This window comes from Leucoraja erinacea, chromosome 2, assembly GCF_028641065.1.
Source record: "Leucoraja erinacea ecotype New England chromosome 2, Leri_hhj_1, whole genome shotgun sequence".
NCBI lineage: Eukaryota > Metazoa > Chordata > Chondrichthyes > Rajiformes > Rajidae > Leucoraja > Leucoraja erinaceus.
The window spans coordinates 24,983,089-25,244,859 of NC_073378.1; the positions used below are offsets into that span (position 1 = coordinate 24,983,089).

General features: G+C 46.2%; 1 protein-coding gene across 2 annotated transcripts; it reads left to right on the forward strand.

The window, feature by feature from the left end:
• Positions 1-32,443: 32,443 nt before the first annotated feature.
• On the forward strand, positions 32,444-224,758 carry hivep1 (HIVEP zinc finger 1). 2 transcript variants are annotated; one of them, XM_055653314.1, is made up of 10 exons: positions 32,444-32,534; positions 37,966-38,208; positions 39,213-39,336; positions 135,360-135,443; positions 163,429-169,499; positions 170,620-170,747; positions 179,872-180,047; positions 183,420-183,521; positions 217,497-217,930; positions 223,002-224,758. In XM_055653314.1, exons 3-10 carry the CDS (start codon positions 39,285-39,287, stop codon positions 224,118-224,120), a joined length of 8,166 nt encoding a protein of 2,721 aa, XP_055509289.1. In that variant the 5' UTR covers positions 32,444-32,534; positions 37,966-38,208; positions 39,213-39,284; the 3' UTR covers positions 224,121-224,758. The 2 variants fall into 2 exon arrangements, with proteins under 2 accessions (XP_055509289.1, XP_055509300.1); XM_055653325.1 differs by lacking the exons at positions 32,444-32,534; positions 37,966-38,208; positions 39,213-39,336 and adding an exon at positions 46,821-52,540.
• The last annotated feature ends 37,013 nt before the right edge of the window (positions 224,759-261,771 follow it).

The following is a 261,771-nucleotide window of genomic DNA, read 5'->3' on the forward strand; positions in this document are numbered from 1 at the left end:
CTAGAGGCAGGAAACATGTTCCCGATGTTGGGGGAGTCCAGAACCAGGGGCCACAGTTTAAGAATAAGGGGTAAGCCATTTAGAACGGAGACGAAGAAACACTTTTTCTCACAGAGAGTGGTGAGTCTGTGGAATTCTCTGCCTCAGAGGGCGGTGGAGGCCGGTTCTCTGGATGCTTTCATGATCAGATGTGCATTCACAAACTTTAACAGGCAACTTACCAACTTGATTGGTAAGGGTGTCAAGGATCATGGGGAGAAGGTGGGTGAATGGGGTTGAGAGGGAAAGACGGATCAGCAATGATTGAATGGAGGTAAACCTGATGGGCCGAATTACCTTCTGCTCCTCCTATGACATGAAACCTCACGTGAACTGCTCGAGGAGGTAGTTGAGGCAGGTACTATCATAAGAGTTAAGAGACATTTGGACAGGTACATGGATAGGATAAGTTTAGAGGGTTATGAGCCAAGTCCAGGCAGGTGGGACTAGTGTACTGTAGATGGAGCATAAAGGTCGGTAAGGGGAAGTTGAGCCCAAGGGCAGGTTTTCAAGCTGTATGACTGACTCATTAGTTACCATGGCATTTAATGCATGTTGACAAGGTCACATGCATAATCAAGGACGAGTCTCATTCCCTCTCCCACCAAGCAAGATGTATAGAAGTGTGAACACACATACCTCCAGACTTACATTTTTAAGAAGCTTTTAAAATTCTCAGCAATCTCGCTTTCTTTTAATGTCCAAGCTGCAGTCAGGATCTAGTGTTTGCTCAAATGCTATCCACTGCAACCTCCTGTAAGCACAAGCAACTAATTTCAGCAGCAAACCATCCCATAATGGATTATTATGAGATACTAGACAAAGTTGGGTCCCTGTCACATAAGTCATTCATTCATTTATTGTGGATGGCTCAATTGTATTCACGTATTGTCTTTCAGCTGACTGGTTAGCTTTTCACTGTGCCTCAATAAACTAAACTCAACTCAAAAGCATACCTCCAGATTCAGGAGCAGTTTCTTCCCAGCTACTATCAGGCAATTGAACCATCATCTAGAGAGCGGTCCTGAACTACTATCTACCTCATTGGAGATCTTTGAACTATCTTTAATTGGACTTTATCTTGCACTAAATGCTATGTTGTTCTTTATCCTGTATCTGTACACTGTGGATGGCTTGATTGTAATCATGTCTAGTCTTTTTGCTGACTGGGTAGCACGCAACAAAAAGCTTTTCACTGTACCTCAGTACAGGTGACAATAATAAACTAAACCAAACAACTTGGAAGAGGATTGTGAACTGCACACTAATGGCAGGATGTCTCAAAAATATTTGGGATCTGCACTCAACAGAACACCACAGGAACAGTCCTTCAGCTAATGTCTGTGACTAATAAGATATCAAACCCAACTCTTACTTGCCTGTACGATAATCCATATCCCTCCATATCCTTGCGTAAAAGCTCTTAAATGTCATTAATGTATCTGGCTGCACCACTACCCCAGGAAGCATGTTCCAGGCATTCATCACCCTCTACATAGCACACACCACAGCAACTGGTGGAGGGAATGAACGTTTAAGGTGTCGAATGGGGCATAAATCAAATGGACAGCTTTATTCTGATTAGGGTTGAGTTTTCTTGAGAACTGGTCGGGCTATGCACAACCTGAGGTGAGAGGTGTGTCTGGTAGTTGGTGGAAAAACTTCGGGAAGAAGGTGCATGAGTCTGAAAAGTGTGACCTCCAAGTTGAGGAATAACTTCTTCTCAACAACCATCAGGTTCTTGAATACCACAAACACGAATTCAACTATGCACAGCAAACTGTCTTTGTTGCACTCGGGATTTGGGGGGTTTGTTTTGCACTAATATTGTTTGTTTAATTTCATTGAACTTTTTTTTTGGTTACAGCCTTGGAATAAAGGGGAAGCCACTTAAGACTGAGGTGAGAAAAAACTTTTTCACCCAGAGTTGTGAATTTGTGGAATTCCCTGCCACAGAGGGCAGTGGAGGCCAAATCACTGGATGGATTTAAGAGAGGGTTAGATAGAACTCTAGGGGCTAGTGGAATCAAGGGATATGGGGAGAAGACAGTCATGGGTTATTGATTGGGGACGATCAGCCATGTTCACAATGAATGGCAGTGTTGGCTCGAAGGGCCTAATGGCCTCCTCCTGCAACTATTTTCTATGTTTCTATGTTATTGGGTTATCTACAGGTACTATGTTTGCAGACCTGTAATGCTGTTGCCTATAAGAATTTAATTGTTCTGTTTTTGGTACATATGACAATGAAACACTTTTGACTCTTGGCATTTCAGGAAGTGAGTCACACTTGCTGCAAGACTCCCAGCCGCTGGCCTCTTTACATAGGATGGTATTTATGTGGCTTGTTGGGTTTGTATTTCTGGTCAATGTTGACCATGGAGGATTCAGTGACGGTAATGCTACTGAATTACAAGAATAAATGGTTACAATCTCTCCAGAGGTGGCCATTGATCGGCAGTTCAGACACATGAATGTTACTTGTCACGTGGGCCATGATTATGGTTTAGGTGCTGTAGGATGAAGCGCAGGCCCAGGCTGACTGCATCATCCTCATAGCAAAAGGATTTGAGTATAGGAGCAGGGAGGTTCTACTGCAGTTGTACAGGGTCTTTAAAAAAAAATCAAAAAAACTTTAGATTCTGGAGTAGTTCCTGAGGACTGGAAGGTAGTTAATGTAACTCCACATTATAAAAAGGGAGGGAAGAGAGAAAACGGGTAATTACAGACCAGTTAGTCTTAGGTGGTGGGGAAAATTCTGGAGTCAGTTATTAAAGATGGGATAGCAGCACATTTGGAAAGTGTTGAATTCATTGGACAAAGTCAGCATGGATTTATGAAAGGTAAATCATGTCTGACGAATCTTATAGAATTTTTTGAGGATCTAACGAGTGGATAAGGGAGAACCAGTGGATGTGTTATATCTGGACTTTCAGAAGGCTTTCGACAAGGTCCCACATAAGAGATTAGTATACAAACTTAAAGCACACGGTATTGGGGGTTCAGTATTGATGTGGATAGAGAACTAGCTGGCAGACAGGAAGCAAAGAGTAGGAGTAAACGGGTCCTTTTCACAATGGAAGGCAGTGACTAGTGGGGTACCGCAAAGCTCAGTGCTGGGACCCCAGCTATTTACAATATATATTAATGATCTGGATGAGGGCATTGAATGCAACATCTCCAAGTTTGCGGATGACACGAAGCTGGGGGGTAGTGTTAGCTGTGAGGAGGATGCTAGGAGGCTGCAAGGAGACTTGGATAGGTTGGGTGAGTGGGCAAATACATGGCAGATGCAGTATAATGTGGATAAATTTGAGGTTATCCACTTTGGTGGCAAAAACAGGAAAGTAGACTATTATCAGAATGGTGGCCGATTAGGAAAAGGGGAGATGCAACGAGACCTGGGTGTCAAGGTACACCAGTCATTGAAAGTAGGAATGCAGGTGCAGCAGGCAGTGAAGAAAGCAAATGGTATGTTAGCATTCATAGCAAAAGGTTTGAGTATAAGAGCAGGGAGGTTCTACTGCAGTTGTACCACAGTTGTATCCTTGGTGAGACCACACCTGGAGTATTGCGTACAGTTTTGGTCTCCTAATCTGAGGAAAGACATTCTTGCCGTAGAGGCAGTACAAAGGAGGTTCACCAGACTGATTCCTGGGATGGCAGGACTTTTATATGAAGAAAGACTGGATAGACTCGGCTTGTACACGCTAGAAATTAAAAGATTGAGGGGGGATCTTTTAGAGACTTACAAAATTCTTAAGGGGTTGGACAGGCTAGATACAGGAAGATTATTCCCGATGTTGGGGAAGTCCAGAACTAGGGGTCACAGTTTAAGGATAAGAGGGAAGTCTTTTAGGACCGAGATGAGAAAATCAATTTTTACACAGAGAGTGGTGAATCTGTGGAACTCTCTGCCACAGAAGGTAGTTGAGGTCAGTTCATTGGCTATAGTTAAGAGGGAATTAGATGTGGCCCTTGTGGCCAAAGGGATCAGGGGGTATGGAGAGATGGCAGGGATGGGATACTGAGTTTGATGATCAGCTATGATCATATCGAATGGCGGTGCGGGGTCGAAGGGCCGAATGGCCTACTCCTGCACGTATTTTCTATGTTTCTATATCTATTGGCCCGATATGCAAACTGCAGAGGGTCCAGCAGGGAGTTTGTGATATTTTTCAGCTTGGCCAGCACAAGCCTTTCGAGTGTCTTCATGACTGCAGAGGTCAGTGCGACAGGCCTGTAGTCATTAAGACAAGTAATCCTTGCCCTTTTGGGTACAAGGACAATAGTGGAGACTTTGAAGCAGGCAAGGACAGTACATATTTGCAGGGACTGGTTAAAAATGTCTGTATAGACCAGTGTCAGCTGTTTAGCACAGAGCTTAAGAGTAGAGGGGGAATCATTGTCAGGTCCTGTAGATTTCCGGCTCTTTTGTCCTCTGAAAAGCCTCTCCACCTCCTCTATTTATATTGTTGATATTGGATAAGTTATGTTGTGCCGCACAGAGGGTGTGGGTGATTGGGTGTGAAGTGGTGAATGGGAAGGAGAGGGTGCAGGGTCCATTCATTGTAGACTGGGGTCTGGCTGTGTTGGTTGGGGAGGGGGGAGGGCGTACCAGGGTTACGTTTCTGATTTTTAAACCTGCAGTAAAACTCATTCAGGTCGTTGTTCAGAGGACGATTGTCCAAAGAGCGGGGGGGGGGGTTTCCTCTTGTAGCTGGTAATTTCTTGCAAGCCCTTCCAAAGAAGAGTCACTAGTTGAGAACTTGCTCCTCAACATCTCAGAGTACTTTTCTTGGCAGCTCATATTCCTCTTCTCAGCTTGTACTTGGCCTACCTGTAGAGGCTGCATCCCCGCTCCTGTAGGTCACCTCTTTAGACAGTCGGAGCTGTCTGAGTTCTGCAGTGAACCAGGGCTTGTTGTTGTTGAACCATGTCTGGGTCTTAGTTGGAATGCAACTGTCCTCGCAAAAGCTGACATATGATGATACAGTGTCCGTTTATTCACCGTGGCTTGTGGTTGCTTCCCTGAACACATTCCAATCTGCGCCGTCAGAGCAGGATTGTAGGTTCTCAATGCCCTCACTTGTCCACCTTTTTGTTGTTCTGACCACAGGTTTAGCAGCTTTTAGTTTCTGCCTGTAGGTCGGAATAAGGTGAACTAGACAATGATCAGAGAGACACAGATCAGCCCGGGAAACAGAGCGATATGTGTTCTTGATTGCCGTACAAAGGGAGGACAAAGTGCTTAATTAGGAAAGAAAAATAGGTTATGAAAGAAAACTAGCAGGGAACATAAAAACTGACTGCAAAAATGTTTATAGATATGTGAAGAGAAAACGATTAGTTAAAACAAATGTAGGTCCCTTACAGTCAGAAACAGGTGAATTGATCATGGGGAACAAGGACATGGCAGACCAATTGAATAACTACTTTGGTTCTGTCTTCACTAAGGAAGACATAAATAATCTGCCGGAAATAGCATGGGACCGGGGGTCAAAAGAGATGGAGGAACTGAGTGAATCCAGGTTAGTCGGGAAGTGGTGTCAGGTTAATTGAATGGATTAAACGCCGATAAATCCCCAGGGCCAGATGGGCTGCATCCCAGAGTACTTAAGGAAGTAGCCCCAGAAATAATGGATGCCTTAGTGATAAATTTTCAAAACTCTTTAGATTCTGGAGTAGTTCCTGAGGATTGGAGGGTAGCAAATGTAACCCCACTTTTTAAAAAAGGGGAGAGAGAAAACAGGGAATTACAGACCAGTTAGTGTAACATTGGTAGTGGGAAAAATGCTAGAGTCAATTATTAAAGATGGGATAGCAGCATATTTGGAAAGTGGTGAAATCATTGGGCAAAGTCAGCATGGATTTATGAAAGGTAAATCGTGTCTTACGAATCTTATAGAATTTTTCGAGGATGTAACTAGTAGAGTGGATAAGGGAGAACCAGTGGATGTGTTATATCTGGACTTCCAGAAGGCTTTCGACAAGGTCCCATATAAGACATTAGTATGCAAACTTAAAGCACATGGGATTGGGGGTTCGGTATTGATGTGGATAGAGAACTGGCTGACAGACAGGAAGCAAAGAGTAGGAGTAAACGGGTCCTTTTCACAATGGCAGGCAGTGACAAATGGGGTACCGCAAGGCTCAGTGCTGGGACCCCAGCTATTTATAATATATATTAATGATTTGGACGAGGGAATTGAATGCAACATCGCCAAGTTTGCGGATGACACGAAGCTGGGGGGCAGTGTTAGCTGTGAGGAGGATGCTAGGAGGCTGGAAGGTGACTTGGATAGTTTGGGTGAGTGGGCAAATGCATGACAGATGCAGTATAATGTGGATAAATGTGAGGTTGTCCACTTTGGTGGCAAGAACAGAAAAGTAGACTATTATCTGAATGGTGGCCGATTAGGAAATGGGGAGATGCATCGAGACCTGGGTGTCATGGTACACCAGTCATTGAAAGTAGGCATGCAGGTGAAGCAGGCAGTGAAGAAAGCGAATGGTATGTTAGCATTCATAGCAAAAGGATTTGAGTATAGGAACAGGGAGGTTCTACTGCAGTTGTACAGGGCCTTGGTGAGACCACACCTGGAGTATTGTGTACAGTTTTGGTCTCCTAATCTGAGGAAAGACATTCTTGCCATAGAGGGAGTACAGAGAAGGTTCACCAGACTGTTTCCTGGGATGTCAGGACTTTCATATGAAGAAAGACTGGATAGACTCGGTTTGTACTCGCTAGAATTTAGAAGATTGAGGGGGGATCTTATAGAAACGTACAAAATTCTCAAGGGGCTTGACAGGCTAGATGCAGGAAGATTGTTCCCGATGTTGGGGAAGTCCAGAACAAGGGGTCACAGTTTAAGGATAAGGGGGAAGTCTTTTAGGACTGAGATGAGAAAAACATTTTTCACACAGAGAGTGGTGAATCTCTGGAATTCTCTGCCACAGAGGGTAGTTGAAGCCAGTTCATTGTCTATATTTAAGAGGGAGTTAGATGTGGCTCTTGTGGCTAAAGGGATTGGGGGTATGGAGAGAAGGCAGATACAGGATACCGAGTTGGATGATCAGCCATGATCATATTGAATAGCGTTGCAGGCTCGTAGGGCCGAATGGCCTACTCCTGCACCTATTTTCTACGTTTCTATAACAGTGATCGAGTGTTCTCTCCCCTCTGGTGGGGCAGGTAACATGAAGTCTGTATTTTGGAAGGTCACGGCTGAGGTTATCTTTGTTAAAGTCCCCCAAAACAATGACCATGGAGTCCGGGAAGTCACTCTCTACCCTCATTACCTGGTCAGCGAGTTGCATTTGCGCGTCACGTACGCAGGCTTGGGGGGGGAATGTAAACTCCAGCGAGAATATAAGAGTTAAATTCCCTCGGAGGGTAAAAAGACTTGCAGTTTATAAAGAGGGATTCTAGGTTGGGAGAGCAGAAATGTGACAGTACCGTGATGTCGCTGCACCAGTCCTGGTTGGTATAGAAGCATATTCCACCGCCTCTTGATTTCCTTGCTGCCTCCACTTTACCATCCGCTCTGTGAAGTTGAAAACCAGCCAGTTACAGCGCACTGTCCGGGGTCAACTCGCACAGCCAGGTCTCGGTGAAGCACAGGGCAGCGGCTCAAGAGAAGTCTAAAGGCATGAGTCTTTTCCCACAAGTAGCCTCAAGCCAGTGTGAGGTCCATGCTCATTACTCTGCAGAGATTGCAACATGTATCTCCGCTGTGTCTGGCTACCACAAGCATTGAGACCGATTAATGATGTGTGAGATACACAGAGCATTGGAATTCAAGCAAGTTGATGCAGACAACTGCACCTTGATGTTCCAGCGAGGATCCATTAATTAACATTTCCTTGCTGACTTGCTTTCATGTTCACCTTGTTGAATCGGAAATTAAAAACAAAAGTTGCATGATTTGTTCTGTTATGCACTTTGATGTGATAATCACCTGTCCAAATGACGGTGGAAAAATGTCATCTTCGCCATGATGAATGAAGCTCTGAAGGACTTTTGAACCGATTTTACAATGAGCAGGGTTACAATAAGAAATAGTTGCTTTCACAATTTGCACATAAAACACAGGTGTCAATGAGTCCAATTTCTAGGCTTACAGAATTTAAACGCACATACTTTTGCTTACTGGGTGCGTTTGAGAGCTGAAGTCAACGATCAAGCAGGTGTTGGTTCCTCAGCTGGTGCTATGTCCACACATTTACGTAATGGACAAAGAATTTCTAGGCCTGGAAGCATGCGGGAACAATATTAAACGAAAAGAAAAGCATACACAGCAGGAAATGCAGAAATTCTTTGACCTAAGAGAGAAACAACATGTTTCAAACTTTTATGAGCTAAAGCATAGATACAGCTAGAATCTTTCTCCTAGAATGGAAATGTCAAACACTGGTTGGCATAGCTATAAGGTGAGAACAGTAAAGTTTAATGAAGATGCATGGGGCAAGATTTTTTACACCGAGGGTTGTGAGTACTGGGGAAGGACAGCCAGGGCACTGCACGCTGCCCTCGGGATGGCTGCTATGGAGAGGAGACGGTTGCCCACCTCTTTGCAGAGTGTGGATTTGCAAAGAGAGTCTGGAGAGGTTTGCAAGGGTCACTGTCACGGTTTATTCTAAACAGCTCTGTCACAGAGGACTCTATGATTTACGGACTGTTCCCAGGGACGCATTCAGAGACTGACCTCGAGTGCTTCTGTAAGGTCATCAACTCAGTGAAAGATGCTCTTTGGTCTGCCCGAGCATTGTTGACCACCCAGAGGAGCGAGATCTCCGTTGGGGAGTGTTGCCGACTGGCCCGCTGCAGACTGCAGGAGTACGTGCTGAGGGACGCACTGAAGCTCGGTGCAGCCAACGCCAAGGCTCTGTGGGGGAGGACCACAGTCTAGGGTCCTTCCGCCTCTGGACATGGGGGGGGGGGGGGGGGCAGGGTGTGGTGGAGAGGATAAGGGTAGGGATTCCACGCCAGTGGGCCACATGAGTGGCAAGGGTGGGGGATAATTTTGTGTAAACAGTATTGAATGTTTGTATAGCCTCCGAGAATGTTGGATGGATTTTTTGTATTGTATATATTTATTACTTGAATAAAATCTATTTTGAAAGAAAAAGGGCTGATGGTGAAGGTGGATATGGTTTAAGAGGCTTTGAGAAAGGCTCATGGATGTACAAGGCATGTAGTTGAAGCATCTTGCTTGTTTGCATATCCAAGTCATGTACAGTATATCCATCAGTTTCCTTTTAACAGCCAGGCGTGTTACATGATTTGCAAAAACCATGTTGACTTTGCTTGATTCTATGTGGTCTGCCTCCCTAGATATACACAAAATGCTGATGTAACTCAGCGGGTCAGGCAACATCTCTGGAGAACATGGATAGGTGACGTGTCAGTCTGAAGAAGGGTTCCAATCCAAAATGCAGCTATTCTTTTTCTAGAGAGTTGCTGCCCGATCTGCGAGTTACACCGGCATTTGTGTCTATTTTCGGTATAAACTAGCATCTGCAGTTCCTTCCTACACATTTTGGCTGCCTCCCTCCTTTTCTAAATAACGGGAGCACAGTGGCGCAGCAGTAAAGTTGCTGTCTTACAGCGCCAGAGACCCGGGTTCGATCCTGACTACGGATGCTGTCTGTGTGGAGTTTGTACATTCCCCCTGTGACCTCGTGGGATTTTTCCGGATGCTCCGGTTTCCTCCCACAGTCCAAATACGTACAGGTTTATAGATAAATTTATAAATTATACAATTATAAAGTGTGTAGGATAGTGTTAGTGTGCGGGGATCGCTGGTCTGCGTGGACTCGGAGTGCCGAAGGGCCTGTTTCCGCGCTGTATCTCTAAACTAATCTAAATTTGCCATCTAAATTTCCCTGAAGCAAGGGCAATTTGCAAAATACCAATCATCTATAAAATTCCTCACCAGCCACTTCTTTCACGATTCCAGAGTCATGTCATCTTGAAGCTCGAATCATTTGCTCAGTACCACTCTTCTGGTGATAGGAATTTTCCTGAGTTATTCTCTCCCATCCTATTCCAACTGACAGGTATTCCCAACCTTTACTGTGAGGACTTATGCACAGTACCTGCTTAATTTAAAAAAAGACACAAAGTGCTGGAGTAACTCAGCGGGTCAGGCAGCATGTCTGAAGAACATGGATTGAAGACGTTTCTGGTCCCAACCTTCTTCAGGCAGACTCTCTCCCCTCTCTCTCCCCCACTGAATCAGTCTGAAGAAGAGTCCAGACCTGAGACGTCATCTGCTAGTGTCATATACTGTGGCAACAGGAAGAAAGGTCCTTATCCGAAATGTTACCTCCCATGTTCTCCAGAGATGTTGCCTGACCCTCTGAGTTATTAAAGCACTTTGTATCCTTATTTGTAAACCAGCATCTGCAGTTCCTCATTTCTACTCATTCTAGTATCCACTGCCATTATTTCCACAATGAACCAGTGGGAAAGTATGTATGGACGTAAATTTTAGTATAAAGTGGGAACTTTTAAACGTTTATGTCCCTTTTGGAAGTTTAAGAAACACGCCAGAACTTTTGACTGGTTACATTCCTATTGGAAATTGATGTGTTACCGGGAAAAAGTCAAAACAATTTGCAGCCATAAACAATCTGAAGGAAATTACCCGCCGCCACGAAAATAAACAAGCTTGGCTGCCTGTGCAGAAAAATACACCCTTGCCCTGCTCATTGCAAATAATTCTGCACAATCTGAGTATGGGCTGGTTCCCATTCAAAAATTGTGGAAACAGGTCCATCGGCCCAATTTACCCATGCTGACCAAGATGTCCCATCTGAGCCTGTCCCATTTGCCCATGTTTGCCCTATAATCCCTCTAAACCTTTCCTATCCGTGCACGTGTCCCAAGTGCTATGGATTGGTAAGGGCATCGAAGAGCAGATGACTGGGGTTGAGAGGGAAAAACAGGTCAATTTCAATCAAATGTGTATGGTGGGGGGGAGGGGGAAGGGTAGGGGGGGAGGGGAGGGGAAGGGGAAGGGAAGGGGGGGGGGGGGGAAGGGGGGGGAAGGGGGGGGGGGGGGGGAGAAATCAGACACATCAGACACAATGTGAGGGAAGGAACTGCAGATGCTGGTTTATACCGAAGATAGATGCAAAATGCTGGAGTAACTCAGCAGGTTTCTGTAACTCAGAAGGGGTCCAACTTGAAAAGTCACATATTATTTTTCTCCAGAGATGCTGCTGCTGAGAGGAATAGATCGGCTAGATGCACCGTGTCCCTTGCTCAGAGTAGGGGACTCGAGAACTGCTGAGTTACTCCAGCACTTCGTGTCTACTGGGGGAGCAGACTTGATGGGCCAAATGGCTTAATTATCGACATAAAATCTTACAGCGTGGAAACAGGACCTTCGGCCCAGCTTGCCCATACTGACCAACTTGTCCCATCTACTCTAGTCCCACCTGCCTGTGTTTGACCCACATCCCTCTAAACCTGTTGAGAGTGAGAAATTGCAAGGGTGCGCAATGACTGGGGGGGGGGGGGGGGGGGGGGGAGCATAGGGGGTGTCCCCCCCCCCCCTATAATCCCTCTAAACCTTTCCTATCCATGCATGTGTCCCAAGTGCTATGGATTGGTAAGGGCATCCAAGAGCAGATGACTGGGGTTGAGAGGGAAAAACAGGTCAATTTCAATCAAATGTGTATGGTGGGGGGGAAGCATAGAGAGTGCCCCCCCCCCCTCCTACGGTAGGGAGCTTTTGCATTTTTAAGCTTGAAATTGTGCAATCTGGTACATACTGTAACAAGTCTTTTAACTTACATTTGAATGCAACATTTATGCTTTATGGATTAGGTAAGAATAAGGTTAGGCTAAATTACATTCTTAATTACATTACACAGTAGAGCCAGGCTGTGATCAACAGGTGCAGCAAATGAATGAGCTTAGTATATTCATGTATGGATATCAGATTATAATTCATGCTGTTATGCATATATATAGAGAGATAAAAACAGAGAAACAAGGCAAGAGTCAGACTTCCATCACTGTTCTGCACAAATAAATGAATCAGCCTTACCCTTTGACTATAGAAACAAGACAAAAAATAATGCCATATATTTAACCAAGTATAGGTTCAATGAAATTAAGATATATATGTAAAACATAGAAACATAGAAACATAGAAATTAGGTGCAGGAGTAGGCCATTCGGCCCTTCGAGCCTGCACCGCCATTCAATATGATCATGGTTGATCATCCAACTCAGTATCCTGTACCTGCCTTCTCTCCATACCCCCTGATCCCCTTAGCCACAAGGGCCACATCTAACTCCCTCTTAAATATAGCCAATGAACTGGCCTCAACTACCCTCTGTGGCAGAGAGTTCCAGAGATTCACCACTCTCTGTGTGAAAAAAAAGTTCTTCTCATCTCGGTTTTAAAGGATTTCCCCTTTATCCTTAAGCTGTGACCCCTTGTCCTGGACTTCCCTAACATCGGGAACAATCTTCCTGCATCTAGCCTCCTGTCCAACCCCTTAAGAATTTTGTAAGTTTCTATAAGATCCCCCTCTCAATCTTCTAAATTCTAGAGAGAAAACATATATATAGAAACAGGCCCTTCGGCCCACCAAGTCCACACTGACCAACAATCTACAATACACCATCTCCAGTTCTATCCTATACGCCAGGGACAATTTACACAAGCCAATTAACCTACAAATCTGCACTTCTTTCGGATGTGGGTGAAACCGGAATATCCGGCGAAAATCCATGTGGTCATAGGGAGAATGTACAAATACTGTACAGACAGCACCCGTAGTCAGGATCAAATCTGGGTCTGTGGTGCTGTTAGGCAGCAACTCTACCACTGCACCACCCTGCCACCCCATTAAATTATTTTTTCTGTAATATATTTATTATGGTGTCACATCAATAAAGATGAACACATGATTCTGATTTCTGCCCTTAGTTGGATAACACACATCTCCAGTTATTGTGTTTTACATCTATATGGCAGGTTATCAACCTCTTCAGTCTGAAGGGTCTCGACCCGAAACATCACCATTCTTTCTCTCCAGAGATGCTGCTTGTACCACTGAGTTATTCTAGCTTTTTGTGTCTATCTTCAGTTTAAACCAGCACCTGCAGTTCCTTCCTACACTCTTTGTTAAGCGAAAAAGGTCCTATTGTCATAATATTATTCACCTCAACTAAATATTTTCTTCACCTCCGTTGCTGCAGACAATACAATCCCAGTTATCAAATCTTTCTTCTAAGTAAAAAAAAAAAATTCCAGTCCTGCCAACATCTTCATAAATCGCCCCTGGATCCTCTCCAGTGCAATTGCACCTTTTCTATAACGTGTCATAGTCTTACAGTATAGAAACAGACCCTTCATCTCAACTTTTCCTGCAGGTCGAGATGCCCCATCTAAACTAGTCCCATTCATCCACATTTGGCCAATATCCTTTTAAACCTTTCCTGTCCACGTACCTGTCCAAATGTCTTTTAAACACTGTCATTTTACCTGTCTACTTCACCTGGCAGCTCGTTCCACATACCCACCATCCTATGCGTGAAAATGTTGTCCCTCAGGTTCCTATTAAATCGTTCCTCTCTCACTTTAAACCAGGGGTGTCAAACACATGAGGGAGAGTGTGTATCAGTATGTGTGAGGGTGTGTGTGTGAGTGTGTGTGTACGAGTGTGTGTGAAAGTGTGTGCGAGTGTGTCAGTATGTGTGAGAGTGTGTATCAGTATGTGTGAGTGTGTGTGTGAGAGATTGTGTGTGAGTGTGTGTCAGTGTGGATGAGTGTGTGTGAGAGTATGTGTGAAGGTGTGTGTGGGAGTTTGTGTGTGAGTGTGTGCGAGAGTATGTCAGTATATGTGAGAGTGTGTATGAGAGCGTGTGTGAGAGTGTGTGTCAGTGTGGATGAGTGTGTGTGTGTGAGGGTGTGTCAGTGTGTGTGTGTGTGAGTGATTGTGAGAGCGTGTGTGTGAGAGCGTGTGTCAGTGAAGAGGTGACAACACCCAGAGTGAGCGGAAATTCAGAGACTTGGCAAAGATCTATGAAACTAAAGATCTATGATCTTTGCTCTGAACTAAACTACTTTTTGACACCCCTGCTTAAACCAATGCCCTCTAGTTCTTGAATCACATATTCCGGGAAAAAGACTATGCATTCACCTTATTATAAATAAAGCAAAAATTGTTTTAGAGGTGAGTAAAAGCCATGAGGGGAATATATATAACTCTCTCTAACTTCTACAGGTGCACAGTAGAGAGCACGCTGACCAATTGCATCATGGCTTGGTTCGGCAACTTGAGCGCCCTGGAGAGGAAAAGATTACAAAAAAGTAGTAAACACTGCCCAGTCCATTATCAGTTCTGACCTTTTTTCCATCGAGGGGATTAATCCCAGTTGCTGCCTCAAAAAGGCTGGCAGTATCTGTTCTGTCAAAAGACTGGTCTGTCAACTCTGACTCCCTCTACAAAAATGGCCAGAGCAGACTCTTTTTCCTCAGAAGGCTCAAATCCTTCAATGTGTGTGTGTCAATGCTGCACATGTTTTACAACACTGTGGTTGCAAGTGTTATTTTCTACGCTGTTGTCTCCTGGGGCAACAGAATTAGTGAAAAAAACAACAAGAAGCTGGTCAAACTGGTTAAACGAGCTAGCTCAGTGCTGGAGGGGAGAGTAGACTCTGGGATGAATGTGCTTGAGAGGCGTATGAGACACAAGGTGCAGGTCATCCTGAAAAACCCCGGGCATCCCCTCCATGTAATTCTGGAGAGTCAAAAGAGCACTCGGAACAACAACCGGCTCCACCTCCTGCCCTGTAGAACGGAGTGGTTCAGGAGATCCTTCACCCCTGCAGCCATTAGATTTTATAATTCAGACCGCTAGGCTGTAGGGGGATGCATTTTTGCAATTTTTAATTTTTAATTGTTAATTATTGGTCTTTTTAAATATTTATTGCTCTCAGGTAGCGTCCACATTGTATTCTATGTATTTTCTGTCTGCGTTCGTTTTGAATCTGTGGGTTTGTTGGTTGGGGGCTTCTGGACATCTAAATTTCCCTGAGGGGATCAATAAAGTATTTATTATTAGTATCATCAAAGACCCACACCATCCTGGCCACACACTCAATTCCCTGCTACCTTCAGACTGCAACAACCAGGTTCAGGAATAGCTACTTCCCCAAATTAAACCTGGCTCGGACAAAACTCTGATTATTAATAACCACTTTCTGTTATTTGCACTTTACCAGTTTATTTATTCATGTGTGTATATATTTATATCATGGTATATGGACACATTTATCTGTTTTGTAGTAAATGCCTACTATGTTCTGTGTGCTGAAGCAAAGCAAGAATTTCATTGTCCTATACAAGGACACATGACAACTTGACTTGACTTGACACTTGACTTGACATAAGGCTTATATTATCCCCTCATGGCTTTTACTCACCTCTAAAACAATTTTTGCTTTATTTTGAATTTCCAGCACCTGCCGATTTTGGTTCCATGAATGTCAAATGGAATAATTAGTACTGCAGTTAGATTGCCATTTTAAATAGTGTGCGATGAGATTAAGACAATCAAATTGCTTGTTATTTACGGGAAATCCGCCGACTGAAAACTATTCTCATTGGTGAGCTTGGAGGAGATCTGGAAACCTTGGGCGAATTGAATTGTTCGTGACTTTATTTATTTATTTACAAAAAAATATATATATTTTTGAGTGTGAGAAATTCTGTGATCAGCGTGAGAATTTCACGAAATGCGTGAGTCTCACGCTCAATGCGTGAGAGTTGGCAGCCCTGTGTTTCCACCCTGTATGACTCTATAACTCTAAAGTGAGCAAGGACGATCAAGGAAAGGTGGAGCCCACAATGGTCCTTTGATGGCTGTGGAGAAGGTGTTAATGAGTGGATACGAACAGTGAAACTAAGCAGGGCGACAGTGAAACTAGTCGGACGACTAGGCTGGGTGGAGGGACAGAGAGAGAGGGGATGCAAAGGTTGGTTCAGCCCATTGATTCTGCTCTACCATACAATCATGGGTTTAATGGATATGCAGGATATGGATCACATGCAGGGAGAGGAGATTAGTTTAATGGCATCATGATCAGCACGGAAGTTGTGGGCCGAAGGGCCTGTTCTGTGTTCTAAATTCTACCACAGTTTAATGATTCACACACCAGGTCGTCCTGGCCACTCCCTCTCCTCCCCTCTCCCATCAGGGCAAGAGGTACAGAAGTGTGAAAACGCACACGTCCAGATTCAGGGACAGTTTCTTCCCAGCATTTATCAGGCAACTGAACCATCCTACCACAACCAGAGAGCAGTGCTGAACTACTATCTACCACATTGGTGACCTTCGGACTATCTTTGATCGGACTTTGCTGGCTTCACCTTGCACCAAACGTTATTCCCTTAACACGTATCAATACACTGTAAATGGCTAGATTGCAATCGTGTATTGTCTTTCCACTGGCTGGTTAGCACGCAACAAAAGGTTTTCACTCTACCTCAGTACACATGACAATACTGAACTTACACTTTATGGGGGTTTTTTTCAGCTGACGGATTGACTACATCTTCGGCGTAAGGTACGTTCGGCCAGTTTTATTCGGCACAACTTGTCCTGATATATGGGAGCAAGGGAATTCCCAAATGTGGTCAGTTAGGATTTATTGGTCATATGAACTAACTTCAGGCAGCCCCGCCATTCCCTCTCTTTCTATCCCTCGGTTTAAACCAGCATCTGCAGTTACTTCCTATATATATCTATAACTAGACTAAGAGGGACCCGTTGGGTCCCAGCATCACACAGGAGGGCTGGTCATCCAACGCAATATTCCACCTCTCCATCAATTCTAATATTATTGGCCAGTTGGGGGGGCTTTCTGGAGCGCTAGTATGGGTGTTGTGGGCTGAAGGGACTGGTTTCCAGAGGGCTAGTATACAAATTGTGCGCCAAATGGATTCTTGGGCTGGCGTCTCAGTCAATCAAGCCTGTTGTGCTGGCAACTCACTCACGGCTGCTGGGCTGGTAGTTGACTCACGGCTAATCCTTGAAATTCTATTTCAAGCAGGGTATAAGGCAACCAAATTCAAGTGCAGTTTCTTACCACTTCTAGCAGGGTGCAAGGCCACCAATTTCAAGTGCAGTTTCATACCATTTGAAGTAGGGTGCAAAGCCACTAAAGACAGCGAGTCATGACCTCTCCCTCCTCCATCTTGCAGAGACTGAGCCACACCCACATTTCCGGGTTTTATAACCCCACGCCCCCCCCCCACACCGGAAAAGGTGTGGCTTTCATTGAGTGATTGACAGGAGAGAGATTCTCAACATTTAAAAAAAAACTAATAACACTTTTATTTTTCATTGATGGGAAGAATTCTCTGTACCTGCTCAGCGGAGGGGAACCGAGTAAGATGGCCAAAAATCACAGCCGTAAGTTTTATCAAAATCAATATACAGTGCAAATAGGAAGTAAGTGCATTTACAGTAGTGCCTACAGTAATGCATTTTAACTTCAAGCCAAAGCTCCCAAGCCACCACTTACAGTAAGTAGTGCCTTTCAACTTCATGCCACCATTTGCAGTAAGTGGTGTTTTTCAACTTCAAGCCACACCCGAGTCATCATTTGGAGTAAGTGGTGCCTTTTAACTTCAAGCCACACCCAAGTCATCATTTGCAGTAAGTGGTGCCTTTCAACATAAAGCCACACCCAAGCCACCATTTGTAGTAAGTATTGGCTTTCAACTTCAAGCCAAAGCAACCAAGCCACCATTTGCAATAAGTAGTGCCTTTCAACTTCAAACCAAAGCTCCCAAGCCACCATTTGCAGTAAGTAGTGCTTTCAACTTCAAGCCAACATTCAACTTCAACTTTCAACTTTCAACTTCAAGCCAAAGCACCCAAGTTTCACCATAAGTAAGTTGCACCATTTCAACTTCGAGCCACACCCAAGCCACCATTTGCAGTAATAGTGCCTTTCAACTTCAAGCCAAAACTCCCAAGCCACCATTTGTAGTAAGTAGTGCCTTTCAACTTCATGTCACCATTTGCAGTAAGTAGTGCCTTTCAACTTCAAGTCACCATTTGCAGTAAGTAGTGCCTTTCAACTTCAAGCCATTGCACCCAAGCCACCATCTGCAGTAAGTAGTGTCTTTCAACTTCAAGCAACACCCAAGCTTTAGAACCAATAGTCATTTTTTTTGCAAGCTTTAGAACCAATAGAGACACTTTTTGCAAGCTTTAGAACCAATAGACATTTTTTTTTGCAAGCTTTAGAACCCATAGACATTTTTTTTGCAAGCTTTAGAACCAATGGACATTATTTTGCAAGCTTTAGAACCAATAGTAAGTTCCGGTGGACGGCGCGACTCTGGTCAGCAGCGGCCTCTGCAGTCTGTCCGCGTTTTATTATTTTTTTGTCTATGTTTTTATGTAGTTTTTGTTATTTTTTTGTTGGGGGGTGTGTGTGTGGGTGGGGTGGGGGGGGGGGGAAACATTTCACTCAGTTCCTCCATCTCATTTGACTCCCGGTCCCCTGCTATTTCCGGCAGATTATTTATGTCTTGCTTAGTGAAGACAGAACCAAAGTAGTTATTCAATTGGTCTGCCATGTCCTTGTTCCCCATGATCAATTCACCTGTTTCTGACTGCAAGGGACCTACATTTGTTTTAACTAATCTTTTTCTCTTCACATATCTATAAAAGCTTTTGCAGTCAGTTTTTATGTTCCTTGCCAGTTTTCTTTCATAATCTATTTTCCCTTTCCTAAGTAAGCCCTTTGTCCTCCTCTGCTGGACTCTGAATTTTCTCCCAGTCCTCTGGTAGGCTGCCTTTTCTGGCTAATTTGTACGCTTCATCTTTTGTTTTGATACTATCCTTGATTTCCCTTGTTATCCACGGATGCACTACCTTCCCTGATTTATTTTTTTGCCAAACTGGGATGAACAATTGTTGTAGTTCATCCATGCAGTCTTAAATGCCTTCCATTGCATATCCACCGTCAACCCATTAAGAATCAATTGCCAGTCTTGACCATATCTTGGCCATTTCACGTCTCATACCCTCAAAGTTACCTTTCTTTAAGTTCAGGACCCTTGTTTCTGAATTAACAATGTCACTCTCCATCCTAATGAAGAACTCAACCATATTATGGTCACTCTTGCCCAAGGGGCCACGCACAACAAGACTGCTAACTAACCCTTCCTCATTACTCAATACACAATCTAGAATAGCCTGCTCTCTCATTGGTTCCTCTACATGTTGGTTTAGAAAACTATCCCGCATACATTCCAAGAAATCCTCTTCCTCAGCACCCTTGCCAATTTGATTCACCCAATCTATACGTAGATTGAAGTCACCCATTATAACTGTTTTACCTTTGTTGCACGCATTTCTAATTTCCTGTTTGATGCCATCCCCAACTCCACTACTACTGTTAGGTGGCCTGTACACAACTCCCACTAGCGTTTTCTGCCCCTTAGTGTTTTGCAGCTCTACCCATATCAATTCCACATCCTCCAAGGTAATGTCCTTCCTTTCTATTGCGTTAATCTGCTCTCTAACCAGCAACGCTACCCCACCTCCTTTCCCTTTCTGTCTATCCCTCCTGAATATTGAATATCCCTGGATGTTCAGCTCCCAGCCTTGGTCACCCTGGAGCTATGTCTCCATGATCCCAACTATATCATAGTCATTAATAGCTATCTGCACATTCAACTCATCCACCTTATTGCGAATGCTCCTCACATTGAGACACAAAGCCTTCAGGGTTGTTTTTACAACACTCTTACCCCTTATACAATTATGTTGAAAAGTGTCCCTTTTTGATTTTTGCCCTGGATTTGTCTGCCTGCCATTTTTACTTTTCACCTTGCTACCTATTGCTTCTACCCTCATTTTACACCCCTCGGTCTCTACGCTCACACATTTAAGAAACACTTTCCCTTTAACTCCATCCTCAACTATCCCATTCGACACCCCACCCTCCCTTATTCAGTTTAAAACCACCGTGTAGCAGTGGCAAACCTGCCTGCCAGAATGCTGGTCCCCCACCTGTTAAGATGCAATCCGTCCTTTTTGTACAGTTCCCCCTTACTCCAAAACAGATCCCAGTGATCTAAGAATCTAAATCCCTGCCCCATGCACCAGTTCCTCAGCCACACATTCAGGTCCCGTATCTCCCTGTTCCTGCTCTCGCCAGCACGAGGAACTGGAAGCAAACCAGAGATAACAACCCTGGAGGTCCTGCTTTTCAGCATTTTTCCGAGCTCTCTAAAGTCACGCTGCAGAATATTCATCCCCTTCTTTCCGACATCGTTTGTGCCGACATGCACTACCACATCCGGCTGTTCACCTTCGCCCTTGAGGATTTTCTGCACTCTATCCGTGACATCCTGGATACTGGCACCAGGAAGGCAGCACACCATCCTCGCATCCCATCTGTTGCCGCAGAAACCCCTGTCCGTACCTCTCACAATGGAGTCTCCCACTACAATGGCGTTGCCGGATTTTGCCCTTTTTGGTTTTGGCTCAACAGCCCTATTCGCATCACAAGCCAGTCCGCCACTCAGTGTAAAAATGTCTTCTGTCCCGACAGCTTCTAAGTGGGTGAAACAGTTCACAAGAGGTACAAAACCCGGGGACGTTTGCATTCCATGCTTCCCTCCCTTTCTCACTGGCTCCCACCTTCTCTCTTCCAGTACCTTAGGTGTAACAATCTTACTGTAGGACTTGTCGAGGAACTACTCCGTTTTGTCGAGGAAAGACTCCGTAGAAATTGTGCGAGACATCTTTAATATGGAGAAATTGACAAATTCCTTGATAGTCAAGAATTCATTTGAGAAGATCTGGGAAAAATGGACCATTTGTTTGAGCCATGACACCCATTAGATAAATGCCGAGCTAGATATGGGATGATTGTGTTATATACAACTAGATGGTATGTTTGTATGAATATTGAATTATCTCCAGATAACTAATCAATGTAATGTTTTTGATGGATTCTTTGCACAGCTTGTATTGGAGCTTACCAGGGAGAAGGCAATTCTGGATTTAGTGTTATGTAATGAACCGGATTTGATAAAGGACCTCGAGGTTAATGATCCATGAGGAGGCAGTGACCATAATATTGTCAGGTTTAATCTACAATTGGAGAGGGAGAAGAGTAGATCAGAGGTGTCAGTGTTGCAGTTGAATAAAGTGAACTATGCGGCCATGAGGGAGGAGCTGGCCAAAGTTGACTGGAAAGATACACTAGCAGGGATGACAGTGGAACAATAATGGCAGGTGTTTCTAGGAATAATACAGAAGGGGCAGGATCAGTTCATTCCTAGGAGGAAGAAAGATTCCAAGGGGAGAAAGGGACGACCATGGCTTACAAGGGACGTCAGGGACAGTATAAAAATTAAAGCAAAGAAGTACAACGTAGCAAAGATGAGCGGGAAGCAAGAGGATTGGGTAATGTTTAAAGGACAACAGAAGATAACCAAAAAGACAATACGGGGAGAAAAGATGAGGTACGAAGGTAAGCTAGCCAAGAATATAAAGCAGGATAGTAAAAGCTTCTTTAGGTATGTGAAGAGGAAAAAATTAGTTAAGACCAAAGTTGGACCCTTGAAGACTAAAAGTTGAATTTATTATGGAGAACAAGGAAATGGCAGATGAGTTGAACAGGTACTTTGGATCTGTCTTCACTAAGGAGGACACAAACAATCTTCCTGACATAGTAGTGGCCAGAGGATCTGCGGTGACGGAGGAACTGAAGGAAATCCACATTAGGTAGGAAATGGTGTTGGATAGACCGATGGGACTGAAGGCTGATAAATCCCCAGGGCCTGATGGTCTGCATCCCAGGGTACTTAAGGAAGTGGCTCCAGAAATCGTGGATGCACTGGTGATAATTTTCCAATGTTCTATAGATTTAGGATCAGTTCCTGTGGATTGGAGGGCAGCTAATGTTATCCCACTTTTTAAGAAAGGCAGGAGAGAGAAAATGGGGAATTATAGACCAGTTAGCCTGACATCGGTGGTGGGGAAGATGCTGGAATCAATTATAAAAGATGAGATAACCGCACATTTGGATAGCAGTAACAGGATCGGTCTGAGTCAACATGGATTTACGAAGGGGAAATCATGCTTGACTAATCTTCTGGAATTTTTTGAAGATGTAACTAGGAAAATGGACAAGGGAGAGTCAGTGGATGTAATGTACCTGGACTTTCAGAAAGCATTTGATAAGGTCCCGCATAGGAGATTAGTGGGCAAAATTAGGGCACATGGTATTGGGAGTAGAGTGCTGACATGGATAGAGAAGTGGTTGGCAGACAGGAAACAAAGAATAGGGATTAACGGGTCCCTTTCAGAATGGCAGGCAGTGACTAGTGGAGCTACCGCAAGGCTCGGTGCTGGGACCGCAGCTATTTACAATATACATCAATGATTTGGATGAAGGGATTCAAAGTAACATTAGCAAATTTGCAGATGACAAAGCTGGGTGGTTCTACTGTAGTTGTACATGGTCTTGGTGAGACCACACCTGGAGTATTGCGTACAGTTTTAGTCTCCAAATCTGAGGAATGACATTATTGCCATAGAGGGAGTACAGAGAAGGTTCACCAGACTGATTGAATGGCGGTGCTGGCTCGAAGGGCCAAATGGCCTACTCCTGCACCTATTGTCTATTGAATCTCCTAATCAGAGATTATTATTATTCAGAACAATAAAATAATATTATCTAATTTATAGTGATCATATTTTAAATGGTGAATTAGGGAAGGGCACCTGTAAATGAGATTTAGAGGGCACCTGCAAGTGGTGAATTAGAGGAGGGCACCTATAAATGAGATTTAGAGGAGGGCATCTGTAAATGTGGGGGTTTAGGGGAGGGCACCTATAAATGGTGGAAATAAGGGGAGGGAACCTGTAAATGGGGATCCAACCACAGGCCCCCTTATGCGCGCGCATCAGTTGAACGCTATATTTTTTGCCCTTTGTAACCCCATCCCCCCCCCCCCCCCTCCGGTCCAGTCCCCCTCCCGCCCCTCTGTCCCGTCCCTCTCAATGTCCCCTCCCCAACCATCTCCTCCCTCTCAGTCTCCTCCCCCTCAATGTCCCATCACCTCCCTTCCCCCCAATATCCCCTCCCCTCCTCAATCAATGCTCCCTCCCCTCCCCCTCAACGTTCCCGTCCCCTTGCCTCCCTTCCCCCCAATATCCCCTCCCCTCCTCAATGATCCATCCTCCTCAGTCCCCTCCCCTCCCCCTCAATGTCCTCTCCCCTCCCTCAGGGCTGCCAACATTGGGTGAGAGCTGGGAGTGAGAAATTGTGATAGACCAAGCCGAGGGAGCGTAGCGACCGAGAAAAGGACGTGGGGAGAGGGTGTAGGACAGGGTATACCCCTCTCACATTGGTACGGAGCTTTTGTATTTTTCAGCTTGAAATTGTGCAATCTGGTGCATACTGTAGCGAGTCTTTTAACTTACACTTGAATGCAATATTTATGGTTTAAATTGGATAAGAGGTAAATTAAATTCCTAATTACATTCCACAGTAGAGCCATGCTCTGATCAACAGGTGCAGCACATGAAATATCTTAGTGTATTCATCTATGGAAATCAGATTATAATCAAACACTTGGCCTATGTTGACCAACCTGGGTCTCACTGCACATCTGATACTACTCCTGATCCTGACTCCAGTTGTATACCTCTCATTCTTGACCCCCAATATTTTCAGTATTTTGCTGTCTTCCTCTCAGCTGGGACTTTTCCAAAATGCAAAGTCCAATAACTATATATTTAAGCAATAATATTCTATTTAATGTTATCTTGAGAGTACATCATATTTTCTGTGGTATTCATAACACAACAATGATAAAAACCATATAACCATATAACAATTACAGCACGGAAACAGGCCATCTCGACCCTTCTAGTCCGTGCCAAACACATAATCTCCCCTAGTCCCATATACCTGCGCTCAGACCATAACCCTCCATTCCCTTCCCATCCATATAACTATCCAATTTATTTTTAAATGATAAAAACGAACCTGCCTCCACCACCTTCACTGCTCATTCCACACAGCTACCACTCTCTGAGTAAAGAGGTCCCCCTCATGTTACCCCTAAACTTCAGTCCCTTAATTCTCAAGTCATGTCCCCTTGTTTGAATCTTCCCTACTCTCAGTGGGAAAAGCTTTTCCACGTCAACTCTGTCTATCCCTCTCATCATTTTAAAAACCTCTATCAAGTCCCCCCTTAACCTTCTGCGCTCCAAAGGATAAAGCCCTAACTTGTTCAACCTTTCTCTGTAACTTAGTTGCTGAAACCCAGGCAACATTCTAGTAAATCTCCTCTGTACTCTCTCTATTTTGTTGACATCCTTCCTATAATTAGGCGACCAAAATTGTACACCATACTCCAGAATTGGCCTCACCAATGCCTTGTACAATTTTAACATTACATCCCAACTTCTATACTCAATGCTCTGATTTATAAAGGCCAGCACACCAAAAGCTTTCTTTACCAACCTATCTACATGAGATTCCACTTTCAGGGAACTGTGCACAGTTATTCCCAGATCCCTCTGTTCACCTACATTCTTCAATTCCCTACCATTTACCATGTATGTCCTATTTTGATTTGTCCTGCCAAGATGTAGCACCTCACATTTATCAGCATTAAACTCCATCTGCCATCTTTCAGCCCACTCTTCCAACTGGCATAAATCTCTCTGTAGACTTTGAAACTCTACTTCATTACCCGCAACCCCACCTATCTTAGTATCATCTGCATACTTACTAATTCAATTAACCACACCATCATCCAGATCATTGATGTACATGACAAACAACAGTGGACCCAACACAGATCCCTGTGGCACCCCACTCGTCACTGGCCTCCAACCTGACAAACAACCATCCACCATTACTCTCTGGCATCTCCCATTCAGCCACCGTTGAATCCATCTTGCTACTGCACCATTAATACCCAACTATTGAACCTTCTTAACCAACCTTCCATGAGGAACCTTGTCAAAGGCCTTACTGAAGTCCATATACACAACATCCACTGCTTTACCCTCATCAATTTCCCGAGTAACATCTTCAAAAAATTCAAGAAGATTAGTTAAACATGACCTTCCAGGCACAAATCCATGTTGACTGTTCCTAATCAGACCCTGTTTATCCAGATGCTTATATATATTATCTCTAAGTATTCTTTCCATTAATTTGCCCACCACTGACGTCAAACTAACAGGTCTATAATTGCTAGGTTTACTCTTAGACCCCTTTTTAAACAATGGAACAACATGCGCAGTACGCCAATCCTCCGGCACTATTCCCATTTCTAATGACATTTGAAATATTTCTGCCATAGCCCCTGCTATTTCTACACTAACTTCCCTCAATGTCCTAGGGAATATCCTGTCTGGACCTGGAGACTTATCCACTTTTATATTTCTCAAAAGTGTCAGTACTTCCTCTTCTTTGATCCTCATAGTTTCCATAGCTACTCTACTTGTTTCCCTTACCTCACATAATTCAATATCCTTCTCCTTGTTGGTGAATACCGAAGAAAAGAAACTGTTCAATATCTCCCCCATCTCTTTTGGCTCTGCAGATAGTTGGCCACTCTGACTCTCTAATGGACCAATTTTATCCCTCGTTATCCTTTTGCTATTAATATAGCGGTAGAAACCCTTCGGATTTACTTTTACCTTACTTGCCAAAGCAACCTCATATCTTCTTTTAGCTTTTCTAATTTCTTTCTTAAGATTCTTTTTACATTCTTTATACTCCTCAAGCACCTCATTTACTCCATGCTGCCTATAACTATTGTAGATCTCCCTCTTTTTCCGAACCAAGTGTCCAATTTCCCTTGAAAACCATGGCTCTTTACAATTTTTACGATTTCCTTTCAACCGAACAGGGACATAAAGATTCTGTACTCTTAAAATTTCACCTTTAAATGTACTCCATTTCTCTTCCACATCTTTCCCATAAAACAAACTGTCCCAATTTACTCCTTTTAAATCCTTTCGCATCTCCTCAAAGTTAGCCTTTCTCCAATCAAAAATCTCAACCCTAGGTCCAGTTTTGTCCCTCTCCATAATTATATTGAAACTAATGGTATTGTGATCACTGGACCCGAACTGTTCCCCAACGCATACCTCTGCCACCTGACCCATCTCATTTCCTAACAGGAGGTCCAGTACCGCCCCTTCTCTAGTAGGTACTTCTATGTATTGCTGCAAAAAACTATCCTGCACACATTTTACAAACTCCAACCCATCCAGCCCATTTACAGAATGTGTTTCCCAGTCTATGTGTGGAAAATTGAAATCTCCCACAATCACTACCTTGTGCTTACTACTAATATCTGCAATCTCCTTACATATTTGCTCTTCCAATTCTCGCTCCCCATTTGGCGGTCTATAATACACCCCTATAAGTGTTGCTACCCCTTTCCCATTTCTCAGTTCCACCCAAATAGCCTCCCTAGACGAGCCCTCTAATCTATCCTGCCAAAGCACTGCTGTAATATCTTCCCTGATAAGCAATGCAACACCTCCACCTCTTGCCCCTCCAATTCTATCACACCTGAAGCAACGAAATCCTGGAATATTTAGTTTCCAATCACAGCCCTCCTGCAACCATGTTTCACTGATCGCCACAACATCATACTTCCAGGTGTCAATCCAGGCTCTAAGTTCATCCACTTTTCTTACAATGCTCCTAGCATTAAAATATACACATTTAAGAAACCCACCCTCTCTTATTCTCTGATTCTTTTCTTTTTCTTCTCTCTCCCCTACATTTTGGGTCAGAGTGCTTCCATTCTCTGCCCCCTGCTTCACACACTGACTGCTAGCTTTCCCAATTTGAGTCCCTCCCCCCAACCATACTAGTTTATAGTCTCCCCAGTAGCCTTTGCAAATCTCCCCGCCAGGATATTGGTCCCCCTTGAGTTCAAGTGCAACCCGTCCTTTCTGTACAGGTCGCACCTTCCCCAAAAGAGGTCCCAATGATCCAGAAACGTGAATCCATACCCACTGCACCAGTCCCTCATCCACGCATTTATCCTCCACCTCGCTCCATTCCTACTCTCACTGTCGCGTGGCACAGGCAGTAATCCTGAGATTGTTACCTTTCCAGTCCTTCTCCTTAACTCTCTACCTAACTCCCTAAATTCTTCTTTCAGGACCTCTTCTCTTTTTTTACCTATGTCGTTGGTACCTATATGCACCACAACCTCAGGCTCCTCTCCCTCCCATTTCAGGATTTCTTGGACACGTTCAGACACATCCCTGACCCTGGCACCAGGGAGGCAAACTACCATCCGGGACTCCTGTCTGCATCCACAGAATCGCCTATCCGACCCCCTGACTATAGAGTCCCCTATTACAATTGCCCTCCCCTTCTTTTCCTTACCCTTCTGAGCAACCGGACCGGTCTTTGTGCCAGAGGCCCGGCCGCTGTCGCTGCCCCCAGGTAGGCTGTCTCCCCCACCCTTACTCAAGCATGAGTACTTATTTTCAAGGTGTACAGCCACCGGGGGTACTCACCAGTCCCTGCCTCTGCCCGTTGCCCTTCCTAACTGTGACCCAGTTTTCTGTCTCCCGTGGTCTTGGAGTGACCACCTCCCTGTAACTCCTTTCTATGACCTCCTCGCTCTCCCTGAGCAGACAGAGGTCATCGAGTTGCTGTTCCAGGTTCCTGACACGGTCCCTTAGGAGCCCCATCTCGACGCACCTTGCGCAGATGTGGACGTCTGGAGGGCACTCCGACTCCATGACCTCCCACATCTGACATCCAGAACAGTAAACTGCCCTGGCCTTCATTCTCCCCCTTATCCAAATACAATAAAGCCTTACAATTACAATACAAATACAATACAAGCCAATCAGCTGCTTCCGCTGGTCCTCTTCCACCAATCAGAGGCTTCCACCAGAATCAGAATCCTTCTCTGGAAGTGAGATGGAACGTTGCAGATTTGGGTAACTCACAGCTCCAGGTAACTCCTCCTCTCACCAACGGCTCCCCGGGCCTCTGTAGAAGCAAACCCCGTGCTGTTTTTATACTCACAGCTCCAGGTAACTCCTCCTTACACCAACGGCTCCCCGGGCCTCTGTAGAAGCAAACCCCGCGCCGTTTTTATACTCACAGCTCCAGGTAACTCCTCCTTACACCAACGGCTCCCCGGGCCTCTGTAGAAGCAAACCCCGCGCTGTTTTTATACACACAGCTCCAGGTAACACCTCCTTACACCAACGGCTCCCCGGGCCTCTGTAGAAGTAAACCCCGCGCTGTTTTTATACTCACAGCTCCAGGTAAGTCCTCCTCGCACCAACGGCTCCCCGGGCTTTGTTTTGATTGCAAAGATCTTTGTTTTGATTGCATACATGCATACATTATTGTATTGCAGTTAATATGTACTGAGGGCAATTTTTTGTTCCAGTGCTCCTCATTCCCAATTACTTTTACATTGAAGTGATTGAAATCCAAGTGAAGTTTAAATGGCATCAGAAAAATAAAACCTCCGGAATGCATGATATTCATTACGTGGTTGTTTGGAGTCAGCATCAGCACAATTACTATATTAATCTTTGAATCTTCAGATGTCCAGGTTCAAGGTAAAACTAAAGACAAATAATAACCTCCTCACACATTCCCCTGCAATTATCTCTGTCACTCCTTTAAAATATGCTGCTTCTTTGCCCAAGCTCTTAAACATCACATCTGAATCAGTTTCCATCTAATTACACTCCTTGATGATGTTCATCTACATGTTCAATTTATAAAACAATGATATTAGGGCCATTTCTATTCAACCTGTCAAAGGAATTTGAGGTGGAGGGTTTAAAAATAGTCAGTGAGGTAAACAAACATAATAGATAGAAACATAGAAAATAGGTGCGTGGCAAATGAGATGAGTGGCAAATGACAATAGTGCTACATTCCCAATATTTAACTGAAGGAAATAATGGGTTATCGGGGCTGTATGTTGTGACAGACAGCCTGACACCTTGCATGTCATTTTAATATTACACTTATCCCATCCCCCTGGATATTCCAGATTATTAAATTAAGGTTTTGTCAACCAATTACAAATCAGGCTAATTACAAATCAATAACATTAGCCAACTCCGAAACACGAAGCGCTGAGCATTGGGATCCAGACATCACGGACAACTGGCCTTAGATCCCCACTCACATCTGGCAGTGCTCTCCGTCTGAACCAGGGGCCGCGGAGCTTTTTTGAAAGTGGGGGGGGGGCTGAACAATCACTGATCATTGGCCTTGGGGTTACCCCGCGAGGGTGGAGCGACTGAGTGGGGGGAGGGGGGACTATTTGAAATTTGATGTATTAAAATCATGTTTTAGTGCATGTAGAAGTATAATTTTTAATGTTTTTTGTTAGAAGTATTTTTAAGAGGTAACTTTTTCCACACAAAGGGTGGTGGGTGTATGGAACAAGCTGCCAGAATAGGTAGATGAGGCAGGGACTATCCCAACATTTAAGAAACAGGTAGACTGATACTAGTATAGGACAAGTTTGGAGGGATATGGACCAAAAGCAGGAAGTGTAGCTGGGACACGTTGGCGATTGTGGGCAAGTTGGGACGAAGGGCCTGTTTTCACACTGTATCACTCTATGACCACATTATACTTCCACCATGCATGAATGCTTCAAAATCAAGTGGTGGAGTTTTATTGCCATATACTCAAGCATAGAAACATAGAAAATAGGTGCAGGAATAGGCCATTCGGGCCTTCGAGCCAGCACTGCCATTCCATATGATCATGGCTGTTCATCTAAAATCAGTTACCCCTTTCCAGTTTTTTCCCCATATCCTTTGATTTCGTTAGCCCCAAAAGTAAAATGTAACTCTCTTGAAAACATCCAGTGAATTGGCCTCCACTTCCTTCTGTGACAGAGAATTCCACAGATTCACAACTCTAGGTGAAGAAAGTTTGTTCTCATCTCAGTCCTAACTGCCCCCCAGAGCGTGAGAAATTTGTAATCAGGGTGAGAGCGCGAGAATTGGGGCAAATGCGTGATTCATACGCTCAATGCTGCAGCTCTGATATAACTGTCCAAATGTTTCTTAAACGTTGCGATAGTCCCTGCCTCAACTACCTCCTCTAGCAGTTATACACAAAATGCTGGAGTAACTCAGCAGGTGAGGCTGCATCTATGAAGAGAAGGAATGGGTGACGTTTTGACCCGAAACATCACCCATTCCTTCTCTCCATAGATTCTGCCTCAGAGTTACTCCAGCTTTTTGTGTCTACCTTTGATTTTACCAGCATCTGCAGTTCTTTCTTACACATTACCTCCTCCGGCTGTTCCATACACCTAGTGCCCTTTGAATGACAAAGTCACCCCTCAGGTTCGTATTAAATCTTTCCTCCCCTTACCTTAAACCTGTCCTCTGGATTTTTATTCCCCTATTCTGTGCATCTACCTGATCTTTTCCTCTCATGATTTTACACACCTCTCTGTAAAATCACTGCTCATCCTCCTGCCCTCTAAGGAATAGATTCTGCTACTATGTCTTATTATCGGTCTGTTAAATGTTGTTGTTATAGTACCTGGTTCAACTATCTTCTCTGGTGGTAGACGATAAATTCAACCATCCTCTCGACATCCATTGACTGCATCCAGGCCTTTCACTATTCGGTGTGTTTCAACGAGATTCCCCCTCATCTTTCTAGACTCCAGCGAGTGCAGGGCCCAGTGCCGTCAAATGCTCAGCATATGTTAACCCACTCATTCCTGGAATCATTTCTCGTAAACCTCCTCTGGATGAGACGGAGTTTCTTCCCATAGGCCATTAGGACTGTAAATTCTAATCTCACCAGGGACTAATTTACTGTTGTGTTGTGTCTTTTTTTATATTTTGCTAAAATGTAAATACTGGTTCTGTTCTGTTTAAGAAGGAACTGCAGATGCTGGAAAATCGAAGGTGGACAATAATGCTGGAGAAACTCGGGTGAGGCAGCATGTATGTATGGAGCGAAGGAAATAGGTGACGTTTCGGGTCGAGACCCTTCTTCAGACTGGTTCTGTTCTATTCCGTTCTGTTGTTTTTTTGCACAATCCGCAGGCAGTGCCACTTTCATTTCACTGCACATCTTGTATGTGTATGTGACAAATAAACTTGACTTGACTCCAGTGCCAGCACATCCTTGCTCGGACATGGGGCCAAAAACTGCTCACAACACCGGTTCTGGTTGACTGCAGATTTATGCTCGCCATCCCAGAGGGAAAAGCCCAGTGTGTGTGTGTGTGTGTATGGAATGTGTGTGTGTACGTGTGTGTGTGTATGGAGTGTGTGTGTGTGTATGGTGTGTGTGTATGGGGTGTGTGTGTGTGTGTATATGTGTGTGTGTATATGGATATGGTGTGTGTGTGGATATATATGGTGTGTGTGTGTATATATGGTGTGTGTGTGTATATATGGTGTGTGTGTATATGGAGTGTGTGTGTGTGTGTGTATATCGTGTGTGTGCATATGGAGTGTGTATGTGTGTGTATATATGGAGTGTGTGTGTATATGGTGTGTGTGTGTATATGGTGTGTGTGTGTGTGTGTGTATATGGTGTGTGTGTGTATATATGTGTGTGTGTGTGTGTATATACGGTGTGTGTGTGTATATATGTGTGTGTGTATATGGTGTGTGTGTGTGTGTATATGGTGTGTGTGTGTATATGGTGTGTGTGTGTATATGGTGTGTGTGTGTATATGTGTGTGTGTGTGTGTATATGGTGTGTGTGTGTATATGGTGTGTGTATATATATATATGTACGTGTGTGTGTGTGTGTATATGTACGTGTGTACATGTGTGTATATATGGATGTGTGTGTGTATATATATATATATGTATATATATATGTATATATATATATGTATATGGAGTGTGTACGTGTGTGTTTGTACGTTTGTACGCGAAGGACAACGACGTGACCTGACAGCGAGGAACCTCCGGGATATCCGTCAGTCCGAACTACGTGCGTGCGTGAGAGTGAGAGAGTGAGTGATTGAGGGGAGGCGGGGACGGGGTTTTGGCGCCGTCGCCATTGACGGCTTTTCCCTCCTCCCCCACTGTAGGGGGAGCGGTGCGTCAACCGCCCTCCGCCCGCCCGGGCGACGGGAGACGTCACACGCCGGGCGCGAGCGTCACCCGCCGCCCCCAGTCAGTCAGCCCGGGCGGGCGGGCGGGCGATCGAGTACGTCACACGCCGGGCGTCCGGGTGGGTGGGGGGAGGAGGAGGAGGAGGTGGTGGATAGTGCGCGTCACCCGCCGGGCGTGAGTGTGAGCGTCAGAGTCAGAGTCAGAGTCCGCCCCGGGGCGTGGGGGGAGGGGAGGAGGCGGGCGGGCGGGCGGGAGCCCCGCTGACGTCATGGGGCAGCCGGGCGGCAGCAGCAGCAGCTGCGGCGGCGGCAGCGGCGGCGGGTGCGGGGCGAGAGGACGAGGTGAGCGGGAACACCGAGCCCGAGCCCGGCAACGGGAGGCCGAGCGACCGAGCGACTGGTGGGCGGAGAGAGAGAGACACACACACACACAGGGTCTGGGATCACCTCACGTCTGGGGATTACCTCACACCTTCACTCCTCCTCCTCCTCCTCCATTCACCCGGGCCCGGGTTTACCTCGCGTTTCATCCCCTCCCCTCCCCTCTCCTCATAGAAATAAATCCCGCCGCCTTCACACGGGGGGCCTGGGAATGGGATCACCTCACGACCGGGAATTACCTCACGTTCCCTCCATTACCCCCTCTCCTCATTCACCCGGGTTTACCCCACGGCCGGGGATTACCTCCCATCTCATCCCCCTCCTCACATTACCCGCACCAGGCAGGCGACTTCACCCGGGCCCAGGGATCACCTCAAACCCAGGGGTTACCTCAGGTTCACACCCGCCTTCGCACACACACACACACACACACACACACACACACAGGCCTGGGTGGGATCACTCACCTCACTCACCACAGGGAATCACCTCAGCTTCGTTCCCTCCCCCTGGCTTCGCCCGTGTCTGGGATCGTCTCACGGCCGGGGTGGGGATTATCTCAGGTTTTCCCTCCATTCACACCTCCCCACCCCTTCACACGGGCCTGGGATTACCTCAAATTCACACGCTACTCCCCTCTCCCCTCTTTACCCGGCCCAGAGATCACCTCAGACCTGGGGATTACCTCGGGTTCACACCCCTTCTCTCTCCCCCCCCACCCCCTCTTCACACGGGCCTGGGATCACCTCAAACCTGGGGATTACCTCGGGTTCACACCCCCTCCCCCCCCCCCCCCCCCCCCCTCCCACCCCACACCTCTTATTACCGTCTTCCACCCGGGATCAGCTCGTGTTCTGTCAATTCCCGTACCAGCCCCATTCACCCTGGGCTGGGATCACCTCACACCTGGGAATTACCTCAGGCTCTCTTCACCTCCCCCATATTACCTGCCCCCACTCCCCATTTCCCCGGGGTCTGGGTTTACCTCACACTCGGGGGGGGGCTGGGGATTACCTCGGGTTCCCGCCACACCCCATTCCTCCCCTCCCCCCAACCGGGTCAAGGGATCACCTCGCCATCGGGTATTATCTCAGGTTCCCACTACCCCCTCCTCCCCCCGTACCAGCCCAATTCACCAGGGCCTCCTCCACCCCCCCCTTCCCGGTCCACACACAGTGTAGCCCTCCTCTCTCCCCCTCACCGTGATTGTCCTCCCTCAGTCACCTCCCCTCCCTCTCAGTGATCCTGCACCCTTCTCTCATGATTCCCTCACCTCTTGGCAATCCCCCTTTCCCGTCAGTGATCTTTCACTGATTGTCCCTCCTGCCCTCTCCTCTCCCTATCAGTGATCGCCGTCCCCTCTTAGTGACCCCCTCCCCCAGTGCCCGCCGCTTCTGCTGTCAGTCATGCCCCTCTCCTCAACTAAGTGATACCCCGTCTTCTCAGAGATCCGCCCCTCCCGCAGTGATTGCTCCCTTCATTCCCCCGCCTCTCATCTCTCAGTGAACTCCCTCTTCCTCCCACTCCCTTATTCTCCCCCCTTTGGTGACCCCCACCCATCTCCTCCCCTGCTACACTCTTCATCCCTCTCCTGCGATGTCCCTGAGACCTGCAACTCCCCGTACTCCCCCACCCAATGGTCCCCCTCCTCCCCACGGTGTTGCTCTATCCCTCTCCAAGCGGCGCTCCTCCCCGCCCCAAGGTCCCCCTTCTCTCCCTCCCCCCTCAGTGACCCTCCTTCCTCCTTATTGATTCCACTCCACATCTCCCTGTGATTCTTCTCTCCGTGATCTCCCTGCCCCGTTTTCCCACTCCCGCGAATCGCCTCCTGTGGTCCCCCTCCTCCCACCTCTCCTCTCAGTGATCCTCACATTCCCCTGCCCTGCCATTTTTTTCCATCCACCACGTCCTACGATCCCCCCTCCAACCGTGGCCAGGTGATCATATGCCTACACAGTGGTCTCCATTTGCTCCTCCCTGACCTTACCCGTTGCTCCTACTTGAACTCTTCTGTGCTATCTTTCTCTTTCTCCTTTTCCCTCTCCATTCTTGTCTCTCTGCTCCCGGATGATTCCCTTTCTGAAGAAGAGTCTCGATCCGAAACGTCGCCATTTTCTGTCCAGAGATGCTGCCTCACCCGCTGAGTTACTCCAGCATATTGTGTCTACCCTTTGTATGTGATCTGCCTCTCGTCACCTGTGACTTGCGCCTCTCATCACCGCTCTTTGAAATAAGTTAATTCACAGGGCACGGGTGTTGGTAGCATTTATCGTTCATCCTGAATTGGACAACCACATTCCTTGTTCACACCTATCCTCTCTGTACCATTAGTTTGTGTGGTTGTCTTCCTTTCCCTTTTGTTTGAACTGTAACTCCAATATGTCCCCTCAGCATTTTTTCTGTCCATGTTTTGTAGTTTATTCCCTCTGCGTTATCTTCAATGTAATTTGTACCCTCCTTCACTGTCTTAATCGCATCACTAGATTTCGGCAAGCACATTTGCTTTCCCCTGAAACATTTGACGGGTACATGGATAGGAAAAGTTTAGAGGAATATGGGCCAAACGCTGGCAATAGATGGGACATCTTGGTCAGCCTGGACGAGTTGCACTGAAGGGTCTGTTTCCGTGCTGTATGAATCTATGGCTGTATATGCTGAATGCTTCACTGATCCTTGTCAGGAAACTACACATTCTTGTTCCAAGAGGTCCTTATTTATTCTGTGAAAAGGGAAATAGCTGCTTTATCAGTTCATACGTCAATACCCCAGTTAAAGAGGCAACCATATTTACAGTAATGTTGGCACTATCCCTTTCTGACCCCTTTATTTTGATCTCCATTTCATATTCTTGGGATCTTTGACACTGTTGTGAAGAATCAAGTTAGTTGGGTTAGCAAGCTAGATTCGTCTCAAAAGTCACTATCAGAAGGTTGTGGATTCACATATAATTCCTAAGGCTTCAGCATGAAAAATCTAGCAAGATGCTTTAGTCTATTTCTGAGGAAACATAGAAACATAGAAATTAGGTGCAGGAGTAGGCCATTTGGGCCTTCGAGCCTGCACCGCCATTCAATATGATCATGGCTGATCATCCAACTCAGTATCCCGTACCTGCCTTCTCTCCATATCCTCTGATCCCCTTAGCCACAAGGGCCACATCTAACTCCCTCTTAAATATAGCCAATGAACTGGCCTCAACTACCCTCTGCGGCAGAGAGTTCCAGAGACTGACCACTCTCTGTGTGAAAAAAGTTCTTCTCATCTCGGTTTTAAAGGATTTCCCCCTTATCCTTAAGCTGTGACCCCTTGTCCTGGACTTCCCCAACATCGGGAGCAATCTACCTGCATCTAGCCTGTCCAACCCCTTAAGAATATTGTAAGTTTCTATAAGATCCCCTTAAGAATATTGTAAGTTTCTCTCCTAAATTCTAGAGAGTATAAACCAAGTCTATCCAGTCTTTCTTCATAAGACAGTCCTGACGTCCCAGGAATCAGTCTGGTGAACCGTCTCTGCACTCCCTCTATGGCAATAATGTCCTTCCTCAGATTTGGAGACCAAAACTGTACGCAATACTACAGGTGTGGTCTCACCAAGACCCTGTACAACTGCAGTAGAACCTCCCTGCTCCTATACTCAAATCCTTTTGCTATGAAAACTAACATACCATTTGCTTTCTTCCCTGCCTGCTGCACCTGCATGCCTACTTTCAATGACTGGTGTACCATGACACCCATGTCTCGCTGCATCTCCCCTTTTCCTAGTCGGCCACCATTTAGATAATAGTCTGCTTTCCTGTTTTTGCCACCAAAAGTGCAACATAGCTGAAGTTTGCTGACCTTCCAATGAAATATCCCATTTGTTTTGATGAGGTGGTATTGGCTACAAGGAGAGGTTGGATAAAAGTGGATTGATTTCTGTGGGATGCCGGAGTTGGAGGAGAGAACTGATATAAGTATACAAAATTATGAGAGGCATAAATAGGGTAGACAGTAAAAACCTTTTCCACAGGGTGGAAATGTCAAACACTAGAGGTCATAGATTTAGGTGAGAGGGGCATAGTTTCAATGAGATTGGCAGGGCACACAAAGTTGGTGGTTGCCTGGAACGTGCTGCCAGGGGCACTGATGGAGGCAAATATGATAGTGGCATTTAAGAGGCTTTTAAATAGGCACATGGGTATGGAGGGATATAGATCATGTGCTGGCAGATGAGATTAGTTTATCTTGGCATCGTATGCAGCACGGGCATGATGGACAAAGGGCCTGTTTCTGTGCTATACTGTTCCATAAGCCATGTCTTTCCTGTGGATGTGAAAGATTCTATGCTCTTCGTGGGAGCTTGCAATGCAAGATAAAGCTGCTGTTTTTGCTTACAGTATTTCATAGGCTGTCAAGTGCTTTGGGAGTTTCTGTGTTTATGAAATGTGCAATGTGAATGTTGGTCTTTTTCTTCCTGTCTCATTTGAGGGCAACAAATAGCAATGGCTAATCTTTGCATCAGGCTGGACTTGGAGGGGAGGGAGGGGGAGGGGGGGAGGGAGAGGGGGGGGGGGGGGGGGGGGGGGGGGGAAGGGAGAGGACTGAGTGAGTCTGGAGATAGAAGAATGATCAGGGTTGAGGAAAAATGTGGTGAGGGAACAGTTGTTGGGCATGTGATAAGGTCACAAGCCATTTTGAGTGCCATGGTGTCGAAATTCATCAGTGATCCTCAGTTTATTTTTGTGCCTCTGAGAAGAAAATATTGCAATATAGTTTTTTTTTTGGTTTTCTTTGGAAGAGAAGATTTGAATGGGGACAGAAAACGATTTAAATGCCAAGACGGGAATGACCTATTCCTTTGGCAAGGTATAAGTACTTTGGTTAATTAGTAAAAGAATTCGAGGGGAGTCGATGGAATATATTTTTCCACAGGAAATGCTTTTAGTGCCTGAAAAGTGGAGTAGGCAGAAATTCTGATCTAAGATCTACCTGGATAAGCACTTGCTGAACAATAACTTACAAGGATAAGGACTGAAAGCTGGGCATTAGGTAATCTTAATAGCTTGATCTTTGGTTGGCATGACCCTAAATGGCTCTTGTCTCATAGTCCTATTGTTATACAGCAGAGAAGCAGGCCCTATGGCCCACCATGTTTTTAATCCCCAATTCACTTCATTTCCAACCTATTACTTTTGAACTGTTGTTGATTCTAACATACAGAAAAATCTATCTGAACTTCATTGATTGCTTTTCAGTTACATAATATAGTGCATAAGAAAGAATTGTAGTATTGAATGGTCATGAATATATTTGCTGTGGGATAAGAAAGATTTTTTTCACATATATACTGTGCACTGAGATTTGAATGTTTGTTGTTATCTACATCACAAGCCCTTTCTCCTGTCTCTTATAGAGCCATAGAGTCATACATCGTGGAAACAGTCCCTTCGGCCCAACTTGCTCACACCGACCAACATGTCCCATGAGGCAGGCGGCACGGTGGCGCAGTGGTAGAGCTACTGCCTCGCAGCACCAGAGACCCAGGTTCGATCCTGACTACGGGTGTAGTCTGTATGGAGTTTGTACGTTCTCCCCGTGACCTGCATGGGTTTTCTCCGAGATCTTCGATTTCCTACCACACTCCAAAGACGTACAGGTTTGTAGGTTAATTGGCTTAGTTTAATTGTTTAAAAAAATTCCCTGTGTGTAGGATAGTGTTAATATGCGGGGATTGATGGTGGGTGCAGATTCGGTGGGCCGAAGGGCCTGTTTCCACATGATATTTCTGAACTAAACTAAACTCTACACTACTCCCATATCCCTCCTACACCTATCTAATTGTTTCTTAAATGTTCCTGTTAAAGTCTTCATTTGGATTACGGCAGCATTGCATTCACATTCTAATTGTAGGGAAAGTTCTCCACCTTTTTAATAAAACCTCCATAGTTCCATTCTGTAGTTGGAAGTAGGATGAGAAGTAGGAAGTGCTCAATGTTTGTATTAAGAGAATGGTGGAGATGCTCCACAGTTCAAGCAGTATCTTTGTGGAAGAAAATAGAGTTAATGCTTCAGGTTTGATCGTTTGTTTGAATGAAAGAAACAGCATGGAAACGGGTCCATTATCCCAAGTTCATGCCGACCATCGATCACCCGTTCATGCTAGTTCTGTGTTATCCCACTTCCGCATCCACTCCTTACACACGAGGGGCAATTTACAGAGACCAAGACCTGCACATCTTTGGGATGCGGGAGGAACCCAGCGGTAACCCACATAGTCACAGGGAGAACATGCAAAGTTCACAAAGACAGGACCCAAAGTCAGGATGGAAGCAGGGTCTCTGGCGCTGTGAGGCAGCAGCATTACCAGCAGTGCCACTATGCTGCCACCAATGTTGATGATCTTTTTTCAGAATGGTGTTTCTGACTCCACAAATGCTGAGTGTTTCCGATATGTTCTTTGAAGAAGGGTCTCAACCCAAGACATCACTTATTCATTTTCTCCAGATGTTCTTCTGTCTTACCCATTGAGTTACTCCAGCATTTTGTGTATATCTTTGATATAAATCAGCATCTGCAGTTCATTCTTACACATGTTCTGCGCAGTATTTAGCTTTTGGGTCATTTTACATAACTTTTTTTGTAATTTTCTTTATCTTCCAGTTGTTTTGATGGTGTTTGGTCAGTACCTGGCGGACACTCCGCCATCTCTGTCTCTCTCTGAACTTCTCCTGGATGAGGCTGAACATGCCACGCCGGAAACAGGTTAATCCCAAACCTCTGAGAGGTAAGAACTGCTGAAATCTTGTATTTTTAAATACACGGGCTCCCTGGGTTATGAATGACCTGATTTATGGAAATCTAACTTTACCCAAATTTCCACATACATTTTAAAGCATTTTTCAAGTGAGAAGTAATAATAAAATGATTCATGATATTTATCAGTGGCTGGATACAAACGATATTCCACTAGTTTAATGAAAATGATTAAACCATGAAATGAAAGGATTTTACCAAATGTTTATCAAGGAATACAATATGGATATTTGTAGAAAACGTGTCTTTCTGTCTTACAGAGAAATAGGCTTATGGATAGTCCTCAGGAACATAATCCTTATTAACCCCGGGACATCCTGTATATATAACTTCAGTTTGATTTCTGATTTTCAGTTTCGTACAGCATTATTGAGAGATTGCATTCGATTCTACTGTGTTTCTGGACTTTCAGCTAGCAACTTGAAAACATAAATTCTCGGCTGAAAATTGCTGTTGTGTGTGCTGATTAGTTTCCAAAATGTATGCATGCACATACTGAGCAAGAGTTGCCGAGGCTGCCACGTGAGATGGGCATCAGCTTTTGCGATGTTGATGGATGTACTTAGAGTGATAATTTTGTGGCATAAATCAGCATACATGTTTGATTGGACCCTGATGATGTTGCGATAGAGATCAATAATTTAGTTTATTATCACGTGTACCAAGGTACAGCGAAAAACTTTGCAGCAGGCTTTTGTTGTGTGCTCTCCAGTCAGCGGAAAGACTGTACATGAGTACAATCAAGTCGTTCTCAGTGTAATGATACGGGATAAAGGGAATAACATTTAGTGCAAGGTAAAGTCTAATTAAACATAGTCTGTTGGTGTCCAATGAGGTAGACAGATAGACGTAAATGCTGAGGTAACTCAGAGGGACTGGCAGCATCTCTGGACAGAAAGACTGGGTGACATTTGAGGTAGATGAGGTAGATGGTAGGTCAGGACCGCCCTCTAGTTGGTGTTAGGATGGTTCAGTTGTCTGATAACAGCTGGGAAGTAACTGTCTTTGAATCTGGAGATGTTCAATTTTCACATTTCTGTATCTCTTGCCTGATGGGAGAGAGGAGAAGAGTGAAGAGAGTGCATCCAGGGTGAGATTCCTCCCTGATTATGCCGGTGGCCTTCCTGAGGCAGCATGAAGTGTGGATGGAGTCAATTGGAGGGAGGTTGGTTTGCATGATGGTCTGGGCTGCGTCCGCAATTCTCTTAAATTTCTTGCACTTGGATGTGACATAACCCTACATAGATGAACATGTATGTAACACAGGGCTGCCAACATTGGCAGCTCTGGTAACAGCAGAAACGACTCACCATTTGTGGCCTTTAAAAGGATTGATTTTCATCATGCATTGATTTGATTCGGCTTGCTTTTCATGCTTTTAGGTTTCTTTACAATGCTAAAGTCTGTGGAGAGTGTATGCAGCGAATCATATTCAAGACCTTTGCAATAATTACATTGTTCCAGTCATTATTGCTCCTGTGAACATATCCCTAGAATGAGGAAAAAGATGTGGCAATGCCATGATGACTCGGGAAGCAACGTAAATTACTTGTAGATGGAGGAGAGAAGAAGGACTCCAATTTAATCCAAGGTATTTTATGAGAAATTCAGAAGAACTTCAGAGAGGATCAGTGTCCAGAAGTCAATAATGATTCCCTCAGTGAAGAAACCTGTGCTCCAACCATACCTCGAACTGCAGAGCAATTTGAGAATTGTTCCAGAGGTAGGGAAAATTTGGCTGGATGATGACAGAAAGTGATGAGGTCCCGAAGGATCTAAACATGTGCAAGAATTTTAAATTGAACACATTGGTGGACTGAGAGCCAATTTAGGTAGGAGAAAGGGAGTGATAACTCAAAGGGATTTGACAAGAGTGGCAGGAGAATGGAGAGGGAACGATAGATCAGCCATCATTGAATGGTGGAGTAGACTTGATTGGCCGAATAGCCTAATTCTGCTCCTACAACTTATGAACATAAACTTATGACTGAAAAGTTGCATGAGCTGAAGTTTAGGCTTTTAAGGATATGAATAATTGCGTGTAAAAGTTGTCAACGTTGCAGATGGCGATGGAAAGGAGTGGTTTGCCAATTATGATACTTTTATTAATATAAAGGTGGAAATTAATATCTTTGTGGTATACAGTATGATCGAAGGTTGGTTGATACATGATAAGAATGTTTTATTGTCATATGTGTTAAAACAGAACAATGAAATTCTTACTTATAGCAGCAACAGATATGTAAACATGGTACATGGTAAACGCCTTAAAAAACACCAAAAATGTTCAGTACATGGACCTGGAGGCATTGTTTTTGTATTTGTGTCCTAAGGAGGATACAAACAATCTTCCTTTAAGGATAAGGGGGAAATTTAAGGATAAGGGGAAATCTTTTCAGACAGAGATGAGAAAAACATTTTTCACACAGAGAGTGTCGAATCTCTGGAATTCTCTGCCTCAGAAGGTAGTTGAGGCCAGTTTATTGGCTATATTTAAGAGGGTGTTAGATGTGGCCCTTGTGGCTAAAGGGATCAGGGGGTATGGAGAGAAGGCAGGTACAGGATACTGAGTTGGATGATCAGCCATGATCATATTGAAAGGCGGTGCAGGCTCGAAGGGCCGAATGGCCTACTCCTGCACCTATTTTCTATGTTTCTATGTTTCCTGATATAGTAGTGGCCAGAGGATCTGGGGTGATGGAGGAACTGAAGGAAATCCACATTAGGCAGGAAATGGTGTTGGATAGACCGATGGGACTGAAGGCTGATAAATCCCCAGGGCCTGATGGTCTGCATACCAGGGTACTTATGGAAGTGGCTCTAGAAATCGTGGATTGGTGATAATTTTCCAATGTTCTATAGATTCAGGATCAGTTCCTGTGGGTTGGAGGGTAGCTAATGTTATCCCACTTTTTAAGAAAGGCGGGAGAGAGAAAACAGGGAATTATAGACCAGTTAGCCTGACATCGGTGGTGGGGAAGATGTTGGAGTCAATCATAAAAGATGAGACATTTGGATAGCAGTAACAGGATCGGTCCGAGTCAGCAGGGATTTACAATGGGGAAATCATGCTTGACTAATCATCTGGAATTTTTTGAAGATGTAACTAGGAAAATGGACAAGGGAGAGCCAGTGAATGTAGTGTACCTGGACTTTCAGAAAGCATTTGATAAGGTCCCACCCACATAGGAGATTAGTGGGCAAAATTAGGGCACATGGTATTGGGGGCAGATTGCTGACATGGATAGAGAAGTGGTTGGCAGACAGGAAACAAAGAATAGGGATTAACGGGTCCCTTTCAGAATGGCAGTCAGTGACTAGTGGGGTACGGCAAGGCTCGGTGCTGGGACCGCAGCTATATACAATATACATCAATGATTTGGATGAAGGGATTCAAAGTAACATTAGCAAATTTGCAGATGACACAAAGCTGGGTGGCAGTGTGAACTGTGAGGAGGATTCTATGAAAATGCAGGGTGACTTGGACAGGTTGAGGGAGTGGGCAGATGCATGGCAGATGAAGTTTAATGCGGATAAATGTGAGGTTATCCACTTTGGTAGCAAAAACAGGAAGGCAGATTATCTAAATGGCGTCAAATTGGGAAAAGGGGAAGTACAACTGGATCTAGGGGGTCCTTGTACATCAGTCTATGAAAGTAAGCATGCAGGTAACAGCAGGCAGTGATGAAAGTGAATGGCATTTTGGCCTTTATAACAAGAGGAATCGAATATAGGAGCAAAGAGGTCCTTCTACAGTTGTACGGAGCCCTAGTGAGACCACACCTGGAGTATTGTGTGCAGTTTTGGTCCCCTAATTTGAGAACGGACATTCTTGCTATTGAGGGAGTGCAGCGTAGGGGTATTGATTGGGGATGATCAGCCATGATCACATTGAATGGTGGTGCTGGCTCGACGAGCAGAATGGCCTACTCCTGCACCTATTGTCTATTGTCTATTTTCCCTCTTATTGTTTGTTTGTTTTTTATATATATAAAACAAACAAACACAAATAGTGCAAAGACTAAAACAATGCCCCCAGGTCGATGCACTTCAGATTCCAGGTCCATGTACTTCAGAGCTTAGTTTTCTTTCAATAGTTTATTGTGATGTGAGCCGAGGTACAGTGAAAAGATTTTATCGCGTGCTATCCATATTATTTGGTGGTTGTGGTGTTTAATAGCCTCATGGTTGTAGAGAAAAAGCTGCTCCTGAACCTTACAGTATTGAGGCTTTTATACCTTCCTGATGGCAGGAGTGAGATGAATTGAATTGAATACATTTTATGCCAAGTATGTATACATACAAGGAATTTGCCAGTGCTTTGCTCGCAAGGATAACAACATGATATACAGTAGACAATTTAAAAAAAAACATTATAATTTAAACATGCGAAGAATTAAATAAAATACCAGAGCAAAAGGAGGCTACAGACTTTTGGCTGTTGAGTGGAGCTACTGCTCGTGGAATTGAGAGTGTGGCCATAGTAGTGTGGGTCTCTGACAATACTGTAGACCCCTTTGATGGCGGTGGGGTCAGTTTCTGTGACGGATTGGGCAGTGTTCACCACTTGTAAATTTCTTCGTTCTTGGGCATTCGAGTTTCCAAACAAGGGCGTGATGCAATAGGCTCTAATGTACACTTGTAGAAGTTCAAGAGAGTATTTGTTGAAATACTGAATCTCCTCAATCTTTTGAGGAAGTAGAGGCATTGATGGACTTTCTTTATAATTGCATCAATGTGCTGGGTCCAGGGCAGATTTCGGAGCTATGCACGCCCAGGATTTGAAACACTTGACTCTCTCCACCACTGTCCTGTCGATGAAGACAGGTTTGTGGATCATCGACCTACCTCAAGGAGCGTAATGAATTTAATTGAACATCGATAAAGTTTACGGTTGAGCCAACACCAATTTTCCAGTGTCATGAAGGCATTGTGGTGAATGAGACCCGTGGCTGTTTTGTGTGACAACCCAGTCAGTAACATCCTATTCCATGTGAACCCAGAGTATTATTTGCAATATAGAAAAATCAAAAACATAGAAAACAAGTGCAGGAGTAGGCCATTCGGCCCTTCGAACCAGCACTGCCGCGTTTTGCCACTTTGTGCACACAAGGCTTTTCCTTCGCTTGTGCCAGCCATGTACAGTTAGGGAAGATAACGCTTGAAATTGGAGCAGCTGGTCAGTAATAATAGGGAGGAAGACACAAAATGCTGGAGTAACACAGAGGGACAGGCAGCATCTCTGGAGAGAAGCAATGGGTGACGTTTGTGGGTTGAGACTCTTCAGACTCCTTCAGTAATAATAGGGATCTGGGAGCTAGTTGGTTGTACTTAAAAGTGGGTATGATGTTGGTAGAAATGACATTCTGAGTGTAGGAAGGAACAGCAGATGCTGGTTTATGCCGAATATAGACACAAAATGCTGGGGTAACTCAGCGAGGCAGGCAGCATATCTGGAGAGAAAGAATGGGTGACGTTTTAGTTCAGAAACCTTTTCTCCAGATAAGACATTCTGCGTGATTGACCGCAGACTCTGAAGAAGGGTCTTGACCCAAAACGTCACCCATTCCTTCGCTCCAGAGTTGCTGCCTGTCCTGCTGAGTTACTCCAGCTTTTTGTGTCTATCTTTGGCATTTTGATTGTTGTACTAGGGTGAGAAGCGATGGTTAGCCAGTTTGAGGCGTCATCTTAAGGCCAGTCAGAGATAGGATCCGTCAAACGTGGTATGTTAAATATGTGATCAAGAATAAAGAGCCGCAGAGTCTGGGGAGTTAACCAACAGCGCAGTGATCTAAATCTACCAATAAAATCTGCCATCTACCATGGCAGTAATCAACACAGCAATCAAATCTTTTAAATTTGTTAATCAGCAGGACTTGTCCTTTTTGCATTTGTTTCTGGGATATGACTGTCACTATCAAGCCCACTGTCTTTTGCTCATCTCCTGTGGTGGATATGAAAAGTTGATTTCTACAACTGCAGTCAGCGCTGTGCTCTCAGGTTCCTGCTTAGGGAATTTCAAGATGTTTTATCCATTGACACTAAACATACAATTACGTATTTCCAAGTTGGGACAATATGTGACTGGTTTGTGGTAGTCAGATATACCTATTTACCTGTCAATTCCTGAAAGTGGTAACACAAGTAGATAAAGTCATCGTCATTGCTTCATACAGCTTGGAAACAGGCCCTTCGGTCCGACTTGCCCACACTGACCAACATGTCCCATCTACACTAGTCCCATCTGCCTGTGTTTGGCCCGTGTTCCTCCTATCCATGCACCTGTCTAAATGTTTCTTAAATGTTGCGATGGTCCCTACCTCAACTACCTCCTCCGGGAGCAGCTCGTTCCATACAACCGACACCCTCTGTGTGAAGAAGTTACCCCTCAGGTTCCAATTAAATCTTTCCACCCTCGCCTTAAACCTATGAAAAACAGATGTAGTAGTAAAGAAGGTATATGGTATGCCTTCCTTCAGAGAACATAGAACAGCACTGTTCAAGAACATGCTCTTCTGCGAAACATGATGCAAAAACGATCGCTTTAATCTACCTGCACGTAATCCATAGCCATAGCCTACCTATTAACTTTTGTCAATTTAAGATATGTATCCGCCTAGGAAATAACTGCAGATTCTGGTTTAAATCGAAGTTAGACACAAAATGCTGGAGTAACTCAGCAGGACAGGCAGCATCTCTGGAGAGAAGGAATGGGTGACATTTCAGGTCAGACTGAAGAAGGGTCCCGACCCAAAACGTCACCCATTACTTCTCTCCAGAGATGCTGCCTGTTCCGCTGAGTTACTCCAGCATTTTGTGAGATATGCATCTCTTGTGCAAGATGTTGCCAGAGTAAAATCGATAATCGATAATAAATCTTGACAACTCCTCATATCATAGATAAAACATAAATTAATTCAGTAAAATGGCATCATTTAAATTTCTCTAGCAGTAGACTTTTTATAGCAATGCTCATGATGAGTCAGAGAATAAGCTGTCGTGAAACTACAAGGTCATTATCCACAGTGCAATGATATAGAGTTACAGGAAAGATCACGCATACTGGAAGTGGATTCTAGTTATGAGCCACAGAGACCATTTGTGATGGTGAAATCGTGATTCCTACCTTGATGAAGTGTTGATCTCGCTATTTCTTCGAATGAATGAATGAATAGGTTTATTGGTCAAGTATTCACATACAAGGAATTTGCCTTGGTGCTCTCCCCGCAAGTGACAACACGACATACAGTGACAGTTAGGAATGACACATAAAACATTAAACATTAATAATAAAACATTATTGATTATTTCATGGCGGACTGCGGGGGTGATGCGCCGTTGTGTATGGCTGCTCCTCCTGCAGTCCGTCCTTTCACCCTTTTTATTTTTTATTTTTAGTCCTGTCCGTACAAAATGTTTATTGGAGGTCTTCTTTTATGTGGGGGGGGGGGAGGGGGGGGCAACTGTTTTAATCCCAGTCCTACCTGGTCGGAGATGCGGTTTTCTTCCGAACCGCATCTTCGTCCTCTCTGTGCGGCCTACCATCAAGCTGGAGCGGCGTTTCCTGCCGGGACTACAGCTTCGCCGGCGGTGCAAATGCTGGGACACCAACATCGTTGAGCTGCGGCTGCAGAGCGTCCAGCCGCGGGCGGGCGGCACTGGATTTCAACACCGCGGGGCCTGGTATCCGAGTTCGCCAGTGTCAGAGGTCCGGCCAGCGCGGCCTGAGAACTTTGGACATTGCAGTCTTCAGGGAGGAAGCGGCCGCTTCAGTCCAGGCCGCTGAAGAATGTTCACCCGACGCCGATGATCCAGCTTCGCGGCAGAGGGCCTGAAAACATCGAGTTGGCTGAGGAGGCCACATATAGACCCCGACCTCGGGTGGACTATGAGGGGGTGAACTGGATATTTTTAGTGCCTTCCCTCACAGTGAATTCTGCTGTGGGGGGACGTTTCTTGTTGATTTCTATAGTGTACTGTTCTGTGTCTTTTTTTCTTTTTCTCTTTTTTGTTTTGTATAGATTTATTGACATTTAATCTGTTCAATTAGTTTAATCAATCTCTGTAAAGCACTTTGGTTCAAATTGATTTTGTTGAAAAGTGCTATATAAATAAACATTATTATACATGTGAATGAAATAAAATACCAGAGCAAAAGGAGGCTACAGATTTTTGTTTATTGAGCAGAGCTCCTAGTCATGGAAAGATTCAGATTCAGATTAAATTTTAATTGTCATTGTCAGTGTACAGTACAGAGACAACGAAATGCATTTAGCATCTCCCTGGAAGAGCGACATAGCAAACGATTTGAATAAATAATAATAAGTGTCCGGGGGGGGGTGGTGATTGGCAGTCACCGAGGTACGTTGTTGAGTAGAGTGACAGCCGCCGGAAAGAAGCTGTTCCTCGACCTGCTGGTTCGGCAACGGAGAGACCTGTAGCGCCTCCCGGATGGTAGGAGGGTAAACAGTCCATGGTTGGGGTGAGAGTAGTCCTTGGCGATGCTGAGCGCCCTCCACAGACAGCGCTTGCTTTGGACAGACTCAATGGAGGGGAGCGAGGAACCGGTGATGCGTTGGGCAATTTTCACCACCCTCTGCAATGCCTTCCGGTCGGAGACAGAGCAGTTGCCATACCATACTGTGATGCAGTTGGTAAGGATGCTCTCGATGGTGCAGCGGTAGAAGTTCACCAGGATCTGAGGAGACAGATGGACCTTCTTCAGTCTCCTCAGGAAGAAGAGACGCTGATGAGCCTTCTTGATCAGAGTAGAGGTATTGTGGGTCCAAGAGAGGTCATCGGAGATGTTGACTCCCAGGAACCTGAAGCTAGAAACACGTTCCACCTCCGTCCCGTTAATGTGGATGGGGGTGTGCGTGCCGCCTCTGGACTTCCTGAAGTCCAGCTGAAAAAAGCTGCTTTTATGTTTGTCTGTGGCAGCTTTGACAGTCTGGAGTTGCCTTCCAGATGGAAATGATTCAAAGAGTTTGTGTCCAGGGTGAGAGGGGTCAGAGATGATCTTACCCGCTCGCTTCCTGGCCCTTGCAGTGTACAGTTCGTCAATGGAGGGAAGGTCGCAGCCAATAACCTCAGCTGATCGGATGATTAGCTGTAGCCTCTGGATGTCATGCTTGGGCTACGATTGAACAGATGAAATTGAATTGAAAGATAAGGTATGGAAACAGGCCCTTTGGCCCATTGAGTCCACGTTGCCCATTGATCACCCATTCAAACTAGTTTTGGGGGCAAATTACAGAGGCCAAATAACCTACAAACCCGCACTTCCTTGGGATGTGGGAGGAAAGTGGAGCACCGGGAGGAAACCCACGCAGTCACAGAGAGAAAGTGTAAACTCCATACAGACGGCACCTGAGGTCAGCATTGAACCTGGGTTTCTGGCGCTGTGAGGCAGCGGTTCTACCAGCTGTTGAAGAGATACTCGTGTGAACCTAGAGTGCTTGGAATGTTATATACCTTGGGTGTCGTAATGGCTGAGCTTGACTTGACCACGCGGTCTCAACATTGCATTTCTAACGGGTCTTTTACTACATAATGCACAGTAATTCTTTCCTTTCTAGGGTAGATATTGTGAAACTAGCTATTATTCTTATGGAATCCTAGTATAGAAGAGACCAAAGCAAGTTGCTTCCCAGTCAACAAACAATCTGCTGGAGGAGGTTAGTAGGTTTAGCAGTATCTGTGGGCGGGAAATGAAGTTTTGACATTTTGGGTCAAAACATTGCATCAATTTAGATATGGGGTTATGACCTGAAATGTTGACAATTTCTTTCCCCTTACACATTTTAGTTTTTGTTTAGTTTAGAGATACAGCGCAGAAACAGGCCTGTGGTCCCAACGAGTCCGTACTGACCAACAATCCCTGCATGGGGGGGGAATGTACAGACAGTACCTATAGTCAGGATCAAACGCGGGTCTCTGGCACTGTAAGGCAGCAACTCTACCGCTGCACCACTGTGCCGCCAAACCCACTGTTCAACCCGCTGAATTCCTCCAGCAGATTGTTTGTTGCTCCAGATTCCAGACCTGCAATCTTTTATGTCTCTTGCTTTCTATCAAGCGTTCATGAGTTCAAGAGAGTTTATTGTTATGTGTCCCTGACAGGACAATGAAATTCTTGCTTTGCTTTAGCACACCAGAACATAGCACAGAACAGATCAGTGTGTCCATATGCCATTGTATAAATATATACACACATGAATAAATAAACTGATAAAGTGCAAATAATCAGATTATGGGCTATGAATGTTCAGAGTTTTGTCCGAGCCAAGTTTAATAGCCTGATGGCTGTGGGGTAGAAGCTATTCCTGAACCTGGTCGTTGCAGTCTTCAGGCTCCTGTACCTTCTACCTGAAGATAGCGGGGAGATGAGTGTATGGCCCGGATGGTGTGGGTCCTTGATGATGCTGCCAGCCTTTTTGAGGCAGCGACTGGGATAGATCCCCTCGATGGAAGGGAGGTCAGAGCCGATGATGGACTGGGCAGTGTTTACTACACTTTGTAGTCTTTTCCGCTCCAGGGTGCTCAAGTTGCCGAACCAAGCCACAATGCAACCGGTCAGCATGCTCTCTACTGTGCACCTGTAGAAGTTAGAGAGAGTCCTCCTAGACATACCGCCTCTGCGTATTCTTCTCAGGAAGTAGAGGCGCTGATGTGCTTTCTTTATGATTGCATCAATGTTCTCGGACCAGGAAAGATCTTCAGAGATGTGCACGCCCAGGAATTTGAAGCTCTTGACCCTTTCCACCATCGACCCGTTGATATAAACGGGACTGTGGGTCCCCATCCTACCCCTTCCAAAGTTCATAATCAGTTCCTTGGTTTTGCTGGTGTTGAGGGCCAGCTTATTGTGCTGGCACCATTTGGTCAGTCGGTCAATCTCACTTCTGTACTCTGACTCGTCCCCATCAGTGATATGTCCCACAACATAGTATGGAGTGAGTACAGCAGGGGGCTGAGCACGCAGCCTTGAGGTGCTCCCATGCTGATTGTTATCGAGTCTGATACATTTCCACCAATACGAACTGACTGTGGTCTGTGAATGAGGAAGTCGAGGATCCAATTGCAGAGGGATGGGCAGAGGCCGAGTTCTGCGAGTTTGGTAACCAGTTTGGAGGGGATGATTGTATTAAATGCCGAGCTGTAATCAATGAATAACAGCCTGACATATGAGTTTTTGTTGTCCAAGTGGTCCAGAGCAGAGTGGAGAGCCAGCGAGATCGTTTCCACTGTTGATCTGTTGTAGCGGTAAACGAACTGCAGTGGGTCCAGGTTTTTGTCGAGGTAGGAGTTGATTTGCGCCATGATCAACCTCTCAAAGCACTTCATCACCACCGGCGTTAGTGCCACTGGTCGATAGTCATTGAGGCACGTCACCTTGCTCTTCTCGGGCACCGGTATAATTGATGCCCTTTTAAAGCAGGTGGGAACCTCAGACCTCAAAAGTGAGAGGTTGAAAATGTCCGTAAAAACTCCAGCCAATTGGTCCGCACAGGTTTTTAGAACACGACCGGGTATACCATCCGGTCCAGGCGCTTTTCGAGAGTTCACCACTCTGAAGGATTTTTTGACGTCGGCCTCTGTGACTGTGACTGAAATACCATCACAGCGAATGGGGGTTCGAGAAGGCACATCGGTGTTCTCCCGATCAAAGTGCGTAAAACGCATTGAGCTCGTCAGGGAGTGATGTTTTGCCAACATTCGAGCTGCCTCCTGATTTCGCCTTGTAGGAGGTGATTGCATTCAAGCCCCGCCACAGCTGCTGAACATCTGTCTCATCCTCCAGTTTGGAGCAGAAGTCCCTCTTGGCCTTTTTGATGACCTTACCAAGGTCGTATCTGGACTTCTTGTAGACCACTGTATCATCAGACATGAATGCCCGGTGTCTGGTCTTCAGAAGAGTACGTATCTCATTGTTCATTCAAGGCTTCTGATTGGGAAACACTTGGAAGGTTTTTGTTGGGATGCATTCCTCCACACATTTCTTCATGAAGTCTGTAACGACTGTGGCGTATTCATTCAGGTCCGTTGCCGAGTCCCTGAACATTGCCCAGTCTACAGACTCCAAACAGTCCTGGAGTTGTTCCACTTGTTTCTCTATACTGGAATGAGGCGGGCACTTTTTATGTGTAGGAAAGAACTGCAGACGCTGGTTTAAATGGAAGGTAGACACAAAATGTGGGAGTAACTCAGTGGGACAGGCAGCATCTCTGAAGAGAAGGAATGGGTGACGTTTCGGGTCGAGTCCCGTCTGAAGTCTAAAGAAGGGTTTCAACCCAAAACGTCGCCCATTCCTTCTCTCCAGAGATGCTGCCTGTTCCGTTGAGTTACTCCAGCATTTTGTGTCTACCTCCGGGCAATTTTTATTCTCTGCACGGTTTGTTAATTAGTATGAGATCGTGCCTTACAAAGGAAATGTTCAAGGAATTTCAGTTTTACATAGGCGTTTAGAACATGCTGTCGGGGATGGTGGTAGAGGCAGTCACGATAGTTACATTTAAGAGAATGTTAGATAGGCAGGGTATGGAGGGATATGAATCACTTGCAACATGTTCAGCATGAACATTGTGGCCGAAGGGCTTGTTCTTGTGCTGTGCTGTTCAAAGTTCCATGTAACACTTTAAAAAAAATGCATTTCCATGACTGTTTTATGCGGAATACACTAGTTTAAGCCTAGAAACCTCTCGAGGGTAGTATTGTGAAACACATACACAGGGATTTAAATTTACTTCTAATCTATTGCACAGAAAAGTCGCTTGCATACAGGCAGATATGTTCTTGTCTGAGTCGTCAGTGTTTTGGCAGAAGTGCTTATGTGGGCTGGGCTTGTTTTCTCGGGCTGCACCTCTCTGCGCAACATGGTTGGTTAAATCCTCTCGCATAAGCGGGAAGTGGTTTCCCTGGTTTCAAAACTGGTCACTGGATTACGTGTAGGTACTTTCCAGATATTGTGCAATGTTGCTTGTCGCAGCCAATGTGAGATGTGTATCCCCAGTGACAGCTGTTCCTGCTGTGAAACTCTGGGTGTAGTAGGAAGAGTGCAAGTCTGTTGAGTTCTTACGTGCTCACTGACGATTGCTGGCAGAAACACCATTAAATTACTAATGTGAGGATACACTGTCTTAAAATGTGGTCGCATTTAAACCCTGCGTACTATGGTAAGTTCATAAAAACCTTTACTCTGTTATTTACCATGCCGTTCAGGTTAGAGGAACTGCATTTATAAAGGCTTTAGCTACTTGTGCTTTTTTTTTTTACACGTTCATAGTTCTTGTCATGTTGAGAAGAAATGTAACATTAAAATGGTGGGATAGCTTTCCAAAGAAATCCCTGTTGAATTCTGCAGATTTAAATTGTAATGTTTGTCCTGTTATGTTCAATTTTACAAAAGACTCGACATTTATAGTAGACTTACCAAAGTACAAGTGGTTCTGCATTACCTGCTTAGAAAATATGAATATACTGCATGTGATTATTGGATATTCTGCCTCTTTATAAATATGCCCATGTCTCTTTTTTCTGTGTTGGTTGATACCACTGCTTGTATCTGCTTGATTGGTAAAGCAAAACGTTTATTTTGAATTTACCTAATTAAAAAAAAACAGATGCATAACTTTTACTATTAAACGTCTTGCCTTTTATGGGTGTTATCAACAAAATGCTGCAGGGAAAGTGTGCCACAGGAAGTTCATGGTGCACAGAAGACATTTAACTTATTGTAGTTGTTTTTTTATGTTATCACCCTGTGATGCCTTCACTCTGCTGTCTAAGTAGGTTTTTTTTTCCAATCTCTCGTTCTTTCCCAACACTGCCTTTTGACCACATCTCTCTCTCCAGTTTTTTTTTAAGCTTTTTATGTCCCGTTCCTAGAATGTCGGGACTAGAGTCTGAGTTATAGGCAGAGGTTGAGGAGGCTGGGACTCTATTGCTTGGAGCGCAGGAGGATCTTTTTGAAGTTTTGTTTAGAGATACAGCGCGGAAACAGGCCTTTTGGCCCACCGAGTCTGCACCTACTAGCGATCCTTGCCCATTAACCACCATCATAGACACACTAGGGATAATATACACATACACCAAGCCAATTAACCTACATACCTGTACATCTTTGGCGTGTGGGAGGAATACTAAGATCTCTGCGAAAACCCACGCCGTCACAGGGAGAACGTACAAACTCAGTACAGACAGCACCCGTACCCGGGATAGAACCTGGGTCTCCGGCGTTGCAAACGCTGTAAGGTAGCAATTCTACCGCTGCGCCACCGTGGCCGTCCCTAAGGTCATGGGAGGAATAGATCGGGTAATGCGCAGAGTCTGTTGCTCAGAGTAGGTGAATCAAGGACCAAAGGTTTAAGGTGACGGGGAAAATATTTAACAGGGATCTGAGGGGTAACTGTTTTACACAAAGGGTGGTGTGTGTATGGAACAAGCTGTCAGAGGAGGTAGTTGAGGCTGGGATTATCTCAACGTTTAAGAAATAGTTAGACTGGTACATGGATAGGACACGTTTGGAGGGCTATGGACCAAATGCAGATAGGCGGGACTAGTGTAGCTAGGACATGTTGGCCGGTGGGGGCTAGTTGGGCCAAAGGGCCTGTTGCCACATTGTATGACACTATGTGAAACAAAGCCCATAATGGTATACAACCTAGAGGAACAGCACCTCATATTCCGCATGAGTGGCTTACAACTTAACAGTATGAATGTTGAATACGCCAATTTCAGATAACTACCTACAAAGAACCCCCTACTTCTGCCCATGCTTTCCTCCATAGCCTCTCTTCCCTGGAAATGCCATATTTCTTCTTTTCCTCTTCCCCCATCCTCTTCCTGTCATATTCCTTCCCCTGGATTTACAATCCCCTTCTATCCTTACCTCCTTATCTCACACACGTTTTGTGTTTTCATCTCTGGCCTTTATCCAGCCATCTGCCAGTCAACTCTCTCCCCCCTCCCCCATACTCACCTGCATCCTTCGATCACTTGCTAGGCTTTGTCCTGTCCTGTCTTCCAGCTTCCCCCCCCCCCCCCCCCCCCCCCCCCCCCCCCCCCCCCCCCACCACAATCAGTCTGAAGGAAGGTCTGGACCCAAAATGTCGCCTATCCATATTCTCCCGAGATGCTGCCCGACCCGCTGAATTACTCCAGCACTTTGTGTCTATTTTATACGATAATAGTTGATCTATGGACTGGTGGGGTAAGATGGCCAGCTCCCGTTTTGTGCTTGGATTCTTCTGTTGTCTTCTTGTGTCCTACAATCATTAGAGTCATGCAGCGCAGAAACAGGCCCTTTGGTCCAATTTATCCATGCCGACCAAGATGCCCCATCCAAGCTAGTCCCATTTGCCCACATTGGCCAATATTCCTCTAAAGCTTTCCTATCCGTTGCACCTTTTGAAATATCTTGTTACAGTTCAGGACTTGAATTTGAAATGAGTTGTGATATTTGCTAGTTCGCGGATTGGTTCTTTTTCTATTGGCTATTTTGGAATAGGATAGTGCTGGGATCTGGTGCTGAGGTAAAAGATCACATCAGCACTGAAAGTTGACTTACAGGTACAGCCGGCAGTGAAGAAAGCTAATGGAAAGTTGGCCTTCTTAACAAGAGGATTTCAGTATAGGTTCTTCTGCAGTTGTATAGGGCTCTGGTGAAACCACATCTGGAGTATTGTGTACAGTTTTGGTCTAATTTGAGGAAGGACATCCTTGTGATTGAGGCAGTGCTGCGTAGGTTCACGAGATTGATCCCTGGGATGGCGGGACTGTCATATGAGGAAAGATTGAAAAGACTAGGCTTGTATTCACTGGAGTTTAGAAGGATGAAGGGGTTCTTATCGAAACTTATAAAAGGATTGGACAAGCTAGATGCAGGAAAAATGTTCCCGATGTTGGGCAAGTCCAGAACCAGGGGCCACAGTCTTAGAAATTTTCACCCAGAAAGTTGTGAATTTGTGGAATTCCCTGCCACAGAGGGCAGTGGAGGCCAAGTCACAGGATGGATTTAAGAGAGAGTTAGATAGAGCTCTAGGGGCTAGTGGAGTCAAGGGATATGGGGAGAAGGCAGGCACGGGTTATTGATAGGGGACGATCAGCCATGATCACAATGAATGGCGGTGCTGGCTCGAAGGGCTGAATGGCCTCCTCCTGCACCTATTTTCTATGTTTCTATGGTGAGCAGCGGGGCAGGTGCAAGTTGTTGAATATCTAATTCCTGTTAACTCTTGTGCTCATGTGCAAGTACACGTCACACATTTTCCCATACCTCAATGAATAAGCTAATTCTAGCTCAGCACTGACTGACTTCCAAATCGCACGTTTATTCTATTTTACAGAAGTTATCATTTGCTCAAAACTGCTTACTTTTATCGTGTACGCTGGTTGCGGGTAGCTACTGCTAAGAAGTCAAAAGCCCAACTTGGTCCCAAAACGCACGCAATGGAATTGGTGGAAGCACCAGGGAAACTGTGGAGCATTCAGCAGAAACTCTAGCTGGAGGCAGTCGGTGTTCCACAATCAGCAGGAGGGGAAGGGTTAAAGAGCAGAGCGGCAGAGATTGATGCATCCATATCAGATGCCAATCGATACCATCTGATGTGGGCCACTGTGGTCATGTAGCCAAGCTCAACTGTTGCTCTCACAGCTCAGGAAGCTTGCACCTCTCCAAGCTCAATCAGCTTGTGAGCAAACTCTCCAAGCCGTTGTTGCTTTTTTTTAGTCTTAAATTTTATCATGTGTTCGGCAATATCTATTTTGTTCCTTATGTTCAACCATCTGCAGGAGATTTACAAAATTCATCAGCATCTCCAAGCAACAAATTCTGTGAAGCTCTTCTATTTTTTTTTTTGACTATACCATTAAACTTTTTATGTTATTTACATAGTTACCAAGTTTATATTGGTGGAGGACGACTGTGTTCAGGGTTTATTATCTCAGCCTTTGGTTGGGATACTGCTCCTCTGCTCCGCTTCCACTCTTAAAATCTGAACAAGGATCTCAATCCAAAACGTCCCATGTTCTCCAGGGATGCTGCCTGGCTACTGAGTTGCTCCAACACTTTATGTCCTTTTGTGTATTAATCAGCATCTGCAGTTTGTTTCTACATTGATGCTGTTGTGTCTGTATTAGATATATATTCGCAATCTCTCGTAATGAATAGATAGTGTGAATACACTGTGTCTTTTCCCAGGGTAGAGGAAGAAGGAACTAGAAGGCATAGGTTTAAAGTGCAAAGAGGAAGATTTAAGAGGAACATGAGGGGCAATTCTTAACAGAGGGTGGCGAGTAGAATATAGAAAGAGCTGCCAGTGGAATAAGTTGTGTCAGATGCTATAACAATATTTAAAAGACATTTGAACAGCTACATGAATAGGAATGATTTTCGAGGGACATGGGCCAAACTAATTTAGATGGGGCGTCTTGGTTAGCATGGACAAGTTGGGCCGAACTGTCAGTTCCTATGCTGTATGACTCTGCACTTGTTTCATGTTCTATCTTGACAAAGACAAGGAAACAACCTGAGGACTTCTCAAGCATTTAAGCTGAGAGCATATGCTGAAAGATCTTGCTCCAGGGTAAGCTCGCCATGGGATCTGCATGCTCAATCTTCTGGCTGTGAGGTGAGGATAATGTAACATCAATCTAATGACATTTTAGTTTGAGTACTTCTGTGATTTTCATTGCACGAATTATTAACAATTTAAAATTATTTATTGCATTTGCAAAATATTTTAAATGCATCTGAATGTCAGGAACATTTAGCAGCAAGGGAAAAAAAACTTGACGTATGAAAAGGTAGACAAAATTGCGGGAGAAACTCAGCGGGTGAGGCAGCATCAATGGAGCGAAGGAAATGTGCAACCCTTCGGGCCGAAACCCTTCTTCAGACATATGACACCACTGGGTATAAGTTTGCTGTCAGATTTTCTGTGCTGGTTTCGGCCAGGGCTTGTTCTGGCTTCTCTGCTTGTCTTAGATATGACATGCTGGGTCCTGCTGCAATTGATTGCCTCATTGCATGGCTCATGGATGGTTCTGGCTAGCTACAATACCTTGTTGGGTGCTGACAAGCTAAATGCATGATATCGATGTAATTCAGAAACAAGTGCATATGCCGAATGCTATTCAGTAATTAATATCCTGTTCTAGAGCAGAATTGGGTCATTTGGTCCATCATGTATACTCCACCATTCAATCATGGCTGATCTATCTTTCCCTCTCAACCTCATTCTCCTGCCTTCTCCCCATAACCCCTGACACACTTGCTAATCAAGAATGTCAATCCCTACCTTAAAAGTATCCATTGACTTGGCCTCCACAGCCATCTTTGGCAATGAATTCCACAGATTCACCACTCTCTGACTAAAGAAATTCCTCCACATCTTCTTTCTAAATGTACCTCCTTTTATTCGGAGGCTATGGCCTTTGGTCGTAGACTCTCCGACTAGTGGAAACATCCTCTCCATGTTCACTCTATCCAGGCCTTCACCTACTCGGTAAGTTTCAATAAGATTCCCCCCCTTCCCCTCATCCTTCTAAACTCCTGCGAGTACAGGCCTAGTGCTTCAAACGCTCAGCATATGGTAATCAATCATTCCTGGGATCATTCATGTAGAAACTCCTGGCTATAATACACGTCTCTAGGACTGGGAACACCACTAAGCAAAGATTGTAATTTGAAGGAGAACTGATTTGTTTTGTCTTCAAGGCCTGGATTACTAAACTCTAAAACAGTTGGATTTTAGGATTATGTGTGAACAGTGAATCTGAGTATGGGCGCTCTCACAGTGAGAAACTAAACATTGGATGATGAAGCTGGTGAATTGCATACGTACATTTCATTACGGTGAGGATACTATTTTCAAGCATTCCATAAATAGATGGACGTTTACCACTTTGAGATTATTTTCAGTCACTTACAGAGTCGTACAGCACAAAAACAGATCCTTTGGCCTAACTCACCCCCTATGAACCAAGATGCCCCATCTAAGCTAGTCTCACTTGCCCATATCTCTCTGAACCTTTCATATCCATTTACCTGTCCAAGTGTTCTTTTACATTCAGGCATTCGACAAGGTTCTGCATGGCGGGCTGCTCTGGAAGGTTAGATCGCATGGGATCCAAGGAGAGATAGCTGAATAGATAGCAAATTGGCTCCGTGGAAGGAAACAGAGGGCGATGGTGGAAGGTTGCTTCTCAGACTGGAGGCCTGTGACTAGTGGTGTGCCTCAGGGTTCGGTGCTGGGCCCGTTACTGTTTGTCATCTACATCAATGATTTGGATGAGAACATACAGGGCAAGATTAGCAAGTTTGTTGATGATACAAAAGTTAGTGGTTTTGCAGATAGTGAAGATGGTTGTGAACGATTGCAGCAGGATCTGGATCGATTGGCCAGGTGGGCGTAGGAATGGTTGATGGAATTTAATATGGAGAAGTGTGAGGTGTTGCATTTTGGGACGTCGAACAAGAGCAGGATCCACTCAGTAAATGGTCGGCCTCTGGGTAGTGTTGTAGCGCAGAGGGATCTAGGAATGCAGGTGTATGGTTCCTTGAAGGTCGAGTCGCAGGTAGATAAGGTGGAAGCTCATTCCATATATCTATCACCCTTTGTGTGGAAAATATTGCCCCTCTGGCTCCTATTAAATCTTTCCCCTCTCACCTTAAACCTACGTCCTCTGGTTCTCGATTATCCTATCCTGGGTAAAATACTCTGCATTCACTCTGTCTATTCACCTCAAGATTTTTATATATCTCTATAAAGTCACCCCTTAGCATCCTGCACTCTAATGACCCTGTCCCACTTAGGAAACCTGAATGGAAACCTCTGGAGACTTTGCGCCCCACCCAAGGTTTCTGTGCGGTTTCCGAAGGTTGCAGGTAGTGAAAGCAGGTAGGGAGACAAAAACCTCCGGGAACCGCACGGAAACCTTGGGTGGGGCGCAAAGTTTCCAGAGGTTTCCGTTCAGGTTTCCTAAGTAGGACAGGGACGTAAGGAAACAAGTCCCAGCATGCTCGGGCCCCCGAGTCCTGGCAACATCCTCGTACTCTTTTCAGTTTAATGACTTCTTTAACTTTGATTTTATCTCAGAGCTGGTAATAATAATCCAGATGTAAAATTAGCATACGAAGTGGCAAGGTGGCGCAGCGGTAGGGTTGTTGCCTTACCTTGATTCTATTCTGACCAAGGATGCTGTTTTGCTTGTAGTTTGTACGTTCTCTGTTTTCCCCGGGTGCTCTGGTTTCCTCCCACAATCCAAAGATGAGATATAGATATGCCATTTATTGTCACTATACATGTACAGTGAAACTGAAAGCTGCTCGTACTCAGTGCATACATACAATTTTACACAAAAAACAAGAAACAGAAAAACAAAACAGAAGGGAGATGGGGGTGGGGGGGAATAGGTGCACAAATTCTACGGCGCTACATACATATATACATATATACAGATGGAAGTCCGTGTTGGGCGGTGTAGTCAGTGCATGTGTGGATTTGAATTTATAGTAGATATAATTCTCGGGAAGCAGCTATTCCTGAGTCTGTTTGTCCTGGATTTGATGCACCTATAGCGCCTTCCAGAGGGCAGCAGGTCGAACAGTCCAAACGCAGGATGGGAGCTGTCTTTGGTGATCTTCTTTGCCCTGCTAAGGCAGCGGGAGGTGTAGATGTCCATCAGGGAGGGGAGAGGGCAACCAATGATCCTCTGCGCTGTCCTGGTTACCCTCTGAAGCCTCTCCCTGTCTGCCATGGTGCAGCTGCCATACCATGCTGTAATGCAGTATGTCAGCAGGCTCTCGATGGACGAGCGGTAGAAGGTCAGCAGCAGGTTAGAGTCCAGGTTGTGCTTCCTGAGGACCCTCAGGAAGTGCAGCCGCTGCTGAGCCTTCTTGATGACCGCTGTCGTGTTGTCCGTCCAGGAGATGTCAGCCGCGATATGGACGCCGAGAAACCGGAAGGTGTTGACCCTCTCCACACACTCGCCGTTAATGTGTAGGGGGACTAAGTCGGTGCTGTGCCTCCTGAAGTCGACAATGAGCTCTTTTGTTTTCCTGGTGTTCAGAGCCAGATTGTTTTCTGAGCACCAGGTTGTCAACTTCAGGACTTCCTCTCTGTAGGCTGCCTCGTCTCCCTTCAAAATAAGTCCGACCACAGTAGTGTCGTCAGCAAATTTGACGATGCGGTTGTTGTTGTGGGCCGGACTACAGTCGTAGGTGTAGAGACAGTATAAGAGGGGGCTTAGCACACAGCCCTGTGGGGAACCGGTACTCAACCTGCGAGTGGAGGAGAGGTGGGGGCCAAGTCTCACAGTCTGGGGCCGGTTTGTGAGGAAATCCTTAATCCAGGCACATGTGACAGTGGGGAGGCCGAGAGTGACCAGTTTACCAATGAGGATGTCCGGGATGATTGTGTTAAAGGCTGAACTAAAATCCACAAAGAGCATCCGGACGTAGTTCTGCCCCTGCTCCAGATGGCTCAGCACAGAGTGGAGAGCTACGGTGATGGCGTCTTCTGTGGATCTGTTTTGGCGATAAGCGAATTGGTGGGGGTCGAAGTCTGGTGGTAGATAGTCCTTGATGTGCCCAGTTTTGTAGGTTAATTGACTTTGGTAAATTGTAAAATTGCCCCTGGTGTGTTGGATAGTGTTAGTGCATGGGGTGATTGCTGGTCAGTGAGGACTCGGTGGGCCAAAGGGCCTGTTTCTGCACTGTGTCTCTGAAGTCTGAAGTTTTATAGACAATAGGTAGGTGCCGGAGTAGGCCATTCGGCCCTTCGAGCCAGCACCGCCATTCACTGTGATCATGGCTGATCATCCACAATCAGTTCCTGCCTTCTCCCCATATTTCCTGACAGCTATCTTTAAGAGCTCTATCTAACTCCCTCTTGAAAGCATCCAGAGAATTGGCCTCTCCTGCCTTCTGAGGCAGAGAATTCCAGATTCACAACCCTCTGTTGTGAATTTCCTCTTCTCCGTTCTAATTGGCTTACCTCTTATTATTAAACTGTGGCCCCCTGGTTCTGGACCCCCAACATCGGGAACATGTTTCCTGCCTCCAGCCTGTCCAAACCCTAAATAATCTTATATGTTTCAATAAGATCCCTCTCATCCTTCTAAACTCCAGAGTATACAAGACAATTCTGGGTTGATTTTTCTCATTTACTGTTTTTGCTCTATAGAATCCTGCGGATGTTCAGTGCTCTGAACATATGCACACCATTTGCCTTCACAGATAGTGCATGATCTGCTGAGTTCCTACTTCACTGTTTTTACTTAGTTTTCATTATTTGGAGTTTGTTGTGTCTCTATTCCTCCATCTGACTGTCTCACTTCTCTGAAGATGCACCTGTCCCATTTGCCTCAACAACCACTTCTGCTGGTGAATTTCATAATGGAATTTAAGGTCATCTAGAAGTGACGTCTTCATTCTCAGAATGTAACAGTTCAAAGACTTCTCCATCTGTGTATGACGATTCTCTGCATTAGGTATCATTTCAATGTAAAATCAATGTATGCTATCTATCTGATTTCCATGCAGAACAGATGACTGTTTGCAGGAGATCTGGGGATATTGCTTAGATTTGCTTTTCTGAGGGATGACTAAGTGCTCTTTTTATCTCCATTTTAGGGTAGAAGTTGTTATTGATGAGGATCTATCAATATAAATGCATTAAGCAATACTTAAATGTATTTATATTTGTTCATAAGTGTACTGTAACATAATGATTCTGACATTGAAAAAATACAAAGCTGCTCTTGGCTTTTTGTCTTTGTAGTAGGAACTAGAGAGTAGTAGTGGACGGCTGTTTCTCAGAACCAGAGGCCTATGATTAGTTGTGTAGATCGGGGATCAATGCTGAGCCCTTTGCCATTTGTCATGCATATCAACAATTTGGTTGAGAATGTACAAGGCCGGATTAGTAAGTTTGCAGATGACATCAAAATAAATGGTATTGTAGACAGTGAAGTTGGTAAACAAGACATATAACGGGTAGACAAAAATGATGGAGAAACTCAGCGGGTGAGGTGAAGGAAATGGGCGACGTTTCGGGTCGAGACCTTTCTTCAGATTGATGGGGGGGGGGGGGGGGAAGAAGCGTAGAGTTGGAGGGAAGAAGCGTAGGGTGGAGGGAAGGGGTGACCGCGGGGGGGGGGGGGGGGGGGGGGGGGGGAGTGAGCGAGGAGGTTGTTAAACTGTCTTCGGAGAGAGCAGGAGAACTTCTTCAAAGTAGGCACACCTTGAGGAGATTTCGCTGTGGAGTGGACAAAATGTTTAAGAAGGAACTGCAGATGCTGGAAAATTGAAGGTAGCCAAAAATGCTGGAGAAACTCAGCGGGTGCAGCAGCATCTATGGAGCGAAGGAAATAGGCGACATTTCGGGTCGAGACCCTTCTTCAGACTAACAGGATCAGTTGAACAAATGGGCTCATGTAGTTTAATTCAGATATGTGTGAGGTGTTGCATTTCGGCAAGTCAAACAAGGGCAGGACCTTCACAATGAATGGTAAGACCCTGAAGAGCCAAAGGGGCCAGTTTCTGTGATGCATGATTCTGTTTCTTGTCTGGCATTTATACCTGAACCCTGTGTATCTCGCAAATGTTTCTCCACATATCTTTGATCACAAATTTTCTACTCTGTTCACTCGAAGGCTGGAAGATTTGATCAAACAGATAAAATTGTAATAATTTCTGTCTCGCGGTCTTGGGCACAATAATCTGTGATTATAAAATGATAAGTTATCAAGTTGCCAATCTTTGTAAATGTAAACAATTACAATGGTTCAATTGGTTGCCTGGTACAGATTTGTCCAAGGTCCCATCGGAGGGGCGGCCCCGAATGTTTGGCAGCATAAATTGCACAAAGTTTAATTTTTATCCAGTTTAAAATAAATATGTAGAAGAGTGGTGGGCCACATCATCCCTTGAATTTGTTTGTTATGGCTGACCTGTGACTGAAATTCATATTCCTGGCCATATAACCTCTCTCCCTGTCACATAACTCTTGAAATCCTGGTGTTATTCTAATCCATTTGCCTTGCTGTCACCCCAAGGTCCACATTGCCCAGAATTGTTCATGCTCCTCTCTTCATAGGAATAGAATTAGGTCATTCATCCCATCGTGTCTACTCTACTATTCAATCATGGCTGCTCTATTTGTTCCCTCTGAACCATATTCTCCTGCCTTCTCCCCAAAACCTTTGATCCACTTCAAGAACCCATTAATCTCCACTTTAAAAATTCCAATTAACCCCACCAATTGTTGACGGACTGATGATTAGACCAATGAGCTGCCAATCGATAATTGCTAATGCATTTTCAAATACAAGTTAGCAGCATCATTATCAAATTTCTATTGTAAATCATTGCCAAGGACAGCACAATATTTTGTCTAACATATGCTCGGGCCAAATGTAATTGCAAAGTTGTGATACAACAAACGGAATCTGATGTTTATTCTTCCCATTTCTAAACCAGAAAAGTTTCAACTCCAAACCTTTTCAACAGTAGGCAGAGACTTGGCAATTACAGCTAATATCCAAGGTATTCTCCCAGGTATTAATTTTGATTGTTATTAATGTTCACTAGACCAAAGATTCCACCAGAAATGCATGTTAATGGAAATATCATCTTTAAGAAATGAATACTACTGCATGGACTCAAACTCAAGTACAATGGGTAGAGCAAAGGAAAAGATACAGAGTGCAGAATATAGTTCTCAGCAGTATCACGCAATAGTTCCAGAGACAAAGTCCAATGTCCACAATGTGGTAGAGGAGAACCGCACAGTACCCTAGTTTATAGAAGGTCCGTTCAGCAGCCTGATGACAGAGGGGAAGCAGCTGTTCCTGAGTCTGGTGGTGCGCGTTTTCAAGCTTCTGTACTTATGCACCAACAGTGCGGAGAGAGGAAAAGGTCTTTGATTATTATGTCTGTTCCTACCCAAGGCCGCGTGAAGTGTAGACGGTGGCAGTCTGCTCTGTGTGATGGACTGGGCAATACCTATAACCGTGAAATTTCTCGCGGTCTTGGGCAAAAGGGTGATTGCAACCCGATAGTATGCTTTCAACGGTGTATCTGCAGAGCTTTGTAAGAGTCGTTGGAGACATGCCATATTTCCTCAGAGTGCTAAGGAAATAGAGACATTGGAGAGTGCCTTTCTTGGCTGTTACGTCAATGTGGTTGGTTCACGGCAGATCGCTAGTAATATATACGTCAAGGAACTTGAAGCTCTCAACCATTTCTACTTCGGAACCATTGATGCTGATTGGGGCATGTCCCTCACCATGCTTCCTTTGATAACTAACTCCTTGCTAACGGAGAAGTTGTCCTCTCACCATGTAGATCAATAGCTGGGAGTAGGATGGAGAATTACATGGATGGATATCAAAATAAATTGGAACGACTTCTACAAAAAGGCGGCATGATAGTGCATCGGTAGATTTGGTCCTTACAGCGCTTACAGCACCAGAGTCCTGGGTTCGATCCTGGCTTTCGGAGTTTGTACATTCTCCTTTGACCTGCGTGGGCTTTTACAGAGAACTTTGATTTCCTCCCACACTCCAAAGACGTACAGGTTTGTAGGTTAATTAGCTTGGTATAAATATAAAAATTGTCCTTAGTGTAGGATAGTGTAAATAGAGTCATAGAGTGATACAGTGATGAAACAGGCCCTTCGGTCCCAGTCGCCAACACCGGCTAACAAAATCCCAGCTACCCTAGTCCCACTTGCCTGCGCTTGGTCCATAACCTTCCAAACCTGTCCTATCCATGTACGTGTTAATGTGCGGGTATTGTACCCTTTGCACTTGGTGGGCCAAAGGGCTTGTTTCCACACTGTATCTCTAAACTAAACTAAAACCAAAAGGTTTTAGAGAGGAGCCTCTCTAAAGGTGCTTTATTCCTGAGGGGTTTACATTCTCTCTGGTTACCTTTTTTCCTTTTATGTGCTTGTAACATTCCTTGGGATTATCCTTAATAGTATTTGCTATGGTGGTGTTACAGCTACAGAGAAAGTGCAGATAAAAAGAAGTGCAAGGGCTGCAACGAGATAGAATGAAAGATCAGGAATTCATCCTGAGCATACGAGAGGTCAATAGACAACAGGTGCAGGTGTAGGCCATTCGGCCCTTTGAGCCAGCACCGCCATTCAATGTGACCATGGCTGATCATCCACAATCAGTACCCTGTTCCTGCCTTCTCCCCATATCCCCTGACTCTGCTATCTTTATGAGCCCTATCTATCCCTCTCTTAAAAACATCCAGAGAACCTGCCTCCACCGCCCCCCGAGGCAGAGAATTCCACACACTCATAACTCTTTGTGTGAAAAAGTGTTTCCTCATCTCGGTTCTAAATGGCTTAACCCTTATTCTTAAACTGTGGCCCGTGGTTCTGGACTCCCCCAACATCGGGAACATGTTTCCTGCCCCTAGCGTATCAAAACCCTTAATAATCTTACATGTTTCAATAAGATATCCTCTCATCCTAAATTCCAGAGTATACATCCCCAGCCGCTCCATTCTCTCAGCATATGACGGTCCCGCCATCCCAGAATTAACCTTCTGAACCTACGCTGCCCTCCTTCAATAGCAAGAATGTCTTTCCTCGAATTTGGAGACGAAAATTGCACACAATACTCCAGGTGTGGTCTCACCAGGGCCCTGTACAACTGCAGACGGACCTCTTTGTTCCTATACTCAACTCCTCTTGTTATGAAGGCCAACATGCCATTCAAGAAAGGTCCATTCAAGAAAGTGATAACAGCAGTGAAGAGACTGTTCTTGTGGTATGTTCTTGTAGCTTCTGCCTGATGGGAGAGCAGAGAAGAGAGGAAGACATGGGTATGAGGGGTATTTGATTAACTTAGCTTCTTTGCATATCTGCAGTGTAACTGGTGTACATGTGGGAGAGAGGCTGGTTTTTGTTATGGACTGGGTTGCATCCACAATTCTCTGCAACTTATTACAGTCTTGGATATTACAGTCGACATACCAAGCTGTGATTAATCAAGGTAGGATGCTCTCTATCGTGCATCTCTAGAAATTGGTCGAGTCATTGTAGACTCAAAGAATCCTCTTGGCCATCTGAGGAAGTTAAAGTTGGTGTGCTTTTTGGCCGTTGCGTCAATGTGGCTGGATCATGACAAATTGTTAGTGATACTTCAAAGTCTCCACTTCAACACCATTGTTACAGATGGAGCCAGGTACTCTGCTCCTTCCTGATGTCGATGACCAGCTCATTCATTTTCCTGACATTGTGGGAGAGGTCCATTGAAAGTATCTGTTGTTGATGGTATATCTGGCTGTGTTCTTAAAATCTTCGTGGACCAACTGGCTGGATATCTGCAACCTCTCAATGGTTTAGTTTATTAATGTGACATCAAAAAACACCCTCCACACCTGTCTGTGGCAATGAATTCCACAGCTCCACCACCCTCTGACTAAAGAAATTCCTCCATCTCCTTGCTAGAGGAAGGTTCTTTCATCCTGAGGGCACGCCCTCTGGTTCTAGACTCTCCCACTCGTGGAAACATCATCTCCACAGGCCTTTCAGCTGTGATGATTCTCTCCAGCTATCAGATCTTCAGCATGCGAACCGTTAATTAGAGATTTGCTTATAATGTAATAACGAGAAACTGCAGATGCTGGCTGGTTTATACCAAAGATAAACTCAAAATGCAGCAATCTTTTTTATTTCTTCCCAGTTACTATCAGGCAACTGAACTGTGCTCTACCAACCCAGAGAGCGGTCCTGACCTATCATCTGCCAACAATATCATTAATCGCACTTTACTGGACAAAATAATTTTTAATAAAATAGGTGCAGGAGAAGGCCATTCGGCCCTTTGAGCCTGCAGCGCCATTCGATATGATCATGGCTGATCATTCAACTCAGTATCCCATCCTTGCCTTCTCTCCATACCCCCTGATCCCTTTAGCCACAAGGGCCACATCTAACTCCCTCTTAAATATAGCCAATTAACTGGCCTCAACTACCTTCTGTGGCAGAGAGTTCCACAGATTCACCACTCCCTGTGTAAAAAATGATTTTCTCATCTCGGTCCTAAAAGACTTCACTCTTATCCTTAAACTGTGACCCCTAGTTCTGGACTTCCCCAACATCGGGAATAATCTTCCTGCATCTAGCCTGTCCAACCCCTTAAGAATTTTGTAAGTTTCTATAAGATCCCCCCTCAATCTTCTGATTTCTAGCGTGTATAAGCCGAGTCTATCCAGTCTTTCTTCATATGAAAGTCCTGCCATCCCAGGAATCAGTCTGGTGAACCTTCTCTGTACTCCCTCTATGGCAACAATGTCTTTCCTCAGATTGGGAGACCAAAACTGTACGCTTTACTCCAGGTGTGGTGTCACCAAGACCCTGTACAACTGCAGTAGAACCTCCCTGCTCTTATACTCATCGTACACTAAGACTTCATCTTACACTAAACATTATACCCATTATCCTGTATCTGTACACTGTGGATGGCTTGGTTGTAATCATGTATAGTCCTTTTGCTTCCTGGATAGCACGCAACAAAAAGCTTTTCACTGTACCGCAATACATAAATAATAATACCACAATACATGACAATAATAAACTAAACACAAGGCAGTGGACGCCAATTCACTGGATGTTTTCAAGAGAGAGTTAGATGTAGCTCTAGGGGCTAACGGAATCAAGGGATATGGGGATAAAGCAGGAACGGGGTACTGATTTTAGATGATCAGCCATGATCATATTGAATGGCGGTGCTGACTCGAAGGTCCGAATGGCCGACTCCTGCACCTATTTTCTATGTTTCTAAACTATTACTCTGGCATTTTGTGTCTATCCTTGCGTATGTTTTTTGAGAATTTGTTGGGAAAATGGCTCGTTGAATTTGGCAACTGGTGCACGCTGCATGGATTCAATAATGTAATCACTTGTTTTATCCGCTACCGGATTTGATCGGGATGGTTTGCCAGCACTGGATATATAACATTTGCGTGGGTGCATTTTGTTTTCCTTCCGTTAGAATAATTTTAATTCCGAAATGTTTTTCATTATAGTGATGTTAGACAATGAACAGAGATCCATGAATAATGTGTAAAGCTTGCAGATGTACTCATTGTATTGAATATCCGATGTAATGTGTTCAAAACAAATGGGGGAGAAATGAATCAGTTAAGACTGGTAGGAAAGCAGCAAAATGGACCAATTGTAATTGTTTATAAAAAAAACTATCCAATGTGCTGGCTTATTTTGTAGTTTATTTCATGAATGATTAGTGATGCTTTTTATGTAATAAACATTTTATTTCTCCCATGGAGCTCAGCTTTGGGACCTCAATTTGCATCCATTGGCAATTTTAATGAATAGATTATAGAATTGGCCCTGAATAGCCTCTTTCTCAGAAATGTTGGATTGTTTTTCGGAGTAGGAAGCTGATCCATAGATATTGAACCCATGCAAATGGGAATGAGGACAGTGTTCAACGCTGCTGATGATTTGCACTGATGGGGAAAATTAGGAACTTTCTTTTCTCCATTCCACTCACACTTTCTTTCACCCCCCCCCCCCCCCCCCCCCCCCCCTTCCCTCGCTCTTTCTCTAGTGGCCTCTCTAGTCTGGCCACTCTCACCTCTTCTCGCCTGTCCTCTCTCTATAACGAATAGGGCCCAATGTGAACAATGCCAGTCATCTAGTCATTGATTACAGCTCAGCCAACAGCATGATGCCAAATAAGCTCACTCCAAAACGTTTGGACTTTTGGCCCCACGTCTCCATGAACTCTCCCCACTCTCCCGCACCACCTATCCCCACACCACCTATCGAGGAGGAGCAGGCAGGTTATTCATGGGTTTAAGGTGAGAGGGGCAAAATTTAAATGAGATTTGCGGGACAGAGTTGAACTCTTTTAACACAGAGTTGTGGGTGCCTGGAAAGCACTGCCAGGACTGTTGGTAGCGGCTTCTAAGAGGTTTTTAGATAGGCACATGGATATGCAGTGAATGGAAGGATATGTATCATGTGCAGGCAGAGGAGATTAGTTTAACTTGGCCTTGTGCTCAGCATGGACGTTGTGGGCCAAAGGGCTTGTCCCCGTGCCATAGTCACACCATGTGGAAACAGGCCATTCAGCCCAACTAGCTCACATCGACCAACATGCCCCATCCACATTAGCCCCACCTGCCTGTGTTTTGCTCGTATCCCTCTAAACCTATCCTATCTATGTACCTGCCTGAATGTTTCTTAAACGCTGCAACAGTACCTGCCTCAACTACCTCCCCCGGCAGCTCGTTCCATACACTCACCACCCTTTGTGTGAAAAAGTTACCCCTCAGGTTCCTATTAAATCTTTTCCCCTTCACCTTAAATCTATGGTCCTTGATTCCACTACTCTGGATAAGAGACTCTGTGCGTCCACCCGATCTATTCCTCTCATGATTTTATACACCTCTATAAGATCACCCCCTCAGCCTCCTGTGCTCCAACGAATGGAGTCCCAGCCTACTCAACCTCCCCCTATAGCTCAGGCCCTTGATTCCTGGCAACATCCTCGTTAATCTTCTCAGCACCTTTTCCAGCTTGACATCATCTTTCCTATAACATGGTGCCCAGAACTGAACACAATGCTCTAAAAATACTCTGTGCTGTACTGTTTATGTTCTATTCCTGGGATCCTGATCCCTTACTCAATATCACAAGAAAGCACATGATCAGGTCCTTGTACCTTGATGTTGGGGGACCTTGCTGCATCCAAACTTGCCTGATAAAATGTTCACAGCGCCAGAGTGACTAAACCACCGAAGGAATTTATTTACCGAAAAACCCAAAGGGCATCCCAGGTCACAAATGATGTCACATGTACACATTCCTTTCTTTTGCACGTAATTGACTTGAAATTAGCTGGAAAATACCAGAGCGATGGGTTCCTACATCCTTAAAATTGGAAAGCGAGAGAAATGTGTTTGGCTTCAAACATTTGCAGCTTGTGGCTGGAAGGGGTTTTACTCTGCTTACTCGAGCAAGGCAGCTCTACTGTAGGTGCTGTTGCCATGGAAATGTGGGTGGATTCCTGTAAACCTCCACCAGATTGCATCTGAACAAATCACAGATTGAATCTAATGTGATGTGGCAGGGCGATTCAGGTGTGCCGCGGCACACAGGCTAGGGATGACATGTCAAGCTGCTGCTAATGTGGTCAATGGCAAGATTGGTCAGAAAACGTTGCAGCTGAAATACGACACGCTTTGTTATGTTTGCATGGAATTACCGGCTGCTGGCTGAATGCTTTGCATAATTTTTTTAAGTCATTTTACTATTAATGAGAAAAATTTGTATTTGCATTTCTTAGCATCTATGTTGATTGACGCTGAACTTTGAAATCATGGTGTCTGGATCACAGCCATATTTCTCTAATATTGCACTGCCTGTTCGAATGTGTGTGGCATCCAAATATATTGGTATTTCTATTATAGCTGTCTACGTTATTGTTTGATGTGAATGAAATGCATGCTAATATTGAGCACATTTCTGTGCTTCTCTGCTTGCTGTATGCCTCTCCATGCATGTGCCCTCTCCACTTTATTATTCTACTCGAATGTGGATGTTTCCAACTCCTCCTTTAATAATCTTTTTTTGTATCTGCCTGTCACTGTTTCCATCTCTTTGTTTCTATGGCTGTGTGCGTACATGTGTGTCAATCTGCTCTACATGTGTCTGCAAGTAGGTATACGCATAATCATGGAAAACATCAACCATTTGGTTTATGTTCTCTGAAGCACTGTATACACAGGTTATGTTAAAGGTATTTCAGTTGAACCTAGGGGATGCAGGTTGCTAATAGCAGAGGACTTTTTGATTGCCGTATCTCTTCCTTAAACCTTGCTTAAGCTCGAGATCCTAATGTATTCCAAAAGTTCTGTGAGTTCTTTCGCTGCAGAACATTTCTCAAATTATATTTTGATATAATGTGTTATGCATTAGTTTTATAATGGACAGTTGTTAAATAAACATCTTGCACTTTTGTGTATTAAACTCCATTAACCATTCCTCAGTCCACCTCCCCAACTGATTAAGATCCTCTCAGTCCGCCTGGACCTACCTGATCTCCTGGTTTGCCAAACACTTTAATTCCCCTTCCCATTCCCACACTGACCTTTCTGTCCTGGGGCTCCTCCATTGTCAGAGTGAGGCCAAACGCAAATTGGAGGAACAGCACCTCATATTTTGCTTGGGTAAGTTACAACCCAGCGGTATGAACATTGACTTCTCTAACTTCAAGTAACCCTTGCAACCGTCCCTCCCCCAATCTAGTCGTTGTACGAGCTTCAAAGTCGTCTTGTTCAGTCTCATTGTATGTAATTAATTTTCATCTAGGCCACAGCTAACAATGGCCTGTCTCCTTTATCTTTGTTACTTTTTTGCATAGCTTTCATTCATTTGATCTTTATCTCTCTATATCACTATATATATCTCTTGTTTCCCTTTCCCCTGACTCTCAATCTGAAGAAGGGTCTTGACCCCAAATGCCACCTATTCCTTTTTGCCAGAAATGCTGTCTGACCCGCTGAGTTACTCCAGCTTTTTGTGTCTATCTTCGACCAAGATTTTGACAACCACTTTTCCTTGTTGCGATGCCACCCAGTTTCGTGTCTTCTGCAAATGTACTAAACATACCAATGTGTATTCTCATCCAAATCATTAATTTAAGCCACAAATAACAAAGGGCCCAGCACTGATCACTGAGTCACACCACCAGTCACAAGTCTCCAGTCTGAAAAACAACCATCCACCGTCACCCTCCGCTTCCTTCCATGGAGCCAATTCTCACTCCAATGGGCTAGCGCTTCCATGTGATCTAACCTTCCAGTGCAACCTACGGAACCTTATTAAATGCCTTGCTGAAGGATGTATAGACAAGGTAGACATTCTGATCCTTTTTACCAGCGTGGAAATGTCAAAAAAAGCTTCATGGTGAAAGAGGTAAAGTTTAAAGGAGATTTGTGAGGCAAGTTTTTTTTACACAGAGTGTTGGGTACCTGGAACGTGCTGCCAGGGGTGGTGGTGGGGCAAATACGATAGTGAGATTTTAGAGGCTTTTAGATAGACACATTGATATAGGGACAAAGTTTACATGCAGGCAGGCAGATGAGATTTGTTTGCATTGGCATCATGTTTTAGCATGTGCTAATGAGCATTAGCAAAAGTGCGCTGTGCAGTTCAATGTGTGTCAAAGTTCTTCCTCCCCACTCTCGTGACCCAAGTGCCATGTGTGATGACATTTAAACTCTGAAGGGAATTTTAGTACTGAATGTGCGTTCAACAGAAATTTTGATCTTGTGGGGGAGAATACCTGTACAAGCAAATTCATCATTGCGAGCAAAACTTTTTGCTATCAATTTAACGTCAGTATACCCACTGTTTTTGCATTATGACTCGTATGGTTGCTCATGTTTTCATTCTTAACGTGTATTAGATATGATCGGAATTATAAAGTTAGATAAAATACATTTCCAAAATATAGTTGGTCCGTGGCAGAGCATGGCCAGTCATGACTGAGGGGGGCCTACGATACAGGTGACATACATGGCAGAGCATTAAGCTTGTGATTTAACATCAATTGTAGAACTATGTCGGCAGGTTTTTCACAGAAATAATTGCTTGCTTAGTGCAATAGAATATCTTTGCAGGTAATGACTTTAATGATTTATTTAATACTGCTTTACAGTAATATGTAATTTAGAAATGTCAGCATTTTGTTGGTATTGCCACTGAACATGGAAACAGGCCTTTCGACCCAACTTGTCCATGTCGACTAGGTTTTATAGTTGAGCTGTGTTTGGCCCATATCCCTCTTGACCTTTCCTATCCATATATCTGCCTGAAGTCGCAGCCCGAAGCCGCGGTCTGCAGAGCTCCAACTGGTGCGGCGTCTACAGCCCGGGATCCCTCGTGGGGGACCCGGGGGAGGAAGAAGCCATCACTGCCGGCCCGCGGCCAACTTCTACCGTGGGGCCGGCATGGACTTACCATCACCCCTGGAGGGGAGCTTCGACCGCCGGCCCTGCAGTCTACAGTGCTTCTGGCTGCGGCGGGGACTTTAAATCTTGACCGCTGGCCTGCGGCCTACAACAATCTAAAGCCGCGGTCTCCGGTGAGGAAGAGCCGATCCTGGACTGACTCTGGACTCTGGTCCTGTCCATGGGGGGGAAATGGAGGAGGACTGGCCAAATTTTTGTGCCTTCCACCACAGTGATGAATGCTGTGGTGGATGTTTGTGTTACATTTTGTGTGTTCTTTATTATTGTATCGCTGCTGACAACCCAATCCTTGCCGGGTCACTGCTCGTGCGGTCGACCGGTAGGTGCAGAGAGTAGCTTTGAATGTTTGTCTCTTCGTTGATTGTGTCTCCTTTTTGTTTTTTTAAAAGCTACTGTAATGCTCCCTTTTAAATTGCCCCTCGGGGATGAATAAAGTGCTTGATTGATTGATTGATTGATTGATTGATTGATATTTAGTCTTTAGAGCAAAGTCTCTACCTGTTTAAATGCTGAAGATTTTAAAGTTTGTAATTCTACACCCTCTTCCACTTCCACTGGCTTTTCATCCTTCATACCTATCACGTTGTGTAGTAAAGGTTGCCATTCAGTCGTCTTGTATCATTTCACCCTCACTTTAATCCAATGCCCTCTAGTTTTGGACTTCCTGGGGACTGCGGCCATTCACCTTATCCTATGCCTCTTATGATTTTGCATACATCTGTAACATCATTCCTTGGCCTCGTACACTCATTAACTTCATCTGACTTTGGTGGTTGGTAGGTTTTATTATAAAGGATGAGGTTACGGAGTACTTAGAAGTTCATGATCGGCTGAAGTCAGCATAGTTTTACAGAGGAGAGGTCTTGCCTGACAAATCTGTTGGAATTCTTTGAGTATTTTGTGTTTGTGTTTTATGACTGTAGACAGATCAATTTTCCTCCTGGGATAAATAAAGTTCCATCGTATCGAAAGTAAATAGCAGGACAGATATAAGGAGAGTCAGTAGATGCTGTTTACCTGGATTTTCAGAAAGCCTTTGATAACGTTCCAGGCGTGAGGCTGCTAAGGAAGATGAGAGCCCATGGTGTCAAAGGGCAGGTACCAGCATAGATAGCAGGTTGGCTGGATGGCAGAAGGCAAAGAGTGGCAGTAAAGGTGGCTTTGTCTGTTTGGCTGCCAGTGACTAGCGGAGTTCCGCAGGGCTCGGTGCTGGGGCCGCTACTCTTCACATTGTATATTAATGATTTGGACAAGAGGATTGAGTATAAAGTGAGCAGAGCAGGGAACTGAGCACCCAGCCGTGACGTGTTCCTGTGCTGATTGTTTTTGAGGAAGAAGTGTTTCTATCAATTCACTGTGGTTTGTTGCTGAGGAAGTTGAGGATCCAATAGCAGGGGGATGCCCAGTTCCGCGAGCTTAGTAACCAGCTTGGAGGGGGGGATGGTGTTATTGAACGCCGAGCTGTAGTCTATAAACAATAGACTTACGTATGTGTTTTTATTGTCCCAAGTGCTCCAATGCGGAGTGGAGAGCCAGTGAGATTGTATTCTCCATTGGCCTGTTGTGGCGGTAGGCAAACTGTAGTGGGTTGAGGTTCTTGTTGAGGTAGTTGATATCCACCATAACCAACCTCTCAAAGCACTTCAACACTACGGACTTTAGTGGCACCGGTCGATAGTCGTTGAGGCACGTCACCTTGCTCTTCTTGGGCACCGGTATTATTGATGCCCTCTTCAAGCAGGTGGGAACCTCAGACCTCAATAATGAGATGTTGAAAACGTCCACTTAAACTCCAGCCGATTGGTTTGCACAGGTGGGACTAGGGTAGATGGGACATGTTGATCGGTGTGGGCAAGTTGTGCCGAAGGGCCTGTTTCCATGCAGTATCACTATGACCAGTTTAGAAGAATAAGGAGAATTGGAATTAAATTTATAAGATTTTGAGAGGAACATTGAGTACATAGTGGCAGATAGTTTCATCTACCTGGGGGACCTAGAATGGAAGACACAGTCGGCTGTTTAGGTTGGAAATGACAATAAATTTGTCGACGTGGAGGTATAAATCGTAGAATTTTCGATTAAAGGAGGAATGTGAAGGCTGAATTTGAAGTGAAGCAAGGAAGCTTGAGGTGAAAGATTAACCTTGAAGTGTTGAAGGTTGAGCGAAACTGGTTCCTTCTGTGGTTTCAGATGTTCTTGTGTATTCTATTATTTTAATTTTGCTGTAAGAAAGCAATTCAATGCTACTCTTTCTGTTAACCTGCAATCTCATTTTGATAGACCTGTGAAAGGGAATGATACATCTAGTTTGAAAAATCTACTTAACTTAAAGAAAGATAATTTTATTCTCACCATCTCACCCTGGCCACAAACTTTTTGAATCACTTCCCTCTGGAAGGCGACTACGGACTGTCAAAGCTGCCACAGCCAGACATAAAAACAAGTTTTTTCCATGAGCAGTAGGTCTACTCAACAGCCGAAAGTCTGTAGCCTCCTTTTGCTTTGGTATTTTATTTCATTCTTCACATGTTTAAATTATAATGTTTTATTTTTAATTGTCTACTGTATATCTTGTTGTTACTTGTGAGCAAAGCACCGGCAAATTCCTTGTATGTATACATATTTGGCTGATAAAATTTATTCAATTCAATAAAATGTATTCAATTCAATTCAATGCTACATTTTTTAAGTGTGAAATATATTGCTGTATCCATTCTTTATTTTGTATGCCTTCGTACTTGTAGATGGATGCACAGTTCCTAAGAAATAAAGTTGTGGAGTAACCCCAGAACTTGGGTCTTGTCTCTTTCGTTACAAACTAGCATCTGGACTTCCTTTTTTTTGCATTCTGATCTACGCTTCCTCTTTGGGTAAGGTTGATAGAGTGGACACTTGCTGAATTTTGGGATTATAACTGGTCCCTCATTTGAATAAATATAGTAGGAGATTTCTTCGTTCAACATAACCAAGTCATCTCCAGACCAACTTTTCACATCAGTTATTTTCTTTGTGTAAGAACAAGGAACTGCAGATGTTGATTAATACTAAAAAGGAGACAAAGTGCTGGAGGAGTAACTCTGTAGGTTCAGTCTGAAGAAGGGTTCCAACCCTAAACGTTACTTTTTCTCCAGAGAAAAAACATATTCCTTTTCTCGAGAGATGCTGCCTCACCCACTGAGTTACTCCAGCATTTTGTGTCTAGGTCCGGCAGCATCTCCAGAGAACATGGATGGATGACGTTTCGGGTCGAGACCCTTCTTCAGACCGTCTGAAGAACAAAGGAAAAAGGACATTTATTGTCACGTACACCAATTGGTGTAGTGAAATTTGAGTTGCCATTTTCAGCAACCAATAAGAATAAAACACAACATTAAAGAATTTAACATAAAACATAAAAACATCCCCCCACACTGGTTCCCACTGTGAAGGAAGGCAGCAAAGTCCAGTCCTCTTCCTCTTGTTCACCCATGGTCAGGCCTACTGAGGCCTCCGCAGTCGCCACGACGGCAGCCCGATGTTTCAGGCCCTCTCGCTGGATGATGGAGCTCCGGCGTCGGAAGAACGCTCTCAGTGTCTGGTTCGACCGCTTCCTCCCAGGAGACCGCGGCTCCCAAAGTCCACAGACCGCGCTGGCCGGAGCTCCAGCGATCACGGCGAAAGATCCCAGGCTCCGCGGTGTTTAAAGTCAGTGCCGCGGCGGCTGGACGCCCCACAACCACAGCTCCGAGATGTTGGAGTCGGCGGTCTCAGCACTCCGGAACTTACCACGCGGCGGCCCTCGGTAAGGCATCGCCTGCTCCGCGATGGTGCTTCAGTGCTGCGCCGCCGCCGAAGCTGACGTTCTGGACGGTCCTGGCAGGAAACGGCGCTCCAGTCCCGTTGGTAGGCCGCGAGGAAGGGGCGAAGATGCGGCTCGGAGGAAAACTGCATCTCCGACCAGGTAGGGACTGAGAAATACAGTTTCCCCCTCCCCTCACCCCCCACATAAAAAGACTAGACTTCCGAAATAAAAACTTTCAACACACTAAAAATAAAAAAAAGGGGTGAAAGGACGAACAGCTGCAGGCACGGCAGCCATACTCAACGGCGCCCCCACTGTAATGAAGAAGGGTCTCGACCTGAAACGTCACCTATCCATGTTCTCCACAGATGCTGCCTGACCCGCTGAGTTACTCCAGCACTCTGTGAAACGTCACCTCTCCATGTTCTCCAGAGATGCTGCCTGACCCGCTGAGTTACTCCAGCACTCTGTGTGTCCAGCTCTTTTCTTTGCAGCCTGCAATGCATACATGAATCCACTTCCTTTTTATGAAGGCTGTTACGATAGCTTCTGCTTTCATTGTTTCTAATAGTGCATAAAGTGTTTTTTTGAGGAGATATTTAAGGGCAGCACAGAGTTGGTCTTGACATCATGTTTGCTGCACACATTGAAGGATCTATTCCTGTGCTGTACAATTCTATATTAACACTCTGGGGGAAAGTCACCGAAGACAATAGCTCGTCTTAGCACATAATTATCGTTCAGAGTTTGTTTTTGCCAATTTATGAAAATATTAAAACTATTTACTCTTGAACTTAGACTTGGAAAGATCAAGTCTACTATTGGATGTTGGAGCAGGTTTGAGGAGTTGTGACCTAATGTTAGTTTGTATATTTGTAGGGAACTTCAGTTATGTTTTGAGCTGGCCATTTATTTAATATTAACTGCTATTAAGGTTAATGTACTGTCAATAAATACATTTCAGATGTGACAAATCTTTTAAGGGGAGTAAAGAATAAGCGTTACTGTAGACTTTAGAGGTGAAGCACGGAAACAGACCCTTCGGTCCATCGAGTCCGCGTCGACCAGCAATCCCCATACACAAGCACCATTCCAAAGACTAGTGACGATTTACAATTTTACCAAAGCAAGTACGTCTTTCGAGAAAACCGGCGAAAATCCACGTGGTCACAAGAAGAATGTACAACCTCCGTACAGGCAGCTCCTATAGTCAGAATTGAACCCGGGTCGCTGGCTGTAAGGCAGCAACTCTACTGCTGCACCACTGTGCCGCCCCAAGTACTGCTAGTTTGTATATTTGTAGGGAAGTTGCAGTTATGTTTTGAGCCGGCGGTTTAATTAATATTGTGTTGGAAATATTTGCTATATTTAAGAGGGAGTTAGATGTGGCCCTTGTGGCTAAAGGGATCAGGGGGTATGGAGAGAATGCAGGTACAGGATACTGAGTTGGATGATCAGCCATGATCATATTGAATGGTGGTGCAGGCTCGAATGACCGAATGGCCTACTCCTGCACCTATTTTCTATGTTTCTATGAAAGCACTGCAGATAGTGGTTTACACTAAAAATAGGCACAAAAGGCTGGAGTAACTCAGTGGGACAGGGGCATCTCTGGAGAGAAGGAACGGGTGACTTTTCAGGTTGAGACCCTGCTTCAGACTGCCTGAAGGGTCTCGACTTGAAACATCACCCATTTAATTAATATTAACTACGACTGATGTAAAGTTTGTGCACAGATAATAAATACTTTTTAGATAGGGCAAATCTTTTCAAGTGGAGTAAAGAATAAGCTGTCTGACTGCAATCAAACTGAGAACATTTTCAGAATGGAACATAATGAAAGCCGTTAAATGCATGTCACTGATTTTCTCAACAATGCAAATATAATGCCCATAAATCTGTGGGTAAGGCTCTATATTCAAGGTGTACAAAATATAGGAGTTATGATTTATAACAGCAATTATCTGAATTACACAGTGGAAAGTATGTATAGATTAGATACTTGCCTGTTAATTCATTTGCATTTCATCTCATTTGCAAAATGGAGGGATTTTACCACCTCGTGATATTAAGTAGCACAGATAAACCTGCTAGTGAGGGTTAAGAGACATCTGCACAAGTCTTGCTCTTATTTAGCATTTAGTCATTTTGTGTTATGATAATACATCTGATGGTGAGATGGAGGGACCTTCCCTGTCAATATCTGCCACATGTGGGGATGCAGTTTATTTTTTCAACATTTCTCTTCCACTCCAGAGCAAGCAAACATAATTCAACCCAGGAAGAACAGTCTAAGTAATCATTTTTAGATGACATCTACATTTCAGACGTTCATGCATTCCTGGCCAATTAAACCATTCCTGGCAAAGTGAACAGTTTTGAACTGCAGTAGATTTTTAGCACCAGACTTGCTTTGCATACATTGAAAAATGCACAATGGCTTGTGTGAAATAGGGTCACAGGGTAAGAAAGGAACTACCTGATGGGTGCCGCACATTCATTGATATAAATGCTATTTAATAAACATGTCAGAAACAGGAGCTGGAGTGGGTCGTAGAAGCCCACATGTGTTGCAATGAGATTATTTGTGATCTAATCTTTGCTATCAATAATCTCCTCCATGATCTTCACATCACATGACTTCCCTGAAGTCCAAACATCTTCTTACCTCAGCTTTAAATGTGCCTAGTGATTTGACATCAACAGATTTCCGAGGAAGATAATTGCCATGATTCACATCACTGTGAGATAAAATAATCCCTAACCCTTCAGTGTTAAATTATCAGCCCTTTCATCCTGAAAGTATGACTGCTGGTTCTTGACTCCCACCAGATGAAACATCCCTGAAGCCCTGTCAAGACGTTTAAACAGTTCAATGTTGCTTTATTTGTCTCATGTTCAACTGCACAGTGACATTTGTTTTGCATATTTACACATGCGTGCGCCACCGTGTTTAGGCACCATTTCCAAAGTCTAGTCCGCCTGTTTGGACGGTCTACAGGAGCAATTCCTGATCCAGGTGAACCCCAGGCTCCATCGCCCTCGACTGGCTTGCCCCGCGAACCATCGTCCCTCTCCTCTCCTGACCATCTTTGTCTCCTGCAGCCGACCTTGAAGTCGCTGGGGGCATTACCCTGTTTCACCCACCTACCGGCCCTTGCTCCTCGCATCCGATGTCGCCAGTGTCTCCCTCTGTTGAGCCTTCAGTCGGGCACCGCCAACTGGCAAGCCTTCGGCCTCTGTTGCACGGCACCTCAGGAAGGCTTCATTCATTCATTCATGTCAGTTATTCAGTCACTCAAGCTAAACTCTTCTAAAAATGGTATTGATCAATTCTGCTTAATATTCTTGCCACTTTGGCATGTGTTTTATTATATTCTGAGACTTGACAGCCCAGTGCCACCAAAGCCCAGTACCATTTCAGCAAGAATTCCTTACATAGTAACATAGAAAAATAGGTGCAGGAGTAGTCCCTTCCGGCCAGCACCGCCATTTAATTTGATCATGGCTGATCATCTAAAATCAGTATCCCATTCCTGGTTTTCCCCCATATCCATTGATTCCTTTAGCCCTAAAAGCTAAATCTGATTCTCGTAAACATCTAGTGAATTGGCCTTCTGCGGCAGAGAATTCCACAGATTCACAACTCTCTGGATGAAAACATTTTTCCTCATCTCAGTTCTAAATGACCTACCCCTTATTCTTAAACTGTGACCTCTGGTTCTGGACTCCCCCAACATCGGGAATTTTTTTCCTGCACCTTGCCTGTCCAATCCTTTAAGAATTTTATATGTTTCTATAACATCTCCTCTCATCCTTCTAAATTCCAGTCAATACAAGCTCAGTCAACCCATTCTTTCATCATATGTCAGTCCAGCCATCCTGGGAATTAACCCGGTGAACCTACGCTGCACTCCCTCAATAGCAATAATGCCCTTCCTCAAATTAGGAGACCAAAATTGCACGCAATACTCCAGGTGCGGTCTCACCGGGGCCCTGTACAACTGCAGTAGTACCTCCTTGCTCCTAACCTCAAATCCTCTCGCAATGAAGGTCAACATGCCTTTAACGTTTTTCACTGCTACCAAAGTCCACATGCCTAGCTAGGTGGAGATTCAACACTGGCGACCCTCGGCAAAGGATCCCAGGACTCCGCGATGTTAAGGTCAGCACCGCCTGCGGTTGGAAGCTCCACAAACCACAGTTCCACGGTCCAACACTCTGGTGTTAATCAGCAGGCCCTACATTCCCTCGTCTAAATTGTTAATATATTTATACTTTTGCACTCCATCCATTAAAGATTGGGCAAAGATCTTGTGGCGGAATGTGGAACAAAGTCCCATTTTGAGGGTTTTTATTTCAAAACCTGTGAATCCTTGACTCCAATTAAAGCAGTTTACACTCTGTGGCCCATGTTGGACCTGCTGACTGGACCAAACCCTCGCCCTGGGCAATTGTTTCTTTGCACACTTAAAACAAAAATTCAACCTAATTTCCTTTCCCCAGAAATTTGTATGTCCTGTGGTAGATTTTGAATCTTCTTCTTCTTCTTGCGAATAAAACATAAACCGAAGGAATAGATAGATTTCAACTTGGGTGTTGAGCAGCTAGGTTGTTGTCTCTGCTGGCGTCAGTGTCTGCCAGGCCCTGAGCTCCATTTGGTGGGTGGTAGAGCGGGTACCCAGAGATGACATGGTTGGCTGTCTGTTGTTCTGCTCCACATTCACAGGCTGGGCTCTGGCGGAGCCCCCATCACCACACGCTGGCATTGAAACGCCCAACTCCAGTACCAAGTCCGTTGAGCTTCACCCATGCTCCTCTGGGGAGGTCAGACCCTGGACAACTTTTATCTGGTGAAGAGATGTAGCTGTGTAATGGAGATGAGGTTGCCTTCCGCTCCTGTGACCACTTGGTGGCTATCCAGTGTGCTTATGTCTCAGTTGGCTGGATGGATGCTAGGAGTTGTTTTGCATGTGGAGCAAAGGGGTGACGGGACTTCAGTTGGGGTGGCCTCTGCTCTCTGCTGATAGCCTGATGGAGGAGGCTGTGCCAGTGCCAGAGTTGCTGTTTGCCTTCAGATCCCTGCAGGCAGAACTGCTCGACTGGAGTAGGTTGAAGGCACCCAGTGATGGTTCGCAAGGCGCTGTTCAGGCTCGTGTCTACCAGGCTAGTGTGTCTAATTCTACTCCATATGGGTGTGCAGTAATCAGTGCCTGTTGGTAACGAAGACTGCTAGCTCTCGCTTAGCTTCCTTGATGTTTAGATGGAATGCTGTTGACACTGTTTTGCCTTCCCTCAGCTTTAGACGCCACTGTCGTAGGTATACAGCCAAAGTGCCCATGTCTTGACTCAAGGAGCTTCCGATTGTCTTCCACTCTTTGTGTCTCATCAGGATGGCTAGATCGCCTTTCTGGACACCCAAGGACACCTTACAGGACATAAAATCACAATACATTTATCAATATTACAATCAAGTTGATTAAAAACAAAAAACAAAAAAAAACAAAAAAATACACAAAACATTTTAAGTCATTAAAATCAGGGTGAACATGGTGGAAGTTATGTCGGGTATGCTAATCTAAACAGGTGTGTTTTGAGTTGTGATTTGAATTGATCGATAGTGTCCAGGTAACGGAAGGGAGGTGGGAGAGTGTTCCAGAGACGTGGGGCAGAGCAGCTGAAGGCTCTGGCACCCATGGTGCTGAGTCTAAATGTGGGGACAGTTAAAATTGCAGCTGAGGAGGAACAAAGTGACTGGGAAGGAGTGTATGGTAGCAGCAGGTCAGAGAGGTATTGGGGAGCAAGGTGGTGTAGGGCTTTGAAGGTCAGCAGTAAAATCTTGTAGTTAATCCGGTGGTGCACAGGGAGGCAGTGGTGCTGAGTGAGGATGGGTGTGATGTTGTCCGATGATCTGGTGCGGGTGATGATCCGGGCTGCAGAGTTCTGAATGCATTGGAGGCGATGAAGAAGTTTATTGGAGGTGCAAGTGAGGAGGGCGTTGCAGTAATCGATGTGGGATGTGACCAGAGCGTGGATGAGGACTTTTGTATTGTCTTTGGAGAGGGAGGGGCGGAGTCTGGAGACGTTGCGGAGATGAAAGTATGCAGAGCGTGTGATATTGCTGATGTGGGGGCCAAAGGAAAGTGTACTGTCCAGAATGACGCCGAGACCTTTGACATGGGAGGAGGTGGGTATGGGTGAGCCATCAACTGAAATGGTGAACGGGTGGGTTTTGGAGAGTGTGGACTTTGAGCCAATTAGCATGATTTCTGTTTTATTTCCATTGAGTTTTAGAAGGTTGAGTGACATCCAGTTGCTGATAGCTTGAAGACAGGTGGTGAGGGCAGTTGGGGGAAGGGAGGTGTTTGGTTTTGTGGAGAGGTAAAGTTGTGTATCATCGGGGTAGCAGTGAAAATTGATTCCAAAATGACGGATAATACTGCCAAGAGGTTGAATATAGATGATAAAAAGCAGTAGCCCCAGCACCGATCCCTGAGGAACACCATGGGTAATTCCTCTAGATGAATACCACCGGTATGAATGTCGATTTCACGTATTTCAAGTAACCCTTGCACTCCCTCCCTCTCCACCATTCCCCCCATCCTAGTTGTCCTGCTATTTCCACTGTTTGCATCCAGATATCTCTTTGTTTTCATCTCTTCCACAGCCAACAATGGACCATTATGGTCTCCACCTTTCCTTGGTCATTGTTGCTGGCTCTGATTCTTTTCTGAACCTTTTCATACCTCTAGCTTTCCTCTCCCCTGACTCTCAGTCTGAGGAAAGGTTTTGACCCGTAACATCACCTATTCCTTTCTCTCCAAACACGCAGCCTGACCTGAGTTACTCCATCATTTTGTGTTTATCTTCTATGAAATCTTTGTGTTGGAGATGACCAATCAGTTCACAAATTATCCAAAGGGATTTCATTTTAATGTGCCTGTGCGTTCATTGCCCTCCTATCCTCATATAACCTCTCCTGCTTTGTAAACTCTCAAATCTGTATTCACAGTTGTCCCTCTTGAACTTTCTATTCACTGTGGCCTTTCTACTGTCACTCCAAACATGGTAAATGGTAGGGAATTGAGGAATGCAGTTGAACAGAGGGATCTAGGAATAACTGCATAGTTCCCTGAAGGTGGAATCTCATGTAGATAGGGTGGTAAAGAAAGCTTTTGATATGCTGGCCTTTATAAATCAGAGCATTGAGTATAGAAGTTGGGATGTAATGTACAAGGCATTGGTGAGACCAATTCTGGAGTATGGTGTACAATTGTGGTCGCCCAATTATAGGAAGGATGTCAACAAAATAGAGAGAGTACAGAGGAAATTTACTAGAATATTGCCTGGGTTTCAGCAACTAAGTTACAGAGAAAGGTTGAACAAGTTAGGTCTTTATTCTCTGGAGCGCAGAAGGTTAAGGGGGGACTTGATAGAGGTCTTTAAAATGATGAGAGGGATAGACAGAGTTGACGTGGACAAGCTTTTCCCATTGAGAGTAGGGAAGATTCAAACAAGAGGACATGACTTGAGAATTAAGGGACAGAAGTTTAGGGGTAACATGAGGGGGAACTTCTTTACTCAGATAGTGGTAGCTGTGTGGAATGAGCTTCCAGTGGAAGTGGTGGAGGCAGGTTCGATTTTATCATTTAAAAATAATTTGGATAGGTATATGGATGGGAAAGGAATGGAGGGTTATGGTCCGAGTGCAGGTAGATGGGACTAGGGGAAAATAATTGTTCGGCACGGACTTGTAGGGCCGAGATGGCCTGTTTCCGTGCTGTAATTGTTATATGGTTATATTATATGGTTATATCAATTCCATTCTTTTATTTCACCAATTCTGGCCCCTCAAACTGAACCAGATGAGCTGCTGCTGTATTATTGACGCCGCTGGCATTTCCTTTCCAGTCCATTCTCACTCTACCTCTCCTTTGTCTTTGAAGAAACTTCTTAATTGTTTTTTTAACATTTTTGATTATTTGCCTTTAAATCTATCACCTAAGGTGGATCTACATCAGCATTTGTTTCATAAAGCAGCTGCAAATGCCTTGTGATGTTTTTTGCTAAGTTACAAATGAAGTTGTTTAAATGAAGGTCATAGTTGCCATAATACAAGAAATATAGTATCCAATTTACACGAAGCAAAATGTTGCAAGTTGCAGGGAGATGACTGGATCACCTGTTGTAGGCATTGGCGTCAGCATAAATATGATTTTGTGAGTAGTTTATTGTCACGTGTACCGAGGTACAAAGAAAACATCACCTGCCTCTTCCCTCCACTAATTCTGCCTGACCTTCTGAGTTGCCATGGATACTCAAGAAACTGCAGATGCTAGACCTTTGAGCAAAACGCAAAGTGCTGGAGTAACTCAACAGGTCAGGCAGCATTGGTGGAAGAGAATAGACAGGCAATGTTATGGGTCAGGACCCATACGGCTAGAGGTGCTGCCCTATTGTACTTGCAGTGCCAGAGATCCATGTTCAATCCCAACTACAAGTCTTTGCCTGTATGGTGATTGTACGTTCTCCCCATGACCTGCGTAGGTTTTCTCCGAGATCTTCCGTTTCTTCCCACACTACAAAGACGTGGAGGTATGTAGGTTAATTGGCCTGGTGTCGATGTACAATTGTCCCTTGTGTGTATGTGTGTAGGATAATGATATTGTGCAGGAATCGCTGGGCGGCGCGGATTCTATGGGCCGAAGGGCCTGTTTCCGCGCCGTATCTCTAAACTAAATAAACTCCCCGACCTTACTAGTTCCACTGATCGCATCCTTGTATCCCGGTCATTAATACATCTTCCCCAGCCAACAATGGGCCATTATGGACTCCACCCTTCCTGAGGTCATCTACAATACGATACGATAAAACTTTATTCATCTCCGAGGGGAAATTGGTCTGCCGACAGTCACAACACAAGGTACACATAAAAACTAGAAATTAAAAGTGAAAACCAAAAGCAAAAGACAAGCGACTGTTGTCTGGCTGTCGTGTACACAGCCCTTCAGCGGAACAAACACACAAACAAACACAGACTTATACCCTGGCTAGAGGATTCTGAACTAGAGTGCCCCATCTCCCACACCGCGGTGGTCCCCCTTTGTTCTCCCACCGTCCATCATGGAGGCCCCCCCGTGTCCCCTTTGTCTTCTCCTCCCCCCTCAAGCCCCACCGCCACCGAGGTTCCCGCTGCCACCACCAAGGCTCCCGCTGCCACCGCCGAGGCTCCCATCGCCACCAAGGCTCCCGTTACCACCGCCGAGGCTCCTATCGCCACCGAGGCTCCCGCTGCCACCGCCGAGGCTCCCATTGCCACTGAGGCTCTTGTTACCGCCAAGGCTCCTGCTGCCACCGCCGAGGCTCCCATCACCGCCGCCGCCCGGCTTCACCGCAGTTCCCTGGAAGTTGGGCCCGAGGCACCTTCCGGTCTTTGGTCGTCATTCTGGTCGGCAGTGGCACGTTTGCTCGGCGGGTGGGTTGGGCCCGCACGGTTCTCCCGGACACTCCCAGCCCTGTCTTGTTCTGGCTTTCTCTGTCTTTCAGTAAGAGGAAGGGTTCCGATCTGAAATGTCACCCTTTTGTCCAGAGAAGCTGCGTCCGCTGCTCTAGATGTCAGCAGATCTATATCGGTGAGACCAAGCGGAGGTTGGGCGATCGTTTCGCCGAACACCTCCGCTCGGTCCGCAATAACCAAGCTGACCTCCCGGTGGCTCAGCACTTCAACTCCCCCCCCTCCCACTCCGCCTCCGACCTCTCTGTCCTGGGTCTCCTCCATGGCCACAGCGAGCAGCACCGGAAATTGGAGGAACAGCACCTCATATTCCGTTTGGGGAGTCTGCACCCCGGGGGCATGAACATCGAATTCTCCCAATTTTGTTAGTCCTTGCTGTCTCCTCCCCTTCCTCAGCCCCCCTGCTGTCTCCTCCCATCCCCCAGCCTTCTGGCTACTCCTCCTTTTCCCTTTCTTGTCCCCACCCACCCCCGCCCCCGATCAGTCTGAAGAAGGGTTTCGGCCCGAAACGTTGCCTATTTCCTTCGCTCCATAGATGCTGCTGCACCCGCTGAGTTTCTCCAGCTTTTTTGTGTAACCTAAGCTGCCTGATCTGTTGAGTTACTCCTGCATTTTGTGTCAATGATACAGTTTGATTGGCAGATAGGTGGAGTAAATGACATAGACCAGAGGTGAAAAGGAGACAAAAGTGTCAGATAAAGAGAGAAGAGGAGTGAAAAGTAAAGTTGGATGGAGAGATGTGGGCGGAAGGGGACAGAGGGAGGGATAAAAGGGAACTGGGAGACTCAGGGATGGGAGGTGAGTAAATGAAGGAAGGGGAAGGAGCAGGGTGACAGGGGAGTACAACAGGGGGGCAGGGGAAAGAAATAGGGCTGCAGGGTATTTGACAGACTATATTTCACCAGGTCTTGACCCAAAACGTCACCTATTCCTTTTCTCTCGAGATGCTGCCTGACCCGCTGAGTTACTCCAGATTTTTGTGTCTATGTTTGATTAGACCTGAATAAAGTGGTTTAGGTAAGCTCGAGTTTCCATTTGCTTGTCGAACAGAGATGTATGTTAGGAGAGTCACCTGTCAGTACGTTTGAATGGCTTCTTCTTGCGTTTGAGGCAGCAGAAGTTATGTAACGCCCTCCAGGCGCTGTAGCTAGTTAGGCCTTCCGCAGTCTGCTGCAGCAGGGTGATGCCATCCAGCTCGACATCCGTAGGTGCCCGCCTTAAAAAGGGCGTATGCTCCGGCTTGGTGCCAACCTGCGGCGACTGAGGTTGCATTAGGGCTGCAAGCTGCGGCGACTGAGGTTGCATTATTCCTGCTGCTGTCTCTGTTTGTTGTTGTTTGCCTGACTGAGGTCAGTTGACAGGGCGAGGAGGTCGACAACTTCAGCCCCTTTGAAAGGCTGCGTCACTTCGTAAAGATTCTGGATACATAGGCTACATGTTTCATGACTACCTGAACAGAAATGATTGTGTGTTGATTTAACTTTACCCATATTTTCTATCTCGTGTGAATCAATAGACACTTCATCCGTCTGAAGAAGGGTTTCGGCCCGAAACGTTGCCTATTTCCTTCGCTCCATAGATGCTGCTGCACCCGCTGAGTTTCTCCAGCTTTTCTGTGTAACCTTCATCATTGTTTGTGGGAGATGCCTTTTTGCCGGCCTTGCCAGATTGAACGACTGCCCAGGGGGTATATTGGGTACTATGTAATATGTGTTGCCATATTAGCGTCCATATAGGATTAATTAAAGGACAGCAAAGAAAGAATGGAAAATCAACTAGCTTTTTAAATATTGCTGTACTGCCCTCATGAACTGTTATTGGTCCTGCAGTTGTTCATAATTGATATAAATGATAGAAGGTTCACACCCAAGTTTGCTTATGATACAAAGCTCAATGGGAAGTGAGCAGTGAGGATAAAGCAAAGATATGCCTCCCTTTATCGATTGGGGCAGTGAATATAAGAGTCAGGAAGTCACATTACACATTTATGAGACTTTGGCTAGGCAACATTTGGAGTATTGTGTACGGTTCTGATCACCCGTTACAGGAGGGATGTGGAGAGGTTATAAATGGCGCAGAAGAGGTTTACCAGAATGCTGCTTGCTTTAGAGGCCTACAAAGAGAATTTGGACCACCTTGGATTATTTTCTCTTGAGCGCTGGAGGTTGAACTGTTGAAGTATATAACATTATGAGGCACATCGATAGGGTAAATACAGAACCTGGTTCCCAGGGTGGAAATGTTAAAGACTACTTTAGAGATACAGCTCGGAAATGGGCCCTTTGGCGCAAGCGAGTGTTCACTCTGTACACGAGCACTACACACCAGGGACATAATTTGTTTTATCAAAGCCAATTAACCTACAAGTCTGCATGTCTTTGCGATGTGGGAGGAACCCGGAGCACCTGGAGAAAGCCCACGAGGTCACAGGGAGAAGGTACAAACTCCATACAGACAGTACCAGTGGTCTGAATCGAACCTAGAGATACAGCATTAAAATTAGCACCCAGTGAAAACCCACGTGGTCACAGGGAGTACGTGGAAACTCCACACAGACTGTAGCTTTAAGCTGAGATGGTCAAAGTTTAAAGGAGCTTATGTGGGCCAGGTTCTTATGTACAGAGATTGGTGGATGCCTGCAACGCACGGCCAAGGATGGTAGTGGGGGCAGATAAGATTGACGCATTTAAAAAACTTTTTGAGAGGCACATAGATATGCAGGGAATGGAGCACATTGTGGCAAAGTGTGAGATTGTGCACTTGTAGGAAGGAAACACCGTTTTTTTATAATGGCGGGAAATTAGTGAGCATAGAGTCAAGAGTTTTTTCTTTGTCATTTGCATTGTATGTGAATCGGAACAGTGAAATGTTTAGATGAGAGGTGCAGCTTTGCAGGTGCATTAGATACAACAACAATTGAAATAAACATTATTTTTTATTACCTAATGTACAATAAATTATCAGATATTCTACGTAGTTCCAATGAGATTCTTCCAATGAGATCTTCGGCCCCCTTGGTCATGGCTAACCATGGGTGCTATTCCTTATATGGAGGACGCCTGTGCGTGACTTTGTTTAACGTGGGGAGACTGGTGCACAGACAGCCACCCCTCGGTCCTTGTCAGATCTGGGTCAGGATCCAGTGGCATGGAGTCCAAGACGACCGGAGACCCTTTTCTGCTGCAGCCTTCATCCGCCTTCCCAGCCGTTGTGTGGAATTCTCTGCCTCAGAGGGCGGTGGATGCTTTCAAGAAAGAGCTGGATAGGGCTCTTAAAGATAGCGGAGTCAGGGGATATGGGGAAAAGGCAGGAACGGGGAACTGATTGGGGATGATCAGCCATGATCACATTGAATGGCGGTGCTGGCTCGAATGGCCTCCTCCTGCACCTGTTGTCTATTGTCTATTGACGCTCCACTAAGGTCAGCCATCATCCTCCGCCTGTTCCACCGTTGAGGTCCTGGTTGGTTTGCTCTTTGTCAGAGACCTCCCCCTTGACCGTACCACCATGGGTGGCCCTACCAGGAGCATAGCTCCAGACGGCATCGCTCTCAGGATCTCAGGACCACACAAGCTTCACCACGACAAGGTGACAATCTGCGGAGATCCGGTCTTCTGAATTGCATCAGTCGTTCGGGAGATGAAACTGGATAATGTGATAGAGGTCCGGAAATGAAATAGGTTTCCGTTGCCAGTGGACTTGGAAAGCTGATCAGTTACTAATTAGAACAGCAGCAGGAGAGTTGTGTGTGTGCCACTTGCCTGCAGCATCTGAGAGCCGCGATCTGCAATCTTGCTCCACCCACTCCCACCCCCCTGCTACCCACCAGCCTCCTCTGCTGCCTGTACTTTCGTCAAGGCAGCATCATCTGGTTGTCATCTCTTACATCAGTCAAAGAAGGTGGAAATGTTAAGCGCAGCAATTATTCCAAAACAATTTTTGGCTGCAATTTTTGTCGAATTTGGGTGGCTCATTCATTGGCCTATTATGACAGCAGATACTTCTGCCTTACACGTTAGTCTTTACTTCTGTCTTTCTGTCAGAAAGATCGCCAGTCTCGCCTCATTCTGTCTTTATTATATTAGACTTTGGAGATACAACATGGAAACAGACCCATTAGCCCACCGAGTCTAGGCCGACCAGCAATCCCCGTACACTAGCTCTATCCGACACCACTAGGGATTATTTACAATTTTACCAAAGCCAATTAACCTACAAACCTGTACGTCTTTGCAGTGTGGGAGGAAACTGGAGGAAACACACTCGGGTCACGGGGATAACGTACAAACTCCGTACAGACAGCACCCGTAGTCAGGATCGAACCACGATCTCTGGTGTTGTAAGTAGCTCTGCCACTGCACCACCGTGCTGCCCTAAAACATTGACCTGCATCTGTGGTGAATGTAACGCATTCAATTTACCTGTGATTTGATCTTCAGCTTTGTGAGATTCTATCGTAATGTTGTAATGTGCATATGATTACAGTAGTTTTACTTCAGGATGTGAATGGCCATTATTTCTGCAATTCTAAACCCAATACCATTGCAGTTTCTGATTGTGTAGGAAGGAACTGCAGATGCTGGTTTAAACCGAAGATAGACACACAAAGCTGGAGTAACTCGGCGGGTCATAGGGCATCTTTGGAGAAGAGAAAAGAAATCTGTGGAGAAAAGGGGAAAGACCTTTCCACTGACTTTCAGTCTGAAGAAGGGTCTCGACCCGAAATGTCACCTATTCCTTTTCTCCAGAGATGCTGTCTGACCCACTGAGTTACTCCGGCTTTTTGTATCTCTCCGCAGGTTCTGATTTGCGATTGAATACTGATTGCTGGCTTTTGAGGCTGAGACAGCACAAGGTGACGATATTTGTTTTTTTCAGTTCCTGAGCCTAAATTTGTGAAATGAATTTTGTCCCCGAAGAATGTAAATGGAGCCGAGGTCATTGTCTTTGTATCAAGATCTACATGAAGATCTTGAGCTGAAGTTTGATGACAGTGTGGAAAATGATGGTGTGTTGGTCTGTGGGAGCTGATGTTTCCATTATGCTCTCTATTGATAAATATCTTGTACTGCAACAGTTTGACTCAAATGCAGTTTATTTAAAGTATGCCAAGTCAAAAGTGTGCTCAAAATGTTTCATTCATCTCCCAGCTTTGCTTTAACTTGAAGATCTTTCATGACTCCATTCATATTAGCAGATGTATTAAACATCATAGACTAAAGGTTGTGTTCTCTACTTAGTGTGGCACCAAAAGGTTGGCTTTTCTTTTATTTGTTCACTTTATGAGATCTGGAGATTGATGGAAGGACTGGCATTTATTGCCCATCCCCTTTGACTAGTGGTGTGCCTCAGGGTTCAATGCTGGGCCCTTTACTGTTTGTCAACTATATTTGTGATTTGGATGAGAACATACATGGCAAGTTTAGCAAGTTTGCAGATGATACAAAAGTAGCAGATAGTGAAGATGGTTGTGAAAAATTATAGCATGATATTGACCGATTGGCCAGGTGGGCTAAGGAATGGTTGATAGAATTTAATACAAAGAAATATGGGTTGTTGCATTTTGGGAAGTCGAATATGAGCAGGACCTACACAGTGAATAGTAGGGCTCTGGGGAGTGTTGTAGAGCAGAGGGATCTAGGAGTACAGGTGCATGGTTCCATGAAGGTGGAGTCGCAGGCGAATAGGTGGTCAAAAAAGGCTTTTGGCATATTGGCCTTCATCAGTCAGAGTACTGAGTATAGACATTGGGGAGTCATGTGGCAGTTGGGTAAGACGTTGGTGAGGCTGCATTTAGAGTATTGTGTTCAGTTCTGGGCACCATGTTGCAGGAAAGATGTTGTCAAGCTGGAAAGGGTACAGAGAAAATTTACGAGGATGTTGCCAGGATTAGAGGAGGCTGGAACTATTCCTTGGAGCGCAGGAGGATGAGGGGTGATCTCATTGAGGTATATAAAATCATGAGAGGAATAGATCGGGTACATGCACAGAATCTCTTGCTCAGCGTACGTGATTTGAGGATCGGAGGACATAGGTTTAACATGAAGGGGATAATATTTTATAGAAATCTGAGGGATAACTTTTTTACACAAAGGGTGGTGGGTGTATGGAACGAGCTGCCAAGGCAGGCAGTTGAGGCGGGGACTATCCCAACGTTTAAGAAACAGTTAGACAGATACATGGAAAGGTCAGGTTTGGAGGTATGGACCAAAAGCATGCAGTTCTTCTGGTGAAGGTATTCCGTGATCTAGACCCGGTGATGATGAAGGAACTGCACGGTGTGTGCTTTGTGAGGGGTGGGGGATATGGGAGGCTAGACTGCCAGTCACGGTGTTCCCAAGTCCCTGAGGCCATCTTCCTAAATGACAGCAGTCGCAGATTTGGGAGGTAGCAGCCTAGGTATTAACAATGCATTTTGGAGATGGCACAAACTTAGAAACATAGACAATAGGTGCAGGAGTAGGCCATTCGGCCCTTCAAGCCAGCATCGCCATTCAATATGATCATGGCTGATCATTCAGAATCAGTACCCGGTTCCTGCTTTCTCCCCATATCCCTTGATTCCGTTAGCCCTAAGAGCTCAATAGACAATAGGTGCAGGAGTAGGCCATTCGGCCCTTCGAGCCAGCACCACCATTCAACGTGATCATGGCTGATCATCCCCAATCAGTACCCCATTCCTGCCTTCTCCCCATATCCCCTGACTGCTATTTTTAAGAACCCTATCTAGCTCTCTCTTGAAAGTATCCAGAGAACCGGCCTCTACCGCCCCCTGAGGCAGAGAATTCCACACTCTCTGGGAGAAAAAGTGTTTCCTCGGCCCTGTTCTAAATGGCTTACTCCTTAATCTTAAACTGTGGCCCCTGAAATCTAACTCTCATGAGATGGTACACATTTTTTTGGCGGCGCAGTGTTAGAGTTGCTGCCTTACAGTGCCGGAGATCCAGGTTCAATCCTGACTTTGGGTGCTGTCTCAGTGTCTGTATGGAGTTTGTACGTTCTCTCTGTGACCACCTTGGTCTTCTTTGTGTGCTCCGGTTTCCTCCCACACTCCAAAGACGTACAGGTTTGTAGGTCAAATGGCTTTGCTACAATTGTAAATTGTCTCTGTAGTGTTAGTATGCTGGGATCGCTGATCTGCACAGACTCGGTCGGCCGAAGGGTCTGTTTCCGCTCTGTATCTCTAAACTAAAAAAACTAACTAAGCTAAACTAAAGGTGACAGGTCTGTTCTGCGTCCACTCATTTAACATGATTGTGATGCCACAGTACGTAATATGGGAAGATGAGTCTTTTTCACCACCAAGGTTGTGCTGTGGTCCATGTGACTGGACAGATGCATCTGCCACAGGTGGATTGATGAGGATAAGATTGGGTTAGTTCACTCACTAGCTGTGTAGACTCAGCCTTGAAACTCTGTACTTCAGGACTGGGCCAGCTCTGTCACTGGTGCCGCTACCAAGCCAGGATTGATGTGGGACATTAAAATACCCCACCTCCAGTAAATTTTACTTTAAGTGCTTCTTCCAAGTGTTAAGCAAGAGTGGTGGGTGTATAGAGCAAGCTGCCGGAGGAGGTATTTGAGGCAGGTACTATCGCAACGTTTAAGAAACATTGTTATGGTTCATGGATAGGATAGGGATATGGACCAAACGCCGGCAAGTGGGACGTGTAGATGGGACATGTTGTTTGGTGTGGGCAAGTTGGGCCGAAGAGCCTGCTTTACGTTGAAAGTCTATGACAAAAAAAGGAACGATGTTTCCTCAGCCAAGAGACGACAGTGGGTGGAGATTTCTCGGGAGGTGGTTTCCTGGCCCATGTGTGACCTGATGTCTTGAGCTCTGCATCCAGTGTTGAGGACTCGAGAGTTCCTTTCCCTTGCCTGTACATAACTGTGCCACTACCTCCATGGGCCTGTACTGTGTTGACTAGGTCGGCCTTGACTTTGTCATGTCCGACTGGTGCATGGGCTGATTCCAGATAGCCATCCAGTTTTCTTCTTTATCTTATTACCTATTAATTTTAATGCTGCATTTGGTATGCATGCTGCATTTGATAGAATGGAGCGGCTGGGCTTGTACACTCTGGAATTTAGAAGGATGAGAGGGTATCTTATTGAAACATGTATAAGATTTTTAAGGATTTGGACACATGTTCCCTATGTTGGGGGAGTCCAGAACCAGGGGCCACGGTTTAAGAATAAGGGGGTAGGCTATTTAGAACGGAGATGAGGAAAAACTTTTTCACACAGAGAGTTGTGAATCTGTGGAATTCTCTGCCTCTGAAGGCAGTGGAGGCCAATTCTCTGGACACTTTCACTGAGAGAGTTAGATAGGGCTCTTAAAGAGAGCAGTGTCTGGGGATATGGGGAGAAGGCAGGAACGGGGTGCTGATTGTGGATAATCAGCCATGATCATATTGAATGGCATTGCTGGCTCGAAAGGCCGAATGGCCTACTACTGCACCTATTGTCTATTGTATTAACCTGCTGAGAAGATAACTTGGGATAGGCCCTGCTCTTTTAAAGTTCTGTCGGGAGAAGCAAGTCATTACCTGCATAACATTTAAAAGAGAAGCACCTACCCGAGATCCCTTTTCCCAACGTGGAAATATTGAAGACTAAAGGGCATGGCTTTCAGATAGAATGGCAAAGTTTATAGGAGATAGACTTTGAGATGATCTTATAGAGGTGTACGAAATCATCAGCGGAATAGATCAGGTAAATGCAAAGAGTCTCTTGCCCAGAGTAGGAGTTCGAGAACCAGAGGGCATGACATAGGTTTAAGACGAGGGGGGAAAGAATAAATAGGAACCTGAGGGGTAACTTTTTCACACAAAGGGTGGTGGGTGTATTGAACGAGCTGCCGGAGGAGGTAGTTGAGGCAGGTACAATCACAACATTTGAGATGTGAGGGGCAAGTGTTTTTACAAGGTGTCTGGTGAGTGCCTGGAACGCGCTGCCAGGAGGGATGGTGAAGCAGATACGATTGTGGTGTTCAGAGGCTTTTAGATAGGCACAGGGAAATGCAGGGAATGGTGGGATATGGATCATGGGCAGGCAGATGAGATTAGTTTAACTTGGTGTCATGTTTAGCACAGACATTGTTGGCCAAAGGGCCTGTTCCCATGCTGTACTGTTCTGTTCTATATTAACAGTGTCCCCTGAAGAGCAGAACAAATTATTGAACATTGTGCCCAATTATTTGTGAAACGGGTAGCAACCATAAAAAGTTAAAGCCCTCTTTGTGACGAAGCATTTAATCACCACCAAAAAAACAATTAATTTTGTTGTAGGTACACAAAAAAGCTGGAGAAACTCAGCGGGTGCAGCAGCATCTATGGAGCGAAGGAAATAGGCAACGTTTCGGGCCTAAACCCTTCTTCAGACTTCAGAATTAATTTTGTTGTACCAATTTATCAGATTTATGGGGCAGGTATTCTGAATTTAATCAAAAGGGCACCAATTAATTGAATTATTAATGGCACAACATTGTTTTAATCATTCTCTGAACGATGACAATCTTTTTTTTCTTCTCCAGAAGAACTTTGTTTAATTGTGGTATGAATCTTTACTAAAGTTGCATTCTGCTGAAAGAACTTTTGTCAAACTTTTAAAGTTGAAAACCTTCAACATTGTTGAGATGGTTTGGAGAAATTTTGTGACTGATTCAATTGTTTTTTTATAAAATGTTTCTTGTAAAATGGGGATGATCAGCCATGATCACATTAAGTGGCAGTGCTGGCTTGAAAGGCCAAATGGCCTATTCTTGCACCTATTGTCTATAAAATGTACAGAGGTAATATAATTGAACAGTTGACCCGACTATCTTGCAAGGTAGGAAAGAGGTTAAAAGAAATGGCCACGATGACCATTTTGGACTTGGCCTGATATGGAGCAATGATTTGTGAGAAACTGCTCCTTGTTTTGCAAGAATATTTGCATTCACCAGATTACTGAGGATACTGTGACCAAACATATGAACTGCACCTCTCCAAACTCAGAAACAGGGACTGTATTTAACCCGGGGCAACCCTTGGCTTGGCCCAAGTGTTGAAGTGCATCACAATAGGTGGTTCAGGAAGAGGACTGGTTTGTGGGAGGAAAGGAATGAAGGACTGGGAGAGACTATCGTTACTGTGCTGTGTGGGGGAGAGGATTGTAACATGGAATGAGGAGTTGATGAGATAAGCTTGGGTGGATAGTTGGAGAGATGATCTAGGCAGGTAATCTGGTGGGGTGGTCAGGCTAATCTTAAGGGCGGCACGATGGCGCAGTGGTAGAGTTGCTGCCTTACAGTGCCAGAGACCAGGGTTTGATCCTGACTATGGGTGCTGTCTGTACGGAGTTTGTACGTTCTCCCCGTGACCTGCGTGGGTTTTCTCCGGTTTGCTCCCATAATCCAAAGACACACAGGTTTGTAGATTAATTGGGTTGGTAAAACTGTAAATTGTCCCTAGTGAGCGTAAGATAGTGTTAATGTGCGGGCTTCATGTGTTGGTGCAGATTGGTGAGCCAAGGGCTCCGTTTCTACGCTGGATCTCTAAACTAACCATCTTGGAGTTAGGCAGACGCATGACTCTTTCCATGACACTAAGACTTACGATGGATTCTCACCGCTGGGTGGGGCCAGACAGATATTTTGGGCTTTGGAGCAATATGCCATGAAACGGAGGCCTGAAAACACTGGTGGCAAAGGAGGTTATGGTGTTGACTAGTCGTCACTAGAACATTACACACTGCTTGGCTGAAGGAACAGCAGACACAAAATGATGCAGTAACTCAGTGGGACAAGCGGCATCTCTGGAGAGAAGGAATGGTATATGTTTAGGGTCGAGACCCTTCTTCAGGGTCAGGGAGAGTCAGGGGAGATGGAGACAGGGATATGGACGGGTAAGGTATGAAAACGAGAGATCAAAGGGGACAAAGATCAAAGAAAATGTAGAGTAGATCATTGTTAGCGAGGGAAAGGTGACAACGAGGCCTACAATCGGTAAAATTTAATCAGGAGGACAGTCAAACTAGTTTGAGAACTAGGAAGGGGGAATGGCAGGACAGCCAAGCAAAGCAGGGTCTTAATTCTCAGGTTTAAACCTGCATCACTGTTCAGACTCAAATGTCTCCCCAAATACACAGATTTTGCCCTCCGTGTAGAAAATAAAGAAGACCTTGAACCTTTTAGAATTAGCTTCTTTTAATCTTAGACATCACTGCAAATTGTGTCTGATTTAATTTAGCTAAAATGTAGTCTCAGCCAGTGGAGTTTGTTGTACTACTAGGGAAGACCTGCTCTGATGAATCAATTTGATTCATTGATCAATGTTCATTCATTTTGAGGATAAAGTTTCAAAGGTTTCAATGGTCTTTTATTGTCACGTGTACCAATTAAGGTGCAGTGATATTTGTATAACCATACAGCCATACTAACAAAAGCAACAAGGCACACAACTACATAAAAGCTATAAACATCCACCACAGCGGATTCCCCACATTCCTCACTGTGATGGAAGGCAATAAAGTCTAATCTTCTTCCCTCATTTTTCTCCCGCGGTCGGGGCAGTCGAACCATCTACATTCGGGGCGATCGAAGGCCCCGCAGCCGATGATTAAAGCTCCCGCGTTGGGGGGATCGAAGCTCCTGCTGCTTGTAGCTTTCAAAGTCGATCTCTAACCAGGGACCCTCGAGCAGTCCGCAGGCTCCCGCTGTTGGAGCACAGAGGTCGACCCCTAGCATAGGGATGGATGGCCAGCTCCACAATGGCAAGTCCGCAGGCTCCTGCGGTCAGAGCTCCCAAAGTCAGTCTGCAGCAGAGGCCGCCAACTCCTCGATGTTAGGCTGCAGTGCGGACGGAGATACAGTACGGAAAACAATCGCATCTCCCCACCCCCCTTCCCCCTTCCCCATCCCCATAAAACAAGCGAAAGAACACTAATTGAGGAGGACCTGACGTGGAGCGTGAACACCACTGCGCTGCTGAAAAAGGTCCAGCAGAGACTGCACTTCCTGAGGGTGCTCAGGAAGAATAACATCACTCAGAGACTGCTGCTGTCCTTTTATCGGTGCTCCATTGAGAGCATCCTAACATACTGTGTATGCGTGTGGTACACCAGCTGCACAGCGGCTCAGAGGAAAGCGCTCCAGAGGGCCATTGACAACGCCCAGAAGATTGTCGGCTGCCCTCTCCTTACCTTGGAGGACTTACACAGTTCCCGCTGCACCAAAAAATCCCAGAGCATCATAAAGGACATTTCCCACCCCGGACACTCCCTGTTTGAACTGTTGCCGTCAGGCAGACGGTACAGATCTACAAGGACAAGGACGAACAGACTAAAAAACAGTTTTTACCCCACTGCTATAAAAGCATTAAATGTAGCCGCCAAGGAACGCAGGGGCGAGACATACTAAGGGACTGTGGTACACTGTGAAATCGACAGAAGGATGGAGGGTTGGGTGTTTATGCGTGCTATTTTCGTGATATTTATTTAGTTGTTTATCTTTTAATATTTTACCTTGTATGTACCGTTAGCTTTTAGAAATGTTTGAATGGTGCACTGACTGGCTGACATTTTTAAATTTCGTTGTACATGGCTCATGTTACAATGACAATAAAGAAACTATTCTAACAACATGCATTTAACAAATACTAAAGAAATAACAGAGAAGGAAGGGACAGAGAGACTGTTGACGAGGCAGCCACTGCTGGCGCGCACAGTTCTAAGAAATTTGTTGTAATTCCACAAAATTTAGGAAACCCTATCTTAATTCCGATCAACGAAGCAGTTGGAAAATGCTATGACTCCCAATTACAGGAATGCTTTACTGGAATTCTTACTACCAGGAATTCTTACTCAACTGCTAGTTGCAAAGTTACTACTTGTACTTTGAATTCCTTTTTCACTGAAGAGTCATACAGCATGGAAACAGGCCCTTTGGTCCAACTTGCCCACGCAGATCAACATGCCCATCTGCCCTACCATTGGCCCATACCATAACCCTCTAAACCTACCCTGTCCATGTACCTGTCCATATGCCTCTTAAATGTTATGGCAGTCGCTGCCTCAACTACCTCCTCTGGCAGCTCGCTCCATCCATCCACCACCCTTTGTGTTAAAAAGGTACCCCTCATGTCCCTATTAAATCTTTCCCTCTCACCTTAAACCTCTGATTCTTGATTTCCCTACTCTGGGCAAGACAGTCTGTGCATTTACCTCATTTATTCCTCTATATGGCTGATAATATTTTTGGTTGCTGTTATTATTATTATATAAATTGCATCGTGTGTTTTTATATTTTGTTCAGTTTGCTGTGTCCAATCTCACAAACTCCTTTTCTGAGGGCACTCTTTAACTTGTGCTTTAAGTTCGGGAGCATTTAATTGTAAAAAGTGCAAAAAAAATGCTTGCTGCAGAAAATCCTGATCTTGCTTGTGTGTGATAAACAGCAAGCAAGAGCAGTGCTAGTTAGTTGATTATAATGAGGGGCAAGAAACTTGTTCTCCTCACTTTCTCCCAGGCTTCAATCCTCAAACAACATGGAAAACTCAGTAGAGAACCAAGACCAGGTTAATGCGTCTAGTAGCCGTGGCCTCTGAGCACAAAATACTGCACTTAATGCCTAGGTTTCAGTTTAGTTAATTGTCATCAAGGTACAGTGAAAAGCTTTTGTTGTGTGCTAACTATTCACCAGAAAGACAATACATGATTACAATCTAGCCATTTGCAGTGTACAGATACATGATAAGGGAATAACGTCAGGTACTGAAGGAAGAGTTGCGGTTGAATCTGTTTTTAATCAGTAGGATAACCCATACACAATTCTTACAGTTAAATGGAGAGTTGTTGGTTTATGTCAGTCCCTTGCGCACATCGTCATTTAGATGAAATAGCTCTCTCTGCTAACTTCTACGAAGAAGTTTACAAAAATACTTTTCACTCATTAACAGTAGGGTATTGTGTGTTCAAACTATTGCTCGCAGTAGATCAGAGAATTTTGTCTGATGTGACAAATTGTTGGATATTGAGTTGTGAAGTAACTTGTAATTGGCTGCTTGTGACTGTCAGAATAGGTATGATTAGCTGATTTCACTGACAACCAATGGAAGGGTACTGTTACACAAAGTTGGGATTGGTTTATTGCATACAGTTTGTTTTATGTAACTGTGCTTCATTCCCTGGTCCAGAAGTACCATCGCTCGCTCTTCTTGTGAGACTCTGCTGTTGTTTAGATCGAGATGTTTGCTGTAATTCTTGGAATCTGTGTTGATGCTGTTTGCTGAGAAATTGGAATGCTGTAAATCCTTGCAAATCAGTGGTAAGCATATGCATTTCGAAATGCGTCCCTTTATTTGACTTTATAAATGGCAGGCTTCTTGCCTTGAGCTAGAGTAGCTATTAATCTGCTAGAGCTTGAGAATCGAACATCATTTTGGACAGTGATAACATTTTGTGCTGAGTTAATCTGGTCATTTTCTGGTCTGACAGTGGAAAATCTGGCCTTGAAAGTTAATGAATTGTCATGAAAAATCAAGCGGTTCACTTTTACTCGGCAGGTAAGGGAACTTGCATGATTTTAAGTCTACTTGCTCCACTCCCCTTGTCCTGGTCGTGTCTGTAGTTGAGTAATTTTTCTGGGATGTCTTTGAAAAGCACTGTTAATGAAACTCCCTGTAACTTGTCTAGATAACCAGCCCAAAGCAGTAAATGGAAATTCACCGGTGTCATATGTGTGATCCCGTCTACTGCTTGAGAACTCATTTATTTAAAGTGGCTTGAAATATCTTCATGCAGTGTTCAGCTGAAAGGGTGCAATCAACAACTGTAGCTTTGACTACTACTTATAATTCCAAAACCATTTACTACAGAATGTGCCAAGGCTCCTCACAGGAGCATTATTTAATATATTTTTATAACTGAGCCACACAAGACAAAAAAGATTACAAAGTAGATTGTCCTGTGCGCTGTTAGCAGGAAAGATCAGGCTGAGGGAGGAAATTAGGACTTTGACAGAAGGTGGAATAGATTCAAAGCTGTTCGAAAAAAAAACAAATTAGGGGAGCAGAGATACCGAGGAGGGTTGAAAGGTGGAGCTTGCCGTGGGTTAAAGAGTGGCAAGATCACCGAGGAGTATGACTATTTCAAAATTATGGCATCAGTTACTGGTAGACACAAAATGCTGGAGTAATTCAGCGGGACGGGCAGCATCTCTGGAGACCTCTCAGCCATCACTCATTCCTTCTCTCTAGAGATGCTGCCTGTCCCACTGAGTTACTCTAGCATTTTGTGTCTATCTTCGATTTAAACCAGCATCTGCAGTTCCTTCCTACACAATCAGTTACTGCAGCAGGCAAGCAAGCCTGGGTCTGATTATGGGTATTCATGACATGATGCAATTTGTGGCACCAGAAAGGAAATTTGAAGAATGGACCATGGAATATGAGAATAGTCATATTTGGAGATAGCTGTGTGGAGTAATTCTGTGGCTGCTTTTCATGCTTGAAGAAGGTTCTCGACACGAAACATCACCTATTGCTTTTCTCCAGTTGCTGCTGGCCCGCTGAGTTACTCCAGCATTATGTGTCTATCTTTGTAGCTTTACATGATTTGAGGCATTCAGTTGTTACCACTGTTTGAAAGCACAGCAAGGGACTAGATGTTACCGAGGGAAGAGATTGACGATGGAGATGTGGAGAAATGACTTCAATCCAAAGGATGTCAACCTCAACTAGGGAAATTAGGAGGATTAGAGGCAGGGGCTGGCTGGCGTTGGTGGAATTGGGGGATGCAATTTGCACATGAACCAGTGGAATCTAGTGATGGCTGTGGAGGTCAAGTTGCTGAATATATTTACAAAGAGGACAGATACATTTCTAGGGACAAAAAAGCATTAAAAGGATCCGCCCAAAGAAGTGTCCTGACACAAAACCCCTCTCCAGATGCTGCCTGATCCACTGAGTTCCTCCAGCACTTTATGTTTTGCTCAAGATCCCAGCACCTGCAGTTTCTTGTGTCAATAACATAGAAAGTGAATATGGCATGAGATGATCAGCCATAGTAGTGGAACAGGCTTGAAAGGCTGAATGGCCTTCTCCTGTATCTGTGCTTTATTGTGTTTGCCACTGTTTCTCTGAAATCATTAAGGCAAGGGAAATTGCATCTTCCATGTTCATTTCCCCCAACCCTGACACTTTTCCTAGTTAAGGTTGGCATGCTTTGGATTGTCTGGGATTTCCCCTGGATTGAATAAAATCTTCTGGAGAATTCTAAGAGCAACCAAGGAGATATATCTCTCTGTCAATCCTGGAGAGATTGAGCACATTGAAGTTGTACATTGTACTAGCCTGAGGGACTCTTGTCTGGGAATTTAACCAATCAGGTTACTTGAGGGAGGCTTTCAGGAGAGAGTTGGAGTTAGATTTAGCTCTTAGGGCTAACGGAATCAAGGGATATGGGGAAAAAGCAGGAACGGGGTACTGTTTTTAAATGATCTGCCACGATAATATTGAATGGCGGTGCGGACTCGAAGGGCAGAAAGGGCTATTCCTGCACCTATTTTTCTATGTTTCTAAGTCTGGTTCCGTCGGGTTCATTGTCACATGTAACGAGGTACAGTGAATGACATTTTGTTGTGTGGAAAGACTATGCATGATTACAACCCAAACCATTCGCAGTGTGCAGATACAGGGTAAAGGGAATAAAGTTTGGTAATGATAATCTGAGGGTCTGCTGTGCGGTAGATGGTAGCTCTGGACCGTGCTCTGGTTGTGGTAGGATGGTTCAGTTGCCTGATAACAGCTGGGAAGAAACTGTCCCTGAATCTGTAGGTGTGCGTTTTCACACTTCTGTATCTCTTGCCCGATGGGAGAGGGGAGAAGAGGGGGTGGCCAGAGTGCGACTGGTCCTTGATTCTGCTCCCAGGATGAGGTGTTCCACACCAGGGCATCGGAAATGTCCTCATTCTTCAGGGAAAGGGGGTTCCCCTCCCCTACTATAGATGAGGCTCTCACCAGGGTCTCTTCAATACCTCGCAACACTGCTCTCTCTCCCCATCCCCCCACTCGTAACAAGGGCAGAGTCCCCCTAGTCCTCACCTTCCACCCCACTAGCTGTCACATACAAGAAATAGTCCTCCGACATTTTCACCACCTCCAACATGACCCCACTACTCACCACATCTTCCCATCTCCCCCTCTGTCTGCTTTCTGCAAAGACCGCTCCCTCCATAACTCCCTGGTCAATTCTTCCCTTCCCACCCGCACCACCCCCTCCCTGGGCACTTTCCCTTGCTTTACCTCCCCCCTTGACTCCATTCAAGGACCCAAGCAGTCGTTCCAGGTACGACAGAGGTTCACCTGCACCTCCTCCAACCTCGTCTATTGCATCCGCTGCTCTAGATGTCAGTTGATCTACATCGGTGAGACCAAGCATAGGCTTGGCGATCGTTTAGCTGAACTTGCATAGAGGTGGCCTTCCCCTCCTCTGGATCCCAGAGGCAGGAAAGATGCCTTGCCAGTGTCAACAAGCGTGCTGGAAACGGGCAAGGTGTCCAGTACAGTGGCACCTATTTTCTATGTTTCTATGAATGGCGGTGCTGGCTTGAAGGGCCGAATGGCCTACTCCTGCACCTATTTTCTATGTTTCTATGATTCATTTTACTGATTCGACGCCTCGTTGTCACCTTCCCCTCAGCTAACGATGAACCATGCTACATTTCCTTGACCATCGTCTGCTTTGACCCTATCACACCTTACTCTTCCATATCTCTCGTCTCCCTTCCAGCTGACCCTCAGTCTGAAGATGGGTCTCGACCCGAAATGCCACCCATTCCTTCTCACCGGAGATGCCGCCTGTCCCGCTGTGTTACTCCAGCATTTTACGTATTTGTCCAGTACAGTCTGGCGTTAGATGGCCATGACCCTGAGTGAGGTGTGAATTGGGCAACATGGCTTGCTGAGTTCAAGTGGGAGATAAGATCGGAAGCCTCTCTCTCACCTCACCCTGAACTGTTCGTCTGGTAGGTGGAGATCAGTCATTGGTGCGGTTTCACCACATGACATCCTGATGCAATAGGTTGGAGGAGAAACCTCTTGGAACAGATCCAAACAGAGCTGACAGCCAGCCGTCATTCTTGACCACACCATGTGGCTTTCCATGGAATGGATTCTCCAGGTGTAATGTTTTGCAAATTAATTCTACGCTGATAAATGTCGCTATATTTTGAGAGGGAATTGTATCCCTGATGAAAAGCCTTTAATCTTTTATGATATGCATATCCTGAAAATCAACGTGGTTACTTTTGCGTGAGGGCTGTAACAAACCTACACCACCAACTGAAACTACTTCAGTTGGAGATAGAAATGTGTTTGACAGACAAGTTGCAACAAGGGAGAAAGAGTGACCTTATTCTGGTAGCTTTATGTTCAATGGAGCCGGCTGCGTGAAGCTGTTATGTATTACATTGCCACCTACTGGAACCTCCACATCTACAGTCAGTGTGTTTCATTTTTTCATCTTGTGTTGATCTTTCAGCTCAATATTAGGTAGGGGACGATCAGCCATGATCACAATGAATGGTGGTGCTGGCTCGAAGGGCCGAATGGCCTCCACCTGCACCCATTTTCTACGTTTCTATCACCAGAAGTAAATTGCAAACTGAACCATAGTCTTTTAAATACCATATTGCTCTAGTTTTTTGCAGTAAAATATTTTGTACTTCATCTCTAAGCTGACGATTGAGCATTGATGGTCTTCCAAAGTGCGCTTTGTCCCATATACAACAGTACAGCACTGGAACAGCTCCTTCAGCCGCAATGTCTGTGCCAAACATGATGCTAGGTTCATGATTCCCCTCTGCCAGCACGTGACCCATTCCCTGCATATCCACGTGCCTATCTTATTGCTTATTTAATGCCACTATTGTATCAACCTCCACCACCACCCCGAGCAGCCTGGTCGGGTTGCCTGTGGGCCTGGCCATCCGCGAGTCACGGCGCCAGGTGGAAGAGGGCTCTGCCTGAGCCAGCTGCCTTCCCCTTTTCCGGGGTTATGCCCGGGTGGAGGGACTGGGCGCTGTACACGGGCACCCTGGGAGATTTCCGGGGGGTTGAGTATCCTGGACAAGGATTGTAATATTGTTGTTTAGTAATTTACTTAGTATATTTGATTTGTCTTGTACTATGGCGGTGGGTTCTGTTTTGTTTTATTGTCTTGTAAATACAATTTTAATATTTGAATAAATATTTTTGATTTAAAAAAAAAGCAAGTGTGTTCCAGGCACCCACCACTTTCTGTTTAATAAACAAACCCCCCCCCCCCCCCCCACACAAATCGTTATTCACCATAAAACTATGCACTCTAGTCTTTATGTTGAGTAAACTGTGCTCTTACCATTTTGGACTAGATTGATTATTGAATGATAACCATATGATTAAAAACCATTTTTAAGGCGGAGATTGACAGATTCTTGATTACTATAGGTGTTGGGGGGTTATGGGTCAAAGGCACAAGAATGGGGTTGAGAGGGAAAGATAGATCAGCCATGATTGAATGGTGGAGTAGTCTTGACGGGCCGAATGGCCTAATTCTGTTCCTGGAACACATGAACTTTTAAGCTTTGCGGCATTTATTTTTGTAGGAATGAACTACTAGAAACTTTGTGGCTCAGAATGTACTGAATGGCAGCTGTGTGTTTTGTGTAGAACCCCAGCTAACAGCAATGAGCAGGTCAGCGGCATCTTGGCTCAGCACATTGTCAGCACAAGTCTGGCTGGATAGAACTGAACTGAAAATCTTAAAACTGATTTGACCCTTTTACATAATGCCAATAATTTTAATCTATGAGCCTTTAGAATGCAGGAGGATGAGGGGTGGGGTTATCTTATAGAGGTGTGTAAGATCGTGAGTGGAATAGGTCGTGTAGGTGCACAGAGTGTCTTGCCCAGAATAGGGGAATTAAGAACCAGAGGACATAGGTTTAAGGTGAGAGAGAAAAGATTGAATAAGAACCTGATAGACAAAAATGTTGGAGAAACTCAGCGGGTGAGGCAGCATCTATGAAGCGAAGGAAATAGGTAGCGTTTCGGGTCGAGACCCGAAACGTTGCCTATTTCCTTCGCTCCATAGATGCTGCTCACCCGCTGAGTTTCTCCAGCATTTTTGTCTATCTTTGATTTTCCACCATTCCTTCTTAAACATAAGAACCTGATAGGTATGTTTTTCACATGGAGGGTGTGTGGAACGAGATGCCAGAGGAGGTGGCCCAGTCTGAAGAAGGGTTGCAACCTGAAACATCACCTGTTCCTTTTCTCAAGTAATGCTGCCGGACCCACTGAGTTATTCCAGCACTTTGTGTCTATTGCCAGAGGAGGTAGTTGAGGTAGGTACTATAACATGGACAGGAAAGGTTTAGAGTGATATGGGTCAAATGCAGGCAGGTGTAGACGAGTGTAGATGAAGCATCTTATTGGTGCTATGGTCAAGTTAGCATTGTTTCCATGCTGTATGACATTTATCAGCTTATCAGGATGCCACCTCCTCTGGCATCTCGATCCATACACCCTCCATGTGAAAAACTGACCTCTGGTTCCTATTCAATCTTTTCCCCCTCATCTTAAACCTATGTCCTCTGGTTCTTCATTCCCCTATTCTGGACAAAAGACTCTGTGTACCTACCCTATCAGTTTAAAGTATTTTTAAGTAAATTTATTTCAAAGCTAGTTCTTGTTACATATTTTAAAGCTTTGAAAATGTTTACAAATGGCATGAACCTCAGAGCCACACTATGTACGATCTTGCTCAATCAAATTATTATTTTTTACATACTACAGAGAGAACCAAAATGGAAGGTTGCGTGTAAGACTGGGCTGCCAACTCTCACGCTTTGAGCGTGAGAATCACGCCCTCAAGCAAACTCTCACGCCCTCACGCTGATCAGAAATTTCTCACGCTCTGTGGTGAGAAATTCTGTGATCAACAAAAATTTCAAAACTCGGATAAACTGCATGGTCCGCGGGTGTTGGAGAGCTGGGGCTGAGGGCGGGATGAGAGCAGAACCAGCGGCGGGAACAGATGCGGGGAGCCGGGACTGGCGAGTGTTTGCGGGGACAGATGCTGGTGTTTGCGGGGACAGATGCGGGGAGCCGGCGCTGGGGCTGCCGAGTCTCTCTCGCTGCAGTTCCGGCCATCGAGCAGCTCCAGTGCAAGAGTCCCGGGCCGTCGGAGGCGTCGGAAGCGTTGCGCCGCTGCCGCGAGAGTCTCTGTGCCGAAGGGACAGACTCTCAAAGGGAGGTGGAGAGAGAGAGAGAGAGGGGAAGGAGTCAGGGGGACAGTGGGGAGAGAGAGAGGGGAGAGACAGATGGGGAGTGAATGGAGAGAGAGAGAAGAGGGAGGGGCAGGGGAGAGATAGGTAGGGGAGAGAGGGGGGGAGTGAGGGGGGAGAGAGGGGGGGAGAGAGAGGAAGCGGTGAGGGCTGTGAGAAAGAGGGAAGAGAAAGAGGGGGGGGAGAGAGAGTGGTGGTAAAAGAGGGGAGAGGGAGAGAGGGGGAAAGAGAGAAACGGGGGGGAAGAGAGAGAGATGGGGGGCATAGAAAGAGGCGATAGAGACAGAGAGAAAGAGAGGGGAGAGAGAGGTGGGAGGGAGACATGGGGGAGAGAGAGAGGAGAGAGAGGGAGAGAGAGAGAGAGAGAGAGAGAGGGAGAGGGAGAGAGACAGAGAGAGAGAGTAAAGAGAGGGGAGAGAGGGAGGGAGAGAGAGAGAGGGAGAGGAGACAGACAGAGAGAGAGGCAGTCGAACGGCTACAGGGGGAGGAGGAGAGGAGGAGGGAGAGGTGACGTCAGAGGGAGAGAGTAGTTCCTCCAACTGAGCGTGAAGGTGGGGGAGAGTTGAGAGAGGGGGAGAGAGAGAGGGGAAAGAGAGAGGGGGAAGAGAGTGAGAGGAGAGAGAGAGAGGGGGGGGGAGAGAGAGAGGGGAGGGGAGAGAGGGGAGGGAGAGGGGGAGAGAGGGAGGGGGGGGGGGAGGGGAGGAGGGATAGAGAGGCAGGGCTGCCAACTCCCATGCATTGAGCGTGAGCATCACGCATTTCACCAAATTCTCACGCTGATCACAAATTTCTCTCGCTCTGCTCTGTTGTGAGAAATTCTGTAATCAACGAAAATTTCAAAACTCATATCAACTGCATGGGCCGTGGGTGTTGGAAGCAGAAGCAGCAGCGGGGACAGTTGCCGTCGGGGAATGGGGCTGGCGAGTTTTTGCCGGGCTGGCGAGTCGCTCACAGCAGCTCCGGCCATGGAACAGCCTCAGTGCAAGAGTCTTGAGCCGTCGGAGGCGTCGAAGTGTTGCGCCGCTGCCGTGAGAGTCTCTGTGCCAAATTCGCCCAGGTGACCGTCATGGATCAGGCTGCGGCTCGGTGCATCCTGGAGGACAACCAGTGCCTGCTGGAAGTAAGTACCAAGCACTGGGTAGAAGCGGTGGAAGATAGTGGCCTTCAAATGGGGGTGGTTGGTGAAAGCATCCTGCTTGCCTGCTAGATTTTCACTTACTGTAACTGCATGAAAAATGTTCCCGATGTTGGGGGAGTTCAGAACCATGGGTCACAGTTTAAGAATAAAGGGGGGGGCAGTTAGAACTGAGATGAGAACAAACTTTCTTCATGCAGAGAGTTGTGTATCTGTGGAATTCTCTGCCACAGAAGGCAGTGCAGGCCAATTCACTGGATGTTTTCAAGAGAGAGTTACATTTAGTTCTTGGGGCTAACGACATCAAAGGATATGGGGAAAAAACAGGAAAGAGGTACTGATTTTAGATGAATAGCCATGATCACTGAATGGCAGTGCTGGCTCGAAGGGCCGATGGCCTATTCCTGCACCTATTTTCTATGTTTCTATGCTTGAGTATATGGCAATAAAACTCGACCACTTGATTTTGAAGCATTCATGCATGGTGGAGGCATAATGTAGTCATAGAGTGATACAGTGTGAAAACAGGCCCTTCGGCGCAACTTGCCCACACCCGCCAACATGTCCCAGCTGCTTTTGGTCCATAACTCTAAACCTGTCCTATCCATGTATCAATCTAACTTTTTCTTAAATGTTGGGATGGTCCCTGCCTCAACTACCTCCTCTGGCAGCTTGTTCCATACACCCATCACCCTTTGTGTGGATAAAGTTACCCCTTGAAAAGTTACCTCTTAAAAATTTGTGTGGGCATAAAGTTACCCCTTGAAAAATTACCTCTTGGAAAAATACTTCATACAAAAAAACATCCTCTCCCTCACCGGGTACCCCCATATCTTCTACAGTGCACTAAAAAACATGATTTTGCATTCAATACATCAAATTTGAAAAAAAATGTTTCCTACCCTGGGAGGGGGGGCTCACTACCCAATTTCTCACTCCCAACTCTCACCCAATTTAAGATCAACACAAAATGCTGGAGTAACTCAGTGGGACCGACAGCATTTCAGGAGAGAAGGAATGGGTGACGTTTTAGGTTGACCCGTCTACAGTCTGAAGAAGGGTCTCGACCAGAAACGTCACCCCATTCCTTCTCTGCAGTGATGCTGCCTGTCCTGCCGAGTTACTCCAGCATTTTGTGTCAGTGATCACACATCCAGCATCTCCCTCCTTTCAAAAACGGAGATTCCAATCTCAATTTCACAACATATATATTGCATTAGGTTTAAAGGGGAAAGTGTAAGTTAAAAGACTCGCACCATATTGCACAATTTCAAGCTGAAAAATGCAAATGTTCCATACCAATGGGAGGGGGAAAGGACCTGTTTCCACGCTGTATCACTATGACAGCAAATCAAAAAGAAAATGTGCAGATTCTAGAAATAAACAAAAATAGAAAATACTGGAAACACTCACTCAGCAGGTCAGCCAATATCTGTGGAAAGAGAAACAGAGTTAGTGTTTCGTTGAGGAGTAGTGTTGTGGAGAAGGCAGGCACGGGTTACTGATAGGGGACGATCAGCCATGATCACAATGAATGGCGGTGCTGGCTCAAAGGGCCGAATGGCCTCCTCCTGCACCTATTTTCTATGTTTCTGTTTCTATGTTTCAGCTCAAAAAACTTTCAAGAGCATAATAGTCTCCATGTTAAAGAGGTCATTGGTAAAAATTATTTATCTTAATTTCTCTGCAGTTTAATAGCATGCTTAATGATGATCTGGGGATGAGTGGGTTACCATATGATGAGCACTGGGCCTGTACTTGCTGGAGTCCAGAAGGATGAGGGGGTACCTCATTGAAACTTACCGAACAGTGAAAGGCCTGGATAGAGTGGATGCAGGGAGGATGTGTCCACTAGGGGGAGAGTTTAGGATCAGAGGTCATAGGCTCAGAATAAAAGGACACACCTTTAGAAAGGAGATGAGAAGGAATGTCTTTAGTCGGTAGGTGGGGAAACTGTAAAATTCATTGCCACAGAGTTCTGTGAAGGCCAAGTCAATGGACATTTTTAAGGCAGAGATTGATAGATTTGTGATCAGTGTGGGTGTCTGGGGTTGCGGGGAGAAGGCAGGAGAATGGGGTTGAGCGGGAAAGATAGATCAGCCATGATTGAATGGTGGAGTAGACTCAATGGGCCGAATGGCCTATGATTCTCCCATGATTTGTGAACTGTCTAAATGAACTGAATAAAACAAAACAAAACACAATGTGCTGGAGTAATCTGTGTTGAGAATGGATAGCCTGTCCCCCTGCTGTCTGAGCTGCTGAGTTCCTCCAGCACTTTGTTATGCTCAAGCATCAGCATCTGCAGTTTCTTGTGCCTCCAAAACTGTGTTATGATGTTGTCAGTTGCTGCCCTGGCCATTGCATGGGTTGAGCTTCACTTGATCTAAGATGGATTCCTACGAGGTCTCTCCCCAATGTACATCTGAGCTGGTAGATTGTTTATGGAAGAGCTTGCTCCTCCTCGGGTTGCAGGCAGGGTTATAAATTAACAAGTGGTTGATTTACCCATTGAGCATTGTTTTCCATTTGCTCGTCATTAACACCCGAGGGATACGGATTACAGAAGATGCAATAGCCTGGATCCGCAGTCACAACGGTCATGTTTGATGCTCTGCCTCCATGAAGCTGACAGCAACCTCTGGCATCTTGAAAGCACAAATAAATGAGAAATCTAGTTGCTGAGAATGAGTCAATGCTCCTCCTCAACTCTGCTTCTCCTAAGAAGTCAGGACAACATACAATGACGTACTGGATGTCACAGTATTACAGGAATAAAAATGCCTCTATTAGCTAGAAGGATTTAACAGTGCGCTCTTACCAAAGCGACCTATTCTCAACTTGTTTATTGTTTGTTTACTATTGGCCCTTGCTATAAATCAACATCAATTTGTTCTTTAGACTTTAGAGATACAGCATGTAAACAGGTCCTTCAGCTCACCGAGTTTTCAGTGCCAGTGCTAAAACAGGCATTGCCAAAGGCACCATCATCACCTTGAAAAGTCAAGAGCTGGGGATTCCCACAAGTTGGAGAGATTGCACATTTCTTTTCACGATGGGTTTGTAAACATCCGTCCTTGAATCATTTCCTCTGTCTACCTAGTAATCTTCTGCCCTGATGGAGTTGAAGAGTAGAATGACTGTTTTGGGGAGTCGGGTGTATGGTATGTGAATTATGAGACCTGCCCATGAGGGTGTGATTTAAGCTTCAGTTATGCCTTTAGACTTCAGAGATGCAGCCTGGAAACAGGCCCGTCGACCCACCGAGTCCACGCCAACCATCGATCCCTGTACATTAGCATCCTACACACAGGACAATTTACAATTTTTATTTATACCAAAGCCAAATAACCTACAATCCCGCATGTCTTTGGACTGTGGGAGGAAACCGGAGCATCCGGAGAAGACCTACGTGGTCAGAGGGAGAATGTGCAATCTCCCTACAGACAGCACCCCCGTAGTCAGGATTGAACCCGGGGGTCTCTGGCCCTGTGAGGCAGCAACCTGCCGCTGCAGGTCTTTACTGGAGAATTTTATTTTAAGTCTGACGAAGGGTCTCGACCCAAACCTTCGCCTGTGCATCCCCTCCACAGATGCTGCCTGACCCACTGAGTTACTCAAAGCACTTAGTGTTTTTCTAAATTCTACACATGCTGGTTCCCTGCAGATGTGGTTTAGTTTGGTTTAGTTTAGAGATATAGCGTGGAAACGGACCCTTCAGCCCACCGGATCCACACCGCCCAGCGATCGTCACACACTAACACTATCCTACACACACTAGGGACAATTTACAATTTTACCAAGCCAATTAACCTACAATGAATCTTTGGGATGTGGGAGGAAACCGGAGCTCCTGGACAAAACCCACGCGGCCACAGGGAGATCGTACAATCTCGGTACAGACAGCACCCATAGTCAGGATTGAACCTGGGTCTCTGGGCCGCTGTGCTGCCCAAATGTGATATCTCACAAATATATCAACTCGCTCAATATTTCACTGAATTTGACCATGAACAGCACAATATGTTGGTCAAGGTCTGACACGATGGCATGGTGTTGTGGCCATGATCTTTTCATTCGGTAACAGTCTGCCGTGCTGCCTGTCTCTGAGCCAAGATGAAGTTCCAAGGTGACAAGGATGGCAGCATCCTCATCCTGTTTCTCACACCTCGCTTGTGTAGCACACAGCACAATCTCCTCTCATTTCCTGTTGGCAGACTAAGTCTGCACATGTTCTCACAAATGTTATCCTTCTGCTTTTCAACTTCAGACAGGCAAAAAATGTAATTTGACAGCAAGTGTAAGAAGATGATGAAGACAATGATAACAAAAATATATATCGCCACTCAACGTAACACCTGCAGTCATCTAGCTCATAAACATACACTGCTTAACTGAGAAGACTTTGGGATTTGCACTTTACATAGAGCAATACAGCACAAAAACGGGCCCTTTGGCCCACACTGTCTGTGCTCAACATAATGGCAAGATAAATTAATCTCATCTGCCGACGCATGATGCATATCCCACCATTTCCTGCATATCTACGTGCCTATAGAAAAGCCTCTTTAACACCATATATGGAACGAGCTGCCAGAGGAGGTAGTTGAGGCTGGAACTATCCCATCGTTTAAGAAACAGTTGGATAGATACAAGATAGGACAGGTTTGGAAGGATATGGACCAAGTGCAGGCAAGTGGGATGAGGGCAGCTGGGACAGCTGGGTCTGAAGAAGGGTTTCGGCCCGAAACGTTGCCTATTTCCTTCGCTCCATAGATGCTGCTGCACCCACTGAGTTTCTCCAGCTTTTTTGTGCAGCTGGGACATTGTTGGCCGGTGTGGACGAGTTGGGCCGAAGGGCCTGTTTCCACACTGTATCACTCTATGACACTATGACTTCCCTATCATCCACCATGATTCAGATTCACATCCAACTTTATTGTCATTGTGCAGTGTAGAGTACAGAGACAACAAAATGCAGTTACCACCACCACCACCATCCCTGTCAGTGGATTCCAGGCATACGCCACCCTCTAGTAATTAAAAAAAAAAGCCCAACATATCTCCTTTACACTTTGCTGCTCTGTCCTTAATGGCATGCTCTGTAGTCTTTGACATTTCTACCATGAGAACAGGTTATGAATGTCTACTTTAGTTTAGTTTAGAGATACAGCATGAAAACAGGCCCTTCGGCCCACCGAGTCTCCGCTGACCAGCGATCACCTGTACACAAGTTCTATCCTACACACCAGGGACAATATTTTACAGAATCCAATTCACCTACAAACCCGAGTCCAGAACCAGGGGCCACAGTTTAAGAATAAGGAGTAAGCCATTTAGAACGGAGACGAGGAAACACATTTTCTCACAGAAAGTGGTGAGTGTGGAATTCTCTGCCTCAGAGGGCGGTGGAGGCCGGTTCTCTGGATACTTTCAAGAGAGAGCTAGATTGGGCTCTTAAAGATAGCGGAGTCAAGGGATATGGGGAAAAGGCAGGAACGGGGTACTGATTGGGGATGATCAGCCATGATCACGTTGAATGGCGGTGCTGGCTCGAAGGGCCGAATGGCCTAATCCTGCACTTATTGTCTATTGTCTTTGGAATATGGGAGGAAACCGGAGTGCCCGTAGAAAACCTACATGCCCACAGGAAAAATGTACCAACTCTGTACAAACAGCATCCATGGTAAGGAAGGAAACTGGGTCTTTGATGCTGTAAGACAGTAACTCTACTGCTGCGCCACTGTGCTGTCCTGTGTCCACTCTATGTCTCTCCAAATGTTGAACATAGGGCAATGGCCAAGGGCATTGAAGGTGACATCCTCCTGGAGGGCAAGGTTACATCTAAGTCTCTCTTGAGACAGAGAGAGAAGAGTTGGATTGGGGGTTCAACGTGGGAACCTACAGTACATGGGTGATGCTTATGCTCAATGTATCCTTGTGTGCAATGTCAAGGACCATGGAACCATTGGTGTTGGTGGACCATGTGAGGTCCTCTGAAATGTGAGCCCAGAAACCTAAAGCTGGACACTCTCTCCACACTGTCCCCGTTGATAGAGATTGGAGCGTATTCCCCATTATGTGTCCTCCTGAGATTGATAATCAGCACCTTGGTCTTAGAGGTGTTTAGGGACAAGTTGTTACGTGAGCACCAGTCCGCCAGGTTCTGCACCTCCGCTCTGTAGTTTGTTTCATCACCGTTGGTGATCAGCCATATCACCGTTGTGTCGGCTGCAGACTTGACAATGGTGTTGGTGTCGAATGCAGGAACACAGTCGTGTGTGAAGAGGGAGTAGAGCATGGGGCTCAGTACATCTCTGTCAATACTCTTGACTCTTGACTCTCAATACACAGAGAATGCTGGAGTAACTCAGCGGGCCAGGCAGTATCTCTGGAGAAAAGGAGTGGGTGACGTTTTGGGTTGGAACCCTTCTTCAGACTGAAAGTAGAGGGAGTAGAGGAATTCTCTAGCGTTTCCCCAGAGATGCTGCCTGACCTGCTGAGTTACTCAGCACTTTGTGTTTATCTTCTCTGTGTTTGGCCAAAATTCAAAAACAGAAAGATCAAAAAGTAGTCATTCCAATTCACTCAAGTGGGAACTGCAATGGCAGCTGAGATGGCATCCGCCAGTTTCTGCAATGAGACCATAAGTACACTAAAAAAAGTTGTCCAATGGTTCCATGGTCCATTGTAAGTTTGTCGGCACTGGGCCTGTACTCAATGGAGTTTAGAAGAATGAGGGTGGACCTCATTGAAGTGTACAGAATAGTGAAAGGCTCAGATAGAATTAATGTGGAGAGGATGTTTTCACTAGTGGGAAAGTCTAGGACTAGAGGTCATAGCCTCAGAATTAAAGGATGTTCTTTTAGGAAGGAGATGAGGTGGAATTTTGTTAGATAGAGGGTGATGAATCTGTGGAATACTTTACCACAGAAGGCTGTGTAGACCAAGTCAGTGAAGGCAGAGATAGATTGATTCTTGATTAATAGAGGTGTCAGAGGTTATGGGGAGAAGGCAGGAGAATGGGGTTAGGAGGGAGATGTAGATCAGCTATGACTGAATAGACGATGGGCCGAATGGCATAATTCTGCTACCATCACATGATCTTATGTACGACTTCTCCAGCAGTGCAGAGATCAGAGGCATTGTCTGGGACATGCTATTTTTAAACATGGGGGGGGGGGGGAGGGGGGGGGGGCTTACGAGGGGGGGGGGGTTGGGAAGGATTGACAAACTAGGGGGGGGGGGGGGGGGGGGGGGGGGGGGGGGGGGGGGGGGGGATGGGGGGGGGGGGGGGGGGGGGGGGGGGGGGGGGCTAGGGGGAAAGATGTGATCTTATAAAGGTGTACAAAAATCATGAGAGGAATAGATAGGATAAATGTTTGAGTCTTTTGCCCAGACTAGGAGAATCGAGAACCAGAGGACAGGTAGGGGGAAGAGATTTTATAGGGACCTGAGGTGTATCTTTTTTACAGAAAGGGTGGTGGGTGTATGGAGCGGGCAGCTGGAGGAGGTAGTTGAGGCAGGTACTGTCGCAATGTTTAAGAAACATTTGGATAGGTACATAGATAGGATAGGATTAGAGGGATATGGGCCAAACGTAGGCAGGCAGGACTAGTGTAGATGCGACATATTGGTCAATGTGGGCAAGTTGGGCCGAAGGGCTTGTTATCACACTGTATGGACACTGACTCTCTTTTACTCCTAGGTAGACACAACATGCTGGAGTAGCAGCAGGACAGGCAGCATCTCTGGAGAGAAGGAATGGGTGACGTTTCGGGTCGTTGCCCTTCTTTAGACTGAAAACCTTCAGGGGAGAGGGAAACTAGAGATATGGAAGGATAAGGTGTGAAAACGACAGATCAAAGCAGACGACGATCAAAGAAATGTAGAATGGTTCTTTGTTGGCTGAGGGGAAGATGGTAACGAGGCATACAAAGTAAAATTAATAAGGAGGACAGTGAAACTAGTTGAGAACTAGGGCGGGGTAGTGATGAAGGGAGAGGGAAAGAGTAGACACGGTTGGATGTTGTGCATCTGGTTCCTTCGCCTGTTGTTGCAGCCTCTTGACTGTACTCCCATATGCTCTCTTTAAAAGTCTAGAAAAATACGTTCTTAATGTAATTGATGCAGTTTCTTGCAGAATTTGTTAATCCGAAATGACATTTGGTTTTCCTTCATTCTTAATCTCTCCAAAGCAAAAATCCGGTACTTCAAATTTGAAAGTGTGGATCATTTTCAAAATAAGCCTTGAAGGTGGGCGTAGGTACACTACATTGGTATTAAAAATGGAAACAATTCGACAAAGACGTCTTATGTTATTTTTCTGTACCCACTTAAAGGATTTTTTTTTTAAGAATTAAAAAAAGGCTTGATTGATGGTGACATTCAAAAGTAACAACAACACTCTGGAAAAGCTTCACGGTACTCCATGAGCAGCTGCAGGCTTTTGGCAGGTTTTCATTCTTATTCTGGATATGCATTAGCCAGTATCATACTGATCTGCTTGAATGAGCGCAGCATTCATGAATAAAGATTTTCCATGTGATTTTCTGTGACTGTACACAATTCTGACCATGGCTGAATTTCATTGCTTATATAATGAGGGCAGCACAGTGGCGCAACGGTTGAGTTGCTGCCTTAAGCCCCTGTCCCACTTAGGAAACCTGAACGGAAACCTCTGGAGACTTTGCGCCAAGGTTTCCGTGTGGTTCCTGGAGGTTTTGGTCAGTCTCCCCAGCTGCTTCCACTACCTGCAACCTCCGGGAACCGCACGGAAACCTTGGGTGGGGCGCAAAGTCTCCAGAGGTTTCCGTTCAGGTTTCCTAAGTGGGACAGGGGCATTACAGCGCCAGAGACCTGGGTTTGATCCTGACTATGGGTGCTTGTCTGTACAGATTTTGTACATTCTCCCTGTGACTGCGTGGGTTTTCTCCAGGATCTCAGGTTTCCTCCCACAGTCCAAAGAGATACAAGTTTGTAGGTTAATTGGCTTGGTATAATTGTGAATGTTCAGCTGCAGCATGTGATTGGGAAAGCAAATGGCAGATTGTGTGTGTGTGTAAATTAGTGTTAATGGACGAGGATCGCTGGCCGGCACGGACTCTTGGCCAAAGGGCCTGTTTCCACCCTGTATCTCTAAGCTAAACTAAAAGTGACCCATTTGACAGACTATTACAGTAGAGACACAAGAAACTACAGATCTGTGGAGGGAATGGACAGACAACAGGCCCTTATAGTACAAAACAATCTGCCATTTGCTTTCCCAATCACTTGCTGCAGCTGAACATTTAGATTTGGGTGCTAGGTTGCAGGACGCAAAAATCTCTCTGCACATCAACATTTACTAGTTTCTAATTTAAGAAGTACGCTGATTTTCCGTCCTTATGACCATTCCGCCTAACCTCGCATGAACACTCCTCTTGCCAGTTACTTCATCTATTTATAATCTCTTTCTTTGCATCCTCCTTGTGGTTCACTTCCCCTCCTCACGTAGCACCCTGGTTATGTTTCTTTCAATCTCACTCAACATAAATTGTAACTAGATAACATCACCAGCTATCCTCTGGAAGGAACAGAACTCCCCCCCCCCCCCCCCCCCCCCCCCCATCCCATTCCCACTCTGACGTTTCTGTCCTGGGCATCCTCCATTGTCAGAGAGCAAATTGGAGGAACAGCACCTCATATGTCGCTTGGGCAGCTTACACCCCAGCGGTATAAACATTGACTTCTCTAACTTCAAGTAACCCTTGCTTTCCCTCTCTCTTCCACTTCCCTCCCCTGCCCTAGTTCTCCGACTGGTTTCACTGTCCTCCTGATGTATTTGACCGTTTGTATGCCTCGTTGTCACCTTCCCCATCGCCAACAATGAAGCATTGTACACTTCCTTCATCATTGTCTGCTCAGCCATGATAACATCTCGACTCGAAATGTCACCCAATCAACAGCTGCCTATTGTGCTAACGATTAGTGTGCAACAGCAACGGACCATCGAACATTGATGCAGGCACTATGTATGCCCTACTGCACTGTCCAATTGATCAGATTTTAAAGGCCTTGTGCATTCATCAATTGAAATTGGATGCTTTTGTGGCAAGAAAATATCATGTGTTTTATGACCAATTTCCTGCTGGTATTTGGCTTATTGTCTTTCAGTGTCACCAGCCTTTTCTTGAAGCAATAAAACTATTTCAAGAGGCAAGGGAGCTTTATTATCATATGTGCAGGAAGGAACTGCAGATGCTGGTTTAAACCGAAGATAGACACAAATTGTCATATGGAGTGGTATCGGAACAGTGAAGTCCTCACCAGCTGCAACTTTAGAGACTTATTAGTTCAAAAAACACAAATACATAATAATACAATAAATCAGTAATACTGGGTAACCAGCCCATGACAGCAGAAAACCCGATAAGGCCACATGGTTGCAAATGCCGCTGTTTTCAGTCACCTTGTCCTGCATGCCTTTAGTTTAGAGATTTTAGTTTAGAGATACAACTTGGAAACGGGGCATTTGGCCCACTGAGTCCACACCGCCCAACAGTCACCCATACACTAGCTCTGTTCTACACACTAGAGACAATATATAGAAGCCAATTAACCTATAACCTCTAAGTCTTTGGAATGTGGGAGGAACCAGGAGCACCCTGCGAAAACCCACGTGGTCACAGGGAAAATAGATAATAGGTGCAGGGGTAGGCCATTCGGCCCTTCGAGCCAGCACCGCCATTCATAGAAACATAGAAAATAGGTGCAGGAGTAGGCCATTCGGCCCTTCGAGCCTGCACCGCCATTCAATATGATCATGGCTGATCATCCTACTCAGTATCCTGTACCTGCCTTCTCTCCATATCCCCTGATCCCTTTAGCCACAAGGGCCACATCTAACTCCCTCTTAAATATAGCCAATGAACTGGCCTCAACTACCTTCTGTGGCAGAGAAATCCAGAGATTCACCACTCTCTGTGTGAAAAATGTTTTCCTCATCTCGTTCCTAAAAGATTTCCCCCTTATCCTTAAACTGTGACCCCTTGTTCTGGACTCCCCCAACATCGGGAACAAACTTCCTGCATCTAGCCTGTCCAACCCCTTAGGAATTTTGTAAGTTTCTATAAGATCCCCTCTCAATCTCCTAAATTCTAGAGAGTATAAACCAAGTCTATCCAGTCTTTCTTCATAAGACAGTCCTGACATCCCAGGAATCAGTCTGATGAACCTTCTCTGTACTCCCTCTATGGCAAGAATGTCTTTCCCCAGATTAGGAGACCAAAACTGTACGCAATACTCCAGGTGTGGTCTCACCAAGACCCTGTACAACTGCAGTAGAACCTCCCTGCTCTTATACTCAAATCCTTTTGCTATGAATGCTAACTTACCATTCGCATTCAATGTGTGGCCAGGGTGGTGTAGGTCCCTGATGATGCTGGCTGCCTTTTTGACCCAGCGACTGGGTACTGTCTGTACAGAGTTTGTAAGTTCTCCCCATGATTACATGGATTTTCTGTGTACTCTGGTTTCCCCCCACACACCAAAGACATACAGGTTTGTCGGTTAATTGGCTTAGGTAAAAAAAAATTGCAATTTGTCCCTAGTGTGTAGGATTGTGTTTTTGTATGGGGTGATTGCTGGTCGGCATGGACCTGGTGGGCCAAAGGGCCTGTTTCCACACTGGATATCTAAACCGAACTGTTTCACTGTGTGCTCCTTTCCTGGAATACTCTGGCCCCTTTCCTAGAGTACTTCCTAGAATAATAAACCTAATACAAAACCTAATGTTAGAAAATAGTTCCTTTTTCACGGACCCTCAAGGTTGAGTCATCTTTCTGGATTAGATGCACTCATCATGATGGGCCACCACAGAAGTACAGTAATCTTGGCTGCTCTTGGGCGCGGCTCTCGATTACCAGAAGTATACATTTTCTTTTGGCCCATCTCAGCATTTGCAGACGATACCTGCAAAATGAGACGCTTAAGATAGACACAAAGTACTGGAGTAACTCAACGGGCGGCTTTGACGGAATGGCACTGAAACAGGGGGAAGGACACATGCTTAGAATCTACTTGCTTAGAATCCTCTCATTGTAATTCTCTCATTGCCATGTTGTATTTGGTCTCTGCTCATTCTCTCGATCTTGGTGAGCAAGGGTCAGCAGCAGTTTGTAAGTCACAGCAGCAGAATTTGGCCCATCGAGTCTAGTCTGTCATTCAATCATGCCTGATCTATCTTTCCCTCTCAACGCCATTCCCCAGCCTTCTCCCCAAAACCTCTGACACCCATGCTAATCGAGAATCTGTTTATCTCAGCTTTAAAAATACCCAATGACTTGACCTCCAGAGGCGTCTCTGGCAATGAATGACACAAATTCACCATCTTCTGACTAAAGACATCCCTCCTCATCTCCTTTCTAAATGTTCAGTATGTCCTTTCATTATGAGGCTGTGGCCTCTGGTCCTAGACTCTCCCACTAGTGGAAACAAGGTTTGAGATATGGTTTTACCTGGGCGGAGCTGTTGCCACCCAGAGCAAGATGGCGGATGTGCAGGAGTGGGCGCCGTCTGTGTATGGCAGCCTGCCCGCAGTCCGTCTCTTCACCTTTTTTTAATTTTAATTCCTGTCCAAAATGTTAGTGGAGGTCTTTTATGTGGTGGGTGGGGGTGGGGAAGGGGGAAACTTTAATTCTTAGTCACCTACCTGGTCGGAGAGGCAGCATCCCTCCGAGCTGCTTCTTCGCCCCGTCCTCGCGGCCTACCATCGAGAATGGAGCGGCGTTTCCTGTCGGGACCGGCCGGGACTACAGCTTCGGCGGCGGCACAGCGCAAGGACACCATCACGGAGCGGAGCCACGGAGCGGGCGATGCCTTACCGGGTCGCCGTGCGGTAAGCTCCGGAGCGCTATGGCCGCTGACTCCCAACATCGCGGAGCTGTGGCTGCGGGCGTCCGGCCGCGGGCGGCACTGGATTTGGAGCGCCGCGGAGCCTGGGATCGAGTTCGCCGGGGCCGGAGCTCCAACCGGTGCAGCCTGAGGTCTACAAGTGCCCCGGTCTCCGGTCTCCGGGGAGGAGGCAGCCGCTCCAGACTTTCCAAGCCGCTGAGGAATGTTTCACCCAATGCCGGATTTCCATCTTCACGGCAAGAGGGCCCTGAAAATCATCGGACTGGCTGGTGCCTTTCCCCACAGTGGAAATTTTTGGTTCTGCTGTGGGGGGATGTTTGTGTTGAACACTATAATGTGTTGTGTCCATTTTCTTTCTTTATTTATTTTTAACCTTTTTCTATGGTATGGAAACTTATTATTTAATTTATGTAAAGCACTTTGGTGTCAATGCGAGTTGACTTAAAACGTGCTATATAAATAAAACTTACTTACTTACTTACAGAGCCAGAGACCGGGGTTCGATCCCAACCTTGGGTGCCATCTGTGTTGAGTTGACGCTTTTTCCTCTGTAACCCAGTGGGTTTTCTTTGGGTGTTCTGGTTTCCCCCCACATCCCACAGACGTGCAGGTTTGTAGGTTGAGTGAATGAGCAAGTGAGATAATATAGCACTAGTGTGAATCGGTGGTCGGCGTGGACTTGAGGGCCGAAGGGCCTGTTTCCAACAGGAGAATTTCCAGCTACATTGCTAGTCCTTTACGTCTTTGAAAGAAGAGGTTACCTTGCTTGTAATGAAGTATCACAACAGCCACAAGAAATAATCCAGAGCTTCACCTGAGACACAAAATGCTGGAGTAACTCAATAGGCCAGGTAGCATCTCTGGAGAAAAGGAATAGGTAATGTTTTGGGTCAAGACCGTTCTTCAGACTGAGAGTCAGGGGAGAGGGAAACTAGAGGTATTAAAAGGCAGCAGCGATAAACAAAGAGTCCACAATGGTCCATTGTTGGCTGTGGAGGAGGGGATACGAACAATAAAACTAGCAGAATGATTTAGGTGGGAGAAGGATGGAGAGAGAGGGAATGCAAGGGTTACTTGAAATTATAGAAATCAATATTCATATTCACCTTGTACACACTTGGACTTTCCACAAATCTCCCTCGCCACCATAATGGTATTAAAAAAGATCATCAACCTAGAGATGTAGTTGGCTGGGATGTAAACCTGCAAGTGATAGTATTGGCATTAAATAAGACTATATTCAGGTCTTAATATCTGACATCTGATTGCATTGTTTCACTGTGCTTTAACCATGTGCATGCTGACATGCTGATCTATATAGTAAATGCTTCAATATTATTGCAAATGTGCATGCATAATGTGGATGCCATTTTGGAGCCATGTGTGTGTGAGTGGGGTCCTCATTGAAACTTACTGAATAGTGAAAGGCCTGGATAGAGTGGTTGTGGAGAGGGTACACAAAAATGCTGGAGAAACTCAGCGGATGCAGCAGCATCTATGGAGCGAAGGAAATAGGCAAGGTTTCGGGCCGAAACCCTTCTTCAGAGGAGGAGAGGATGTTTGCACTAGTGGCAGAGTCTAGGACCAGAGACCACAGGCTCCGAATTAAAGGATGTTCCTTTAGGAAGGAGATGAGGAGGAATTTCTTTAGTCAGAGGGTGGTGAATCTATGGAGTTCATTACCACAGAAGGCTCTGGAGGCCAAGTCATTGGATATTTTTAAGGCAGAGATAGATTCTTGATTGGCACTGGGGTCAGGGGTTATGCGGCGAAGGCAGGAGAATGTGGTTGAGAGGGAAAGATAGATCAGCCATGATTGAATAGTGGTTAGACGATGGGCCAAATGGCCTAATTCTGCTCCTTATCAATTATAAACATGAACTGAAGCCCAAAGACCAAGCATAAGTCAAACCAGTTTCACACCGAGTGCTCTCTATTTCTATCTTGTGCTGTGGGAACTTTTCCTAATCTTCGCTGAAAAACTTTTCTGGTATAATGGCATTTTGTTTTGTGTAATACCATCGGAATTATTATGCCGCATGTAACACAATAATGAGAGCATGGATCTATTTTTGCATCTTTCTGCCTTGTTTTTCTCCCATCCCAGTGTAACAGTAATGTGACTATAATTCAATGGAAGCTTTCTGCATGCGGGAGCTGTTTCGCACGTCAACACTGCTGCCTGTCACACTCTTCTGCCTTGTTTTTATACATTAAACATAATCTGCTCATTCTGTGCTGGCGGAATTGTATTTATATCTTAAATCCTCTCCGTGAAGGAGAGAGGGAGCCTTTGGTGTTTATCCTTCTCTATTCCCTTAAGTCTCATGATGCCGTTAGGTTATATCATTTACAGCAGCAAGTTCCCTGCAGGCTTAATTGTTCATTTCCATGCGTATTAAGGAATAGTACGAGGCAGCTTGCAATAGTTTTCTCCCACGCAGCGCTTGCCAGTCATCTCGATGCTGGTTGAGGAGCATTCCAAATAGAGACCGATGAATCATATGCTCAGTATGTTTGTCGTACAGTATTCAAACTGCTGCTTGTTTTTTTGTCCTAATCTGAATTGTGATTGAAGGAAGCATTCAATATTGAATTACAACCACTGTGCAAAGTGAACGAGCTGGTCTCATTCTACTTAAGTTTCCAAATGCGAGGCTGCTTTTGCGATGTTATCACTGTTCTTTCGTTAGTTTTGCTGTATTTAAGTTCATTGTTGTATGTTGGTCTTTGGCCCTGGTTATTCTGTACCTCCACCCATCCCAAAATCTGCTCCTGATTATCACATCTATTGTTGTTCTTGAGCCAAAATAGTTGTTGAATTCACATTGTGGGCTGATTCACATTTGAAATCACTCGATTCTCACTTTAATTAAAGGGCCTGTCCCACTTGGGCCGTAATTTACGCGACAGGCCGGTACTGACTGACGCGCGATGGTCGTGCGAGTCATCATGAGTCCGTACAGCCGTCTGGAGCGCGTGACGCCATTTGAAGATGGACACAAAATGGAGGAGTAGCTCAGCGGGACCGGCAGCATCTCTGGAGAGAAGGAGTGGATGATGTTTCGGGTCGAGACTCTTCTTCAGTCTGAAGATGGGTCTTGACCCGAAACGTCACCCATTGCTTCTCTCCAGAGATGCTGCCGGTCCCGCTGAGTTACTCCAGCATTTTGTGTCTATCTCCAATCGTCTTGGCCCCGCGCTGGGAGTAGGAGTGGGGGAGGATCTGAATCCGCAACGGCCGTGAGCCCCAGGTCGAGCTCGGCGATCGTTTGCCTGCTTCTGCTGCTGTTGGAGGTGAGACGTTGCGTCGCGCCAGGGTCTTGGGCCTGTCCCACTTTGGCCGTCAGTTACGCGACAGGTTGGTGGCGCGCAAAGATTTCATTCAGTACGAAGTCCGCACTCCTCCACTCCATGCGCCCGTCCCGCGCTACTCACACGCTACCCACACGCTACCCACATGCTACCCACACGCTACCCACATGCTACCCACACGCTAGCAGGTCGCGTAAATGGCGCGCGAATGACAGCCAAGTGGGACAGCCCCTTTAGGGTCGTAGAGCCATACAGCCTGAGGCATTTTGCCAGACAAGCTGGGCAGTCTGCTCTGGAAACCACACCACAGGATCCATGGTGTCATTTCCCTGCAGTGCCTGCAGGACGGTCCATGCCCCCCACTGCCCCATGGACTTGTGGTCAAAGGTGTTGGTCCGGAAGAACCTTTCCACGATCGACAGATGGTGCGGCAATGTCCAGCTGACTGGCACATTGCGTGGCATCTGCGCCAGGCCCATCCTTCGCAACACCGGGGACAGGTAGAACATCAGCAGGTAGTGACACTTGGTGCCCATTCTTGGTTAGATCACTGGTTATCATTATGGTAACAAAGCAATGGAGAGGGTGCAGAGAAGAATTGTAAGGCTCATACAACAAAAGCAAGAGTATGTACATCAGTAAATGATGAAGAGAAGCGCATTTGTCTGGAGACAGGAAGGCCGAGAGGTGACATTATATGGCTTTTAATCTGAAAGATTTTTATTGAGTAGATACAGAGTGAGTGTTCCTGCTTCTGTGAGGAACAAAGCTGGAGGCCAGCAGTAAACCATAGTGATACAGCATGGAAACAGGCCCTTTGGCCCAACTTGCCCACACCAACCAACACTCGTCTCACCTGCCTGCGTTTGGCCCATATCCCTTTAAACCAATTTCATCCATGTACCTGCCCAAATAGTTCTTAAACATTGCGATAGTATCTGCCTCAACTCCGCCAGCTAGTTCCATATACCCAATATGGGATCCCATAGTCCCTAAGAAATCCAATAATAGACAATAGACAATAGGTGCAGAAATATGGCATTCGGCCCTTCGAGCACATTCATTGTGATCATGGCGGATTCACAATCAGTACCCCGTTCCTGCCTTCTCCCCATATCCTCTTACCGTTATCTTCAAGAGCTCTATCTAGCTATTTCTTGAAAGTATCCAGAGAACCAGCCTCCACCGCCCTCTGAGGCAGAGAATTCCACAGACTCACCACTCTCTGTGAGAAAAATCTTCTTTGCCTAAAGAATGGCTGGATAGTGAACTCTCTGTCACAGAAAGTGACTGAATAAATGAATACAGATGAATTTGGGGGGCAATATAGGAAGCAGGAGGGAATGTAGACAATAGAACAGTATAACACAGGAACAGACCCTTCGGCCCACAATGTCTGTGCCGAATATGATGCCAAGTTAAACTGATCTCATCTGCCTGCATGTGATCCGTATCTCTCTAATCTCTGCACTTCCATGTGCCTATCTAAAAGCCTCCTAAACACCACTATCATATTTGCCTCCACCACCACCCCACGTAAGGCTTTCCAGGCCCTCGCCACTCTCTGTAATAACAAAAACTTGCTCTGCACATCTTCATTAATCTTCCCCCTCTCACCGTGCGGTTAGTGTTGGACATTTCCACCCTTGGAGAAAGGTTCTGACTACCCTATCTATGCCTAATTGTATATCCTTCGATCAAGTTTCATCTCAACCTCGAACGTTCCAGGGAAAAAAGCGTTACAGTGAAAGATTTAGATGAGGCTGTGTAGATGGATGGAAGGAGAGGAGTATAAACAAACTTAAATAGAAGGTGAACGATTTGTTATTGTGCAGTAGAGTCACACAGCCCTTCATCCCAACTCGCCCTCATCGACCAACATGCCCCATCCACACTGGTCTCACCTGCCTGTATTTGGCCCATATCCCTCTAAACCTGTCCTATCCATGTACTTGTCGAAACGTTTCATTCAATGCAATCCTATGAACTCAACCACAAAATTGAAAATGCTTTTCAGCTGAACCACAGTTATCTCTAGAGGGATAAATCCGTGCTCCTCTCATGTGTTCCTGACCAGGAACCCTTCTTGAGGGTTTTTTTCATGGTTTGCAATGGAAGTTATTTTTTCTGTTTGCAAATATCACCAAACACAGGGTATTAACAGTCATTAGAGGGAACTCAAGAGAATTGTGAAATTTAATACATTTCTTAAATTAAGTATGCTGCAATTCACTTTGATGGGCAAAATTGAGGAAAAGCAGTATTAAAAAAAATAATGGACACACAATAATGCATTTGCTGGAGTTTTGAGCAAAACACGGAAGTGCTGAAGGAACTCAGCAGGTCAGGCAGCGTCTGGGGAGAGAATGCACAGGTGACATTCAAAGGTTGGGACCCTTCTTCAGATTCTGTTTTAGTAATGTTTTAAAATGGTTCAGCAATGCAGGGACCGAGAAGGGTTTGGATTCAAATCTTGAATATACAGCAAAAATAAAACTGTTGGAGGAGCTCAGCAGGTTCGTGCAGCATCTGGTGGAGGGGGGGAGGGGGGGGGGGGGGGGATGATTTGAATTGTTGAAATTTCAGTGTCTTTCTCTTAATGATAGCGGAATAAATTGTTAGTTAAAAATAGCTTGCCGGCATCCTTTGTCTATCATACAGTTAAGAAAACATTTGAATATGAAATCAGTCAAAATGTCTCTACAAGAATGGGTAGTTCTGAGTGGAGTATGCAGATGTATCTTATAGAAATTTACAAAATTCTTAAGGGGTTGAGGACAGGCTAGATGCAGGAAGATTGGTCCCGATGTTAGGGAAGTCCAGGACAAGGGGTCACAGCTTAAGGATAAGGGGGAAATCCTTTAAAACCGAGATGAGAAGAACTTTTTTCACACAGAGAGTGGTGAATCTCTGGAACTCTCTGCCACAGAGGGTAGTTGAGGCCAGTTCATTGGCTATATTTAAGAGGGAGTTAGATGTGGTCCTTGTGGCTAAGGGGATCAGGGGGTATGGAGAGAAGGCAGGTACGGGATACTGAGTTGGATGATCAGCCATGATCATATTGAATGGTGGTACAGGCTCGAAGGGCCGAATGGCCTACTCCTGCACCTAATTTCTATGTTTCTATGTTTCTCTGATGTAGTCGCAATGAATTGCAGATGCTAGTTTACCAATAAAAGAGACAAAATCCTGGAGTAACTGAGTATGTCAGGAAGCATCTCTGGAGAATGCAATGTCTAGGAAAGAACTGCGGATGCTGGTTTAAATCGAAGGTAGACACAAAATGCTGGAGTAACTCAGCGGGTCAGGCAGCATCTCTGGAGAGAAGGAATGGGTGACGTTTTGGGACGAGACCCTTCTTCAGACTGATGGATATGCAATGGTTTTGGTCGGGTCTGAAGAAGGGAACTGACCCAAAATATCACCTACCCATGTTCTCCAGAGATGCTGCCTGACCTGCTGAGTTACTCCAGCACTCTGTGAAACGTCACTTATCCATATTCTCCAGAGATGCTGCCTGAGTTACTCCAGCACTTTGCCTTTTTTGGAGTACATAGATGTTAGATGGAGTGGAAAGGCTTCAAGAGGATGTAGCTGTGTTTTACAGGCATGGTCTATGATTGAGAGATTTTGTGTAGACTGAAGAATCTTTCAGCCGTGGTAATTAAGAGATTTGATACAGCAGGTCAAATTCACAGGTGGCTTTGGAAAATTAATAAGAAACTTATCCCAATCTCTGACTGTAACTAGAGAACTTAATTTAAAGTGACTGGCAAAGGGATCAGAAATGACAAAAGGTGTTTTTTAAAAGCTGATTAAAAAAAATGATAATGTATGAGTAATGGTAGTGGAAGCAGATTTGGTGGTAATCATTCAAAAGAGAATTTCATTTAAAATGAAAATACACACGGGATGATGGAGAATAGAGAATAGATATCTTACCAAAGAAGGGCTGAATGAACTCTTGTGATGAACCACTATCGTAAGCACCAGCTGGGCTAGGAATCTCCACTAGTTGTGTGCAATCTTGACCACGCCAAACAATAGACTTGCTAAGCACAGCCAAGCATGCCGTGAACTCTCACCATCACACTTTTAAAAGCATCCCACATTCCGGACATCCCTTTGCCTGCAAATAATCTACTCCATTCAACTTGACGTGAATAAAGTGCATGTGGAGAGGATGTTTCCACTAGTGGGCGAGTCGTGGACCGGGGGCCATAGCCTCAGAATATAAGAATATGTCTTTAGAATGAAGATGAAGAGGAATTTCTTTGGAATGAATCTGTGGAATTCATTGCCACAGTGGGCTGTGGATGCCGTCATTGAGTATTTTTAAAGCTGAGATTGACAGGTTCTTGATTAGTACGAATGTCGGGGGTTATGGGCACTCATACTAATCAAGAGCCTGTCACTCAGTTTGCAGTAACCAACCTGATCTCCCGGTGGCTCAGCACTTCAACTCCCCCTCCCATTCCGAATCTGACCTTTCTGTCCTGGGCCTCCTCCATGGCCAGAGTGAGTCCCACCGCAAATTGGAGGAGCAGCACCTCATATTTCGCTTGGGTAGTTTACACCCCAGCTGTATGAACATTGTCCTCCAATTTCAGGTAGTCCATGCTTTCTCCTCCGCTTCACAGGTCTCCCTCAGCCCACTGTCTCCGCCTTTTCTTTTTTTCTTCCCGCCCCCCCCCCTCCCCTCCCCCCCCCTGCACCCTCACATCAGTCTGAAGGAGGGCCTCACCTGCTGAGTTTCTCCAGCATTTTTGTCTACCTGTTCACACCAGTTCTGTTATCCCACTTTCCTCACCCACTCCCTACACATTAGGGGCAATTTTACAGAGACAAGTTAACCTACAAAGCCAATGCGTCTTTGGGATGTGGGAGGAAACCCACACGCTTGCAGGGACAATGTGCAAATACAAAACAGTGCCTGAGAACAGGATCGAACTCAGATCTCTGGCGCGTGAGGCAGCAAGTCCACCAGCTGTGCCACTATATTTTATTTTCCAACACATAAAAAATTATACGTTGATAACTTTGATTACTACAAAAAAAGAAACTGTCCATTTTCAGTCTTAAATCTCCAAGTGACGCTATGTCCCCCTTTACAGCTACTGTATGTTTTAATTCAGTTTAAGACTATGGGGCAGTACATTGGCCATAAAGTTGCTGCCTAAAATTGCCAGAGACCCGGAATTGATCCTGACTATGGGTGCTGTCTGTATGGAGTTTTGTTTTCTTGTTTATAACATTGTTAACAGAGTACTATGTTTACATATTCTGTTGTGCTGCTGCAAGTAAGGATTTCATTGTTCTAACTGGGACGTGAGAGAATAACACACTCTTGACTCTTGACTTACGTCACTAATGTGTGGGATAGAACTAGTGTACGGGTGATCGGTGGTCGGCGTGGACTCGGTGGGCCGAAGGGCCTGTTTCCATGCTGTATCTTTAAATTAAACTAAAAACATTAAAACCAGAGGAAATCTAAAGAAGGGTCTCTACCCGAAACGTCACCCAATTTCTTCTATCCAGAGATGCTGGCTGCTCCATGGAGATCCCCCGCACAAGTAAAGCATGGAATAGTCTTCACCCTACCATAGGTACCCAACCAGACGCAACTAAATTTAAGGTGGCTTTTTTTTCCCAAGAACCCTTTTTTGCTTAACTCAAAGTCAAGGGTCAAATGAGTTTTATTGTCATGTGTCCCAGATAGGACAATGAAATTCTTGCTTGCTGCAGCACAACAGAATATGTAAACATGATACAGAACAGGAGATAAAAGTTCAGTGTGTCTATAGACCATAGACCATATATATACACACAATAAATAAACATATAAAATGCAATAGGCTGTTATTTTTCAGAGTTTGGAGTTTGGTAGTGGTGGGTCCACCAGTTTAAATTTCATTGGGAATATTTTTGGAGGGGCAGGAAACCAAGAAGCAAGAGTTACTCCAGGGAGTTACTCCAGCTCCAGGGAGTGATTCTGCGTTGGTTTTCAGCGGTCGCGGTGAGGCGGCGACCGGACAGCAATGGCGGCCAGATCTCCCACAATGCAAAGGGAGGGAGAAAGTGGCCGACGCCAACCAGTTGCCGTGGCAGTGCACATGTGCAGGGGGAGGATGTGCAAGCCCTGGCAGTGCGCATGTGTAAGGCGGACTGCCGAGCGGAGAGCCGAGATCCGTGTGCCGGACACAAATGGCGGGCGGAGACGGAGAGTGACAGAGAGGGAGAGAGAGGGGGCCCGCTCAGAATTAAATGATAGGTGTCCCGGGTGCTTGCCAACCCGGGCAAAATGGCATGGCTTTTAGGTTGCCCCGCCGGACTATAGATTGCCACTGGCACCCGGGCAACCGCTAATTTTGAGATCTGACCTGGAGGAACCCAGGGGGTCATCAGGAGAATGCAGCGGCAAGGATCAGGATTGAACCCGTGTATTTGAGTGAGGCCTACATGCTGCACCACTGTGCCATTCCAATGCAGTACAGGAGGCTGAGAGGTGATCTTTTGGAGGTGTATAAAGTCATGAGGAGAACAGATCGGGTGAATGCTCAAGGTAGGAGTATCAAGAACCAGAGGACGTTGGTTTCAGCTGTGAGGGAAAAGACATAATAGGGACCTGAGGGGGCAACTTTTTTGCAGAGAAGGTAATACATGGAATGTGCTGCCAAAGGAGGTAGTTGAGACAAGCGCAAAAACAACATTTAAAAACAACATTTGGATCGGCACATGGTCAGGAAAGGTTTAGAGGGATAGGGGTAAAACCTGGGCAGGTGAGACTAGTATCGATGGGCATCCTGGTCGGCATGGGCAAGAGAACGGAGGAGGCTGTTTCCGTGCCCTACCACTCAGGCAATTGAGAGGCATTTAAAGAAAAGTCTCAGAAATGTGGTTCTTAATCTACCGCTGCGCCACCGCGCTGTTCTATTTTTAAAACTGAAATGCAAACGAACATGCTTGTTTACTAGCCAAGTTAATGAACGATTATCAGCGCTTCCAGAAAGCCCTGCCTACGCAGTGAATGCAATCAGGATGTTTTCTCATTGTAAACGAATATACGTGCTTTTTATTGCCGTGACTGCTTCTGCAGTGAGTGACCTTAGTTAGAGAAGCATGATCCGCCTTTTATTTAAAAATGGATGTGCATTCTCTTGAACTCGCTAGCTAATGAGGAATAGATTTTATTGATGCTGCTGCTCTATGAACATGGCTGTCAACCTGAAGAAGGGGAAAGTTTTAGACTACTTCGGGTTTGGCATAATCACCCAATTTTCTGCATGAAAAATTAATTGGCCACCCAAAGAGGAATTTAGTTAATTAAACGGACACTGTATCCTAAGGGAACCTTTTATGGGTTTTGGTGATTGTTTGAGTCCCCTAAATAACAGGATACACTGGAAGCCTGTGATACTTGTACCTTGTATCCGGAACACATAGAGCGCATATAATTGTTTTTCTAAGAACAAATCTTGCTAATGGCATTTTTCCTGTCTGGCTGCAAAATATTACTCTTCCAAACTCTAGGAGTCTGAGCAATCAGCTCTTATATTGAAATGGTTTCCTATATTTTTTACCACCAGCTCCACCACCAGTTACTATCGATGTTTAGTGGTAATAAGAAATCTTGGATGAAAGACGGGAATTCGTTAAAGATTGGTCACCGTCGTACTTGATTTTTTTTGGCTTTAAGATAAATAAATAAATAAAGTGCCGAAATTGCACCTCAGGCATGTGAATGCACTTATGATATTAGTTATATCAGACCATAAAACATAGGAGCAGAATGAGGCCATTTGGCCCACCATATCTGCTCCACCAGTCCAAAGAAAATTACAGCACGGACTAGAAGTGCCGAGATGGCTTGTTTCAGTGCTGTAATTGTTATATGGTTATATCATGGTTGATCTATTTTTCCCTCTCAACTTCATTCTCCTGTCTTCTCCCCGTAACCTTTCATGCCCTTACTAATCAAGAACTTATCAATGTCCGCTTTAAAAATACCCAGTGACGGCCTCCACAGCCGTCTGTGGCAATGAATTCCACAGATTTACCACCCTTTGGCTAAAGAAATTACTCCTCATCTCTATTCTAAAGGTACGTCCTTTAATTCTGAGCCTGTGCTCTCAGGCCCTAGGCTTCCGCACTACTGGAAACATCCTTTCCACGTCCATTCTATCTAGGGCTTTCATTACTTTCTAAACTGCTCTCATCTTTCTAAACTGCTCCAAGACGAAGCCTTGCAAATGTCATTATTGAGCAGACATTGATGTCCTTGAGAAATACTCTTCATTCTGTTTTGCTGGGTCAAAATCTTGAATTTAATATCTTTACAATGTAGAGAGTGGCTCGTATTTATCATCAACTTTGAGGCAAACTAAAAATGGACAGTAATTGTTGAACTTGTGGATGACACGTATTTTCTGTGAGTACATTTAATACTCTGTATTTCAGTTCATGGATGCAACATGGCCTCATAATAAATACAGCATTTCCTGATTTTACTTTGGGTTTTCAGCATCTGCAGTTTCCGTACTTTTGTTACCAGATCCCTATCCTACATTGTAAATCCTCAAGGACTATTGACAAACACTACAGACTGTTCACTCTAAAATGAGTGCCAAGCATGTGCACAATATACCAATAATATCAAATTGTTATCCCTGTCAGTAACCATTTCACAACATTTGGGAGACATATTGCAGATTGGAGAATGGATGTAGATTAGCATGGATACGTTGGGCCGAAGGACCTGTCTCCTGTTGGCTCATGACAGGTTGGTTTTCTATACTCTGGCTCTGCGACTCTATTTTTCTGCCACTTTTGGCTTGACAAAGGAATCTAAATGCGCAAGCAATGGGTTGTAAACTTGGAATTATGTTCTTAAGGGCATGTCCCACTTACGTGTCCTTGGCATGCAAATTACGGGACCTGGTGGTCGCGTTGAGCCGCGACGGTCCCGCACGAGTTCAGTCGACCGCACAGCCGTCTGGAGCACGTGACGTCATTTGAAGATGGACACAAAGCTGGAGTAACTCAGCGGGACTGGCAGCATCTCCGGAGAGAAGGAATGGGTGATGTTTTGTGTCGAGACTTTTCTTCAGTCTGAAAAGAAGGGTATTGACCCTAAACGTCACCCATTGCTTCTCTCCAGAGATGCTGCGGGTCCCGCTGAGTTACTCCTGCATTTTGTGTCTATCTTCAATTTTCTTGGCTGTCAGTTACGCGACAGGCCGTTGGCACGCGAAGATTTTGTTCGCTACAAAAATTTCAGAGCCCCGCGCGATGTCGTGCACAACTACATATCCCTCCGCGCTTCTCAGAGGGACCGGCCCTACGTGGCCATACGATGCCCGTGCGCCTGTGTGCCAAGGACATGTAAGTGAGACAGGCCCTTTATGCTGTACTGTGCAGTGTTTAGGTCGACATAAAATACTGGAGTAACTCAGCGGGTCAAGATCCGAAACATCGGCAATTCCTTCTCTCCATAGATGATGCCTTACCCACTGAGCTACTCCAGCATTTTGTGTTTACCTTCGATTTTACCAGCATCTGCAGTTCTTTCTTAAACTGTTCAGCACAGAAACAAGGCCCTTCAACCTACCGAGTCCACGCCGACCAGTCATCCCCGCACACTTGCACTTGCACAAATGAGGGACACTTTACAATTTTACCAAAGCCAATTAACTTACAGAGTTGTATGTTTTTGGAGTGTTGGAGGAAAACTGAGAAAACCCACGCAAGTCACGGGGAGACGTACAAACTCCATACAGACAGCACCCGTATTTTAGATGGACCCCGGATCTCTAGCGTTGTAAGGCAGCAACTCTACCGTAAACATTGTTTACGTAGACTTGCCATTGATTGCCTTTGCCGGGTGAAATCTGAATGTTTCTGGAAAAGAACGTTTTCTATTGGACTTTAGCTCTCTCTCACGTTTTGTATTTTTAAAAGCTTTTGTATTTTTATTGGAAATATTTACCAGCTTTCATTTTTGTTTTATTTTCAGACAAAATTCAAGAAGCACAAAAAGAATTGCAGGTTCCAGAGACTGCACAGAAACGTTTGCAAATTGCTGACGGCCCAAAAAAAGGTTGGTTTAACTTCATTATGGACACATTAAAGAAAGTGGTGCAAATTCTTGTAAAAGATCATCTCCCGCATTAGATTATTGGAAGCTTAATTGCTGTCTGATTTATTTTTTGGTTGGTTTAATAAAAATAAAAGCATTGCTGACCATTAAGCAGAATATAAGGATAAAAAGCACACTTGCTTAATTTACAAATCTTCAGATCTTTGCAATAAACTACATCTGAGGCATCTGTTGAGTTCATCAGCATCTGTAGCTTCAATAACCTTTTCAGAAGCTTCAGAAATCTGACGTGATTTATCCATGATGATATAAGGTGGATATGAAGGACATTGAAATGTTAGCATATTGTTGCTGTTAGCTTTGAGTTGTTACCTTCCAGTGGCACCATTGCACCACTGGACCTTGTCGTAAATGGGAGGACCTGTATTCATTTAGGACTTTGCACAAGGTGGTACAGGCGTGGAGTTGCTGCCTTACAACACCAGAGACCCAAGACCATTCCTGACTACGGGTGCAGTCGGCACATTGCTTGTACGTTTTCCCCGTGACCGGGTGGGTTTTCCCCGGGTGCCCTGGTTTTCCCTCACACTCCAAAGACGTATAGGTTTGTGGGTTAATTGGCTTTGGTAAAAAGAGTAAATTTCAGTGAAAAGATGCTGTTCATTGACTTCAGTTCAGCTTTCAACACCATAGTCCCCACCAGACTTGCTGAGAAGCTGCTGGAACTGGGAATGAACACTCCCCCATGAGCCTGGGTCCTGGACTTTCTCACCGCCAGGCCCAGGTGGTCAAGATGGGGAGACATACCTCCAACCTCCACACCATGAACACAGGATCCCTCCCAGGGTTGCGTCCTCAGCCCCCTACTGTACTCCCTGTACACACATGACTGTGTGGCCAGGTTCAGCTCCAACTCCATCAGCAAGTTTGCTGATGACAGTGTGGTGGCAGGTCTGATCTCCGATAACGACGAGAAGGTACCCTACCGGGAAGTGGTGGCTGATCTGCCACTCTGATGTCAGGTCAACAGCCTCCTCTTGAATGTCACTAAAACTAAGGAGCTGATTGTGGACTTTAGAAGGGCACAACATCCGAGGACGTACACGCCACTGGATATAAAAAGGACTACTGTGGATAGGGTGAGCTGCTTCAAATACCTGGGAGTCCACATCACAGAGGATCTGACATGGACATCACACACTGCCACACTGGTGAGTAAGGCAAGGCAGCGCCTTAACCACCTTAGGCAGCTGAGGAAATTCAGTCTCTCTGAGGATTCTTCAATCCTTCTACTCTGGTGCAGTAGAATCCTGACCGGAAACATCTCGATCTAGTTTGGCAACAGCTCAGCCCAGGACAGGAGGACTCTGCAGAGAGTAGTGCGTTCGGCTGAACGCACTGTGGGAACTACACTCACCCCCCCTGCAGGACCTGTACACCAGGAAGTGCAGATCCAGAGCCAGCAAGATCATGAAGGACCCCTACCTCCCCAGCAACGGACTGTTCCAGCTGCTACGGTCAGGCAATCGCTTCCACTGTCACACTGCGAAAACAGAGAGGATGAGACGGAGTTTCTTCCCACAGGCCGTCAGGTCTGTAAACTCTTATCTCACCAGGGTGTAATTATTGTAGCGTCTTTTTAAAAATGTAAATACTGGTTCTGTTCTGTTGTTTTGCACAATCCCGCAGGCATTGCCACTTTCATTTCACTGCATATCTTATATGTGTATGTGACAAATAAAGTTGACGACTTAAATTGTCCCTAATGTGTAGGATAATGTTAGTGTGCGGGAATCGCTGGTCGGCACGGGCTCAGTGAGCCGAAGGACCTATTTCCACATTGTATCTCTAAACAAAACTAGGCTAAACTAAACTGAACCTTATCGTAACTAGGAGGACCTGTATTCATTTAAGACACTGCTTCGTGCACAGATTGCCCCATGTTCCCTAAAGGGCTTCACTTTATACCCAGTTATCCTCTGCTTTTGATATACAGACTGTCCTTAGATGACAAACAGATTCTGTTTTCACAGACAGCCATGGGTTAATTTTATCCCTACGTCAGAAAACACAAGAGAACTCACTCGCATGTAACCGTATCTCCACACTATTGTAACAAATGGCATCAAAAGCCCATAGATGGAAGGATAGACAGACACTTTATTATCACATGTGGCACGTCACAGTGAAATTCCTTGTTTTGCATTCCATACAAAAGGTATGTAAAGGGTATGTATAGGGCGCGACAAAGACATAAGCCTGAGGAGAAGGAACAATTGCTACAATTGAAGAGAGGAAATTATTTCTGCTACTCGTAGGAACGAACATCTGCATGTGCGTCAAACCTCTGAATTTAATAATATTATGAGAGATTGTTTGTATGTAGGGGTGTCCATAAGCTGAAGGGCCTGTTTCTGCGCTGTATCTCTAAACTAAACTAAACTCAGACTTGGAAATGACAAGATGGCACCAGACGTGTCGACTCTCTGCATGCTGAGGACTATCTATGATAGAAACAAAGAACTGCAGATTCAGGTTCAAACCAAAGATAGATACAATGTGGTGAAGTAACTCAGCATGTCAGACAGTATCTCTGGAGGGAAAGGATAAGTGATGTTTTGGATCGGGACCCTTTTTCGGACTGAAAGTAGGGGAGGGTGGGAGGGGGGGGGGAGGGGGTGGGAGGGAGGGGTGAAGAGGTGGAGGCGGGAAAAGACCTGGACCAATCATGGCCGGCAATAAATGACCTCAGGCAAGGCGCTGGTAGACAGACCCATTGTTGGCTAGGGATGGTGTGAGCTCGAGAGATACAATGTGGTGAACTGTGGAACTGGACGTCACGTTTGCACAGTGGTAGAGTTGCTGCCTCACAGTTCTTGCAGCGCCGGAGACCCGGGTTCCATCCCGACTCCGGGTGTTTTCTGTGCGGAGTTTGCACGTTCTTCCCGTGGCATGCGTGGGTTTTCTCCGAGATCTTCGGTTTCCTCCGGCACTCCCAAGACGTGCAGGTTTGCAGGTTAATTGGCTTGGTATACGTGTAAATTGTCCCTAGTGTGTGTCCATATCGACTAGCGATCACCCTGTACACTAGCACTATCCTACACACTCGGGACAACTTACAATTTTACCAAATTTAACCTACAAACCTGTCTGTCTTTGGAGTGTGGGAGGAAACCAGAACATCCGGTGAAACCCCCGGGGTCACGGGAAGAACATACAAACTCCATACAGACAGTACCCGTAGTCTGGATGGAACCAGGGTCTCTGGCGCTGTGAGGCAGCAACTCTACCGCCCAGGCTATTTGATGGGTGGCATGCAGAGCATTTCACCATATCTCTGCACATGAGACAATAAAAAAAAATAAAGAATCATTGAATGCAAAGGTTTTCTTCATGATTATTGATATCTTTGCTCATACTTCTGCTCCACATCGCCATACCCTGCCCTGTCATGCTCTTCATTTTGGGATTTCTAGAAGAGAATAAACATGTGATCATATCTGCATGTTAATTGTCCCACTGAGCTTCCCAGAACCATGGATGCGTGCACTCCACTAGTGTTGACAGTGCTGCCTTCTCAAATACGGTTCATGTCACAGTAGCAAAATGAATTACTGTTGCTACTTCATGTAACACTAGCAATAATAACATTGCAATAGCCTTTATGTTGCATGCAATGACTGAATCAGTTTAGTTCAGTTTTTTGCCATGTGCACCGAGGTACAGTGAAAAGCTTCTGTGTGCTAAGACAAAACATGATCACAATTGCGCCGCCCACAGTGTACAAATACATGATAAAGGGAATAACGTTTAGTGCAAGATAAAGTTCGATTAAAGACAATCTCAGAGTCTCCACTGAGGTAGATAGTAGCACAGGACTGCTGTCTAGTTGGTGATAGGATAGTTCAGTTGCCCGATAACAGCTGGGAAGAAACTGTCCCTGAATCTGGTGGTGTGCGTTTTCACCCTTCTGTACCCCTTGCCTGACGGGAGAGGTGCGACGAGGGAGTGAGACTTATAGAAACATATAAAATTATAAAAAGGACTGGCCTTGCCGAGACAGCGTGAGGTGTAGATGGAGTTGGCATGGGGAAGTGTCACGTATGATGGTGTATGTTTCCTTTTCCCCCTTAAGATGAGTATTGAGTAAGATGGTTGGCTTGGTGTAATTGTGCAAAGTTGCAGGAAAATAAATATGTTGCAGTGATGAATGATACAGATAAAAGGGTTGCTCCCCACACACGATAACTGTAGATGAGGGGGCGTTTAAACAAGGCAGATTAGGTCAGTGCATTTCACTCACTCTGAATTTGGACCCTTCTGACGCTAGTCATCAGCTCATAAGTTCCTAAAGGAACGTCCTTTAATTCTGAGGCTATGGCCTCTGGTCATAGATTCTCCAACTAGTGGAAACATTCTTTTCACATCCATGCTATCCAGACCTCAAAATTGAAGAGAGACACAAAAAGCTGGAGTAACTCAGCAGGACAGGCAGCAACTCTAGAGAGGGGTCTCGTCTGAAGAAGGGTCTCGACCCGAAACGTCCTTCTGCCCAGAAATCCTGCCTGTTCTGCCGAGTTACTCCAGCCTTTTGTGACCGGTTTAAACCAGCATCTGCAGTTCCTCCCTGCACACCTCAAAATGTAAGGTTTAGTGAGGCGCAAGGCTTTTTGTGTGAGCGAGGGAGAAACATGATTTGAAGTGAACAGCACACCTAAGTTGAAATAGAATTCCTCAACAAAGCCTCCAAATCCTGTGTACACATCCACACTCAAATCAAAAACATGTTGGTGAGAAGTGTTTTTCTCTCCTCAACTGAAGCTCATGAAATGTGATGTTTCCAGTAAGTTGCTTTTCATTAATTCCCCAACATCCTATTTGTGCAGCACCTCAGGACGATTCAAAGATACATCACCAATGAACTGCATTTGAATGTAATCACTGTTGTCACCTAAGAAATGTGACAGACAATCTCACGTTGTGAGGCTGCCAGGAAAGCAAATGACTGCACGAGCGGTTAATTTACAGTGTGTGTTAGTTACGTACAAATAAATATGGTGCATCATTTCCCAACATTTTGATGAAGCTTGTTGGAGATTTGCTCAGCTGTGCACAATAAGCTTAACCTCTTTTATAATCTCTTAAAAAATGTCATAAGTGAACTGATTATAGGATGAATCACTAATAACAACATTGCTATGATCAATTGAGTGAGAAATATCTCTAATCGTAAAGACCAATACTTTAATTCCATTACAAATGACAACACATGATCTTTGCTATTAGCTTCCTTTAAACGATGCTACCAGCATTTGATTAAAAAAATATATAATGACTAGCGCCAAGTGAATACAATTAGGTTTAGGTGACACCTGTGCCGAGATACAGTGAAAGGTTTTGCTTTGCATGATATCCAAACAGATCAGATCTACCGTACAGAAATACAATCAAGTCTAACTCAATAGATAGAGCAAAGGAGAAGAAACAGAGCGCTGAGGCAGGATCTCGACCCAAAACGTCGCCTATTCCATTTCTCCAGAGTATTCAAGAGAGAGTTAGATTTAGCTCTTAGGGCTAACGGAATCAAGGGATATGGGGAGAAGGTAGGAACGGGGTACTGATTTTGGATGATCAGCCACGATCATATTGAATGGCAGTGCTGGCTCGAAGGGCTGAATGGCCTACTTCTGCACCTTATTTTCTATGTTTCTATGCTGTTTGACCTGCTGAGTTACTCTAGCTTTTTGTATCTATCTTTGGTTTAAATCAGCATCTGCTGTTCCTTCCTACATATGTAGAATATAGTTCTCGGTATTGTAGTGCATCAGTTCCATAGACAAAGTCCAATGTCCACAATGGGTAGAGGCGAACTGGACAGTAGCCTAGCTTATGGACAGCCTGATAACAACGGAAGAAGCCGGTTCTGAATCTGGTAGTGCATGTTCTGGTCTCCTTTCCACGAAGACACACAGGTCTACTGTCTAAAAAGACTGACTGGTGTCCTGTCCATAAAGATCTTTGCCTCCTGTCCACAAGGAGTCCCAGGTCCCCTGTCCATGAGGAACCCCTGCTCTTGTGTCGACAAAGACTCACTGGTCTCCTGTCCACAAAGACTCACTGATTTACTGTCTATGAAGACGCCCTGTTCACTTGTCCATCAGGTCTCCCTGGTCTCATGACCTCATGGACAACCTAGCCTCATGTAACCATGGACTGACTCCCTGCTTCCACGTCCATGTGAACTCCTGGTGTTATGTCTTCGTGTAGAGTCCTCATTCACGCTCGAGGCAAATCACAAGTTACTCTCAGCTATTTTAAAACTGAGATTATCTGTAGCAACCATAGTGCTTCCAGAATGCAGACTTGGTAATGTTATTGTCTCCATATGCCTGCACCATTATAAAGTGCACATTGTCAGATTTTAATAATGGCCATTTTTATGCATTTTGGTTTCACCATGTAGAAATTACAGCAGTGTTTATACATAGCCCCCCCCCCATCCCATTTCAGGGCACGTGCTTTATCTAACGCTATCTAATGTTTGGGACACAATGTCATTTAATGAAAGTAGTCATGTTTAGTATTTTGTTGGATATCCTTTGCATGCAATGACTGCTTGAAGTCTGCGATTCATGGACATCACCAGTTGCTGGGTGTCTTCTCTGGTGATGCTCTGCCAGCCCAGTATTACAGCCATTTTTAGCTTGTGCTTGTTTTGGGGGCTAGTCCCCTTCAGTTTTCTCTCCAGCATATAAAAGGCATGCTCAATTGGGTTCAGATCAGCTGATTGACTTGGCCACTCAAGAATTGACCATTTTTTTAGCTTTGAAAAACTCCTTTGTTGCTTTAGCAGTATGTTTGGGATCATTGTCTTGCTGTAGAATGAACCGCCGGCCAATGAGTTTTGAGGCATTTGTTTGAACTTGAGCAGACAGGATGTGTCTATACATTTCAGAATTCATTATGCTACTACCATCAGCTGTTGCATCATCAATGAAGATAAGTGAGCCAGTACGTTCAGCAGCCATACATGCCCAGGTCATAACACCCCCACCACCGTATTTCACAGATGAGGTGGTATGCTATGGATCTTTGGGCAGTTCCTTCTCTCTTCCATACTTTGCTCTTGCCATCACTCTGATATAAGTTAATCTTTGTCTCATCTGTCTACAAGACCTTTTTCCAGAACTGTGGTTGCACTTTTAAGTACTTCTTGGCAAACTGTAATCTGGCCATTCTATTTTTGCAGCTAACCAGTGGTTTGCATCGTGCAGTGTAGCCTCTGTATTTCTGTTCATGAAGTTTTCTGCGGACAGTGGTCATTGACAAATCCACACCAGGCTCCCGAAGAGTGTTTCTGATCTGTCGGACAGGTGCTTTGGGAATTTTTCTTTAATTATAGAGAGAATTCTTCTGTCATCAGCTGTGGAGGTCTTCCTTGGCCTGCCAGTCCCTTTGCGATTAGTAAGCTCACCAGTGCTCTCTTTCTTAATGATGTTCCAAACAGTTGATTTTGATAAACCTAAGGTTTGGCTGATGTCTCCAACAGTTTTATTCTTGTTTCTCAGTCTCATAAATGGCTTCTTAGACTTTCATTGGCACAACTTTGGTCCTCATGTTGATAAACAGCAATAAAAGTTTCCAAAGGTGATGGAAAGACTGGAGCAAAGACTAGGTGCTGAGAGCTCTCTTATACCTGCATTAAGGAGGCAATTAAACACACCTGAACAATTACAAACGCCTGTGAAGCCACGTGTCCCAAACATTATGGTGCCCTGAAATGGGGGGGACTATGTATAAACACTGCTGTAATTTCTACATGGTGAAACCAAAATGTATAATAATGGCCTTTATTAAAATCTGACAATGTGCACTTTAACCACATGTGATTTTTTTTCTATTGCAAATCTCAAATTGTAGAGTACAGAGGCAAATAAATAAATGATGGGTCTTTGTCCCAAACATTATGGAGGGTACTGCACGCCTTGAATAGAACGTCAAGGCAGATGTGTTCTGGCTGTTTCTATGCAAAGGATCAAACAGACATTGTCTATAGTGACAAAGGTTTTCCAGTTATATTACACTTGCAGCACACAAAGACAGAATTTAAGAAATGATATGAACACACGGTGCGAGGATGGATGACAAGTGATCATTGCTGTCAGCCAGCATTGCAGACATTTCTCAACAAGTAATTTCAGCTTTCAGCACATCAACGTCACAAGACATGGGGCTATCAAGCTCTGGTCCTCACGGAAATAAGGCACCAAATCACCAGTTGCTCTGGAACTGAAGAGTCTGAAGTAGGGTCTTGAACCGAAACATTACCCGGTTGAACCGAGATGCTGCCTGTCCCGCTGAGTTACTCCAGCTTTTTGAGTCTACGATTTAGACCAGTATCGGCAGTTCCTTATTACACACTCTACAACTGTGAACTTGAGGCCATAGCCAGTGGTTTTGTGTGCTGGCCTTACACAGATTGCCAGTTGTACGAAATAGCAGCTGAGCGCACATTATGCCTGAAGAAGTCTTCCCAAAACGTTGCAGATGACACAAAGCTGGGTGGCAGTGTGAACTGTGAGGAGGATGCTATGAGAATGCAGGGTGACTTGGACAGGTTGGGGGAGTGGGCAGATGCATGGCAGATGAAATTTAATGTGGATAAATGTGAGGTTATCCACTTTGGTAGCAAAAACAGGAAAGCAGATTACTATCTAAATGGCGTCAAGTTGTGAAAAGGGGAAGTACAATGGGATCTGGGGGTCCTTGTACATCAGTCTATGAAAGTAAGCATGCAGGTACAGCAGGCAGTGAAGAAAGCGAATGGCATGTTGGCCTTTATAACAAGAGGAATCGAATATAGGAGCAAAGAGGTCCTTCTGCAGTTGTACAGAGCCCTAGTGAGACCACACCTGGAGTATTGTGTGCAGTTTTGGTCCCCTAATTTGAGGAAGGACATTCTTGCTATTGAGGGAGTGCAGCGTAGATTTACAAGGTTAATTCCCGGGATGGCGGGACTGTCATATGCTGAGAGAATGGAGCAGCTGGGCTTGTACACTCTGGAGTTTAGAAGGATGAGAGGGGATCTCATTGAAACATATAAGATTGTTAAGGGCTTAGACACACTAGAGGCAAGAAACATGTTCCCGATATTGGGGGAGTCCAGAACCAGGGGTCACAGTTTAAGAATAAGGAGTAAGCCATTTAGAACGGAGACGAGGAAACACTTTTTCTCACAGAGAGTGGTGAGTCTGTGGAATTCTCTGCCTCAGAGGGCGGTGGAGGCAGGTTCTCTGGATGCTTTCAAGAGAGAGCTAGATAGGGCTTTTAACAATAGCGGAGTCAGGGGATATGGGGAGAAGGCAGGAACGGGGTACTGATTGGGGATGATCAGCCATGATCACATTGAATGGCGGTGCTGGCTCGAAGGGCCGAATGGCCTACTCCTGCACCTATTGTCTATTGTCTATTGTCGCCAATTCCTTCTCTCCATAGATGCTGCCTCACCCGCTGAGTTACGCCAGCATTTTGTGTTTACCTGCAATTAGCCCCGAATGATGGGGCCCTCATTAAAACTAACATAACCCTGAAAGGCTTGGTTAGAGTGGATACGGAGAGGATGTTTTCACTAGTGGGAGAGTCTAGGACTAGAGGTCAAAGCCTCAGAATTAAAGGCTGTTTTTTTAGGAAGGAGATGAGGAGCGATTTCTTTATTCAGAGTGCGGTGAATCTATGGAATTATTTGCCACAGAGGGCTGTGGAGGCAGTCAGTGGATATTTTTAAGGCATAGATAGATTCTTGATTAGTACAGATGTCAGAGGTTATGGGATAAAGCAGGAGAATGGGTTTAGCAGGGAGTGATAGATCAGCCATGATTCAAAGGTCTTTTATTGTAACATGTACCAATTAAGGCAAGTGATATGCGAATTACCATAGCCATACGAAAAAAAACGACAACAATTAAAAAGCAGACATGTGTTTAAGAGGGAACTGCAATTGGACAATGAAAGTTTACACAAAAAAGCTGGAGAAACTCAGCCTCAGCAGCATCATGGAGCGAAGAAATAGGCAACGTTTCCTTCGGCCCGAAACGTTTATTTCCTTCGCTCCATAGATGCTGCTGTTTTCCCAGTATTTTGTATTTTATGTATGTTTTGTATTAGTGTTCTTTGTTAGTGTTCTGTTACCGTACCGTATGTTTGTTACTATTCTTTTACCGCACTGCGGCCTAACATCGCGGAGTTGGCGGCCTTTGGTGGATATCAACCGGGAGCTCCATCGCGGAGCCTGCGGGACTTCCCATCACGGACCTCGCGGTCCCTATGGGGGGGGGACGCCTTCGGGGCTCCAACCGTGGGAGCCTGCGAGAGTCATTACCATCGCGGAGCCCGCAGTCTCCGGCAGCGATCGACTGTTACTAAACACTCGCTAGAATTTAGAAGATTGAGGGGGGGATTTTATAGAAACTTAGAAAATTCTTAAGGGGTTGGACAGGCTAGATGCAGGAAGATTGTTCCCGATGTTGGGGAAGTCCAGAACAAGGGGTCACAGTTTAAGGATAAGGGGGAAATCTTTTAGGATCGAGATGAGAAAAAAATGTTTCACACAGAGAATGGTGAATCTGTGGAATTCTCTGCCATAGAAGGTAGTTGAGGCCAGTTAATTGGCTATATTTAAGAGGGAGTTAGATGTGGCCCTTGTGGCTAAAGGGATCAGGGGGTATGGAGAGAAGGCAGGTACAGGATACTGAGTTGGATGATCAGCCGTGATCATATTGAATGGCGGTGCAGGCTCGAATGGCCTACTCCTGCACCTATTTTCTATGTTTCTATGTCTATGTTTCTATGTCTATGACTGTTCAATTTGTCTGCCATTTCCTTGTTCCCCATAATAAATTCATCTGTTTCTGTCTTCAAGGGACCCACATTTGCCTTAACTAATTTTTTCCTCTTCACATACCTAAAGAAGCTTTTACTATCCTCCTTTATATTCTTGGCCAGCTTACCTCCGTAAGTTGATGTCACTTCCACTTCTCCCTTTTCCATCAGACAAGAAGTACTGAAGTTTGAAAAAGCATACCTCCAGATTCAGGGACAGTTACTTCCCAGCTGTTATTAGGCAACTGAACATCCTCTCACAAGCTAGAGTGCGGTCCTGATCTCCCAATTGGAGGAACAGCATCTCATATTTGACTTGGGCAGCTTACAGCCCAGTGATATGATATTGATTTCTCTAACTTCAAGTAACCACAGCATTGCCTCTCTCTCTATCCCGCCACCAGCCAACTTGCACCAGCTTCTTGTTTTCACCCAACAAACAGCTAACAGTGGCCTGTTTCCTTTATCATCATTACTTTTTTGCATATCTTCCATTCATTGTTCTTTATCTCTCTACATCATCGTCTATATCTCTCGTTTCAATTTCCCAAGACTAGTCTGAAGAAGTGTCTCGACCCGAAATGTCACCTATTCCTTCACTCCAGAGATGCTGCCTGTCACCCTGAGTTACTCCAGCTTTTTGGGTCTCGCTTCGGTTTAAACCAGCATCTGCTGTTCCTTCCTCCATCTCCCGTCTACCACATTGGAGACCTTTGAACTATCTTTGATCGGACTTTATTTTTCACTAAATGTTTTACCCTTTATCCTACATCTGTAAACTGTGGGCGGCTTGAATGTAATACTGTATAGTCCTTTCTTTGGCAGGAAAGCACGCATTCCACTCTACATGACAATAACACACAAAACCAAATAATTAGAGAGAGGGAAGCAGCAGAGATGAAGATAGATCGAGAACCAGAGAGGGTGAGGAGGCTGGGAGCACAGGCGATGGTGAGGAGGGGGAGATAATCAGGAGAGAGAGAGCACCGACTGCCGAGAGCCAAGAGGAAAATGGGTGAGGAGAAAATAGCTGTGAGAAGCAGTGAGGCCTGAGAAGAATGACGGACGTGTGGGAGAGAGAGCTGTGTTTGAGACAAAGGGGGTTGAAAGTGTTGGAAATCCCCATCATCTGCAATGAGAAAAATAGTCTTTCATTGAAACTGAACATCTTGATATACAGTGAGTAGCCGTCAGAACTCTTCTGGTCTCGGCCGCCAAATTACTGTGCAGCACTCTCCGTAGTGAATTGGATGCTTAACAAAATGTGGTTGCCCTCTGTCTATGTTGATGAAATGTCAGGGAGCTGACCTGGCAATCTAGGATGTTGCTTTCAGCCAGTATTCTGAATGAAGCATGCTTTGTTGGTCATCTCAAGCTGAGAACAAAGGACGTCTTTGGGCTTGGTTGCGCGGCTGTGTACGGCTCCAAAGGGAGCGGCTGGTGAGTGCTGTCCAGTTGTACGTGGTGGACCCAGGGCAAGCTCCGCGACAGATTCCAACGCATCTGTCTCCTCGCTCCTTTGCTGTATCTCCGGCGGCGGATCTCGGATGTGCTGGGACGCCCAGGATTATGTTGGAGATCCGCCTCTCTGGTCCAGTGCCAGCCCACACCTGGCGCACGACCAGAATCTGAGCAAGGGGTTCCTGACCTGGAGGGGAAGAAGGAAAAGGTACGTTTGGGATGTGTAAGAAAGAACTGCAGATGCTGGATAAAAATCGAAGTCCTAGTGAGACCACACCTGGAGTATTGTGTGCCGTTTTGGTCCCCTAATTTGAGGAAGGACATTCTTGCTATTGAGGGAGTGCAGCGTAGATTTACAAGGTTAATTCCCGGGATGGCGGGACTGTCATATGCTGAGAGAATGGAGCAGCTGGGCTTGTACACTCTGGAGTTTAGAATGATGAGAGGGGATCTCATTGAAACTATAAGATTGTTAATGGCTGGATAGAGGCAAGAAACATTTCCCGAGGAGAGAGCCAGATAGGGGGCTCACAAAGATAGAGTAAGCCAGTTAGGGGAGAAGGCAGGAACAGAGAGGGTGAGTCTGTGGAATTCTCTGCCTCAGAGGGCGGTGGAGGCCGGTTCTCTGGATCAGGAGAGAGCTAGATAGGGCTCTTAAAGATAGAGGAGTCAGGGGATATGGGGAGAAGGCAGGAACGGGGTACTGATTGGGGATGATCAGCCATGATCACATTGAATGGCAGTGCTGGCGTGAAGGAACGAATGGCCTACTCCTGCAACTATTGTCTATTGACACATAAAGCTGGAGTAACTCAGCGGGTGACGCAACATCAAGAAACATTCATTACCTCCGCACTGGAACAGAGTGTGAGTTGAGTTGCTTATCACATACACTATGGTACACTGGCTGCTGTATGATCCATATACGTGCGGACAAGGGCTGGTTGCTGTGCAGTACTGTTCTATGTTCTATCTGCAAAATTCACGGCATCCCTACAAACTCATGACTCAAACCAGGAGGATATTCGAGGGCAGCAGGTGTGGAGGGCCATCAATATCTGCAGGTTTTGGAAAGTGGTGAAATCATTGGACAAAGTCAGCATGGATTTATAAAGGGTAAATCATGTCTGACGAATCTTATAGAATTTTTTGAGGATGTAACTAGTAGAGTGGATAAGGAAGAACCAGTGGATGTGGTGTATCTGGACTTTCAGAAGGCTATCGACAAGGTCCCACATAAGAGATTAGTATACAAACTTAAAGCACACGGTATTGGGGGTTCAGTATTGATGTGGATAGAGAACTGGCTGGCAGACAGGAAGCAAAGAATAGGAGTAAACGGGTTCTTTTCAGAAAGGCAGGCAGTGACTAGTGGGGTACCACAAGGCTGGGACTCCAGCTATATACTGTATATTAATGATTTTGACTAGGGAATTGAATGCAACATCTCCAAGTTTGCGGATGACATGAAGCTGGGGGGGAGTGTTAGCTGTGAGGAGGATGCTAGGAGGCTGCAAGGTGATTTGGATAGGCTGGGTGAGTGGGCAAATGCATGGCAGATGCAGTATAATGTGGATAAATGTGAGGTTATCCACTTGTGGCAAAAACAGGAAAGTAGACTATTATCTGAATGGTGGCCGATTAGGAAAAGGGAAGATGCAACGAGACCTGGGTGTCATGGTACCCCAGTCATTGAAAGTAGGCTACTGCAGTTGTACAGGGTCTTGGTGAGACCACACCTGGAGTATTGCATACAGTTTTGGTCTCCTAATCTGAGGAAAGACATTCTTGCCATAGAGGGAGTACAGAGAAGGTTCACCAGCCTGATTCCTGGGATGTCAGGACTTTCATTTGAAGAAAGACTGGATAGACTTGGCTTGTACTCGCTAGAATTTAGAAGGTTGAGGGGGGATCTTATAGAAACTTACAAAATTCTTAAGGGGTTGGAGAGGCTAGATGCAGGAAGATTGTTCCCCGCTGTTGGGGAACTCCAGAACAAGGGGTAAACAGTTTAAGGATAAGGGCAAAATCTTTTGGGACCGAGATGAGAAAAACATATTTCACACAGAGTGGTGAATCTTTGGAATTCTCTGCCACAGAAGATAGTTAGATTGCCAGGTCAGCTCCCTGACATTTCATCAACATAGACAGAGGGCAACCACATTTTGTTAAGCATCCAATTTACTACGGAGAGTGCTGCACAGTAATTTGGCGGCCAAGACCAGAAGAGTTCTGACGGCTACACACTGTATATCAAGATGTTCAGTTTCAATAAAAGCCTATCTCTGCCACAGAAGATAGTTGAAGCCAGTTCATTGGCTATATTTAAGAGGGAGTTAGTTGTGGCCCTTGTGGCTAAAGGTATCAGGGGGGTATGGAGAGAAGGCAGGTACAGGATACTGAGTTGGATGATCAGCCATGATCATATTGAATGGCGGTGCAGGCTCGAAGGGCCGAATGGCCTACTCCTGCACCTATTTTCTATGTTTCTATGTTCACCTCCAAGTCACACTCCATCCTGATTCCCGAGCTGCTGTGGTACCGGGAGCATGCCCAGAGAACCAAAAGGCTCATGTACTAAGGTCTAGGAGCAGAATAAGGCATTTGGACCGTCAAGTCTACTCCCCCATTCAATCATGGCTGATCTATCTCTCCCTCCTAAACTCGTTCTCCTGCCTTCTCCCCATACCCTGACACCCGTACTAATCAAGAATCTATCTATCTCTGCCTTAAATATATCCACTGACTGGCCCTCCACAGCCTTCTGTGGTAATGAATTCCACAGATTCACCACCCTCTGACTATAGAAATTCCTCTTCACCTTGTTAAAGGATCCTCCTTTAATTCTGAGGCTATATGACCTCTGGTCCTCTGGTCCTAGGCTCTCCCACTAGTGGAAACATCCTCTCCACATCCAGTCTATCCAGGCCTTGCACTATTCGGTAAGTTTCAATGAGGTCCCTCCTCATCCTTCAAACTCCAGTGAGTACGGGCCCAGTGACGTCAAACGGCCAGTGAGGACCGCTGTACTGGGAACACGCTCAGTGGGCCCGAAGGCTCGGTGGACTGTGGGTAACGGGACTTCAGGCTTGGCCAACCGTGACCTGTGGAGGGCGGCCTCCCGACCCGGACCCGGACCCTGCATGTCCTTCAAAGACCGAAGAACCGAGGAGGCAATTGCTGGAGTCGTCGGACACGAGGAGCAAGGGACGGTAGTTTAGTTCATAGATACAGCGCAGAAACAGGCCCTGTTGGCCCACCGAGTCTGTGCTGACCAGAAATCCCCGCACATTAACACTATCCTACACACACAAGGGGTAATTTTTACATTTACCAAGCCAGTTTACCTACAAACCTGCAAGTCTTAGGAGTGTGGGAGCAAACCGAAGATATCAGAGAAAACTCACGTAGATCACAGGGAGAACGTACAAACTCCTTAGAGACAGTTCCCTTAGTCGGGATCGAACCTGGATCTCTGGCGCTTACAAAATCTGTATTATAAGGTTTAGTTTTGAGATAAAGCGCGGCCCACCGAATCCGCACCGACCGGCGATCCCCGCACTCTAACACTATCCTACGCACACTAGGGACAATATACATTCATACCGTCAAATAATCTACAAACCTCTATGTCCTTGGTGTGTTTGTGGAAACCGAAGATCTCGGCGAAAACCCATGCAGGTCACGGGGAGAAGGCACAAAGTCCGTACAGGCCACTGATAGTCAGGATGGGAGCCGGGTCTCTGCTGCTGCAAGGCAGTCGTGCTACCACTGCGCCCCTGTATTCATACAGTGCAGAAACATGTACTTTGGTCAAACTCGTCCATGCAAACGTACAGCAGTCCAATTGCTGCCTTACAGCGCCAGAGACCCGGGCTCAATCCTGACTACTAGTGCTGTCTGCACAGAGTCTCGCTCTACCCATGACCGCGTGGGTTTTTTCCGCGCACTCCGGTATTCCTCCCACACTTAGACGTTCAGGTTTGTAGATTAATTGGCTTTGGTAACATTGTAAATTGTCCCTAGCGTGTAGGATAGTGTTAGCGTGTGGGGATCGCTGGTCAGCGGTGACTCGGTGGGCCGAAGGGCCTGTTTTTGCGCTAAAACTAAACTAAATGAGGCAGGCTGCTCATCCAGACAACGTGCTTACATGGGAAAGTTTTACCGTGTTGCATTTCTGCTGTCCTTTAGTGCGGCATCGCAACTTCCCTTCTCAGCAGCTGTGTCTCTAAAATCTAACCTGTGAATATTTATTCCATTTAAGAGCGGTTACAAAGTTGGACGAAGGTGAGGTGCCACCCTGGCCTTGCCTTGCCTTGTTTCAGGTCAGGGTGTTCTGAACAACGGGTGGGGCTTTAGCAGTGCACTTGTCGCTGCCGACTCACCACTCAGGGCTTGTTACACAGCTGCGTTTTTGGCTGGGCTAACCTAATCAGACTCAGACATCTTCACCAAGTAGTACGTTTAGTTCGGTCGGAAGAAGGGTCTCGATCGGAACGTCACCTAGTAGTCTGCAGAAGGGTCTTGACCCAAAACGACACCCACTCCTTCTATCCAGAGATGCTGCCTGTCCCGCTGAGTTACTCCAGCATTTTGTGTCTATCTCCAGTGTAAACCAGCATCTGCAGTTCCTTCCTACACAGTACGTTTAGTTTAGCTTAGAGATACATTGCGGAAACAGGCCCTTCGGCCCACCGAATCTGCGGCGACCAGCGATCCCCGCTCACCAATGCTATTCTACGCACTCTGAGGACAGTTTACAATTATAAAAAAGCCAATGAACCTACAAATCTGCACGAGTGTGGGAGGATGCCGGAGCACCCTGGGGAAAACCCACGCAGGTCAAGGGGAGAACGTACAAACTCCCTACGGACAGCTTCCATGGTCATCAGGATAGAACCCGGGTCTCTGGCGCTGTTAGGCAGCAACTCTACTGCTGCCCACTCTATGTCAGTGGCGAGTCCAGGCAGTTGGCTGAATCGAGCCCGATTCACCCCATTTAGCCCGGGGGGGGGGGGGGGGGGGGGGGGGGGGGGGGGGGGGGGGAAAGGAAGCTGCTCACATCTCGTCAAGAGCTGTTTCTTGTTAAAGCAGAAAATCAAAGTGCAAGCTGCCTTGAATGCTTCAATGTGGCAGGGTCTCTGGGGGTCCCTCCAATCAACTACTGGAAACCCTGAAGAGTAGATGTCCACAACCGTTACACATTTGACTCATTCTGGGCTTTCATTAGCAACAGCATGTTAACTGACTATTTATTATTTTGTTAAGAACACTGTACCCCTAGTAAGATAATATAAACAGCAAAGCTAACATATTGTATCTGAAGAAGGGTCTCGACCCGAAATGTCACCTATTCCTTTTCTCCTGAGATGCTACCTGTCCCACTGATTTACTCCAGCATTTTGTGTCTGTCAGTCTTTGATTTAAACCAGCATCTGCAGTTCCTTCCTACACTAATATATCATACCATCACCAAGCAATGCAATTTGCAAAATATTCCATCTCCCCCAAAAAAAAACCATTGAAAAATCAGTCGTTTTTCTGCTGTGGATTTTCCTCCCAAATCCCACAGTGTTGCATTAGACAGTCGCTGACATCCCAGACTAGCTCATAGGTTTATGAAAGAGAGAGGAGGAAATGCTGTGAAAAAGCGTGGGTTTGAGGACGTTTTGGAGAGGCTGCTGAGAGAATTGTTCCAAACAAAATCAAATGCTCGGTCAAGCCAGTATCTGGGCTCGCGGTGAATCAGGAGGCACTAAAGAGGTACGGACTCTAACAATCTGCTATCGAAGCCAAATGACTAGCTTACAGATCAAAATTCAATGTATTTAATAGTGAGTATAACGTATATCTACCTTCATTATTGCAGTTTGTCATGATGCCACTGGTGATGAGGTTGAGGGTGAACATATGTTCACTTTAATTGTAATACAGCACATTCACTTCTGGGGAATTTGTTTTTTAATGTATATTATTATTGTGGACATATTCCTTTCAATGTAAATCTGATTACAATCTAAGAACGTTAAATTTAAAGGCATCTTCTCCCCCCCCCCCCCCCCCCCCCCCCCCCACCTCTCAATTGATTGAAAGTGTACATTTTTGTTCTTAATGCTATGGATGCTGTGTGGTTGCCCCGAGCTATTTTTATATAATCCCAGCTTTAAATCCTGCTCCCTCTGCATATGCTGCTAGTGTTTATAATATTCAATGCAGAAGAGAGATTCTTTAGATAAATATAAAATAGTCTTCCTCAGTAATGTTGTCAAGCAATATATTGCAGTTCAAATTTTGGCAAAGAGCGGAGGTGGCATTATAAAAAATAATTTTGCTTTGTTTGTCAACAAGCAGATATAATAACTCTTTATAAAGAACACTTTTATTGGAATAAAAATTGTAGCATAAAATGATTAGAATTATAGGACGTTCCTTTAGGAAGGTGAGGAGGAATTTGTTTTGAGGGCGGTGAATCTGTGGAATTCATTGGCACAGGAGGCTGCGGAGGCCAAGTCAATTAATGCAGTATGTATTAAGGCACAGATAGATTAGTACGGGTGTCAGGGGTTATGGGGAGAAGGCAGGAGAATGGGGTTAGGAGGGTGAGATAGATCAGCCATGATTGAATGAGGGAAGCATTGATGGGCCGACTGGCCTAATTTTGTTCCAATCACATCACTTATGAACTAATAATGTCAAATTTCTGAAATAAAAAAGGAAGTTAAAAAAGCTGCAGCCAGCAGCAAACACAGAGAGCAGATTGCTGAGACCAACTTTGTTTCCTGTGGTAATTATTATTAAGATTTAGTTTCTCGTACATGCCTCCGCTGTTGTTTTAAATAAGCAAGGGCACGTAAACAGATGCATAGGAACAATGTTTACAATGCATACTCCTGTTGAAAATCTGCTCTCCCTCCTCCAAAGGCAAGCCCCCAATACTTTGCGTCTGTGGATTTCCTAATGAGCAACCCAGTGGGTGAGGCTCATTGCAAACAACATTTCACGAGACTGGTCCTCAATAACATTTACAAGAAATAAAGCCTATATCTGTACTGGTAGATTTCAACAGCTGTACAAATATTTGCATCTGTCTGGCATTCTCCGGAGGAACTAAAACAACGGTGTAGTTTCAGTTGTGTGCTGATCAACTGTTTCATTATCTGGAGTGAGATGCGGGTGTACAAGAACACGGGGTGAATGCACAGAGTCTTTTACCCCGAGTAGGGGAATCGAGAATCAAGATATACGAGGATGTTGCCAGAACGTGGGGACTGAGATAAAAGGACAGGTTGGGCAGCTTGGACGATATTCCTTGGAGCGCAGGAAGGAGGCTGATAAACGGAGGTGATTTTATCAAGGTGTACAAAATAATCAGGGTAACAGGTAAGAGTGAATGCACCCAGAGCAGGGCAATGGAGAACCAGAAGACATAGGTTTAAGGTGAGGTTGGGGGGGGATGGGGGGGGAGTAGACAATAGGTGCAGAAGTAGGCCATTCGGCCATTCGATCCAGCACCGCCATTCATGTGATCATGGCTGATCATCTCCAATCAGTACCCCGTTCCTGCCTTCTCCCCATATCCCCTGACTCTGCTATTTTTAAGAGCCCTATCTAGCTCTCTCTTGAAAGCATCCAGAGAACCTGCCTCCACCGCCCTCTGAGGCAGAAAAAATTCCATAGACTCACCACTCTGTGAGGAAAAAGTGTTCCCTTGTCTCCGTTCTAAATGGCTTACTCCTTATTCTTAAACTGTGGCCCCTGGTTCTGGACTCCCCCAATATCAGGAACATGTTTCCTGCCTCTAGCGTGTCCAAACCCTTAACAATCTTATATGTTTCAACGAGATACCCTCTCATCCTTCAAAACTCCAGAGTGTACAAGCCCAGCCGCTCCATTCTCTCAGCATATGACAGTCCCGCCATCCTGGGAATTAACCTTGTAAACCTCCGCTGCACTCCCTCAATAGCAAGAATGTCCTTCCTCAAATTAGGGGACCAAAACTGCACACAATACTCCAGGTGTGGTCTCACTAGGGCTCTGTACAACTGCAGAAGGGCCTCTTTGCTCCTATACTCGATTCCTCTTGTTATAAAGGCCAACATGCCATTCGCTTTCTTCACTGCCTGCTGTACCTGCATGCTTACTTTCATAGACTGATGTACAAGGACCCCCAGATCCCGTTATACTTCCCCTTTTCCCAACTTGACACCATTTAGATAGTAATCTGCCTTCTTGTTATTGCTACCAAAGTTTTGCAAACCTCACATTTATCCACATTAAACTTCATCTGCCATGCATCTGCCCACTCCCCCAACCTGTCCAAGTCACCCTGCATTCTCATAGCATCCTCCTCACAGTTCACACTGCCACCCAGCTTTGTGTCTTCTGCAAATTTGCTAATGTTACTTTGAATCCCTTCATCCAAACCATTGATGTATATTGTAAATAGCTGCGGTCCCAGCACCGAGCCTTGCGGTACCCCACTAGTCACTACCTGTCATTCTGAAAGACACCTGTTAATCCCTACTCTTTGTTTCCTGTCTGCCAACCAATTTTCTATCCATGTCAGTACTCAACCTCCAATACCATGTGCCCTAATTTTGCCCACTAATCTCCTATGTGGGACCTTATCAAATGCTTTCTGAAAGTCCAGGTACACTACATCCACTGGCTCTCCCTTGTCTATTTTCCTAGTTACATCCTCAAAAAATTCCAGAAGATTAGTCAAGCATGATTTCCCCATCGTAAATCCATGTTGAATCGGACCGATCCAGTTACTGCTATCCAAATGTGTGGCTATCTCATCTTTTATAATTGACTCCAGCATCTTCCCCACCACCGATGTCAGGCTAACTGGTCTATAATTCCCTGTTTTCTCTCTCCTGCCTTTTTAAAAAGTGGGATAACATTAGCTACCCTCCAATCCCCAGGATTTGATCCTGAGTCTATAGAACATTGGGAAATGATCACCACAGCATCCACGATTTTTAGAGCCACTTCCTTAAGTACCCTGGGATGCAGACCATCAGGCCCTGGGGATTTATCAGCCTTCAGTCCCATCAGTCTATCCAACACCATTTCCTGCCTAATGTGGATTTCCTTCAGTTCCTCCATCACCCCAGATCCTCTGGCCACTACTATATCAGGAAGATTGTTTGTGTCCTCCTTAGTGAAGACAGAGGAAAGATTTAATAGGAACCCGAGGGGCAATATTTTGACACAAAGGGTGGCGGGTGTATGGAACGAGCTGCCGGAGGAGGCAGTCGAGGCAGGTACCATCACATTTAAGAAATATTTAGACAGGTTCATGGATAGGACAGGTTTAGAGGGATAGATCCAAATGCAGGCAGGTCGGACTAGTGTAGTCCCACCTGCCTGCTAGTGTAGTTGGTCAGCATGGGCAAATTGGGTTGAAGGGCCTGTTTCCATGCCCTATGTTGTCTGTAGAAAGGGTTTGTGAAGGCTAGAAAGTTAAAAAGGTTCAAACAGTATGTAGAAAAAACAACTTAGAAACAAGGATACTGCAAATGCTGGTTTACAAAATAGACGCAAAGTGCTAGTGTAACTCAGCGTGTCATTGGGCATGGAGTAACAGCGGACAGCATCTCTGGAGAACATGGATATGTGATATTTTGGGTTGGGACTCTTCTTCAGACTGATTGTAGGGAGGGTAAGAAAGAGAGGCCTGGCATGTTGATATGGGTGAGGGAGGGGGTTTGATAGGCAGTTGGTTGGACAGGCTAGTGATTAAAAGATAGGGCAGGTTTAGAGGGATATGGGACAAATGCAGGCAGATGCAGATACAATGGGTCTGTGAATATAATGGCAGTGTGGATATTTGAAAGGAGATAGAAGCGGGCACTAGTGCAGATGGGACATGTTGGCCAGTGCGGACAAATTTGTCCATAGGGCTTGTTTCCATGCTGTAAGACTCTATCCCACACCATTTCCGATCCCATCACCTCTAAACATCTCCCCTTCACATCCTACAACTTTACCGTTCTCCAGCCCCACATGCCCCGCTTCTCTCTCCTTTCAAATATCCACACTGCCCTGGCAGACCCATTGTTTCAGCCCACTTCTGCCCCACAGAACTCATCCCCGCATACCTCAATTTCATCGTATCCCCCCTTGTCCAGTCCCTTCGAACCTTCATCTGACATCCCATGCGCCATCAACTCTACAATAACTTTCAGGTTCTAGATCCCCATTGCCTCATCTTTACCATGGGCATCTTTATGCCACCATCCTTCACCCACAAAGTTCTCATGACCTTCGGTTCTTCTCCCCATAACCTCTGACACCCGTACTAATCAAGAATCTATCTATCTTTCCCTTAAATATTTCCACTGTGGCAAAGAATTCCACAGATTCACCACCCTCTGACTAAAGAAATTCCTCCTCATCTTTTTCCTAAAAAAATGTCCTTTAATTTTGAGGCTGCGACCTCTGGTCCTAGACTCTCCCACTAGTGGAAACATCCTCTCCACATCCACTCTATCCAGGCCTTTCATTATTCTGTATGTTTCAATGAGGTCCCCCCCTCATTCTTCTAAATTCCAGCGAGTACAGGCCCAGTGCCGTCAGATGATCATCATATGTTAACCCACTCATTCCTGGGATCATTCTTGTAAACCTCCTCTGGATCCTCTCTAGAGCCAGCACATCCTTCCTCAGATATGGGGCCCTAAATTGCTCACAGTATTCCAAATACGGCCTGACCAGCGCCTTATAGAGCCTCAGCATTACATCCCTGTTTTTGCATACAAGCCCTCTTGAACTCTTGAAATATATGCTCGCATTGCATTTGCTTTCTTTACCACTGATTCAAATTGCAGATTAACTTTGGGAATCCTGCACCAGCACTCCCAACTCCCTTTGCACCTCCGATTTCTGGATTCTCTCCCCATTTGGAAAATAATTACGCATTTATTCCTTCTACCACAATGCATGACCCCACACTTTGCTACACTGTATTCCATCTGCCACTTCTCTGCCCACTCTCCCAACCTGTCCAAGTCCTTCTGCAGAGTCCCTGCTTTCTCTACACTACCTGCCCTTCCACCTATTTTCGTATCATCCGCAAACTTGTCCACAAAGCCTTCAATCCCCTCGTCCAAATCATTAATATACAACGTGAAGAGTAGTGGCCCCAGCACCGAGCCCTGCGGAACTCCGCTAGTCACTGGCAGCCAAACAGACAAAGCCCCCTTTATTGCCACTCTTTGCCTTCTGCCATCCAGCCAACCTGCTATCCATGCTGGTATCTGCCCTTTGATACCGTGGGCTCTCATCTTCCTTAGAAGCCTCACGTGTGGCACTTTTTCAAAGGCGTTCTGCAAATCTAGGTATAAAACATCATAGATTCGGCTGTGGAGGCCAAGTCAGTGCGTATTTTTAAGGCAGAGGTTGATGGATTCTTGATCGGTAAGGATGTCAGGGGTGATGGGGAGAATGGGGTTGGGAGGGAGAGATAGATCAGCCATGATTGAATGGTGGAATAGACTTGATGGACCAAATGGCCTAATTCTGCTCCTCGACCTCATGAGCCCCAAGAGACAGAAAGAAACATTTCATCTTGCAGAGAACACAGAGTGTTGGAGTAACTCAGCAGGTCAGGCAGGACATTTTAATGGGAATCTGAGTCATAGAGTGTGGAAACAGGTCCTTCAGCACAACTTGCCCTATGCTGACCAACATGCACTGGTTCCACCTGCCTGTGTTTGGCCCATATCCCTCTAACCGTCTTATCCATGTAAACGTCTAAACATTTTTTGTAACATGGGAGGTTATTTTACAGCAGTACAAGGTGTTGGTGAAGAGACCCTTGAAGGGACTCGACCCAAAACGTCGCCTATTTCCTTCGCTCCATAGATGCTGCCTCACCCACTGAGTTTCTCCAGCATTTTTGTCTACCTTCGATTTTCCAACATCTGCAGTTCCTTCTTAAACACTGAGAGTAAGATGTGCGAGAGTGGATTTCAAGAGAGGAATTTGTATTTCACTTTGTAATTCCTACTCTGAAAAAGCTGTGGGTGAATGATGCACCCAGTTCCAGATTTGTCCATGAAAAGCCAGTAAATGATCAATGATCATTGAATTAAACAGACTAAAACCAGATGACTTAATTGCTGCAGGACTGCTCCATCTGTTGGTGAAAGTAGGTATTCCTTTCTGTACAGGCATTAACATGCTGTTGGACCAGTACCTTTCTAACATGACATCTTTAACTTCAAGTAATTGTTGCTCTCCTTCCATCCCTCCCCCATCCTAGTTCTCCGACCAGTCTGTCTGTCTTCCTGGTTACATTTTATCTTTGTACGCCTCGCTGTCACCTTCCCCTAGCTAACAATTCTACCTTTCATTGATCCCCGTTCCCTTTGATCTCATTTTCGCACCTTACCCTTCTTAATCTCTGCATCTTCCTCTCCCCTGACTCTCAGTTTGTAGAAGGGTCTCGACCCAAAATGTCGGCTATTCCTTTTCTCCGGAGTTGCTGCCTGTCCCGCTGAGTTACTCCAGCATTTTTCTGCCTAACTTCAGTGTAAACATAGAAACATAGAAAATAGGTGCAGGAGTAGGCCATTCGGCCCTTCGAGCCTGCACCGCCATTCAATATGATCATGGCTGATCATTCAACTCAGTATCCTGTACCTACCTTCTCTCCATACCCCCTGATCCCTTTAGCCACAAGGGCCACATCTAACTCCCTCTTAAATATAGCCAATGAACTGGCCTCAACTACCTTCTGTGGCAGAGAGTTCCAGAGATTCACCACTCTCTGTGTGAAAAATGTTTTCGTCATCTTGGTCCTAAAAGATTTCCCCCTTATCCTTAAACTGTGACCCCCTTGTTCTGGACTTCCACAACATCGGGAACAATCTTCCTGCATCTAGCCTGTCCAACCCCTTAAGAAATTTGTAAGTTTCTATAAGATTCCCCCCTCAATCTTCTAAATTCTAGCGAGTATTCTAAGCATCTGCAGTTCCTTCCTACACCTTTCTACTACCCAAGTTCAATGCCTGTATCCCCACTGTTGACATTTATGATTAAATCTCCCAAGCACTTGTTTTATGGTTTGTGTTTGATTGTGGCACAGTTCCATTCCCAAATCCCTTCCTTCCTCCATGCCCTGACCAACAAGCAAGAGATCCTGATGTGCAGTGGAGGCCTCTGGTTCAATCAGTTTAGTCAATCAATCAACCTTTATTGCAAAGCAACAATTGTACAGTGCAAAATGAGAAGACGTTTTTCAGGGAATACCGGAGCATCGCACATAAATCTTAAACATTTCACACATAATAACAATAAAAACAATCCAGTCCCTGATGAAACAGTATAAATAGTTAAAAGCAGGTAAAACATCAACATTAAAGTACTGTAAAAATTGTCATTAAAATGTCCACGGCAGCTGATTTGAGTGGCCAGTGCCAGAGTTATTAAATTGTCAGTGCAAAGCAGCAGAATCAGGTGGAGTAACTGTTTAGCAGCCTCACAGCCTGTGACAGGAAGCTGTTATGGTATCTCTTGCCTGATGGCAGGAGATCCAGGTGTGTGTGGAGGGGGTGCAGTCTGTCCTTAGCTATTCTCAGAGCTTTTTTCAGACAGCGGCTCTGGAACAGTTCTTGTACCGAGGGTAGGGAGACGCCAATGATCCTCTCTGCTTTGTTTATTATTATTAATATTATTATTGTACCTTGAAAAGCTTTTGTTTGCATGCAATCCAGTCAAAGAAAAGACTATACATGATTACAATTGAGCCGTCCACAGTGTACAGATAAAGGGTATAACATTTAGTGCAAGATTATGTCCGATTTTGTATAACTTATAGATGTGTACAAAATCATGAGAGGAATAGATCGGGTCAATGCACAGAGCCTTGTAATAGATCCAAGGGGTAACTTTTTCACACAGAGGGTAGTGGGTGTATGGATCAAGCTGCCAGAGGAGGTAGATGAGGCTGGGACTATCCCACCGTTTAAGAAACAGTTGGACAGGTAGAGGGATAGGACAGGTTTGGAGGGATATGGACCAAGCGCAGGCAGGTGAGAGGAGCGTACCTGGACATTGTTGGCTGGTGTGGGCAAGTTGGGCTGAAGGGCCTGTTTCCACACTATATCACTCTATGACTAATTAAAGTTCAAAGGTGTCCAATGAGGTAGCTGGGAGGGCATGACCGCACTCTAGCTGATGAAAGGATGGTTCAGTTGCTTGATAACAGCTGGGGAGAAACTGTCCCAGAATCTGGAGGTCTCTATGCGTTTTCTATCATCTTTACCTCTTGCCTGATGGGAGAGGAAAGGAGAGTCGAAAGAATGCCCGGGCTGAGACTGGTCCTTGTCATTTGACTTATGTTAAACACTGTTCTTAATAAATTATTGCAACTTGATGCAACAATGATAAATAACAATTGCTTATTGCATCTGACTCACAGCCAGAATGAAACCAGGTGTAGTCAATGATTTCCTTAATAGACAATAGGTGCAGGAGGAGGCCATTTGGCCCTTCGAGCCAGCACCGGCCATTCAATGTGACCATTGGCTGATCATCCCCAATCAGTACCCCGTTCCTGCCTTCTCCCCATATCCCCTGACTATGCTATTTTTAAGAGCCCTATCTAGCTCTCTCTTGAACGCATCCAGAGAACCTGCCTCCATTGCCCTCTGAGGCAGAGAATTCCACAGACTCACCACTCTCTGTGAAAAAAAGTGTTTCTTCGTCTCCGTTCTAAATGGCTTACTCCTTATTCTTAAACTGTGGCCCCTGGTTCTGGACTCCCCCAACATCGGGAACATGTTTCATGCCTCTAGCGTGTCCAAGCCCTTAACATTCTTATATGTTTCAATGAGATATCCTCTCATCCTTCTAAACTGTACAAGCCCAGCTGCTCCATTCTCTCAGCATATGACAGTCCCTCCATCCCGGGAATTAACCTTGTAAACCTACGCTGCACTCCCTCAATAGCAAGAATGTCCTTCCTGAAATTAGGGGACCAAAACTGCACGCAATACTCCGGGTGTGGTATCACTAGGGCTCTGTACAACTGCAGAAGGACCTCTTTGCTCCTATATTCGATTCCTCTTGTTATAAAGGCCAACATGCCATTTGCTTTCTTCACTGCCTACTGTACCTGCATGCTTACTTTCATAGACTGGTGTACAAGGACCCCCAGATCCCGTCGTACTTAACCTTTTCCCAACTAGACGCCATTTAGATAGTAATCTGCCTTCCTGTTTTTGCTACCAAAGTGGATAACCTCACATTTATCCGCATTAAACTTCAACTGCCATGCATCTGCCCACTCCCCCAACCTGTCCAAGTCACCCTGCATTCTCATAGTATCCTCCTCACAGTTCACACTGCCACCCAGCTTTGTGCATCTGCAAATTTGCTAATGTTACTTTGAATCCCTTCATCCAATCATTGATGTATATTGTAAATAGCTGCAGTCCCGAAATGCCACCTATTCCTATGCGCGGGTCGGTGTGGTCTCGGTGGGCTGAAGGGCCCAATTCCGCGCTGTATCTCTGAAACGAAACAAACTAAAAAATGTAAATATGTGTTGCTGTGTGACCTATTACAGTTATTGGTACCGCAGCGAAAACTAAGAACAAATTTGATTTCTTAACTTAACTTTGTTTTTCCGTAGAATCCCAAGAGCCGCGAAGAAAAGGAAAACCAAACGCAGCCAAAGGTGTAAAGCGAAAGAAAGTCGTGGCCGAAAATGTGACGAAGAAAATCCCCAAATCATTTGTGAAAACTCTGTTAAAATTAAGTAAGGATGGGCAAAGTGCGGAGGCAGCCTTTTCTGTCGATGGTGTCCCAACTGCTGCTTCACCATTGAATAAGGAACCTTTGCTTGACCAAAATGGTGGATTGGAGAGAGAAGGAGAACTCGGACAAGAATATTGTGAGGACCTAAACTTTGCCAGTGAGGCGACGGTGGCTCGGGCGGGCAAACCACTGCAGAGAAAGATCTTGGCGTCACAGCATTCAGTCGAGTCGTGCAACAGATCTCCAAATTGGAAAGCTTGCCAACTGGACACCGATGCAACCTTGAAATTGTTGGTGGCGGAGAAGCCCCCCTCGCCAATCTACGAGCACCCACAGCACCAGATTCAATGTCTCTCTCTGCTGCGTAAGCATTGGATCATCAAAACCGAGAGCAAAAGCTGCAGTGCGAACGGGAGCTCCCCTGACGCTAGCTCCGCCTTCGACGTCCTATTGAAGGCGATGGAGCCGGAACTGAAAACGCTGTCAAAGGTGAAGTTTCCTGCAGCCGACTCGGGTTCCAGGAAGTCGGACTTTGGCATCGTATCCCAGGGGGCGTCGGGTGGAGCATCATCAGTCACCGCACAGACCCCCAGCCGGCCCTCTGCATGTAAATCTGAATTAGCAGCGGACCCACAATACTATTCCAATGCCGCTCAAATTGTGGCCAAATCAGGGAACAGACAGCAAGGAGCGGGCCAGCCGACGTCTCACGTCCACTACCAGCAGGCACGGCATGTTCTGCATGTTAAACAAGAGCAACAACGTGCCTCATCTCCGAGGTTTAACGGATCACCCACACACCAGCAGAATCAAGGCAAGCACCATTTCCAACCCACGTACAATTTGACCATGACCTCCCTCGGTCAGTCTCAGACCACTGTCATGCCATATAGACTACATCAAAGCCAGCTTCTGGTCAATTCAAATCAGCACATGGCCCATAATCCACCTAATAGTGATCACAAGGGATCTAGTTACAAGCAGCTGCAGTTGACGTCTGTTCTCAACTCTGGGGTGGAACAAGCATCCAATAGTTTGCTCAAGGACCAGAAGCCTAAAAAGCAGGGGAAGTATATTTGCGAGTACTGCAACAGGGCATGTGCCAAGCCGAGCGTTCTCCAGAAACACATTCGTTCTCACACCGGGGAACGGCCCTACCCTTGCGTTACCTGTGGCTTTTCATTCAAGACCAAAAGCAACTTGTACAAGCACAAGAAGTCCCACGCTCACGCTATCAAGCTTGGTCTCGTCTTGAGGACAGGGGGCAGCAGTACTTCAGTGTCGCAGGACTCTGAGCGGGGGGTCAGCATGCAGTCAGACGTGGAGGAGAGCTGCGACAGTGAGGCCGACTCCACGTCCGAGGAAAGATATTTTGACCAGAAGCACTGTGGTGAGCAGGATGCCGCACAAGTGTCCAGCGATGTATCCTATTCAGAGGCAGCTGCAGCTTTCCCCGGGGACCTCTCGTCCTCCAGCAAGTTGGGAAACAAAGCCGGCGGCTACGACTCCTACGAGTCTGTCGCCCCGCACGAAGGAACGGAGTCGAGAGTTGCAGCCGCGTTGCCGAAGGTGGTGGTCTACCCGGTGAACGTTTCCCCCGCCAGGGCTGACAGTCCACGGGTAACGGGAGCGGCTCCAGAACCAGTCCACCCGCAGCAGCAGGTAAACCCGCAGGCCGCCAAAACGGAGCCGACCTCGGCTTGGGTGTCTTGGACGAAGCAAGACCCCGGTGGAAACGGCAAGCGGCAGGTGGAAATGAGCCCGCCGGAGGAAGATAAGGCCCAGTCAGTGACTCCGCACGGCCAGCTTCAAAGGCAGCAGGCCACTGAACAGGGCAAGCATCACTTGAGCCCTCGAAGTTTAGGGAGCACTGATTCAGGTTATTTCTCCCGTTCCGAGAGTGCGGATCAACAAATGAGCCCACTCAGTCCCTTTGTCAAGTCACTGGCCACCACCGAGGGCACGTTTCCTTGTCCACCTCACAGCAATCAAATCATGGCCACTGTGTTACAGATGAACTCCATCTCAGTTGAGAAGCTGTCCAAATCCACAGCTCCGGTTCGTGCTCAGATAGCAACCAAGATGCTTGAAGAACGCATTTCCAAGTTGATATCCGACAATGAAGCAGTAGTGGACGATAAACAGCTGGATAGTGTCAAACCAAGAAGAACGTCTCTTTCTAGAAGAGGAAGCATAGACTCACCAAAACCATATACGTTCAAAGATTCATTCCAATTCGATCTACGGCCTCTTCATTCAGGAAGAAGAACAAGCTCCAGTTCTGATATTCCCAAGTCCCCTTTTACACCTACTGACAAGTCAAAGCAAGTGTTCCTCTTGTCAGTTCCTCCTCCGTTTCCTTCTCTTGACTGTTTGCCCATCACTAGAAGCAATTCGATGCCCGCTACTCCAGCAAACTTTGGCGTGCCCGCCAACGTAACGCTAGCTGCTCACCCGCTCCGAGGAAGCCAGTCGTTCGACGATAAAATCACCGGTTCATTTAGCGACGATGTCTTCATACCCGGACCGCAGACGCCCATGCACCTTGTCCATCCCCGGACCCTTGTCAGGCAGACCGCCGTGGAAGACCCGTCGACCAGCGAGGGCCAGGGCTTTGCCTCCACACGCTCCATGGACGAGGGTTTCCAGAGGAGCGCCTTGGCCGCGGGGCTTCTGATGCCGAGGAGCAAATCGTTTGAGCACGGAACACGAGCACAGGAGAAAGGGAGAAAGCCGCAAGGCCGGGGCTCCATGTACGAGTGCGAGACGTGCAGAAACAGGTACAGAAAGCTGGAGAACTTTGAGAACCACAAGAAGTTCTACTGCTCAGAGCTTCACGGGCCAAAGGTTAAACCCATGGCCACAAAGGATTCGGAGCAGGAGGCAATATCACGCAGTATGTCCCCTCAGTTGCTACACTACAGGGTGATGGGAGCGGCGGGGGTACTCCAGCAACCACCGAAGATGAGGAAAAGGAAGAAAATTAAAAGTATTGGTGACGATGATGAACCTCCACCCAGCGTGGGCACCGGGACAAGCACCGTGAACCAGGAACCTTTGTCGGATCGGTTAAGTGCCGCTGCCGTTGATGCATCTCACCGGAACAAGGTAACCGGTAGTATCCCATCCACCAGCGTCAGGGCAAAAACTCCACCAGGAGAACGCCTCCAGGCGGGCGACAAGGAACATCTCCCGGAGGACCCGGTGTCCTTCAGCAACGAGATTCAAACCAAACCATTACCCTCGCCGTCCCAAGAACGAGAGCTAAGCAGGACCAGCAGTGGCGTGTCTGTAATCCAGCACACAAATTCGTTGAGTAGACCCAGTTCATTTGAACACTCGGAATCTGTGGACAAATGTTCTCCCGTCCCCGTGCAAGAGAAAGAGGCCCTTCGTGAAACGGCGCAGCTCTCACTGTTCACGAGCGAGAAAGAAGATGCCTGCAGCCAGCCCACTTGCCAACCACAACCCAACCCCGGAATATCGAGGGCAGCAACCTGCGAACTGTCGAGATCGTCGTCCGCTGACTGCACGTCGCTGCAGCCGTCGAGGCTGGTGCGGCAACATAACATCCAGGTGCCGGAGATTTTGGTGACGGAGGAGCCGGACCAGGAGCAGGAAGCGCAAGGCAACGAGCCGGCAGAGAAATTCCACTGGCCGCAGAGGAGCGAGACTCTCTCAAACCTGCCGACCGAGAAGCTGCCGCCAAAAAAGAAACGGATCCGCTTGGCTGAGATGGAGCACTCATCCGGGGAATCCAGCTTTGACTCCACCCTATCCAGGAGCTTCAGCCAGGATAGCAACCTGTCTTGTTCCAGTCTCTCAGCCTCATTTGATAAGGAGGACCTTCCAAGGACTGAAAGCCCTTCGAAGCTGGAAGCACTTAGTAAGTCGCCCGAACTGGCTCTGGTTAGTCGGTCAAATACCCTTGGCGTTCCCAACGCACATTACAGAGAGATGAGACGAGCTGCGTCTGAACAGAGCAACAGCGTGCCTTCCTCTACAGAGCTCACCACAGGGATCCGGAGCAAGTCATTTGATTGTGGTATCATATCCACAACAATATCCCCATCGCCAGAGGTTTCCATGGAGATTATTTCCACAGTGGCTTCTGAAATATTTGCTTCTAGCTCGGTCTCCCTGATTGAGAGGAGAAGAGGTCCTCTTTTACGGCAGATGTCTTTGAGCATTGGCCCAGACATTCCCCAACCTCAGGTTTTGGCTTCCAGTTTATTCCACCAAAACCTAACTCTGCAGGTGGCAGCCCTGCCACAAATCAAGCGGTCCTTATCGAATAGGTTATCCCCCGTGTCCTTCTTAACTTCACATCACCCGCTGTCGTATGTTACGCAAGTCCAACACGTAGTACACCCTGAGCCACAGTCTTCAGTGCAAGAAATAAACGCAAATAACCAAACCCAAGTCAAACAACCTTTCGTTCAAACATCTTCTCTTGCTCAGAGGTCTGAGACATGTTGCGTTGCCCAAGGAAACCTAACAGTAATGCCTGCAAAAATAACAGCAGATCAACAGAAATTGTGCTCAATTATATCTCTTCCTCCTGGAAATGAACGTAACATATATGCTCCTAAATATCAGCTTCAAATTGTTCAAAGCCAATCCTGCCAGGCGTGTGTTCTTCCTCATGTTACAACCCAGGCGCCAGTCATTCCCCTATCTATTCCACTTGCTCTCAGATCATGTGCGGTCACTCCCAATATTACAACTAAATCTCTGGAGATTATCTCAAACTTGTACTTGGTCCCCCCAGTTCAGCATGTCCACCCTGGCCAGGTATCTACCCAGTTACTGCCTGCTGCTGCTTCTCTGATCAGGCCCATTGGCATCCAGTGCACACAACCCACGTACAACACTGCCATTCGTTCAACCTTGCCTCAGATTCTGGTCACACAAGATCAAACGAACCAGCAGGCCCTGGTCATCTGTAAATTCGACGATCCACTAAATTCAAACGCTCCCGAGGATTATCTGGAAGGCCAAAAGAATGAAATTAAGATGTCTGCTATTGCGGAAAATTGTCACTCACTTATCGATAGTAGAACTGCACTCGTGGCAAGTGGATCCAAAATGGCGTCTGACTGTCTGCTCGCGCAAGAACCGACAGGAACGAGTAAACGCATGCTGTCGCCAGCAAATAGTTTAGATATTGCGATGGAAAAACACCAGAAACGGGTTAAGGATGAAAGCGGCTCTGCAAGTTCTGGTAAAGTGACACAGGTGCCGTTGCAAAGCACCAAATCTGTTGAAATGAATAAGCTGAAGAAGCCCATGTTGGTGAGGCAGCATTGCACAACCGATCAAGTGGAGAGCTCGCTGCCTGCTGAGCAGGAAGGCCCTCTGAAAAACAACTTGCAAATCTTAGAGCTCAACAGCTCGCCTCTTCACCAGCTGCCAGCTCTGCCTAAAGAAACTCTGCAGTCTGAGGGTTCTACCTCGTCTTCGGGGACTGTGATTCAAAAATCACCCAGAACCGCTTTCTCCAGTTCCCCACAGGCAATTACTACTCTGTTGAAATCAGTCACTAATACTCAGGGTGATACGTCTGCATCCAGTAACGACCAAATGCAACTAGTAAACAGTCAGGCCCAAATCGAAATGAGAGTTTCCTTCCCAGTCACAAGTACACGAGATGTACAATGTGCCACACTCTCCACTCTGAAGACTTCAACAAATTTTAGTTGGTGTTACCTGAAAAAGTGCAAGCCGTTACATACCCAGCAGGTGGACAAAAAACTCTCTGCCTACTCAACTTGGCATATCAGCCCTCACAATCCCAATCCAATGGGATTACCCACTAAAGTCATACTTGGTCTTCTCAACTCAAAGCAGAAGATCAAAAAAATGATGTACACGCAAGCGAAAAGCACGCTGCTTCATTCTGGCATATTGGTGTCTTCAAGCAAATGGAAAGCTGACAAATCCAAGGTATTAATCATTTTTACTTGACCAATCTCCTCTAGCCTTGCTGATGGTTTGGCAGAGAAGGCTGAGTCTTAGAAACCATGAGTTCAGAGAGGATTTGATGAAGATATTAGTGTCACATAAAATGACTACTCACAATTTCAATAGACAATAAGTGCAGGAGTAGGCCATTCGGCCCTTCGAGCCAGCATGATCATGGCTGATCATCCCCAATCAGTACCCCGTTCCTGCCTTCTCCCCATATCCCCTGACTCTACTATCTTTAAGAGCCCAATCTAGCTCTCTCATGAAAGTATCCAAGAACCGGCCTCCACCGCCCTCTGAGGCAGAGAATTCCACAGACTCACCACTCTCTGTGAGAAAAAGTGCTTCCTCCGTTCTAAATGGCTTCCCCCTTATTCTTAAACTGTCGCCCCTGGTTCTGGACTCCCCCAACATTGGGAACTCTGCCTCTAACGTATCCAAACCCTTAACAATCTTACATGTTTTAATAAGATCCCCTCTCGTCCTTTTAAACTCCAGAGTGTACAAGCCCAGCTGCTGCATTCTCTCAGCATATGACAGTCCTGCCATCCCGGGAATTAACCTTGTAAACCTACGCTGCGCTCCCTCAATAGTAAGAATGTCCTTCCTCAAATTAGGGGACCAAAACTGCACACAATACTCCAGGTGTGGTCTCACTAGGGTCCTGTACAACTACAGAGATGAGGAGGAGTTTATTTTGTCAGAGGGTGTTGACTCTGTGGAATTCACTCAACCATATGGCTGTGGAAGCCAAGTCATTGGATATTTTTAAGGGCTGTACTATTCTATGTTTGAATTCAATTGTGAAATTTTGTTTTACTCTGAGATAATGTTTCTCCCTCCAGGGTGAAATGCAGTAACGCCAATTTACATTTTATCTTTTTGCTGTTGTAGCTGTCTTAGTGCTCTGGATTTGCACTTTTCCTTGCACTTATGTAAGCCTTTTCACTTAGTCTCATACTGCAATTTGGTTAACGTAAAATTCAACCATATTATTCTCACTATTAAATATTAGGATCAACCGTGTTTTTGTTCAAAGTAACCTCTTGTTTCTCTTCTGTGATTACTACTGAGTGCATTTCTTCATAATTTTGGACAGGCACTTGCCAACCGAACAGTGGCAATTAGTGAACACAACAGCAAAGACAAGTACGACAATCAAGGTGGTGATTCTGACAAAGATCATGCTGTCATTGAACCCAGGCGAATCAAGATCTTCGATGGGGGGCAAGTTTACATTTCAACACTTTTTAGTTATACTAGTAAAAGAATAAAGGGCCTGTCCCACTTGAGCGACCTAATCCGCGAGTTCTGGCGAGTTTGCCGTCGACTCATACTCGCAGCATGGTCGACACGAGGTTGTAGGAGGCTTTCATAACTCTCCTTCATGCTCGAGAGTGGTCTCCACGTACTCCAGGTAGGTCGCGGCGTTTTTTTTCAATATGTTAAAACTGCCCGCGATTAAAAAAAGGTCGTCATGGAAAAAATCGATACTTTTTTTACTCGTAGATTTAGTCGTAGTAGGTCGGCATGTTAGTTGTAGGTAATCGAGGGTAGTCGTAGGTAGTCTTCAACATAGTCGAAGGTCGAAGGAGGTTTTCTACATAGTCGAAGGAGGTCTTCGACATGTCTTCTAAACTCGCCAATTAGCTCACCCAAGTGGGACAGCCCCTTAAGGATTTCTGAAGTTTAGTTTAGAGATACAGTGCGGAAACAGGCCCTTCGGTTCACCGGGTCCACACCGACCAACGATCCCCCGCACATTCACATCATCCTACACATACTGGGGACAGTTTTACATTTGTACCAAGCCAAATAATCTACAAACCTGTACATCTTTGGAGTGTGGGGGAAAACCAAAGATCTCAGAGAAAACCCACGCAAGTCATGGAGAGAGCGTGCAATCTCTGTACAGACAGCACCCTTAGCCGGGATCGAACCCGGGTCGCTGCCACTGTAAGGCAGCAACTCTACCGCTGTGCCACTGTGCCGCCTCTAGTTAAAGCTTCTTTAGGTATGTGAAGAGGAAAAAATTAGTTAAGGCAAATGTGGGTCCCTTGAAGACAGAAACAGGTGAATTTATTATGGGGAACAAGGAAATGGCAGACGAGTTGAACAGGTACTTTGGATCCGTCTTCACTAAGGAAGACATAAACAATCTCCCAGATGTACAAGTGGCCAGAGGATCTGGGATAACGGAGGAACTGAAGGAAATTCACATTAGTCAGGAAATGGTGTTGGGTAGACTGATGGGACTGAAGGCTGATAAATCCCCAGGAGCTGATGTTCTGCATCCCAGGTGGCCCTAGAAATCGTGAATGCATTGGTGATCATTTTCTAATGTTCTCTCGACTCTGGATCAGTTCCTGTGGACTTGAGGGTAGCCAATGTAACTACACTTTTTAAGAAAGGAGGGAGAGAGAAAACGGGGAATTATAATAATAATAATAAATTTTATTTATGGGCGCCTTTCAAGATTCTCAAGGACACCTTACAAAAATTTAGCAGGTAGAGGAAAAACATGTAAGGGGAATGAAATAAATAGTAGAGACATGACTAGTACACAAAGTAAAGACAGAATACAATTCAAAACACAATATGAGGCAATTAGTGTACAGATGAAAAGGGAGGGGGGCGTGGGGCTAAGGATAGGCAGAGGTGAAGAGATGGGTCTTGAGGCGGGGACTGGAAGATGGTGAGGGACACGGAATTGCGGATCAGTTGGGGGAGGAAGTTCCAGAGCCTGGGAGCTGCCCTGGAGAAGGCTCTGTCCCCAAAATTGCGGAGGTTGGACTTGTGGATGGAGAGGAGACCAGCTGATGTGGATCTGAGGGACCGTGAGGGTTGGTAAGGGGAGAGGAGGTCAGTGAGATATGGGGGGGGGCAGATGGTGGAGGGCTTTGTAGGTGAGGATCAGGATTTTGTAGTTGATCCGGTGGGAGATGGGAAGCCAGTGAAGTTGTTGGAGGACTGGAGTGATGTGATGCCAGGATTTGGTGTGGGTGATGAGTCGGGCGACTGCGTTCTGGACCAGTTGGAGTTGGTTGATGTAGGTGGAGCTGATGCCAAGGAGAAGTGAGTTGCAGTAGTCCAGTCGGGAGGAGATGAAGGCACGGATGAGTCTTCAGCAGCGGGAGGTGTGAGAGAGGGTCTGAGTTTGGCGATTATAGACCAGTTAGCCATACATCGGTAGTGGGGAAGATGCTGGAGTCGATTATTAAAGATGTTATAGCAGCGCATTTGGAAAGCAATGACAGGATCGGTCAAAGTCAGCATGGATTTATGAAGGGTAAATCATGCTTGACTAAAAGGAATGACAGCAATTCGGCTACAAGATGAAGACAAGAGGGTGTGGAACTGAGGCGGGTTTAACTGGGGCGCCAGGTTTCACCGTTGAGCCCTCTGAGATGTTGTGGGCTTATCAATGAAACGTCAAAGAAGGAGGTTGCCCACCTGATGACCCGGATGACTTACCTACCCTACCTTTCACCACTCCAATCCCACTGCCAATATCAAGAGTGCCGACTTACCACAGAGATTGAAACATCGTTCTATTAGCTCTACTCACTCAAATTTTTTGAGGATATAACAAGTAGAATGGATAAGGGAAAGCCAGTGGATGTGGTGTATCTGGACTTTCAAAAAGCCTTTGACAAGGTCCCACACAAGAGATTAGTGTGCAAAATTGGAACACATGGTATTGGGGGTAGGGTATTGACATGGATAGAGAACTGGTTGGCAGACAGGAAGCAAAGAGTTGGAATTAATGGGTCCTTTTCAGAATGATAGGCAGTGACTCGTGGGGTGTTGCAAGGCTCGGTGTTGGGACCCCAGTTATTTACAATATATATTAACAATTTAGACAATGGAATTAAATGTAACATACTAAGTTTGCGGATGACACAAAGCTGGGTGGCAGTGTGAGCTGCGAGGAGGAGGCTATGAGGCTGCAGGGTGACTTGGATAGGTTGGGTGAGTAGGCAGATGCAGTATAATGTGAGTAAATGTGAGGTTATCCACTTTGGTGGCAAGAATAAGAAGGTAGATTATTATCTGAATTGTGTCAGATAAGGAAAAGGGGAGATGCAACGAGAACTGGATGCGCTTGTACATCACAACTCTCTGGGTGAAAAAGCTTTTTCTCACCTCACTCTTAAATGACCACTCCTTTATTCTAAGACTGTGGCCCCTGGTTCTGGACTCGCCCAACATTGGGAACATTTTTCCTGCATCTAGCTTGTCCAGTCCTTTTATAATTTTATATGGTTCTATAAGATCCTACCTCCTCATCCTTCTAAACTCCAGTGAATACAAGCCTAGTCTTTTCAATCTTTCCTCATATGACAGTCCAGCCATCCCAGGGATCAATCTCGTGAACCTACGCTGCACTGCCTCAATCACAAGGATGTCCTTCCTAAAATTAGGAGACCAAAACTGTACGCAATACTACAGATGTGGTCTTTCCAGAGCCCTGTACAACTGCAAAAGAACCTCCTTATACTGAAATCCTTTTGTTATGATGGCCAACATTCCATTAGCTTTCTTCACTGCCTGCTGTACCTGTAAGCCAACTTTTAGTGATCGGTGTACAAGGAAACCCAGTTCTCGCTGCACCTCCCCCTTACCTAACCTAACCCCATTGAGATAATAATCTGCCCCCTTGATTTTGCCGCCAGAGTGGATAACCTAGTTTACAATCGAGCCATCCACAGTGTAGAAATACAAGATAAAGGAAATAACGTGTAGTGCGCAATAAAGTCCAATTAATAATAATAGACTTGGCTTGTACTCGCTAGAATTTAGGAGATTGAGGGGGGATCTTATAGAAACTTACAAAATTCTTAAGGGGTTGTTGGACAGGAAGATTGTTCCCGATGTTGGGGAAGTCCAGGACAAGGGGTCACAGTTCAAGGACAAAGGGGAAATCCTTTAGGACCGAGATGAGAAAAACATTTTTCACCCAGAGAGTGGTGTATCTCTGGAACTCTCTGCCACAGAAGGTAGTTGAGGCCAGTTCATTGGCTATATTTAAGAGGGAGTTAGATGTGGCCCTTGTGGCTAAAGGGATCAGGGGGTGTGGAGAGAAGGCAGGTACAGGATACTGAGTTGGATGATCATATTGAATGGCGGTGCAGGCTCGAAGGGCCGAATGGCCTACTCCTGCACCTATTTTCTATGTTTCTATAACGTGTAGTGCAGAGTAAAGTACAATTAATGATAGTGCGAGGGTCTCCAACTCGGTAGATGTTAGGTCAGGACCGCTCTCTAGTTGTGGGTGGGGTGGTTCAGTTGCCTGATAACAGCTGGGATGAAACTGTCCCTGAATGTGTAGGTGTGCGTTTTTTCTACCTCTTGCCTGTTGGGAGAGCGAAGCAGTTCATCTTGGCACCCCGCTCGGCATATGCATTGTGGGCCGAAGGGCCTATTCCTGTGCTAGTCATAGAGTCGTACAGTGTGAAAACAGGCTCTTCGGCCCAACCCGCCCACACCGATGTGAGGGCACCGATATATGTTCTATAATAGTTTCAAACCTTTTACACAGTCCGCGGTCAGAATACTGCAGTTTGTTGGACTGCAGGATTTTGCATGGATGCTTGCCGACTAAGCGCTATTTCTATTTCTGGCTTTTTAGCTAAGCACTTTCCTCACCCAATATTCAATTAAATTAAAATAATTGGTTGCAATTGGATGGTTTGCTGACATGAAAATTTCTTGACTGCAAAGACAATGGAAAATAGGTCTGGGTGGTTTCATCAAATTCAGTTAATTGATAATTTTTATTAGAGGTGTATAAAATCATGAGAGGAATGAATACAATCTTTCCTCGTATGACAGTCCCGCCATCCCAGGGATCAATCTCGTGAACCTACGCTGCACTGCTTCAATCACAAGGATGTCCTTCCTCTGTCATCTATCCATGTTCTCCAGAGATGCTCTCTGACCCGCTGAGTTACTCCAGTACTCTGTGAAACGTCACCTATCCATGTTCTCCACAGATGTTGCCTGACCCGCTGAGTTACTCCAGCCCTCTGTGAAACGTCACCTATCCATGTTCTCCACAGATGCTGCCTGACCCGCTGAGTTACTCCAGTACTCTGTGAAACGTCACCTATCCATGTTCTCCACAGATGCTGCCTGACCCGCTGAGTTACTCCAGCACTCTGATTCATTTTGTGTATTAGCATCGGCAGTTGTTGCCTTTACTTATACATTGATAATCCCTTACTCGGTTATAGCGGACAATCGGCTATAACGGACACCATTCCCACCCACCCATGGTCCATTATAATGAGGGTTTACTCTATTTGTATAAGTTGTTGAAGATTTGCTTCTGTGCCATTTAATACTGGAACACAAGAGGTAAGGTGTAGAGTTTGGGAGAGAAAAGCAACCAACATTGGACATGGAACCGGAGCCTGAATATCATTCATCTTGCCAGCACTTCATGCCATAAGTACTAATAAAATACCACTTTCCTTTATCTAGACTACACTTTTTCCCACCCTACTTCCAGTAAGGACTCTATCCCCTACTCCCAATTCCTCCGTCTACGCCGCATCTGCACCCAGATGAGATGTCTTCATTCTTTAGGGAACGGGGGTTCTCCTCTTCCATTATAGATGAGGTTCTCACTAGGGTCTCCCGCAGCTCTGCTCTTGCTCCCACCCCCATTCATAACAAGGACAGAGACCCCCTTTTCCTCACCTTCCACCCCATCAGCCGTCGCATATAGCATATAATCCTCCAACAATTTTGCCACCTCCAACGGGATCCCAACACTGGCCACATCTTCTCATCTCCACCCCTTTCTGTTTTCCGCAGTGACCGTTCCCTCCGAAGCTCCATGGTCAACTCGTCTCTTCCCACCCAAACCACCCCCTCCCCGGGTACTTTCCCCTGCAACCGCAGGAGATGCAACACCTGTCCCTTTACCTCCCCCTCGACTCCATCCAAGGACCCCGACATTCTTTCCAGCTGAGGCAGATGTTCACTTGCACCTCCTCCAACGTTATCTACTGTATCCGCTGTTCCAGGTGTCTACATCGGCGGGACCAAGCGCAGGCTCAACGATCGTTTTGCTGAACTCCTCCGCTCAGTTCGCCTTATCCTGCCTGATCTTCCGGTGTCCCAACACTACCTCCCCCTCCCATTCCTAATCTGACCTTTCTGTCCTGGGCCTCCTCCATTGTCAGAGTGAGGCCCAACGCAAATTGAAGGAACAGCACCTCATATTTTGCTTGGGCCGATTACACCCCAGCGGTATGAACATTAATTCTGTAACTTCAGATAGTCCTTGCTTTCCCTATCACTCCATCCCCTCCCCCTCCCCATTTCTCCCACCAGTCTTACTGTCTCCGACTACATTTTATCTCCGTCCCACCCACTCCCCTGACATCAGTCTGAAGAAGGGTCTCAACCCGAAAAGTCACCCATTCCTTCTCTCCAGAGATGCTGCCTGTCCCACTGAGTTACTCCAGCATTTTGTGTCTTTGATTTAAACCAGCATCCGCAGTTCTTGTCTACCACTGTCCTTTAGTTAAATTGAGAGATACCGCACGGAAACAGGCCCTTCGGCCCGCAGTGTCCGCACTGACTAGTGATCCCCGCACTATCCTACACACACTAGGGACAATTTACAGTTTGAACGTCTTTGGGTGTGGGAGGAAAACAAAGATCTCAGAAAAACCCAACGGGGCCCTGGGGAGAACGTACAAACTCCGTACAGACAGCACCCTTAGTCGGGATCAAATCCGTGTCTCCGGCGCTGTGTCAGCAACTCTACTGCTGCGTCACCTGTGAGATCTTGTGTGAGCTCGAGGGCAGCGTAGGTTTACAAGGTTAATTCCCGGGATGGCGGGACTGTCATATGCTGAGAGAGTGGAGCAGCTGGGCTTGTACACTCTGGAGTTTAGAAGGATGAGAGGGATTTTCATCATTGAACCATATGAGATTGTTAAGGGCTTGGACACGCTAGAGGCAGGAAACGTGTTCCCGATGTTGGGGGAGTCCAGAACCAGGGGCCACAGTTTAAAAATAAGGAGTAAGCCATTTAGAACGGAGACGAGGAAACACTTTTTTTCACAGAGAGTGGTGAGTCTGTGGAATTCTCTGCCTCAGAGGGCGGTGGAGGCAGGTTCTCTGGATACTTTCAAGAGAGAGCTAGATAGGGCTCTTAAAAATAACGGGGTCAGGGGATATGGGGAGAAGGCAGGAACGGGGTACTGATTGGGGATGATCACCCATGAACACATTGAATGGCGGTGCTGACTCGGGGCCGAATGGCCTACTCCTGCACCTATTGTCTATTGTCTAATTGGCAAATCTGTAGTCTGAGGAGATGAACCAAAATTGGCATGATGCATTGCACTGGTTTTCCCTTTAATCCTTCCTCTTTCACCTTCACCCCATCCCGTTTCGCCCATATCCTTTCATCCAGTTTTACATTTCACCCTTCCTCCTCACCTTATCCCTTCTCATCTCCTGCCTTTGTCATTAACTCCACCTCCCAATCTAAACCCCCATCACCTGTATTCACCTATCACTTGCCAGACTTTGTCCTGCTTACTTCAATCAATCTGTAGAAGGGTCACCTATACATTCCCACCTCAGATGCTGCCTGACCTGCTGAGTTTCTTCAGCCCTTTCTGTTTTGCATGACATAATCATTAGCATTAATTCATTTAAAACTGCTTGTTTAAGAAGGAACTGCTGATGCTGGAAAATTGAAGGTAGACAAAAATGCTGGAGAAACTCAGCGGGTGAGGCAGCATCTATGGAGCGAAGGAAATAGGCAACGTTTCAGGTCGAGACCCTTCTTCAGACTGATGTGGGGTGGGGGGGGGGGGCGGGAAGAAGAAAGGAAGAGGGGGAGGCAGAGGGCTGCGGGAGAGCCGGGAAGGGGAGGGGAAAGAAGGAGAAAGCAGGGACTACCTGAAATTGGAGGTCAATGTTCATACCGCTGGGGTGTAAACTACCCAAGCGAAATATGAGGTGCTGCTCCTTGAATAAACGGTGGGCCTCACTCTGGCCATGGAGGAGGCCCAAAACAGAAAGGTCGGATTGGTAATGGGAGGGGGAGTTGAAGTGCTGAGCCACCGGGAGATCAGGTTGGTTATTGCGAACCGAGCGGAGGTGTTGGGCGAAGCGATCGCCAAGCCTACGCTTGGTCTCACCGATGTAGAGCAGCTGACACCTAGAGCAGCGGATGCAATAGACGAGGTTGGAATTTAAAACTGCTTGCTGTCTTGCTGAGCATTAATTTTTTTTTAAATAATAAATTTAGACTTCCAGCATTAGTTTTTGAATCAAAGTAATTAAACTGTATTAGACATCAGTTTAATTATCATTCCTCTCCATCTGCTTCCTGTTATTCTCTTACTGTCAATCTCTTAGCAGATGTCTAGGAGCTGCCTGAAGCCACAGCAAGCTAGTGCCAGAAGGATTCATGTAAAGAGCCACACTACATGAATCAAGTCGAAAGGGGAAATGGGACTATGCTTTAAGAATAGAAGGATCTCAAGAGCCATGGAGGTAGACAGCGAGGACCTTTGGCCCAACTTCCCGTGTCGACCAACATAAATGCCATTAGGGTTGCCATTGGGCGAAATTAGGTTGTCCCATACAGGACCACCCTTGTCCCATCTTTGACTGCTACTACTCGGGTCGAGGGGACTGTCGGGTTGGAGCGCCGCGTCCGGCCACGCCTCACCCGTCCCGACGTAGTGCAGCCCATGGAGTGCAGATCAGTTACCTGATAACAGCCGGAAAGAAACTGTCCCTGAATGTTCGTGTTCACACTTCTGTATGGACGACAGATGGCGCAATGGGCTAAGTGTTCGGCTGGCGACCGGAAGGTAGCCGGTTCGAATCCCGCTTGGAGTGCATACTGTGTCGTTGTGTCCTTGGGGCAAGACACTTCACCCACCTTTGCCTGTGTGTAAATGTAATGTAATTATGTGAAGCACTTTGGGGTCAATGCAAGTTGACTGAAAATGTGCTATATAAATAAGATTATTATTATTATTATTATTATTATCTCTTGCCTGATGGGAGAGGGAAGAAGAGGGAGTGACTGGGGTGAGACTGGTCCTTGATGATGCTGCTGGCCTTGCTGAGGCAGCGTGAGGTGTAGATGGAGTCAATGGAAGAGAGGTTGGTTTGTGTGATGGTCTGGGCTGTGTCCACTAATTCTCTGCAATTACTTGCGGGCTTTAAATGATTCAGCACCTTCTGTGAAAATATGAGCAGATGTTTTCATTCATAATCAATGTATGTCCATGAGTCGTGTAGCCAATGCTTCTGAAAGATGACAACAACACTAAATTGTGATCTAAATTGACTTTTGCCGCAGATTTAAGTCGAATGAAGAGTACGTGTATGTTCGGGGCCGAGGGAGGGGCAAGTACATCTGTGAGGAATGTGGGATACGCTGCAAGAAGCCCAGTATGTTGAGGAAACATATCCGCACGCATACAGACCTTCGTCCTTATCATTGCAACTACTGCAACTTCTCCTTCAAAACTAAAGGTAAGTGCCGACCAGACTCTTCACAAGATCATCAGTGACACGAGCAGAATCGGCCCATCAAATCCACTCCACCATTCAATCATGGCTGATCGATCTCTCCCTCCTAACCCCATTCGCCTGCCTTCTTCCCATAGCCCCTGACACCCGTACTAATCAGGAATCTGCCAATCTCAGCCTTAAAAATATCCACTGACTTGGCCTCCACAGCCGTCTGTGGCAAAGAATTCCACAGATTCACCACCCTCTGACGCAAGAAATTCCTCCTCATCTCCTTCCTAAAAGTACGTCCTTTAATTCTGAGGCTGTGACCTCTGGTCCTAGACTCTCCCACTAGCGGAAACGGTTTCCCCCTCACCCTCCCCACCTCCCCCACATAAAAAGACTAAGAAATCTCCAAAAACATACCTTTAAACAGACTAAAAATAACAAAAAGATGAAAAAACAGACAGACTGTAGGCAGAGGCTGCCATCATACGGCGCCCCCTGGTGGACATCTCCCCATAAATGTATCTTGCGTTAATTGTAACAATAAATGTAAACTTGAACTTGAAACTATCCTTCTAAACTCCAGCGAGTACAGGCCCAGTGCTATCAAACGTTCATCATATGTTAATCTGCTTATCCTTTTACGAGGATGTTGCCAGGACCCGATGGTCTGAGCCATAGGGAGAGGTTGAGTCGGCTGGGTCTCTATTCCATGGAGCGCAGGGGGATGAGGGATGATCTTATAGAGGTGTACAAAATCATGAGAGGAATAGATCGGGTAGACGCACAGTCTCTTACCCAGAGTAGGGGAATCGAGGACCAGAGGACGTAAGTTTAAGGTAAAGGGGAAAAGGTTTTAAGGGTGGTGGGTGTATGGAACGAGCTGCCAGAGGAGGTAGTTGAGGCAGGGACTGTCCCAACATTTAAGAAACAGCTAGACAGGTACATGGATAGGATAGGTTTAGAGGGATGTGGGCGAAAGCAGCAAGGTGGAACTAGTGTGGATGGGACATATCGGCCGGTGCAGGCAGGTGGGCCGCAGGGCTTGTCTCCACACTCTATGACTTGATGGGCCGGATGCTTCCATAGCATGCTCCTATGTTTGATGATCTTACTAATGTTGCTGCAGCAACCGTACCACTGTGCCATCCCATTTGGCATGGCATCGCGTTCAGCACACACATTGTGCCTGAAGGCCCTAATCCTGTGCTGTTATTCTTAGAATAAAGGGGAGGCCATTTAAGACTGAGGTGAGAAAAAACGTTTTCACCCAGAGAGTTGTGAATTTGTGGAATTCCCTGCCACAGAGGGCAAAGGAGGCCAAATCACTGGATGGATTTAAGAGAGAGTTAGATAGAGCTCTAGGAGCTAGTGGAGTCAAGGGATATGGGGAGAAGGCAGGCACGGGTTATTGATTGGGGACAATCAGCCATGGTCACAATGAATGGCGGTGCTGGCTCGAAGGGCCGAATGGTCTCCTCCTGCACCTATTTTCTGTTTCTATGTTCTACCTCAAGAAAACCACATTACGGATTGTTATGGCACCTTTCAGCTGTCCACTGGGGTTGAATTTCTAGGCACTCATTTTTAGATGTTGTGGTTTAACTCGAGATGGTACAGATCCTGTAAGATAGATTGGAACATCTACATATGTAGGAAGGAACTGCAGGTGCTGGTTTACATCGAAGGTAGTCACAAAATGCTGGAGTAACTCAGCGGGGAAGACAGCATCTCTGCAGAAAAGCGATAGGTGACGTTTTGGGTCGATACCCTTCATCTTCAGAAGGGTTTTGACCTGAAACGTCACCTACTCCTTTCATGCTGCCTGAACCACTGTGTTACTCCTGCACTTTGGAACGTCTACAGCCTACACATGATTACAGGGTGACATTAGCAAGGCTTCAACATGGGACAGGTAGTTGAGCTGCTGCCTCATAGCTCCAGAACCCGGGATCAATCCTGCATTTGAGTGTTGTCTGCGTGGACTTTGTACGTTCTCCCCGTAAGTGCATGGATGAGTGCGAGAGTACGCAAACGTAAAGTGAAGGTGGGGTATCCAGTGAGGTTTTTAACTGAAAGTCCAACAACATTATTAATCGCATCCCTTAGTTTAGTTTAGAGATACTGCACGGAAACAGGCCCTTCGGCCCACCGGGTCCACGCCGACCGGCGATCCCCGCACACTGACACTATCCTACGCACAGTAGGGACATTTTTTACATTTACCAAGCCAATTAACTAAACCTGTATGTCCAAAGAGGGAGGAAACCGAAGGCCTCGGAGAAAACCCACGGGGGGAACGTACAAACTCCGTACAGACAGCGCCGGTAGTCAGGATTGAACCCAGGTCTCCAGCGCTGCAATCGTTGTAAGACAGAGGCTATACCGCTGCGCCACCGCGACGGCCCTTCCTACCAGAGGTTAATTTAATTTGCAATGTATCGTACTGCCTTTTCAGCCTTCCTGCTCGGATATTCAGTTCAGTTTTTTTAGTTTAGTTTAGAGGTACAACGTGCAAACAGGCCCTTTGGCCCACCGAGTCCTCGCTGACCAGCGATACCCATTCACACTAGTTCTTTCCTACACAATAGGGACAATTTACAGGAGCCAATTAACCTACAAACCTGTACGTCTTTGGAGTGTGGGGGGAAACCGGAGAAAGCCCACAAATTCACAGTGAGAACGTACACACTCCATAAAGACAGCGCCCATAGTCAGGATCAAACCCAGATCTCTGGAGCTGTAAGGCAACAACTCCATAAAGACAGTGCCCGTGGTCAGGATCGAACCCAGATCTCTGGAGCTGTAAGGCAACAACTCCATAAAGACAGTGCCCGTGGTCAGGATCGAACCCAGATCTCTGGAGCTGTAAGGCAACAACTCCATAAAGACAGCGCCCATAGTCAGGATCGAACCCGGATCTCTGGAGCTGTAAGGCAACAACTCCATAAAGACAGCGCCCATAGTCAGGATCGAACCCAGATCTCTGGAGCTGTAAGGCAACAACTCCATAAAGACAGTGCCCGTGGTCAGGATCGAACCCGGATCTCTGGAGCTGTAAGGCAGCAACTCTACCGCTGCTAAACTAAACTAAACTGAATTTGAGTAAATGGCCTGTTCCACTTTTCTTCGGCAACTGCCGGCGTCATATCAGTGTCGCCAAAAGATTTTGAAGAATTCAGAATCCAGCGGCGACAAAAAAAAATGTTGCGTCAATACGTCACCACGCCGTGTATTTTTCGGTGACCTGATACGTCAGTCAATGATGCCAGCAGTCGCCGAAAAAATCACCAAGTGGGACAGGCCCTTAACTTCCACTTGTCACTCAATTATTGACATCATAAAGGTTGCTCCAGCTCCTGCTATTTTTTGTCTGTTTTCCCGAAGGAAACTTGACCAAACACATGAAATCCAAGACTCATAGCAAGAAGTGCATGGAAATAGGTGTGTCAGCTGGCCCGTTCGATGATCAAGACACGGATGACTCAGGTATGAATTGTTCTCTCCTCATGGGTCACCTTGCAAACGCCAGTGAGTGGGATGTTAAATTAACCACAGTAGCTTTTACTGCTTCCTGGCCCAGTACTTTTCTCTTGTCATGCATACCAAGGTACAGTGAAAAACTTTTTTGTTGCGTGCTATCCAGTCAATGGAGAGAGACTATACATGATTACAATCGAGCCGTCCACCATGTACAGAATCGGGATGAAGGGAATTAAATTTAGCGCAAGATAAAGTCCAGTAAAATCCAATTAAAGATAGTGCGAGGGGCTCCAACGGTGTGCTTGGTAGGTCAGGACTGCTCTCAAGTTGGTGATAGGATGGTTCAGTTGCTTGATATCATCTGATATGACACTGTCCCAGAATCTGGCAGAATTTTAACTTTTCTGTGCCTCTTGCCTATTGGGAGAGGGGAGAGAAGGGAGTGACTGGGGTGAGACTGATCCTGGTGCCTTGCCGAGGCAGCATGAATGTAGTTGGAATCAATGGAAGGAAGGTTGGTTTGCGTGACGGTCAAGTCTACTCCGCCATTCAATCATGGCTGATCTATCTTTCCCTCTTAATCCCTGACACCCGTACTAATCAAGAATCTATCAATCTCCGCCTTAGAAATATCCATTGACTTAGCCTCCACAGTCGTCTGTGGCAATGAATGCCACAGATTCACCACCCTCTGACTAAATAAATTCCTCCTCATCTCCTTTCTAAAGGCACGTCCTTTAATTCTGAGGCTGTGCCCTCTGGTCCTAGAATCTCCCACTAGTGGAAACATCCTCTCCACATCCAGAGGTGACAATGAACAGATTGACAGATTCTTGATCAGTACAGATATCGGGGGTTATGGGGAGAAGGCAAGAGAATAAGCGAGTTCGGTATTCCGAAAGATGCAAGGAATCGTGGGATTTGTCAAAGGTCGTAAGCTATAAGGGTAAATACATCTCAGCACTATAGATACAGTGAGTATATTTTTGTTCCGATTTTTTGTCTTTTTTTCAATGGGAGACCGGGAGGGGAGGGGGCAGACCGGGCGGAGGGGAGACCCCACTGCTGAACTGCCCCCGGTCCCCCTCCCCCCACTCGAGACGTCTGGACCGACGGGGCACCGGCCCCCAGGCCCAGTGCGGAGAAGCACCAACCCCAACACCAGCGACCCCAGCCCCACAGAACCCACAGCCAGCTCCAACTCCAGCCCAACCCCGCTCCAACTCCAGAGGAACCCGCTCCCCAATGGGCCGCTACGGCGACAAGTGCCAGTTCGCCCGGGGCCTCAGCAGCCACCAAAAGTACTAGCCGTACCTTGCACACCACCGGCTTCTGCCCCTACGGTGCCCGCTGCCACTTCATCCAAAACCCAGAGGAGGAGCGAGAGGCCCGGCCTTGTCTGCGCCAGTCTGTCAGCCTGCGCCAGTAGCCTGGGCTCAGCCTTCTCCGCTGGCCCGGACTCAGGCTAAGGGACTGGGAGGTGTTTGCTGCTGCGCCAGCATTCAACCCCGCAGCTCCACGGGCTGGAGTTGGCCGGCAGGAGCCCGTCCGCAGCCCGGACTCAGGGCGGCTTGAGGCCCGTCTTGGAGCAGGGCCAAGGACGGGCAGGGTCTCAGGTAGGAGTGAGGGGAGGGGGGTGGAGGTGGAGGGCTGCCGGCCAACCCGGCGGGACAGGCAGAGCCGAGCTGGAGCCAGAGGCTGCAAGTCCGGGGCCGACCGCCAGCCCAGGATCACCCCGGACACCTCCGGACAGGGACGGGTCACCGGGGAGGGGACGGGGACGGCCCAGCAGCAACTCAACTCAACCCGCAGCGACGGAGAGCCGACCCCGACCCGACCACGGACGAAACGCAAGCCTGGAACAATGCAGCACCAACGTTGCCAAGTGTTTTATATCTAGTGACCTATGACCTGGGCATGCGCAGTTGGAATAACGAACTCGCTTATAGGGTTGAGAGGAAAAGATAGATGAGCAATGATTGAACGGAGGAATAGTCTTCATGGGCAAAATGGCCTAATTCTGCTCCTAGAACTGATGAACTTATGACGAAGGATCTCGACCTGAAATGTCACGTATCTATGTTCTCCACAGATGTTGCCCGACACAATGATTTACTCCAGCACTTTGTGTCGGCTCGAATGGCCTACTCCTGCACCTGTTGTCTATTCTCCATTAATTTAACGTTATGTTTGACTCTGAGTCTAACCTCCCAAATGTCATTGCTTGCACACTTCTCTGAACCAACATGTTGTGGGGTCTGTACAGTGGTACAGCGGTAGAGTTGCTGCCTCACTGTGCCAGAGTCCCGGGTTCCATCCTAACTACGGGTGCTTGTTTGTACGGAGTTTGTACGTTCTCCCCGTGAGTTGCGTGGGTTTTCTCCGGGATCTCCGGATTCCTCCCACACTCCAAAGGCTTATGCCCCTGTCCCACTTAGGAAACCTGAACGGAAACCTCTGGAGACTTTGCGTTCCACCCAAGGTTTCCGTGCAGTTCCCGGAGGTTGCAGGTGGTTGTCGGAGGTTGCAGGTGGTTGCCGGAGGTTGCAGGTAGGGAGACTGACAAAAACCTCCGGGAACCGCACGGAAACCTTGGGCGGGGCTCAAAGTCTCCAGAGGTTTCCGTTCAGGTTTCCTAAGTGGGACAGGGGCATTACAGATTTGCAGGTACATTGGCTTGGTATAAATGTAAATTGTCCCTAATGTATGTAGGATAGTGTTAGTGTGCGGGGGGATCGGTGGGTCGAAGGTCCTGTTTCCACGCTGTATCTCTAATGTAAAGTAAAGTAAAGTAAACTAAACACCACAGTAAGCACGTCTGCTGAATATATATTCTGGTACATTACTGAGGACATGCTGCATACCGAAGGTACCACCTCACAGGTTAGACAGTAAACATACATACCAATTGATGATTCAAACGGATTAAAGAAAAAAATCTGCTTGCTGCCCTTAAGGTCAGGATAAGTTATCTTGGTGAAGCGGCTAGCAATGATCCCACAGCCAACACAAGCACAGAAAATACAATTAGTCATCCGTCACCTTTGGTCTCGGTGAGACAAGACAGCCCACAAATTGCCACCCACCTTCAACTCCATATCATCAACAACTAATCACTGGCTACATATGTTGGAGCGCCGTGTGGATCTGGTGAAGTGCGAGTATTTTTATCTTTCCAGCTTTTTGTCTGGACTTATTACACCAATCATGCAAATGTAATTGCAATGCTATTTGTTCAATTTCTCAGTTTACATTGGTGTTTCTTCTATGGTTGGGAAAGATTTAGAGGTATATAGACCAAATGAGATTAACATTGTGGTCGGCATGGATGAGTTGGGCTGAAGGGCCTGTTTCCATGTTGTTTGACTCTCTGAGTCTATCCCATTATATAAAAGAATTGCATTTTCTAACCAATGTGGTTCTTTTTGTGAAATATCAATGTGCTTCTCGATTCCCCTACTCCGGGGAAAAGACCATCTATTCTCTTCATGATTTTATACATCTCTATACGATCACGCCTCAGTTTCCTGCACTCCAAGGAATAAAGTCCTCGTCCGCCCAATCATTCCTTATAGCTCAGGCCTTCATATCCAGGTTTCATCCTCGTGAATCTTCTCTACACTCTTTCCAGCTTAACAACACCCTTCATATATCTTGTGAAGATAGACACAAGATTCTGGAGTAACTCAGCGGGTCAGGCAGCATCTGTGGAGAACGTGGATAGGTGACGTTTCACAGAGTGCTGGAGTAGCTCAGCGGGTCAGGCAGCATCTCTGGAGAACATGGATAGGCCGAACCCTTCTTTAGGTTAAAACCCTTCTTCAGACTAACAGTCACTCCAGTAAGTGGCAACATCTCTTCTCAAGAGTGATTGACCCAGCCCCACCAAAGTCCCGGCAACAGGGTGGAGATTATGTTGGCAACTTGTGTACAATGTTTCCGAGTGAGATGGCTTTTCTGCTCGAAGTAAGGGACGGGATGTCCGTGGGAAATGTGGAACAGTGAGCTTTAAATACGTGTTGGGATGTGTCAACATATTTACAAGGATGTTGCCAGGACTCAAGGGTCTGAGCTATAGGGAGATGTTAAGCAGGCTAGGACTCTATTCCTTGGAGCGCAGGAGGATGAGGGGTTCGTGTGTTCATGTTTTTAAGTGCTAGGAGCAAAATTAGGCCATTTGGCCCATCTTGTCAACTCCGCCATTCAATCATGGCTGATCTACCTCTCCCTCATAACACCATCTCCTGCGTTCTCCCCATAACCCCTGACACCCGTACTAATCAAGAATCTATCTATCTCTGCCTTAGAAATATCCAATGACTTGGCCTCCACAAGGTGAGCTTATAGAGGTGGACAAAATCATGAGAGGAATAGCTTGGGTACACATACAGAGTCTCTTGCCCAGAGTAGGGGAATCGAGAACCAGATGACATAGGTTTAAGGTCAGGGGGGAAAGATTGAATAGGAAACTGAAGGGTAACTTTTTTACACAAAAATTGGTGGGTGTATGAAACGAACTGCTGCAGTCTTCCAGCATCTGCAATTCCTTCTTGAACACTGCTGCAGGAAGTAGTTGTGGCAGGTAATATCTCAAAGTCTAAGAAACATTTAACCAGGTACATGGATAGGATAGGTTTAGAGGGGAATGGGCCTAATGCAGGCAGGTGGGACTAGTGTAGGTTGGTCGGTGTGGGCGATCAGTCCACACGCCAGTAGTCAAAGAGAAAGGATAAGGAATGTTTTAATAACAAGTATAATAGTAAGATTAAACGAGAACTTACCAGTTCGAAGTTTGATCGTTATTTTATGAGGAGTAACGTTGAGGGACTACGTGAAGAACCCCACCAGGATGCATGCGTGTCATTCTTCAAAGCAGCGGTGTGAAATCACAGGTAACTGTAATGACTGAACATAGTAAGATTAGAGAAGAAATACCAGTTGAGTATATGATCATGGGTGGGAGCGGAGAGCACGTATTCCCTCAACGTACTCCTCATAAAATAACGATCAAACTTCGAACTGGTAAGTTCTCGTTTAATCTTACTATTTTACTTCGGAGTCACGTGAGTGATTACGTGAAGATTTCAAAGCTCTGTGATTTCATGCCGTGGAAACGAGTCCATGCATCACATCTGCCTTAATGACTGTGGGAGGAATTGTGTCAACATAATTTAGACATGAATCCAACATTGAAATCCATGAAAAATGTATTAACACCCAGTTTATAGCCCCTATTTATGGGGTAAATTAAATTACAGAACTTAAAATTGTTTCTGCAAACGTTCCAGGTTTAACAACTGGTTTATGATAAAATAGTTGGAATGTTTTTTCCCCTGACCATCCTGCTGTCTTGAGGATTTGGTCCATTGGTACATCCAACTGCATAGCTGCCGATGTAGCTGCAGCCCTGGTGGAATGAGATTTAAAAATATTAGTATCCACCCCAGCCTGTGTTAGAACCTGTTTCAGCCATCTTGAGATGGTCTGGACCGTCACTTTTTTGTGTGGTTGCTTGTGGCTGATTAAAAGTGCCTTCTCATTGCCTCTGATGATTTTTGTGTTCTCCATGTATAACAACAAATGTCTTACTATACAGAGACGATCATCTGTTGGGTAAGACCTAAATTCTATATTGACGCCTGCTGATCCCTGTCTGTTCTGCTTAACTAATTCATAAATATGAAACGTAATATTTCCAGATGAAGAAGTCATGTTGTCCAGTTTTTAATTTATGTAACGACTGTACCCTTTGTGCCGTGACCAAAGCCATTAGCATGACTGTTTTCAGTGTCAGTCTATGTAGGGACAGAGCTGTTGCTGGAGACCAATTCCTTAGCATCGTCAGGACAATACTCACATCCCATATTTGAGAGTACCTGGTTCTTGGGGGATTGATATTAAAAATTCCCCTCATAAGTTTTGTTACCAGGGGGTGAGTCCCAACAGAATGACGCTCTGTTCCTTGCCATGTCTGACGAAACTTTCGAGGATGTAACTAGTAGCGTGGATAGGGGAGAACCAGTGGATGTGGTGTATCTGGACTTCCAGAAGGCTTTCGACAAGGTCCCACATAAGAGATTAGTATACAAACTTAAAGCACATGGCATTGGGGGTTCAGTATTGATGTGGATAGAGAACTGGCTGGCAAACAGGAAGCAAAGAGTAGGAGTAAACGGGTCCTTTTCACAATGGCAGGCAGTGACTAGTGGGGTACCGCAAGGCTCAGTACTGGGACCCCAGCTATTTACAATATATATTAATGATCTGGATGAGGGAATTGAAGGCAATATCTCCAAGTTTGCGGATGACACTAAGCTGGGGGGCAGTGTTAGGTGTGAGGAGGATGCTAGGAGACTGCAAGGTGACTTGGATAGGCTGGGTGAGTGGGCAAATGTTTGGCAGATGCAGTTTAATGTGGATAAATGTGAGGTTATCCATTTTGGTGGCAAAAACGGGAAAGCAGATTATTATCTAAACGGTGGCCGATTGGGAAAGGGGGAGATGCAGCGAGACCTGGGTGTCATGGTACACCAGTCATTGAAGGTAGGCATGCAGGTGCAGCAGGCAGTAAAGAAAGCGAATGGCATGTTGGCTTTCATAGCAAGAGGATTTGAGTGTAGGAGCAGGGAGGTTCTACTGCAGTTGTATAGGGTCTTGGTGAGACCACACCTGGAGTATTGCGTGCAGTTTTGGTCTCCAAATCTGAGGAAGGACATTATTGCCATAGAGGGAGTGCAGAGAAGGTTCACCAGACTGATTCCTGGGATGTCAGGACTGTCTTATGAAGAAAGACTGGATAGGCTTGGTTTATACTCTCTAGAATTTAGGAGATTGAGAGGGGATCTTATAGAAACTTACAAAATTCTTAAGGGGTTGGACAGGCTAGATGCAGGAAGATTGTTCCCGATGTTGGGGAAGTCCAGGACAAGGGGTCACAGCTTAAGGATAAGGGGGAAATCCTTTAAAACCGAGATGAGGAGAACTTTTTTCACACAGAGAGTGGTGAATCTCTGGAACTCTCTGCCACAGAGGGTAGTTGAGGCCAGTTCATTGGCTATATTTAAGAGGGAGTTAGATGTGGCCCTTGTGGCCAAGGGGATCAGAGGGTATGGAGAGAAGGCAGGTACGGGATACTGAGTTGGATGATCACCATGATCATATTAAATGGCGGTGCAGGCTCGAAGGGCCGAATGGCCTACTCCTGCACCTAATTTCTATGTTTCTATGTTTCTATAGATAAGTTGATAGGGAACTTCTGGCGCAGTCAATGGCACTATAACTGAGCCCCTCATCATAATGGAGGCCTGCCAGGAATTCCAGAACAGACGGGATGTTCATTGATCTGTTGGTGATGCTGTTTCTGTGACAATACATCACCCATTTCCTGATATAGACCAGATAATGTTTTTTGGTGGACTGTCGGGGGCGCCGAAATTATGTTCACTGTTCAGTCCGTCAGTCCCAGCTGTAGTAGAGGTATTTTTAGACTCTACAAATTAATAAATTCATATAGTTATGACATGGGTGGCTATCCCTTGTTACAGGATGAACCAATAAATCTGGTCTATTTGGGATGGTGATACATGGTTCTAATACCATGTTGAGTACAGGTGCACAACCTTTTATCCGGTGTTCCGGAAACCGAAAAACTCCGAAAACCGGCCATTTTTCCAGGATGTCGTCTGCACACCAAAGCTCGCGTTTGGCGCCAAACTTGACCCGAAACGACCCACGGTTAACCCAGGTCTGTACTACTGTAGCGGCTGCCTCCTCCCCGGAGACCGGGGAGACACTTAAACATCTGTAAATCATTGCTTAAATGTTAGTCAGTTAGTTTGGAGGGCTTTTATGTGAAGGGGGGTGAAGGGGTAAACTTTAATTCTTAGTCCCCTACCTGGTCGGAGAGGCGGGGAGCGGTCAATGCCTTACAGGGTCACCGTGCAGTAAGCTCCGCAGCGCTGTGGCCGGTGGGGCTGCGGGCGGCACCGGTTGTAGCTCCGACCCCGGCAACTCTACCCCTGGCTGCGAGGCCGGACGCCCCAGCTCCGCGAATGTCGGGAGTCGGCGGCGTCGCAGCGCTGGGACACCAGCGGGGAGCGGGCAATGCCTTACCTGGTCGCCGTCCGGTAAGCTCCAGGGCGCGGAGGCCGCCTTCTCCCAACATTCGCGGAGCGTCGCTGGATTTGGAGCCGCGCAGCCAGGGGTAGAGTTGCCGGGGTTGGAGCTCCAACCGGCGCCGCCCGCGGCCGGACGGAGCCCCCAGCTCCGCGAGGTTGGGAGTCGCCGACCAGGTAGGGGACTAAGAATTAAAGTTTCCCCCTTCACCCCTACTCCACCACCACCACATAAAATCCCTCCAAACTAACTGACTAACATTTATGCAATGATTCTCCCGGTCTCCGGGGAGGAGGCAGTCGCTCCAGACTTTTCAAGCCGCCCACGCTACCTACCTAATCTACGCTAAAAATCTTCCATTCGGAAATCCGAAAATGTCCGAAATCCGACAAGTGTCTGGTCCCAAGGCTTTCGGATAAAAGGTTGAGCACCTGTATCACAGGGAACCATGGTTGAGTAGGCCAATCGGGTACTACCAAAATACCAGACGCAAGGTCTTGCTGTATTTTCCTTAATACCCGACTGATGAGGCAGAAAGGAGGGAATGCATAAATAAACAATTTCCCCCAATGCAGCGAAAATGCATCTATCGCGGCTGCCCCAGGGTCTGGTTCCCACGAAACAGCTGATATCCAAATATGTCTCTGGACACACCATTGCCAAATTGTATTAGCCAGATTGTCACATGATGTCGATTTGTTTCCACCCATGTGGTTGATATATGCTACCACGGTGGTATTGTCAATCTGTAGTCTAACATGCTGGTGATATGACCCAGTACAATATGACTTTAGCCCATGGAATGCACCCAACATTTCCAGGTAGTTTATGCCCAGTGTTTGTAATAATGATGCCTCCTGTGCAGTCCATCTACCTCCACAGCTGGAGATGGAATTGGTGGCACCCCAACCAAGTGCACTGGCATCAGTTTGTAGCACCATAGAAGGGTTGCTGATAATGATTGGATTGAAACAAAGCCGAATGTTATCTTTCCACCATTTTAGTTCCATTATAGCTTTGATTGGTAGCTTCATTGGTCTGTCAAAATGACCAGCATTAATTTTGAGTGCTCGTATTTTTTGCTCTCTGTAAATTTTGGTCATGTAAAGGTCCGAATTGTGTGGCTGGAAAAGCAGCCACCATTTTGCCAATTACTTTTGCTACCAATCTGATGGACGGTTTACTGTTGTCAATGAGTTTATTGCAAGTCTCTATTAAGTCTATAGCCTTTCCCTTTGGCAAAGTCACCGACATGTGAACTGAGTCAATGGTGAACCCAAAATAGTCCATAGTAGTGGAAGGCGTTAATTTAGATTTAACTGGATGGATAATAAACCCCAGTTTTTTAAGTAACTGTTTTGTGGCTGTTACGGTTTGTTTGGCCAATTCCAAAGTTTTGCCCTCAATAAGTATGTCATCTAGATATGCCACGACCATGTGTTTTTGTTTCCGTAGAAACGCTAGGGCTGGTTTCAAAATTTTTGTGAACAGCCTGGGGGCTGATGTTAATCCATTTGGCAGCGCTCTAGACTGCCAGAGCTGTCCCATCCAGTCGAATTTTAAGTAACATCTGTGGTCACCTCGTATAGGCACTTAATAGTAAGCATCTTTTAAATCGATGCTGGCCATGAAGTAACCTTTGGAAATCAATTGTTTTGCAGTAACAAAGGTTTCCATTTTAAAATGAATATATTGTACAAATGTATTCAATTTGGTCAAATCTGTGATGATGCGACAACCACCATCTTTTTTGTTTTTGGTAAAGATATTGGACACGAATTCAAGTGATTCGTGTTGGGATTTTTCAATTACCCCTTTTGCGTAAAGCCGCTCCAGTTCAGCATGCGCTTCTGATTTTTCTTTACCTGAAAGTATGAGCATTCGGTTCGGTACATGCTGAACTGGAGGGCTGTATTTGTGTATAAATTGTATGGTATATCCCTGGATACTGCTTAAAATATAAGTGTCGGTAGTTAACATACTCCATGCATCCAGAAAGAATTATAATCTCCCACCAACCTCATAAGGAACCAGACCCACCTACCTCCATGGTTACTATTGGTAGGTTTGTTACTTTTTCGGCCAACCTCCATGCTCCCTGCAATTTGTAGGGAACCAGACCCACCTACCTCCATACTTACCATTGGCAGGTTTACTTCTTTTTGTAAATCCTTCGTTGATGTTGAGGCGCCAGTGTGTCTGGGTTTGTGGTTGGGTTGGTGTTGGAGGTTTGCATATCTTCCAAAAAGGCCGGTCTGGGCCATGGCCTAAAAAAGACCGATGTTCGGTGTACCGGACCTTTGAGCTTTCACCAGCTTGTCTTGTTCCACTGGTGAGTGCGTAAGGGTGCTGCTTATGGCCGTAGTAGGTTTTTGATGAAGTTGCTTTTATGAGCCCCAAGGTTTTTGCCTCCTCATCGAGCTCCTTGACTCGCTTCGATAGGTTACCTCCAAATAGTAAAATTGGTGGTTTTACGTTTCTAGGTTTGCACAGACCTGTGAATTTCGGGTTTAGAGCAGGTCGGATGGCACTCTTCCTGATGCTGTCTATTTCATATTGTGTGTTGCAAAGCAGTGCCAGTGCATCCTGTTGGTCCTGTGACATGTCCTTCTCATCTACTGTGCGGGAGAAAGCTGTTATTCCCGCTGTTAGGAGCTTTAGTACCTTTTGGAGTTTGACATCCATGCCTCTAACTCCTGCTCCGATATGTTTCCATATGCAATTATTTACAACAGGAACATTCAGGGATATACAGTTGCCCGGTGCCAAGTGTCTTGCCGTGGTGTCCAATACAGCCTTCTCCTGTAGCTGGTTAAAGGACATATAATCTATACTGGCAGCTAGTTTTTGTTCCAGGTTTTGGCCAGTCTGGTCTGGCTGTATGAAGTTGGACACCATGTCCAGTAGATTTTCACGTTCCTGCACCCCTTGCACACTTGATTTCTCTTCTGCAAACCCCTCTTCAGGATCAGCCCAGAACTGACCCCCAATACTCCCCTCTGACGAGGGAGATGCACTGTGCAGCCCTACAAGAGGTGCTGCTGTGGGTTTAACATAGTGCCCACAGTGACTAGACTCCATCTCCCGGAGCCTGTCACGTTGGAGCAACTACTCTACACACCGCTCCATCCGGCTCCAGCGCTCACGGTCGCTGGCCGCTCGCGGCTGCTCTAAGTCGGACTCATCTGAGTCAACGACTTTGTTGGTTTTTTGTTTTGCCTTACCGCCCGGCCGCGGAGTGGATCTGGCCGGTGCGGAGGCGAAGTCGGGCACAGCTGTTCCCATTACGGGTGATTCATGTGCTGCTGGCCGCTGCTGGCTGCTCGCAACTCCGCGGTCCTCCCCCGCCAGCTTTGTCGCAGCCCTCGTTGTTTTCTTGGACTTGTCCATTGACTCCCCACCTGTAAATCAGTATGGGAACAACACAAAAGACCGCAGAGTATCTCTTACCTGCAGGTTCCGGCTTTTAAAACTGCCGCTGCGGGGGAACGTCGTTCCAGCCCGCCTGACTGTTTCGCAATGCGTGTAGCGATATGACACGCATGCGTCCTGGCGGGGTTCTTCACGTAGTCACGCACGTGACTCCGAAGTAAAATTGAATAGTATTTGCTAATGCTTCACTCATTTGAAATGCCAGGGTAAACAGCAATAGCTGTTTCTGATCCTGAATGATTCAACATAGTCTCACACCAAGTTGCATATGTTGGGGGATGGAATTTAACAATGACCTCATTGACCTTGGCTGTATTTGTTAGGCCATGAAACTTTTTGAGGGAACAAGAAACTGCAGCAGTAGAATTGCCGCCTAACACCGCCAGAAACCCGGGTTCGATCCAGACCTCGGGCGCTGTCTGTACGGAGTTTGCACACTGTCCCGGAGACCTCGTGGGTTTTCTCTGGGTGCTCCGGTTTCCTCCCACACTCCAAAGACGTACAGGTTTGTAGGTTGATTGGCCTCGGTAAATTGTAAATTGTCCCCAGTGTGTGTAGGATAATGCCAGTGTACGGGGTGATCGCTGGGCAGTGTGCGCCGAAGGGCCTGTTTCCATGCTGTATCTCTAAAGTCTGAGATTCTGGTTAGCACAAAACTACACAACGTGCTAGAGTAACCTAGCGGGGCAGGCAGCATCTCTGAAGAACATAGATAAATAACGTTTTGGGTGGGGACCCTTCTTTTTTTAAGACATTTCGCCCGTATAGTTTGGGCGTCACTTCTAATCCTGATTCTTCTATAGTCTCCTCCCACGGTCAATTAGCTATGTATCAAGAGAACTTTATGGCCACTACTCTAGTAGTCTCCTTCCCTTCATCTAAAAAATAAAAGATTCCAATGGTGCAATTTAGAATCTCCCAAGGGCTGCCAGAGTTTCCAGTCAACCATGTTTTCTTTTAGACTTTGGAGACATAGCATAGAAAGTGGCCCTTTGGCTCACCGAGTCCATGCTGACCAGTGGTCACCCCATACATGGCTGGTCAGAGAGCATCTCTTGTGCTGTACTGCTCTATGTTTAAGAAAGATTTGCAAATGCTGGTAAAATCGAAGATAGGCACAAAATGCTGGAGTAACACAGCAGGTGAGGCAGCATCTATGGAGAGAAGGAATTGCCGATGTTTCGGGTCGAGACACTTCTTCACATTGATCTATGTACTGCTCTATGTTCAGTTGGAGGAAATAAGTACTACATACACAGACACACGCACGCGCACACAAACGCAGACGCGCACACACCCACACACACAGACAAGCAGACACACACACAAACGCAGACAGACACACACACACGCAGACACACACACACAGACACACATGCGCAGTCACACACACACACACGAATGCAAACACACACACAAACATACACACACACACAACGCAGACACACACACAAACGTAGACACATACACACAAACGCAGACACACACACACAAATGCATACACCACACGCATCCACACACACAAACGCAAACACAGACACACACACACAAATGCAGCACACACACACACACACACACAAACGCACACAGACACACACAAATGCAGACACACACACAACACACAAACGCAGACACACACACAAACGTGGACACACACACACACACAAACGCACACACACAACACACACACACACACACACACACACAAACACAGACACACACACAAACACACACATACACAAACACACACAAACACACACATACAAACACACAAACACACACACACACACACACACACAGACCCACACATACACACACATACAGACACCCACACAAACTCAAAATGAGTGCGTTATCATTCAGTGGAGCAGATGGATATGGGTTAACTGTGGGTTGTTTGCATCAGTCCCATATCATCCAATTCGATCATTCTTTTCTGGAAACACAAAGACATTGGTGATAAAGAGTTAATAGGTGCTTTGGTATGGAACGATGTTGAATCATTTCAGGATGAGGAACAGGTATTTTGCTGTTTACCCTGGGATTTCAAATTAGTGCAGCATTAGCAAATAGTTTTCAATTCACAGTTGTTGTTAGAGCATTCCTTGTCGTATCTCTTTGATTTGCTGGAATGCAGGTTGTCACCCAGTGTTAGACTTCAGTGTGTGGAACCTGAGTAGCAGTGCTTTAGATGTGTGGGCTCCATGAGAGGCAGGTGCACAGTGTAATATGAACCCCAGGTAGAGAGAGCCACAAGAATTTGTCATTGGGATGGCTCTTTGCCACTGATGTCGAATTTGTGATTGATTGGTGTATAACAGGTGCGCCCACAACAGTTAAACCTTTACAATTATTGCCTTTGTCTTTGTACGATTATCAACCAAATGGATTAAAAAAATGGAGAAAGCCTACACGTACAGTGCCCTCCATAATGTTTGGGACAAAGACCTATCCTGTACAATGGTGGAGGCCTTCACTCAATAGGCACAGAGATTTCCACTGTTGCCATTCACTAAATATACATTTAAAAACTGATTTCAGGGCGGTATGGTGGCGCAGCGGTAGAGTTAGAAACATAGAAACATAGAAATTAGGTGCAGGAGTAGGCCATTCGGCCCTTCGAGCCTGCACCGCCATTCAATATGATCATGGCAGCCTTACAGCGCTTACAACATCAGAGACCCGGGTTCGATCACGGCTAAGGGCGCTGTCTGTACGGAGTTTGTACGTTCTCCCTGTGACCTGCATGGGTTTTCTCGGAGATCTTCGGTTTCCTCCCACACTCCAAAGACGTACGGGGTTGTTGGTTAATGGCTTGGTATAAATGTAAAAATTGTTCCTCATGTAGTATAGTGTTAAGATGTGGGATCGCTGGTCGGTGTGGACTCTGTGGGCCGAAGGGCCTGTTTCCGCATTGTACCTCTAAACTAAACTAAACTAAAGATAGACACAAAGTGCTGGAGTAACTGAGCAGGCCAGCAGCATCTCTGGAGAAAATGAATAGATGACGTTTCAGGTCGAGGCCCTTCTTCAGACTGGGTGCAAGCTAGTTCTAATGATCTAATAGAAGATTGAGGGGGATCTTATAGAAACTTACAAAATTCTTAAGGGGTTGGACAGGCTAGATGCAGGAAGATTATTCCCGATGTTGGGGAAGTCAAGAACAAGGGGTCACAGTTTAAGGATAAGGTGGAAATCTTTTAGGACCGAGATGAGGAAAACATTTTTCACACAGAGAGTGGTGAATCTCTGGAATTCTCTGCCACAGAAGGTAGTTGAGGCCAGTTCATTGGCTATATTTAAAAGGGAGTTAGATGTGGCCCTTGTGGCTAAAGGGATCAGGGTGTATGGAGAGAAGGCAGGTACGGGATACGGAGTTGGATGATCAGCCATGATCATATTGAATGGCGATGCAGGATCGTAGGGCCGAATGGCCTACTCCTGCACCTATTTTCTATGTTTCTATCCCATTTACAGTCTTTGAATACTGCCATTAAATAATCACTATAGTGCACTCACATCTGGCTGCAGTTGTTCAGGAAGTTTAGAATTATTTTTGTTTTGCAGTGTGTATTGTAGACAGACAAATAGAACTGTATTTTCTCCTAGGCTATGTTGCGGATGTTAGATTGGAGTTTCAAATCATTCCTGCTTTCATCTTAGGACTTTATTGTTCGTTTGAAGTTTTCATCAAACATTTTAGATTTGGTATCATTAAAAAAACAATACATTTAGTTAAAACTAGAGAATGGAAACTTTAGACTTTATTCTTTAGACTTTAGACATACAGCGCAGAAACAGGCTCTTTGGCCCACCGTGTCCGCGCCAACCAGCAATCACCCCGTACACTAGCACTGTTCTACACACCAGGAACAATTTACAATCTTACTGAAGCCAATTAACCTACACGCTGTACGTCTTTGGGAATGTGGGAGAAAACGCACGCGGTCCTAGGGAGAAGGTACAAACTCCGTACAGACAGCACCTGTAGGCAGGATCGAACCTGGGTCTCTGCCGCTGCAACTCTACCACTGCGCCTAAATAGGTGCTTTAAGATGGCAGAAATAGTTGCAATGCAGTACAATTGCTTGAAGTACTGTCATGAAAACTCCCCGCATCTCTGCTTCTGATTCATATCAATGTTTGCTACCATTCCCATTCAACTGATTATTGAATGACTAACATAAATTGTACATTTTTCATACAATTATTTGGACACTTTCCCACTGCCTTCTATTATGCAAACCAAAGTATAAATATTGTGAGCTCAAAACATCATTTATTTTTAAGTATTTCTTGTACTGTCGTACGTAACGTGGTGAAATGCGGCTGACATTTGCAGTGAGTTTGCAGGCTGTGCTTTTACTCTTTGAATGAGCTGCCTGCTGCTGTAATGTGGGCAGTAAATTGACCAATTACTCCTCCGCTGCTACTTACACAGTCACAACTGACCACCGAGATGATTCCAGCAATGCAAGACAAACTCTTTCTCTGCTTTTTTAGTTTGTAGGAAGCTTTTTTTAAAAAGAAAAAGCCACTATCCATTCATGGTATGTTTAAGAAGGAACTGCAGATGCTGGAAAAACGAAGGTAGACAAATATACTGGAGAAACTCAGTGGGTGAGGCAGCATCTATGGAGCGAAGGAAATAGGGTCGAGAGCCAAGGGTCTCGACCCAAAACGTTGCCTATTTCCTTCGCTCCATAGATGCTGCCTTCCATTCATGGTGTGGAGCCTTTGTCCGGTGTTATTTGAAGCTATTGGAGTCATAGAGTGATACAGCATGGAAACAGGCCCTTCGGCCCACCTTGCCCACACTGGCCAACATGTCCCAGCTACACTAGTCATAGAGTGATACAGCATGGAAACAGGCCCTTCAGCCCAACTTGCCCACACTGGCCAACATGTCCCAGCTACACTAGTCCCACCTGCCCGCGTTTGGTCCATATCCCTCCAAACCTGTCCTATCCATGCACCTGTCTTTTAACTGTTTTTTAAATGTTGTGATAGTCCCAGCCTCAACTACCTCCTCTGGCAGCTCATTCCATACACCCACTGAAAAAGTTACCGCTCAGATTCCTTTTAAATCTTTTCCCCTTCACTTTAAACCTATGTCCTCGATTCACCCACTCTGGGCAAGAGACTCTGTGCATCTACCCGATCTATTCTTTTTATTTTTCTTGCTCATGTTGCATGAGTCATGCTTGGCTGAGATATTTAAAGAGATGAAATGAAAATGCTAAACATCTTTTCTTTCTTCCGGAAGAGGCAGGCAATTAATATTTTATGGGGAGGGGAGCTTGTAATGTTAGCAGCTAGAACTACACTTCGCTTTTGATTTGTGTTAATTGTTAATCTCGGGGTTACCAGCAGTACAAGGGTAAACGCACATTTACAATGTCAAGTTCAGTTTTGGTCGCCATGTTATGGAAAAGACATTGTCAAGCTTGAAAGGGTGTAGAGAAGATTTACCAGGATGTTGCCAGGTAAATTACCAGCTGCAGGGAGAGGTTGAGCAGGCTATGAGAAGGAGGGGCCATTTTATAGAGGTGTACAAAATCATAAGAGGAATAGACCAGGTAAATGCCAGAGTCCTTTGCCCAGAGTCGGGGAATCGAGAACCAGAGGACATAAAAACATAGAAAATAGGTGCAGGAGTAGGCCATTAGGCCCTTCGAGCCTGCACCGCCATTCAATATGATCATGGCTGATCATCCAACTCAGTATCCTGTACCTGCCTTCTCTCCATACCCCCTGATCCCTTTAGCCACAAGGGCCACATCTAACTCCCTCTTAAATATACCAGCAAGTTTACATAGGTTTGTGAGGGGAAAAAAGATTTAATAGAAACCTGAGGGGTAACTTTTTTTACACAAACAGTGGTGGGTGTATGGAACGAGCAGCTGGAGGAGGTAGTTGAGGCAGCTCCGTTTAAAAAAACATTTAGACATGGATAGGATTGGTTTAGAGGAATAAAGTGAATGCTCACAACCTTTTTCCCAGCATAGAGGATTCTAAAACTAGAGAACATAGACTTAAGGTGAGAGGGGGAAGATTTAAGATGGATATCAGGGGAACACTTTCACTGAAAGGGTAGTCTGTATTTGGTTTTACCTTGTGCTAAACGTTATTCCCTTATCATGTATCTATACACTGTGAATGGCTTGATTGTAATCATGTATTGTCTTTCCGCTGACTGGATAGCACGCAACAACAGCTTTTCACTGTACCTCGGTACACGTGACAATGAACTGACCTGAAATTGAATAATCTGACCCGAAAAGCTCTAGCAGCGGATACAGTTATTACTTTTATAAGACATTTGGACAGATATATGGATAGGAAGGGGTTAGAGGGCTATGGGCCGAATGGGATTGCCCCAATGTGCTAACTTGGTTGCCATGGACAAGGTGGGCCTGGTTCCATGCTGTACGAGCTCTATGACTCTTAACAGAAATAAGATTGAACTAGACTAAGTGGGACCCGTTAGGTCCCTGTCACACGGGAGGCCTGGTCCCCCAACGCAACACGGTCCCCAATGCAATATTCCACCACCTCACCCGTTCCCCCAATGCAATTCGTCCCCCCAACGCAATATCGCACCACTCATGCATAGCCCCCAACTGCTGCACGCATGACTCATTTCCCCTCAACCCCCAGCACTCCATCCCCATCCTCTTCACCCTACCTCTTCTTTCCCCTCCCCTCCTCCCCTCCCCAATTCCACCCTCACCTCTCTCTCCCTCTCCTTTCCCCTACCCTGTCACCCTCCCTCCCTCCATAACTCCTCTCCCTTCCCTACCCCCCTCCTATCCCTCTATCCCCCACTCCTCACCTTCCCTATCCCCCTCACTATCCCTCCCCCACTCCCCCCTCCTCTCCCTCTATTCCCCTCCTCCCCCACTCTCCTCACCTCCCCCACTTTCCTCCCCTCCCTCCCTACCCCTTCCTCTCCCTCAATCCCCCACTCTCCCTCCTCACCTCCCCAGGATTTTTCCCCTCTCCTCCTCCCTTCCCCCACTCTCTCCCTCTCCATTCCCCTACCCTCAGTCACTCCTTCCCTCCATAAAAAGCAGCACCTGCAGTTCCTTCCTCCACAGGTCATCCATTGTTAGCTGTGGTTTAGATCCCGTTGACTTGACGATTAGACCAGTTTGCATCGTGTGTGTGTGTGTGTGTGTGTGTGTGTGTTTTGGGTGACACGATGGCAGAGCTGTAGAGCTGCTGCCTCACAGCTCCACAGACCCGGGTTCGACAATTTAAAATTTTACCAAGCCAATCAGGCTTGCAACTCAATAGAAGGAATGGGCGATGCTTCGAGTCGAGACCCTTCTACAGAGTGAGAGTCAGGGGAGAGGTAGACACAGGGCTATGGAAGGGTGAGGTGAGAAAACGAGAGATCAAAGGGGCGAAGATCAAGGAAAATGTAGAGCAGTTCATTGTTAGCTGAGGAGTAGGCGACAACGAGGCATACAAAGATAAAATGTAATGAGGAGGCAGTCAGGCTAGTCGGGGAACTGGGATGGAGAGGGGTGGAGAGAGAGGGAAAGCAAGGGTTACTTGACGTTGGAGAAGTCAGTTATCATAATGTTGGATTGTAATCAAAATATGAGGTGCCCAAGCAAAATGTGAGGTGGTGTTCCTCCAATTCGCATTGGGCCTCACTCTGTCAGTGGAGGAGGCCCAGGAAAGAAAGAGCAGTGTGGGAATGGGAGCGGGAGTTAGGGGTTTTGCAACCAGGAGATCATGTGCGTCTAGGCGGACTGAGTGTATCCCTGTGTCTCCCACTCCCCTGACTCTCAGTCTGAAGAAGGGTCTCGACCCGAAACATCACCCATTCCTTCTATCCAGCGATGCTGCCTGCCTCGCTGAGTTACTTCAGCATTTTGTGTCCAGCCTGCAAACCTGTGCCTTTTTCAGAGTGTGGGAGGAAAACAAGAGGTCCTAGAGAAGACCCACGCAGGTCACGGAGAGATCGTACAAACTCCGTACACACAGCACCCGTAGTCAGGATCAATAGACAATAGGTGCAGGAGTAGGACATTCGGCCCTTCGAGCCAGCACCGCCATTCAATGTGATCATGGCTGATCGAACCCAGGTCTCTGGTGCTGGAAGGCAGCAACTCTACCGCTGGGCCACCATGCCGCCCTTGATTGGAGAAAGCTGGCGTGAATTTATTAAATGTAAATGATCTTATTAATTATTTTGGGGTTATATGGTTTGGCTGCTGTATTGCCTACATTACACAGTGACTACACTTCACAGCTTCTTCAGTAATTGCAAAGCAGTGGGAAATAACTTAAAGTTGTGCAAGCCCCACTATATTCTTTCCTTGGAAAGACACAAGCCAAGTAGCTGAATGATAATTCCAGAGACACGGATACTTGTCAGAGTGTAATTAGTTTTGTCCTTAGTCTGTTTCTTTCAGATGTCTCAGTTTCGTTTCCAAACATTCCACTGCATTCCTGTAGAAGCGGAAAATGTAGTGGATGTTTAGTCTGTTTCAGATGAAAGGGATTTTATTACACGTTAATTTAGGTGATAAAAATGTTATGCTGTGCCATAAAGAGAAGCACAAAATCATTGCCCCTGCCTTACCCATTATATATTCCTGAAGCACACACAAGATCTCATGAACACCACTGACAGCTGAGTTTATTTGAATTGCCATGTTGCCTGCACATCGAAAGTAATGTATTGATTGTACACGTTGGAATATCCTAACAATGTAAAACATATTGGTGAAAATAGTTACATTTATGACAAAAGTGTCAATTTAGCTGTGATTTTGGCAGTAATTCTTGACATATCATTGAATTTCATGGAATAGTCTTCCAACATGGATCTCTTAATACTGAAGTCAGAGTCATACATCATGGGAGCAGGCCCTTTGGCCCGACTTGCCCATGCTGACCAAGATGCCCCATCTATGCTAGTCCCACCTGCCTGCATTTGACCCATATTATCCCACTAAACCTTTCATGTCATCGTCATAAGTGATGCAGAATTAGGCCATTTGCCTCATCAAGCCTACTCCGCCATTCGATCATGGCTGATCTATCTTTCCCTCCTAACCCCATTCTCTTGCCTTCTCCCTATAACCCTTGACATCCATACTAATCAAGAATCTATCTATCTCTGTGTTAAAAATATCTATTGACTTGGCCTCCACAGCCGTCAGTGGCAATGAATTCCACAGATTCACCATCCTCTGACCACTTTTCCTATCCAAGATAGACAAAAATGCTGGAGAAACTCAGCGGGTGAGGCAGCATCTATGGAGAGAAGGAATAGGCGACGTTTCGGGTCGAGACCCGTAGTCAGGATCTTGACCCGAAACGTCACCTATTTCCTTCGCTCCATAGATGCCGCCTCACCCGCTGAGTTTCTCCAGCATTTTTGTCTACCTTAGATTTTTCCAGCATCTGCAGTTCTTTCTTAAACTTTTCCTATCCATGTACCTGTCCAAGTGCTTTTATTGTGCCTGCCTCAACTACCTCCTTTGTCAGCTCGATCCCTTTACCCACCACCCTGCGTGTGAATAGGTCCTCTGAGGAAAAATATGAATTTAATATAGTACATACATGTTAATTGGGTTTATTCTGAATGTGAGGCTCATTGTTTGACTTTGAAATGAAGTCAAGCAACAAAAATGGCTTGCGACGTCTTTGAAGTTGTCAGAAGTAGTCAGTAAGTACACCTACACACACCTGTCTGCATCAGGTCTTCCAGAGGTGAAGAGGGCAACAATTAGCAGTGACCTGTGATCATCCTCACAGACCCAACCGCCTTGTGTCAAAGGGAAGGGAAAAGGTTAAACAAGCAATGCCGAGCTTAAAACATTTATTTTTGTGTTTGTCCAACAACGGAGTTGATGTCTAAAGGGCAAAGGGCTGCAACGTCTTGGGAGTAAGTAAGAAAGGGGTCAGTGAAAGAATATAACACAACATTTAATCTGCAAAGGACGTCTGACTGATTGTAAGGGATCAGGGAATGATGCCATTCTTTGCTGCTTTGGGAGATTACCAGGAATTGTTAAAACAAATCTTTATTTTAACATCATTATTTTTCTTAAGCAAAGTAGATGTTCCTTAGGAGGAATAATTCATTGTAGAGTTGAGAATCATGTCATTCTTGCATCACTTTTATGGCTGGATGCCAAATCTGATCATGATGATACCTACCTTATGTGTTTGAAGAGGACTTCAGAATCAAATAATAATAGCTCTGATAAACACAAAATGCTCGAGTAACTCAGCGGGTCAGGCAGCATCTCTGGCGAAAATGACTAAATGACTCTAACATGGATAGGTGATGTTAAGTGTAGTTTATTGTCAGTTGTATTGAGGTGCAATGAAAAGCTTTTATTACGTGCTATCCAGTCAGCGGAAAGACTATACATGATTACAATCGAGCCATCCACAAGATAAAGTCCAGTAAAGATAGTCTGAGGGTCTCCAATGAGGTCGGTTGTAGCTTAGGTTTGCTCTCTAGTTGTTGATAGGATGGTTCAGTTGCATGATAACGTTTCAGGCCAGGGCCCTTCTTCAGACTGAAGATCAAGTCTGAGGAAGGGTCCTGACCCAAAACGTCACCTATCCATGTTCTCCACAGATGCCGCCTGACCCGCTGAGCTACTCCAGCTCTCCGTGTCCTTCCATGCATTAACCAGCATCTGCAGTTTTTTGTTTCTACATGTGTAAAGACATATATAATCAAAGTCCATGTCGCCAACTGTTTATGGACGGTGCCAAAATGAAGCGCGTTTCTTTAAAATCAGTATTTAGGGAAAGTGCATGCCACCTACAGACACAAATGTGAAGTGAATCTGATCCAAGCAGACATGGTCCGAACCTAGTCACCCGCGAACCAAATGCATCTTCAGTTTCAGTCAACATGCAAGATTCCACAGATTCTTATGTCTCGATAGCGGAGAAAGAGAAAGAGGAAAAAAATACCAAATAGGAGTCTTAGAAATATCCTTTATAATATGAATTGGTGTCAATGTTTAGCTAACAACATACGCAATCTCAACATTTATTTTCAAGATATGAAAAATAGTAAATTGAAATTAACTATTTATAAGATAAGTTGAATGTGTGGTATTCTCTGCCTAAGAGAGCGGTGGAGGCAGGTTCTCTGGATGCTTTCAAGAGAGAGATGGATAGGGCTCTTAAAGATAGCGGAGTCATGGGATATGGGGAAATGGCAGGAACGGGGTACTGATTGGGGATGATCAGCCATGATCACATTGAATGGCGGTGCTGGCTCGAAGGGCCGAATGGCCTGCTCCTGCACCTATTGTCTACTGAAGAAAGACACAACATGCTGGAGTAACTCAGCAGGGCAGGCAGCATCCTGTGACGCCACCCATTCCTTATCTCCAGAGATACTGCCTGACCCGCTTAGTTACTCCAGAATTTTGTGTCTATCTTCGGTGTAAACCAGCATCTGCAGTTCCTTCCTACACATGAGAAGCAGATCCAAGCTATATGTATAAGATTCAGTCGCAGCTGAATTGGAACACAGTAAATGCATGTTTGAAATCAGTATGAGCTTAGCACAGTGATAGCAAGATAACAGCCCATAAGTTGCCAGATGTTTTGAAAAGTAAGTGTATTAATGTAAAATAATGTCCCTAGTAGTTGGCCCCTCTCGATCATGACTGACCATGGGTGATGCATCCTAGTTTGCAGGTGATATGTGGTCAGATGTAAACCTGGGCGATGCCATATGGAGGACAGGCTGTTGCTCATGCAGCACGTCCCCCCTCTCCACGTCGCTGATCGATCCAAAGGAACAGCCGGCTGTTAAAGTTGGCATCAGCGCCATCGCAGGAACTGCCAGAGCGAGGTTGTAGACAACCTCCGGCTCCGACTCCGGATTTTCTTGAGGTTTACTCCTGGAGCCTTTACCATGACTGGATATGTCCACAATAGACAATAGGTGCAGGAGTAGGCCATTCGGCCCTTCGAGCCAGCACTACCATTCAATGTGTTCATGGCTGATCATCCCCAATCAGTACCCCGTTCCTGCCTTCTCCCCATATCCCCTGATTCTGCTATATTTAAGAGCCCTATCTAGCTCTCTCTTGAAAGCATCCAGCGAACCAGCCTCCACCGCCCTCTGTGGCAAAAAATTCCACAGGCTCACCACTCTCTGTGAGAAAAAGTGTTTCCTCGTCTCCGTCTAAATGGCTTACTCCTTATTCTTAAACTATGGCTCTTGGTTCTGGACTCCCCCAACATCGGGAACATGTTACCTGCCTCTTGCGGGTCCAAACCCTTAACAATCTTATATGTTTCAAGGCAGTGGAGGTTTTAAATCAGAGTTGTCCCTCTTCTAGATGGACTGCCTTCCTAGGCTGATGAGCCCCATCTGCCTGAGACTCATGGGAGCGGGAGCGTTTACCTACCCGTGCAGGTCTACAGCACCTACCCACTGCCCAAATAATGTCCCTAGTGTGCGTAGGATAGTGTTAATGTGCGGGGATCGCTAGTCAGTGCGGATTCAGTGGGCCGAAGGACCTGTCTCGCATTGTATCTCTATACTAAACTAAACTAAAAAGGATATCCTTTGAGCAGATATATGGATAGGAAGGGCTTAGATGGACGGCCAAATGACGGCAAGTTGGACTAGCCCTGTGTGCTAACATGCTTGGCAATGACAAGGTGGACCCAAGGGCCTGTTTCCGTGTTATACAGTTCTATGACTACCACAGGTGAGGCAGATGGTGCTTGACCGGACAGAGGGATGAAATGAAATGAAATGATTCAATTTATTGTCATTGTCAGTGTACAGTACAGAGACAACGAAATGCATTTTTAGCATCTCCCTTGAAAGGGAGACACAGGGCGTCGCGGTGTGCCCGCGCCTGCCGCCGTAACATTCCATTACAGGCAAAGGTGGGTGAAGTGTCTTGCCCAAGGACACAACGACAGTATGCACTCCAAGCGGGATTTGAACCGGCTACCCTCCGGTCGCCAGCCGAACTCTTAGCCCATTGTGCTATCTGTCGTCCTAACGAGTAGTAGTTGGCAAATAGTACACTCCCTTTGCCATTTACTTTAGTTTAGTTTAGAGATGCAGCATGGAATCTGGCCCTTCGGCCCACCGAGTCTGTGCCGACCAGCAATCCTCGCACGCTAACATTTTCCTACACACACCAGGGACAATTTACAATTTACCAAGCCAATTAGCCTACAAACCTGTACGTCTTTGGAGTCTGGGAGGAAACCGGAGCACCCGGAGAAAACCCACGCAGGTCACGGGGAGAACATGCAAACTCCATAGGGACAGCACCCGTAGTCAGGATTAAACCCGGGTCTCTGGCGCTGTAAGGCAGTAACTCTAATGCTGCGCCACCGTGCCAGCCACATTTACTCTGGGCTTCTGAGTGTTCTCAACAAAGAGATTTGTCGTTTTCAGTGCCAGGCCTAAAACAGGCATTGTCAAAGGCACCATCCTCATCTCGAGTAGTCAGAGACAGAAATGGTTGTACTGAATATAGACACAAAATGATGGAGTAACTTAGTGGGAAATAGAATAGGTGACAATAGACAATAAACAATAGGTGCAGGAGTAGGCCATTTGGCCCTTCGAGCCAGCACCGCCATTCAATGTAATCATGGCTGATCATCCCCAATCAGTACCCTGTTCCTGCCTTCTCCCCATATCCCATGACCGCTGTCTTTAAGAGCCCTATCTAGCTCTCTCTTGAAAGCATCCAGAGAATCGGCCTCCACCGCCCTCTGATGCAGAGAATTCCACAGACTCACCGTTCTCTGTGAGAAAAAGTGTTTCCTCTTCTCTGTTCTAAATGGCTTACCCCTTATTCTTAAACTGTGGCCCCTGATTCTGGACTCCCCCAACATCGGGAACATGTTTACTGCCTCTTGGAACAATTTGGACAGTTTGTGACATTTTGGGTTGGACCCTTCTTCAGGCCTGACCCGAAACGCCACCTATTCCTTTTCTCCAGAGATGCTGCCTGACTCGCTGAGTTACTCCAGCATTTTCTGTCTTTCTTTGGTATAAACCTGCATCTGCAGTTCCTCCATACACAGCAATTGTTATTGTACCTGAGAGACCTGCTGTTGGTGGCTCATGGTTCAGATGGATACAGGAGTACATGAATCACTACAATCTCCTGGTCCTTGGGACATGCCAGGTTTGAGCTCCTGATAGAATGATAGAGAGAGTGATACTGTGTGGAAACAGGCACTTCGGCCCAACTCGCCCACATTGGCCAACAAATTCCCAGCTACCCTCGTCCCACTTGTTTGGTCCATAACCCGCCAAATCTGTCCTATCCATGTACCTGGCCAACTGTTTCTTAAACGATGGCAGCAGCACAAAAACAGTGCCCTTTAGCCCAGCTTGTCCACGCCGACCAATTTGGCATACTGGGCTGGTCCTATTTGCTGCCAGCATTTGAGTGATATCCATCTCAACCTTTCCTATCCTTCTTTAAAGACTGTAAACACTCTTTTCATCAAGACAGCGAAGACTGCCCTGCCCTGCGTAGAGGCCCACAATCTCCTGAGATTCCAAATCTCAGACAACAAACTTGTGCTACTGCTACAAGTAAAAATGTCATTGAACCAGTTCGGTACATACAGTGGCTTGCAAAAGTATTCATACCCCTTGAACTTTTCCACATTTTGTCATGTTACAACCACAAACGTAAATGTATTTTATTGGGATTTTATGTGATAGACCAACACAAAGTGGTGCATAATTGTGAAGTGGAAGGAAAATGATACATGGTTTTCAAATTTTTTTACAAATAAAAAACTGAAAAGTGTGGCGTGCAAAAGTATTCAGCCCCCTTTACTCTGATACCCCTAAATAAAATCCAGTGCAACCAATTGCCTTCAGAAGTCACCTAATTAGTAAATAGAGTCCACTTGTGTGTAATCTAATCTCAGTATAAATACAGCTGTTCTGTGAAGGCCTCAGAGGTTTGTTAGAGAACATTAGTGAAAAAACAGCATCATGAAGCCCAAGGAACACACCAGACAGGTCAGGGATAAAGTTGTGGAGATGTTTAAAGCAGGGTTAGGTTATAAAAAAATATTCCCAGCTTTGAACATCTCACGGAGCACTGTTCAATCCATCATCCGAAAATGGAAAGAGTATGGCACAACTGCAAACCTACCAAGACATGGCCGTCCACCTAAACTGACAGGCCGGGCAAGGAGAGCATTGATCAGAGAAGCAGCCAAGAGGCCCATGGTAACTCTAGAGGAGCTGCAGAGATCCACAGCTCAGGTGGGAGAATCTGTCCACAGGATAACTATTAGTCGTGCACTCCACAAATCGGGCCTTTATGGAAGAGTGGCAAGAAGAAAGCCATTGTTGAAAAAAAGCCATAAGAAGTCCCGTTTGCAGTTTGCCACAAGCCATGTGGGGGACACAGCAAACATGTGGAGGAAGGTGCTCTGGTCAGATGAGCCAAAATTGAAGTTTTTGGCCTAAATGCAAAACGCTATGTGTGGCGGAAAACTAACACTGCACATCACCCTGAACACACCATCCCCATTGTGAAACATGGTGGTGGCAGCATCATGCTGTGGGGATGCTTTTCTTCAGCAGGGACAGGGAAGCTGGTCAGAGTTGATGGGAAGATGGATGGAGCCAAATACAGGGCAATCTTGGAAGAAAACCTGTTAGAGTCTGCAAAAGACTTGAGACTGGGGCGGAGGTTCACCTTCCAGCAGGACAACGACCCTAAACATACAGCCAGAGCTACAATGTAATGGTTTAGATCAAAGCATATTCATGTGTTAGAATGGCCCAGTCAAAGTCCAGACCTAAATCCAATTGAGAATCTCTGGCAAGACTTGAAAATTGCTGTTCACAGACGCTCTCCATCCAATCTGACTGAGCTTGAGCTATTTTGCAAAGAAGAATGGGCAAAAATTTCAGTCTCTAGATGTGCAAAGCTGGTAGAGGCATACCCCAAAAGACTTGCAGCTGTAATTGTAGCGAAAGGTGGTTCTACAAAGTATTGACTCAGGGGGGCTGAATACTTTTGCACGCCACACTTTTCAGTTTTTTTATTTGTAAAAAAATTTGAAAACCATGTATCATTTTTGTTCCACTTCACAATTATGCGCCACTTTGTGTTGGTCTATCACATAAAATCCCAATAAAATACATTTACGTTTGTGGTTGTAACGTGACAAAATGTGGAAAAGTTCAAGGGGTATGAAAACTTTTGCAAGCCACTGTATATGACAATAAAACACTCTTGACTTGAGATTTATATAAAGAGTCAAGAGAATCAAGGCTGTCTGAAGAAGGGTTTCGACCCGAAACGTCACCCATTCCTTCTCTCCTGAGATGCTGTCTGTCCCGTTGAGTTACTCCAGTTTTTTGTGTCCATCTTCGGTTTAAACGAGCATCTGCAGTTCCTCCCTAGGCAACCAAGGGTGTTTTATTGCCAATGGAGGTGGAACAATGAAATTCTTAATTGCAGCAGTGCAATGGATATACAAACATAGTACTCTGTAAAACCCAGAATACACAACAAAGTACAGTATCTAGAGAAAAAACACAGAAAGATAATTCAACAATTATGAGCAAAGCCCCCATCTATATAGTTTTGAGTCTATTTGGAGGTTGTAGTGTTTAATAGCCTGATGGCTGTAGGAAAGAAGCTGTTCCTGAACCTAGACGTTACAGTTTTCAAGCTCCTGTACCTTCTTCCCCATTGCAGGAGTGAGATGAGTGTGTGGCCAGGGTGGTGTGGGTCTCTGGTGATGCCGGCTGCCTTTTTGAGGCAGTGACTCCTGTAGATCCCTTCGATGGTGGGGAGGTCAGTACCTGTGATGGACCGGGGCGGTGTTCACCACCTTTTACCATCTTTTGTGATCCTGGGCGTTCGGGTTGCCAAACAGGCCGTGATTCGACCAGCCAATATGCTCTCCACTGTACACCTGTAGACGTTCAAGAGAAACAATGAGACACAAGCAACTGCAGGTGCTGGTTTACTAAAGAGGACACAAGGTGCTGGAGTAACTCAGCAGGTCAGGCGGCATCTCAGGAGAGGTAACAATTCAGGTCTGGGCCCTTCTTCAGACATAGAAAGTTCCAGCACAGGATAGGTTAATAGCACCTGTGATGATCTCCTTGTCTGCCTCCCCTTTTAACTGTCTGGTTGAAAAAAACAAGCCCATTGTATAGCAAGCAGTCTCGGTGTCTCTGGCATCCCACAATAAATTACAATGCTACTTCCTGACATAGCATTTAACAAAGGGGTTTTTTACAAAATATGTTGCTGTTCGTGAACATGATTACATAATTTAGTACTTTAGATACATCAGAATTCTCTTAAGTCTTATCTGAAAGTACGTTCCATTGTGAATTCATTTGTGATGTTCCAGTTTTATAGAATAACTCTACTAGGTTGTATGAGCTGGATGGTTTCTTGCTTAACTATTTCATTCTCCAACACACTTCCAATTATTCTGCATAATATTGTTATACAAGTGGCAATGGGTGTGAGGATTGGACTCTTTAACACCAAGCACCAGTCTTCGCATTTTCTTGCAGTACTGCTTCTGCTTTGAGGACACAGTGGCGTGTTACCAAAGGACATTGTCATCTACATTCTCATCCACCAACCATAAGATACACACAAAATGCTGGGTCAGGCAAAATCTCTGGAGAACATGGATGGGTTTAGGGTCTGGACTCGTCCACAGGCAAATGGTGGTGGAGGGAGGGGGAAAGGAGGAGCAGGACACAGCCTGGCATGTAATAGATGGAATAACAAGAAGCTGCAGACAGACAGACACAGAGTGCTGGAGTAACTCAGCGGGTCAGGCAGCATCTGTGGAGAACATGGATAGGTGACGTTTCACAGAATGCTGGAGTAACTCAGCGGGTCAGGCAAAGAGAAAAGGAATAGGTGACGATTCAGGTCGAGGTCCTTCTTCAGACTCAAGATCCATCTGAAGAAGGGTTCCACCCAAAATGTTGCCTATATCTTCTCCCCCTGTATTCATCTATTACTTATTTTATAAGTCAATATCTGCAATTCGTTATAGAAACAAAGGAACTGTCGATGCTGGTTTATACCAAAGATAGATACAAAGTGCTGAAGTAAGTGGGTCAGTAATTCAGAAGAAGGGTCTTGATCCGAAATGTCACCTATCCATGTTCTCCAGAGATGCTGCCTGACCCGCTGAGTTACTCCAGCACTCTGTGAAACGTCACCTATCCATGTTCTCCAGAGATGCTGCCTGACCCGCTGAGTTACTCCAGCACTCTGTGAAACGTCACCTATCCATGTTCTCCAGAGATGCTGCCTGACCCGCTGAGTTACTAGGCAATTTATGTATCGGAAAACTCGTTTTATCACACATCCATGTCCAGTTCAGTAAAAAAAGTCTGAAATTGTGTTACTTTCTAAAGCTGGAGTTTGAGAGGAGACATCATCGTCATCATTGTTGAAACCATCAGCGGGCACGGTGCCTTACAATGCCGTGTACGACAGTGATCACAACTTCTACTGAAGTGTGGATGGCCGTTGGCTCGTCCGCCCTTTGACAGGTCTTGTTTTTGGTCCGGCTGGGGGTCCACAGCCCCCTCCTCACCTGGAAAACCAGGTGAGGGAGACAGTTTAGTCGCTGACTATCCGACCATGGAGCAGGTAGCACGGGATTACATGGAAGTATATAGAATCAAAAGAGGCATAGATATTGGACCCTCAGAATATTTTTCTCAGGGTGGAAATAGCAACGGCATGTTTCTTACACAGAGTGGAGGGTGGCAGAATGCGCTGCCAGGGGTGGTGGTGGAGGCAGATACAATAGTGGCGTTCAACAGGCTTTTGGATAGGCACATGAATATGCAGGAAATAGAGGGATATGGATCACGTGCAGGCAGAGGAGATTAGTTTAACTTGGCATCATGTTTGGCACGGACATTGTGGGCCGAAGGACCTGTTCCAGTACGATGCTGTTCTATATTCACCACAGCTCTGCCGCTAAGGTAGAGTTGCTGCCTTACAGCGCCAGAGTCTCGGGTTCGATCCCCACTACAGGTGCTGTCTGTACAGACTTTGTACGTTCTGCCCGTGACTACTTGGGGTTTTCTCCGAGATGTTCAGTTTCCTTCCACATTCCAAAGACGTACAGGTTTAAGGTTAATTGGCTTAGTATAAATGTAAAGTGTCCCTAGTGTGTATAGGACGGTGTTGATGAGCGTGGATCGCTGGTCGCTGCAGACTCTGTCGGCCAAGGGCCTGTTTCCGCACTTTATAACTAAACAAAACTAAAACTAAAACTACTTTAACGATCTTGAAAGTTGGAGATGGTCTGTGGCCCTGATAACAGTGAATTCTTTGACTGCCTCTGAGGCCGGGGCGAGGCCATTCTGGCTATCAAAGCTGTTCTGTGAGTGCATCAGGTTGTCTGAGCCAAAACAGGCCCTTCAGCCCAACTTGCCCACACCGACCAACATGTCCCATCTACACTAGCCCCACCTGCATGTGGTGTGGCCCATATCCCTCCAAACCTGTCCTATCCATGTACCTGTCCAAATGTTTCTTAAACATTGCGATACTACCTGCCTCAACTACCGTCTCCAGCAGCTCGTTCCATACACCCACCACCCTCTGTGTGAAACAGTTACTCCTATTACAGGCCTCGAGTCCAAAAAGCAACCTTCCACCATCATCCCCGGCTTCTTTCCATTGTCAATTTTCTATTCAAAGTCTTAAAACAAAGACTATAATCCATGAATGTAGACCTCACGGGGCAGTGAAAGGCATGATCCCTTAATACTTTCACTTTCCACAGATCCATCCAAGATTGTAGCACTTTCTAGTTTTATTTTCGTTTTCCAACATCCGGTTTCCATTGCATTTGACACCGTGTTATGCACTTGACTGAAATTTGCATTAGTCGTGACATTTACCCCACAAATTGAGTGTATCTCTTGCTTCTGATGTGCAGTAAAGCAGAAGTCCAATCTGCACGTCCCACTTGCCTGCATTTGGTCCAGACCCCTCTAAACATGCCCTATTTATGTACCTGTCTAATTGTTTCTTAAACGTTGCTGTAGTCCCAGCCTCAACTACGTCTTGTGGCAGTTTGTTGCTCTTCTGGCTCCATACACCCACCACCCACTTTTTATGTGAAAATGTTACCTCTCAGATTTCTATTTAATTTTTCCCCCCTTCACCTTAAAGCTATGTCCTCTGCTCCTTGATTCTCCAACTCTGGGCAAGAGACTGTGCGTCTACCCGATCGATTCCTCTCATGACTTTATACACTTCTATAAGATCACCCACCATCCTCCTGCGCTCCAAAGAAGAGTCTCAACCTCTCCCTATAACTAAGCCACTCAATTCCTTGCAACATTTCCAGATCCTACCAAGCTATTATTAACTCCGATCTATCCCTCCGATGACATCTGTGGAGAATCTACTTTCCAGAGTGAGTTTTGTTTTTAGGGCGGCATAGTGGTTCAGCTGGTAAAACTGCGCCGGAGACCCGGGTGCCATCCTCACCTCGGGTGTCGTCTGTGTGGAGTTTGCATGCTCTCCCTGTGACCACGTGGGTTTCCTCCAGGTGCTCCAGTTTCCTCCCACACCCCAAAGATGTGAGGATTTGTAGGTTAATTGGCCCTAGTGTGTGGGAAGTGGATGTGAAAGTGGGATAACGTAGAACTAGTGTGAACGAGTGATCAGTCTGAAGGAGGATCCAGACCCAGAACATCACCTATCCAAGCCAGGGATGCTGCCTGACCTATTGAGTTACTCCAATCCTTTGTGTTTTTTTCTGTAAACTAGTATTTGCAATTCTATGTTTCTGCAAACTGGTTTGAAGTTGAAAATACCATATGCAGAAGAGCATTTTTATGATGTGAAATCTCCCTGATTAATGTTCAGTCTGAAGAAGGGTTCCAACCTGAAACATCACATAGAAACATAGAAAATAGGTGCAGGAGTAGGCCATTCGGCCCTTCGAGCCTGCACCGCCATTCACTATGATCATGGCTGATCATCCAACTCAGTATCCTGTACCTGCCTTCTCTCCATACCCCCTGATCCCTTTAGCCACAAGGGCCACATCTAACTCCCTCTTAAATATAGCCAATGAACTGGCCTCAACTACCTTCTGTGTGTGAAAAATGTTTTTCTCATCTCGGTCCTAAAGGATCACCTATCTATTTTTTCCAGAGATGTTGCCTGACCCGCTGAGTTACTCCAGCCTTTTGTGTCTATCTTCGGTATAACCCAGCATCTGCAGTTCACAAGTGATAAGAGCAGAATTAGGCCATTCAGCCCTTTAAGTCTACTCCACCATTCAATCATGGCTGATCTATCTCTCTCAACCCCATTCTCCTGCCTTCTCCCCATAACCCCTGATACCCGTACTAATCAGGAATCAATCAATTTCCACCTTAAAAATATCCACTGACTTGGCCTCCACAGCCGTCTGTGGCAATTAATTCCACAGATTCTCCACCCTCTGACTAAAGAAATTCCTCCTCATCTCCTTCCCAAAGGAACGTCCTTTAATTCTGAGGCTATGGCCTCTGGTTCTAGACTCTCCCACTAGTGGAAACATCCTCTCCACATCCACTCTATTCAAGCCTTTCACAATCTATTTCTGCCTTAAAAATATCCATTGACGGCCTCCACAGCCGTCTGTGGCAATTCACCACCACCACAGATTCACCACCCTCTGACTAAAGAAATTCCTCCTCATCTCCTTCCTAAAGGTACGTCCTTTAATTCTGAGGCCGTGCCCTCTGGTCCTAGACTCTCCCCATTTCCACCCTGCACATGATTTTTGGCTCAGATAGCTTGGTGACTTAGGTCTGAAGAAGGTTCCCGATTGGAATGTCATCTGTCCATTCCCTCCACCGTGCCTGCCTGCATCACCTTGTGTTTTGGTCCATTGGTCTGCGCGGACTCGGTGGGCTAAAGGGCCTGTTTCCGCACTGTATCTCTAAAATAAACTAAAACTAAACACAACGGGTCAGGCAGCATCTTTGGAGAAAAAGAATAGGTGATGTTTCGGGTCGAGACCCTTCATCAGACTGAGAGTCGGGAGAGGGAAAATGAGAAGTATAGACAATGGTATGGAGAGGTATAGAACAAATGAATGAAAGATATGCAAAAAGCAACGATGATCAAGGAAAGGTGTTGCGCACAATAGTCCATTGTTGACTGGGATAGGTGACACCGAGTTATACAGACAGTGAGACACTGACTGATTGTTCTATATCTCTCTATATCACTGTCGAGATCTCTCGTTTCCCTTTCCCCTGGCTCTCAGTCTGAAGAAGGGTCTCGACCCAAAACGTCACCGATGCCTTTTCTCCAGAGATGCTGCCTGTCCCGCTGAGTTACTCCAGTATTGAATGAGTGTTACCCATTGCTGTGGCTCACTGCTTTGTTTATTTCACAGGTGATAAACCAAGAGGTGGAAACGAGTGCACGTACTCGGACGCTGAAGACTCGGACTGTCAGGATGAGGAAGATTATGAAGTCGACGACGATGATGAAGACAGCCAGGGGGACGTGGGGCTGTCAGCCACTCCCTCGGTAGCAGCCAGCCCCCAGCACAGCATGCAGCGGAACGACCAGCTTGGCACCTTGAACGCTGCCTCGGCCTCTCTGATGGCCCATGCTGTGAGGACAGCAGAGGACTGCTTGAGGCAGGCCCACCATCTCGACAGGCTGCCCAGCGATGCTTGGCTGGGACAGACCGCGAGAGACACCCATTGGTACGGGGCGGAAGAGGAGACAAACATATTCCCTTCAGCTGGAGGTGACCTGCCCAACACTGGGCCAAAGTCCACAGCTGAAACACTTGGAAGGAGAACCGTAGATGACTCAAAGGTACCCGCGTTCCGCCGTATATATTATGTTCTAATTCAAAAACGATTCAAAGAGATTAATTTATGAACTTTACAATCAAAAGAGTAGTTTTAGATTTAAGTTTTGCCGTTACAGCACGGAAATAGGCCCTTCAGCTCACCGGATCCGCGCCGACCAGCAATCACCCCGTACACTAACACTACCCTACACACTAGGGATACTTTATAATTTTTACCGAAGCCGATTAGATTAGATTACATTAGATTCAATTTTATTGTCATTGCACTTTTCAGTGCAACAAAATGGTTTAACCTACAAACTTGTACGTCTTTGGAGGGTGGTAGGAATCCGGAGCACCTGGAGAAAACCCACGCGGTTTCGGGGAGAACGTGCAAACTACGTACAGGCAGCACCTGTAGTCAGGATCGAACCCGGGTCTCCGGCACTGTGAGGCAGCAGCTCTACCACTGCGCTACCGTGCTTCCCCTAACTTCCTAAATTTCCGAGTAATAGTCAAGTCAAGTCAAGTCAAGTTTATTCGTCACATACACATACGAGATGTGCAGTGAAATGAAAGTGGCAATGCTCGCGGACTTTTGTGCAAAAAGACAAACAACCAAACAAACTATAAACACAATCATAACACACATATACCTTTACATAATAAATAATGGAAGGAAAAACGTTCAGTAGAGTTAGTCCCTATATACTAAATAATACTATAGAGTTATTCCCTACATACTAAATTCCTGCAGAATTGTATTGAAGACAAACCTAATTTTATCTGAGTAGGTTTGAAGAATGGTGGAGAATGGTTCCCGACCCAAAACGTCGCCCGCTCTTTCTCGCCAGAGATGCTGCCTGACCCGCTGAGTTAATCCAGCACTCTGTGTCGACCTGATATTATTATAATACAGGCAAAGTCTCGTTACATAAATGAAACCACTCATTTGTATTTATCTTATTTGCTGCCACCAAGGCTTTAAGTGAGCAGAATCTTGGTATTATTTAACAAATTGTGGTTGAATTTACCATATATCAAAACACTGTTATCAAAAATCGAGGAGCACTACATTGGCGCAGCAGGAGACTTGCTGCCTTACAGCGCCAGAGACCTGGGTTTGATTCTGATCTCGGGTGCTGCCTGCACGGAGTTTGCACGTTTTTCCTGTGATCTCATGGCATTCCTCCGGTTGTGCTCCGGTTTCCTCCCACATCCCACAAAGATGTGTAGGTTTGTAGGTGTATTGACCTGTAAATTGCCACTCGGGTGTAAGGGCAATAGACAATAGGTGCAGGAGGAGGCCATTTGGTCCTTCGAGCCAGCACCGCCATTCAATGTGATCATGGCTGATCATCCCCAATCAGTATCCCGTTCCTGCCTTCTCCGCATATCCCCTGAATCTGCTATCTTTAAGAGTGGATGTGACAGTGGGATAGCATAGAACTAGAGTGAACGGTTGATCAATAGGTTGTGGGCCAAAGGGCCTGTCTCAATTCTGTATCTTTTAATCAATTCAATGAATCAAAAATTCAATCATCATCATAGGATGACATAAAGGATTGTGCTTCTCCATACCTCACATCAAATATTATTCAACAATAATCAAATGTCAATCTTGGTATCTCTTTAACAATTCTCACCTTGGCTAAACATTAGGTGTGAATGAAGCAACAAATGAGTTGTGTAAAATTATTAGAATGCATTGCTACAGTGTTGGCCATTGCCATAGGGTGGCATGGTGACGCAGTGGTATAGTTGCTGCCTCACAGCGTCAGAGACCCGGGTTCCATCTTAACTACGGATGCTGTCTGTACAGAGTTTGTACGTTCTCCCCGTGATTGCGTGAGCTTTCCCCGGGTGCTCCAGTTCCACCTACACTCCAAAGGTGTACAGGTTTGTAGGTTTTGGTGCAGATTGTAAATTGTTCCTGGTGTGTGTAGGAAAGTGCTAGTGTACAGGGATCGCTGGTGGGCCGAAGGGCCTGTTTCCGCGCTGTATCTCCGAACACTAAACTAAACTAAAACTAACTTTCCCTTAACTAGTGAGGTAGGGGACAGACATTAATCCGACTGCATTATAAAATGTATCCCCTGGTGACTGCACTTGTGAAGAATTACACTCGGAGATAACTCTCACCAACTCTTCCAACTTCAAAAACATATCACGATATTGTTATTGACTTAAATCTAGTTATTCAATGTAAAATGAAAGTTATAAGTGACCCGACTTTGGGTTACGAAAACAACTATGGTGAGTTATTATCTAATAAAAGATATCGGAATGTGTACATTGTGTAAAGGATTTGTTTAGTGTTTGGAAAGTAATACGAGGTAAGGTGACGTGTTAACAATATTATGCTTATATTAGTTTTGGTATGAATTGTGTTATCTGATAAGCCTGAAATGCACCATGCATATGTTTGGGTCGCGGCTGCTTTTGTTTTAATTATTCCTTGGTCATTGTTACTTGAGCATTAAGATGAATATCTAAAGAATTTCAGGATATTAAATCCCCTCTCTTGGCCCAATAATTGTTAGTGCATTCAATCCATTGAATTTACACTCCTTAATGAACTATGAGTAAGATGTTTCCAGGGAATTCATAAATCATTGTAGCCTAATTTTAGGGAATGTGAGGAATGCCAAATGCTAGACAATACCTCAACTTTCTGGGCTGTTTACAGGGTGAGATTCTGACCTTTGTTGCTCATGTTCCTTCCCAACTCATCATTGTTTTAGCTGGGTCAACCTCTGAGGTTCAAAACAATGCTGCCGAGATTGAAGACTTTCATCTTAAGATGAATGCTTGATGAGCGTTTGTCGGCGCTGGGCCTGCACGGAAGATTGTTCCCGATGTTGGGGAAGTCCAGGACAAGGGGTCACAGCTTAAGGATAAGGGGGAAATCCTTTAAAACCGAGATGAGGAGAACTTTTTTCACACAGAGAGTGGTGAATCTCTGGAACTCTCTGCCACAGAGGGTAGTTGAGGCCAGTTCATTGGCTATATTTAAGAGGGAGTTAGATGTGGCCCTTGTGGCCAAGGGGATCAGAGGGTATGGAGAGAAGGCAGGTACGGGATACTGAGTTGGATGATCAGCCATGATCATATTGAATGGCGGTGCAGGCTCGAAGGGCCGAATGGCCTACTCCTGCACCTAATTTCTATGTTTCTATGTACGCGCTGGAGTTTAGAAGCATGAGGGGGATCCTCATTGAAACCTACCCAATAGTGAAAGGCCTGGATAGAGTGGATGTGGAGAGGATGTTTCCACTAGTGGGGGAGTCTAGGACCAGAGGGCACAGCCTCAAAATAAAAGAACGTTCCTTTAGGATATGAGGAGATGAGGAGGAATTTCTTTAGTCAGAGGGTAGCGAATCTGTGGAATTCATTGCCTCAGACTGCTGTGGAGGCCAAGTCAGTGGACATTTTTAAGACAGAGATTGATAGATTCTTGATTAGTGCGGGTGTCAGGGGTTATGTGGAGAAGGCAGGAGAATAGGTTTGAGAGGGAGAGATAGATCAGCCATGATTGATTGGCGGATTAGATTTAATGGGCCGAATGGCCTAATTCTGCTACTTATGAACATACAGGGTGAGAATGGACAGTCTTGGATTGTTTTCTCTGTATTCTCAAAGGTCGAGGGGTGGCTTCATAAGTTCATAAGGCCATATTTATAGTATTGTGTACAGTTTGGTTCACCATGTTATAGGAAAGATGTTGTCAAGCTGGAAGGGGTGCAGAGATTTACAAGCAACTTGCCAGGACTCGAGGACCTGAGCTACAGGGAGAGGTTGAGCAGACTAGGACTTTATTCCCAGGAGCGCAGGAGGATGAAGGCTAATCTTATAGAGTACAAAATCTAGAGAGGAATAGGTTGGGTAAACACACAGAAACTCTTGCCCAGATTAGGTGAATCGAGAATCAAAGGACATGTGTTTAAGGTGGGGGGGGGGAGATTTAATAGGAACCTGAGGGGTAACTTTATTACACAAAGGGTGATGAGTGTACGGAACGAGCTGCCGGAGGAGGTAGTTGAGGCAGGGACTATGGCTATGTTTAAGAAACGTTTGGGCAGGTACATGGATAGGACAGGATTAGAGCAATATGATTCAAATGCAGACTGGTGGGATTAGTGTAGATTGGGCATGTTGGTTGGCGTGGGTAAGTTGGGCCGAAGGGCCTGTTTCAATGCTGTATGACTATGATTCATGAATTGAATTTCTACTCCATGTTGTAACGTTCAAAGTATTTTCCTTCTATTGTCTCCATGTTTAAAGTGGAAAATTGCATTACTTCCAATCTCTGCTGCTATTGCCTTTTGATAGCTTTAGTTCAAATATCAATTCCCTTTCCTCCCCTGAAAGGTATTGGGACCTCTCTGGGGAGCTGGTTGCATTTGTGCCTTTTATAGTAACATAGAAAATAGGTGCAGGAGTAGGCCATTCGGCCCTTCAACCCAGCACCGCCATTCACTATGATAGACAATAGACAATAGTGCAGGAGTAGGCCATTCGGCATTTCAACCCAGCACCGCCAATCACTATGATCATGGCTGATCATCCACAATCAGTACCCCGTTCCTGCCTTCTCCCCATATCCCATGACTCCGCTATCTTTAAGAGCCCTATCTAACTCTCTCTTGAAAGTATCCAGAGAATTGTCCTCCTGCCCTCTGAGGCAGAGAATTTCACAGACTCACAACTCTCTGTGTGAAAAAGTGTTTCCTCATCTCAGTTCTAAATGACTTACCCCTTATTCTTAAACTGTGGAACCTGGTTCTGGACTCCCCCAACATCAGGAACACCAGTGATCACCAACTTACACTAGCACTATCCTACACACACTAGGGACAATTTACAACTAAAGCCAATTCACCTACAAACCTGTACATCTTTGGAGTGTGAGAGGAAACCGGAGCACCCGGGGAAAACCCAGGCAGTCACAGGGGGAAGGTACAAAGTCTGTACAGACAGGACCCATAGTCAGGATCGTACCGTGTCTCTAGCTCTGTAAGGTGGCAACTCTACCGCTGCGCCACCCAACTTTGAAAAATATTAACGCATTTCTTTCTTCATATTTTGCTGCAGATTTTCCCTTCATCGATCACCCTTCCCCCACAGATGGTCCAGGAGAGGCAGTTGGCGTGCTCTTCCCCCATGAGTAGTGCGTACAGGTTGGACGTTGAGCAGCAGAGGCAGCAGCAAGAAGCGATGGGTGAGGAGCAAGTGCATCTGTTCAGCCACTTGCCCCTTCACTCTCAGCAGCAGGTGAAGACTCCGTACAGCATGGTGCCCGTGGGTGGCATCCAGTTAGTCCACGCCGGTCTGGCCGCATACTCCACCTTTGTGCCCATCCGGGCCGGTCCCGTCCAGCTCAGCATCCCGGCTATGAGCATCCTTCACCAGACCTCCTGCTGCCAAGGCAGCACCGATGTACCGGGCCACGCCAAGCCAGCCAGGGATGCGGAGACGGAGATGCTCCTCGCACAGGTCAACTCCACCGTCGAGCAGAGTGCAAACACCTCAGATTTCCAACTGGCTAAAGCTTCGTGTGCAGAGACGCTGCGGCCTCTGGATTTGGTCAATTTGAGCACAGGTTCACAGGTGTCCCCTTCAGGCCTTTCATTTAAGACTGTGGACCTCCAAGTGTTGGCCACCAACCCGCAGGCTCGGTGCTCACCGAGTGTGCAAGCCCACACGCCAGGGGTACACATCATGAACATCACACTGCCTCCACCGGCACCAGCCCTCCCTGCGGGCGCCGAGGCTCAAACAAGCAGCGAGAAGCACTGCACGCAAATGGATTTCACAACCAGCAACAGACAAGCACCAGTTAGCCTTCCGCTTGAAGCTTCCACCCATCAGATGGGCCGCACGCAACTCTCTCAGGTTTCCCACCAGACCCAGGCTTGCAGCCAGAAGACAGCCCCCCCTAGCTGGAAACCCAATCACCCCGGCACAGCGCCGGAGTGCGGCTACAGAAGCACGCAACTCGCGGCAATCCATAACAAACCGAGTGCTACAGCCTTGATAAACTCTGCCCTGGGACACTCGCGCACGGACACACAAGAGGTGACCAGGTCTCCCGTTCATTGGACTGCTTCTCCAGAGAAAGCAAGGGGCAAGCCTGTGGGACTGGCACGGGGCACGGTGCAGTACAGTGACGTCAGCAGCGATGACGAAGACAGATTAGTAATAGCCACATGAAAACCTTTTTTTGCAGACACTTTTTTTGTGCAGATATCCCACCCTTTTTTTTATAAAAAGAAAAAGATGACCGACACTTCCTGGTTTCTTACTCCGAGAACTCTCTTTGCCCAAAAGCACACTTTTTGATGTAGATATAATGTTTGTGCAATTGTAATCTAAGACCAACTTGGGAGAACGCCGTGGTTTTTGCTCCTTGTCCAGTCCGGCCATTTTTGTATATGTTGTATAAAAAAATTGTGCCTTTCAGATTTCTTGTTTTTCGAAATTGTACAGATGATAAACTATACAAAAAAGTAGTTGCTTGTGCTTAATATTTTTTTTTACAATGTGCGGTGTTATCGTAAGGAACATGATTACATGTGGCACTGATAATGTAAATTTCTATGGCTACGGGGCAGTCTTTCTGTGTACAGGCAAGAATTGTATACCAGCTGATATTTATTGTACGCATATTTTGGATCCATGATCTGTTCTTACCTTGCTGGGAGCTAGCTGTTTTAACTTCAGGCAAATTCACTCCAAAATAAATGAGATCATGTGAAACAGTTTGCAGAAAATCCAATATTCTTTGCTGATTTTCCAGCTATTACAGTTTCCGGACATGGTACATAGAATATTGCACTTGGTACGACATTAATACCCTCTCTGCCAGAGCATAGAACATCAGGGTGGCCCAGCGGTAGAGTTGCTGCCTTACTGCGCCAGGTTCGATCCCGACTACGGGCACTGCGTGTATGAAGTTTGGACGTTCTCTCCGTGACCTGCGTGGGTTTTCTCCGGTCCCCCCCCCTCCCCCCCGAACTCCAAAGACGTAAAGGTTTGTAGGCTATTTGGCTTAGTTTGCGAGGATCGGTGGTCGGTGCGGACTTGGTGTGCCAAAGGGCCTGTTTCCACACTCTGATCTAAACTAAAAGTACAGAACAGGAACAGGTCTTTCAGCCGACAACGTCAATGCCATACATAATGCCTAGATATGGTTTAAGGCGAGGGACGGAAGATGTAATGGGAATCCGAGGGGTAACGGTTTCACACAAAGGGCGGTGGGTGTATGGAATGAGCTGCCAGAAGAGGTAGTTGAGGCTGAGACTATCCTAACGTTGGATAGGATAGGTTTGGAGGGATATGGGCCAAACCCAGGCAGGTTGGACTAGTGTAGATGGGACATGTTGGCCGGCGTGGGCAAGTTGGGCTGAAGGGCCTGTTTCCACTCTGTATGACTCTATAAACTAATCTCATCTGATTGCCCAAAATATATATCTCTCCCTACCCTGTCTAAAAGCCTCTTAAACGCCACTATTGCACCTGTTTCCACCACTACCCCTGGCAGCACGTTCCAGGCACCCACCACCCTCCGTGGAAAACACTTGCCCTGCACATCTCCTTTAAACTTTGCCCCTCTCATAGGAAGGACAGGAGTGCTCTCTCAGGGGAAGTCACACCGTAGAAACATAGAAAATAGGTGCAGGAGTAGGCCATTCGGCCCTTCGAGCCTGCACCGCCATTCAATATGATCATGGCTGATCATCCAACTCAGTATCCCATACCTGCCTTCTCTCCATACCCCCTGATCCCTTTAGCCACAAGGGCCACATCTAACTCCCTCTTAAATATAGCCAATAAACTGGCCTCAACTACCTTCTGTGGCAGAGAATTCCACAGATTCACCACTCTCTGTGTGAAAAATGATTTTCTCTTCTCGGTCCTAAAAGACTTCCCTCTTATCCTTAAACTGTGACCCCTAGTTCTGGACTTCCCCAACATCGGGAATAATCTTCCTGCATCTAGCCTGTCCAACCCCTTAAGAATTTTGTTCAAGAAGGAACTGCAGATGCTGGAAAATCGAAGGTACACAAAAATGCTGGAGAAACTCAGCAGGTGCAGCAGCATCTATGGAGCGAAGGAAATAGGTAAAGTTTCAGGGCCGAAACGTTAAAGAATTTTGTAAGTTTCTATAAGATCCCCCCCTCAATCTTCTAAATTCTAGCGTGTACAAGCCAAGTCTATCCAGTCTTTCTTCATATGAAAGTCCTGCCATCCCAGGAATCCGTCTGGTATCATACCTTGTATGATAAAACTACAGCTTGCCATGGCAGGTACATGGATGGGAAAGGTTTAGAGGGATGTGGACCAAATGGGACTTGCTCAGGTGGGAGGGCGCTGAAGATGGACATAAAACACTGGAGTAAGTCAGTGGGTCAGGCAGCATCTCTGGAGAACAGGAAATGGTGATGTTTCGGGTTGTGTCCCCTTCTACAGGCCAACGGGTGGACCTAGGTCAGCATGGATGAGGTTGGCGAAGGGCCTGTTTCTGTGCTGTACGACTTTATACTGCGCAGCCCACAGTATATCCTGAAGGCACATCAAGGCGGTCTGCACTGACAATCTATCCTATTCTTCCACTGACCATTTGGGCGGTCACGGTGGCGCAGCAGTAGAGTTGCTGCCTTACAGCGAATGCAGCGCTGGAGACCCTGGTTCAATCCCGATACGGGGTGCCGTCTGTATGTTCTCCCCGTGACCTGCATGGGTTTCCTCCTAGATCTTCGGTTTCCTCCCACACTCCAAAGATGTGCAGGTTTGTAGGTTAATTTGCTTCGTAAATGTAAAAATTGTCCCTAGTGTGTGTAGGATAGTGTTAGTGTGCGGGGATCGCTGGTTGGCACGGAGCCGGCGGGCCGACGGGCCTGTTTCCGTGCTGTATCTCTAAATTAAACCAGTCTAACCGTTGATACCTGCTTCGTCAACCCTGGGTTTCAGGTCTCCCAGTTCGGGCCCAACCTGGTTCTCAGGTAACAATAGACAACAGGTGCAGGAGTAGGCCATTCGACCCTTCGAGCCAGCACTGTCATTCAATGTGATCATGACTGATCATCCCCAATCAGTACCCCGTTCCTGCCTTCTCCCCATATCCCCTGACTCCGCTGTTTTTAAGAGCCCTATCTAGCTCTCTCTTGAAAGCATCCAGAGAACCTGCCTGCACCGCCCTCTGAGGCAGAGAATTCCTCAGACTCACCACTCTCTGAGAAAAAGTGTTTCCTCGTCTCCGTTCTAAATGGCTTACTCCTTATTCTTAAACTGTGGCCCCTGGTTCTGGACTCCCCCAACATCGGGAACTTGTTTCCTGCCTCTAGCGTGTCCAAGCCCTTTACAATCTAATATGTTTCAATGAGATATCCTCTCATCCTTCTAAACTCCAGAGTGTACAAGCCCAGCTGCTCCATTCTCTCAGCATATGACAGTCCCACCATCCCGGGAATTAACCTTGTAAACCTACGCTGCACTCAAGCAAGAATGTCCTTCCTCAAATTAGGGGACCAAAACTGCAAACAATACTCCAGGTGCTGTCTCACTAGGGCTCTGTACAACTGCAGAAGGACCTCTTTGCTCCTATATTTGATTCCTCTTGTTATAAAGGCCAACATGCCATTCGCTTTCTTCACTGCCTGCTGTACCTGCATGCTTACTTTCATAGACTGATGTACAAGGACCCCCAGATCCAGTTGTACTTCCCCTTTTCCCAACTTGATGCCATTTAGGTAATAATCTGCCTTCCTGTATTTGCTACCAAAGTGGATAACCTCATATTTATCTGCATTAAACTTCATCTGCCATGCATCTACCCACTCCCCTAACCTGTCCAAGTCACCCTGCATTCTCATAACATCCTCCTCACAGTTCACACTGCCACCCAGCTTTGTGTCATCTGCAAATTTGCTAATGTTACTTTGAATCCCTTCATCCAAATCATTGATGTATATTGTAAATAGCTGCGGTCCCAGCACCGAGCCTTGCGGTACCCCACTAGTCACTGCCTGCCATTCTGAAAGGGACCCGTTAATCCCTATTCTTTGTTTCCTGTCTGCCAACCACTTCTCTATCCATGTCAGCACTCTACCCCCAATACCATGTGCCCTAATTTTGCCCACTAATCTCCTATGTGGGACCTTATCAAATGCTTTCTGAAAGTCCAGGTACACTTCATCCACTGGCTCTCCCAATGTCCATTTTCCGAGTTACATCTTCAAAAAATTCCAGAAATTAGTCAAGCATGATTTCCCCTTCGTAAATCCATGCTGACTCTGACCGATCCTGTTACTGCTATCCAAATGTGCGGCTATCTCATCTTTTATAATTGACTCCAGCATCTTCCCCACCACCGATGTCAGGCTAACTGGTCTATAATTCCCCGTTTTCTCTCTCCCGCCTTTCTTAAAAAGTGGGATAACATTAGCTACCCTCCAATCCACAGAAACTGATCCTGAATCTATAGAACATTGGAAAATTATCACCAATGCATCCACAATTTCTAGAGCCATTTCCTTAAGTACCCTGAGATGCAGACCATCAGGCCCTGGGGATTTATCAGCCTTCAGTCCCATCAGTCTATCCAACACCATTTTCTGCCTAATGTGGATTTCCTTCAGTTCCAATGTCACCCCAGATCTTCTGGCCACTACTATATCAGGAAGATTGTTTGTGTCCTCCTTAGTGAAGACAGATCCAAAGTACCTGTTCAACTCATCTGCCATTTCCTTGTTCCCCATAATAAATTCACCTTTTTCAGTCTTCAAGGTTCCAACTTTGGTCTTAACTAATTTTTTCCTCTTCACATACCTAAAGAAGCTTTTACTATCCTGCTTTATATTCTTGGCTAGCTTACCTTCGCACCTCATCTTTTCTCCCCGTATTGTCTTTTCGGTTATCTTCTGTTGTGCTTTAAACATTACCCAATCCTCTTGCTTCCCGCTCATCTTTGCTACGTTGTACTTCTTCGCTTTAATTTTTATACTGTCCCTGACGTCCCTTGTCAGCCACGGTCGCCCCTTATTCCCCTTGGAATCTTTCTTCCTCCTAGGAATGAACTGATCCTGCACCTTCTGTATTATTCCTAGAAACACCTGCCATTTTTGTTCCACTGTTATCCCTGCTAGTGTATCTTTCCAGTCAACTTTGGCCAGCTCCTCCCTCATGGCCCCATAGTCCCCTTTATTCAACTGCAACACTGACACCTCCGATCTACTCTTCTCCCTCTCCAATTGTAGATTAAACCTGACCATGTTATGGTCACTGCCTCCTAATGGCTCATTAACCTCGAGGTCCTTTATCAAATCCTGTTCATTACATTTCTGCACTCATACTGCTGCTTCTCCTCCCTGTGCCCTGCTTTCCACACTGGCCGCCATGCGCTGTCACCAGTAAGCCGTCGCTCTGTCTCTCTCTCAGCTCTGGGCCTCACTCACCCACACCAGCAACCGATCCCAACTGCACTTCACTCTCCACTGGAACCACCACCTTCAACAACCTATTGAAACATATAAGATTATTAAGGGTTTGGACACGCAAGAGGTAGGAACCATGTTCCCGATGTTGGGGGAGTCAAGAAACAGGGGCCACGGTTTAAGAATAAGGATTAACCCATTTAGAACAGAGATGAGGAAACACTTTTTCACCCAGAAAGTTGTGGAATTCTCTGCCTCAGAAGGCAGTGGAGGCCAATTCTCCGGAGGCTTTCAAGAGAGAGTTAGGTAGATCAGGATATGGGGAGAAGGCAGGAACGGAGTACTGATTGTGGATGATCAGCCATGATCACATTGAATGGCGGTGCTGGCTCGAAGGGCCAAATAGTCTTCTCCTGCACCTATTGTCTATTGTTACCTCTTTCAATGGTGCTTTCTTTGCACTCTTTCCAGCTTAACAACACCTTCCCAACAACAGAGCAACCAAAAACTGAACACAATGTGGCCTCACCAATGTCTTGTACAACTGTAATATTACTACCAATTTCCCAACTGTGTGGGATCACCTCTCATCCTCCCACGCCCCAAGAAAGAAAGTCCAAGCCTGCCCAACCTCTTCCTGTAGCTCAGGGCCTCAAATCCTAGCAACATCCTCGTCGATTTTCCCAGCATTTTTTTCCAGCTCAACTACATCTTTCCTACATCTGGGTGAGAAAAAGTGAACGCAATGCTCCAAATGTGGCCTCGCCAATGTTCTGTACAACTGTAACATAACCCTGCATAAAACCACCTCTCATCCTCCTGCGCTCCAAGCCTGCCTAACCTTTCCCGTGCTGATTGTTATCAAGGATGACACATTTCCATCAATATGAACAGACTGTGGTCTGTGAATGAGGAAGTCGAGAATCCAATTGCAGAGGGATGCGCAGAGACCCAGTTCTGTGGGTTTGATAACCAGCTTGCAGGGGATGATTGTATTAAATGCCGAGCTGTAATCAATGAATAACAGCCTGACATATGCGTTTTTGTTGTCCAAGTGGTCCAGAGTGGAGTGGAGGGCCAGCGAGATCGCATCCACCGTTGATCTGTTGTGGCGGTAAGCGAACTGCAGTGGGTCCAGGTTTTTGTCAAGGCAGGAGTTGATTTGCTCCATGATCAACCTCTCAAAGCACTTCATCACCACCGGCGTTAGTGCCACTGGTCGATAGTCATTGAGGCACGTCACCTTGCTCTTCTTGGGCACCGGTATAATTGATGCCCTTTTGAAGCAGGTGGGAACCTCAGACCTCAGAAGTGAGAGGTTGAAAATGTCCGTAAAAACTCCAGCCAGTTGGTCCGCACAGGTTTTTAGAACACGACCAGGTATACCATCAGGACCAGGCGCTTTTCGAGGGTTCACCCCTCTGAAGGATTTCCTGACGTCGGCCTCTGTGACTGAGACTGAAATACCATCACAGCGAATGGGGGCTCGAGAAGGCACATCAGTATTCTCCCGATCAAAGCGTGCGTAAAATGCATTGAGCTCGTCAGGGAGTGATGTTTCACCGACATTCGAGCTGCCTCCTGATCTCGCCTTGTAGGAGGTGATTGCATTCAGGCCCCGCCACAGCTGCCAAACATCTGTCTCATCCTCCAGTTTGGAACAGAAGTCCCTTTTGGCCTTTTTGATGGCCTTACCAAGGTCGTATCTGGACTTCTTGTAGACCACTGTATCATCAGACATGAATGCCCGGTGTCTGGTCTTCAGAAGCCGGCAGAACACATGGATCATCCAAGGTTTCTGATTAGGAAACACTGAAGGTTCTGTAGGGATGCATTCCTCCACACATTTGTTTATGAAGTCTGTAACGACTGTGGCATATTCATTCAGGTCTGTTGCCGAGTCCTTGAACATTGCCCAGTCTACAGACTCCAAACAGTCCTGGAGTTGTTCCTCTGCCCACCCCCGACCGACCAGCTCTGTACTGTCCTCACCTCTGGGGGTGCGCTCTTCAATTGCTGCCTGTAGGCAGGAAGAAGCAGCACTGCGGTATGGTCGGATTTACCGAAGTGAGGGCGAGGGATAGAACGATAGGCATCCTTGATGGTCGTGTAGCAGTGGTCGAGGGTGTTTGATCCTCTGGTGCAGCAGGAGACATGTTGGTGGAAGTTAGGGAGCGATTTCTTCAGGTTGGCTTTGTTGAAGTCCCCGGCTATGGTGGTAAATGCCTCGGGGTAAGACGTCTGGTGTTTGTTGACCACAGCGTGCTGCTCCTCCAGTGCCAGACGGACGTCTGCCTGGGGAGGGATGACGGAGTTGAATTCCCTCGGTAGGTAGAAGTGGCGGCACTTCACCTCCCGGTGTTCGAGGTGCGGAGAGCAGGACAGGACTGCCACGTCTGAGCACCACGCAGAGTTGACCACGAGGCAGACGCCCCTCCCTCCTCTCTGAGTTTTTAACGTTCTCCCCGTGACCGGGTGGGTTTTCTCCGGGTGCTCCGGTTCCCTCCCTCATCCCAAAGACGTGCAGATTTGTAGGTTAATTGGCTCCGGTAAAGTTGTAAATTGTCCCTGGTGTGCAGCTGTGCAGGGGGGAACGCTGGTCGGCGCGGACTTGATGGGCCGAAGGGCCTGTTTCCGCGCTGCGTCTCTAAGTTAAACTAAATCGCACCTCCCACCTGTAAGATAAGGCACAATTATTTTCCCTTAATCCTCCATACATGTATATTTGGTGTTTATTTATGTGATCTTATCAAATACTCTGACTACCTATGTAAGCACACACACTATGCCTCCTTTGTCCAGCGCGGCGATACTTTGAAGCATATATGCGATTGGGTCAAGCATTTCAGCGATGTGAACCAACGGTTCCATTTGCTTTATTTTCATAACTTAACACTAATCTTATCCCATATTACAGAGCAGCAATTGAAGTCGCAATAACTGGCTCATTATTTCTTGGTTTATCATTAACGATTCTGCAGGGGAAATTCATAGTTGGACTCTGTACTCACAGTATGGATATGTGCTTGGAGCAGATGAGATGAAGAGATATTTTGCCACCTCCATCTCCAATCACAGGTGCGATTGGGTTGCACCCAGGACATAGGGCATACTTGCCTTCATTGGTCACAACTCAGAGTATCAGTCAGTAAGTCATGGTGCATCACTATAGGACCGGAGAAGGGTCCCGACCACAGATGCTGCCTGACCCGCTGAGTTACTCCAGCACTCTGTCAAACGTCACCTATCCATGTTCTCCACAGATGCTGCCTGACCGCTGAGTTACTCCAGCACTCAGCATTAATCTCTAATCCAACTCGTGTGCAGTGCGTTTGTGTGGTTACATCCTTAAACACACGTATGCAAGAAGGAAGGGTCTGAAAAAGGGTCCCGACCGAAACATCGCCTACGCATATCGTCGTCATAGAGCCCTTGGGCCACCCTGCCCGTGCTGACCAGGATGTCCATCACACTAGTCCCACTGCCTATGTTTGGCCCAAATCCCTCTTAGTCTTTCCTATCCATGTATTGAACCAGGGGCCACAGTTTAAGAATAAAGGGTAAGTCATTTGGAACGGAGACGAGGAAACACTTTTTCACACAGAGAGTGGTGAGTCTGTGGAATTCTCTGCCTCAGAGGGCGGTGGAGGCAGGTTCTCTGGATACTTTCAAGAGAGAGCTGGATAGGGCTCTTAAAAATAGCGGAGTCAGGGGATATGGGGAAAAGGCAGGAACGGGGTATTGATTTGGTCGAATGAATGGCCTACTCCATCACCTAGTATTCATATTTCTCTAAGATCACCCTTTCATCTTCCTGTACAAGGAATAATGTCCTAGCCATCCCAACCTCTCCCTGTGGTAGACACAAACTGTTGGAGTAACTCAGCGGGACAGGCAGCATCTCTGGAGAGAAGGAATGGGTGACGTTTTGAGTCGAGACCCTTCTTCAGACCCTTCTTCAAACCTTCTTCAGAAGAAGGGTCTCGACCCGAAACGTTGCCTCACCCGCTGAGTTTCTCCAGCATTTTAGTCTACCTTCCCTTGTAAAGGTATGTCCTTTTATTCTGAGGCTGTGACCTCTGGTCCTAGACTCTCCCACTAGTGGAAACATCCTCTCCACATCCACTGTATCCAGGCCTTTCACTATTCAGTAAGTTTCAATGAGGTCCCCACCCTCATTCCTCTGCACTCACGTATCACCACCTTTGTATAAAAATCCACATCATGCATCGTAGTCTGTTTGCTTTCATGATTCACCCTTTTGGCTAATTCAAGACACCCAGGGAGTGAGGCCAACAGCATATTGACCCTTTGTTTGATCGTCATCTCATCGACAAGGATCCTTTCCAGAGATCCATGAACTGCTGGCACCAGGCAGAACAAACCCAGCCCATCAATTCTATAAATTTTCAAATACCCGTCTCATATTCCACAGACAAGCTGACAATAAAAGTTGGGAGGTCACGTTGCAATTGTATAAGACGTTGGTGAGGCTGCATTTAGAGCATTGTGTTCAGTTCTGGGCACCATGTTATAGGAAAGGTGTTGTCAAGCTGGAAAGGGTACAGAAAAGATTTACCAGGATGTTGCCAGGACTCGAGGGTGTGAGCTACAGGGAGAGGTTGATTAGGCTGGGTCTCTATTCCATGGAGCGCAGGAGGATGAGGGGTGGTCTTATAGAGGTGTAAAAAATCATGACAGGAATTGATCGGGTAGACTCTTGCCCAGAGTAGGGGAATCGAGGACCAGAGGACATAGGTTCAAGGTGAGCAGGGAAAGATTTAATAGACAATAGACAATAGGTGCAGGAGTAGGCCATTCGGCCCTTCGAGCCAGCACCGTCATTCAATGTGATCATGGCTGATCATCCCCAATCAGTACCCCGTTCCTGCCTTCTCCCCATATCCCCTGACTCCTCTATCTTTAAGAGCCCTATCTAGCTCTCTCTTGAAAGCATCCAGAGAACCGGCCTCCACCGGCCTCTGAGGCAGAGAATTCCACAGACTCACCACTCTCTGGGAGAAAAAGTGTTTCCTCATCTCCGTTCTAAATGGCTTACCCCTTATTCTTAAACAGTGATCCCTGGTTCTGGACTCCCCCAACATCGGGAACATGTTTCCTGCCTCTAGCGTGTCCAATCCGTTAATTTATATTACTAAAAGTCTCATCTTGACCACTTCCTGTTGTTCTGTATATTGATTTTAGAAAAAACGCTGCCACTTATGGCTGTGATTTTTGGCCATCTTACTCAGAGTCTCCCTCCGCTGCGCAGGATAAGAGAATTTTTCCCTCTCTCCTGAAGGCCACGCCCCTTCCGGAGGGACTATAAAACTCGGAAGTGTTGAGTGCCTCAGTCAGTCTCTGTAAGATGGGGGAGTGAGAGGGTCACGTCTTTCAGTCTGAGCTGTGAATAACACTGAACACATGTACACTAAACTGAATGGTTTTACTGAACTGTCAGTGCCCTTAAAGTGTCCCCGCTCATCTTTGCTACGTTGTACTTCTTCGCTTTAATTTTTATACTGTCCCTGACGTCCCTTGTCAGCCACGGTCGCCCCTTATTCCCCTTGGAATCTTTCTTCCTCCTAAGAATGAACTGATCTTGCACATTCTGTGTTATTCCCAGAAATACCTGCCATTGTTGTTCCACTGTCATCCCTGCTGGTGTATCTTTCCAGTCAACTTTGGCCAGCTCCTCCCTCATGGCCCCATAGTCCCCTTTATTCAACTGCAACACTGACACCTCTGATCTACCCTTCTCCCTCTCCAATTGTAGATTAAACCTGACCATGTTATGGTCACTACCTCCTATTGGCTCATTGCCTCGAGGTCCTTTATCAAATCCGGTTCATTACATAACACTAAATCCAGAATTGCCTTCTCCCTGGTAGGCTCCATTACCAGCTGATCAAAGAATCCATCACGAAGGCACTCTATAATGTCCCTTTCTTAATAATAATAATAATAATAATAATATAATAATTTTATTTATAGAGCACTTTAAAAACAAACATAGCTGCAACAAAGTGCTGTACATCACTAATCATTGACAAAAAAGTTAATACACACCAAAAATAACAATCAAAAGAAATAGTAGGAAAAGACATGTAAAATAAAGAAACATCAAAAACACCACAAACAGAAGCAAAGCCTCAGGCATGGTCAAAAGCCAGAGAGTACAAATGTGTTTTAACACTGGATTTGAAGATGGACAGTGAGGGGGCCTGTCTGATGTGCAACGGCAGGGTGTTCCAGAGTGCCGGAGCAGCAACAGAGAAGGCTCTATCCCCTCTGAGCCTCCGACTAGACCTCGGTACCTCCAGGAGCAGCTGACCAGCTGACCTGAGGGACCGGGCAGGAGCGTATGGGTGGAGCAGCTCAGAGAGGTAAGGCGGGGCAAGCCCATTCAGAGATTTAAAAACAAATAACAGTATCTTAAAATGAACTCGAAAGTGCACCGGGAGCCAGTGTAGGGAGGCCAGAATTGGCGATATGTGCTCCCTCTTTCGAGTCCCTGTTAAAAGGCGAGCAGCAGCATTCTGAACCAACTGGAGACGAGCCAGTGAAGAACGAGCAACACCAAAATAGAGCGCGTTACAGTAATCCAGCCTAGATGTAATAAAGGCATGGATTACTGTCTCAAAATGCTGCCGCTCGAGAATGGGCTTCACCTTCGCCAGCTTCCTTAGGTGAAAGAAGCTGGACTTAACCACCGCGCATATTTGGCGATCTAATTTAAAGTCACTGTCCATCCTAAAACCCAGGTTCACAACTGTTGGCTTCACGTACCTTGACAATGGACCTAAATCAACAAATGGAGGTTCACGGCAGCCATTGGGATCAAATAAAATCACCTCTGTCTTCTTTTCATTAAATCCAAGAAAGTTTAGGGCCAACCAGGACTTAATGTCATCAAGACAAGACAGAAGCGATTTTACAGAAAAGGCGTCTTCCCCCCTCAGCGGCAAATAAAGCTGGGTATCATCTGCATAACAGTGGAAAGAGATGCCATGCTTTCTAAGGATGGAACCCAGAGGAAATATGTACAGCGAGAAAAGCAGGGGCCCCAGAATCGAACCGTGTGGAACCCCATATGACAGGGGAGCGGAAGAGGATTCAAACCCAGCAAGGCTAACACACATGGTTCTGCCCGCCAGATAGGACCTGAACCATCCCAGGGCACTGCCGCAGATGCCCACTAACTGCTGTAGCCGAGATAATAAGATATTCTTGGGGTCCAGTACCAACCTGATTTTCCCAGTCTACCTGCATGTTGAAATCTCCCATAACAACCACAGCATTACTTTTACTACATGCCAATTTTAACTCCTGATTCAACTTGCACCCTATGTCCAGGCTACTGTTTGGGGGCCTGTAGATTAGTCCCATTAGGGTCTTTTTACCCTTACAATTCCTTAGTTCTATCCATACTGACTCCACATCTCCTGTTTCAATGTCACCCCTTGCAAGGGACTGAATTTCATTCCTCACCAACAGGGCAACCCCACCCCCTCTGTCTGTCTTTTCGATAGGAGGTATACCCTTGAATATTCAGTTCCCAGCCCTGGCCCTCTTGCAGCCATGTCTCAGTAATTCCCACAACATCATACTTGCCAGTTTCTAACTGAGCCTCAAGCTCGTCCACTTTATTCCTTATACTTCGCGCATTCATATACAGCACTTTGACCTCCGTATTCACTTCCCCCCTCGCAATTGGCCCTGACCTTACTCTGTTGTCCATTCTCGAGCTTTCCTTCCCATTAATTCGAGAATCTTTTGTAATTTTTCCTGTAGTCACTTCCCCTTCAACTCCATCTTTATACTCCCAATTTGTCAATCCCTCCCCCCCACTATTTAGTTTAAACCCACACGTGTAGCCCTAGCAAACCTGCCTGCCAGAATGTCGGTCCCCCTCCAGTTAAGGTGTAACCCGTCCCTTTTGTACAGGTCACCCCTACCCCAGAAGAGATCCCAGTGGTCTATAAATCTAAATCCTTGCTCCCTGCACCAGCCCCTCAGCCACACATTCAGACCCCCTATCTCCCTGTTCCTGTCCTCACTAGCACGAGGTACTGGAAGCAATCCAGAGATAACCACCCTAGAAGTCCGGCATTTCAGTCTTCTTCCCAACTCTCTGAAGTCATGTTGAGAACCTCCTTCCTCTTCTTCCCGATGTCGTTTGTGCCTACATGCACAACTACTGCCGGCTGTTCACCTTCTCTCTCGAGGATGTTCTGAATTCGGCTCGTGACATCCTGAACCCTGGCACCAGGGAGACAACAGACCATCCTCGCATCTCTTCTGCCACCACAGAATCTCCTGTCCACTCCTCGGACAATGGAGTCACCCGCACATCTCCTTTAAACTTTGCACCCTCTCACCTTAAAGCTGCGCCCTCTAGTCTGTGAACACTTCCACCCTGGGAATGGTGTCAGTTGCAGCCTTACAGCGAATGCAGCGCCGGAGACCCGGGTTCGATCCTAACTACAGGCGCTGTCTGTACAGAGTTTGTACGTGTTCCCCGTGACCTGCGTGGGTTTTCTCCGAGATCTTCGGTTTCCTCCCACACTCCAAAGACGTGCAGGTTTGAAGGTTAATTGATTTGGTGTAAATGTAAACATTGTCCCTAGTGTGTGTGTAGGATAGTGTTAGTGTGTGGGATCGCTGGTCAGTACGGAGTCGGTGGGGCCGAAGGGCCTTTCTAAAACAAAGGGTCCCGACCCAAAACAGCACCCATCCTTTTTGTACCTATTCTTTTGTGTATCAGCATCTGCAGTTCCTTGTTTTTGTTTGTTCTGGTTTCAGCTTAGAGATACAGAGCAGAAACAGTCCCTTCAGCGCACCGTGTCCACGCTGACCAGCGAACACCCCACCCCGTACACTAGTTTAGTTTTAGCCTTAAAGATACAGCGCTGAATCAGGCCCTTCGCCCATTGAGTCCTTGCGGCCAACATGATCAGCCACGATCACAGTGAATGGCTCGAAGGGCCGAATGGCCTTTCTCCTGCACCTGTTGCCTAACGTAAACTAGTTCTATCCTCCACACTGGGGATAATGTACAGAAGCCAATTAACCCACATGTCCTTTGGGATGTGGGAGGAAACCGGAGCTCCCGGGGGAAACCCTCGCGGGTCACGGGGAGAACGTACAAACTCCGTACGGACGGGATCTCTGGCGCTGAGGGGCAGCAGCTCTACCCGCTGCGCCACTGTGCCGCACAAAAATAATTCCAGCCGATTGCTGCCACTAACTACGGAAGGCAGATCGGGGGACGGGGAGGGAGGGGAGGGGGGGGGGGGTAGAGAGGGCCAGTAAATCACTCACCAAAGGGCTTTCACCATCCTATTGTCAGGGGCCTGACCTCTGCCTCTTTCTTTGTCTTCAAAGGACTTTGTTGGGAGAAGGGATGTCCATGCCCGACATTCCAGCTGCTCAGCCAAGGGTACAAAGGCCGTGCTGGGATGAGTCCATTAGTCAGGAGAGCTTTTGTAATCAGCAGTTTATTTTTGCCCCCCCTCCACCCCCCACCAGCAAAGACGGCTGCAATGTTGTGATCTATCCCATTCAATGCCACAACTGGGCTGAGCATGATGGTGGCCAGCCCCTGACATCCGCGTGGTACCCTGGGCTTTACAAGCCAAAACAAACCTCTTTACATGCATTATTTCACTAATGTGTTGATTGAAGCCAAGGCCTTTGGCTTGAGGTGGTTAAGACCCAGTGATAATAAACATTTGCAGTGAGTGGCGTATCAGAGCAGGGAACGGCCTGAGTTTCAGTGAAGAAAGTTTGGTTTAGTTTTAGAGACACAGCGCGGAAACTGGCCCGCCACGCAGACCGGCGATCCCCGCACACTAACACTATCCTACACACACTGGGGACAATTTACACTTTATACCGAGCCAATTAACCTGCAAACCTGCACGTCTTTGGAGTGCGGGAGGAAACACGCAGGTCACGGGGAGAACGTACAAACTCCGTGCAGTCAGCACCCCGTAGTTGGGATCGAACCCGCGTAAGGCAGCAACTCTACCGGTGCGGACTCGATGGGCCAGTGGTCCTGTTTTCGCGCTGTATCTCTAAACTGTTTTAAAACTAACCACGTTAGTGCGCCATGTCAGAATATCAGGTAAACCTGCAATAATTCTAGTCAATGGGCCTGACTCAATGAATAAATAACTCATTCAAATGAGCGCTTTTGGGTCTTGGATAAGTTGGTACAAAGCCAGCTATACATCATCCTGATGTACGTTCTATCCGTGACCTACGTGGGTCTTCTCCGAGTGCTCCGGTTTCCTCCCACACTCTAATCATGTACATGTTTGCAGAAGTTTGAAGAAGTTCTTGACCCAAAACGTCACCTATCCATGTTTTCCACAGATGCTGCCTGACCGCTGAGTTACCCCAGCACGCTGTGAAACGTGAAAGGCATTTTGTGTCTATCTTCAGGTTTGTAGGTTAAGTGGCTGAATGGTAAATTGTCCCTAGTGTGTAGGCTAGTGCTACTGTATTGTATTGTATATCTTTATTGTCATTTCCTGAGTATTCGCATACCCAGAGGAAACAAAAAAACGTTGCTCAACCAGTGTCCATTCAGTGTGCATGAAAAATAAATAGAAATTAAAAAAAAATTAAAATGTCACAAATTTAACACTCTACTAAACATTCAACAGGCGTTCCGACCGGCAGCGGCACAACAGTGGCTCTGCTGCAGTGTGGGGGTTTGTGCGCGATACTTGGCAGGGGGCAAAGTCCATTTAGCAGTCTTATAGCCTGTGGGAAGAAGCTGAGGAGCATCCTGCTGGTTTTGCAGCTAATGCTCCTGTACCTCTTCCCAGATGGCAGGATGGAGAAAATGTCATGCGATGGGTGGTAGGGGTCTTTGATGATGGAACATGCGATGGGTGATTGCTGCTCGGCGTGGGCTCGGTGGGCTGCTGGGCCTAAAGTATTTCCGCTCTGTATCTTTAAAGTAAACTAAACTAAATAATAGTGTTCAATTATAAGGCAGCGCAGTTGGGCAGAGGTGGAGCTGCTGCCTCACAGCGCCAGAGACCCGGGTTCGATCATGACTCCTGGTGCTGTCTGGACGGAGTTTGTACGTTCTCCCCGTGACCCAGGTGGGCTTTCTCCAGATGCTCTGGTTTCCTCCCACACTCCAAAGACGTGCAGAATTGTAGGTTAATTGGCTTGGTATAATTGTAAATAGGAGTAGAATTAGGCCATTCGGCCCATCAAGTCTACTCCGCCATTCAATCATGGCTGATCTATCTCTCCCTCCTAACCCCATTCTCCTGCCTTCTCCCCATAACCCCAACACCTACACTAATCAAGAATCTATCTATCTCTGCCTTTAAAATATCCACTGACTTGACCTCCACAGCCGTCTGTGGCAATGAATTCCACAGATTCACCATCCTCTGACTAAAGAAATTCCTCATCATCTCCTTCCGAAAACAAACATCCATTAATTCTGAGGCTGTGACCTCTGGTCCTAGACTGCCCCATTAGTGGAACCATCCTCTCCACATCCACTCTATCCAGGCCTAGTGTGTGTAGGATAGCATTGGTGTGCGGGGATCACTAGTCGGCACAGACTTGTTGGGTCGAAGGGCCTGTACCTCTGAACTAAACATAAACTATTCTGGGTCAAACAACTGGAATGCCAGCGAGCCATTAGTGTCATTAGTAATAATCCTTTGGAGGTCTGGCCACACTTCCCTAAACATGACCTGCCGAGCTGTAATTGTTGGTGGCCCAGACCTAATCCATGACTTCCAAGATGACATATTTTTAATCCAAATGGTATCCTTAAGACATGTCACGAGGATTTACTTAAATCTTTCTGAAATCAGAGTGGATTCTCTGTAAGGCGATGCTGTGACTGACCTCAGCGTTGTCTTTGATGCAGTGTTTCAACATTCCGAAGGAATTCATCCTATAATCTGTGCACTAATTAATGCCAGGAACTGCTTGACGATATCTACATTCCCTCAGCTATTTCCACACTCTTTCTGCTTTCTGTTTTAGTCCATAAACGTCAGAGTCGATCTCATTGATGTTTGAAAATATCTACTTTACAGAGTGCTGGAGTAAAGGGCCTGTCCCACTTACATGCGATTGCATGCGTTTGGCGCGACCAAACGGAAGCGGATTTCACGCGAAGTTTGCGCTAAGTTCGAGCTAAGTACGCGCTAAATATGCGCTAAGTTCACCCGTGACGGTCATTTGCGTCATACTCACCAATCAGCTGGGCAGGAGGTGGGCCGCCTGAATTTGGGCGGCGCACGGCGTCGGGCGGTGACGTCATCGTGCAACGTCACGCGGGGCGGTGAAGTCATCGCGCAACGCCACGCACTAGGACGCTGCGTACGACTGCAATGCACCTGCGTGCCGACAGGCCGTTAGCGCGCGAAGATTTCGGACACTGTCAGATTTTTGGAGCCACGTGCGATGTTGGGACCAGCCCCGCACAATTCCGCGCTTCTAAGTGGGACCGGCCCCATGCGGCCATACGGTGCCCGTAAGCCTCAAGCGACCACGTTTGGTCGTGCCAAACGCATGCAATCGCGTGCAAGTGGGACAGGCCCTTAACTCAGCGGGTCAGGCAGCTTCTGTGGAGAACATGGATAGGTGACGTTTCACAGAGTGCTGGAGTAACTCAGCGGGTCAGGCAGCATCTGTGGAGAACAAGGATAGGTAACGTATCACAGAGTGTTGGAGTAAATCTGCGGGTCAGGCAGCATCTCTGGAGGTGATGTTTTGGATTGGGACCCTTCCGAAATACATTGCAATCCCTGAAACCTTGTAGGTTAATGGGCTTTAGTAAAAATTGTAAATTGGTCCTAGTGTGTGTAGGATAGTGTTGGTTAGTTAAATTCATTGCACTCCAGATCTTGATCACAAACTCCTTTTAAAAACTTTAGTCCACTCGATCACTTCTGAAAAATGGTCCTGACCTGAAACACTACCTATCCATTGAAGATCACCTTATTTTCCTCCTGCGCTCCAAGGAATAATGTCCCATCCTGCTCAACCTCTCCCTATAGCTCAGGTCCTCGAATCCTGGCAACATCCTCGTAAATCTTCTCTGTTCCCTTACCTGGGTAAAAGATTATGCATTTACCATTCTTGCTATTCACATTCTTGCTATTGAGGGAGTGCAGCGTAGGTTTACAAGGTTAATTCCCGGGATGGCGGGGCTGTCATATGCTGAGAGAATGGAGCGGCTGGGCTTGTACACTCTGGAGTTCAGAAGGATGAGAGGGAATCTTATTGAAACATATAAGATTATTAAGGCTTTGGACACGCTAGAGGCAGGAAACATGTTCCCGATGTTGAGGGAGTCCAGAACCAGGGGCCACAGTTTAAGAATAATGGGTAAGCCATTTAGAACGGAGACAACAAAACACTTTTTCACACAGTTGTGAGTCTGTGGAATTCTCTGCCTCAGAGGGCGGTGGAGGCCGGTTCTCTGGACACTTTCAAGAGAGAGCTAGATAGGGCTCTTAAAAATAGCGGAGTCAGGGGATATGGGGAGAAGGCAGGAACGGGGTACTGATTGGGGATGATCAGCCATGATCACATTGAATGGCGGTGCTGGCTCGAGGGGCCGAATGGCCTCCTCCTGCACCTATTGTCTATTGTCTCCCACATCTATTCCCCTCATGATTTTACGTATTAAAGATTTCACAATCAGTAAGTAATTCAAAAATAGCTACAATCAAATGCAATTTAAAAGCTAATCATTGTATTTTGGATCACACTGTTAAAGCAACAATGGCATATTAATAATCTTAGAGGATTTTCAACATTGTTAATATTGATCTTGATTACAACCCAAGATTCAACATTTACAATGCTCTCTTTATCACGTCTGATTGGAAATGTTTGCACTGTAGAGAAAATGAAAAAATATATAATATTTTAGGCTATCAATTAATCTGTGTGTTTGATGTTACTGTAAGTTTCGCTTTTTTTAACGTTAAGCATGTACTCAAGAAAATCGTACACCATTGCATTAATAAAGCCTCTATGTGCTCTGTATCCCTCCAATCTTTGCATATCCATATATTTTATTTATATATACAACTAAAATCTTGTTTGTTTGTTTGTATATATATTTGTTTGATTGATACCGAAGCTTCGCAAAAACAGTACATGATAGCACTACAATTTTAGGCCCACCTTACACACCATTGTCCGAGTAGCAAGTTTCGTTCAGATTGATGTTATATTTTAAAGGTTATTGACATTTTAAACTTTAATAAACCTGGCAGTGGTGCTCCCACTTGCCGGCCGCGCACGTGCAGTTGGGGGAGGGTTGCCATGGCGTCACAATGGGTATCCGCGCATGCGCAGTCGAGGGAGGGTTGTGGGCCCGCCGCCATTTTGAGATCGCCATTTTGACTCGTGAGTGCTGGAATATTGCGCCTGGGGCCGGGGGCCCAACGGGTCCGCACTTGGTCTTGTGCCTATCTAAAAGTCTCTTGAACGACACTATCGTATCTGCCTCCACTACCATCCACTGGCAGCATGTTCCAAGCACACACTCTGTGTAAAAAGGCCTGCCCCGCACATCTCCTGTAAACTTCGCCCCTTCACCTTCAAACTACGCACTCTAGTCTTTGACATTCCCACTGTAGGGAAAAGGTGCTTTCACGTCGAGGATCTTAGAGGTGTAAAAAACCATGCGCGGAATACATCGGGTAGTCACACTGTCTTTTACTCAGGGTAGGGGAATCGAAAACCAGAGGACATGGGTTTTAGATGGAGGAAAGATTTAATAGGAAACTAGGCACAGAGTGCTGGAGTAACTCGGCGGGTCAGGCAGCATCTCTGAAAAATCAGTATGAAGAACAGCCCTAACTTGAAACATAGTCGTAGTGTGGTGCAGCGTGGAAACAGGCCCTTCGGCCCAACCTGCCACAGAACAACATGTCCCATCTACACTAGTCCCACCTGCCCTCTAAACCTGTTCTATCCATGTACCTGTCTAAATGTTTCTTAAACATTGTGATAGTCCCTGCATCAGCGGGCACGGTGCCTTACTATGCCGTGTACCACAGTGATCGCAACTTCTACTGAAGTTGGCTCACTAGGAGCTCATCCGCCCTTTGACAGGTCTTGTTTTTGGTCCTGCTGGGGGTCCACAGCCCCCTCCTCACCTGGAAAACCAGGTGGGGGAGACGGTTTAGTCGCCGACTATCCGACCATGGAGCGGGTAGCACGGGATTACATGGTCCCCGTTGTGGTGGGAACTCCCCCGACCTGACTTGGCCTGATTCCTATAACATGGTGCCCAGAACCGAACATCATACTCTAAATGCAGCCTTGGCAACATCTTGTACAACTGCAACATGACCTCCCAACTTTCGCTCTGGTATTTTATTCAATTCTCATGTTTAATCAATAATGTTTTATTATTAATGTTTAATGTTTTATGTGTCATTCCTAACTGTCACTGTATGTCATGTTGTCACTTGTGGGCGGAGCACCATGGCAAATTCCTTGTATGTGAATACTTGGCCAATAAACTTATTAATTCATTCATTCAACTTCTATACTCAATACTGTGAAAAGTGTTGCACAGGGCAGGAGTTCACACAGGGTGGAGTGCCGTGAACATGCAGCTTTGGGATAGTGGTGGAGGCAGATACAATCGTGGCATTGCTAGTAGAGATACAGCATGGAAACAGGCCGTTCGGCCCACCGAGTCTCTGCCGACCAGCGATCGCCCATTCACACTGGTTCTCCCATGACGAGAGTGGCCCAATTAGCCTACAAATCCGTCACGCAACTTCGGACATGGGAGGAAACCGGAGCACCTGGAGGAAACCCACGCGGGTCACGGGGAGAACGTGCAAACTCCGTACAGACAGCACCCGAGGTCAGGATCGAACGCGGGCCTCTGGCGCTGTGAGGCAGCAGCTTTACCCGCTGCGCCACCGTGCCGACCTCAGCATTTTGTGTCTATCTCCAGTGTAAACCAGCATCTGCAGTTCCTTCCTGCACAACAGTCAATCAGCCCATAACTTATCTCATTTTGGACTTGAATCCGCTGTCCCGTCATTTAACGATTCCTGACATTGGTCGGCATGGACTCGGTGGGCCGAAGGACCTGTTTCCACTCTGTATCTCTAAAGCAAAAACTAAAGATGCTGCCTGACCCGCTGGCTTACTCCAGCACTTCATAACAAGAGGATTTCAGTATAGGAGTAAAGAGGTTCTTCTGCAGTTGTACAGGACTCTGGTGAGACCACATCTGGAGTATTGTGTACAGTTTTGGTCTCCTAATTTGAGGAAGGACATCCTTGTGATTGAGGCAGTGCAGCGTAGGTTCACGAGATTGATCCCTGGGATGGTGGGACTGTCATATGAGGAAAGATTGAAAAGACTAGGCTTGTATTCATTGGAGTTTAGAAGGATGAGGGGATATCTTATAGAAACATATAAAATTATAATAGGTCTGGACAAGCTCGATGAAGGAAAAATGTTCCCAATGATGGTGATGTCAATGTCCCCATAAGACTGAGGTGAGAAAAAACGTTTTCACCCAGAGAGTTGTGAATTTGTGGAATTCCCTGCCATAGAGGGCTGTGGAGGCCAAGTCACAGGATGGATTTAAGAGAGAGTTAGATAGAGCTCTAGGGGCTAGTGGAATCAAGGGATATGGGGAGAAGGCAGGTACGGGTTATTGATTGGGGCTGATCAGCCATGATCACAATGAATGGCGGTGCTGGCTCGAAGGGCCGAATGGCCTCCTCCTGCACCTATTTTCTATGTTTCTATGTTTAGCACTCTGTGTCTAACTACAGCAGTAAGATCAGTATGGGCTGTCACTGCTATCATGAGGTTTGCATTTTACATTGAGGGAATCTCATCGATGGCAAAACGATCAATGAAACAGAGCCGCTAGCCCCAGGGGGGTGACGGAGTATCATCTGTCCGTTAAGAGGATTTACTTATGCCCAGCAGAGAAATATGAGATGAATTGGGACAATTTAAAGGACTTGCAATACAAAGAGGTTTTAGAATTAGCCGCGAGGTTACGAGCCAACCACAGAATCCGTGCACCCGGAGAAACTTCAATAGACTTTAGACTTTAGAGATACGGCGCGGAAACAGGCCCTTCAGCCCACTGAGTCTGTGACCTCCCTGTACACTAGCACCATCCTACACACACTGCGGGACAATTTACTATTTTTTCCAAAGCCAATTAACCTACAAACCTGCACGTCTTTGGAGTGTGGGAGGAAACCGGAGCAAACCCACGCAGGTCACGGGGAGAACGTGCAAACTCCACACAGACAGCGTCCGTGGTCAGGATCGAACTCGGGTCTCTGGCGCTGTGAGGCAGCAACTCTACCCGCTGCGCCGCCGTGCCGGCCAATTCCTACACAATAGTGTCTCATTTTCTTAAAAGATCCAAGTCTTTCGCCTGCATTGTCCATTTAAATGCCAGTTCCATGCCTTCATCGTATGTAGGGAATGGGTGCAATGAATGTTTCAAATGGTGGCAGGGAAGGCTTTCAGCACAAGGAGCCTACATCAGTCAGAGCATTGAGTGGTGAAGTTGGGAGGTCATGTTACAGTTGCGCAAGACGTCGGTGAGGCCACGTTTAGAGTGTTGCATTCAGTTTAAGCTGGAATGCAGGCAGGCGGGACTAGTGCAGATGGGGCATGTTGGTCGGCGAGGGCACTTTGGGCCGAAGGGCCTGTTTCCACACTGTATCACTCTATGACTATGAAAGAAGGCGTTGGTTTGCTGCTATCTACACAGTTAGGGGCCTGATCATATTGTCCCATTTAGAGTCGTATAGTGATACAGCACGGAAACAGGCCCTTCAGCCCAACTTGCCCACACCTACCTACATGTCCCATTCACACTAGTCCCACCTGCCCGCATTTGGCCCATAACCTTCTAAACCTGCCCTATCCATGTACCTTAAATCAGCACGCACTCAGTGGGCTGAAGGGCCTGTTTCCGTGCTGTATCACAAATGTCTAAAGTCTATTGGGTGAGAACGGCCAGGGACATCGGGCCTCCATAGAGGCAATTGCGGTGGCCTCAATAGACCTGACTTTGGGGTGAATATGGGGTGGGGACTGGACATTGTGCCTTCCCCCACAGAGCTATCCACTGAGGGGGGATGATTTTTTTGTCTAATTGTAACCCTGTAAGTCTGTGTCCAAGATGGCTGCCGTGAAGGGAGAGTGGACGGTGGCGCGCTTTAGCTGCCGCTGCTCTCTCTTCACACTGTGTTTTTGATTTTCTGTTTTTGGATTGAATTCTGTTTTTAATTTGTGTCTCTGTGATGTCTTTATTACTTATTTTATTCCGATTATATGTTTTTATTCCGATTACTATGTAAGGTATCCTTGAGATGTCTGAAAGGCGCCCATTAAATAAAATTTATTATTATTATTGAAGTTTCTCTGGGTGGACAGATTTAAACCAGCCTCCTCTGGCAGCTCGTTCCCTCTACCCAGTTTAAAACCCATGTCCTCTGGTCCTCGATTCCCCTACTCTGGGCAAGAGACTCTGTGCGTCTACCCGATCTATTCCCCTCATGATTTTAGACACCTCTATTAGATCACCCCTCATCCTCCAGCGCTCCAAGGAATGGAGTCCCAGCCTGCTCAACACTGTGTTAAAGGAGCATTTTCAGAACACATAATGAAACACCTCCGCTCGGTCCGCATTAACCAACCTGATCTGCCGGTGGCTCAGCACTTCAACTCCCCCTCCCATTCCCAATCCGACCTTTCTGTCCTGGTGGTGGTGGTGTCGACGGTAAGCGAAGGTCCGAAGGTCGGACAGCTGGCCGGGCTGCCGACCGACCGACGGGGCCACGGGCGAGGCGCTGCTGCTGCTGCTGCTGCTGCTGCACTCCACGGGCTGCACTACGTTGGGACGGGTGAGGCGGGGCCGGACGCTGAGCTCCGACCCGACAGTCCCCTCGACCCGAGTAGTAGCGGTCAAATACGGGACAAGGGCGGTCCCGTACGGGACAAACCAATTTACGGGATGTCCCGGCTAATACGGGGCAGTTGGCAACACTAGTGGAAATGTCAAAGACGAGAGGGTGGACCATCATGGTGAATGGGGCATGAAGTCTACAGGGGATGTGCAGGGCCTGGATTTTTACACAGAGCTGGTGGTGGGGACCTGGTGGTGAAGGCAGATACAACAGTGGTCATTAGATAGGTGCATAGACTGCGGTATATAGAGTCACACAGCGTGGAAGCAGGCCCAACTTGCCCACACTGGCCAACATGTCCCATCTACACTAGTCCCACCTGCCCGCGTTTGGCCCAAACCTCTCTAAACCTGTCCTATCCATGTACCTGTCTAACCGTTTCTTAAACATTGAGACAGTACCTGGCTCAACTACCTCCTCCGACAGCTCGTTCCATGCACCCACCACCCTCTGTGTTAAAAAGTTGCCCCTCAGGTTCGTATAAAACCTTTTCCCCTCCTCACCATAAACCTATGTCCTCTTGTCCTTGATACACCTACTCTGGGCAAGAGACTGTGCCTTTAGTGCGGGGATCGCTGGTCGGTGCGGACTCGGTGGGCCGGAGGTCCTGTTACCACACTGTATCTCTAAACTTGAATTAAAACTAACCAGTGCACCATGTGAGACTATATGGTAAACCTGCAATGATTCAGTTCAATGGGCCTGACTCAATGAATAAGTAACTCATTCAAATGAGCGCTTTTGGGTTGTGGATGCATTGGTACAAAGCCAGCTATACGTCATGGTGAAATATCCGACAAAGGGTCTAGCAACATGTAACCCATTACTTTAGCAGAGTAGGCGTCACGGTGGCGCAGCGGTAGAGTTGCTGCCTTACAGCGAACGCAACGCCAGAGACCCGGGTTCCATCCTGACCACGGGTGCTGCCTGTACGGAGTTTGTACCTTCTCCCCGTGACCTGCCTGGGTTTGCTCCAAGATCTTGCTATTGAGGGAGTGCAGCGTCGGTTTACAAGGTTAATTCCCGGGATGGCGGGACTGTCATATGCTGAGAATGGAGCAGCTGGGCTTGTACACTCTGGAGTTTAGAAGGATGAGAGGGCATCTCATTGAAACATATAAGATTGTTAAGGGCTTGGACACGCTAGAGTTCCCAATGTTGGGGGAGTCCAGAACCAGGGGCCACAGTTTAAGAATAAGGAGTAAGCCATTTAGAACGGAGACGAGGAAACACTTTTCTCACAGAGAGTGGTGAGTCTGTGGAATTCTCTGCCTCAGAGGGCGGTGGAGGCAGGTTCTCTGGATGCGTTCAAGAGAGAGAGAGCTAGATAGTGCTCTTAAAAATAGCGGAGTCAGGGGATATGGGGAGAAGGCAGGAACGGGGTACTGATTGTGGATGATCAGCCATGATCACATTGAATGGTGGTGCTGGCTCGAAGGGCCGAATGGCCTACTCCTGCACCTATTGTCTATTGTCTATCTTCGGTTTCCTCCCACTCTCCAAAGACGTACAGGTTTGTAGGTTACTAGGCTCGGTATAATTGTAAATTGTCCCTAGTGGGTGTAGTATAGTGTCAAGGGGCTGACCCACTTGGCGATTGGTTCGGCGACTGCCGGCATCATTGACTGACGTCACTGAAAAAGTCGCGGCGTGACGACGTATTGATGCGCGCGCAGCGTCTCCTCAAGTCTCGCAACATTTTTTTTATCGCTGCTGGATTTTTGAAATGTTCAAAATCTTTCAGCGACCTTGATACGTCAGTCAATGACGCCGGCAGTCGCCGAAAAAATCGCCACAGGAGGCAAGGCCTTTTACCGTGCGGAGATCGCTGGTCGGAGCGGACCCGATGGGCCGAAGGGTCTCTGGCTCTGTTAGGTGCTGTAAGGCAGCAACTCTACCGCTGCCAGCCCCCGTGCCGCACCTTAGTATTAGTGCAGAACTCAAGGTGAAGCCACTAAAGAGATCTTGTAAGGAAGGCTAGGTCCAAGTATTTCTTCTGTTTGTTTGTGCTGGGATTTTTTTTGTCTGGCTTCTTTAACCTGCTGTGTAATTAATATCACGAGACTGCAACACGACCCACAAAGACACGCGGAAATGCACTTGAAGTGGCTCAGGCCACATCTCAAAAGAGAACGATTTTAATGGCCTGGATAGAGTGGATGTGGAGAGGATGTTTCTTTCCACTGTGGGAGAGTCCAGGACCAGAGGGCACAGCTTCAGAATTAAAGGACACACCTTTAGGAAGGAGATGAGGAGGAATTTCTTTAGCCGGAGGGTGGTGAATCTGTGGAATTCTTTATCACAGAAGGGCAAGACAGTGGAATTTTATAAGGCGGAGATTGATAGATTCTTAGGTACACAAAATTGCTGGAGAAACTCAGCGGGTGCAGCAGCATCTATGGAGCGAAGGAAATAGGCAACGTTTCGGGACGAAAACCTTCTTCAGACTGATGGGGGGGGGGGTGCGGGGAGAAGAAAAAGGAAGGAGGAGCCCGAGGGCTGGGGGATGGGAGGAGACTGCCCGAGGGCTGAGGAAGGGGAGGAGATAGCAAGGACTAACAAAATTGGGAGAATTCAATGTTCATGCCCGCAGGATGCAGACTCCCCAAACGGAATACGAGGTGCTGTTCCTCCAATTTCCAGTGTTGCTCACTCTGGCCATGGAGGAGACCCAGGACAGAGAAGTCGGAGACGGAGTGGGAGGGGGAGTTGAAGTGCTGAGCCACCGGGAGGTCAGGTTGGTTATTGCGGACCGAGCGGAGGTGTTCGGCGAAACGATCGCCCAACCTCCGCTTGGTCTCACCAATGTAGATCAGCTGGCATCTAGAGCAGCGGATGCAGTAGATGAGGTTGGAGGAGATACAGGTGAACATCTGTCGCACCTGGAACGACTGCTTGGGTCCTTGAATGGAGTCGAGGGGGGAGGTAAAGGGACAAGTGTTGCAACGGAAAGTGGTCACGGAAGAGGTAAAGGGATATATTCTAGATTAGTACGGGTGTCAGGGGTTATGGGGAGAAGGCAGGAGAATGGGAGGGAGAGATAGATCAGCCATGATGGTGGAGCAGACTCGATGGGCCGAATGGCTCAACTCTGCTCCCATCACGTGTCTTGTTGGTGATTCCTCAAGTGTCGAGGATGATGGTCTACGTTCTGTTGTTTTAATAGACTCTCAGGTGGTTTATGAGTCCAATCCTGGCTTTGTGCATCTCGATGGTTTTCCACCGCATGATGGTGATCCCTCTGGATGTGGCTTGTCAGACAAGGACAATAGACAACAGACAATAGGTGCTGGAGTAGGCCATTCGGCCCTTCGAGCCAGCACCGCCATTCAATGTGATCATGGCTGATCATCCCCAATCAGTACCCCGTTCCTGCCTTCTCCCCATATCCCCTGACTCCACTATTTTTAAGAGCCCTATCTAGCTCTCTCCTGAAAGCATCCAGAGAACCGGCCTCCACCGCCCTCTGAGGCAAGAGAATTCCACAGACTCACCACTCTCTGTGAGAAAAGGTGTCCGTTCTAAATGGCTTACTCCTTATTCTTAAACTGTGTGGCCCCTGGTTCTGGACTCCCCCAACATCGGGAACAAGCTCCTGCCTCTAGTGTGTCCAAATCCTTAACAATCTTATATCTTTTAATAAGATCCTCTCATCCTTCTAAACTCCAGAGTGTACAAGCCCAGCTGCTGCATTCTCTCAGCATATGACAGTCCCGCCATCCCGGGAATTAACCTTGTATACCTACACTGCACTCCCTCAATAGACGAGGCGAAGCAGACTATTTTTAGGGCACCTTTTCTAGCCCCTTTCCCAGTCCAGGGTGAGCAGAGTGGATCGTAAATAGGGCTGCTCAGACATGAATACTGCGACGGTACAACGTTCCTGCTTCTGTCCATAGTTGAGCGATGGAATCAAGCATTCACCGCTTCCATGCCGGTTCGTGTCTGCGAGCTTCCAGCCGTCACGTGGCCTGCTCCCCTCGCCCTTCCCCGATCGCCTACGAAAGTCTTGAGAAGTCTTGTGCTCCTCACAGAAAGAAGTCGCCTGTGCGTGTGTTTGTTTATGCCCCTGTCCCACTTAGGAAACCTGAACGGAAACCTCTGGAGACTTTGCGCCCCACCCAAGGTTTCCACGTGGTTCCCGGAGGTTGCAGGTAGTGGAAGCAGGTAGGGAGACTGACAAAAACCTCCGGGAACCGCACGGAAACCTTGGGTGGGGCGCAAAGTCTCCAGAGGTTTCCGTTCAGGTTTCCTAAATGGGACAGGGGCATTAGATAGAGCTCTAGGGGCTAGTGGATTCAAGGGATATGGGGAGAAGGCAGGCACGGGTTATTGATTGGGGACGATCAGCCATGATCACAATGAATGGCGGTGCTGGCTCGAAGGGCCGAATGGCCTCCTCCTGCACCTATTTTTTCTATGTTCCTAGATCCGGGTTCGTTCCTGACCACAGGTGCTGTCTGTACGGAGTTTGCATGTTCTCCCCGTGACCTGCATGGGTTTTCTCCGGGTGCTCAGGTTTCCTCCCACACTCCAAAGACGTGCAACTCTGTAGGTTAATTGGTTCGGTAAAATTCTAAATTGTCTCTAATGTGTGTAGGATTGTTATTGTGCGGGGATCGCTGGTCGGCGTGGACTCGGTGGGCCGAAGGTCCTGTTTTCGCGCTGTACCTCGAATCTAAACACCATGTTCCCCAGTTCTCCGCTGAGGCACTCCAGCGCTTCGTGTCTGTTTGGTGACCCACTGGCACTGAAATCCCTTCAACAAAATGCTGGAGTAACTCAGCGGGACGGGCAGCATCTCAGGAGAGAAGGAACGGGCGACGTTTCTGTTCGAGACCCTTCTTCAGACTGAGAGTCAGGGGAGTGGGAGTGTCGAGATATGGAAGGGTAAGGTGTGAAGACGGCAGATCAAAGCAGACGATGATGAAATGTGGAAAGGCATCCAATCAGTAAAATTAATCAGGAGGACAAGAAACTAGTCGAACTGGGGTGTGGGGGAGGGGTGGAGAGAGAGAGAGAGAGAGAGAGAGAGGAGAGAGAGAGAGAGAGAGAGAGGAGAGAGAGAGAGAGAGAGAGAGAGAGAGAGAGAGAGAGAGAGAGAGAGAGAGAGAGAGAGAGAGAGAGAGAGAGAGAGAGAGAGGAGAGAGAGAGAGAAGAGAGAGAGAGAGAGAGAGAGAGAGAGAGAGAGAGAGAGAGAGAGAGAGAGAAAGCAAGGAATACTTGGAGTTGGACAAATCCATATCAATATCCTTCTCTCCAGAGATGCTGCCTGTCCCGCTGAGTTACTCCAGCTTTTAGTGTCTATTTTTGGTCCACACCGCTGGGCTGTCAGCTGCCCAAGGGAAATATGAGGTGCCGTTCCTTGAATTTGCGTTGGGCCTCACTTTCGTTTAATTTAGCTTAGTTTAGTTAAGAGATACAGCGCAGAAACAGGCCCTTCGGCCCACCGTGTCCGCGCCGACCAGCGATCCCCGCACACCGACACTATCCTACACACACACTAGGGACAATTTTCATTTACACCAAGCCAATTAACCTACAAACCTGCGCGTCTTTGGAGTGTGGGAGGAAACCGAAGATCTCGGAGAAAACCCTCACAGGTCACGGGGAGAACGTACAAACTTCGTACAGTCGGGGCCCGTAGTCGGGATCGAACCCGGGTCTCCGGCGCTGCAAGCGCTGTGAGGCAGCGACTCTACCGCTGCGCCACCGTGACCGGGTTGTAAACTACCCAAGCGAAATGTGAGGTGCTGTTCGTCCAATTGGCGCTAGGCCTCACTCTGACAGCGGATGAGCGAGGCCCAGGACAGAATGGTCAGCGTGGGAATGGGAGGGGATGCAAACAAGTTTTCACGAGTGGGGTCGCACGTAAGGTCATCGGGTTCAAGGGCATGATGCATAGAGCAGCTCAATCCTTCTGGAGGACATGGCAGCCTCCGGCATACACTGTTAACACACAAAACGGGTACTTTCTTGCCTGTTAAAAACCGCCGATATGGTCAATTTTTGCACAATGTAAATAATTGTGGAGGGTGACTGAGCGTTCTGGACCAAATGCTCCCGTATTTTTGATCTCAACCCGAGCACCAAGGTGTAAGCTGCAAAAGGAGCGCATCCCTCGGGGCAGCCCCCACTCTCCCCCCCCCCCCCCCCCCCCCCCCCCCGCCCCCTCGGAGTCTGGGCCACGGCCACCCTCCGCCCCGTCTCTCCCTGTGCGGCTGCACTGTGGTGGGCTGTGGGTCGGCAGAAGACGACCCTACCGCGTGTACTCCAGAAGGCGTTGCGTGGCAACAGTACGGGCCACGGGTCGTGACCTCGACTGCCGTGCAACCTCCCTATTATCACCGCTGACAACTTTGTCCATGGGACATGGCTAACGCTGGCAGCACCACCGCTCACTGTTCATAGAAACATAGAAACATAGAAACATAGACAATAGGTGCAGGAGTAGGCCATTCGGCCCTTCGAGCCTGCACCGCCATTCAATATGATCATGGCTGATCATCCAACTCAGTATCCCGTACCTGCCTTCTCTCCATACCCCCTGATCCCTTTAGCCACAAGGGCCACATCTAACTCCCTCTTAACTATAGCTAATGAACTGGCCTCAACTACCTTCTGTGGCAGAGAATTCCAGAGATTCACCACTCTCTGTGTGAAAAATGTTTTCCTCATCTCGGTCCTAAAAGATTTCCCCTTTATCCTTAAACGGTGACCCCTTGTTCTGGACCCCTTGTTCATCCCAACTTGCCCTTGAGCTCAGTCACTGCAAGGGACATAGTAACGGACAATTGAATGGAGGGGGTTGCGGTTAATCAGGTTCATCATTTCACATGTGTGGACAAACAAGAAATCCTTCTCAATCAATTACTGAGTCTGCTGAAACGCAGCCAACTCCATCTTCAAGAGAGCCGCAGATGCAGTCAAAGACCCCGATATTTGCTCTTGGGTCTTGCCATTAATTTTCAAACAAGAATCAAAAATGATGTAGATAATTGTTTGACTGATAACGAGTTTATGCAAATATTTAATCTGGGGAAACTTAAATCAGTCTTACAATTCAATAGGCAACCTGCCTTCAATGAAATATGAAGTAGTTACAAAATGCATAAAGAGCTTGATGTTTAATGTGTGTATATATTAATTTGATCCTATCCGTCCTTTGATATCGACTGATATCGATGCCCTGCATTTTTAATTTTTAAAACAGACGTATAATCTATCAAGGGTGGGTGGTCAGACTCGAAGAAAGAGTCGTCGAGAGTAACAGCCCTTCAGCCCATCGAGCTCATGCTGTCTCAATGGCATCAAGTTGGGAAAAGGGGAAGTACAACGGGGTCTGGGGGCCTTGTTCATGTCTATGAAAGTAAGCATGCAGGTACAGCAGGCAGTGAAGAAAGCAAATGGCATGTTGGCCTTTATAACAACAGGAATCGAATATAGGAGCAAAGAGGTCCTTCTGCAGTTGTACAGAGCCCTAGTGAGACCACACCTGGGGTATTGTGTGCAGTTTTGGTCCCCTAATTTGAGGAAGGACATTCTTGCTATTGAGGGAGTGCAGCGTAGGTTTACAAGGTTAATTCCCGGGATGGCGGGACTGTCATATGCTGAGAGAATGGAGAGAACGGCTGGGCTTGTACACTCTGGAGTTTAGAAGGATGAGAGGAGATCTCATTGAAACATATATAGGGTTGGACACGCTAGAGGCAGGAAACATGTTCCCAATGTTGGGGGAGTCCAGAACCAGGGGCCACAGTTTAAGAATAATGAGTAAGCCATTTAGAACGGAGACGAGGAAATACTTTTTCTCACAGGGAGTGGTGAGTCTGTGGAATTCTCTGCCTCAGAGGGTGGTGGAGGCCGGTTCTCTGGATACTTTCAAGAGAGATCTAGATAGGGCTCTTAAAAATAGCGGAGTCAGGGGATATGGGGAGAAGGCGGGAACGGGGTACTGATTGTGGATGATCAGCCATGATCATATTGAATGGCGGTGATGGCTCGAAGGGCCGAATGGCCTACTCCTGCACCTATTGTCCATTGTCTGTCCATCGTCCATTCCACAGATGCGCCGGAGAAAGTATTTGATCAGGATGCATCACCGCTTGGTTTGGGAGCAGCTCCATCAAGTTCAGTTTAGTTTATAGTCACCTGTACCAAGGTACAGTGAAAAGCTTTTGTTGCGTGCTAACCTGTCAGCGGAAAGACAGTACATGATTACAATCGAGCTGTCCACAGTTTACAGATACATGATACATGATCTAAGACTGTAAAAAATTGCAGTGAATTGTGGACGCAGCCCAGACCATCACACAAACCAACCTCCCTTGCATTGACTCCATCTACACCTCATGCTGCCTCGGCAAGGCCAGCAGCATCATCAAGGACCAGTCTCACCCCCGGCCACTCCCTCTTCTCCCCCTCTCCCATCAGGCAAGAGGTACAGAAGTGTGAAAACAAACGCACACCTCCAGATTCAGGGACAGTTTCTTCCCAGCTGTTATCAGGCAACTGAACCATCCCACCACAACAGTGTGGGTTGACCCCTTGGTGACCCCCGGACTATCTTTGATCGGACTTTGCTGGCTTTACCTTGCACTAAACGTTATTCCCTTATCATGTATCTGTACACTGTGGACGGCTCGATTGTAATCACGTATTGTCTTTCCGCTGACTGGTTAGCACGTAACAAAAGCCTTTCACTGTACCTCGGCACACGTGACAATAAACTGAACTGATAACTGATAAGATTCGCACTATGTCCAGCTACACAGTCATGAGTATAGAGTGAGTAGAGCAGGGGGCTGAGCACGCAGCCTTGAGATGCTCCCGCACTGATTGTTATCGAGGAAGGAGGTGTTGCTGTCAATTCGTACAGATTGGAGTCATAGAGTGATACAGCATGGAAACAGGCCCTTCAGCCCAACTTGCCCACACCATCCAACCATGTCCCATCTACACTAGTCCCACATGCCTGCGTTTGGTCCATATCCCTCCAAACCTGTCCTATCCATGTACCTGTCTAAATGTTTCTTAAACGTTGCGATGGTCCCAGCTTCAACTACCTCCATTGGCAGCTCGTTCCATACAACCACCACCCTTTGTGTGGAAAAAGTTACTATTCCACATGATATTTTATGCACCTCTCCCCTCATCCTCTCTCCCTCCTAACCCCATTCTCCTGCCTTCTCCCCATAACCTATGTCACCCGTACTAATCAATAATCTATCTATCTCTGCCTTAAATATATCCATTGACTTGGCGTCCACAGCCTTCGTTCCCTCTGGTCATCGGGCGTCGACTCCACGCTGTAGCGAATAATCCCTGAGACAAGCGGTGCGCTGGCCTGGAGGAGAGAGCGAGATGCAATAGTGCCAGGCTTCGGCCGTGGGGCTTGAATCGGCCCGTTCACGGGGTCTTTCATCGGCCGGCGGGGGCTTCATCATCGCGAGCCTTGATCGCCTCGATGCAGCAGTTTGATTTTAAGCCGTGACGGGCTCTGAAACGCCCCGCGAACGGAACGATTCAGCCCTTAGAAAGCAGCTGATAAAGTCCGGATGACAAAGCATGGGGGGGGGGGGGGGGGGGGGGGGGAAACGTGTCTCCCCTGTATCCCCCAGGATCTCCGCCCCTGGCTGCAACCTTCCCTCCATTGATGAACTGTACACTGCAAGGGCCAGGAAGCGAGCGGGCAAGATCATCTCTGACCCCTCTCATCCTGGACACAAACTCTTTGAATCACTTCCCTCTGGAAGGCGACTCCGGACTGTCAAAGCTGCCACAGCCAGACATAAAAACAGTTTCTATCCACGAGTAGTAGCTCTACTCAATAACCAAAAATCTGTAGCCTCCTTTTGCTCTGGTATTTTATTTAATTCACATGTTTAATCAATAATGTTTTATTATTAATAGTTAATGTTTTATGTGTCATTCCTAACTATCACTGTATGTCATGTTGTCACTTGTGGGCAGAGCACCAAGGCAAATTCCTTGTATGTGAATACTTGGCAAATAAACTTATTCATAATAATAATAATAATAATAATAATAATAATAATTCATAATATTAATTCAAATGAGACCAGCAATTCCACAACTAATCCCCACAACTTCTGCCAGTTTAGTTTAGCTTAGTTTAGTTTTGTTTATTGTCACGAGTTCCGAGGTACAGCATTTTTGTTGCGTGCTAACCAGTCAGCGGAAAGGCTGTTCATGATCGTGATCAAGCCATTTAAAATGTACAGATGCGGGATAAAGGGAATAGCATTTAGTTTAAGATAAACTCCATTAAAGTCCGATTAAAGATAGTCCGAGGATCTCCACTGAGTAGGGTCGCCAACGTTCTCACTCCCAAATAAGGGACAAAAGGTCAAAAATACGGGACAAATTCCCGACGGCAATTCGTTGACCGACTCGGCCGTGGCTGGGTGAATGATGAGTTGGCCCCGGGTGCTGGACTGCACACAAAGCCCAGCCGGCGGGGCCAGCTGAGGAGTTTTGGCCCGGGCCGCGCGACATCACGCGCAAAGTCCGGCGCCCCGTCCAACTCATGAACCGATGATCGGCCGTGAGAAGGAGGGGTGGTGGTGGTGTCGGCGGTAAGCGAAGGTCCGAAGGTCGGACAGCTGGCCGGGCTGACGACCAACCGACGGGGCCACGGGCGAGGCGCTGCTGCTGCTGCTGCTGCAGCACTCCATGGGCTGCACTACGTTGGGACGGGTGAGGCGGGGCCAGACGCGGCGCTCCGACACGACAGTCCCATCGACCCGAGTAGTAGCGGTCAAATACGGGACAAGGGCGGTCCCGTACGGGACAAACCAATGTAGCCCAATATACGGGATGTCCCGGCTAATACGGGGCAGTTTGCAACACTACCAATGAGATAGATGGGAGGTCAGGACTATCCAGCCACATTGGGGACAACTTTACAATTTACAGAAGCCCATTAAACCGCACAAAACCCGCACATCTTTGGAGAGTGGGAGAAAACCGGAGCATCGGGGAAAAGACACGCAGGTCATAGAAACATAGAAACATAGACAATAGGTGCAGGAGTAGGCCATTCAGCCCTTCGAGCCAGCACCGCCATTCATTGTGATCACGGCTGATCATCCCCAATCAGTAACCCGTGCCTGCCTTCTCTCCATATCCCTTGACTCCACTAGCCCCTACAGCTCTATCTAACTCTCTCTTAAATCCATCCATTGACTTGGCCTCCACTGCCCTCTGTGGCAGGGAATTCCACAAATTCACAACTCTCTGGGTGAAAAAGTTTTTTCTCACCTCAGTCTTAAATGGCTTCCTCTTTATTCTAAGACTGTGGCCCCTGGTTCTGGACTCGCCCAACATTGGGAACATTTTTCCTGCATCTAGCTTTGTCCAGTCCCTTTATAATTTTATATGTTTCTATAAGATCCCCCCTCCCCTCATCCTTCTAAACTCCAGTGAATACAAGCCTAGTCTTTTTAATCTTTCCTCATATGACAGTCCCGCCATCCCAGGGATCAATCTCGTGAACCTACCTCATTCACAAGAATGTCCTTCCTCAAATTAGGAGACCAAAACTGTACACAATACTCCAGATGTGGTCTTACCAGAGCCCTATACAACTGCAGAAGAACCTCTCTACTCCTATGCTGAAATCCTCTTGTTATGAAGGCCAACATTCCATTAGCTTTCTTCACTGCCTGCTGTACCTGCACGCCAACATTCAGTGACTGGTTGCAGGGATAATGTACAAACTCCGTACAGACAGCACCCGTGGTCAGGATTGAAAGCGGGTCTCTGGCGCTGCTGGAAGGCAGTATCCTCTCCAGGATCTGACTGAACATTCTGAAAAGGGTTTAGGGAAGAAAAGGTCAAATAACAATGCTTGACTCAAAGATTTATTATCGTCTAAAAGAGACAGAGGGCCAGAGTCTACATGGAGTGAACATCCAGTTGATTAAAGCACTCAACTTCACCTTGCCCTTTAAATCAATTCTTTGTTTCCCATTCAACATTCAGTGGTAAATTAAAGCTCCCTGTTCCTGTTTGAGGCAAGCAGGATCCCACAGTGAATTCACAATTCAAGCTACGAGGCACACTAAACAGGTGGAGTAAGTTTAGTTTAGTTTAGTTTAGTTTAGTTTAGTTTAGTTTAGTTTAGTTTAGAGAGTTTAGTTTAGAGATACCCAGCGCGGAAACAGGCCATTCAGCCCACCAGGTCCACACCGACCAGCGTTCCCCGCACATTAACGCTATCCAACACACATTAGGGACAATTTACAATTATACCAACCCCAATTCCGATGTTCCCAATGTTGGGGGAGTCCAGAACCAGGGGCCACACACAGTTTAAGAATAAGGAGTAAGCCATTTAGAACAGAGACAAGGAAACACTTTTTCACACAGAAAATTGTAAGTCTGTGGAATTCTCTGCCTCAGAGGGCGGTGGAGGCCGGTTCTCTGGATACTTTCAAGAGAGAACTAGATACTGAGTTGGATGATCAGCCATGATCATATTGAATGGCGGTGCAGGCTCGAAGGGCCAAATGGCCTGCTCCTGCACCTATTTTCTATGTCGATGTTTCTATAAGGCTCTTAAGGATAGCGGAGTTAGGGGATATGGGGAGAAGGCCGGAACGGGGTACTGATTGTGGATGATCAGCTGTGATCACAGTGAATGGCGGTGCTGGTTCGAAGGGCCGAATGGCCTAATCCTGCACCCATTATTTTTTTGTCTATTGTCAATAACTCCTGACACCCGTACTAATCAAGAATCTGTCTATCTCCGCCTTAAAAATATCCACTGACTTGGCCTCCACAGCCGTCTATGGCAATGAATTCCACAGATTCACCACCCTCTGTAAAGAAATTCCTCCTCATCTCCTTCGTAAAGAAACATCCTTTAATTCTGAGGCTGTGCCCTCTGGTCCTAGACTCTCCCACTAGTGGAAACATCCTCTCCACATCCACTCTATCCAGGCCTTTCACTATTTGGTAGGTTTAAATGAGGTTCCCCCTCATCCTTCTAAACTCCAGCGAGTACAGGCCCAGTGCCGACAAACGCTCATCGTATGTTAACCCACTCATTCCTGGGGTCTTCAAACCCACCAGTTTAAAAAAAAAAATCCTGTTTCCATGCAAGCCCCGGCTAAAATGGCGAAAATTATTTGTGTCTGAGGTTTGACAAAAATGCTGGAGGAACTCAGCGGGTGAGGCAGCATCTATGGAGCGAAGGAATGGACGACATTTCGGGGTCGAGACCCTTCTTCAGACTGGGGGTGGGAGAAAGAAAGGAAGAGGCAGAGACAGTGGGCTGTGGGAGAGCTGGGAAGGGGAGGGGAAGGAGGGAGAAAGCAGGGACTACCTGAAATTGGAGAAGTCAATGTTCATGAGGCAGAGAATTCCACAGACTCACCACTCTCTGTGAGAAAAAGTGTTTCCTCGTCTCCGTTCTAAATG

Bases quoted from the DNA above. Each gene is read 5' to 3' on its own strand.
- hivep1 (XM_055653314.1), top strand. From the start codon at position 39,285: ATGAGGCTGAACATGCCACGCCGGAAACAGGTTAATCCCAAACCTCTG. The intron at 170,748-179,871 runs GCAAGTTTACAT...CTTTTGCCGCAG, and splicing joins ATCAAGATCTTCGATGGGGG to ATTTAAGTCGAATGAAGAGT. The intron at 180,048-183,419 runs GTAAGTGCCGAC...GTTTTCCCGAAG, and splicing joins CTTCTCCTTCAAAACTAAAG to GAAACTTGACCAAACACATG.